The 288,358-nt window shown below is 39.6% G+C and overlaps 6 protein-coding genes, 2 long non-coding RNA genes and 1 pseudogene across 11 annotated transcripts; 2 read left to right on the forward strand and 7 right to left on the reverse strand.

Moving 5' to 3' along the window:
* Window positions 1–417: 417 nt before the first annotated feature.
* On the reverse strand, window positions 418–115,754 carry LOC127418737 (cadherin-11-like). Of its 2 annotated transcripts, none has more exons than XM_051659500.1 (14): window positions 115,676–115,754; window positions 101,485–102,643; window positions 74,315–74,609; window positions 73,975–74,094; window positions 71,728–71,895; window positions 38,032–38,213; window positions 25,866–26,122; window positions 23,946–24,082; window positions 22,610–22,731; window positions 20,064–20,181; window positions 17,853–18,179; window positions 13,767–13,971; window positions 7,604–7,970; window positions 418–5,599 (listed from the first exon to the last, which is right to left on the reverse strand). In XM_051659500.1, the coding sequence occupies exons 2-14, from the start codon at window positions 102,364–102,366 to the stop codon at window positions 4,736–4,738; spliced, it is 4,044 nt and encodes a 1,347-aa protein (XP_051515460.1). In that variant the 5' UTR covers window positions 102,367–102,643; window positions 115,676–115,754; the 3' UTR covers window positions 418–4,735. The 2 variants fall into 2 exon arrangements, with proteins under 2 accessions (XP_051515460.1, XP_051515459.1); XM_051659499.1 differs by having other exon boundaries at window positions 418–5,614.
* Window positions 115,755–123,726: 7,972 nt separating this feature from the next.
* Window positions 123,727–127,008, reverse strand: LOC127418860 (uncharacterized). The gene is made up of 3 exons (XR_007893553.1): window positions 126,921–127,008; window positions 124,305–124,404; window positions 123,727–124,203 (listed from the first exon to the last, which is right to left on the reverse strand). It is a non-coding gene; the product is annotated as an uncharacterized LOC127418860 (long non-coding RNA).
* A 60-nt stretch (window positions 127,009–127,068) lies between these two features.
* Window positions 127,069–132,669, forward strand: LOC127418801 (E3 ubiquitin-protein ligase rnf146-like). The gene is given in 3 exon segments (XM_051659634.1): window positions 127,069–127,263; window positions 129,320–130,130; window positions 130,132–132,669. Coding segments are annotated over 2 exon segments (1,119 nt in total). The 5' UTR covers window positions 127,069–127,263; window position 129,320; the 3' UTR covers window positions 130,441–132,669.
* Window positions 132,670–147,917: 15,248 nt separating this feature from the next.
* LOC127418780 (uncharacterized) lies at window positions 147,918–155,285 on the reverse strand. The gene is made up of 6 exons (XM_051659598.1): window positions 154,735–155,285; window positions 153,009–153,241; window positions 150,571–150,960; window positions 150,260–150,327; window positions 149,225–150,092; window positions 147,918–148,892 (listed from the first exon to the last, which is right to left on the reverse strand). Exons 2-6 carry the CDS (start codon window positions 153,150–153,152, stop codon window positions 148,689–148,691), a joined length of 1,674 nt encoding a protein of 557 aa, XP_051515558.1. The 5' UTR covers window positions 153,153–153,241; window positions 154,735–155,285; the 3' UTR covers window positions 147,918–148,688.
* Window positions 155,025–163,409, reverse strand: LOC127418756 (protein SOGA3-like). Its single transcript, XM_051659538.1, has 7 exons — window positions 162,756–163,409; window positions 161,710–161,934; window positions 161,309–161,467; window positions 161,115–161,180; window positions 158,740–159,966; window positions 156,001–156,611; window positions 155,025–155,159 (listed from the first exon to the last, which is right to left on the reverse strand). Exons 1-6 carry the CDS (start codon window positions 163,407–163,409, stop codon window positions 156,501–156,503), a joined length of 2,442 nt encoding a protein of 813 aa, XP_051515498.1. The 3' UTR covers window positions 155,025–155,159; window positions 156,001–156,500.
* A 4,260-nt stretch (window positions 163,410–167,669) lies between these two features.
* LOC127418818 (elongation of very long chain fatty acids protein 4-like) lies at window positions 167,670–195,299 on the reverse strand. Its single transcript, XM_051659665.1, has 7 exons — window positions 195,030–195,299; window positions 190,079–190,169; window positions 188,958–189,145; window positions 186,414–186,494; window positions 173,557–173,728; window positions 172,226–172,353; window positions 167,670–170,015 (listed from the first exon to the last, which is right to left on the reverse strand). Exons 2-7 carry the CDS (start codon window positions 190,143–190,145, stop codon window positions 169,740–169,742), a joined length of 912 nt encoding a protein of 303 aa, XP_051515625.1. The 5' UTR covers window positions 190,146–190,169; window positions 195,030–195,299; the 3' UTR covers window positions 167,670–169,739.
* A 51,361-nt stretch (window positions 195,300–246,660) lies between these two features.
* Window positions 246,661–251,956, reverse strand: LOC127418799 (terminal nucleotidyltransferase 5A-like). 3 transcript variants are annotated; one of them, XM_051659631.1, is made up of 4 exons: window positions 251,771–251,956; window positions 251,298–251,571; window positions 250,646–251,153; window positions 246,661–249,809 (listed from the first exon to the last, which is right to left on the reverse strand). In XM_051659631.1, exons 3-4 carry the CDS (start codon window positions 251,045–251,047, stop codon window positions 249,027–249,029), a joined length of 1,185 nt encoding a protein of 394 aa, XP_051515591.1. In that variant the 5' UTR covers window positions 251,048–251,153; window positions 251,298–251,571; window positions 251,771–251,956; the 3' UTR covers window positions 246,661–249,026. The 3 variants fall into 3 exon arrangements, with proteins under 3 accessions (XP_051515591.1, XP_051515592.1, XP_051515590.1); XM_051659632.1 differs by lacking the exon at window positions 251,298–251,571; XM_051659630.1 differs by having other exon boundaries at window positions 250,646–251,571.
* A 1,243-nt stretch (window positions 251,957–253,199) lies between these two features.
* LOC127418868 (uncharacterized) lies at window positions 253,200–256,265 on the reverse strand. Its single transcript, XR_007893560.1, has 3 exons — window positions 256,196–256,265; window positions 255,196–255,227; window positions 253,200–253,264 (listed from the first exon to the last, which is right to left on the reverse strand). It is a non-coding gene; the product is annotated as an uncharacterized LOC127418868 (long non-coding RNA).
* A 6,247-nt stretch (window positions 256,266–262,512) lies between these two features.
* Window positions 262,513–267,697, forward strand: LOC127418532 (protein-glutamine gamma-glutamyltransferase K-like; annotated as a pseudogene).
* The last annotated feature ends 20,661 nt before the right edge of the window (window positions 267,698–288,358 follow it).

Here is a 288,358-nt window from a genome sequence, read left to right on the forward strand (position 1 = left end):
TTTACAGTTTAAATCAGTTCTTTTTACAGTATATTTTATCGTGCAGTACTGTCGTTTGTTTTATTAAATGATAAACTTAATATATTAACCTTCTGAAACTGTAAAAATCTGCTTTTTACTTTATAAGGTATTGTTAATCACCATAGTAATTACAGAAAGGCACATAATGACATGAAATTCATCAATAGTGGCTCTTCCAAGAGGAATGACCAACAAACATGTAGAGACAGCGCTCAGTGTCACTAAACAACATCAGGGTAACACATGTGAAATTAAAATAATGCAACAAAAATTAACTAAACTACATCAAATATAACACAGAACACCCCAAAGTACATAACTGATATTAAACTGTAGTAACTATAGTTTTTGGTGGAAACTATGTTTTAATACAGTATACAGCAACAATGGTTTTACTATAGATTAACCATGGTTAATATTGTCATTATGGTTTTACTTTAAATACCAGTATTTGTAGTAAACCATATAGTAACCAAAAATTTGTAATTTTTATTTCCATTGTTTTCATTTTCCTGTATTATTACTATGGTTTCACTACGAATATCATGGTTAAAACAGGGTTACTTTAGTAAAACCATCTTAAATTTATTGTGAGGCATGCAAACTATTGCAAGGGAGCGTAAACTATTGCGAAGGCACACAAAACTGTCCTCTAAGGAGGACTGTCTTCATAGATCACTACATGGAAAGTTTGACTTAGCGAAAAGTGCAAATGAGATCTGAGAGCTGTGGTGGAGAGCAAGATTCCCATGGACTAACTAACGAACTAAAATTACGACGCAAAGCATTCGTATGTTTTGAGAAGACTTGGAATATAAAACACAGATCATTGACTACTCTTATGGTAATTTTTTGTTGTTTTTGGAGCTTGACGACCCTTGTTAGTTGTTTTTGCTTCGTTTCGTTGTAAAAACTATGTTTTTGTTGTATGGACATTTTGCTAAACACCTTTTCCATGGATGTACCAAATTATACCATGTATATCATAAGTTTGGATCAGCACGAAGGTGAGGAAATTATGCCATAATTTTAATTTTGGGGGAACTTCACCTTAATATTCCAAACCTGCACATCCAAGTTTGACAAAGTTCACTGTACACCATTTATTGAATGTTAGCTGACAGTTCATTAAGCGATTTCACATGTGATCATACAACAGGTTAGAAATTCTCAGGATCTGCCTCCCGTGGTCTTTAGGAATTAATTCAATTTTTCCAACAATATTTACATCTGTACATGAAAAGGCAATTTAGATTTGCCTAGAAACAACACAGAAAAACGGGAGGAAAAAGAAACATGGTAACACTGTACAGTGAGGTTGTGTACGTTTACATTAGTTACCGCAATAGTTAACATGAACTAATAATGAACAATACTTCTACAGCATTTATTAATTTTTGTTAATGTTAATCGTTTACATTACAAATTCCTTTTTTAACATTAAAAGTTGTATATGCATTATGAACTAATATGAACTAATAATGTATACACTAACATTAACCAAGATTAATTTATGCTTTAAAAAATAAATGAGTTTTCGTTGTTGGTGCATAATACAGTATCTAATGCATTAACTAATGTTAACAAATAGAACCATATTGTAAGGTGTTACCAGAAATATAATCACATTCAGTTTCTAAGTTCATTGTCTTTAGGATTCATTTGCATAGGTCTTGTGTACAAACAGGGTTAAATAAGTGCTGACAAGTGACATGGTTTCATGGTCTGTAATAGGCTAAACAAGGCAAAGAATCTTGACTTGTGAAGTGACTGAAACAGATCTGGAAAATGGATAAAAGTTAGTCATGCTCAAAATCATATCTTTTTTATTTACGTGTGTGGTTGCGGTGACCTAGTAAAAAAAACAAGTTCTTTTTTTTAACCATTTTAAACAGTTTAGGTTCCTTGCTGTCAAAATATGCACAAAAGTGTTCCCTTATTAATACACAGGCATCAATATGAATTTGTCAGTGATTGTACATATTTCATGAGACCTATTTTTCAAACAATGCAGCTTGCAGGGCTGAAATCAATATTTCACAAATGAGATGTTTCATAACTTTGGCTTGGCATGCTGACGTGAATTATTCACTTAAGTGTAAGAGAGAACTACAACAGAAACAGCTTGTGCAACTTGTAATGGTAATGTGTGTGTGCAAGGCTTAATCTGTGCTGGAACAAACCCGATCCAGATCCAACATCCCTGGAATTGCATCCAGCGCATATTTTAGTGGATCCCTCACCACATACATAACATTTAAGCTATACATGTTTTATGAAAAATGTAGAACAGAAAGTAGTGATGTGATGCAGTGTTTTATTCACATTTGAAGTCTGTCAGTTTTATGATGGCACCATCCCCATTGAAATCAATGGTTTCGGAATAAACTCTTTAGTAGCGCATCTCTAGTTTGTAGCCGCTCTTCTATCCAATCTATACTGCAATCTGTATTAAGTGAGTGGCGCTACAAAACTCGATCACTCCCACTATAATCAACAAAGCTGTCTACATTGCAAGCATCCTACTCATTGATTAATATTGGAGCGATGAAGTTTTGTTGCATCACTTGCTTGCAGTGTCAACCTTTTCCATGCAATTACAATGAATGAGGACCGGAGCTTTCAACCTTCCACAGGGACACAAAAGCACCATAAAGTGGTCAGTAATACTTGTGCATGATACACCAAGTCTTCTGAAGCCATATGATAGCTTTGTGTTTGCAACAGATAGGAATTTACGTCGTAATTCACTGAAAATCTTAACATCTGCCCTTGGTTCATGAGAAGTAGTGATGTCCGATTTCAGAATGAACCGTTCTTTTGATTCTGATCTTCTAAAGGAATCGATTGATCCGGTTCACAAAACCAGTATGAATGTTTACAACTTAACTCACTGATTTAACCTCTAAAACTACGCGGACCCGCTGGGCATGGCTTGAGGCATTCGATAAGTTTACGCTTAAAGGTGCTGTAAGCGATTTTAGTGTTCTGAAGCTTTCACGTGAATGAGCCATTGAATTTGCCATGCCCCTCATTCCAAAACCCACCCTCCAAAGACCAAAACCGAGCAAAAGAGCAGCATGGTTTGTTCCTGTGGCTGTCAAATTCAACAGTGGCACAATAGCGCCCTCATCTGACAAACATTATGAATCATAGCCTCAGTGATCTGCTTCAAATACAACACTATAAGAAGGAGCAAAATGACTGACAGATGAAAAGCGTCACAGTACCTTTAAATTGTAAAAGTATCCGGATACATAAGTCACTCATATGTGGTACCATTTGAAAGAATACCATCACTTTTTCATTTTTGTTGGATAAAATAACAAAATAAAGCCTGAAATCCTCCACCTCGCAAATGAGCGCCACCTAGGGTTGATGATGTAGAAATATGGATATGAATATAAAAGTTTTTCACATGGCACTTAGACAAGTCATATATCTAATGAAAGCTCTCGTCCTCATTAATGTAACAGTATAGTTTATTTTGTTGCCCAAATACCACAGTTCAAATGATTATCAAAATAATCATGATGTTCGCATGATTGAGTCATAGTGGTTTTCGAGCTAGCAGCTCACAATTCTCAGTGAAAAATGACTTAAATTTTGGTCTGTTCCTCATACAAAGCTATCGTGTGACTTCAGAAAAGGACTGGGTAATAGGAATGGGTGGATTAGTCTTAAAGTATCAATACTTTATAATAATATGTTTTATTTATATAGCATCTTTCTTAAACAAGTTATTAAACAAGTTAGTCAGTTCCATGTTTCATTTACAGCATTAGCTGGGAAATATTTTCTTTTAATATGTAAGCAAAATGGACGTTATAACTTAAATATACCCATAGGAATCTAAACAAATAAAATCAGGAAGTCTGTATCGATGCACAGCGCTACTTCAGAAAGCTTGGAATATATCGCACAGGTCGTATGGACTACTTTAATGGATGATGCTTTTGCGTTCTTTTCATTGTAAATGCATAAAAAGGTGCAAAAATGTTTCTTAAAAATATTTACAGGTAACACTTTGCAATAAGGTCCCATTCGTTACCATTAATTAAAAACATTAGTAACATGAACTAACAATGAACAATAGTTATTAAGCATTCATTAATCTTAGTTAATGTAAATTTCAACATATAATAATAATTTTTTTTAATCAAAAGTTCCATTTGTTAACATTAATTAATGCACAATGAACTAACATGACCTAACAATGAACAATTGAATTTTTATTAACTAACATTAACAACGATTAATAAATTGTGTAACAAATGTATAGTTAATTGTTAGTTCATGATACCTAATGCATTAGCTAATGTTAACGAATGGAACCTTATTGTAAAGTGTTTCCAATGTACATACAGACATCTTAATCAAAATAACATAAAAATACTTTTTTTTCCATTTGTGTTGCACATAATAAAGAAAGTCAACTGGTTTTGGAATGATTTGTTGGTGAGTAACTGACGACAGATATTCCACACACTCGTATGTGTGGTTGGGCATCGAATGAATGCATGTGAAACCGAGGAAGTGGCTTCCATAATACTGTTTGGCTCTGTAAAACACTGATAATACAGATTTTTGGCAGGTCCACATAAAATTCTCTCTCCAGATTGTGCTCATTGGCTCCTTTCAGCAGTTATTGCTTCTGAATAGTCACGACGTGACATCACAACATTTCCTTTTTCTCTCTGGTCCTATTTCCCCTTTAGTGTCTTTTCCCCTTTTCCATTTCCTCTGTGCTTTCCTCCTCTTCCTGCCCAGTCTCATTTGATTCACTCGATTTGTCTTTTTTTGTCTCATGCTCTGCCTCTTTTCCATCTCTTATTTCGTCTTCCTGGTTTGGTTTTTCTAACTGGTGTTCTTCTTTTAAATTCTCATCCTCCTGTTTTCCTTTATCATCTTTTTCGTTCTCTCGTTCCCTAAAAATATCAAGCAACCTTTGAAACTTGGGTCCCCATTCTTCAAACCCATCTTTCTCCATGTCTTTCTCCACCTCGCTTTCGAGCGAGCTCAGAGATGTCGCCTGTGACCCGCTTCCCTCCAGTCCGTACGTCTGCAGCGAGTCATATGGTGGCTGCATGGGGTCGAAGGTCACTAGGGCTAAACGGTGTTGCAGAAAGTCGGCCATTCTGTTTGTTAGAGAATCTCCACCTGTCTTTTCAGTGTTTGCTTGTCCAGCCTTCCCCTTTCCCAAGCTCCAACCTCTCTCATACAGCCCCGCCCCTCCTGGGAGGGGCATCATGAGGTGTGGCACATAGTCCTGCCGACCTACTCCATATAAGCCCATTAGCCCAGCAGCTTCTGGGTAGAGGAAAGCAGGTCTGGCTAAAGATATTCCTCCGCCACCTCTCAGCAAGGTCCCTTCCATTGTTCTGAATGGCATTTCCTGTGTGCAGTGGCCTGATGTGGTTTGGTTGGTGTTTTTGTCCAGAACCGAAGCAGGGGTGGAGTCGTCATTGGTGATGGTTGAAACGGAGGCTCGGGTGGTCAAGCAATGAGGTGACGACCCCGTTTTATGCCCCACAAAACTGCTGGAGGCCTCTGATGAAGAACCGCTCTGACTGGAACCCTTCATAAACAGAACCTGGTCAGAATGCACAGGCTAAGAAAAATGTGATGAACATAAAATCTTTTAAAGTTTGAGAATTAAGGGTCATTGACAAATAAGGTTGTCCGAGGTGATAAAAAGGAGAAATCTTTAAAAATAATCTAGTTTAAAAAGCACTTGTGTTAAATTAGTAGAAATGTAATCTTTGAGTCCATGTTGGTTTCACGTAAATAATAATAATAATAATAATAATAATAATAATAATAATAATAATAAACAATAGCATTTTCTACAAAAGAAAAAAAAAAACCAAAAGAAAAAAAAAGTTGAAAGGGATAGTTCACTCAAAAATGAAAATTCTCACATCATTTACTCACCCTCATGCCATCCCAGATGTGCATGACTTACTTTCTTCTGCTGAACACAAATGAAGTTTTTTTAGAAGAATGTTTCAGGTCTGTAGGTCCATTTAATGCAAGACAAAGTTAAAAAAGTACATTAAGGCAGAATAAAAGTAATCCATACGACTCCAGTGGTTTAATCCATGTCTTCAGAAGTGATACAATAGGTGTGGGTCAGAAACAGATCAATATTTTGTCCTTTTTTTTTTTACTATAAATCTCCACTTTCAAACAGTCCTCCTTAGCGCTCTTCTCTCCTAAGAGTTCTTCATTTATTTTCATTGTTATTTTCCCTGGGCAGGGAGGAGGATTTACAGTAAAAAAGGACTTAAATACTGATTAGTTAATCACCCACACTTATCATATTGCTTCTGAAGAAATGGATTTAACCACTGGAGTCGTTCCCTTGCATTAAATGGACCTACAGAGCTGAAATATTCTTCTAAAATCTTTGTGTTCAGCAGAAGAAAGAAAGTCATACACATCTAGGATGACATTAAGGGTGCGTTAATGATGATATAATTTTTATTTTTGGCTGAACTATTCTTTTAGTGACTTAAAATATGTTATGTGGTGTAACCATCAAGTAAAGTTATTAAAATTCTTTTCTTGCACCTCGAATACCTTGAATGAGTGTACACAACTTAATCGTTAATTTCTAAAAAAAGTTTTCAAACACATTTTTCAAGGTGAAATATATATATATATATATATATATATATATATATATATATATATATATATATATATACATTTTTTTATTTTTTTACAAATATCATGATTTTTTTAGGCAACAATATCAAGACGTTTTCTCAGGGTTACACAAAATTACCTAAAAAAAACAAATTCATAAAAATGTCAAAATATTGATTTTTAATGATATGAAGAAAAAAAAAACTTATATAAAACACCATGTCACTTTTTTTTAAAATATAAATCATATTTTAAAGTAAAAAAATGTCCCTGCTTATTGTTTCACTGCAACATCAATTACTTGAAATGTTTTATACATTATCATTAGATATACATTTCCCTATGAAGAAATGTGGTTATTTATTCCCTGTGTGATTTTAACTTCCAGGACTCTACTGTTGCACTGGAAATATGTAGGTCTTGTATCACCCTGTAGGGGTTTATTTTGAAATAATGATCCACTGACTATACTGTAGATTATCCTGCTTATTACACAGCTACTTGCCAAGCAGGCAAGTAGCAGATTAAATGAACATGAAATATTGATTTGAGTTGAAAGTACATTATTTTGTGAAAGGAGAGAGACCAGAAACAGCTCAATTCAACCTCTGCTTTGCGTCAGAGTTCTGTTGGTCATCTGACTGCTCATTATCCCAATTATTACCCGACTACTTGCCAAATAAATTAATAAATAGAAATGAAATATTGATTTGAGTTTTATTTATTTTATTAGCTGTGATACTAGAATGAAAGATGACTCACAATACCCAGATGACTGGTAAAATATAATGTTTATCCCTGAATGTACAGTCATTATTCCAAAATATAAGACCACTGGATGGCTGTTAACCAATCAGAATTGAGTACTCCAGAGAGCTGTTCATAAAATGTGTTAAATCTCAGTGGCAGCAAAATCTCGCAGAATGTTTACCTGGTCCTGGCTCAGTGTGTGGCTCTCTGAGATGACCTCACTTCCTGTCTCACTCTCTTTCGGAATACTATCGGTGGTTCCGTTGAACCCTTTCTGTTCCGATCCATCCCTGCTCTTGCCAATATAGACAGAACCGGACTCTAAAGGACCTCCGGGCTGGCCGTGGCTACCGGGGAGAACATACGCCAATTTGGTGAGGTCCAGTCTGGAGTTGAACGGTGCCAGTCTGTTTCGTGGAGCGGGGAGGGTTTGGATGCTATAGCAGTACCGTCCGTAGAGAGGTGCAGAAACGGGGCGGTGTGGATCCAAACCCAAACTCTCACTCCAGCTGAACGTTCTGTTTATGTCCAGATTGTCCTGAGAATACCTGTTAGAGTTAAATCATCAAAAGAAATCATTATTTTGTCATTTTGATTTAGCATGTATGACTGGGTTTCAATACTAGGAAAGATTTACAATTATTAAAAGAACAGAACCACTATTGTTCCTCTGAACACACTTTAAGGTTTATTACAGCACACTAAGTACCACAACCCTAGTTAAAGACCCCATCAAATCACAATTGGAGTTTTGTAGCTTTTCATTCATGTTTGTTTGCTTTGAGGTCATCTATAGGCTTGTGTACTCCTAAAAGTTGAATAAATAAGTGCCCTGTTAAGGGGTGTATAAAAATGTGTGCAATATTAAATAATATTCAATATTACATGGCTCTCTGGAATACTTGATTCTGACTGGTCAATGTATTGTATTGACACAGCTGTGCAAGTTGCATGTCTCTATGTGGTTTGTTTCTTCTCCAATAATAAAATAGAATTCATAGAAAAATAGAACTCAAATTATATTAAATTACTTTTAAATATTTTTTAAGCTAACTAAATGTAATATCTTTTCAAATAAATACATTTTATTTATTTATTTATTATTATAATTGTATTATTATTATTATTATTATATTAGTATATTAATAATAATAATACTATTTTAATATAAAATGTAAATTAATAACTTTAATATTAATTAATAATGAATAATAATTTGTATTGATAACTTTTTTATTATTATTAAGAATAATAAGCCTTCTAATGTGCTGTATAGTCAGCCATAACTCAAAATAATATTTCAGCCTATTTTTAATTTTCAATTGCATTTCAATCATATGACAAACTTCCACCAAACTGAATTGAGTTATCTTTAAATTCAGCATAAATGTAAAGTATTTAAGTTTAATTGAACACTTCACTTTATGCGTAATTCATAATATTTATAATATATAATATGTATATGTAATATGTACATACTGTATATACATGTGTGTGTATATATATACACACACACACACACAACAATCAGCCACAACATTAAAACCACCTGCTTAATATTGCATAGGTCCCCCTCGTGCCGCCAAAACAGTGCCAAACCGCATCTCAGAATAGCATTCTGAGATTATATTCTTCTCACCACAATTGTATAGAGCGGTTATCTGAGATACTGTACACTTTGTCAGTTCGAACCAGTCTGGTCATTCTCTGTTGACCTCTCTCATCGTCAACATGATCTAAAAGAAAAAATGATTCGTCAGACCAGGCCACCATCTTCCATTGCTCCATGGTCCAGTTCTGACGCTCACGTGCACACTGTAGGTGCTTTCAGCGGTGGACAGGGGTCAGCATGGGCACTCTGACCCATATGCAGCAAGCTGCAATGGACTGTGTGTTCTGACACCTTTCTATCATGGCCAACATTACATTTTTCAGCAATTTGCTACAGTACCTTTTCTGTGGGATTGGACCAGATGGGCTAGCCTTCGCTCCCCACGCACATCAGTGAGCCTTGGGTGCCCATGACTCTGTCGCCAGTTCAACAGTTGTCCTTCCTTGGACCACTTTTGGTAGGTACTAACCACTGCATACCGGGAACACCCCACAAGTCCTGCCGTTTTGGAGATGCTCTGACCCAGTCATCTAGCCATCACAATTTGGCCCTTGTCAAAGTCGCTCAGATTCTTACGTTTGCCCATTTTTCCTGCTTCCAACACATGAAATTCAAGAACTGACTGTTCACTTGTTGTCTAATATATCCCACCCATTGAGAGGTGCCATTGTAATGAGATAATCAATGTTATTTACTTCACCTGTCAGTGGTTTTAATGTTGTGGCTGTTCGGTGAATATATATATATATATATATATATATATATATATATATATATATGTATATTTGGCATGTAACGATACACAGATTTCATGATACGATGCAAAGTCTCACGATATGATGCGATTTAAAAAAACAAAAAACAGCTCCCACAAATGTTACACTCATTTTTTTCTTTTTTCATCACCTTTTCTCCCAATTTTGAATGCCCAATTCCCACTACTTAGTAGGTCCTTGTGGTGGCACGGTCACTCACCTCAATCCGGGTGGCGGAGGACAAGTCTCAGCTGCCTCCGCTTCTGAGACAGTCAATCTGCGCATCTTATCACGTGGCTCGCTGTGCATGACACCGCGGAGACTCACAGCATGTGGAGGCTCATGCTACTCTCCACGATCCATGCACAACTTACCACGTGCCCCATTGAGAGCAAGAACCACTAATCGCGACCACGAGGAGGTTACCTCATGTAACTCTACCCTCCCTAGCAACCGGGCCAATTGGTTGCTTAGGAGACCTGGCTGGAGTCACTCAGCACACACACACATTGTTACACTCAAACATATTCAAGGATTCAACATAAATGTCTTTTAAGTCATAAATAACACAACAGTGTCTGAAATTGGCAACAAAATGCATATATATACAGGGTTGAGAGGGTTACTTTTGAAATATATTCCACTACAGATTACAGAATACATGCTGTAAAATATAATTTGTAACATATTTCGTTAGATTACTCAAGGACAGTAACGTATTCCAAGAATTTCACACACCATTGCACTTGTGTATATGGCTGTGTGACAATAAAATAAAGTGATTTGTATTCTAAATACTTTGGATTACTTCTTCAGCACTGGTAGATTTTTTCACTTGTTTTGACTATAAAAACTCTGCCAGTACAGTAAGACAAAATACACATGTTAAAAATACATTCTCTGAAAAACCTAAATATCTTATGCAGTGTTGTTACTAAAACAAGATAAATCAAATTGATCTTGTTTTAAGGATTTTTAGATATTTTTACAGGAAAACAATCAAAAAATTATTATCAAGGATACGATTTTTGCCCTAATATCAAAGGTCTTACTAGAAAAAAATTAATTATGATCCAACGTAAATTTTCTTGATAAAAAAAATATGATCATGTCTGGTAACATGTGCATGTAAAATGGCTAGAAATAACATTTTAGCTTAGCGTAAAGCTGACAATTTACACAAGGTTTATTTCTATTTCTTCTGCTCCAAACTTACTTCAAACTTATTTCTCTGTCTGCTCGTATGAATGTAACACATCATAAGAAAGTGTTTCACCGCTGTTCAAATGCACTTTGGATCGCATCATTTATATGTATAAATGTTTTCCATCTGAAAGGACTAAATATTAAATGAAACAAATGACAATAAAATGCAAAGTAATCTCTTCAGTAATCAAAATACTTTTTGAATGTAACTGTATTCTAATTACCAATGATTTAAATTGTAACTGTAGTGGAATACAGTTACTTATATTTTGTATTTTAAATACGTAATCCAATTACATGTATTCCGTTACTTCCCAACCCTGTATATATATATATATATATATATATATATATATATATATATATATATATATATATATATATACATACACACACAAACACACTGGCAGCCAAAAGTTTGGAATAATGTACAGATTTTGCTGTTTTGGAAGGAAATTGGTACTTTAATCACCAAAGTGGCATTCAAATGATCACAAAGTATAGTCAGAACATTACGGATGTGAAAAACAGCACCATCAGTATTTGAAAAAAAAAAATAAATAAATACTTTTTTTACTTTTTTTTACTAGACAGGCCCCATTTCCAGCAGCCATCACTCCAACACCTTATCCTTGCGTAATCATGCTGAATTGCTAATTTGGTACTAGAAAATCACTTGCCATTATATCAAACACAGCTGAAAGCTATTTGGTTCATAAATGAAGCTTAACATTGTCTTCATGTTAGTTTTTGAGTTGTCACAGTATGCAATAGACTGGCATGTCTTAAGGTCAACATTAGGTCAAAAATGGCAAAAAAGAAACAGCTTTCTCTAGAAACTCGTCAGTCAATCATTGTTTTGAAGAATGACGGCTATACAATGCTTGAAACTGCCAAAAAAACTGAAGATTTCATACAAAGATCTTCAAAGACAAAGGACAACTGGCTCTAACAAGGACAGAAAGAGATGTGGAAGACCAGTTGTACAACTAAACAAGAGGATAAGTACATCAGAGTCTCTAGTTTGAGAAATAGACACCTCACATGTCCTCAGCTGACAGCTTCATTGAATTCTACCCGCTCAACACCAGTTTCATGTACAACAGTAAAGAGAAGACTCAGGGGTGCAGGCCTTATGGGAAGAATTGCAAAGAAAAAGCCACTTTTGAAACAGAAAAACACAAAGAAAAGGTTAGAATGGGCAAAGAAACAGACATTGGACAACAGATAATTGGAAAAGAGTGTTATGGATCTTAACCCCATTGAGCTTTTGTGGGATCAGCTAGACTGTAAGGTGCGTGAGAAGTGCCCGACAAGTAGGGGTGGGGGAAAAAATCGTTTCAGCGATGCATCGCGATTCATACTCAAACGTTTCTGAATCGATTCTCAAAAGAATCAGAATCAATTCTGAGTTCATTTTAAATTATGGCAGAGCAAAGACAGATGTAGAAACAAAGATACGAGTTAAGTGCATACACTAAAGTCAAGTGCACAAACACGACTGTTTGCAGACCAGCTGTATCAAACACATGACCATTTGTACCCGAATGAAACTATGATCCCGAAATTCTTTCACGAACCCACGCAAATAGCAATGGGAGAGTTTATTCATGTTAACCTTCCAACAAACAACATGAAAGACGATGTCGCACCCATTATTGCACTGATTTGCACACAACGGGGGAAAACACGGAAGAAAATAATGATGAGGCAGCGGTTCGGGAGATGTTGGTGATGTTTTCATTTAATTCTTTTTTTTTTTCGATGCCTTTCTCTTACTCTCTTTACTGTTAAATAAAAAGCTGAAAGGGAAAAAATAGAGAGTAAAAAATAAATTTTGAAGAAACTGAAAAAAGAAAGAAATTGAAGGACAAGATGCATCGTGATGCATCAAGAATCATTTTATAATAAAATCGTTACCCTTTGAATCATAATCGAATCGAATCATGAGGTCAGTAGATTCACACCTCTACCAACAAGTCAGCCACATCTATGGCAAGTGCTACAGGAAGCGTGGGGTGAAATGTCACCTGAGTATCTGGACAAACTGACAGCTAGAATGCCAAGGATCTGCAAAGCTGTCATTGCTGCACGTGGAGGATTTTTTGATGAGAACTCTTTGAAGTAGTTTAAGAAGTTCTAAAAAAAAAAATTCAAATTGTAATTTTCATGTTATTAATGTCCTGACTATACATTGTGATCAGTTGAATGCCACTTTGGTGAATAAAAGTACCAATTTCTTTCCATAAGAGCAAAATCTGTACATTATTCCAAACTTTTGGCTGCCAGTGTCTATATATATATATATATATAATTTTTTCAATGTGTTGTTTTGATTTTACTATATTAAAATATTTATTAGTCTCCCAGAGATAAGTCCACAGCGACATATTCAAATACATAATAAACTTGGATAAACTTGGCACTGAAAAAGCCTCCAGATTTGCATTGTAATGGCTCATTAAACTGCACACAATGAACAAATTTAGAGTTACCAATGATTCTTGGGAAAAATGCAACAGTTTTCTTTTTTTTTCTTTTTTTTTTTACTGTGAATGTCAGCTTCCTCAACTTTAAAATGGCATGTTTCACGAGGACTAATACAATATTATGATATTTTAGAAGTAAAACATCAAAGAGATGACATGACTTGAAAGATCAGACAGTCAGCATTAAATAACAGAGATGAAATTCAAATGATGAGATATCTATTTTTGTGAGTATCAAAGTCATCACAACACACACACACACACGCATACAAATGTACTAACATATTCTTGCTGTCTCGAAGGCGCTGTGCCCTCCTCATGCTCTGGGGAGCGCTCTTCAGGGTCACAATATCAAACGCGGCTGTGTCAGCTTCCCCGCCTCCCTCGTCATCATATGTAATGATGTTTTCCCGAATCTCATCGTCTTCCACTGGAGACTGGGTGTCCCGTTTCTGCCTGCGCAATGATAGCGAGAGCGCCACCACCACTAGGGGTCGAAAAAAGGAGCAAAAGAGAAAATCAGACGTTTTTGACACTTTCCACATACAGGATAAAATCTTCGAAAAGAACGTTTTTTTTCCTTCCCTTTTTTAGCAAATAGTCAGTGAAAAGAGGTGCTTAATCTTCAGAAAATGTTGATCGTCAACCTCAGGAAAGCAAAATATTAAATGAGCTCTTTTATTTTATATTTATCTTAAATGAGGTTTGCAATTTTTGCAACCCTGTCAACAAAATTTGGAACAAATTCACACACACGCACACACACACACACACACACAATCTGTTACATTTATGGTAAATAAAACTGGCAGCTGTGGTTGTCAGAAATCCACCAAAAATAAAAAACATTTTTTAAAAAAATACAGCGGTCATGTTTCCGGCATTAAGGGTTGTTTTTTGGATGCATCTACTTTTTACAGTTCACAACCTTATATATCATTAAATGATATAATGCAAGTGTACCAACCGACTGGAACTACAATAAATCTGCTTTGTACTTGTACTAAAATGACTTGTTTATCACCATAGTAACAAAAGAAGGCCACATGATGACTTTTAAGTTCATCAAGAGACCCTTCAAGGAACAACGATTAATAAACATGTGTGCACGCTGTGCAGTGTGACCCACACAAACACAAAATGCTATCAGGGTGACACATGACAAAATAAATAAATAATTATGCAATAAACATTAACTTAAAAACAACAAAAAAATTCAAAATAAATAAAAAATAAATAAAATATATATCCGTAACATGAATATTTTGTTCTTGTATTAATATTAAAATATAATTATATCAAAATATAATCAAATGTGATAGACTTCTGTAAACACCCAATTATTGTATTTTCACCATGATTTTAACAATAATTTATAGTAAAAATACATGTATTGTCTTGTTAAACATAATATCACTTTTCACCATTTACTTTAAGGTTAATCATACCATATACCCCATCATTTATTTTTTACAGCATTTTACAGTAAAATTAAATGTATTTTTGAATTAAATATAATTTTTCCCGGACATGGTAAGGTAACTACCAGTAAACCAATTAGCATTAGGTTTTCTTTTAACAGTTGCATTTTTGCATTATTTTTCTGTTAATATATATATATATATATATATATATATATATATATATATATATATATATATATATATATATATATGATAACTTGTCTTAAAATAACTTGGGTACCAGGGTTGAACTGGTACATATTTTCACGCTATGCTTTAGAAAAAATACAAATGATGTTACTTCTTCAGTGTCACGGTTTTAAAGAATGCCACGTTATGTCAAAATGTGTTTTTTTTTTTGTTAATAAAATAAAATAAATAATTCAAGTTTTTTTTTACTACAATGAATTGATTATCAATTCAACAGATCATGTCAAAATCATTGTTTTGTTGTAGAAAAAAAAAAAGTACAATTTTAGGCTATGTTCACACTACTATGTTTTCGTTTGAAAATGCATTGATTTCGGTATTTTACAGTTCTTATCCACACTGCAATGACGTTTTCCTTCACTGAAAACATGGGATTTGTGCCTCTAATGCTTTAAACAAGTAATAGGATACCAAATTGTACCATATTCATCCAAAGTGCCCATTCAACCACTTGCATGCTGTAACACCTGACCTATTGAGTGTGGTTTGAGCATTCAATGCCATCTGGGGTAACATCAGTGGGAGGGGGTTGTTCCACAAACTCAAAATGCCACACGATGCCGTCAGCCCTCATCATATTCTGTTTATTATGAGTGACTGAGTGCCGAAACGAAACCCAGACATGTTCATTAGATGCTCTACTAAGAAACAGAGCAGAAACAATAAGGCGAGTTGGCTTAAAACTTGAACAACATATAAACTAACACACACACACACACACACACACACACACACAAAGCAGCAATTTCAAGACAAGCCAAAAGGCAATGGCAGACGAAGAGAGAGAGAGAGAGAGAGAGAGAGAGAGAGAGAGAGAGAGAGTGATGTACAGTTGAAGCAACAGCAGATCATTAAACCAGCCGACTTGAGAGAGTCAAAGACAGAACCAATGGTCATAAGCTATAAAACACCTGACAAAATGGTCTGAAAATCAAGACTGACCCACAGGAAACAACAGTCACAATATCACTATCGCCCAAAATTAGGGTGTGCTAGGGCCAGAACCAGTTGAGTTCCCATTGTCACTTCTGGGGATTCATCGTGACTCTTCGGGGCCAAAGAAGGTCGACTTGGGATTGAGGCAGGGTCAATATCAAAGGCAGACTTTTTCTTAGTCAGGCCAGAGGTTTCAATACCAAGATACAAATTTCCCAATTTTTCATATCTAGCTACCAGCGTACCTTAACAGATCAACAGAGAATGGAGAATGGTCAGCAGATGAAATCAGGGCTCTTCTGAATTTTTGGGCTTATGAAAATGTGCAACGTCAGATGGACGGTGTTGCCGAACGAAGAATTGATTAAGTACATTGTCGCCGAACTTGCCAAGTTGTGTATGCAGCGCACAATGATACAGGTTCTGGAAAAATGAAAAAATAAATAAATACATAAAAAATAAAATAAAATTAAATTGGGGGCACAGTTCAAATTCGTGTTCATTTCAAGGGCTAGTTAGTCTCCAGAGTCTGATACCTCAGCTTGAGCATCCTTCTTGCTTGTGAAATGGGCGGGGTGTGTGACGTTGTCACCAGGGCGGCGTATTAAGGGCGGGTTTTAGGGCAACGCATGTGGGTTATTGGCCCGATGGTGGGAATGCAGATCGATCGGATCTCGTCTTGTGGCTTGAGATCCGAGGCTATTGACCCTGGCTGATCAATTGATAGCCCTGGCTCCCACTGGCCCGATGGTGGGAAAGTGGCTAATGACATTCCTATGGATCCTGTTGGGCAGGAAACAGTCAGATGGTCTATTGGATTACACAGAATTTTGCAAAGAGTGGCATCATAGACGCCCCAACTTTTTCTGGTTTAGATGAAGAATAAAGAATTTTGTATTTCATTTCAATAATGATTGAATTCTATGCATTATGCATAAGACAACGTTGAAGCATAACTGAGATCTCAAAAAAAGTCTCCTGAGATTTGGAAGACCAAACTCAGAGCAATAAATTTTTCTCCGGGCAGGACTTGGTTTTGACAATTACTTTGCATCTAAATGAAGCCTGGTCCTCTTTAAGATTTTAGACTTCTTCAGCTCTTAGTGCCTCGGACTACACAACGAAAGTTCAGTAATGGGAGCCAGCTGGTACGTGATAGCTGTGAGGTATGTGTAAACCTCACCCCTCTGGCCTCAAGAGGTGCACTATGGTAGAGGATGTAGCCTTTAGCCTCCTCGTTATCACACCCGATTCCCATACTTGCTGATGCTGGTTTGAATCCTGCTCGGAGCAGGTTGAGCAGGACCGGTTACAGTGGTGCTGTTACCTGGATGGGAGTAAGGTTTAGAGTATGAGTGTAACATGAGCCAGCTGGTACATGATAGCTGTGCAGTATGTTTAAACCCCACTCCCCTGGCCTCAAAAGGTGCACTAGGGACTGATGCTAGAGGCTGTAGTCTTTAGCCTCCTCGTTAACATGCCCACCTCCCATGCCGGCTGATGCAAGTTCGAATCCCGCTCGGAGCAGGTCGAGCAGGACTGGTTACACATTCCTGTTGACTGTTTTACTCATTTACAAAAATGTATTTGACTTTTTACAAAAAATACATTTACTAAACATACTCATTTTGGCACCACTCTGTTCAACATTAGTTCAACAACACTTCCAGGTTTAGCCACTAGGGGCAGTGATTCTAATTTCAGTAAGCACAGGCCAATTTCAGGAGAAAAACTTCCAAATCTGTTGCTTCGTACTGACCCAGAAAAGTCGAAGCACAGGCCAGTATCGCCAACATGGCGGCTGTGCTGACTCCCAATAGCGGAGAGTTTGATGGTAAAGGCAAGCACACCGCCTGCCTTTCCCATTCCGGTGATGATGGTTTATCCATGTCGTCCGTTTGTTGCTTTTGTTCTTCTGCCCACATCCCTCCTTTCTGGCACGGACACAGCGTAACGGTAACTGTTCCCGTGCTGCTGAGATCTGATGCATCATCACAAAGTATTACAGGTATTTTTAGAGTTAGTAAAGATGAAGAGCGTGGAAGAGCCTTCAGGGATGTCAAGAGCAGCAGACTCGCCGTGTGGTCTGGAAACAAACAAACCATCAGTCATGTGACATGTCATGAAAGTGTTCAATAGCTGAACACAAAAATGAACATTATATCAATTTACTTAGCCTCAGTGAAATACATCAACAGGTCATAGTAACCACAGGCTGTTAAGCTTAAAAAAAGATTAAAAAAAACCAACATAAAAGTAGTCCATGTGACCACGTGTGCTACTGTCATGACGTGAAACTTGAGCCATATTTGATTTGAGAGCTTTCGCAAATGGGCCGATTATCAGTAAATAGATGGCAACCTTCCTCTTACAAAGCTAGAGTGTGACTTCAGAATACGGCTGAACGATTTGGACTAAAAATCTACTTGCGATTGCGAGTAGAAATCTACTTGCGATTTTTTTAATAACATAAAAAAAGTGTTTCCTTTTTAAATTAAATCATGGGCAAACATGCTCTTCTGCAAATAGAAATAATCTTCAAGAAAGGGTGTCCACACTTGAGTCCTCGGAAACCATTATTTTGGCAGTACACTGATGAAAGGCATTTCTATTTGTAGTAAAGTTGACAACGGCCTTTTAATGCAGAGAAATACTCTCATCCACTCTTCTGTCCACAAAATTCTTTGTTATGAGGTTACTTTAGGTTTGGATAGCAACTTTAAGCAGCCGAACATATTTGAAATTACACAAATGAACAATTAGTGACTCTAGAGTGCTGCAAATTTAACAAGCTTAGCCCATTAGCCTCATGCATGCTTTAAGTATATATAACACTACAGAGAACAGAGCTGTGCGCACACAGTGAGCGTAGCTAGCAGCACGTGCAGACTATTTATTTAATTAATTCGCAGCTTTTGCGGTTTGATAATCGATAATCATATCGCAATTTCGATTTTATTTTGATTACTCGTTCAGCCCTACTTTAGAAGACTACGAATATAGCACATAAGTCACATAGACTACTTTAATGGTGCTTTTATGGTGCTTTGGTCCTTTTTTGAGCTTGACAGATGTGGTCTCTATGTGCTGTTTTTGTATGGAAAAGAGTTGCTTGAAAATTCTTCAAAAATTCTCCTTTTGTGTTCCATGGAGAGAAAAAAAAACAACAACAACATATAGGTTTGAAATGACATGAGGGCAACTAAATAATCATTTTTGGGTTAACTACTCTTTTAACCCTACTGTCATGTCCTGATAATTCTTGACCCATTTAGGGGATTAAAAACTAATCTTAATCTTGTATCTGGTCAAAATGCCTTTGGATTCTCATCATTTTAACATCAACATTCTTAAATAGAACTCTTTTACAATATAAATCGTGAATCTGTATTTGTTCCAAACATATGCAATGTATAAGTATTCCTATTATTATATTTTTTCATTCAAAATTAAGGGTTTATTATATATATCTACTGTACAAGAAAAGTACCACAACTGACATACGTATACTGTAGGTGGCTCTCTTTACAGATGAAATGCTAATATATACAGTAAGTGTTTAGTGTGACAAACAAGCCTATGGCAATGTACATGTTTATAATCAAAAGGGAGGTGCTGTACATCTGCTGTACTCTACTGGGTCTTTTTGACCCAAACAAAATGGTTGTTTGGATTTTTCTTTTTTTTTTTTCTTTTTTTAAACTGAAGGGTTAAGCAAATTAGAAAGCAATAGATTGAAGCATGAATATGTATGAGAAAAATTAAATAATGGCTTGCCAGTGCACAGAGAAAGGAGTTTGCTGTATTCCACAGAGCATGATCTGACAAAAAGATAAATGGATGAGCGTAATGAAGGTGGATATATGACTGGACAGAGACTGAAAGGAAGATGAGGGAAACTGATGGGGAGGAAAAGACAGATGGATGACAGAAGCAGACAGGAGGAGAGATGGAGATTGAGTGAGCGCACCTCCCCTCTCTCTGACTGAGAAGTTGAGGGAGCTGCTGGTTTCAGGTGGAATACTGAAGTGGATTGGAGAGTTGTAGCTGCTCTGGTCTTTATCTATCGCCCGGATTACCTGCACCACCTGAAATGCATATGAAGATTTGCCTCAAGTCAACTATTCACCATTAAGCAGCTAAAGCATATACTGTATATAGAATATATGTAAGCTACAGTGCCATGTCATATTTAGACTTAAAGATTGACTCATTGTGCGTTGGCGTCAATAATAATGTCAGTAAAACAAAAATAGGTCAGTTAATTCGACTGCACAATTCTGAAATGCCTTTGCCAAGAGATTCTGTACCAGAGATCTATTTACAACTTAGTATGCAGAATACAGTTTAGTGTCTTTATACTCAAAATGTTTGACTGCAGAATCCTATGACTGACCAATCAGAATCAAATATTCCTAGGAGTCATGCAATAGAGCACAACAGTCTGGTTCTGGAAGTAAAAATCCCATTAATTTTCTCCATAGGGGAATACATTTTTAATAAGAACTTATAAACCTTTGAAGACAGATCTACCGTTAGCTCTGAGGTTGTTAATTGATGGTATAGGCTCCTGTTGAAGCCATCCGTCTGCATTTTTTTCAACTACATTTTTTTTTTTTTTTTAAAGCACAGTTTCTGCAACTACCTATGATCCTGTAGGGAAATGATCCCATTCACAAAGTGCGTCAAAAGAGCTCTGCAGCAACTGTCTCCCTACGCTCTTAAACTACTTATATATTTGTATACAGTATATCTGGATATTTTGCAATAGGCTTAAAGTATATCATTTCTATACTTATAACATACAACATTTAATTGATAGTTTAAAATTTTTACATAGTTATTAATTCAATTACAACATTTGCAGTGCTTCATGGGATTGTAGTTTTTTCTGTCTTAAAAGACGTTAAGTTCGCAGTCTTGTACCTTTGACTTTTTGTCTAATTTTCAAATACTTTTTTGATTCAAATCAAATTTTGTACTGTTGTGATTCACCTCGGAGCAGGTTGGTTTGGTTCACAGCTTAAAACTGTTGTTATTAAGTACTTTATGAAATCCCTATAAAAACTGAATGGTAATAAAAACTTCCGGAACCAAAACGGCTGAAAAAGTGGGCAGGCACTAGAGAGTAATTTACAGATTCCTACTCTAAAGGCACTCAGTTCTGCCACTATACACACATCAGCTGAATTATATATTTTTTTAAAAAAAGCATTCTATACCCTCCTATGGTATTCTGTCATTTTTTACCAAAATAAAATTTTAAAATGTAATAAAAAATATTTCCTTTATCTGAGCAGTACAAGACTTGGTGACTTTTTCTCCATTTGTCATCTGAACATAGAAAAAAAAAAAAAGCGACACCTTTGGTATTCACAGTCAAAATTGGCTGACCATTGAAAACGAATGGAAAAGACTGAAAAACAAAGCAATTTTTTTATTATTATTATTATTATTTGTCAAATATAGTAAAAACAAAAATAAAATAAAAAATACAATCAGCCACAATTCAAAAAAAAAAAAAATAAAAAAAACAGACAAAGATTACAGGGTGAGACTCTAAAACATCCTCAGTTCAAAACATACACACAAACACATTTACACGCACACACAAGAAAGAACTGGTGAGACTTTAACAATGCTTCTTTTTTTTTTTTACATTTGTCAAATAAAACAAATAAATCAGCCACAATGCTAAACACACACACTCTGAAATGATGGGTTTAGACAGTAACACACTCACAATGCAGAACGCACACACACACGCACATGTGCACACACACATACACACACACAAACACACACACACACACATTTACTGGCATGACATGGTTTTCAAGTCATGTTATTTATATTTTGTTCACCAGATAGCAGCAATCTACCTCCAATTTATGTCACATTCTCATATTTTCTTCATGTTTAAACTTACTGAAGTGTAGGTTCTAAATTTTGTTCCAAAATTTCCTTATTTGTATATGCAAATTAATGGTAAAATAATGTAAATAATGTCATGTAATGTAAATAAAATAAAAAATAGCATAAAAAAATTGCATAAACTCCCAAAAGAAATGCATAATTTTATTGTTCTTACTTCAGGGAATAAAAATGGTAACATTATCATCATCATCATCATCATAAAAAAAAAAAAAAAAGAAGGTTACACATCTAAACCTTTTGGTCAAAAATGACCGTGAATACCAAAGGAAGGTGCCATTTTTGAATACCATAGGAGGGTTAAGAATTTGAATGAGTTTTCTCCATGCCATTCCATTATTGTGGTATCAACTACTTCAGATAAACCCTAAACGGCACGTAAAAACACAACATGAGGTCTGATGGTCCCTTTGTGTCTAAATGGGTGGTTTTTAGCCAGAATAAGCTGCAAAGTGGACCAGACTTTATGCTAATAGTCAAAAGTCTAACTATGCAAGAATATGCTGTATTAGACTCCCTCGGTTGCAGGCCTTACAGGGTCAAAAATCATTTATGGTAAAATGAATGGTCAAACGGACTGACCTGTCCGGCAGTGCTGGAGTCACACACAGCGGTGTTGTATTGACGGTCCAGTTCGGGGGCGTTGTCATTGAGGTCCAGTGTCTCTATGGCAACTGCTACCCTGGTTACTTGGTTGGGGCTGTCTATTGAAGAGAGCACTGTGAGTAACATACAATAACATTTCCAAAAGAAAGAGGAGAAAGTTAAAAACGAAAAGCTTTTAAAGCACAAGTAGATCAGCTGAATCTTACTGACCATGAAATAGAAACTATGCAATATGTTTCCATATGGTCTTCGATCTTTTGGGACATAATGTTACATCATGACCAGAAATGGCATACTTTGTTCATCTGACATTTTGAATATAACAATATACAGGAAAAAGACTTTACGGAGTGACACTTATCAGACACCACAGAAAACCTTTTCTAATTAAGTATCTTTAAAACAACATTTACATTTACTGTTCCTGAGAAGCAAAATTACATAAGATAATGCGGTAACACTTTACAATGAAGTTCCATTTGTTAACATTTACTAACAATGAATAATACTTTAAAAGCATTTATAAATGTTGGTTAATTTTAATTTCAACAAACAGTATATTAATAAATTTTTAAAATCAAAAGATGTATTTGTTAACATTAGTTAATGATACCTAATAAATTAACTAATGGTAACGAATGGAACCTTATTGTAAAGTGTTACTGATAATGCTTACTACTATCATATGACGACTTGTTTTGAGAGAACAAATTATATTCTGTGGGTAAGAAAAATAGAAAACATTTCCTCTGAGAACATGCCATTCATGCCATTTTGCTTCTCACATTGCAAAAAAATAATTTTCTTGCTGAAACAAAATTTTTTTTTCCTTTTGCTTCTTAAGTAAATTTATCTTGTTTTAAGAATGTTTAGATATTTTTACTTGGAAACAAGACAAGAAAATACTAATTAGGAAAATTATTTTGCAACATACTCATGTCTTTGCAAAGTGTGTGTCTAATAAGAAAGTAATTATTGAACATGAGCTTAATGCAGGATAGTGTTTTATTTGGACCAATGGGGACCACTGTTCTAAAAATGAAAACCTGTGACTTTGAGTTTGGGTGGACCCATTTCCAAAGTAAAAACTATCAGTGCCTGAGTTTCAAAAGCAATTTGAGTTTTCATTTTGATATCCTTTTCTCTTCAATTTCTGTTTGTGTGTCTCAGCCAAGAGCGCTCAAGTCCAAGGCCGATGGAGAAGTAATAGCTTTCCTGTTGCCCGATTACATGCTGCTACCCGTGTGAAATTGTCGAGGTCTCAGAAATGACGCAATGTCCCTTTAAGAGTGGAGGCATGGAGGCCTGGTACCTCTCTGTGTAGCGATGACAGTGATATTATGCCATTGCTCCTGTTCCCGATCCAATTCCATTGCCGTGGTAATGAGACCGTTGTCAGAGGCGATGCGGAACAGCGCTTCAGGGTCTGACTCAGGATCAATTGAGTACCTGCGAAGAGAAGGAGAGAAAAAGAGGGAGAGACACAGAAACAGAGGAAAGAGGTCAGAGAGATTAAAGAAAAAAAGAAAGAGTGAGTCATTTCAAGTCAATAACCCAGTTAAGCAAGTGAAACGGGGCGGACTGAGTGAAAACAGCCCACACACTTTCTGTTTCAGACACAGAAACTGTGTGCTCTATGGGTGAATCTCACAAAACCTGTCAAGAACACATATGTGACATTTCAACCCAAAATCAAAAGAAAAAAGAAATGAAATATAATATAATTTATTTATATAGTATATGATAGAAATATAGGCCTATTTGGCCAGATGAAATCACTTGATGTGCAGTTTTCTTTCATGTGTTGACCCATTTCCTATTGAAACTGAAAGTTTGGAAGAAACATATTCAAGAGCCCCCACCCCCCCAAAAAAGTTTTGTAACTTTGTACACGCCCCTGAGTACAGGATGAGTTGTCAGTATTTTAGGTTCATTTTCTAAAAGAGAAAGACAAATAAAAAATGTTATGTGTATATATGCTAAAGGCTAATATAGATAACCTCAAAGCTAAAAGACATGTAGATTAAAGCCACAAAAGTACAATTTTGGTATCATGATTTAACTTCGGACCCATTTCGTCTTTATTTTCATAAACAAGCACATTTATACTGTGCAAAAATTACTGCATTGCCGTAATGATAATCTAATTAGAATTAGAATGCAAAAGCTTAATGGTCAAAAAATTATACATAATTTTCTTTATGCAAAATATAATAAGGTGAAATGTGACCTGGACATTTTTTTCGTAAGATTCACCCAAATACATGTGGATGGGTCATTGACGAATAAGGTTGTTTGAGGTGATTAAATCAGAAATATTTTAAATATCTAGTTTAAAACACACGTGTCTAGTTCATATCAATTTTATATTTGTGTCTATGTTGGTTTCACACATTTTTGATAAAACATTAATAACATTTTCTCCAAATAATAATTAAAAAAAAAAGACTAGCTTATAAATGTCAAGTGGTGTAACCATGAATTAAAATGTATTAAAATACTTTCCGTGCACACTGAATAAATGAGTATCCACAACTTAACTAATTTCAACATATTTTTAAAGGAATTTTTTTTTACAACAATCATACTACAAAAAAAAAGTACAAATAAAAAACTTGAGAAACAGAGTGGCATGACATATTAAGTCTTGTTTTCAAATATATATATATATATATATATTACATTTATGCATTTGGCAGACGCTTTAATCCAAAGCGATTTACAGTGCACTTATTACAGGGACAATACCCCCAGAGCAACCTGGAGTTAAGTGCCTTGCTCAAGGACACAATGGTTGTGGCTGTGGGGATTGAAACAGCAACCTTCTGATTACCAGTTATGTGCTTTAGCCCACTACGCCACCACCACTATATTATATATATATATAATATAGTGGTAAAATATATATATATATAAAATGATTCACTGCTTTTTTTTTTTTTTTTTTTGTAAATAGATGTAAAATTAAAAGATTAACTAAACTACTTCCGCCAAATTTGTATTTTTTTTTTACTGTCTCTGTACGGTTACACCACTTAGACATTTTTTACTTTAAACCCCAGAAAAAATATCAAAGTGCCTTTAAACTCACAATGGAAGAGGTGTGTTCAAATAATTTGTGTGAATTGCATTTTAATTATTATTATTATTATTTAACAATAGATCTGGACAAAAAATGAGCGTCACGTCAACAAGATAAAAGCAAGACTAGAAACAGTCTGAAAATGTTTACTTTATATTGTGACTGAGGCCAGTATCCGGGTCCACAGCGGCCACTCTCCCTACCACACATGCCGGAGGGCAGTTTTCCGACACATCCAGGCGGTACCGAGAGCGGGAGAACCGCGGCGGCTCGTCTGCATTGAGAACCGTGATGCGCACCATAGCGCGATCCTTAAACGGACCCCGCCTGAGAAACCGTGAGTCCACGTTTGGATTCTGCACCTCCACTGCGAGAGAGTATGTACTGTGTCTCTCATAGTCCACAGCCTAGTGTTCAAATAAAAACCACATCTTCATAAAAAACACATTTAGTGAAACCCACATATAACATCATTCTTTATATTCTACTTTTTGCAACAGGAAGTTGCTCAAACATTTCTCTTCATTTCAGTGTAATGTTGAAACTCCCACGTACAACTCTTTTTAATCTCTGCACCTCAGTGGGAAAAAAAAGTGACTGTGAAAAATATATGTCTGGTTTTCAACCCTTTAAATGATAAACAACTTCAGGGCTTGCTTTTCTGGTATCATTTGTTTTTGGTCATGTATGTACAGTAGTTATCATAACATCAATAACTCTTCCAGAACCTGTGGACTGTGAAATGACATGCAGAAAATGTCCTTATAACATGACAGATATCACTGAATTATGTGTTCTGAAATATCACACCTGTCTTTGTTGCAGTGCTGGTCAAAGAAAAATGTGATTGTGGGCTGCAGTCAGATTCTTTGGTTAGAAGACTTTGAGCCTCTTTCTGGTTGTCAATCATTGTTCACATTTACAGGGAAGCTTATATATATAGGCAGCAGGAAGCTGTGAGTGTGATTGTACATCATTCAAATCACCTTAATAAGTAGTTGTCAGTTGTTAAGGCCGAAACATACTCTTTGCAAGCATGTGAATGCAGACGCTTTCAGCTACGCAAACTTGATTTTGTGTATTGTTGCGTTCCAAAATGTGTCAGATAGCAATCATACATGTTGCATTCTTAACGTTGCCGCAATAGGTGCTATAGTGGACATAAGTGTGAACTTTCCCTTTCTACTTTGAGTTTTTGCTTTCAAGCCAATTACTGTCATGGTGGGGCAACAGTTTAAAGAGAATATTGCTGAAAATATGGTAAAGTCAATTTAATTATAGCAATGTATCTGAGCAGTAACACATCCAGTTTAATGGCACAAACTTTTGAAGGTAACTCTATCTCCCCCTTGAGTTCTGAGATTTGTTACCACCACAATAATGCATGAACGCACATTTAGCATGTTCAACCGGGCTGCACATTGGCAATGCATTGACCAAACACTTACAACTGCACTGAAAAAAATAAAATAAAATTTAATTACATTTTGTATTAAAACAATTTTAAAGTAAATTTTAAGTAAAATTGACTTAATATCATGACATAATACTGATTGAAGTGAGTGAGAAAATTTCTGTAACTTACTAACAAATCTGATGTACATGGTATTTAAACAAACATAGTAAAATTAAAATTAAAATTTAAATTTTACTAGTACATTCCACATTTTGAACTTCCATTATTAGCACGTAAAACTTTGTACCACATGACTCACAGGAGCACTCCACTGGAAAGTTTAATGAACAACAGCTTCGAAAAGTTAAGTAAACTTTACTTATTTTATTTACAAGTGAAAGTTACTGAAATTAGCAAATAATTATGACAAGGTTTTCTACTTTCAGTTTTTTTACATGATGACGCATTGTAAAGATAACAAAGAATAATAAACAATATTTACTTATAAGCTACAGCAATAATTTCAACATGTTCGAATTAAAACAAATGTAGAATTTACTTAATTTGAAAAGTTTACACTTTAACTTATTCAGTGAAGAAAGTACTATAACCTTTTCTGCTATATTTACTGTACATCACAAAATACTTTTTTCTCAGTGTGTGTACTTGCATAAAGATGTTCCTGGCCTTAGTTTGTTGTGCGAGAATGCTATTTTGCTGCTGTAGCATTTGACGACACTGAGACGACATTCTGTTAACACTTGGATTACAACAGTAACTTTGGAGGGCTAGGTTTTAGAAAGAAGGGTCATGTCAATTTCATTGGCTAAGGTCAGAAACATACTTCATGCAAGTATGCGTACACAGATGCGAGCACTTGGCCAGCGCATTGCCAACTTTACAGAGTCGAGATGACCGTTTTTTTTATTGACAGTGCCTCACTGAGTGTAAATGACATTGAGTGATGGTCCGAGGATAGTTATGTTGATATCAATAACTATTTTGAGTTATTATGACAGTCAATAACAGCACAAATGAATTTTTCCTCCAAAAAAACATAAACGTCATGGTTACTGGTGTAACCTCCGTTCCCTGATGGAGGGAACGAGACGTTGGTGTCGATGTAGTGACACTAGGGGTCACTCTTGGGAGCCCGAGACACCTCTGGTCTTTGATAAAAGGCCAATGAAAATTGGCGAGTGGTATTTGCATGCCACTCCCCCGAACATACGGGTATAAAAGGAGCTGGTATGCAACCACTCATTCAGGTTTTACGCTGAGGAGCCGATATAAGGTCCGGCCATTTCAGCGGGTAGTTCAGCGTTGTGGCAGGAGGGACCAACGTCTCGTTCCCTCCATCAGGGAACGGAGGTTACACCAGTAACCATGACGTTCCCTATCTGTCACTCACTCGACGTTGGTGTCGATGTAGTGACACTAGGGGTCCCTATACAAAACGCCACAAGGCTGAACTGTGTTACGTGAACTGGCGGTGTGTGGTGGGCAGACTTGCTGTGTGCCTCATAGCCAGCACACCAGGTCGACACGTAACCTCCCCCAACACAGTTATGAGTGTCGAACGGCCCTTTTTGGGGACAAGTCGACTACCCAGAGATAGAGACAGGCTTAACCCAGTCATGGCCTCTTTCCCCTTCTCTTTTTCCACTCCCTAAAAAGAAGGGGGATTATCCGACTGGGCCGCCAGGTCTAGTCGGGGGGTGTCCCTCCCAAGGGGAGGACACCGCGGAGACCACACCTCGCCCCAAGAGAGGGGGGATATTTAAGTGGAAGAATACATCACATGGTCTTTCCAACCATGTGGAGAGCCTTCAAGGTAGATCCTACCCAATGGGGGAGGAGTTACTACAACATGGAGACTGAGGGGCTCTGCCCAAGGAAGACGCAGTTTGCCAGTAGGGAAACGAACTAGCGGAAGATATAGATCGCATGGGGTTAGCCTTACAGGGAACCGCCACATGCGGAGCACCTACCCCAGAACCGGGCTCTTAGTTAGCGCGTGTACTGGGCCGGCAGCGAGTCTCTCCGAAAACTCGACTGCCACAGGGCTCGGAGGAAGTCAACCAGGGAACAACCTTTGTGAACACTACTGGGAATTAACAGCGCACGTCTTCAGCTCAAAAGGAGGTGGAAGGCGCTATGTGCAAGCGATACACCCGGCCGGCTATCCCGGGCTTATCCGCTTGTGTTGCGTGCCACTACCTGGGACGAAACCGGTTCCACCCGGAGGTTGTAGAACCTTGCAAAGGTGTTGGGTGTTGCCCAGCCCGCTGCTCTACAAATGTCTGTTAGAGAGGCACCTCTGGCCAGAGCCCAAGAAGCCGCCACACCCCTGGTAGAATGGGCCCGTAGCCCTACCGGGGGCGGCATGTCTTGGGCGAGATATGCCATAGATATGGCATCAACAAGCCAGTGGGCGATCCTCTGCTTGGAGACAGCACTTCCTTTCCGCTGTGCACCGAAGCAGACAAAGAGCTGCTCAGAGAGTCTAAAGCTCTGCGTGCGATCCAAATAGATGCGCAAAGCGCGCACCGGACACAGCAACGCCAGGGCTGGGTCTGCCTCCTCCTGGGGCAGCGCTTGCAGGTTCACCACCTGGTCTCTAAAAGGAGTGGTGGGAACCTTGGGCACATAGCCCGGTCGGGGGTCTCAGGATCACGTGAGAATAGCCCGGACCGAACTCCAGGCACATTTCGCTGACAGAGAATGCTTGCAGGTCACCTACCCTCTTGATGGAAGTGAGCGCAGTCAGGAGGGCAGTCTTCAAGGAGAGTGCCTTAAGCCCGGCTGACTGCAAAACTCAAAGGGGGCTCTCTGTAGACCCTGAAAAACTACAGAGGTCCGATGAGGGAACAAGGCGTGGCCTGGAGGGATTCAGCCTCCTGGCGCCTCTTAGGAACCTGATGATCAGATCATGCTTCCCTAAGGACTCACCGTCGACTGCGTCATGGCGTGCTGCTATGGCAGCAACGTACACCTTCAAGGTGGAAGGGGACAGCCTCCCTTCCAACCTCTCTTGCAGGAAGGAAAGCACTGATCTGACTGCGCACCTCTGGGGGTCTTCCTGATGGGAAGAACACCACTTAGCGAACAGACACCACTTAAAGGCATACAGGCGCCTCGTAGAGGGAGCCCTAGCCTGAGTGAATGTGTCTACCACCGCAGGTGGGAGACGGCTTAGGTCTTCCGCGTCCCGTCCAGGGGCCAGACATGGAGATTCCAGAGGTCTGGGCGCGGGTGCCGAATGGTGCCCCTTCCCTGAGAAAGAAGGGCCTTTCTCAGGGGAATTTGCCCGGGGGAGCTGTCACGAGGAGCGTGAGGTCCGAGCACCACGTCTGGGCGGGCCAGTAGGGTGCTTACCAGGACGACCTTCTCCTCGTCCTCCCTGACCTTGCACAGGGTCTGTGCGAGCAGGCTCACTGGGGAAAACGCATATTTGCGAATGCCAGGGGACCAGCTGTGCCAGCGCGTCTATGCCGAGGAAGGCCTCGGTGAGGGCGTACCAGAGCGGGCAGTGGGAGGATTCTTGGGAGGCGAACAGGTGCACCTGTGCCTGACTGAATCGACTCCAAATCAGCTGGACCACCTGAAGGTGGAGTCTCCACTCTCCCCTGCAGGGAACCTGCCGTGACAGCGCGTCCGCTGTAACGTTGAGGTTGCCCGGGATATGAGTGGCTCGCAGCGACTTGAGGTGCTGCTGACTCCGGAGGAGGAGACGGCGGGCGAGTTGTGACATACAGCGGGAGCGCAGACCGCCTTGGCGGTTGACATATGCTACCGCTGCCGTGCTGTCTGTCCGAACTAGCACGTGCTTGCCCTGGATCAACGGCCGGAACCTCCGCAGGGCGAGCAGAATTGCCAGTAACTCGAGGCAGTTGATGTGCCAACGCAGCCGCGGACCCGTCCAGAGGCCGGTGGCTGCGTGCCCGTTGCAAACAGCGCCCCAGCCCGTCTTGGAGGCGTCTGTCGTGACCACGATGCGCCTGGAGACCAGTTCTAGAGGAACACCTGCTCGTAGAAACGAGAGGTCGGTCCAAGGGCTGAAAAGACGGTGACAGACCGGTGTAATGGCCACGCGGTGTGTCCCGTGGCGCCATGCCCGTCTCGGGACTCGAGTCTGGAGCCAGTGCTGAAGCGGCCTCATATGCATCAACCCGAGCGGGGTGGCCACCGCCGAGGACGCCATATGCCCCAGGAGCCTCTGAAAATGTTTCAGTGGAACCGCTGTTTTCTGTTTGAACGCCTTCAAACAGGCCAGCACCGACTGGGCGCGCTCGTTCATAAGGTGCGCCGTCAAGGAGACTTGAGTCCAACTCCAAACCGAGAAAAGAGATGCTCTGAACCGGGAGGAGCTTGCTCTTTTCCCAGCTGACCCGAAGCCCTAGTCGGCTGAGGTGTGAGAGCACCAGGTCCCTGTGTGCGCATAACCCGTCTCGAGAGTGAGCTAGGATTAGCCAGTCGTCGAGATAGTTGAGAATGCGAATGCCCACCTCCCTTAACGGGGCAAGGGCAGCCTCTGCGATCTTCGTAAAGACGCGAGGAGACAGGGACAGGCCGAAAGGGAGGACTTGTACCGATACGCCTGACCCTCAAACGCAAACCGCAGGAAGGGTCTGTGTCGAGGAAGGATCGAGACGTGAAAGTATGCATCCTTCGGGTCTACCGCCGCGAACCAATCTTGATGCCGGACGCTCGCTAGAATGCGTCTTTGCGTCAGCATCTTGAACGGGAGTCTGTGTAAGGCCCGGTTCAGTACTCGCAGGTCCAAGATTGGCCGCAACCCACCGCCTTTTTTCGGTACAATGAAGTAGGGGCTGTAAAACCCCCTCTTCATCTCGGCTGGAGGGACAGGTTCTATCGCGTCCTTCCGTAGGAGGGTAGCGATCTCCGCGCAAGGTAGCAGCGTTTCCATCTTTCACCAAGGTGAAGTGGACACCGCTGGACCTGGGCGGATGCCCAGCGAAGTGAATCGTGCAGCCGAGTCGGACGGTCCGGACCAGCCCTCGCGACGGACTGGAAAGCGCAAGCCATGCACCCGAGTTCCGCGCAAGGGGGACCAAAGGGACAACGTCATCGGATGTACCGGCGGGTGGGGCCTCGCGGCGGGGCGGAGCCTGAGGTGCCACACCCCATCGTGGCCGTGCTGAGTCAGAGGACATCGAAGCACTTACCTGGCTCCTTGTGACCACCCCCGGAACAGCCTGGGACGGGGGAGGAAGAGGCCTGTCCTCATGACCATTGGAGACTGTCACATCGGGGGCAGATTTGTGCCACAGCTGGGCGCTCAGGGCGGGAGACCGCCGCTGGAGCGCCAACCTGCCAAATGGAGTGGTGGACGGTGGTCGTGATGCCAGCCGTACACACCGAATATGTGACCCAGGGAACAAGGAAACCACTCTTGCGGAGCTCTTGAGTACTGCAGCCACTTGGGCATGCAGCGCAATTAAATGCAAAAGGTAACAAAAAGAAGATCTGCTTACCAGCTCCAGAGCAGCGGGTTTCGTTGTCCCTGGGTCGCCCGTCTCAGGGGCGCTTCGAAGACCTCCGTGGGTTCTTCGGTGCCGGCTGTGAGACGGGTGGCGTCGGCTTCCTGCGGTGGGCTCCACGCCGGGGCCGGGCCGGAGGGGCGGGCTGCGGCGGAGCCGGTGCAGTCACCGCAGGGGGACGCCCTCGGCGATGAGTAGATGGGGGGATCTTGAGCCACGCCGGGGCAGGACAAGCCGGCTAGCACCCATCTACTGCTCTACCATCGAGAACTGCTGGGCAAAGTCCTCGACAGTGTCGCCGAATAGGCCCGCCTGGAAAATGGGGGCAGCAAGGGATCGTGTCCTGTTGGCCTCACCCATCTTGACCAGGTTGAGCCAAAGGTGGCGCTCCTGGACCACTAGTGTGGCCATCGTCCGCCCGGGAGACCGTGCCGTGACCTCCGTCGCTCGGAGAGCGAGGTCGGTCGTCGCGCGCAGTTCCTGCATCAATCCCGGGGCGGAACTACCCTCGTGCAGTTCCTTTAGCGCCTTGGCAGACTTGCAGGAGAGCCATGGCGTGCAGGGCGGAGGCGGCTTGTCCAGCAGCGCCGTAGGCTTCGACCGTCAGAGACAACGTAAACCTACAGGCCTTGGACGGGGCTTTGGGCACCCACGCCAGGTGGCGGCGCTCTGCGGGCATAGGTGCACCGCGAGCGCCTTTATCCACCGGGGGATTGCCGAATAACCCTTGGCCGCCCCACCATCGAGGGTAGTGAGAGCGGGGAAGCTGAAAAGATCGGGACCGGGCAGTAAAAGGTGCCTCCCGCGATCTTGTCAGCTCTTCATGCACTTCCGGGAAGAAAGGAACGGGGCGGGGCGTGGCTTTGAGCGGCGCCGCGAGCCCAGGAACCAATCACAGAGCCGCGAGGGTTCAGGGAAGAGCGGTGAAATCCACTCTAACCGACGCTCGCGGCTGTCCGGGAAAGCATGTCGTCATCTCCGCGTCAGCCTGTGACTGGGCGATCGACCCCGAAGGGAGGAGCCCAGCCGAGGCCTCCGACTGGACGAGCCCGCTCTCCGATGCTGCGCTCGAGAGCTCATCACTTTCGCGGGCTCCGAATAAGAGGTCGAACTCGCCGTGAGACGAGCCGGCGGACTCACCCGGAAGCCCGATCGGGGCAGACGAGCGTGCTGGGGGATGGGAGTTCCGCGGGGGGATACCCGGCGGAGGCGGTCCCATTGGGGTCCCCAAATCGCCCCCAGTGCTAGCCGCGCTGGCCTCAAACCCGTGGGTAAAAGGACCGAGGCGGGAGCCTCTGGGGTGGCTCGCTTCCTTACGAAGGCGAGCCGCGACCGCAACGTTGCCATGGACACATTCTCGCAATGAGAATGTGACCATCCACGAACGCTGTCTCCGCGTGAGCAGTGCCCAGACACGAAAGACAGTGATCGTGACCGTTAGAAGGCGAGAGATAACGAGCACAACCAGGAATAACACACAATCGGAAAAGCATCTTTAAAAAGACGCGTCTTTAAAAAGACGTTCCGTGTGTGCGCTCTTTTAGAGAAATATATACTCTTTTAGAGGGGAAAAATGCTCTTTCAGAAAATATACTCTCTAGTTTTTCTGCCGAAGCGCCCAGGGGCGTTCTCTGCAGTGCACCAGTGCAGAGGAGGGAGAAGCCGCTGAAATGCGCCGTCAGATCCAGCAGGTGAATGAACAGTAGTATTCAGCTCAATGAGCATGACCGTTCGGCTCCGAAGAGAAAATCTGAATGAGTGGTTGCATACCAGCTCCTTTTATACCCGTATGTTCGGGGGAGTGGCATGCAAATACCACTCGCCAATTTTCATTGGCCTTTTATCAAAGACCAGAGGTGTCTCGGGCTCCCAAGAGTGACCCCTAGTGTCACTACATCGACACCAACGTCGAGTGAGTGACAGATAGGGAATGGTTGTTGCTCTCCATCTTGATCACTCGTTTTGATAGTTTTTAAAGTGCGTATTGAGACCAGATACAGAAAACCGGCAACTAGAATCATCATGGCGCAACCCAGTGGTTGCTCAGGAAAACAGTGTGCCCCTTGTGGCAATGTTGAGAATGCAACGTGTACTCGTATTGTGTTATGACTTGCGGTCTGACACATTTTGGAATGCAACTATGCACAAAATCAAGCTTGCTTAGCCAGAAGTGTCTGCGTTAACATACTTGCGAAGAGTGTGTTCTGGCCTTTGGTCCGGCTGAAGTTCCGGCCGAAAATTTGAACAACTAACATTGCTTAAAGCTGATGTATGTAATGTTTTTGATATTAAAATACTTTCTCCTATTCCATCTAAATATGCAGAGACAACTATAAGCCATTCGAAGGTTGATTTTACCTAAAAATGTTAATACTGTTGCTTGGTGGCACTATCAAAACATTCGTCTGTTCATTTAAAGGGATAGTTCACCCAAAAATGAAAATGATCTTATCATTTACTCATCCTCATGCCATCCTAGATATGTATGACTTTCTTTCTTCAGCAGAACACAAAAAAAGATTTTTAGAGGAATATCTCAGCTCTGTAGGTCCTCACAATGCAAGTGAATATAGCTCCGAAAATCATAAAAAGTAATCCATATCTTCAGAAGCAATATAATAGGTATGGTGATTTAAGTCCTTTTTTATTCTAAATATCCACTTTCACTTTCAGGTATGAAAGTGAACCTAAACAGGCACCACATACGAATTTTAGATGTAAAGGTGAAAGTGGAGATTTAGAGTAAAAAAAGGATTTTAATTTTTATCTGTTTCTCACCCTCACCATTTATATCGCTTCTGAAGATTTGGCTTTAACCACTGGAGTCTTATCAATTACTTCTATGTTTCCATTATGTGATTTGTGGAGCGACAAATGTCTGATCACCATTCACTTGCAATGTAAGGACCTACAGAGCTGAGATATTCTGAGATATATCCCTTTAAATGGCCCATCCAGCATGACACAACAACACTGGCTCAACCAATGTCGTGAGTTTGGGGCAGGATTTTCTGTTGCAACCAACCAATGCAAGAAGGGGGTAGTTTTCTGGAATCTGAAAACAGTCATTATTTTAACTTCCTGTTTGCCGATGCTGTTGGCGCAGAAATTACACCTTTAAATTAAAAATTTTCAACAAGTATGTTGTCATTATACGTCTATTAATGGTACAGTTATTTTTGGCACAGATAAATGTTTTCTATACCAAAACAATGTCAGATAGATTTGCAGCTGTCTGTGAGATAAATGTGAAGATTGTAACAAAACAAAAAATGTTTTGTTACAATCGCCCCTAAGAGTGTGCGTGGTATTGCTGTACTGTAGCAGTGGGCTTTACAGCAGGGCATTAGGAGTGTTGAGCACTACTAACACACAGATGAAAAGCCCTGTCACTTGAGTTAGAACCAAATGTTAATCAACATCCCTGCTCGTCTCTTCTCGCTGTTACTCAGCAGCATTAGTCTCCCTGCACTCTTCCTCGCAGTCTAATTTGCTCTCCGTATTCGCCTCCCTCCTCTCTCCGAATCTGACTCATTTAGCTTGTTCTTTGCAACCTTCACTTTCCTGTTTTCTGTTTTATCTGTGTCTCTCCTTTTGTGTTAGTTCCAGCCTTGTCTTTAATAGCACACATTCCTGTGATAGTAGTATTGAGCCCAGCGGATACTTAAGATCACACATACACATCTGTCTTTATAAGCATTTATCAGGGCAGAAAATAGCTTGCTATTCATTTTCCAGTTTGCTTATTTTGAATTTGCTAAAAGGTGGAAACTCGCCTCTTTTCAATTAGTTCCGTGTGACTTACCATCCTTTTATGTGAATACACATTTTCAATCCCTGCAAAGTTTGAGTTTGAATAAACGCTGCCTTTGTGCGCTGTGGGGTCTCTTGGGGGTGGCGCAGGTTAAGTTTTATTTCCGCCTGCACGAATACGTGAGTTTGCTGGCAGAGGTTTGCTGTGCGGAATTACCCTAATTTACATTTGATCTCAGAGTCAATTTAACTCGTTTTACATTTATTCTGTTATAACTTCGTTCTTTCCTTGTAATCACTCACCTTCTGTATTTAGTCTATCCTCTCTCTATATAAAATAAATACAACCAGATTTTTACATTTTCTGAGGAAAATGTGAGAGGTGCTTGCCTGTGCGAAAGTGGTTGCCACGATGCTAGGGTGTTGTGGGTGTTTGCCAGGGTATTGCTATGCTGTTGCTAGGGTGTTCTTAGTGGTTTATAGCTTGCTGCTATGTGGTTACTAGGATACATTGGGTGGTTGTCAGGATGTTACTATACAGTTGCTAAGTTGTTCTGGGTGGGTGTTTTGTAGGATGCTTTTTTAGCATGTTGCTATGCTTTTGCAAGGACATGAGTGGTTTTTAGCATGTTGCTATGTGGTTGCTAGGGTGTTCTGTTGTCTTTTAGCACGTTGTTTTTAGCATGTTGATTTATAGATAGTTTCTTCCTGGCCCAAGTCAAAATAGCCCATCCAAATCTCTACAATATGTTTGTCCCTTGTTAGTCTATGAGATTTTTATTTTGTGATGCGAAGAAGTCTGTGCCGAAGTTTAATAATTAGGGTTAGGGTTGTTTAAAAGTATGAGCAATAACAATAGCGCTGCTTGCCTTCGCAATTCCACCCCCCCCCCCAGAACAGAAAAAAAACGGCATTAGATTTTTAAAGGGATAGTTCACCCAAATATGAAAATTCTCTTATCATTTACTCACCCTCATGCCATCCCACATTTGACTTTCTTTCTTCTGCTGAACACAAGTGAAGATTTTTGGAAGAATATCTCAGATTTGTAGGTCCATATAATGCAAGTGAATGGTGGTGCCTTTATAAGACCTTTATAATGCCAAAAATCAAATAAAGGAAACATAAAAGTAATCCATATGGCTCCAGTGTTTAAATCCAAATCTTCAGAAGCAATATAATAGGTTTAGGTGAGAAATATTTAAGTCCTTTTTTACTCTAAATCTCGACTTTAACTTTCACTTTCAGATGTGAAAGTGATACTAAACAGGTACCACATGTGACTTTCAGATGTAAAAGTGAAAGTGGAGATTTAGAGTAAAAAAAGGACTGTAATTTTGATCTGTTTCTCACCCACACCTACTACACACTATTGCTTCTGTAGATATGGATTTAACCACTGGATGGATTGGATGGATTACTTCTATGTATCCTTTATGTGATTTTCAGAGCTACAAAGGTCTGATCACCATTCACTTGCATTGTATTGACCTACAAAGCTGAGATATTCTTCTAAAAATCTTCACTTGTGTTCAGCAGAAGAAAGAGAGTCATACACATTTGGAATGGCATGAGGGTGAGTAAATGATGAGAGAATTTTCATTTTTAGGTGAACTATCCCTTTAAGTTTCAAATGACCCACATCCATATTCTCAACTCCCACCTTGTTTAACAAAATCACAGCCTCTTGGTTAAGTCCGGTTATGTTGAACGTGTCCCCTGCCTCTCCGTCCACGATCGTAAAGTCCATCCGAGCATTTTCTCCCAGATCTGCATCTGTTGCCGAGAGACGACCAATCTCCACACCAGGAACGGCCAGTTCAGACACAGAGAATGACCACATGCCTGTGGTAAAAAGCAAGGGATTCACTATTATGAACTGCGAATTGAGTTTTAGAACCCGATTCACTAAAGGAATCATGCAAACTGGCTCTTGGAAAATCTAAAAAGTTTGCTCGACTACTACACACTATACGTCTGTATATACACCAATCAGCCACAACATTAAAACCACCGGCCTAATATTGTGTAGGTCCCCCTCGTGCCACCAAAACAGCACCAACAAGCATCTCAGAATAACATTCATAGCATATTCTTCTCACCAGATTTGTACAGAGTGGTTATCTGAGTTACCGTAGACTTTGTCAGTTCGAACCAGTCTGTCCATTCTCTGTTGACCTCTCTCATCAACAAGGCATTTCTGTCCACAGAACTGTCACTTTTAATTTTTGGCACCATTCTGAGTAAATTCTAGAGACTGTTGTGCATGAAAATTCCAGGAGATCAGCAGTTACAGACATACTCAGTCTGGCACCAATAATCATGCCACGGTCCAAATCACTGAGATCATCTTTCCCCATTCTGATGGTTGATGTGAACTCAAGCTCCTGACCCGTACCTGAATGATTTTATGCACTGAACTGGTGCCACACGATTGGCTGATTAGATAATTGCATGGATAATTGTTAGTGCCAGACAGGCTGGTTTGAGTATTTCTGTAACTGCTGATCCCCTGGGATTTTCACACATAACAGTCACAACAGTTTACTCCGAATGGTGCCACAAGCAAAAAACTTCCAATGAGTCCAGTTCTGTGGACGGAAATGCCTTGTTGATGAGAGATGTCAACAGAGAATGGCCAGACTGGTTCGAACTGACAAAGTCTATGGTAACTCAGATGACCGCTCTGTACAATTGTGGCGAGAAATATGTCATCTCGGAATGCTATTCTGAGATGCGGGTTGGCGCCGTTTTGGCGGCATGAGGGGGACCTACACAGTATTAAGCAGGTAGTTTTAATGCTGTGGCTGATCATGTATGCTCTATAATATTGCTCTTGTCCATCATGTAATCATTGTTTGATGAATTAAGGGTGCCATTATTACTCGAAAATGTACACAAACTAATCTTTTTAATATAATTTTGTTTATAATAGCACAACATTAATTGCGGCAGGCTAATGCCGCTAACTTTTGTGAATTAGCCGTGATCTATAAGCCAAATTTACATAGAAAGAAGACGCGTTTGTGCTGAAAAGAATGACGTTGATTTAATTTAAATACGCATGGCATGGCACAGCATTGTAGTAATGCAGATCCTTGTTTATTTAACTAATATATATATATATATATATATATATATATATATATATATATATATATATATATATATATATATATATATATACACACTGGCGGCCAAAAGTTTGGAATAATGTACAGATTTTGCTGTTTCGGAAGGAAATTGGTACTTTAATTCACCAAAGTGGCATTCAGCTGATCACAGTGTATAGTCAGGACATTACTGATGTAAAAAACAGCACCATCACTATTTGAAAAAAAGTCATTTTTGATAAAATCTAGACAGGCCCCATTTCCAGCAGCCATCACTCCAACAGGACAGGCCCCATTTCCACAACCTTATCCTTGAGTAATCATGCTAAATTGCTAATTTGGCACTAGAAAATCACTTGCCATTATATCAAACAGAGTTGAAAGCTATTTGGTTCATTAAATGAAGCTTAACATTGACTTTGTGTTTGTTTTTGAGTTGCCACAGTATGTAATAGACTGGCATGTCTTAAGGTCAAAATTAGGTCAAAAATGGCAAAAAAGAAACAGCTTTCTCTAGAACCTCGTCAGTCAATCATTGTTTTGAAGAATGAATGCTATACAATGCTTGAAATTGGCAAAAAATCTGAAGATTTCATACAAAGGTATACACTACAGTCTTCAAAGACAAAGGACAACTGGCTCTAACAAGGACAGAATGAGATGTGGAAGGCCCAGATGTACAACTAAACAAGAGGATAAATACATCAGAGTCTCTAGTTTGAGAAATAGATGCCTCACATGTCCTCAGCTGACAGCTTCATTGAATTCTACCTGCTCAACACCAGTTTCATGTACAAAAATAAAGAAAAGACTCTGGCCTTATGGGAAGAACTGCAAAGAAAAAGCCACTCTGAAACAGAAAAACAGAAAGAAAAGGTTAAAGTGGGCAAAGAAACACAGAAATTGGACAACAGATAATTGGAAAAGAGTGTTATGGATCTTAATCCCATTGAGCTTTTTTGGGATCAACTAGACTGTAAAGTGCATGAGAAGTGCCTGACAAGACAGCCACATCTATGGCAAGTGCTACAGGAAGCGTGGGGTGAAGTGTCACTTGATTATGTGGACAAACTGACAGCTAGAATGCCAAGGATCAGCAAAGCTGTCATTGCTGCACGTGGAGGATTTTTTGATGAGAACTCTTTGAAGAAGGTTAAGAAGTTCTGAAGTAATTTTTCAGGTTATTAATGTCCTGACTATACACTGTGATCAATGTGATCAAAGTGCCAATTTCTTTCCATAAGAGCAAAATCTGTACATTATTCCAAACTTTTGGCCGCCAGTGTATATATACAGTATATATAAAAAATATATATTTTTGTCATATACAGAGGTAATTCAGAGCCAAAGTAAACAATAATATCCTATCCCCCTTCCTTTCCCCTCAATAGACAGTGCAGCCAAACATAAACATTAAAATAGGTATCCGCTAGCTGAAGACACATAACTAATAATAATGATAACAAAAAAATTTATAAATATAAGACACACCATAGTAAAAAATAAATAAATAAATAAATAAAATAAATTAAAAAAATTATATTGTTTTATTAACATCCTCTTCCTCTGTAACATTAAATTCCTTCATATAATCAATAAATTCACCCCATTTCTTGTTAAACACAGATGGCTTCTGTTTAAGATCAAACCTTATTTTCTCAACTGGAATATAAGAAGATATTTCTCTCAGCCACATGACTACATTAGGAGGTTCCGTATACTTCCACTCTACAGTAATTGTCATGGCTCTGGTGAGTTTATCGGTTTGTTTTGTATGTTTTGTCATTTTCTCACCCTCATGTCTCACAGGCATGGCCGGCATGCATGAACTGCGTTTCCATGGGAACATTTTTCGTGGGGGAACGCTGATCATGCCATTGATTAGTGTGCCAAGCAACACCTGTTCTCCTCTAATTCACTCCCTTCTTAAGCCCGTCGTGTTCTCAGTATCTTTGCTAGATTGTTGTTTAATGTTGAGTACTAATCTCTCTCCCTCTGCCTAGTTGGTCCTGTCTCGCATATCTGTTGGTTGCCCGTGTGTCGGGTGTGTGGTTGCCTTCCAGTATTGCTGCATGTCAGCTGGTCTTCCACAGAGGATACCTCGTCTCTGCCCGCGTGTCGGTAGTTAAGTGCACTCATCTTTGCTGGCCGTTGTTCTGCATCTCACTAAGCTTCAGCGGAGGATTCTACCAATCTGTTCCTGACTTCCACAACACACACACTCATTCTACAAACATACTCTTCACGGATTGCCCCTTATGCGGCTACGATGTGCACGCCATTGGAGATCGCTTACCGCTGTTGCAGCCGGTGTAGGGATTTTCTACATTCCTCAATCCAGTGACTGCTCATTATTACTGTTAATAAATCCTTTGTAATGTTCCTCTGCTCTTGGGTCTGTTTGTCTCACTTTCATTCATTACAGAACAATCTAGCCAAGTATGGCCCCAGCGGAGGAGTCCACTCTTCGCTCCACCCTCTCTCAGCAGGTATTCTTGCTGGGATGCCAGCAGGATCAAATCACTGCCTCAAACCAGGCTTTGGAGATGATGGCTTTGCAGCTCGCCAAGCTCACCTCATTGTTCAGCAGCTCCACCTATCCCCTGATGCAGACCTATCTCAGGAAGCTTCCTTACTGGCTCTGGTGGTTCCTCTGTCTCCTGGATGCTTTGAAGCCAACATTTCCCCTCCAGCCCCGTATTCAGGTGAGGCTGAATCCTGCAGCGCATTCCTTTTGCAATGTTCCCTGTTCTTCATGTTACAGCCCTCCACTTTCGCTTCAGATACAATGAGGGTGGCCTGTGTTAATATGCTCCTTTCCGGAAGGGCTGGCAAATGGGGCACTGCCATGTGGGACAACAGACATCCCTGCTGCGCTTCCTATCACGCCTTTACCACGGAACGCCGCTGAGTGTTTGATAGCTTGGCTCAAGGTCGGGAGGCGGTGAGGGTTTTATCTGGACTGTCTCAAGGAGATCGAAGAGTATCAGATTATGCGATTGAATTTCACACCCTAGCTGCTTCTTGTGAGTGGAATTACCACACTATGTGGGATCTTTCTCTGCATGGTCTTTCCGACAACATTCTGGATGAGATTTATTCTTTGGATTTGCCTCCGTGTTCGATGACTTGGTGGATTTGGCTATCCGAGTTGATCAACGCCTGACCCTACGCCACCGACTACGGCACTTTCCACCTACACTGCCGACTGATCCTCCAACCCATTCTGCTTCTCCAGCCAACTTGCCAGTATCACGGCCCGACACTGAGCCTATGCAAGTCGCTAGAACTCAAATCTCACGCACAGAGAAACAGCGATGTCTCGTTAATGGACTGTGTTTTTACTGTGCTGCTTCTGATCATCTCTCTGCTTCCTGTCTGGTAAAAGGCATCTTTTGTCAGTAGGAGAGAGGTTACTGGTGAGCACAAGACCTTTGGACAAAGTCCCTGGACTTTGGACACTTCTCCTGGCCCAGCTGCAGTATGGATCTGCCTGTCACACGGTTTCCGCCTTGGTTGATTCCGGAGCTAAAGGGAACATTAAAGATTTCAAAGTAGCAAGTTGCTATGGTCCAGTTGGAAAGCCCCACACCCTAAGTGGCATGCCGCTGTCCCTCGTCACTCAATCCACAAAGCCGGTCAACTTTGGTTATGGAAATCATTCAGAGTAGTTGTCCTTCTACCTTATCCAATCTCCATCGGCACCGGTAGTGTTGGGGCATCCTTGGTTGGTAACGCACAACCCGCACATAGATTGGTCAACCAACACTGTTCTTGCTTGTAGTCCTTATTGTTTGTCACACTGTCTTAACGCTGTTTCCCCTGTCCAGTCTTGTGCTTCGTTGCAGGATGAACTGGCAGACTTATCTGGAGTACCGTTGACACCATTACTTGAGGGCGGTGTTCAGCCGGTCCCGCACCATGACCCTTCCTCCTCATCGCCCGTTCGTCAGGATTTCTACATTCCTCAACCCAGTGACTGCTCATTATTACTGTTAATAAATCCTTTGAACTGTTCTTCTGCTCTTGGGCCTGTTTGTCTCACTATCGTTTGTTACAGTATTACATTTCTTTGCTGCTATTAGTAACACAGGTCCTTGTTAAAACCTAGTTTTATTGAATGACTGTTATTATAACAAAATTTTTGCAAACTGAATTTTATGTGCCTTGTTCTACATTTCACTGCAGTTTCCTGGTGAAATGAACACTAGAGGTGCTACAACAACTGTGCGTTTTATTCACTTTCACACAAATCACGACTGCAACAGCTGATTATGACTTTATTAACACTTATTTTTCACTCTATTACTCACACACTGCTATGTTATGATATCGAAACACTTTTACTCTACACATCTCATTTGAAAAATGATACATTTTAACACTTGTATTACAGACCCACCTACATTTACACACTTATTCCTATGTGATTAGCTGGTGAGGTAACTCACCTCATAGAGTGTTGGACTTTGGACTTGGAGACCAAGGCTCGAGCCCTGCCAAGAATGCTCGAAACAAAAGTGAAAGTAAAATGAAAGTGTTATAGAAGCAACACAAAATGTTATGGTTGCTTCAGGAAATGTTGAATTTGCATTTTAAAACACTATCTGTCTGTTTTGTTTACCTCTCATTTGTTTTTTAGGACACTACTGGTTAGGTTAAGGTAAAATTTTTAGGTTAGAGAGGTATGTTTTACTCATTAAAACATATATCTAAAATTCACCTTAAAAACCTTGTCTGATTTCAACAATTTCAATCGCTTTTGGTAAAAGAATATATTCTTCCTACTGAAAGAATATATTTTCCCTTCTAAAAGAGTGGCATTAACGGAGAGCATCTTTTTAAAGATGACTTTCCGTTTGTGTGTATTTCCTGGTTGCAGTCATTACCTCTCCGCTTCCGATGGCCACGATCGCAGTCTTACGTGCTTTGGCGCTGCCCACGCTGAGACAGCGTTTGTGGATGGGTCATGTTCTCACTACGAGAGCATGACCATGGCAATGTTGCAGTCGTGGTTTTTTCCTTCCTTAGAGGAAAAAGCCACCCCAGCGGCTCCCCTCCTCGGTCCTTCTACCTACGGGTTTGAGGCTGTGTCAGTTAGCACTGGGGGAGATTTGGGGACCCCAATGGGAGCCACTCTGCCGGGTAACTCCCCATGGACCTCCCATTCCCCAGTGCGCTCCTTTGTCCCACTGGGATGAGACTGCCAGCTCGTCTCATGGCTAGTTCGCGATCTCGATCTCGTTTTGATTGCAGCCTCGGAGAGCGGGCTGACACTGAGGACTCGACTGGGCTCCCACCTCCGGGTGCGGTCGCCCAGTCGCAGGCTGATGCGCAGCTGGCAGCCATGCTTGCCTGGGCGGCTGCGTGCATCGGCTGGAGTGGAACCCTCCACCCCCCCTGAACCCTCGCAGCTTGAGAATTGGTTCCTGGTCCCAGAGCGCCGCTCACGGCCATGCCCCGCCCCAGTCCTTTTCTTCCCAGAGGTGCATGAGGAGCTCACGAGGTCGCAGCGGGCACCTTTCACTGCCCGGACCCGGTCTCTGAGCTCCTCCACTCTCACTAACCTCGATGGTGGGGCTGCCAGGGGGTAATCACCGATTCCCCAGGTGGATAAGGTGGTTGCGGGGTACCTGTGCCCGTAAAACGCCGCCACCTGGCGGGGCCGCCCGAGACTCCCATGCAGCGCCTGTAGGTTTACGTCATCTCTGGTGACTAAGGCCTGCAGTGCTGCTGGACATGGCGCCTCAGGCTCTGCCACGCTGCGAGGCCCCAGCCACCGGTACGTCCGACACGATTGTCCCCTTGGTCCCCCTCGCCCGGAGTTTGGATGCGTGGCTTGCGCTCTCCAACCCATTGCGATGGCTAACCCGGACCATCCGACTTGGCTATGACATTCAATTCGCCAGGTGCCCCCCAGGTTCAGCGGTGTCCGCTTCACCTCAGTGAAGGGCGAGGACGCTGCTGCCTTACCCGCAGAGATTGCGTCCCTTCTACGGAAGGACGCGATACAGCCTGTCCCTTCAGCCAAGATAAGGAAGGGGTTTTACAGCCCCTACTTCATCGTACCCAAAAAAGGTGGTGGGTTGCAGACAATCTTGGACCTGTGAGTTCTGATCCGGGCCTTGCACAGACTCCCGTTCAAGATGCTGACGCAAAAACGCACATTAGCAAGCGTCTGACATCAAGATTGGTTCATGGCGGTAGACTTGAAGGACGCGTACTTCCAAGTCTCGGTTTTACCACGACACAGGCCTTTCCTACCTTTTGCTTTTGAGGGCCGGGCATACCAGTACAAAGTCCTCCCCTTCGGTCTGTCCCTGTCACCTCGTGCCTTCACGAAAGTTGCAGAGGCAGCCCTTGCCCTGTTAAAAGAAGTGGGCATTCGCACCCTCAACTATCTCGATTACTGGCTGATTCTGGCTTACTCGTAGGACTTGTTGTGTGCGCACAGGTACCTGGTGCTCAGGCACCTCAGCTGGTTGGGGCTTCAGGTCAACTGGGAAAAGAGTAAGCTCTCCCCGGTTCAGAGCATCTCTTTTCTCGGCATGGAGTTAGACTCAGTCTCGATGATGGTGCGCCTCATGAGCGTGCGCAGTCAGTGCTGAACTGTCTGAGAGCGTTCAGACGGAAAACGGCGGTCCCACTGAAATTGTTTCAGAGGCTCAGGGGCATATGGCATTCACAGAGGCGGTCACACCGCTCGGGTTGATACATATGAGACCGCTTCAGCACTGGCTTCAGACTTTAGTCTGAGTTGGGCATGGTGCCATGGGGCACACCGCATACTCGTCACGCCGGTCTGCTGCTGTCTTTTCAAGAAACTCCACCCCCAGGTGGTCCAGCTGATTTGAAGTCTATTCGGTCAAGCGCAGGTTGACCTGTTCGCTTCCCGGGAATCCTCCCACTGCCTGCTCTGGTATTCTCTGACCGAGGCTCCCCTCAGCACAGATGCTCTGGCACACAGCTGGCCCCTGGGGCTGCGCAAGTATGTGTTCCCCCAGTAAGCCTGCTTGTACAGACGTTGTGCAAGGTCAGGGAGGACAAGGAGCAGGTCATCCTAGCAGCACCCTACTGGCCCACCCAGACTTGGTTCTTGGACCTCACGCTCCTTGTGACAGCCCCTCCCTGGCAAATTCCCTTGAGGAAGCGCGACTTGATCATCAGGTTCCTGAGAGGTGTCAGGAGGTTGAATCCCCCCAGATCACACCTCATCCCCTCATGGGACCTCTCTGTGGTCCTTCAGGGCCTACGGGGAGCTCCATTCGATCCCCTGGAGTCAGTTGAGCTAAAGGCACTCTCTTTGAAGACTGCCCTCCTGACTGCGCTCACTTCTGTCAAGAGGGTAGGGGACCTGCAGGCGTTCTCTGTCAGCAAAATGTGCCTAGAGTTCAGTCCGGGCTTCTCTCATGTGATCCTGAGACCCCGACTGGGCTATGTGCCCAAGGTTCCCAAGACCCCGTTTAGGAATCAGGTGGTAAACCTGCAAGCGCTGCCCCAGGAGGAGGCAGACCCAGCCTTGGTGTTGCTGTGTTCGATGCGTGCTTTACGCATCTATTTGGATCGCACGCAGAGCTTTAGAAGATCCGAGCAGCTCTTTGTCTTCTTTCATGGACAGCAGAAAGGGAGCACTGTCTCCGAACAGAGGATCGCCCACTGGGTCATTAATGCCATCATTATGGCATATCACACCCAGGACATGCCGCCCCTCTTGGGGCTACGAGCCCACTCTACTAGGAGTGTGGCGGCCTCCTGGGCCCTGACCAATGGCGCCTCTTTAGCAGACATCTGCAGAGCAGCAGGCTGGGCAATACCCAACACCTCTGCGAGGTTTTACAATCTCTGGGTTGAGCCGGTCTCATCCCGTGTGTTGTCAGGTAAGAGCAGGTAAGTTCTGGGACAGCTGGCTGGGTGTACCGCTTGTGCATAGCGCCTTTACCCTCCCTGAGGTGAAGATGTGCGCTTTGACCCCCAGTCATGTTCACAAAGTTGTGGACCCTCCTAAGCCGTGTGGCAGGCGGGTTTGCAGAGAAACTCACTGCCGGCCCAGTACTAGGCCCTGTACTGGGGTAAGTGCTCCACATGCGCTGGTTCCCCGTAGGTAACCCCATGTGATGTATCTTCCACAAAATGGTTTCCCTGTTGGTAAACTGCATCTTTCTTGTCTGGTCACCGTGTCTGTAGAGCTCCTCCCCCTTCGGGTAGGACCTACCACGGGACTTCTCCACACGGGACTTGACATACTTCTGACAAAACTCAGTAAGACCATGTGATGTATTTCCACTCAAATACCCCCCCTTCCGGGCGGGGTGTGGTCTCCGCGGTGTCTTCCCCTTGGGAGTGACACCCCCTCGACGCGGACACTTGTGGCCCCCAGTCGGTAAACGATTTCTACTCTTTTTTGGGGAGAAAAAAAGGGGTCGCCCTTGGGAGCCCCAGATGCCTCTGGTCTTTGAGAAAAGGCCAATGGGAATTGGCAAGTGGAATTTGCATGCCACTCCCCTGGACATACGGGTATAAAAGGAGCTGACTCACAACCACTCATTCAGGTTTTGTGCAGAGGAGCCGAGACAAGGTCCCGGCCATTTCACAGGTAAGTTCTGTGTTGTGGCAAGAGGGACACAACATATCGTTCCCTCCATCTGTCACTCACTCGATGTTGTGTCGATGTAGTGACACTAGGGGTCCCTATACAAAACACCACAACTAGCTAAACTGTGTTACGTGGACTAGTGGTGCGAGACGGGCAGACTTTTGTGTGCCTCATAGCCAGTGCATCAGGCTGTCACGTAACCTCCCCCAACGCTGCTATGAGCTTTGAACGGTCCTTCAGGAACAAGTCGACTGCTCAACAAATAGGGACAGGCTAGCCCAGCCAAGGCCTCTTTTCCCTCTTTTTTCCCCCAAAAACGGACTGAGATCCGCGAGTGTCCACATGGGGGGTACTTCAAGTGGAAATACATCACATGGTCTTACCGAGTCTTGTCGGAAGTATGTCATGTGGAGAGTCGCATGGTAGGTCCTACCCAAGGGGGGAGGAGTTTCTATAAGCATGGCGACCGGAGCAGAGGGCCCTCTGCTCAAGGAAGACATAGTTTACCAAGAGGGAAACAATTTTATGGAAGATAAAACACATGGGGTTACCTATGGGGAACCACCGCATGCGGAGCACCTACCTCAGTACAGGGCCTTACCAGCGCACTTACTGTGCCGGCAGCGAGTTTCTCCACAAACTCGACTGCCACAGGCCTAAGGAGGAAGTCATCCAGGAATCATAGTCTGTGAACACTACTGGGAGTCAAGAGTGCACAGCTTCCCCTCAAGGGACAGTGGGCGAGTTGTGACATGCGATGGGAGCATAGACCGCCTTGGCGGTTGATGTAAGCTACCGTTACTGTGTTGTCCATCTGGACAAACACGTGCTTGCCCTGGATCAACGGCCGAAACCTCCGCAAGCCGAGCAGTACTGCCAACAACTCTAGGCCGTTGGTGTGCCAATGCAGCCGCGGGCCAGTCCAAGAACCGGCGGCTGTGTGCCCCTTGCATACGGCGCCCCAGCCTGTCTTGGAGGCATCTGTTGTAACCATGACACGTCTGGAGATCTGCTCTAGGGGAACCCCTGCCCATAGAAATGCCAGGTCGGTCCAAGGGCTGAAGAGGTGGTGACAAATCGGCATGATGGCCACACGATGTGTCCCACGGTGCCATTCCCATCTCGGGACTCGAGTCTGAAGCGGTCTCATATGCATCAACCCAAGCAATGTGGCTGTTGCTGAGGATGCCATATGCTCCAGGAGCCTCTGAAAAAGTTTCAGTGGAACCGCTGTCTCCCTCTGAATGCCTTCAGACAGTTCAGCACCGACTGAGCACGTTCGTTCATGAGACGCGCTGTCATCGAGACCGAGAAAAGAGATGCTCTGAACCGGGAGAGCTTGCTCTTTTCCCAGTTGACCTGAAGCCCCAGTCGGCTGAAGTGTCGAAGCATGAGGTCCCTGTGTGCGCATAGCAACTCTCGAGAGTCAGCCAGTCGTCGAGATAGTTGAGAATGCGGATGCCCACTTCCTATAGTGGGGCAAGGGCTGCCTCCACGACCTCCATGAAGACGCGAGGGGACAAGGACAGGCCGAAGGGGAGGACCTTGTACTGGTACGCCTGGCCCTCGCAGGCAAAATGCAGGAAGGGTCTGTGTCAAGGTAGGACCAAGACGTGGAAGTATGCATCCTTCAGGTCTACCGCCGCAAACCAATCTAGATGTCGGACGCTCGCTAGAATGCATTTTTGCATCAGCATCTTGAACGGGAGTCTGTGCAAGGCCTGGTTCAGTACTCGCAGGTCCAAGATTGGTTGCAACCCACCGCCTTTCTTTGGTACGATGAAGTATGGGCTGTAGAACCATTTCCTCATCTCGGCTGGAGGGACAGGCTCTATCGCGCCCTTGCTCAGGAAGGTCGTGATCTCCGCACGCAAGGTAGCAACGTTCTCGCCGCTGAACCTGGGCGGGCGCCTAGCGAACTGAATCGTGTAGCCGAGTCAGACGATCCGGGTCAGCCATCGTGACGGGTTGGAAAGCGCGAGCCACGCATCCAAACTCTGGGCGAGGAGGACCAAGGGGATAATCGTGTCGGATGTACCAGCGGGTGGGGCCTCACGGCGGGGCAGAGCTCAAGGTGCCACATCGAGGGGACTCGAGCCCTGTGCTGAGTCGAGGGACATCGAAGCACTTACCTGGCTCCTGCCGCCCACCATGAGATTGGCCGAGGAGGGGGGAGGAGGAGTCTTGTCCCCGAGGTCCATCGGCACTAATCCCGTGTGGAGGTATTCGTGCCCCTGCCAAAAAGGAACGGTGGACGGCGGTCATGACAACGGCAGTGCAAACTGGACATGTGACCCAGGAAACAAGGAAACTGCTCTTTTGCTGAACCTATGGGCACCGCAGCCTCTGGGGCATGTGGCGAAAAAAGAAACAAAATATTCTCCTCCCGGCCCTCCACTGGGGGATGGAGTAGTCTGTGCACCAGCTCCAGAGAGATGGGTCTCTTTTCCCCTGGGTCGCCCGTCTCAGGGGCGCTTCTAAACCTTCCTCAGGTTCTTGGCGGCCTGCCGTGAGACGGGGGGCATCTGCTTCCTGCGATGGGCTGCACGCCGGGGCCAGGCCACGGGGGCGGGCTGCAGCGGAGCCGGAGATGTTGCTGCAGAGAGACACCATTGGTGACGAGCAGATGGAGTGCGTTATCTCCCACGACCTTGTCAGCTCCTCGTGCACTTCCGGGGAAGCCCCCCTGAGCCCAGGAACCAATCGTCGAGCCGCAAGGGTTCAGGGGAGTGCGGAGGGCTCCACTCTAGCCTGACGCTCGCGGCTGCCTGGGAAAGCATGTCCGTCATTTCTGCTTCGGCCTGAGACTGGGTGACCGTTCCTGAAGGAGGAAGCCCAGCCGAAGCCTCAGCGTCAGACTGGACGAGCCCGCTCTCCGATGCTGCACTCGATAACTCATTATCTTCCGGGGCACCAGACGAGATGTCGAACCCACCCTGAGACTAGCCGGCGATCTCGTCCGTGCACGCGATTGGGGCAAGCGAGCATGCTGGGAGGTCCGTGGGGGGATACCCGGCAGAGGTGGTCCCATTGAGGTCCCCAAATCGCCCCCAGTGCTAACCGGCATGGCCTCATACCCGTAGGTAGAAGGACCGAGGCGGGGGGGCCGCTGGGGTGGCTTGCTTTCTTACGAATGCAAGCCGTGACTGAAAGTTGCCATGGTCATGTTCTCGCAATGAGGACACGATCCATCCACGAATGATGTCTCCACGTGGGCAGCGCCCAGACACGTAAGACAGCGATCGTGGCCATCGGAAGCGGAGAGATAGTGACCGCAACCAGGAATAACACACAAACGGAAAGGCATCATTAAAAAGACATTCTGTGTGTGCCGCTCTTTTATGAATAGAAAATATACTCTTTTCAGAATATACTCTATTTTTGCTCTGCCGAAGCGCCCAGGGGTGTTCTCTGCACTGCACAACCATAGAGGGGGAGAAGCCGCTGAAATGCGGTATCAAATCCAGCAGTCTTTAGCGAGGTGAGTTTTTTTTTTCTCTAGAGGAATTGTATTCAGTGCACTGAATGCAACCGCTCGGCTCCGAAGAGAAAATCTGAATGAGTGGTTGCATACCAGCTCCTTTTATACCCGTATGTCCAGGGGAGTGGCATGCAAATTCCACTCGCCAATTCTCATTGGCCTTTTTTCAAAAGATCAGAGGTGTTTTTCGGGCTCCCAAGTGTGACCCCTAGTGTCACTACATCGACACAAAGTCGAGTGAGTAACAGATAGGGAACACATACAATTTACTGCATTCCATGAGATAATTATTATTTTTTTTTTACCACAAAAAGAACACACATTATTCCTTATACTTTCTTTTTCATATAACACAGTAACAAAAAAGATAGGATGGATGGATGGATGGATGGATGGATGGATGGATAAATCAGATCCCTGGCCTAATAGTAAGCACTAATCAATAAAATGGCAAAAGGCCAAATAAATGATAAAGAAGGAATCTATAATCATCAATTGCACAAATACCAAACATGTTTTGTTTTTTTTCAAGGCAAGTAAAGTACTATAAAAGAGAGGGAAATGAGAATGATCCAAAAAGCAAGTGGGGTAGAAATACAAAGTGGGATGCTGATGATTCCTCGCTTCTTGTAAGAGCCAAATTTGTTCCAGATCAGAAAATGAATCACGCAAACAACAAAGGCAGAGACACTGTGATTCACCAGAGGCAGTTTGTGCCAGCTAATAACTCCTAACATTCATTAAAACTGAGTGCAGCCAAGAGAAGATGATCAGAGAAACACTGAGGGAATACAATATGGCTCCTGTGCACACTATATTAACACTGTGCATTATTCAGAGGAAAGAAGGAGGAGAGATTAGGGGAGAGATAAACAGAACAAAAGAGACAATGTCAATAGGAGAAATGGAGAAGGGAAGACTGGGAAACAAAAGAGGGTCTGCTCCAAATCCTGTTCCAAATTTATTTTTCTTACTCAGTACTGTTGTCTTATTTTTCAAGTAAAAATACCTAAACATCCTTAAAATAGGATATATTTACTGTACTTGAGAAGCAAAATGAAATGCTAAGTCTTGTCAGAGAAATCAGAATTTTGTGAAATTTATGCTTAAACCTGAAAAAATTAAACAAGCTTGTTTTCCCTTTAAATTAAGTATTTTATTAAATTAAGTAGTTAAAGCATAAACCTCACTAAATTTGGTTGGGTCATTCTTTGTCAACCCAACCAGAGTCCCCCAGCTCAAAATTTTGTTTTTGATATACATACACTGATCAGCCACAACATTAAAAACACCTGCCTAATATTGTGTAGGTCCCCCTTGTGCCACCAAAACAGCGCCAGCCCGCATCTCAGAACAGCATTCTGAGATGATATTCCTCTCACCACAATTGTACAGAGCGGTTATCTGAGTTAACGTAGACTTTGTCAGTTCGAACCAGTCAGGCCATTCTCCGTTGACCTCTCTCATCAACATGGCGTTTCCATCTGCTGAACTGCCCATCACTGGATGTTTTTTGTTTTTGGCACCATTCGGAGTAAATTCTAGAGACTGCAACTTCAGTTAATGTTCACATCAACCATCAGAATGGGGAAAAAAAATGTGATCTCAGTGATTTGGAGCGTGGCATGATTGTTGGTGCTAGATGGGCTGGTTTTTCTGGTATTTCTGTAACTGCTGATCTCCTGGGATTTTCACGCACAGCAGTTTCTAGAATTTTCTCAGAATGGTGCCAAAAACAAAAAACATCCAGTGAGCAGCAGTTCAATAGATGGAAATGCCTTGTTGATGAGAGAGGTCAACAGAGAATGGCCAGACTGGTTTGAACTGACAAAGTCTACGGTAACTCAGATAAGCGCTCTGTACAATTGTGGTGAGAAGAATATTATCTCAGAATGCTATTCTGAGATGCGGGTTGGCACTGTTTTGGCGGCAAGAGGTGGACCCACACAATATTAGGCAGGTGGTTTTAATGTTTGATATTTACAGTATATATATATATATATATATATGTGTGTGTGTATTTGTTTTTTATTTATTTATTTATTATGTTTTTTACACAACAAAAATTATGATAAATGGCATAATATTTTTATCCATGGGTCAGTATTTACGGAGCAATCCATTATTTTGTAGAGTGGGGTCAAAATGATTTTGGAGCAAAACTACAGGTAACAAAATAACATTAGAAAGGTGGCGGTGTCATTATTTAATTTTTACACAGAGATAAGTAGGTATATATCTAAAATCAGTTGACATCAGCACCCTTCATTGCTTTGTATTCAAATGGTGTGAGCTCAAAAATAGGAAAATACATTTTTATCTTAATATCCTTTCAGATTCTGGTTCAGAAGAAACTTTCCTTTTTGTATCTTCATATTTAAGGCCCTTTATGGTTAAACCCCAGAGATATGGGGCTCTCAATGTGGCGCCATCTTTAAACTGTTAAATTTTACCCATTTTCAATGGTTGAAAACCAAATGTGGGTCACATGGTATAAAGCTAATTTTCCTTGTCCAGCAAAACAAAGGTCTGAAGTACAAATAATGTACCTTTAGAAATAACCTTTATTCACATTAAAGTCATAATGTCTAAAATATTAACTTACTCAGAATAAGTGACACATGTGGCTCTTCTCTTAGTGCATTACGTTATGTCATTTTGCTTCTGAAGTAAATGCATCTTGTTTTAAGGATGTTTAGACATTTTTACTGGAAAACCGAAAAAATATTTTTTGCAGTGTATGATGCCTTAAAATGCTGTCTCGACAGGCAGCTCACTAGGTTTTGGAAAAAATCTTGAGCGTGTATGTAGGAGAGAAGTATATAACAGAGGGAGGTAGGAAGAAAGAGACAGAGAGAGTGAAAGATGTATTGTATGTCTCCAAGCAGTATTTTTCAGCTGTGATTTTGCTGCGCACTGATGCAGAAAGCTCTGAACTTTAAATGAAATATTAACCGCATGGAATTTGTAGAGAAGAATCCATAGGGATGTGGGATAAAACCCATGACACCCTACAGACAGGCCGAAGCCCTTAAAAGGAGGCATACCGTAATCATCATCATTATTTTCTTCTTTACAATTATGATATGCAGTGTGATACAGTACTCGTTTGATGATACAAGATTCTCAGAGGGCCTACAACATTCATTTCGGCATTAAACGTTCAATGTTTGTTATGAAATATCCCTAATCACTGGCTATGCGTCCCTGCAGCTGTGAAATATGAAATACTCTGTGAACGCTCAACAACACTCCGCAGGGTGTAGCAATAGTCCCATGGACCATTTGGTGGTCCTTTGTTGTAGCAACATTGGGTTTATACCCTTAACAAACACTTGAAGTTCCCCTTGATCTGACAAACACAATTTTCTTCTCTGTGTTGACCTACCCTACAAAAAATAAATAAATAAAAAAAAATAAAAGTGTATTTTTTTCCAGTAAAAATATTAAACATCCTTAAAACAAGATGCATTTTCTTGCAAGAAAATTGACATAAGATATTAAGTCTTGTTTATAGGGAAATCTAACAAGATTAAGTGAGGTTTATGCTTAAAACAAGAAAAAAAAATATTTGTCAATCATTTAAGAAAAAAAACTTTATTCAAAAAGAAAAAATATATATTTTTCTTACCCCAATTTCAGACTTCTTTCTTGTTTTAAGCATAAAGTTAAAAAAATTTGGTTTGGTTTCTCTGTAAACAAGGCAATTTTCGTGAACGTGCAAGGGACAACGCAACTCGCAACAGCCGTGCGCAACACCTCATCTAATTTTTGTGAGCGTTAATTCTAAGCTCAATTTTCGTGCCAGTGCAAAGTGCAACTGTTTGCGCTATCTGTGGGTGCATGCACGTAAACTGTGGGTGTATTGTATGTTAATGAATAGGTCATTGTGCTAAGACGTTTCAGAACCATGTCTGTTTTCAGCGCAAAGTCTAAATTCAGTACCTACATTTGCAGTTTGGAGATTTCACCTGCAGATGGTAATAAAGTTCATGTCCAAACTCTGAAAATATAGTGCAACATTAAATTATGTCCCTGAAAATCACTGTTTTAGCCGTTTTATGAAACAAAACTTTTTGAGATTTGTGTAAAACCTTCTAGAGGTCGATCACTGTTTATACTAGCCGTGATTTGTGTCACTTGATCAATATGATTAATAATACTTACATTCGGGGGCATGGGTAGCTCAGCGAGTAAAGACACTGACTACCACCCCTGGAGTCACGAGTTCAAATCCAGGGCATGCTGGGTGACTCCAGCCAGGTCTCCTAAGCAACCAAATTGGCCCAGTTGCTAGGGAGGGTAGAGTCACATGGGGTAACCTCCTCGTGGTCGCTGTAATGTGGTTTGCTCTCAGTGGGGCACGTGGTGAGTTGTGCATGGATGCCGTGTAGAATGGCATGAAGCCTCCACACGTGCTATGTCTCTGCGGTAATGCGCTCAACAAGCCACATGATAAGATGTTTTTGTTTATAATGCTGGTGCTTGAGGACTATATAGGATGGAGACAGTGCAATAACCAGAGAAGAACCTCAGAATTAAATTGCACTTAAACCAGCCCATTACAGCTTTGCAGGCACAATTAAGACAAACCCACTTGCGCCTAAATTTAGCACATGCTCGCACGAAAATTGTTTTAAGGATATGTTTTTTTGATATTTTTACTGGAAAACAATACAACATACTGAAAAAGAAAAATATTTTTGCAAGTGTATTTTGAAACATTGAAACAGGAAGTTGGGGCGGGACACAATGAAGGGGTTGTCCTTTTTAAGCCAATAGCTTTAGTATAGGACACACAGACAAACTGTAGTGGAATGTTCGGAATATTTAGACAGAGCATTACTGTGTTTAGAGCTGTCCTAGTTTGCAGATAGGCACTGCTAGGGTATTTTTTCCTGGTTGCTAGTTGATTCCATGGTGTCCTGGTTGATTGCTAGGTATTAATAGAGTGCTTGGCTGGTTGCTAGGCATTTCTAAGGTGTTCTTGTTGGTTACTAGGCTGCTCTGGCTTGTTGCTAGGTGTTGCTAGGGTTTTCTAGCTAGTTGCTAAGCTTTTTTGGATGGTTGCAAGGCTTTGCTAGGCTGTGTTATCTTGTCAATAGGCATTGCTTGGGTACTTTGGTTGGTTTCAAGGTGTTGATAGGGTGCTTAGGCTGGTTGCAATGCATTTCTTGGCTGTTTCGGCTTGTTGTTAGTGTTTTCTATCTGGTTGTTATGCATTTTAAGTTTGTTGCTAGGTGTTGGTATGGTGTTATACTGTAGCTACTTACTAGAGTGCCAGTCAGCCAGCTCGACAGACAGATAGATAGATTTTCGATTGTCCGCTACGGTACAATTGTACATCCAGTTAGTTAGAAATTACGTAGCAGAACAGTCTGAAGGTCTAAGTTACAATAGATAACTTTGGCCTTGTTTTTGGGGGAATTTGCAAAAATCTAATCTATACAAGCCAACATTATTCAGCGAATGGCACCCAGTTATCATCTTGGAAATAAATATGGTTCTTCTGCATTTTAAATAAAATTTAGCTTTTTTAAAATCAAAACTTCTTAACGTTTAAATGTCTTAAATCACGAGTGATATAGCTTCTGGTTCATTGGTCACACAAGAAATGCATACTATGCATGCAATTCCGAACTTTGCTGCATGCTATTGCTAGTTGATGGCTGATGCCATCAGGGGGAGGGATCTCATCTCAGAGCATTTGAATGGACAAAATTTTGCATACACCCCTGAGCAAGAGATTATGTCATCAATACTTGTGATCCATTTACTGAGAAAGAAAGACTTTAATATAAGCATAACAGCTAAAAGTTTATTTTTTCAACTTTTGGCGTATACCAGCATATAGCTGGCCTCAATTCTACCAGACATGAACTAAGCTGGTAGATTTATGAACTAAGGAACTTTTGATTTCAGGCAGTTTTTAAGAAAAGAAAAAGTATTTTATCCATCTTTGTTGTTACAAACAATGGCGCCTCATTTCCTTGTTTCAGACCTGTGAGGCAGATATCGAACACCCAGACGACACGCTGTAACCAAACCCAGCAAACATGAGCATTTTAATTTTTTCTGTAAACTTGGGAAAGTTTAGATGAACTCACATTGGAAAGCTTGTGGGAAATCACAAACAAGCCCAGCAAAACATTTTATTGGCATCTGTAAACCATGTGTCTTTTTATCAGGGGAAACATCGTATAGATATTGTGTGATATAATCATTCGACTGAAATGTAATTTTTTTATAGCAGCCCATAACGCTTTTAAAACAGCGAGGAAGTATTCTTCAGGGAACAGAAGGAGAGAAAGGGAGAGGTAGCTGCCCGTGTTTTACACAAGCTGTGGTTACTTTGCCGTATCTGAGTAATTCAGGATGGTGATTTATATTGCCCTAAATGAGCTGAACTGCTGAACTCAGAGCAACACTGAGTTACGAGTTAAGTTCTATGCTTGCACTAAGTCTTGGGACCACTCTTGCTCACAGGTGACTTAGACGTCTCTAAAGGTTTCAGGAGTTGTTTACTAAAGCCAAAAACATACTTTACACAAGATGGCCAGTCCAAACCCTTCTAGCAACACAAGCTCGATTTCATGCAATGTTGCGAAATGTGTCAGAACACAACAGCAGTGCAAGTACATACTGCATTCACATTGTTGCGGATAAGAGGCGCTATAGTGGTCATTAGCTTAAACCGTTATGACAGAGCAACAGTTTGAAGAGAAGTTTGCTGTGCAAGTTAATGTTAAAGTTAGTTAAACTGTCGACATGTTCATATTGTTCATATTCAGTTTAACTGCAGGGACTGAGGAAATAATCAAATGCGCCCACCAAAACTGTCGTCTCTAGCTTATGTTGCGCTGGGAATACCAAATAATTTAAATAAATTGGTTCTTTCAGACAGTTCACGTAAATGAAATGGTTAAACAGTTCCCTTATATTTAGTGTTCGGAACTCCGATTCATTTCAGTGAGTGTAAATGAACTAGTTCACATAAATTATTCACTTACTCACTTGAGCAACCCAGCCTTCTTTATTGTATATATTTGTTGTATTGCTTGCTGTTTACCACTATATTTCGATTTAGTTATATAAAACAAAAGTAGTAAAAGTAATAACCATGACTGTATTAACCATGTCTTTTTTTTTTCTCTCTCTCTCTTTTGAGTGGAAACCATGTTCTTTATACAATTAACCATGGTTTTACTACAGTAATACAGTAGTATCCATATAGTAACCTTGGTTTTACTACTGTGTATAAATATTGTAGTTACCATGGTTAATTCTGTGATACTATGATTTTACTACAAATATTATGGTTAAACTATGGATTCTGTATGGTTTAATTTTCATAAAGGATTGTCACCCTAAATAAATATAAATCTCAGATTATGTTATTGAATTCTGTGATCAGAATTGATATATAAATATCAAATATAATGTATCAACAGAGGAAAAAAAAACGACACTTGTCAACCAATTTCATAGGGTCTTTAAGTTAAAAAAAGTATGTAGGCTACAACGGGATCACACACCTGCATAGGTATGTGTGTATATTATGCTTCTGGCACACATACGCACAGACACACAGATATTAAAGAAATCGGAAATGGCCTGACAGAAACCCATAAGCCTTATCTAATGCACAGTCACTCACACTCTCACAAACCTCTGAAACTTTGATATCTAACAAACACATCCACAGCACGTTGCAATCATCTTATCTTCACAGACATCATCAAATATTTCATACACACATACACACAGATGCCCCCCCCACCACCAAAAAAAGACATTGCAACCCCAAAACATACTTTGATATCTCACCTCCAAACACACATACACATGCAATGCAGAGGGTTTTAGCACTTTGAGGGACTGAGATGGTGATAGAATGAACGCAGTGACATATCAAGGGTCAGTGGACACAAGGCTCGTTTGAGAGATTCATGGCTGGAGCGACACTTTTCAGAACACTGTGATTCAGCCCCTGCTGATAGCTGGGACATAATCCACACCAGAAAACACTGTCCATAACACATCACCCCGACCTGGAAATTAAGGACAGTATCCCAAGAGGTATTTCAGGATCTAAGGTTAACACTGTCCAGATTCTCTGATACAGACACTTCTAATTTCATTTCGATTTGATTCAGATTAATTTGTTTATATGTCAGTTATAATGTGAACATTTTGATACATGTTTTGATACAAATCCACTTTTTGGTCCAGCAGTTTACATTCATTTTAGACATAAATTACTGTGTTTTCATTAAAACCTCATTAAGGCGGAATTTTTATGGCCGTTTAGGCAGGTATCCACACTACCGCAACTCTTCAAGCGCTCTCAGAACACATGCACACATAAAGCATGCATGCATAGAACGCCCAACAAAGTCTCAAGAAAACTCATAATTTGCATGAGATGGCAGAATCGTAAGATTTGTGAGACTTGGCTCTTACGATAAGGTAGAACTTTTAGACCAACCAATCAACAAACAGAATTTAAAATTAGGGCTGTCAATATATTACAGTTTTAAATAGAATTAATTGCATGATATGGCGATTAATTGTACAAATTAATCGCAATTAATTGCATATATAAATATTTGCTGAGAAAGCCCCTCAAATAATAATAATAATTCAATATATAATGATCAAATTATTATAAATAGTTATATTATTCGTCAATCTGTCAGAGACAGATTTATTATCAGGGCTTTTCTAAGGACACATCAATGTACACATACGTCAGACGAACGCTTTGGTTATATCGCATCATAAACACAGTGTTTTTAGGTCACTGTATCAAGTTAAAGTCGTTTGAAACTTAGAAAATCCCATCTCGAGATCCCTGCATTCGGAACTGCGATCTGTCCAGCTGTGTTTGAACGAAAGAACTCATTCTCATTCAGTCGTTAGTATAAAGCAAGACTGGGTTTCGATTTTTTTCTGCACAGCTGCATGTTGCCTATACAACTGGAGTTTCACTTACTGCCCCCTGCTGAAAACAGGTGGCACTTCAAGCTTAAATTGTTCTAATGGTAGGAATATTCCTTCTTGCACCGAATTAACATGTTAAATCAACAGCCCTATTTCAAATCTATACAGTATAGGCATCAAATTTTAGCTGATTCTGTCAGTCAGACAGTGCGCAGGCACTGAAATTAGAAAATAAAAAGTGATCTTTAAGATTCTCATTATTTGTGTAGTTTCTCTCTCTGCTCTCTTTTTCATTTAGCCTTTTAACAAGATCCTCCAGCGGTTGTCTTGTGATCAACATATCAGGTTTGGTGTCAGTGAAGGGGTGCTTGAACCTTACAGATGGGGTGGTGTGTTTACTAAGACAAAAAGTGTGGGAAACACTGCGGTATTTTTTGTCACCATTTCTGTTCATATAGAATTAAAAAGTATTAGCATGTGGCTTTATTTATTTAATAGTCATAATTTTATATTAGGGCTGTAAAAACTAACCTAATAACTAATAGTGTTCCCATAAAAAAAATATTAAATATGTTTAATTTTTAACATAGTTAATGCATTTATCTAATCTTTTATTTATAGGCTTTTTTTCTTTATAGGACAGTGGCACTAGACAGTAGGTGCCCCACAAACCGCACACTTCTGCACTATTCTACATCTTTTTGTAGTATAAGTAGTGCGAGTAGTATGTTAGCACTGAAAATACAACAAAAAGAAGTGTACTATGAGTACACGGATGATACAATTATTCAACCGTCCAAACAGAGTGTGAAATGTTGGACACTTCAATCTTTACAATCACCCGCATTGTGTTAATATGTACGTTGTTTGAGATACAAGTGTTGAACTGAGGTTGGCTAACGTGCTAAAGCTAGCGGCAACACATCACATGCGTTTGAAACATCACTTCCATTAGCTGTTAAACGGCAAATGCTTTCGTCTGGTAAAAAAAAAAAAAAAAAAAAAAAAAAAAACATTAAGTGCTCCATTTGTGATGATACTACACTTTGAAAACTCAAACATTACATGGCTGAGTGCATACTGTATATTGTAAGTGCAATGTGTATAGTGCGTCATTTGGGACACAACTAGTGCCATGGCTCACATGCATATATATTCCATTCTGTTTTAAAACTTTCTAAAAGTGATCAGAATAAAAGTAGTGATCAGGTGTTAATATGAACGTTATGTAAAATTGTATAAAGTTAATACACAGCCCATCAGACCGTTCTTCAGGTCAGTTGCAAAAACAAGATTTGTGACATATGTAATATTAAATCCTTAAAGTATAAGTTATATTATTTCAATATTACCGATTTGTGTTGAGTTCAGTGTTTGCATTTCCCGAGACACCGAATACATATTTGCAATTTTGTAACAGTGTTCACTTTGATCTTGGTTTCTGTGCTTTAACTGAGACATCTGATGGGACGAAAATAGGAGAAAGCTATGAATTGTTGTGAAGAATACAGAAGTGCGAGTGAGACGAGTGAAGAGCGCTTTTGCAGAAATCCACCACCATTTTATATGTAGCTCTATTCTGCCATGTGTTATATCCACATAAATTGTCAAACGCATCACTTACAAGTTATTTTGTTTCCCTATCTGTCACTCACTCGATGTTGTGTCGATGTAGTGACACTAGGGGTCACACTTGGGAGCCCGAGACACCTCTGGTCTTTGATAAAAGGCCAATGAAAATTGGCTAGTGGTATTTGCATACCACTCCCCCGGACATATGGGTATAAAAGGAGCTGGTATGCAACCACTCATTCAGATTTTCTCTTCGGAGCTCACTGAGCTGAATTCCCACGGCTGTTCATTCACCTCTGCTGGATCTGATGGCGCATTTCAGCGGCTTCTCCCCCCTCTGCACTGGTGCACTGCAGAGAACGCCCCTGGGCACTTCGGCAGAAATAAAAGAGTATATTTTTCTAAAAGAGTATATTTCTCTAAAAGAGCGGCACACACGGAATGTCTTTTTAAAGATGCGTCTTTTTAAAGATGCCTTTCCGTTTGTATGTTATTCCTGGTTGCGCTCGCTATCTCTCGCCCTCTGATGGCCACGATCACTGTCTTTCGTGTCTGGGCACTGCTCACATGGAGACAGCCTTCGTGGATGGGTCATGTACTCATTGCGAGAACATGTCCATGGCAACGATGCGGTCGCGGCTTACCTTCGTAAGAAAGCAAGCCACCCCAGAGGCTCCCCGCCTCGGACCTTCTACCCACGGGTATGAGGCCAGCGCGGCTAGCACTGTGGGCGATTTAGGGACCCCAATGGGACCACCTCCGCCGGGTATCCCCCCATGGACCTCCCATTCCCCAGCACGCTCGTCTGCCCCGATCGGGCTTCCGGATGAGTCCACCGGCTCGTCTCACAGCGAGTTTGACCTCTTATTCAGAGCCCACGAAGGTGATGAGCTCTCGAGCGCAGCATCAGAGAGCGGGCTCATCCAGTCGGACATGGAAGCCTCAGCTGGGCTCCTCCCTTCGGATGCGGTTGCCCAGTCACAGGCTGACGCAGAGATGATGACATGCTTTTCCGGGCAGCCGCGAGCGTCGGGCTAGAGTGGAACCCTCCACTCTCCCCTGAACCCTCGCGGCTTGATGACTGGTTCCTGGGCTCGTGGTGCTGCTCACAGCCACACCCTGCCCCCATTCTTTTCTTCCCGGAAGTGCATGAAGAGCTGACAAGGTCGTGGGAGGCACCATTTACTTCCCAGTCCTGATCTTTCAGCTCCCCCGTCCTCACTATCCTCGATGGTGGGGCGGCCAAGGGCTATTCGGCAATCCCCTGGTGGATAAGGCGCTCGCGGTGCACCTATGCCCACAGAGCGCCGCCACCTGGCACGGGCGCTCAAAGCTCCCATCCAAGGCCTGTAGGTTTATGGCCAAAGCCTACGGTGCCGCTGGCAAGCTGCCTCCACCCTGCACGCCATGGCTCTCCTGCAAGTCCACCAAGCCAAGGCGCTAAAGGAACTGCATGAGAGTAGTTCCGTCCCGGGATTGATGCAGGAGCTGTGCTCGGCGACCGATCTCGCTCTCCAGGCGACGAAGGTCACGGCGCGGTCTCTCGGGCGATGTCTTGGTGGTCCAGGAGTGCCACCTTTGGCTCAACCTGGTTGAGATGGGAGAGGCTGACAAGGCACAGTTCCTTGCTGCCCCCATTTCCCAGGTTGGCCAGTCCGGCGACACCGTCGAGGACTTTGCCCAGCAGTTCTCAGTGGTGAAGCAGCAGACGGAGTTTATCCAGCACATCCTGCCCCGGTGCGGATCTCAAGATCCCGCACCCTGTCTGCTTGTCGCCAAGGACTTCCCCCTGCGGTGACTGCACCGGCTCCGCCGCAGCCCGCCCCTTCGGCCCGGCCCTGGCGTGGAGCCCACCGCAGGAAGCAGATGCCACCCGTCTCGCGGCCGCCAAAAACCCGTGAAAGGCTTCGAAGCGCCCCTGAGACAGGCGACCCAGGGACGACGAAACCCGCTGCTCTGGAGCTGGTAAGCAGACCACTCCATCCCCCAGTGGAGGGCCGGGAGGAGAATCTTTTGTTACATTTGCATTTAATTGTGCCGCATGCCAAGCGGCTACGGTACCCAAGAGTTCAGCAAAAGTGGTTTCCTTGTTCCCTGGGTCACATACCCAGTGTGCACTGCCGTCATCACGACCACCGTCCACCACTCCATTTTGGCAGGTTTGGCGCTCCAGTGGCGGTCTCCCCGCCCCTGAGCGCCCAGCTGTGGCACAAATCCGGAAAGGAAGCGCTGTCTCCAAGCAGAGGATTGCCCACTGACTCACTGATGCCATAACTAATACCACTCTGCAATTTTCCTTTTCCTTTTATCAAAGACCAGAGGTGTCTCGGGCTCCCAATAGTGACCCCTAGTGTCACTACATCGACACAATGTCTCGTTCCCTCCATCAGGGAACGGAGGTTACGCAAGTAACCAGGACGTTTTCTTTCCTTAAATTGGAACCAAATGCACAAATGCTGTAAATTAAATTGCACATACAATTTTTATCCAGGCGAAAAAAGTCGATTTTCTTGGTAGCACTTTAGAAACATTTTAGAACATTAACTTAACTACGTTAAATAATGCTAAAGGCATGGTCACATTTACCTCCGCATGGCGAAATTCCGCGCAATGGGAATACACGCAGTCGTGCATTTCGTACGATTGACTTGCTGTGGCAAAGAATTTTCCCACGCAGATTTGGTGTGGAGTTGAAGTTTCACCTCGTTGACCAATTGGAAGTTGCTTGGTTTGGCAGTGACATCTGTGTGGGTGGTGCTTTGTTCCAAGCTACACTGAATATTCACAAGGGACATCATTTTAGCAGCAAGTTTCTTTTTAACTTCACTCTCCCAGAGTATAAAGTGCAGCATTAAAAAGATGCTGCTTAGCAGTTAGTTTTTTGCTGGTTTCACACACGCTTATATCCACTCACGCCTTCTTTGCCTGTGGAATTTTGCCATGCAAGATTAAAAGCGATTGCGCCTTTAAAGGAATTTTCGATCCAAGTTAATCTCTATCGACAGCATTTGTGGCATAATGTTGATTACCACAAAATAAATAAATAATTTTAAAAATAATAATAATAATTTTGACTTGTCCCTACTTTTCTTTTTTTTTAAAAAAGCAAAAAATTGAGGTTACAGTGTGGCACTTACAATGGAAGTGAATGGGGCCAGTCCACAAACATTAAAATTCACAATATATCAAAAGTATAGCTACAAGACGTAAATGTTATCCGTGTTAACATGAGTTAAATGTCATAAATTTGCTTACTTACCTTAAAATTATTTCCAGTACTACAACTTTGTAGTCAAGACACAATCTGTTAACATCGTAACGCCAGTGGCCTTGATTTTATCACACTAAAATCATGTTAAGGATTACTCTGCAGTATTGTGTTAACGTCTTGTGAATCCGCAACCACTGAACCTTCTTCTTCTTTTACATGAAATGTTATTTTCTTTAATAAACTTGTTATTTTGTCCTCCTTCATTGGTGTGGCCGCATCCATTTTATCATGGCCTATATGTCAGGTGTGAAAACAGCTTTGAGTAATATAAATATTATGAATATTATAAATATTGCCTAAATTAAAATATTCCATTCTATTTCATTCTATTCTTGATATTAAATTAGAAAAGTTATATATTTTTGCATTTTAAAAGCTGTGAAGAATCTCTATATATATATATATATATATATATATATATATATATATATATATATATATATATATATATATATATATATATATATAAAGTTTTTACATTCTACCACAACCCTTATGGGAAAATTGATTAATGAGAAGAAATGGTAGAAAAGGAAATGTGGCTAATTATGTCTCCTGTCATAGTTTGGTGTAAATGAAATATACATTACAGTATATTGAACCTCAATAGTTTGAGACTGCAAAAAGTACAAACTGAAAGAATTCCTTGGTATTGCATAATCCCAGGCTACTATAATTTCAAAAATTTACATTACAGTACATTAAGTGTACTGAACTTGGAGCATTATGCCTGTTGGCTCTTCTGCTACATTTACACTGAGATGGTCCAATCACAGAGCACTTGTAAGCAGCTCCTATTTGCCAATCCTGACATACAATAGTTGGAATACTGGTGGAAAAGCAAGCAAGCAGTCTAAAGTTCTGAGCACATGCAGAGTGGGTATGAGGAGAGAACGAGTGAGATATTGCACACACACAAAAAAAAAAACAGGATTCTGTGCAAATGTTGACATCAGCACACATTCAAACTTTAGCACAAATTTTAATTTTTTTTGCTCAAAATTAATTAATCTTTGTAAGAAGACACATTTCTTTACAAAACTGAGTTCAAGCGATTGCAAAATAACTTTTTGTGCACTCAGAATATCATCTTGTGGGGTGAAATATGGCACAAACTCCATAGACTGACCCCATTCACTTCCACTGAAAGTGCCTTACAGTAACCTGTATTAACCTGTACTGTATTTTTGTGATAATTTACATTATACTACAAATGCTGTCAATTAAGCTTAGTTAAACAGTTAAAAATTATTCAATTGTTAGTAATGTCATGTTAATGTTCTATATTTTATATATCTTCTATAACTTCTTTATATTTTATATATCTATAGGATATCAATGTAGTGGATCATTGTAAATGATCTCTATAGTATCTCTCACTGTAGTGGATAGCTATAGAGGATTGTTTATTTTTGGTGAGCATTGTAATTACATCTGTGTTAGTGTTTGCAAAATGAAAAACTCAATGCAAACCAGATTTATAATGATAACTTGGAGCAGAACAGCAAATTTCATTAAAAAAGGTTGTATTAAGGTTGTGCAAGATGAAAACAAACAACAGGTGGCATTCAGCGCTCCTGATTAGTGCATTTGATTCAGGATTGTAATTAACTAAAGTGACTCTATTACTGAAGCACAGCCAGTATGATACAATGTAATATTCAACTAACATTATTACAAATATCTAGGGAAATAATCAAATTCAAACAATTCAGAGTGGCGATTGAATTTATGCAGCGTAATTTTATTCGGCATTTCTCTACGGTGCACGACCAATCACATCACATAACAATCAGACAAAATATATTATTTGACATCATGTCCATTGTCTTCAAACCACCACTCACTTCTCTGAATGGTCAGTCAATTACCACAACAAGACCGCATCTGTTTCATGAATCAAACTCTTGTAATGAGCTCACTCTGGCTAACAAGTGGACAGAAAGGCAATCCGTATAATAGGACAGAGAGAGAGAGCAAACGAGAAAGAGTCAATTTCAAAAGGTTACATCATGTCACACACAAACAGGATCGCCCACGTCTTTTCTCACCCTGCTGGTAAATCAGACGGCAGACATGGTAACAGCACTTGTTGGCAAACAGAGCACTGTGTATCATTAGATGAGCTAATGGACAGTGTACACTGACAGACATATGAAGAGGCCACACCACAAGCCTTTGATCTTCTCAACAACATGATAATTGAATTCTGAGTAAATATACGCTGAAACAAAGTGTATGGAGAAAAGAGACAAGAAGAGACTAAACTAGGCCTGACTAGAACGGAATAAACTAGAACATAACATAACCAGAACAGAGACCAGACTAAATTAGACTAGACTAGAACAGAGCAGAACAGAATAGAACAGAGCAGAATAGACTGGACCAGACTAGAGAGACAAGACTAGAATAAATTAGAGCAGAACAGAGTAGATCAGACTAAACTAGACTAGACCAGAACAAAGTAGACTAGATCAGAAGAGAATAGAACAGAACAGATTAGACTAGACCAGACTAGATAAAACAGACTAGAATAAACTAGAACAGAGCAGATCAGACTAAATTAGACTAGACCAGAACAGAATAGAACAGAGCAAATTAGACTAGACCAGACTAGATCAACTAGACAAGAAGACACTAAAACAGAAAAGAGTAGATAAGACTAAACTAGACTAGACCAGAACAATGTAGACCAGACTAAGACTAGAACATAACAAAATAGAAAAGAGAACATTAGACGAGACCAGACATGAAAGACTAGAACAGAATAAAGTAGATCAGACTTAACTAGACTAGAACAGAATAGAACATGACAGACTAGACAAGACAAGAGAGACTAGACAAGACTAGAATAGTCTAGAGTAGAACAGAAAATAACAGATTTGACTAGACTAGAATAGAACAAAGAAGATTAGACTAGACCAGATTACAACAGACAAGACTAGAGAGACTAGACTAGACAAGACTTGACTATCTAGAGTAGAATACTATCAGAACAGGACATATTAGAATAGACTAGACCAGACCAGACTAGATAGATTAGAATAGAATAGACTAGAACAGACAAGAGATTAGACTAAAAAAGACTAGACTACTCTAGTAGAACAAAACAGATTAGACAAGACCAGACTAGATAGACTAGACTAGAATATATAGATTAGAGCAGGGCGGCATGGTGGCTCAGTGGTTAGCACTGTCACCTCACAGCAAAGGTCCCAGGTTCAAATCCATCTCAACTGGGCCTTTAGGCAATTAGCCAGTTAGCTTCTGATAGGCTAATTGGAGTAAAAAAACTGTGGACCTCCACAAGTCTGGTTCATCCTTGGGAGCAATTTCCAAATGCCTGAAGGTACCACCTTCGTCTGTACAAACAATAGTACACAAGTATAAACACCATGGTACTACGCAGCCATCATACCGCTCAGGAAGGAGACGCATTCTGTCTCCTAGAGATGAACATAGTTTGGTGCAAATAGTGCAAATCAATCCCAGAACAACAGCAAATGACCTTGTGAAAATTCTGGAGGAAACAGGAAGACAAGTATCTATATCCACAGTAAAACAAGTCCTATATCGACATAACCTGAACGGCTGCTCAGCAAAGAAGAAGCCACTGCTCCAAAACTGCCATAAAAAAGCCAGGCTACAGTTTGCAAGTGCACACGGGGACAAAGATCTTACTTTATGGACATATGTCCTCTGGTCTGATGAAACAAAAATTTAACTGTTTGGCCATAATAACCATCGTTATTTTTGGAGGATAAAGGGTGAGGCTTGCAAGCCGAAGAACACCATCCCAACCGTGAAGCATGGGGGTGGCAGCATCATGTTGTGGGGGTGCTTTGTTGCAGGAGGGACTGGTGCACTTCACAAAATAGATGGCATCATGAGGAAGGAAAATTATGTGAATATATTGAAGCAACATCTCAAGACATCAGCCAGGAAGTTAAAGCTCGGTCACAAATGGGTCTTCCAAATGGACAATGGCCCCAAGCATACCTCCAAAGTTGTGGCAAAATGGCTAAAGGACAACAAAGTCAAGGTATTGGAGTGGCCATCACAAAGCCCTGATCTCAATCCAATAGAAAATTTGTGAGCAGAACTGAAAAAGCATGTGCGAGCAAGGAGGCCTATATACATGACTCAGTTACACAAGTTCTGTCTGGAGGAATGGGCCAAAATTCCAGCAACTTATTGTGAGAAACTTGTGGAAGGCTTTTGACCCAAGTTAAACAATTTAAAGGCAATGCTACCAAATACTAACATAGTGTATGTAAACATCTGAGCCACTGGGAATGTGATAAAAGAAATAAAAACTGACATAAATGATTATCTCTACTATTACTCTGACATTTCACTTTCTTAAAATAAAGTATTGATCCTAACTGACCTAAGACAGGGAATGTTTTCTACGATTAAATGTCAGAAATTGTGAAAAACTGAGTTTAAATGTGTTTGGCTAAGGTGTATGTAAACTTCTGACTTCAACTGTATATATACTGTATTATTCCCCAAAAGTTTATCACATTTATAATTTACAAGATATGATTTATGATATAAATTCATAAATACATCAGCTTAACCTCAGCCATTCTGCCATTTACACGTTTTTCAAGTCATTTTTATTTGTATAGCGCTTTCACATCATTTGAAAAGCAGCTTTACAGAGGCGCCTGTGTGTTGTGGTTGTACAGAGACGGTTCCACCTCTATAAAACAACACTGACTAATACACAAAGCACACAATGAAAATACTTGTAAAGTCCAGAAAAAAAACATGTAACAGGTGTGTTATGAGGATGATATGATGTAGACTGATTTAAATGTCATCTTTGAGCTGAACAGCTTTGATAATAATAATAGCCATCGTGATTTTGCTTCTATTTTTATCTAACTCCATTATCATTTCGAATTAATGTTTATGCTTTGAAACATTACCTACTTTATACTTACATTTTGGATACTGAGCAGTTCATGATTTCCAGCTATGTGTATAACCAGAGTTTAACAATGTTTATCATGTTTTGTTCAGCGTTTCATCTCTAAAGGCGAAATAATGAGAGAAAATGTGATTTTCTTTACTTTGGGAACAATAATAGCACTCTGTCCATTTACGAGAGCGCATGCATGGTAAACAGCATCTAGCTGCACTGACAGAAATGATGAGAGAGAGATGCACGGGGAGAGATGGATTTACAGTCCAACAGAAAAAACTGTTGATTTCTTGTGTTCCAGTGTGGATTACTAATTTTCACCAACATGTTAAAACGAAAACATTTGGGAATTTCGTGCACTGCGAACACGATATGTGTGAGGAATGGGTATAATTAAAATGTTGCTTAAGACGTGCAATTCTGCTCCGAAATTCAAGTGGGCTTTTTCCTGCAATTTTCTTCACACTGTCACGGAAAGAGCGAGGACAATTCTAGGAGTGCATGCTTGGTGTCTGCACGCTCTTGTGCACTCACGCAACCATGCCTCAGTGCGTCCAGTAAATTAAAATACTGTATAATCATGCTCGCTCATCTCTGAGTGCGCGGCTGGAAGACTTGGTTCGCTCCGTGTAATTTTTGTGCTCTCTTACCTGTTGTTTGCTTGCACTAATGGCCCAATTGGGCAAGTGACAGTCCTAGCAACTGTACCGAATCTCTCTCACACTGGCCCCTTATTGTGGAGCCCTGCTAGAGACTAGACCAGACTAGATAGACTAGATAAGACTAGACTAGAATACGATAGCATTCAATAGATTAGAACAGAACAGATTTTATCAGACTAGACCAGACCAGACCAAATCAGACAAGAACGGACCAGAACAACAGAACAGAACAAAACAAGACAGAATATGCACCGTACGTTAACGAGACATAAGTTTGAGTAATGGACCTTTCCACAGAATGTGATGATGCAATTCCATTTTAATATAGCAGCAAACTTTTTTATGTATATAATTTTTTGATTTAATATAATTTTATAACATGATTATACTGTTGTATATATTATTATATTTCCCCGGCAATGATTAAAACAAGCCACCACTGCTGTGATTGGGTTTAAAATATATCTGATGAAACTCTCTCTTCTGACTGTTGTAATCTATCTCTCTCTATTCTTGGAAAGTCGTGTAAACGTAATAATGTTTTTTTTTCTTTTTCTTTTTCTTTTTTTTTTCTGTTGGAGCAAATGTGAATGCTAAAATAATATTTGATATGGTCTCCCATGTACCTCTATAAAAGCTTACCCCACTGCAGTTTACTTTCGCATTCCAAACACAGAAATGTGTAAATGTTCAACTGGCCTTCTTCACAACACACAACAACACTTGTTGGTTTATAGTGTCTTTTGGAACAATGCAGGATGTCATGAGAAATTAATAATGCAGGCCCTCACTTTGAGAGAAGCGAGGTGGGTTGTCATTGACATCACTGAGATGTACGGTGACAGTAGTGGTTCCTGTCAGACCCCCTTGATGGCCGCCCATGTCTCTGGCCTGCAGCACTACCAGATACTGCGCTTGAGTCTCTCTGTCCATATCAGGTACTGCTGTGTGCACTATGCCTGTAGAAAGAGAGACAAGAACATAATACTGGACAAATGTCATACCAATAAGGCCATGAGGTTAAACTGAACTAAATAAAAAGGAATCGCAAAGAAAATCCTAAAACCATGACATTGCTAGCATCTCCTAAATTTTATTCACATGGAACTGAATAGAAATGTGGGTGGTTAGGGATAGAGAAATGTATAAAATCATATTGAACTGATATATAACAAATCTAGCCATTAGACTAAAACAAACAAGACTAGACTAAATTAGAATACAATCTGGTTAATAAAACAGAGAATAATAGAATCTAGTTAATAAAAAAAGAATAGTCTAATAATCCAACCTAATCTATATAATATACCCAGTAATAGAATCTGGGCAACAGAATGGAATAGAATATATGGTAAAATAATATGATCTGGTCAACAGAATGGAATAGAATAGAATCCTGACACAACAAAGCAGAACACAATAGAATAGTATCTGATCAACAGAACATCAAATAATAGAATCTGGTCAATAGAATAGAATAGACTAGAATAGAATAGAATCAGGTTGACAACAATGTACAACATTTTATAATAGAATCTGGTATACAGACAGAATAGAACATAATAGAATAGAATCCAGTTGACACAATGGAGTACAACATAATAGAACAGAATCTGGTCTAAAGAACACAATAGAATAGAATTTGGTCAGCAGAATTAAATAAAACTTAAAATAATAGAATCTTGTCAAAATAATGGAACAGAACATAATTGAATAGAATATGACCAATAAAACATAATGAATATAATCTGGTAAAACAAAACAGAACAAAACATAATTGAATAGAATCTGTTCAACAGAATGAAATAGAACATAACACAATAGAATCTGGTCACCTGTATGGAATAAGACATAATTGAATAGAATCGGGTCAAAAGAATGTAAAAGGACATAATAGAATAGGGTCAACAGAATGGAATAGAACATCGTAAAATAGAATCCGGTCAACAGAACGGCATAGGACATAATAGAATAGAATCTGGTAAACAGAACAGAACAAAACATAATAGAATAGAATCTGGTCAACAGAATCGAACAGAACATAACTGAATAGAATCAGGTCTACAGAACAGAACATAAAATAATAGAATCTGGTCAACAGCACAGATAGAACATAATTTAATAGAACATGGTAAGAACAAAACATAATAGAATATAATCTAGTCAACAGAATATAATAGAATCTAATAAAATAAAATCTGGTCACCAGAATGAAATAGAACATAATAGAATAGAATCTGGCCAATAGAACTGAAAATAATAGGATAGAATCTGGTAAAACAGAACAGAATGGAACATAATAGAATAGAATCTGGTCAACAGAAAGAATAAAACATAATAGAATATAATCTGTTCAACAGAATAGAATAGAATAGAATAGAATAGAATAGAATAGAATAGAATAGAATATTTTCAACAGAACAGAATAAAGCATAACCATAGAATGTGGTCAACAGGATAGAGAAGAACATAACAGAATATAATCTGATCAACAGAATGGTATAAAATATAACAGAATAGAATCTGGTCAAAAGAACAGAATAGAACACGATAGAACACAATAAGGAAACAGAACAGAACAAAACACCAGAATGGGATAGAACATAATAGAATGGAATCTGGTCAACAGAACAGAGCAGAACATCATAGAATAGAATCTGGTCAACAGAAGGGAATAAAACATAAGAAGAATAGAATGGCGTCAGAAAAATTTAACATGATAGAATAGAATAGAATAGAACAGACTCTGGCCAACAGAGTGGAACAGAAAATAATAGAATTTAAACTGATCAACAGAGTGGAACAGAACATTATAGAATTTAATATGGTCATCAGAATGGAATGGAATGCAATATAATAAAATCTAGTCAATAGAATGGAATAAAACTAAATAGAATAGAAACAGGTCAATTGAACATAAAGGATAGTATCCAGTCAACAGAATGGAACAGAACCTATATATGTACATATAGAATGTAAACTAGTCGATAAAACAGAATAGAATGTAGCCATTTAATAGAATGGAAAAGACCACACACCTGACTGTGGGTCTACTGTGAAGTACTGCTGGCCTTGAATCACTGAATATACAATTTTGGCACTGTTCCCATAGGTTGGGTCATCAGCATCTGTGGCTGTCACTTGAATAACCGATGTGCCTGGGGAAAACAGAGAAAGAGTATGGGAAACAGAGTGAAAGGTAGAAGAATGTGTAACAGTGAGAGAGGTACAGCAGGAGAGTGGGAGAGAGTGGAAGAAAGAATATGATATATTTTTGACAAAGTCAAGGTTCATTGAGCATGTGACCATCCATCTATTCACCCAAACACAACTCTGCCAGGCAGAGGGCATTTGCATTAGTATATGTGAGCGCTGTACCGATGTTGGCCATTTCAGGCACGGTGGTGCTGTACGGGCCACTCTGGAACACAGGTGGGTTGTCGTTGATGTCTTGCACACGGATGATGAACTGGGAGGAAGGCTCCAGGGCTCGGCCCGTCTGTCTGTCTGTTGCCGTGGCGATAAGACGATACTGGTCCTTCTCCTCCCGGTCAAGTGGCTTGGTGACATGAATATTCCCCGTTCTGCTGTCGATGACAAACACAGAGCCCGCCCCTTCGCCTTTTAAAATGTATTTGGTTCGGCCGTCACCCTTGTCCACACTTGAATGGAGCTGCATGAAATGTATAAAAGTAGAAAAAGAAACAAATAAGAGGGAACATTTGAAATTCTAAGTTTGAACTATCATTATCAAAATCTTTAAATGTTCTATATGTTTTCCAAAGACGTTGCTTGCAACTCCAGTGTATGACTAAAGAGAAGTCTTTTTACACAGCCTAAACAAACAACACTTTCTTTGAAGCTTAACCTGGGTATAGAAAGCAGGCAATATAAAGCTTTATTACACAGCTGTCTGGAATAATCGATTCAGATTGGTCAAAATGGCGCCATCTAGCGGTCTGATACTTCTGAGTAACAACCGCACATCCACACATCAGACTGCTCATCTGGGTTTTGCAAGACATCTTCACTACTTCTTGGATCACTGTGCGTTCTCTACAAGTAAGGTATTAAAATTATTTCAAATCAAATCAATGTTTCACGTGCTTTTATTCATTTATTTGGCAACTAGTATTTTAATAAGATGTATAATGAGAAGTCAGACCAACACCAACAGAACTCCAATGCAAACCAAAGGTAGAATTTAGACATTATTTATTTTTTCTCACATAATTACATAATTTCAACGCAAATCAATGTTTCATGTCCATTTGTTTGTTTATTTGGCAAGTAGTCTTGTAACAGGCTGGACAATGAGCAGACAAAAGGTCATTTACACAGAATATACACCATCAGAACTCTGACACAAACCGGAGGTGGATTTCAGCTGTTCAGCGATTTATTTCTTCTCACATAATTACATAATTTCAATGCAAATCAATATTTTATGTCCATGTATTTATTTATTTGGTTAGTAGCCATGTCAGCAAGTTGTTATCGCAAAATAAACTCCAACGCAAACCCTGTCAGTCGGCTGACTGAACATTATCCCTTACTTATAATGCACTTTGTAATATGTTATTTTGCATCAATGATTGTAACCACAGCTGTGATTCATTACAATACAATCTTTTCATGGATACACTTTTAAAAGAGTAGAATGCATTAAAACCCATGTTAACTCATGATATAAGAAATTTGGTATTTTCAAGTTCAATGCAAGTTATACTCAATCGACAGAATTTGTGGCAAAATGGTGATTACCACAAAAATATTTTCATGTCGTCCCTTGTTTACTTGAAAATAAAACAACTGCAAAATCAACAACAAAAAACAAACAAGGCTCTTACAATGCAAGTGAATGGGGCCAATCCATAAACGCTACATGACATGATTTGATGATGTGTGTGATAATGTGTGTGATATCAGCGTAAAGTTATATCCAATATTGCAACTTTGTTGCCATGGCGACACAATGCCTGTAATCCATGTAAGCAGATTTCATCACACAATAATAATGTTAACATGTATAATGTTAACATCTTGAGGCTATCATTTTGAAACACTCTGTATTGTAATGTTTATGGACTGGCCCCATTTACTTTCATTGTTAATGCCTTACTGTAACTACATTTATTTTAATAAAACAAAGGATTAAAACAAATATTTTCTGTGGTAATCAACATTATGCCACAATTGCTGTTGATTGAGCTTAACTTGAATTGAACCTGGAATGTTCCTTTCATACGTTACATTCTTTAAAAGGTGTAATAATGTTTAGGTAAGTATTAGCCTTTATGTTATTTAACAGATTACAAATTCTTACGAGAACATACAACTGATTATTAGCCGTATTATGAGGCATTCCTATTGTATTATAAGGCATAAAGATTCTATTATAAATGCAGTATATTCCATTAAGAATAGGTAACGAATAGGGAATTAAGAATGAATTTATAAGAATAATAACTTCATTGTAACATATTAAATTTCTCCAATCACAAACAAGCTTGAGTGAAGACTCTTACTCTGCCTAAAGAAGTGTGATTCATTAACTTAAATTGTTGAAAAGTTCAAGAACAACAAAAGATTTTGAGGTTTACAATATATTTTTAAGCACTTTTTTCTCTTTGGATGTACATTATCTTTTTTTTTTTTTCCTGCTATATCACTTGTTGATGCCTTTGAATTTAAAACTTTTATCCATTTTATCTCTTGATTGTTATTAAGTTAAAATGAATGACACCAACACTAACTGTCTCTGGTAGCCACTATTCAAGATTATGTCTTGGTTGTGAGTTCAGGGGCAACTGTAACAGTAGTTAATCAATAAAAAATGTGTGGTTGGAATAAAAGACAGAAACGGAAAACAAGAACAGACTAAATTTGATAAAAACTAGAACATAACATAATCAAGTTAATATAACAGAATCTCGTCAATAGAATAGAATAGAATCTAGTGAAGAGAACAGAACATAATAAAATGGAATGTAGTTAAAAGACAAAACATTTGTGTCAGTAGTTAGGCAATAAAAATAGCATGACTGAAAAAATTATATATATATATATATATATATATATATATATATATATATATATATATATATATATATATATAAATTGTAAATATGTATTGACCTTTTTTTTTTTTTATTAGAATATCTGGTGGAAGACTGTCTGAAAAATATATTTTATTAAAAGGATTTCACCCTTTACAAATTTGTATAATCTCTTGTTTAAACACTATATTCCTGAGAGTTACAATAATTTGTATCATGTAAAGATGAAATATATTCAGACATATTAAGTATTTAAGCAATGATATTGAAGTGAGGTTTTATGTGATAACAGGGGCAATTGTAATATTCTGACTTCTTGTGTGGTACGCATACTCTATGTTCCCTATCTGTCACTCACTCGACGTTGTGTCGATGTAGTGACACTACAGGTCACTCTTGGGAGCCCGAGACACCTCTGGTCTTTGATAAAAGGCCAGTGAAAATTGGCGAGTGGTATTTGCATGCCACTCCCCCGGACATACGGGTATAAAAGGAGCTGGTATGCAACCACTCATTCAGATTTTCTCTTCGGAGCCGAACGGTCATGCTAATTGGGCTGAATACTACTGTTCATTCACCTCTGCTGGATCTGACGGCGCATTTCAGCGGCTTCTCCCTCCTCTGCACTGGTGCACTGCAGAGAACGCCCCTGGGTGCTTCGGCAGAAAAACAAGAGAGTATATTTTCTGAAAGAGCTTTTCCTCCTCTAAAAGAGTATATATTTCTCTAAAAGAGCAGCACACACGGAACGTCTTTTTAAAGACGCGTCTTTCTAAAGATGCCTTTCCGATTGTGTGTTATTCCTGGTTGCGGTCATTATCTCTCAAGTTCGGATGGTTATAATCGCTGTCTGGGCGCGACCCACACGGAGGCAGCGTTTGTGGATGGTTCATGTTCTCACTGCGAGAACATGACCATGGCAACGTTGCGGTCGCTGTTTGCTTTCGTAAGAACGCCACGCCCCGCTCCAGTGCCATTCTTCCCGGAAGTGCACGAGGAGCTGACGAAGTCGTGAGAGGCACCTTTTACTGCCCGGCCCCGATTCCGCAGTTCCCCTGCTCTCACTACCCTCGATGGCGGGGCGGCCAGGGGCTATACGGCGATTCCCCCAGTGGATAAGGCGCACGCGGTGCACCTATGCCCGCAGAGCGCCGCCACCTGGCGCGGACACCCTAAGCTCCCGTCCAAGCCCTGTAGGCTCACGTCGTCCCTGACGGCTAAAGCCTACAGCGCTGCTGGACAAGCCACCTCTTCCCTGCATGCCATGGCTCTCCTGCAGGTCCACCAAGCCAAGGCGTTGAAAGAACTGCACAAGGGTAGTTCTGCACCAGATTTGATGCAGGAACTGCGCTCAGCGGCCGACCTCGCTCTCCAAGCGACGAAGGTCACGGCGCGGTCTCTCGGGCAGACGATGGCCACACTAGTGGTCCAGGAGCACCACCTTTGGCTCAACCTGGTAGAGATGGGCGAGGCTGACAAGACACGGTTCCTTGCTGCCCCCATTTCCCAGGCGGGCCTATTCGGCGACACCATCAAGGACTTTGCCCAGCAGTTCTCGGTGGTGAAGCAGCAGACGGAGGCAATCCGGCACATCCTGCCCCAGCATGGCTCAAGATCCCGCACCCCATCTGCTCGTCGCCAAGGGTGTCCCCCTGCGGTGACTGCACCAGCTCCGCCCCATCGTGGAGCCCACCGCAGGAAGCAGACGTTCTCTGTCAGCGAAACGTGCCTGGAGTTCGGTCCGGGTTACTCTCATGTGATCCTGAGATCCCGACCGGGCTATGTGCCCAAGGTTCCCACCACCCCTTTTAGGGACCAGGTGGTGAACCTGCAAGCGGGCAACACCCAACACCTTTGCAAGGTTCAACAACCTCCGGGTGGAACCGGTTTCATCCCAGACAGTGGCACACAATACAAGCAGATAAGCCCGGGATAGCCGGCCGGGTGTATTGCTTGCACATAGCGCCTTCCACCTCCTTTTGTGCTGAAGACATGCGCCATTAATTCCCAGTAGTGTTCACAAGTTTGTTCCCTGGTTGACTTCCTCCGAGCCCTGTGGCAGTCGAGTTTTCGGAGAGATTCGCTGACGGCCCAGTACACGCGCTAACTATGAGTCATGTTCTGGGGTAGGTGCTCCGCATGTGGCGGTTCCCTGTAAGGCTAACCCCATGCGATATATATCTTCTGCTAATTCGTTTCCCTGTTGGCAAACTGCATCTTCCTTGGGCAGAGCCCCTCTGCCCTAGTCTCCATGTTTGTAGTAACTCCTCCCCCATTGGGCAGGATCTACCTTGAAGACTCTCCACATGGTTGGAAAGACCATGTGACATATCCTTCCACTTAAATATCCCCCCCTCTCTTTGGGCAAGGTGTGGTCTCCGCTGTGTCTTCCCCTTGGGAGGGACACCCCCTGACTTGACCTGGCGGCCCAGTTGGATAATCCCCCTTCTTTTTTTAGGGAGTGGAAAAAAGAGAAGGGGGAAAGAGGCCATGACTGGGTTAAGCCTGACTCTATCTTTTGGGTAGTCAACTTGTCCCCAAAAAGGGCCGTTCGACACTCATAACTATGTTGGGGGAGGTTACGTGTTGACCTGGTGTGCTGGCTATGAGGCACACAGTAGTCTGCCCACCACACACTGCCAGTTCACGTAACACAGTTCAGCCAATTGTGGCATTTCGTATAGGGACCCCTAGTGTCACTACATCGACACAATGTCGAGTGAGTGACAGACAGGGAACGTCATGGTTACTTGTGTAACCTCCATTCACTGATGGAGGGAACGAGACGTTGTGTCCCTCCTGCCACAATGATGAACTACCCGCTGAAATGGCTGGACCTTATATCGGCTCCTCAGCATAAAACCTGAATGAGTGGTTGCATACCAGCTCCTTTTATACCCGTATGTCCGGGGGAGTGGCATCCAAATACCACTCGCCAATTTTCATTGGCCTTTTATCAAAGACTAGAGGAGTCTCGGGCTCCCAAGAGTGACCCCTAGTGTCACTACATCGACACAACGTCTTGTTCCCTCCATCAGGGAACGGAGGTTACACAAGTAACCATGATGTTTCTTATACCACAAGTTTGCAGCTTGTAGTCTGTAAGATATGAAGGACAAAACAAGTTGTCCCTGGGCTCACCTACCTTTACAATGCATTATATATAATGAGACGTGTTACCAAAATTCTCTCTTGAATAATATTCTTTCGTGTTAACAACATACCATGAAGATAATGACTTATGAGACCACCTGATTTCAAGTGAATAAAAAACTCTATGAGATAATGAGATCTTTGTGTTGCTTTGAGTAACTGAGACTCTCGAAGGCATTACCACACAACATTTAATATCAGATTATAAAATAACTCATATGAGAAAAACATTCCACAAGATTTGTCCACGAGAAACATTTAGACTAAAGCGACTTACAATGCTTCAAGCTATTCATATTATCAGTACATGCATTCCCTGGGAATTTCCCCTGCGGCTATTTTTGGAATGGAATAGCTTACTAATTACTGAATACTGTGCAGTATACTGTAGAATGTTTACTGCCAACTATCCTTTAAAGAAATGTACAACAGAACACATTATGCAACAATAAACATTTTAAACACTAGTAGGCTATGTTACATGGTTGTCATGGCGTCCAGTCAACCAAAACTGATATATTTACTTCATACTACATAAATAGTGAAAGTAGTATGTTAGTAAGTTTGGCGCATGTAGCTTTTGCATTTTCATCCTCATTTTTGCAACCATTCATAATTAAAAATACGTTTCCCTTTTAATATTTTCCGTCAAACTCATAATTACTATGTTTGAGCTTTGGGGCAGTCAGACTGATCCAGGGATTGTGGAGAAAGTCCACCTTTTACCCGAGGCTAAAAAAGATCTCCATATCCAGATATCGAGTCTGCCTGATATAAGAAGCACCAGGTGTTTTTCGACTGATAGGGGGGCTGATGATTGGCCAGGCAGAAAATTCATTAGCTCAGCCGACCAATAAGGTCACAAGGGAATTGTCAGGAACAGGGAGAAAAAATGTGCCAAATAAACCTGTTAAAAAAAAAAAACATGCATTGGCTATGTTCAGAATGGGACACTAGCATACTGCGCAATATGCAATGTATACTGCCTACTATTTAAAAAAAGTATAGTATAGTACGTGAAACAGAACGCACTACTGCAAGTAAGGGAAAACATATACCGTAAAGTCAGCTGTTAATTATCGCAAAATAAAACCCTGACAGGGTGATCAGGGTCACGACACAAAGCATTATTACAATTCTGTTGCAGAATTTCACGGCTACCTTATCAAATAAAAAAATATATTTACTGTATTTGAAATATTTAAATTTAATTACATTATTAATTTGATTGAAATTATTTTATTAGGTCATTGATTCTTGAGATAAGGGATAAAATATGTCTTACAAAAGTCATCTTTATGTTAAAAATCAAGAAATTATATTAATAAAAATACTGGAAAAGTTCAATCTAAAGGAAATGTGTATACTCAGGGCATTCATAACTTGTATTTTTAAGTAATTTCATTAGAATTTCTTAAAATGCATGCTCTATACTTGGAAGCACATGAACCACATTAAACTGTCCTTGCAAGTGGTCACACTGTTAAACTGCCAAACAAAGTGTTTAAAAATGCAACAAATTCAAAAATATTAATATCAAATGAAAGGTGGGGATTTGTAAGATATCAAACATTACATAAAGTAAACTTTAAATTATGTTTTCTATATAAAACTGCTTATCAAATCTGTGTCCTTGCTTTGCATCAACTTCATCAAATTTTTCATAATTCTGAATAAATCAGACAATATCATGGTCAGGTAACTCTGAGGATCCCTTTATCACTTCCAGTTCATGGTGGATGCAACAGTAGGACACGTGGTCTGGTAAGTTTGATATTTTTTCATATTTTAAACAAACACTGTTTAAGTCCGTTTTTAGTTTGTCTGTTTTTAGTGTGTCTGACGGAGTTGACACAAATGACAGTAAGATGTAAGTAATGAAGTGATAAAAGATTTTTACACGACTCGTGTTGTATCGTGGCAGTTTCCCGGTGAAATGACCACTAGAGGCGCTACAACAACAATGACTTTTATTCTCTTAGATACAAATCACAAGTAAAACAACAGATGATCAGTTCATAAACATTTACTTTTCATCTGTTCCTTACAAAATGCTATCTTATAACATCAAAACACTTTTATTATAGCACATGACATGTAAGGTGATCCATTTTAACATTTGCATTACATAAAAAACTACATTTACAAGTGTGGCCAAATTGTGCTGTAGCTCAACTGATAGAGTGTTGCACTTGCAATGCAAAGGGCCTTGGAATCCTAAAGAGCATGTGAGTCAACATGTGAGCCGAAAGTGTCATAGAAACACCACAAAATGATGTGGTTGCTTCAGAAATTGTGTTTTTCATCTCACATTTGCTTTTTATAACACTATCGGTTAGGTTTAGGTTTAAGTTTTAAGGTAGAGAGGTAGGTAAGGTTTCGTTGATTTAAAATTTGATTGGGCATTAACCTTAAAAACCTCATCTGTTTGGGAGAACATTTAACTTGAAGCATCTATGAACTGCAGCGATACGTGTAAGGAACCGCACTATATAAATAGGCCTATCACAATATAATTTTGCAAAAATGTCGCCACTGTCGCTTAATTTTCATGATATCAGACTGGACATGAAACTTGTTTGTTTTTCTATCATGGTAGGTATATTTCTATTTCCTTTTAATACTGAGCTTATGTTATTTTTTTATCCTTTAACCCTCACAGAAACCTTTCTGCATTTTAATATTTTCAGTAAGACATCATTTTGTATGTTTATTCCGCCATTTCCAATGTGGGCGATTTCAGGTTATACTATGATGCACTATATTATCACAAAATTATACCTTGTGACATTTGGTCCCCACAATTAGACACAACCTGACCCAAAAACACGCACCCACACATGCACGCACAATGGCAGTCTGCATGTCCATCTGTGTTGTCCTTATCTTCTCATCTGTTTGTCTCTCACACTCTTTGTCCATCTGCTTCACACATCCTCTCTCTCTTTCTGTTTGTCCATCTGTCTAACCATCATTTAACACCTCCGTCTTTTCACATTCCTATCCATCTATCTTCTGTTGTTATGGAATCTGGCAACTTTTTCAGGTAATATTCTATCTTTGTCTCTTTCTGCAAGTTTGAGTAATGTTGTGCAGCCTGATCTCATGAAAATTACATGACTGTGGTGGAAGTTTTGCAAAAGGATAATGTATTGCGGCAGTTCCGATGTGAAATGTCCACTGTGTGGTGCTAAAAGCTAATTATATTTTCCCCCAAACAGATGAGGTTTTTCATTTAAATGTGCACTCATTAACTTTTTGCTCATGTCATCTTGGATTTACAGTGACACCTAGTGGTGTGGATGCAGAATCATTCAAAATTAATAGTTTCAGTTTCAGATGCTATTGTTGAAATTCACTATTCACAATCAGCCACGATTAATTTAATCCAAGAGTGAAAGTGTCCAATAACAAGATGGTTACTGAGATTAAGCGAGTTGTATTCAGCTGGTCATGTGATTCTAAAATAGCAGCCCCCATGTAGAATAGAACAGCTTTTATAAGGTTACTGATATGACTTGAGTTCTCTTCCCTTGTGAGCGATCATGATTTTATACATTTGTTTCAAAATTACAATTCAATTATTTAGGAATAAAACTTTATTTAATGGGGAAAAATTACTGAGTGCACCTTTAAAGGTGCAATATGTAATATATTTACTGTTCTAAAGCATAAAATCATCATAATATGTTATCAGAGATTTAGGAAACATGCTAAGTTGAAATACTGGCTTCTCTGAAAACAATGCTACAGCCAGTATATTCTTGAAATGTCCGTTCTGTGCCGGAATTTCTGTTTGTGTTTTGGCCTGTGTGATCCTGCCCACTTCCCATTTCTCAATAGTATTTCGACACCCGGGGTTGCCAGATTTGAAACAAGTTAGCAGGCAAACACAGCGCACTGCTGCCATGGAAGCCAGCAATACATCTAGCTAACATTGACTGAGTTATAAAAAAAAATCCACATGAGCTGGTTTATAATTTGCAAACAATAAAAATATTGCAAACGTATACATTAGCAGATCAACTTACAGTATAAGGCTCGTTGCTTGCCATTGTCAGTTTGTTCGTTCCTGTTGCGTGTCCTCAACCTGGCAACCCGCGTGAGCTTGGAGTCTGGGGAGGAGGGGGCGGGGGAGACAACTCTCTCCAATATTTTGAATTTGGACTGCAGTACCCCTTTTTAAACGCTTGATGTCAATGTTACATATTGCTCCTTTAATGCTCTATCAAGTTTTAAATTAACAAAATAAACAAAACCTACCTCTCTATCCTAAAACATAAACCTAGCCCATATTGTCATAAAAAGCAAATTTGAGATGAAAAACACTTATTTACAAGCTTGCAAATAGTTGGTTAGGTAATGCAAACATTAAAATGTATCGTCTTACAAGTCACACACTATAGTAAAAGATTTAGATGTCATAATATAGCGTTGTGTGAGGAAAAGGCCCAAAAATAAATCTTTATGAACTGATAATCTGCCATTTAATTTGTGATTTGTGTGAAAGGGAATAAAAGTCATTGTTATTATAGCGCCTTTAGGATTCATTTCACCAGGAAACTGCCATGATGTATACAACGAGTCACATAGAAATCATTTTGAATTTTTTATGGTATAGTTACGTGATTTTAAGAGACCAGGTTGCACTTTCTACTACCAATTACAAATCATGTTCATGGACGTGATGTAACTAAAGCCTATTGACCATTAAAATAAAAGGGGCAAGCCCTTTGATATGTCCCGCCCCAACTTCCTGTTTAAATAGGTAATAAATATGTCAACACTGGGCAGAAAGCTGTACTTGTCAATCCAATCCACGGGGACTTTAAAGGGAATTAAGTTATAATTTCTAAGCTGGGTCATCTGTCTTATCTTTGTCTTGCTCTCACAGCTTTCTGCAGTAGTACTTTAGTACAGAGAAGTGTGGGTGCGTGTGGTCAGAATAAGGCTTTACAGTGGGTTTCCCTTCCTGTGATCACACTGAGGCTCAGCATGCTGAGAAACTCTAGTAGCCTGAGGGAGTTTGTGATTAAAGGAGCTCTTGGGTTCTTCTGCTTCTCAAAATCTGTTCCTTGTGCTTCATTGACAACTTTCTCTCTTCTTTTGTGTCACTGCCAATATATCGCTTCCATACAGCAAACTCGAACACACCATATTCTCACCACAACAGTCCTACGAATACACTTGTGTATAAAACACACAATCACACCTCTGTTAAATATATCATTGTCTTGCAATGCCAGACATTGACTATCGGCATAAAGTCTGGTCCGTACTGCAGGTTATTTTGTCTGAGAACCACCCACCGAACGCTTAGCATCTGCGTACAATCAAACGCTAGCCTTTCAAAGTATACTTAATTTGACTGTGTGTGCATGCACAGGCGGTTTGTGCATACACGCTACGACTGTTATGATATATTGAACTATTTCTCTTCAGGAGTTTAGACCCATAAAGATGTCTTTATATTCCTTCATACTCGAGTTATTCAAATGTTAAATATTGTCCTCCTCACATATGCGTTCTTGACGTGCACATCCACTGTTGTTATTTCCACCTTCGTCTCCTGATGTATAGCGGTGACTACATCTTCTTCTAGAGATTCTTTGTGACAGCAATGGCTCAACTGTGAGTGTTGCCGCCTTGTGGTCCTACTTATTAGTGCAAATGATTCCAGGCGCATGCGCATTCTGCACTTTCAGAGTTTGCGTGGTTAAATGAAAATCTGGCTGCACACGTTCAGTGCTTGAGTACTCTGCTGATTACAAAATTTGTGTCACATGTACTGTACATCTGAATAAAGTAATCTTTGGGTGTAACAGGTTCATTGAGGGTGTAAGGAGGAAGTGGGAGGCAGCGAAATCTAACTCAAAAAGATATTTTATTTTTTATAACAAAAACTCGCTTTTCAGCGGAATCTCGATGCAACATAAACAGCAAAGTCTCGGGGTGTGGGCGGTAGCTCTCTCCCCCTCACTAGCATCCAGCTCGCTCTTAAATCCGTCTCCAACTCTCACTGCAATGACAAACAGCTGTTAGAGACAATCATTGACAGGTGACGATCCTTACTCATCCCCCAATCTCACTCTCCAGTCACAAGCCAGTGCTCAGCCATGCCCCCACCATTCATTGGAGGTCTGCTACCCAACCTAGGTTTCGGGACAGGTTCGGGTCAGTTTTTCAAGAATAACATTTGTTCCGGGTTGGGTTCGGGTTTGTAATTTATGAAAAAGAAAGCTAAATATATATACATATATAAAAACACTTTTTTTAAAAACACATCTCAAGGCACTTGCATTCTGTTTCATAAATTGTGCTGCATCTAGCTTTTTTAGCACAGGTGTCACAAAGAGTCACTGTTTTGAAGAAGTCATCCTGGTTACTTTCGTAACCTCCGTTCCCTGATGGAGGGAACGAGACATTGTGTCGATGTAGTGACACTAGGGGTCACTCTTGGGAGCCCCAAACACCTCTGCTTTTTTTAAAAAAGGCTAATGAGAATTGGCGAGTGGAATTTGCATGCCACTCCCCCGGACATTCGGGTATAAAAGGAGCTGGTATGCAACCACTCATTCAGGTTTTGTGTTGAGGAGCCGAGACCAGGTCCCGGCCATTTCAGCAGGTAGTTCAGCGTTGTGGCAAGAGGGACACAATGTCTCGTTCCCTCCATCAGGGAACGGAGGTTACAAAGTAACCAGGACGTTCCCTGTCAATCACTCGACGTTGTGTTGATGTAATGACACTAGGGGTCCCTATACAAAACGCCACAACTAGCTCAACTGTGTTGAGTGAACTGGCGGTGTGTAACGGGCAGACTGCTGTGTGCCTCGTAGCCAGCACACCAGGCCATCACGTAACCTCCCCCAACGCTCTTATGAGCATCAAATGGTCCATCAGGAACAAGTTGACTGCCCAACTATAGGGACAGGCTAGCCCAGCCGAGGCCTCTTTTCCTTCTCTTTTCTCCCCAAAAAGAGTGGAATTTGTTAACTGACTGGGAGCCATGAGTGTCTGCTTCAGGGGGTGTCCTTCCCAAGGGGCAGACACTGCGGAGACCGCACCCCGCCCGAAAAGAGGGGGGGAGGGGGGGTATTTTGAGTGGAATACATCACATGGTCTTACCGAGTCTTGTCAGAAGTATGTCATGTGGAGAGGTCCCATGGAAGATCCTACCCGAAGGGGGAGGAGTTTCTACAGAGCATGGCGACTGGGGGCAGAGGGGCCTCTGCCCAAGGAAGATGCAGTTTGCCATCAGGGAAACAATTTTGCGGAAAATATCACATGGGGTCGCCTTCGGGGAACCAGCACATGTGGAGCACCTACCTCAGTACAGGGGCTCATTAGCGCATGTACTGGGCCGGTCAGCGAGTTTCTCCGAAAACTCAGCTGCCAGAGGGCTAAGGAGGAAAGTCATCCAGGGATCACAGTCTGTGAACATGACTGGGAGTCAAGAGCACACGTCATCACCTCAAGGGAAGGGAAAGGCGCTATGCGCAAGTGGTACACCCGGCAAGTTGTCCCGGAACTTACCTGCTTGTGCCTGCCAATACACGGGATGAGACTGGCTCAACCCGGAGATTGTAGAACCTCGTAAAGGTATTGGGTGTTGCCCAGCCCGCTGCTCTGCAGATGCCTGCCAAAGAGGCGCCACTGGCCAGGGCCCAGGAGGCCGCCATACTCCTGGTGGAGTGGGCTCGTAACCCCGCAGGGGGTGGCACGTCCTGAGCCTGATATGCCATCATGATGGCGTTGATGATCCAGTGGGCGATCCTCTGTTTGGAGACAGCGCTTCCTTTCTGCTGTCCACCAAAGCAAACAAAGAGCTGCTCGGAGCTTCTAAGGCTCTGCGTGTGATCAAAATAGATGCGTAAAGCACCAGACACAGCAACGCCAAGGCTGGGTCTGCCTCCTCCTGGGGCAGCACTTGCAGGTTCACCACCTGATCCCTAAAAGGAGTTGTGGGAACCTTGGGCACATAGCCCGGTCAGGGTCTCAGGATCACATGAGAGTAACCCGGACCGACCTCCAGGCACTATTCGCTGACAGAGAACGCCTCCAGGTCCCCTAACCTTTTGATGGAAGTGAGCGCAGTCAGGAGGGCAGTCTTCAAAGAGAGTGCCTTAAGCCCCAGCCTATCTTGGAGGCGTCTGTTGTAACAACGACGTGCCTAGAGACTTGCTCTAGGGGAACCCCTGCCCATAGAAATGCAAGGTCCGTCCAAGGGCTGAAGAGGCAGCGACAGATCGTCGTTATGGCCACGTGATGTGTCCTGCGGTGCCATGCCCATCTCAGGACTCGAGTCTGAAGCCAGTGCTGAAGCGGTCTCATATGCATCAACTCGAGCAGTGTGGCCGCCGCTGAGGATGCCATATGCCCCAGGAGCCTCTGAAAATATTTCAGTGGAACCACTGTTCTCCATCTGAATGCCTTCAGACAGTTCAGCACCGACTGTGCACGCTCGTTCATGAGGCGCGCTGTTATCGAGACTGAGTCCAACTCCAGACTGAGAAAAGAGATGCTCTGAACCGGGGAGAGCTTGCTCTTTTCCCAGTTGACCCGAAGCCCCAGTCGGCTGAGGTGCCAGAGCACGAGGTCCCTGTGTGCACACAGCAACTCTCAAGAGTGAGCTAGGATTAGCCAGTCGTCGAGATAGTTGAGGATGCGGATGCCCACTTCCCATAGCAGGGCAAGGGCAGCCTCTGCGACCTTCATGAAGACACGAGGGGACAGGGACAGGCCGAAGGGGAGAACCTTGTACTGGTACTCCTGGCCTTTGAAGGCAAACCGCAGGAAGGGTCTGTGTCGAGGTAAGACCGAGACGTGAAAGTACGCGTCCTTCTGGTCTACCACCGTGAACCAATCTTGATGCCGGATGCTCGCTAGAATGCATTTTTGCATCAGCATCTTGAACGGGAGTCTGTGCAAAGCCTGGTTCAGCACTCACAGGTCCAGGATTGGTCGCAACCCACCGCCTTTCTTCGGTACAATGAATTAAGGGCTGTAGAATCCTTTCTCATCTCGGCTGGAGGGACAGGCTCTATCGCGCCCTTGAGCAGAAGGGTAGCAATCTCAGCACGCAAGGTTGCGGCGTTCTCACCCTTCACCGAGGTGAAGCGGATGCTGCTGGACCTGGACGGGCGCCTGGCGAACTGAATCGCATAGCCGAGTCGGACGGTCTGGGTCAGCCACCACGACAGGTTGGAAAGCGCGAGCCTCCGGGCGAGGGGGACCAAGGGAATGATCGCGTCGGATGTACCGGTAGGTGGGGCCGTGCGGCGGGGCAGAGCTCGAGGTGCCACATCGAGGGGATTCAAGCCCCTTGGCCATGCTGAGTCCAGGGACATCGAAGCACTTACCTGGCTCCTGCCACCCACCATAAGATTGGCCGATGAGGGGGGAGGAGGAGTCTTGTCCCCGTAGTCCACCGGATCCAATCCAGTGTGGACTTGTTTGTGCCACAGCTGGATGCACAGGGGTGGGGGGACCGCCGCTGGGGCGCCATACCTGCAAAGATTGGACGGTGGACGGTGGTCGTGACGACGCCCATGCGCACCGAACATGTGACCCAGGGAACAAGAAAACCGCTCTTTTGTTGAATTTTTGGGTACTGCAGCCTCTTGGAAATGTGGCAAAATTAAATGAAAATAAAACAAATGATTCTCCTCCCGGCCCTCCACCGGGGGATGGAGTGGTCTGCTCACCAGCTCCGGAGAAGCGAGTCTCCTTGCCCCTGGGTCACCGTCTCAGGGGCACTTCGAAGCCTTCCTCGGGCTCTTGGCGGCCAGCTGTAAGATGGGTGGCATCTGTTTCCTGCGCTGGGCTCCACACCGGGGCCGGGCCACGGGGGCGGGCTGCGGCAGAGTTGTAGTTGCAGGAGGAGGCCCTTGGCGACGAGCAGACGGGGTGCAGGGCCTTGAGTCATGCCGGGGCAGGATGTGCTGTATGGCCTCCATCTGCTGCTTCACCACTGAGAACTGCTGAGCAAAGTCCTTGACGATGTTGCCGAATAGGCCAACCTGGGAGATTGGGGCATCAAGGAACCGTGCCTTGTCAGCCTCGCCCATCTCAACCAAGTTGAGCCAAAGGTGGCGCTCCTGGACCACCAGAGTGGACATCGCCTGCCCGAGAAACCACGCCATGACCTTCGTCGCCAGGAGAGCGAGGTCGGTCACCGAGCGCAGTTCGTGCATCAATCCCGGGTCAGAACTACCCTCGTGCAGTTCTATTAGCACCTTGGCTTGGTGTACTTGCAGGAGAGCCATGGTGTGCATCGTCGAGCCGCGATGGTTCAGGGGAGAGCGGAGGGTTCCATTCTAGCCCGACGCTCGTGGCCACCCGGGAAAGCATGTCCATCATTTCCACGTCGGCCTGGGACTGGGCAACCACTCCCGAAGGAGGAAGCCCAGTCGAAGCCTCTGCGTCCGACTGGACGAGCCTGCTCTCCAATGCTGCGCTTGATAACTCGTCTTCTTCCCAGGCTGAGACAAGCCGGCGATCTCGTACGAGCGCCCAACCAGAGCAAGCGAGCATGCTGGGGAATGGGAGGTCCTTGGGGGGATACCCGGTGGAGGTGGTCCCACTGAGGTCCCCCATTAAGGTCCCCAAATCGCCCCCAGTGCTAACTGGCATGGCCTCATACGCGTAGGTAGAAGGACCGAGGCGGGGAGCCGCTGGGGTGGCTTGCTTTCTTACGAATGCAAGCCATGACCGCAACATTGCCATGGTCATGTTCTCGCAGTGAGGACAAGACCCATCCACGAACGATGTCTCCACGTGGGCAGCGCCCAGACATGTTAGACAGCGATCTTGGCCGTCAGAAGCGGAGAGATATCGAACGCAACCAGGAATAACACACAGACGGAAAGTCATCTTTAAAAAGACGTTCCCTGTGTGCCGCTCTTTTAGAAAGAAAATATACTCTTTTTTTTTTTTTAGAATATACTCTTTTAGTTGTTTCTGCCGAAGTGCCCAGGGGCGTTCTCTGCACTCCACGGGTGCAGAGGGGGAGAAGCCGCTGAAATGCGCCGTAGAATCCAGCAGATGAGGTGAATGAACTTCGCGGATGAATTCAGCTTCAATGAATTGAACCGCTTGGCTCCAAACAGAAAATCTGAATGAGTGGTTGCATACCAGCTCCTTTAATACCCGTATGTCCGGGGGAGTGGCATGCAAATTCCACTCGCCAATTCTCATTGGCCTTTTTTCAAAAAAGTAGAAGTGTTTGGGGCTCCCAAGAGTGATCCCTGGTGTCACTACATCAACACAACTTCGAGTGAGTGACAGATAGGGAATCAGAAGTTTGGTTCTCTAAAAAACAACTTACAGTAAATGATTTCAGAGACCAGACGTCTAGGATTAAGAGATCTGTTCATTAATCATGAGCATCTCCCCCTGTCCTGTTGCCATGCAAACACTGCTGTACCACAGTATGTCTGACAACATGGATATTTAAGTCTTCAAATTAACACTGAAAACACCTTAACACGCACACAGAGGAACATACACATTTGCAAATGTCATGAGGAACACTTGAGCCGTATTCAGAGATGGCAGAACTCAGAGATTTTAAATAATGGAGGAAAGAACAGGGGAACATTATCTTGTATTAATGCTCATATGCTATAGGTCACACGCTCAGTTAAAGCCTGAAGTGGCTGAGAAAGATTGAGAAAGAGGCTATATTCCGAATTAAAATCTTGCATGGTGCATACTGAGCAGTATATACTGTATACTGCCTACTGTTTTTTAAAAACAGTACTATATGTGAAGCAGTATGTAGTATTCAACTATAAACCTTGTTAATAATAGAATGCTACATTGTTGTCATGTGACAATGTTACTTTGTATATTTAATTCAGTGAGTGGTGTCAATTGTTATCTAAGAAATAATACTGGTTATTTTGCATTTCTACTTGAATTTGGAGTAAACATTTCTTACATTTGTACAGTCCAATCAAAACCAGTTCACACTGTGAATTCGACAATTGTAGGTCAAAAATTCTTTAGCTTTCTGAATCACTGCCTACAGAGGCCGGAACTGGAAATGTTGTTGAAAGTATGGGCATGTATGAGCTCCAGTTTCCATGTGAAATGTCCACTAGTGGGGCCAAAAGCAAGTTGTATTTTTGTTGTAAATTACATAATAAATGTAAATTGAGACATCCTTGGCCAATGTTTGCCAAGTTCTGAAATTTTTATTTTTTTAATTCTTTAAAAAATTACAGTATGTTACTAAATAAATATTCAGATGTACTGTATAACCCCCCCCCCCCCCCCAAAAAAAAAACCTCATACTTGCATACTTTTCCATGAAAAAAATCACTTACAGTACTTTTAATGAATGGTGCCAATTAGTCTACAAGATAACTGCAATACATGGCAGAATTAAACTTCGAATCTGCAGTACACGTATCTGAACCAAGACATAATTCAGTGCATCCATTAAAACTGTATATGTTTGATGAAAAAATAAGCCTTTTTTGCAGCAGCAACAGAAGCAGCAGCAGAGAACTCTCCTGATTTTGATTCACCTGTGTAATCAATATTTGTAGTGTATTATTATTATTATTATTATTATTATTATTATTATTATTATTATAATTATTATTATTATTATTATTAAAGTAACCCAACTTCCAACCTTGGGAATGAACTTCAATCCTATGAAGTATTACGAATGACGTTTGAATTAAAAACTATGAAAAAATATTTAAAAAAATTATTTTAAGTATAGAAACAACATACTTTAATTGGATTGTGAAATGCTCACATATTTGCAAATATAGTTTGAAAGTGTAGTGAAATCCCCAGAAATTCCATAATTAAACACAATTCTTTTAAAACGAAGTTGAAAATATGCAGAGTGATTGTTTCAACAGAAGCATGTACCATTGATTCACAACCTCAAAACCTCATGGAAGATCTGTCTTTAAAGGCTTATAAGTTATCATTAAAAAAATAGATTCCTTTATGGAGAATATGAATAGGATTTTAACAACTGAAACAAGACTGTTGCACTCTGTTTTCAAAGCAGCTGAACTACTGTCATGATACAAAAACAATGTACTTAAGTAAGTAACGTCTCTACTCTCTATTTTAAGTTAGTTACTTCCCAACACTATATGGTTGTGTGCTATTCTGAACACAGCCAGAGACAGAAGAATATCTGTATCTGTAAGAAATTTGGTGGGCATAAAGGCTTTTGATCATAACTAGAGCTTTGAGGTACACCAAGTGCTTTTTCTTTAGTGCACTCTGAAGCCATTTGTAGTCAGAGAGAGAGCGAGCGTGTGTGCGTCAAAGAGAGACAGAAGAGGAGTTGCTCTTCTGAATGAAAGAAAGAGAGAGAGAGAATAAAAGAGAACAAAGTGAAGAACATTTTGAGAACATCTAAACATCAGCGCTAATAGAAATTACCACCAGTCAGAGCGGCAAGACCCCACAGATGTGGAGCCTGTGAGAGACAAATGTGTGCAATGTGACATCAGAGAAAAGATGCCCAGAGGAACATTTAGTTGCTAAGAGGTTGCTCTTTCATCGTTCAGGAGACTTAATGTAAGAATATTTCACACAAAAAATGTCATTATTTTAACTGCTGATCTCTTGGGATTTTCACGCACAACAGTCTCTAGAATTTAATCCGAATGGTGCCAAAAAAAAAAACACTTCCAGTAAGTGGCAGTTCTGCAGACGGAAATGCCTTGTTGATGAGAGAGGTCAACAGATAATCTCCAGACTGGTTTCGAACTGACAAAGTCTACGTTAACTCAGATAACCACTCTGTACAATTGTGGTGAGAAGAATAGCATCTCAGAATGCTATTCTGAGATGCGGGTTGGCGCTGTTTTGGCGGCACGAGGGGGACCTACACAATATTAGGCAGGTGGTTTTAATGCTGTGGCTGATGCTGTCAAGTAGAAACAATTAAGATATTAACAAGATTGATGGCAAGATTTTTTCCCCTCTTACTGGCATAGATTATTACCCGGTCTGGAATTGGAAATAGCCTGAGAGGTCGTTTCCACCAGCTCTAGTAAAACCCGTTGACATCAAACTATCGCCAACAGTTGATTCCTTTGGCCCTGATCTGTTTTTTGTTTTTTTACATCTAAAAGTCCCTTGTGAGACTTAGAATTGGACAAAAACATGGTTGGATGGATTCCCAGTTTAGTTTTCCACTATTCAAGTTCTCTTATGTTTAATTGTAAAATATTGTAACACATTCCGAATATATTTACAAATGCGCTGACAGGCTTTCATACACAGACAAATGCAACCTGAATTCGAAAAAAATCATCGTCCAATATCCTTGAATTCCCAAGAGTGTGCAAACAAAGACAAATTCAGCCCGGAGTGATATGAAGTGAGGAAGATTTACACTTCCTGCAGTCAGAGAGTCTTCCCGCCCTGAGGGGGTCACATATGAAGTACGCTTGGCTGATTTTGGGAGGCAATAAAGCAAACATGGTTGTGTTTGTCAGAGGCGGAAAAAAGTGAAGCATCAAACAGCAGCTTTGAGGAGCTCCTTTCTCTCTCTTTCTCTCTCTACATGAAGCCCCCCGGCTGAGCAGTCTGCATTCACGCGTGTGTGACTCCTAGAGCACAGCATGACTACAATGTCAAAGCACATTCACTGTCTATTACTCTAACCAGTCAAAACACGCACAAACACACTGAGACACATGTATCTTTAGTCAACATGAAGTCACAATTAACTCTATTTATTTACTTTGTTAAAGGAACAGTTCACCCATAAATGTAAATTGTCATTATTTACTCACCCTCATGTCATTCCAAACCTGTATTCTGTTATATATTTTTGTTCCATATGCTAATTTTTTGAAGAATCTTCAAATAGAATTTTCCATACAACAACAGTTCATAACCACTGACAATATTGTATGCTACATTGCATTCCAAGTCTTTTAAAGCAGTGTTAATCTTCATCTACACAATGTAAATTGTTTTGTCGATGACAATGAAGACAAGATGAAAAAGATGCATCATGACAATAATCAAACGCTTTTAAATAAAACATACTGTTGATGAAAATATAATAAGAAAAAATATTATATTAACACTGTTTTTCTTATTTAATTAATTTCCCCCCTTGAGCGGCATGAGCTGAAAGAGCTGAACAATGAACTCTACTAACGTGTTAATTACCTCACTCAAACACATCCTATATATGTGCAATTAATCAGCTACACCACCATAAACATAACATATAAAAACTAGTGCTGTCAGTCAATTAAAAAATTATCACGATTAATCGCATGATTTTTTCATAGTTAATCGCGATTAATCGCAGATTTTGAAAGTGCTTAAATTTTATTCTATACATATTCTTTTTCCTGTTAAAATGCCTTTACTTCCTTCATAGAAAAGAAAACAATATGTAACAATAATGTTTTATTGACATTTTCCAAACAAAGTATTCCATAATATAAATACAGAAATACACTTACAAAATTCAAATCACATTCAAATATTTCTAAATAGTCTAAGTGGGAGGTTGACTAATTGAAAAAAATAGGGTTAAGTATTCATTGCAATTGGCATTACATTTCTCAAACTCTCGTGTATGTGAATGCAGCTTTTCACAGGTCCCATCTGGGTATGTTTTGTACACAAATACAGTTAAGAGGTCCTTTTTCTCCATCACTTGATCATCGACAATGATCGATCATCGGAATCACTGTTGTGTGTGTGTTTGTGGTGTGTGTGTCAGTGTAATGACCCCGGATGGACACATCGCAAAGGTTCTGCCCTATTCCAACCAGTTTTCAGCACTCACATTGAGCTGAATGAAATGTTAAATAGCTAAATGCGTTAATCAAAATTAATCAAAATTAACATGCTAAACGTTTTAAATTAGTTACATGTGTTAACGCATTAATTTTGATACCTAAAAAACAACAAGAACATAAGTACATTATTACAAGTTGCATCTGCCACGACAATGAAGTGAATAAACAGGTCAAATAAGTTACTGGTGCGTAACTTGCAATGTGAGTATGATGTTTCCTTAAAAACCTGCTATAATAATTGCAAGTAGTTTATACATTTTGTTTTAGAATATTTGAATATTTGGTTAATGTTTGGTCTGTTACAGTTTTTTATACATATTCTGCACATTTTCGTCAGTTAAATTGTTATTTTTGTTGACTAAAATTTTACGCTATATTTAACGTTGGGAACTCCGGACAAACTACAGTAGTTCACATAATTGGTTTACTGATTCACTTGAGCCTCAAGCAACCTTAAAGGGACGTTGCCTTCTTTTTTGAAGCAAAATATAGTTAATTTCTTTGCAATTATTCATTTATATAAAACAGGGTGTTTTATAAAATGTATGTTCAATTTATTGTTGTCACCCTGTTTGTTTAACCCTTACAAAAATTAACCATGGTTTACTACATTAATATTGTAAAAATGGTTTTAGTCAAAGTAAAATTTACTAAAATTAACAAATATGAAATGTTGGTCATGATTAGGTATCATGAACTAACAATGAACAAAATGTTTTAACAGCATTAATTCATCTTTGGTCATTTTAATTTATGAAAATACAATTGGTCGTTGTTAATTCATGTTAGTTCACAATGCAGTAACTAATACACAAAATGTATATAACTTTTCATTTTAAAATTGCATCAGCATATGTTGAAATTACCGTTAATGATCAATACGTGCTGTAGAAGTACTGTTCATTGTTAGTTTATGTTAACTAATGTAGTTAACTAATACAACCTTATTGTGAAATGTAGCCAAAATAATAAAATATTTCAATAAATATACAAATAATAAAAATTAGAAATTATTTCATATCTTTATTTTTAATCTTTTACGTCCGTTTCCCACACATTGCAAATGCATGACACATGGCACATGCATTTGTGTACACAGTATAACATAGAAAAAAAAAAAAACACAATAAGAACACACCCTGATTAACACATGCATGCAGCACAGACACACTGTGCATGGACTGAATCCGGCTGCTCACAGAGAGTGTCGAATGCGACCACATGTTAAGAGGGGCTTCAGCTGTGCTCACGGTCCAGTGATGGGCAGCTTCACCACCTACCCTTAAACTAAGACCCTCAGCTTAACGCGCAGACACAGCAGAGAGCTGCCAAAAGCTTCCAAAAGTGCCAACTCTGAGTAAACATATGAAGAGATAAACCCACCACTGCTAGCTCAGGTCTGCCGAAACCACCCACCTTAGCTCTCTGTCTCCTACTCATCCCTCTAATTTCTCCTCAATAACTCTAGCTAAATAGTGACAATGTTCTGGACGTAACACATTCGTTGTTTTTTCATAGGAGAACAGATTTTGAAATCATAAATTATGAAACTTTAAAAACAGAAATACAACATCTGTAAGTTCCGAGGTGGTTAGTCGATGGTATGCTTCTGTTTAAGCCATCAATCCATGTTATTTCGACTTTGTTTAATAGCTGAATTCCTGTTTAAGAAATACACTATCTCTGATCTTAAAGAGAAATGATCCACCAATCAGAAAACTGCAGCAAACAAACCACGCAAAAAGAGCTCTGCAGCAACCGCCCATGCACTTCCTACTTTATGAAATCCCTATGAAAAATGAATGGGAAAAATACTTCCGGAACCAAGATGGCTGAAAAGGTGGGCAACCATTTCATCTCATTGGTGTCTAAGAAAAACAATTGAGCTATCTCAAAATAAACTGTTATCTCCTATGGGGTCAGAGTACATAAAGTATGTACTTTCCCATCACCAGTGGAATACATACTTCTAGTGCCTAGTAGAAGTGTATAAATCTTCTTTACCTCCTAATTATCCTCTCTTACTCGTGCTTAATTGGCTCAGTTGTGCAGCACAAATCTTCTCACTGTGGGAAGTAAATGAATCCAATCCATAAAAAAAACAAAGCAAATTAAGAGACACAGAAAAGAAGACTAAAAGAAAAGAACGAAATCCGAGAAATGATCTCCCGCGATATTCACAGCAGGAAACACCCCTCCCCTCTTCTCGTCTTCTCCATTCCACAACATCTCACAATCTTCTCCTTGATCTATCCATTTTTCCCCTTGTTCTGATTCTCTAGTGTCCACATTTGTTCTTTCAGAGACACTAAATACATTTTTCTTGTACATGTGATTCCTCCACTAATGAGATTAAACAAGGCACAGAGCACACATCGCATAAAATACATCGTAAACACACTCACGCACAAATACAGCGTACACACTAGACTGACTTCTCAATAATAAATACCGACCACGTGGGCTATGAGAAAATAAAATATTAAACAGGCGCTTCTGATATTTCTCTCAACGTTTGGAGAAGATTGTCTTTTGACTTCTAAATGGCCGTAAGTGGCCTCTCTACTTTGGAGAGCAAAGGCTGTGATGCATACAAATCAAATCATGAAATGGTTTGATGAACGCAATATCCTTTCATGTGTTGACGTATTAAATTGAAACAGTTAGTTTTGATATATCGAACGATATAGATATTACTAAAATCATATGACTTAAGCACCCCTTGCTGCATTATCTGCCAATGAAGTGAGTCCAAAAATGGAAAAGGACACTTTTTTGTGTTGTTTTTCCAAAGTTGGAGTGCCAATAACTCCAGAATAATCAAATATTTCTTGATGTCCTTTTTAGATTCAGGTTCTGAAAAAGCTTTCCTTTTTGTATCTTCAGTTTTAAGGCCCTATATGGTTAAGTGCCAGAGATATGAGGCTCTCAATGTGGCTCCATCCAAACAAATTTAAAATTTACCCATTTTCAGTCATTTTGAACACCCCGCTATGATTTTTTTAAATTTTTATTAAACAGTAATTATTAATCCATGGCATTTAATAGTTTGGCTTTCATCATCATTTAAGTTTATCTTTTTTTTAATTTTATTTTATTTTTGAAAAAGCATTAACAAAAAAAAACAAAAAAACAAAATAAGCTTGGGACATTTCTGAAATTTGGTCGATTTGACATGGAATAACCCCTCTTATTTAAGGGAATAGCTCAACCGAAAAATGTATTCTGTCATCATTTGGTGACATGGAAGAAAGAAAGTCATGGTTTTGGAACAACTTGAAGGTGAGTAAATGAGGACATCATTTTCATTTTTGAGTGAACAATCCCTTTAATCTGTGACGTTGGCAAGTATACTTAAGTACACTAGCATATACTGTAAATCAAAGCTAAAAATTGACTAGAAATGGACTAAAATCCACAAACCTCAATGTTAATTTATGGGGTCTTTAATTGTAAACCTACTGCCAATTCTTCAAATTAAACAGTCTAAAGATTCAATTGCTTTTACACCAAATCCAATTCAGTGGTTCCTAGTTCATATTTAAATGTCTGTCGATGTGTCGGGCCTGATGTTTTGCCTCGCTACAGTACAACGGTCAAGTTTAGCTTTATCTCTAATACGTTTGTCCTCCATTCAACCGCATCTGATTCACAATACAGTTCCTCTGGATCAGACACATGTAACGGCACATTGTGAAGAACATCAGTGACAACAGCATGTCCCGGTGCATTGAATTAACATTTACTGATACAGTATGAGAACAGTGACAGGCAGAAAAGAGAATGAATCATTTATGAGGTGCACTCTCCATACTGTGTGTTGGTTTAACTCCAGACTCTTTAAAGCTTTGTGTTCTGTATTTGCAGCTGGCAAACTTACAGAGTGCGGACTGTAGCTAATGTGCTTTATCTTCTCAAGCTAGTTACTGCAGAGTGTGAGCGTGTCTTGTTAGCGTATACATGTCACTAAATGTGACCACCATGCGTGTAATCGCTTTTTTCAACAATTTTTATGTTGAAGTCTACTTAATTTAATTAAAATCCAATGTATAATAAACTTAGAGGTATTGTAACATTGATTTTCCAAATTAACAGTGTTAGCATTCACTTAGCAATGGGGATAATGTGGGTGTATCTAAATGATGTTTGCATGTTGAAAACGCATGAATCAAAATTTACTCTGATTAGTTTCTTAAAAGATCCTGGTATTATTGTGAAAGATTCATCAATGCATGTTTTTTCAAAGAAAATGTTTATTTTTAATCTTTCATCAAAAAGTAATAAATCTGCCTCTGAAACAACTCCTATTTAGTATTTCAGGGATGAGATATTCTCAATCTAGACTGCATTTCATTGGACAAAACTTTGTATACGCAACTGAACAGATGATGTTGTCAATATTTTTGGTCCATTTCCTTGAAAAAAACAAAAAACATCTTAAATGCATTTATCTGCTAAAGGTTAATTTCACCAACTTTTAGGAGTGCCCTAAAATGTACATGGCCACAAAGCCTAAAACCTAGTATACTGCCTAGCTGCCTACCTACATTTGCAGCTGTCTTTTAATGCTGTGTTCCATTCAAATTGGATAAGAGTCAAAGTCAGAATTTCCAACTTCCTACTTGGAAAAGCGTAATGGAACGCCATTTGAAGTCGGACTTCCAACTTGGAAACTCTTGCGGAAACCTAATTCCGTGTTCCATTCAACTCGGAATTTCCAACTTCCTACTTGGAAAAGTGCAATGGAACACAACTCGTAGTCAGACTTCCAACTTGGAAACTCGAGTGGAAATCTAAAACTAAACGATTTCGCCAAGATGCAGGTGTGTGACATATTGTCATCCAGGGAAATTTATACAATTAATGATTACATTCACTTTAATCCAAAATAAAATGCATCAGTGAGTCCAAGTTCCTACATTTAATGATCATAAACTTGTTTAGCAAACATTTGCATAGACGTGTGTAAAATATGTTTGACAATTATACACCTGTAGAACAAATGCTAGCAATGCATAGAATAATTTCTCCTCCACAATTTGGTTGCAAGGAGACGTTTCTGTTGACAGTCAAACACCTGCTAAGCAAACAAGAACATTACATTTTTGTTTCCTTATCCACCTTTTTCCTGAAAGTGGAAGTGTCCCAAGATTCACAATGAAAGTCTGTTTTCGTTTTCCGGTCCCTTGTGTTTTGACTTGCCTCTGTGTACTTTTTCAGCGGATTATGTGATGTTTTGCATATTAAATCTGTAAAAACTGTCAAATAAAAAAACCTGTGGCTACATAGTGCCAGTACATTACAGAGTCACGATGACGTCTTTTTACAGTGCCTCACTGTAAACTGCAGATACGTCATACCACCTTTCACCATTCAATCAATTCATCAACCCTTTTTTACATATTTTGATTTTCCTGTTCTACTCGAAAGTAAAATTGGACTTTAACAAATGAAGCTGGTCACATGGCATCATTTTACATTAGCATGCAAGCATAACAATCAGTTATACAAACATTCTCCTTACCCTTCCAATCAACACTGGCTCTGGTCCACTATATTCCTCGATCACAAAGAACTGGTTCCAGATCCAGCTTCTACGGCTCCGGGAATGAGAATGCATATCATCTTGTCCAGAGGAGGTGGGGCGGAAATCAATTCCTCCTGTGCCACTGCTGAATGCCTCCTGGTTGCCTATCGCTATGGTATGCACATCTTGTCCATTGATGTTTAACCCAGACTGAGGCCTCAAGAAGAACCTGTTGGCATTTGATGCGCTGGTGTTGGCATTGCGTGATTTTCTGCCATCCAAAAATACTGAGATCAAAGTAGATCTGTCAGGTAGTATTCCTTGCTCTCCATGGTCTAATGATTTGGTTTCCTCCACTCCAGGAGTTTGTACAGTGGGAACAGAAGAATCTAGAGATAGTCTAGATATTTCAGAGTTGTGGCTAAAAGGTGATACGGTTGTCTCTTTGTTTTGTACAATAGATTCTGGGATATTTTTGGGATTATAATAATTTGTAATAAGTGGAGCAGAATTTGTGTTCACACTAGGGTTAGACAATGAAACTGGAGTCACTTCGATTTCATATCCAGCTTTCATAATATCTTTAATAAGTACAGGATCCAATTCTGTTTCAGAATTCCTTGTGTGCCTGTTACTTCTTGCCAATATTGTCAATTTATCCTCCTGCTGTTCTGTCAATCTCGAACTTGGTGTTCCTTCTGTGTTGACAAATGACATCTCGTTCTGCCCTGCCTCCGAGTCTAGACGTTCCGTCTGCTCATCTTTCCTTGCCGTTTGCAAATGGTCCTCACTCTTCCTTTCTCTCTGAAGAGCGCAACTTGCCCCAAGCTCCAACCACATGCAGAGAAAGAGCAATACTGCCCAGATATGGCCACTCATCGTGCCTTGCTTTGTTATTAGTCACAACGTTTGCCACAGGGAAAAGAACAATAAGATCGACCTTCACTTGTGTTCTGTCTCGCTGTGTGGGCAGCTACTCCATTCATCTCTTCTTTTTAATTCCTTTTCCTTTTCATTTGTTCTCACCATCCCAAGTTCCTCATGAGGCTCAGTGATCATTTAGCAGTTTATCTTTTTTCATGGATTATATTTCTCTCTGTTTGCTCCTGCTAAATATGAATGGTGATTCCCATGGTTTGGGTTTGAATGGACAAACCTGTTAAAAGAGATAAGGGAATACAAATCAGAAGTAATTAGGGGCAAATTTTAAATTGCTGTTGGGATTACTGAAAAATTACCACAGTTTCAATTAGGTCAGTAGTTCTCAAATGGTTTTGCTTCAGGTCTGTAACAAAAAAATAAAGTGGCAAAAAAGAAAACAAAAAAACATTGTTATTCGAAAGTGTACAAAAACATTATTACAGCTGAAGTGTGGAATTTCACCATCACTAGAGTCACCCAAAGGAACATTTTGAAAATGTTCATGCATTACATGGACAGACAGATATTCCAACCCCAAACCCATGCCATTGACATTTTAATAAGTGCATAAGAGCATGGTTCATGGTTTTTGAGGCTGAGGGCATGCCACGCAACCTGTCCATGTTGCTATCTACTATATCTAGGCTAATTGGCTACCCTTTACCAAGTTACAGATATTTTGATATTTACAGATATTTAGACACACATCATAGTTTGAACAGACACACCGTCTTTGTTGACAGCCCTTCAACAACAAAAGAAATCGATAGTGTTCCCCCGTCCTTTTAAAAGTTGATATTTATTTCGCTAAACAAACTATGCATGGTTATATACCAAAGTTGAATTTCATTATTTGCATTTGCCATTGTTTTTCCCTGTGGTCTCTATTGAAAACATAACAGACCTGTGATCCACAAGTTGAAAACCAAAGACAGTTTGATTCCTTGCAGAAAATTATACAGAAAAGCATACAGAACAGTGCAATGTCTAGCCAGATTTCATAAAACGCACAATCACAGTTGACACTTCGAAAAAATCCTTTCAATTGCATAAAATAAATAAAGAACCTAAGAGATTAATTTCTACTGCTTTTCAAATAGTAAGTATGTGATTGCTTCAAAGCCATTTTAGAGAGCTGAAGTGGACAATGAACTAAATTAACCTTATCATAAACATCTTTAAACAGCATGAAACAATTTTTCATTAAACCTGCCCTTGGCCAACTCACAAACATTACACTTGTGAAATGTAATTATGGTTGCTCAGACCTGGCTTTGGTTTCGAGTAGCTAAGCACTTTGAAACAATCATTTTGGGCCTTTGAAAATGTGTTGATTTGCAGTCATGACAGAGCATTCAAAAACATTGTTGCAGAATGTACAGACGAGTTTATTGGCATCCTTATTTGCAGGCTACACTTCTGCCATTTCACTCTCTAGCACCCCACCATTTCCTCATCTGTTTTTATTTAGAAGCTCTAAATCACACTACACCACAACCATTTCGCCAAGCAATACTGGCTGTCTTTAAGCAAGACTACTTGTGACAAACCATTTATAATGTCAATGGTAAAGCTGACACCTCTTTCAAGAACTATTAGTTTTCTCTGCATTTCATTAAACAGGACCGCCGGTTTAGCTGTAATCTCATCTCTAGGGTGTTAGAACAAAAACACTTCAATCATAGCATCTCAACACAAGTCACAGCTCTAAAGCCAACAGCTCTAAAACGTTAGTACTTAAAGCTACTAAATACAATGAGCTCACTCTTAAAACTGTCCATAACTTTTAAAGAATTTTACTATATGTCTTTAATATATCTCCAGTATTTTACAACATTCCAGTTTTACGATATCTCAAGTATTTTACCATAATCCAGCTGTATTATATCTGAAATATTTAACAACATTCCAGCTTTATCACAAGTACTTTACAATGTTTCAGCTTTAAAGTATAAAGTAAACTATAAACTATAAAGTATTTTACTGTACAATATTCCAGCTTTAATACAACTGAAGTATTTTACAATATGTCATCTCTACAACAAATCAAGTATTTAACAATATTCTATCTTTATCTCTCATTTTTTTCTTAAATATTCCAGCTTTGCTATATTTCAAATATTTTATAATATTCCAGCTTTACTATACCATAGCCTATATCAAGTATTTAACAATATTCAGGCTTCCTAAATCTTATTTCCTATATCTTTCCTATATATGCTGTTTACAGAGCATTTCAGTGATATCAGTCAGGTAGTAAAGACATTTTATGCATGGTATTAAAAAAATTGCTTACAGCGCCTTTAAGTGTTTTATAACATTCCAGCTTTAATGCATATAAAGTATTTCATATGTACTGTTAAACTGTGAAATTCTCCCTCCTCCTCTAAAATCTCATTGCTGTCTCAACATTCGGACAGCTTTACAGAAACAGATTAAGAGCAGGAGAGAAACAGCCCTGTCCTGAAGCAGCCAACCCTACAGCTCACGTCGCACATTAACACAGCCAACTCAGTTTTCTTGTCAGGCATGAGATAGCAGCACATGTTTAGCAAATGCAATCTTATGGCAATGGCACTGAAATTATAAGCTGTTATTTCACCTAAAGTTTTCCTTGATTATCTAATGCACTGGTTCTCCTCTGGTAGGTTGACTCAGGTCTGTTCTGATTATGATCAGCAGGGACAAATCACAAAAGCTTAATACACATAAAATGCAACTAACCATATAATCATGCATAGTTTGGATAGCAAAATAAACAGGCTTATCAGCTTTTAAAAGAGAGGAGAAAATGTTTCCCATATCTTTTTGATGTAAAAGGTTATGCATCCATTCAAACTGCATGGTATTTTGACACAAATTCATCCGTCACTTGGTAGAAGCTATTCAAACAGACCTATGCCAACATGGACAGGTTGCAAAACCATGAAAACCATGAACAGAATGATGTAAGGTAAAAGAAAATCAGACCCTGACCACATTAAATACTGATTCACATGCAAAAATCAAAACAGTTTGTGCAGACCATAATGAGCTTTGTGTGGGGAATTATTGGCTTAAAAATACAGTGTCAGGTTTTCTATACATTTTTGTTTTGTTACTGTTGTATGAAACAATTTTGGTATGGTCCTGGGTCGACATTTGATGTCAGAATATATATCTGGGTCCTGAATCGAATCCAGTTCAGCCTGAACCCAATTTCCAGCAAAAACAAAACACATTGGCTAAAATCATTTTCAAACAACTTGCAAGATGTACTTTGTAAGCCCATGCTTTAAAGCACCCCTGCAAAGTACATCTTGCAAGTTGTTTGAAAATGATTTTAGCCAATGTGTTTTGTTTTTGCTGGAAATTTTCGTAACAAAACGAAAATGTATGTAAAAAAAAAAACCTGACCCGAGGTACTTTAATGCGCCCTTGTGCACATGGTGCTACTTAAAAACAATATGGCCATTCATTGTCCTATTAAACTGAGCATATCTCTCAAAAGACCACAACTGTGTAAATAATCTCTGATCAGCAATTCACTGTCTGTTCAGACATAAACCTGAAATGTCAGCTTTCACAAATCTGATTGTCTCTCTGACTCTGAGCTTGGACTAGAGGTTTGAGCAATATAAGTGATGCTTGTCTTAGCAATACCTCTTATATCCAAAGCAATTTACAATGATTTCAAGGTACATATGTTAACAGTATATCTAAAACAAAGTAGTGTGTTCTGCATATAGCCATGCCTGGAGTTCAACCCAAAACTGTGTTGTAGCCACAAAAAAAAATAAAAGTCATAGTCAGAATCAATTTTGGATTCTTCGTAGGAAGAATATTAAGAGAGTGCCTGGCAGTGCAAGACCAGCATATTAGTCCTTGACTAAGATTGGATTTCGATCGCACAGAAGTATTGTCGCCAAGACAAGTATTACCATGAGAGTCCAAAACAGCTCTGCCAAGTACATTCACTTTAATTTATTTTGAAGTCCTTCTATCCTTAAAATGAATAAAACATAGCAATATGAACCGTAAGAAATCCCTCTCATCCCCATTTTTTCGCCCTAGGTCTTTGTTCACATCATAACAGTTTGTACAATAGGCCATGAAATGCACCATTAATAGAAAGCAATAAACTGGGCATGTGGCCCTTCGCCTCCCTTCTGGTGGATCAATATTGTTTCCACACATCAGTAGTGGTGACAGCAACTGTATCGCTGGAGAAAGTAATAGAGACAGGTGTAGTGGGAGAGAGGAACGTGGCTGTAATCGAACGCCAAGGCCAAACTTATGTAACCGAGTCAAATTAATCAACAGACTTTGATGGAAGTGACAGAGACCAAACGAATGAAGGTCTGTGTGTGTTTGTCCCCATCAATGTGTTTCACGTTGCTGAACAATAGAGAACTGTGTCAGGACTTTACAACACTCCTGCTTCAGCTTTTCTCAGTTTCTCGAATGAACACGCGCACCATTGTGAACAAGCTTCTCTTATGTCATAATGAACTTGGAAAAATTAAAAATGACTTAAATTGCATGTTGTTTCTCACCAAAAAAATGAACGTATGCCTTCAGAAGACGTGAAATATAATGCACAAGCTGCACGGACTACTGTAATGAAACTTTTGGGTCCTTTTTTAAGATTTAAAGTGAGTCACTATCCATTGCAACTGTATTGAAAATACAAACCAATATACTTTATGTAAAACACAAAAGGAGATTAATAAGAAAGAAAGTCATATAGGTTTGGAAAGAGACAATTATGACAGAACTTAAATTTTTGGGTGAACTTTCCCCTTTAGGAGCCTATTTTACAATATTCCAGCTTTACTACATAAAGTATGCTTACTAAAGTAAAAACTTATGTAACGGAGTCAGATTAGTCAAGGTTCCTTTAGTGGAAGTGACTGAACAAACGAATATAGCTCATTATAAACTTGGCCTGTGTGTTTTTCTCTGTCATTGCGTTTCAAGTTAATGCTGAGCAATGGGGAATAGTGTCAGTCCCAGTGAGCAGTTAATATTTTTTCTGACTGTCAGAAAGCTATTCATCAGCGCGACGCCAGTTATAAGAACTTTTTATGAGCCAGTGAAAGCTTTAGATGAGGTAGCACTAATCTTACATCAGATTTCCCTGTATTCATTCTGTGAGGCCCTAAAATGCAACAGAATCAGTACTAACTTTAATATTCTTGTACAATGTTCTCCAAAGTATTGAATTCTTCCCCAGAAGAGCAATGCAATTCTTGTCATTGGTCCAAATTGGATCTTCTGACTTAGAACCCCCACCCAAACGTCTTAAGGGATGTGAACTTTCAGAAACATCGCCCTGATGTGATAAATTGAAGCCATAAAGGCCATAATTAATTTCTGCAGCTCTGCACCCATTTGTTTAACGATCTGAAGTTCGTTAGTATTAGAGTCAGGTCCCAGCCATTGATCTTTAGAGGCTCAAGGCATGATGGAAGCTGTCACCAACATAACGAGACTTTAAAACTATAATTAGCAGGCATTTCCCTTCCTCAATCTCTCTTTTTATCTCCCTCATCCATCCATCTTATCACTCTCTCTCAATGACAGTCTTAAGGCCTAATCAGACCAGGAAAACAAAAAAGCAAGACGAAAAGCAGATGACAAGTCTTTTCAAACCAAGAATAAAACGAAAATGCACTCTGGTCATTTACATGTTTTAGAGTGAAAATGAACAAATATTCGCAATTTCATTTTACTAAAGAATAGATGAAAAACCTAAACAAATTGCACAGGTCTTTTCAGACCAAGACAGAAATTAAAATGTGCTCTGGGCATTTACATGCTTTAAAGTCAACATGAAACAATGTTTGCAATCGATTTTATTAGAGAATAAATGAAAAATATAAAAATATTGCAGGCAAAATCTATTCAGAGTCAGACCAAGATTGAAATGAACATGCACTCTGGTAATGTACATGCTTTTTAGAGTCGACATAAAACAACGTTAGTGTAACGGTGGCAAACTGATAGACAGCTGTGCAATGTGTATAAACCTCACTCTCCTGACCTCAAGAGGTGCACTAGCGACTGATGCTAGAGGCTGTAGCCTTTAGCCTCCTTGTTAGTGCACCCGCCTCCCATGCCGGAGACGCCGATTCGAGCCCCGTACGGAGGGGGTAGAACAGGAGCGTCACTATGGTGCCGTGACCCGGATGGGAGTGAGGTTTAGGGGGGTGAGTGTAATGGTGGCCAGCTGATAGATAGCTGTTCAGTGTGTATAAACCTCACTCTCCTGACCTCAAGAGGTGCACTAGAGGCTGTAGCCTTTAGCCTCCTTGTTAGCGCACCCGCCTCCCATGCCGGAGATGCCGGTTCCGTACAGAGTGGGTAGAACAGGAGCAATCAATTTTAATAGAGAAAAGATGAAAAATCAGAACAAATTGCACACGAAAATATATTCAGGCCAAGAGTCAAACAAAAACGCTCTTCAGTCTTTCACATGCTTTAAAGCCAACATGAAACGACATTTGCAACTCATTTTCATAGAGAATAGGTGAAAAATCAAACAAATCATAGACAAAAGGTTTATTCAGACCAAAAGTTAAACAAAAACACACTCTAGTCATTTCCATGCTTTAGAAAAACATGAAACAATGTTCGCAATCCACTTTACTACAGATGAAAAATTAAACAAAATGCAGACGAAAGGTCTATTCAGACCAAGAGTGAAACTAAAACGTACTTCGGTCTTTCACATGCTTTAAAGCCAACAGTAAATGATATTTGCAACCCTTTTAACTAATAATTAGACGAAAAAGCAAAACTTATCGAAGATGAAAAATCTATTCACGCCGAAAGTGAACACAAGTCAACATGAAACTCTGTTAGCAACCCATTTTACTTAAATATTCATCTTAAATATTGTTGAGAGAAACAGGATTTTCAATGAGAAAAAAAAAATCTTTGGAGGAACTCAGGTTCACATGAATGAATTGCTTCAAATCAAAGTCTTGTTTTGAGTAAATTTTTGCTCTTTGTGTGAATAGCCTTTACTTTCTAAGATAAAGCACCCCCACTTCGACATAGATTTCATATATTTTTAATATTCATACTACTAGCACGAAATAAGGACACACTCTTAAAAACCTGAAATAAACACACTTAAACTGCATTTTAACAAATCTGTGGTGATGGGGGTGTGGTGGAGCGATGTTTGCAGAGAGCGAGGCCGGGAGAGACAGAACGGTAAGGATTGACACCTGTGGGAAATCACCTCTAACAGCTGTTTTGTGTTTGCAGTAAGAGTGGAGAGGGATAAAAGGGCAATCCAGACCGCCAGAGGGGAGAGAGAGTGCAACACACAAACCTGACTGTGTGTGTATGATCGGTTGTGCTGAAAATAATCCATCTGTGTGTGTATATACTGAAAAATGTGCTAATAAAAGGCTCACGGTGAATTGTTTGACTGGCTCCCGCTTCCTCTTTCACAAACCAGCAAGCAGTGGCGGCTCATGCATTTTAGGTCTTGGCCTTCAGTGCGATTCATGGCATTAAGAAAACACTGTATCACAATTAATAAGACAATTTTACAGTACATCGCAGCCAAATAATAATACCAATTGACATTTTTAAAACACGTCCATGCATGAAAGCCAAAACCAAGAAGGTCTAATACCAGGAAAAATCTATCTAATAATATTTGCGATCTAAATGTTACTTGCAATATTTTTGGTTTCGTAAGGGTACACGGTTACTTTTCAAAACTTAAACTGACACTGAATGGTCAAACAGCCTAATTTACACTTAGAAAACTCCTGATGTTGCTATAACAATGCAAAAAGCACTTACCAATTTACTTGAAGTGAAAATCAGCCCTTCTTTCCTGTTTACATCTCAGGTTTTAAATCCATAAGGATCTCTTTCTCAATGGTGATAGCGGCAGTGACAGCCAATTTGTCAGCTAGATCTTGCGCTCTTCGCTTTCAAATTACGTATATCACTTAAAGCGTGATTGCGTCACTCAAGGCCAGCTAGAAGGCCTCGACTGGGACATATCCTAAAGATCACGCCCACCAAGAACAAATAAATAAATCTGATTGGCTGATGAATCTGACAATCTGACTTTAGATGCCTATTCACTTGAACTGTTGAGGGATTCTGTAGAAATTCTGAAGGCTTAACGGGGTGAAGCTCAGACTCACGCGCTGCTTAGGAAGCGCTCGGCTTTGGGCATGCGTTTTGTGAACCAGTCATCACACTTTGCTTGTAATGACCAAGGAGTAAATTCTGATTGGATAAACTATTCGTTGTTTGCTATTCATTTTTATATGAATTAGGAATGGAAAGCGATTGAAAATAAATAGGCAAAAAGGTGAATAAGAATGAAAGGATGAAAAAATATTTATTTATTAGACATGTTAGGCCAGCAGAGAAGGCTTTGTTGACCCTGAGAATTCGCCACTGCCAACAAGAGATCTTTCACATAATCCTTTTCGGATCGTACACTTTTCCAGGTCTCTACACCACAACACAATTATAACTTGCTCAATAGCTCACTAAGCCTCATTCATTAAAATGAAAATGAGTAGAGAGCCGGCCCTGTGAGTGTGTACAGCTGCCTTTTATTGATCCAAACTGGAGTGCTTACCAAAGGGATAAAAAGACAACAAATTTCAGTTTATTCCATAATTCACTGTGTTGCTCTGTGTCATAGGAGAGCGCAGTAAACATTCGGAGCATCTGATCATAGAAGTTTGACTTACTCTGTGGCTCAGTCTGTGTTTTCCATTCTTTTTCCCCTTTCTCATCCCATTTTTCAAGTCTCTCTCAAAGGTAAAAGAGGAATAATGTCATCTCTACGAGAGCTGCTCTTAAGTTAACATTAATACTTGCTCATCAATATTTAAAGCAAACTTTATTTTCCAAATGTATCCTCTCTTCTCATCTCATTATGTCCTCTTGACCTATCTAAAACACTCCAGTTTCACAGAGGCCTGGACCGCCGTCTGCTTAGCACTCATAAAACTCATTCACTTGGCTGTGTTCCAAATATCTACCATACTACTCATATTTCTGCAGTATACAGCAATATACAAATGTTTGGTATGCCTCTTATTGAGCACATTTCAAACTTTTCAACAGAAAAAGTTAAATATTTGCTTTGGTATGGATTAAATTTACAAAATAAATCATTTGAAAAAGGTTGTATTAAATCTCTCAATAATTTAGTACTACCATAGCAATACTCACCATTGTTACCATCTAATTTTCAGCACTGCTGATCAAAAACAAACAGAATTGTAAGGGAGAGCGGAGATTACAGCTCTGTTTATTTGGGATGTATTCAACTTGCAGTGTGTAAGACATTTTAAAAAGTATTTTGATTACAACTTAATCTGTAATAGGTGAACTGTGTTTAGAGTAGATACTGGTGCAGGTGCAAGTTTTTTGAAACTCTAAAAACAACAAATGTTGCATAATTGTGTATTTTTTATAGTGTAAACACTGTATATCTATAAGTCCATCCATATTTTGTCATTATTAAAATAAAATAAATATAATTAATACAAAAATGTGATTTAAAATTAAATATAAAATATTTTTAATATTTTTAAAAAACTGAAAAAACTATAACAAATAATAAAAAATATACAATTATATATATATATATATATATATATATATATATATACAGTATATAAACACTGTATACATATATACTGCATATCTATACTGTATATCAAAAATTTTTCATTCAAATAACAGAACAAATAATATATAATTATTTTATAAAATATATAATTAAAAACGTAATAGTATAAAACATGTATAATTAAAATATGCAAATAAAAAAAAATTACTTTTTTTTTTATTAAAACGAAAAACATGTATGAATGTATGCTAGAGGGTATGAGAGAGTGAGAGAGAGAGAGAGAGAGAGAGAGAAAGAAAGAGAGAGAGAGAGAGAGAGAGAGAGAGAGAGAGAGAGAGAGTAACAGAAAAAGAGAGGGAGGTTTGTGAATATATGCGATTCACTGCATCTGAAATTGCAATTCGCTGTTCTAGTCTCACTTCACCGGACTCAAACACGGCCGGCAGTAAAAATAACCTGGGAGTGTGTCAGATTCGCACAGACGACAGGAGACCCATTGCACACATATAGCATAGGAGAAATTCAGAGAAAACGTTAAAATCTTACATGGCTGACCTAAAAAGCATAGAAAGCGAAAGTCACATCAGTATCTCATGTAGATCTAAGCTTCTGCTTGGAAATGGAGCGAAATGGCAGTCTGCAACCTTAACTGGCAATCTGGGACTGCTAATTTGTAGAACATTTGTTGAACAGATTTGTTCTTTAATGAACAAGCTAGAGAGAAGACACACAACTATGCACACACTGACCAGGCAAGAGTGTAATTACAGTGAGTTGTTGCTGTAATCTTGAGTTAATGCTCAGACTGATGTATTGAATTCATTAACAAACACAAACTAAAGCCCAGATATCAGGAGCAGGCCAAAAGGCTTCCCTATAAAAGCTGTCAAAATTGTTTGGCAGATTTGAAGCAGGCATAAATCTCTGCATTTTCTTGCAACAAGTCATATACAATTATCATCACATATACTGTACACACACTCCACATCAAAAAGTACCATAGCATTACCATGTTTTTTGGTAGCACCATGGTATTCTTTGAAGTACATTGGCAATCATTAAGTATGGTATGGTATCATTACTGTCTGATACCATCCCATAATTCTTAGTACAAAAAGTATACAGTCTGATCTCATGAAAATTATGTGAAAATGGCAGATTACGGCAGTGTTACTCTCTGCTCACATGTCAATTCGGTGATCTTCAGGACTTGTACCCTGGTCCTTTGCATCAGTTGAGCTACCGCACAGTTTTATCACGCATGAACAAGCTTGTAAATGCAGTTGCTTATGTAATGCAAACGTTAAAATGTATCACCTTACAAGTCATGCACTATGGTAAAAGTGATTAAGATGGCACTGTGCAAGGTACAGGGTGAAAAGTAAGTGTTTATGAGCTGATAATCTGCCGTTTTACTCATGATTTGTATGCAATCTGAGTTTTACGTGCTATGTTCCGTTGCTGTTTCCTGGTAAAATTAACATGAGGGGCGCAACAACAACTGTGCGTTATATTCACTTTTACACAAATCACGAGTACAATGGCTGATTATGACTTTTAAACACTTATTTTTTGCACTATTACTCACACACTGCTGTGTTATGATACTAAAACACTTTTACTCTATGCATCATTTGAAAAACAATACATTTAAATGCTTGTATTACACCTACATTTACACACTTATTCCAATGTGACTAGGTTGCGCAGTAGCTCACCTGATCGAGTGTTGGACTTCGGACTCGTAAGACCATGGTTCGAGCCCAGGCAAGGATGCAAGCTGACACTTGAGACAAAAGTGTCATAGAAGTAAAACGATATGACGTGGTTGCTTCAGAAAATTTGATTGACAGATTGTTCCAAAGCCTAGCGTCCATGCTGTCTTCTCCCTATATAGGCATCTCTCTTCAAAGGCAGCATCCTAATTGAAATGGAACTCTCTACATAGGCAGCAACTTGAGGGCAGGACAATGGTATTTTTCTTAAATGTCAAGTCTGGGCAGGCAGTCACATGTGTTTTATTTAATGTAGTTTTTTAGATAGGCTCAAAAAATGTCTTCAGAAATAAGTGCTCACAAGCAAATATGGCAGCATGCAGGTTGCGTACTTCCGGGCTTGCATGCATCAGCCGAGCAACTCCCATTTAAATGAATGGAAATGCAAACAGATAACTATCTCCAGACCGGTTAAAGGGATGTTACAAAAGACTCACAGGATGGAAAATGATATTGAGGACAGAAATGTATTAAAAAATAACATAATATTAATATGGAGTGGCAATTTGCACCATGGTGTAAATAGCATCTGCCACACAGTACAGCTATTTGCACCCCAATAGTCTGGTGAAACCACACAAATATACGACAAACTAGACAACTGGTGTCGCAGTAGTGGCGTGGGATGTAAAGACGGTGTGAATATGTAGTGTCGTCCAAGTGACCCCAGTTCGATTTTGCCTTTTGTCCCACTCATTTTCCCATCCAATTTCCTGTTTCCACTCTTCATATTTCCTTTTAATACTACTTAAAATAATAGATACAAAATAATATAAACATTGATTTAGTCATGGTGAATGTCAGGGAGTGCAGAGAAGGGTTTGATCCGGAGGCGGGGTCTGTCGATCACACTCATTCCCACGGCTTGGCATCGCTTGCGTAAAGATTGCATCACTGTATTACTATAGTAATATTGTAGTAACCATGTTTTTTGGCAGAAACCAGAGTTTTAATGCAATTAACCATGGTGTTACTACAGTAATATGGTGGTAATATAGTAACCAAAGTAAATTTACAACAAAATACCATGGTGAAACTATGGTTACTGTAGTGAAACCAAGGTTATTTTTTCTAAGATAAGGTTAGGGTTAGGTTTAGGGGTAGGGGTTAAAGCAGTGTATCTGTGGGACTCTAAATAAACACACTGCGGTGATGCCCATATACTGTATGTTAGTATTTAAATTTGGGTGCAAATAGTATCTGACACTATTTACACTGGGGTGTAAATAACATACCATTATTTGCACAAGGGTGCAAATAGTATCTGCCATATTAATATTACGTTTGTTTGAACCATTTCAATTGGAGAAGGGGAATAATGAAGACTTTCTTTTTGTGAAAAGATCTCGCAGCGGAGATTAAGACATAGAGGCGTAAACTGTTGACCGGTTGCAGGTTCGAACTCCAAAAAGGTTAATCCACATCACCACTGTGCCCTTGATTAAGACACTAAACCTCAAATTAGCCTAATCACTTACAGGTATACCACCAAGTCATTCTGGATAAGAGCGACTAAATTGCTCATTAGTAAATGAGTACAACAGTGCGCTGGGGGTCTGTGCGCTCCGGCAACCGGCCACCCGTGCGCGAAGCGCGGCTCCATCTGTCAGTGATTTAGCCGAAGCGAACATCAGTCTGGTAACTACATAAAAAAAGGTGTCTATCTAAGATGTTTCCACGTCAAACACATCCAGCAAACATCTGTAGTTTTTTCCAGCCCAGGAGGATAAACGCGCAGCGCACGTGTGCGTGGATGCGCCATAACTGTGTTTCAGTGTCTATATTCAGTGCGCAGCTCTGGTTTAATGTGGAATTTGCTTGCTCCCCATAAGATCCACGTAAGTTTGATATTATGGCCATTATAAAAGACGTCAGGTCTTACCTACAGAATGCTGCATCTCTTCTGACCCATGGAGAGTCTTCGTCTTGTGTTCGGCGTGGTGATGGGTAGAGAGACAGACGCGCGCATAGGAGCGCTCTCTGTCCCCTGCGCGCGCGCTCTCTCTCTCTCTCTATCTCTCTCTCTCTCTCTCTCACCGTCACCCTATGAGCGCTCAGATTCACATATGCACGCACACACACGCACGCACAGCTCAGAGTGTTTCATGCACTGTAACAAAACATAACAGCCTAATTAGTAGGGTAAGCATTCACCTACTATTACTTTATAACCTCTTAACAGATCAAACTTTGGTGCGTAATTTCCTTAACCTTTGCACACAAATGACAGCCTACTTCATATCGTGCGGTTTGTTGAGGAGAGGTGGGCTATTACTTTTTAAGTCATCAAACTGCGATTTTTACCTCGTGAATGATAAAGCAGGGGGAAAAAACTGTTTTACATTGAAGTGGAATAAAATCATATCTAGGGAGTAGAATACTTAAGGTGGGCTGTTTTGGATCAGAAAGTAACCACCTAGGACACCCTAGAAACTGCATAGCAACGCACTAAAAACACACGCCTTGTAGCAACCACATAGCAACACCCTGGCAACCACCCAGCACACCGAAGCATGGGCAAGCACCATTAACATTTTCTTAAGAAAATGTACTCTATTTATTCCACAAATTGCCTTCATGCAAAAGTATTTTAAAAACAATGAATCTTTATTTGGAGAAAATAAATGTAGGCTATATACAGTAAATATACGATATTGATGTTTCATTGCCCTGAAACACCGATTAGGGTGTTTAATATGCTACTGTAACCTAAAATCACATCCTACAGTAATTATCATTATTGCTCTACAAATTGCCTGCCTGTAATAAACACTGAATGATTCTAGGCAGTAATTTAAAGACAAGAAAGAAATATTTCTCCATTTTTGGAGATTTCATATTATGAATCCATAAATGTGCATAATCTTGATGTTGCTTTTTTTCTAATGAGGTTTCACTGCCTTCAAGATTAAAGTCTAATAGAACGCTTAAATTCACATACACGCATTAAATTAGGACATCTTTTGATGCTTTTAGAACAGCATCGCCATATATACGTATAAATCTTACTTTAACCCTACTGAGAAAAAAAAAGATACTTTAAATTTACATGATTTAATCATTTACTTCGGTTCCACATGAAAACAAAAGTTTTTAAACTTAGCTCTATAAAAAGTTACTGTGAAACTGATAGTGCAGCAGTATCATTGTCTTTACAGTTGTTCACCAAGGATATACTAATGATTAAAAAAATAAATACATTTGGACCAACACAAGACAATTAATTAAATAAACCTTGGTAATTTAATAAAATTAAAGGTGCAATATGTAATATATTTACTGTACCAAAGCATAAAATCATCATTATATGTTATCAGAGATTTAGGAAACATGCTAATTTGAAATACTGGCTTCTCCGAAAACAATGCTACAGCCAGTATATTCTACTTTGAAATGTCCATTCCGGGCCGGAATTTCTGTTTGTGTTTTGGCCTGTGTGATCCTGCCCACTGCCCATTTCCCAACAGTATTTCGACACCCCGGGTTGCCAGATTTGAAACAAATTAGCTGGTTTGTAATTTGCAAACAATAAAAACATTGCAAACGTATACAATAGCTGATCAACTTTCAGTGTAAGGCTCATTGCTTGCCATTGTCAGTTTGCTCGTTCCTGTTGCGTGTCCTCAACCTGGCAACCCGCGTGAGCTTCCAGTCTGGGGAGGAGGGGGCGGTGGAGACAACTCATGTCAATATTTTAAATGTGGACTGCAGTATCCATTTTAAACACTTGATGTCAGTGTTACATATTACTCCATTAAGTTGGACCAACATAAAAAAATTCAGTTCGATTAATCTAATAAAGTTAAACCAATTATATTGCATTGATTTAACCTAATCCAACTAAATTATGTTGGCTCAATGAAACTGTTTTGATTTTAATGAAATAGATTAAATTGCTTGTAAAAACTTTGCCAAATTCAATTAAGTTAGGGTAATGACTTCATTTATTTAGTGTATATAAAGATTACCCTAATCTTAACCCTAAAAGAATGAACAAAAATTCATGTTACTATTGATTTATGAATTGTTTCTTCCAAATGGGGGCAACCCCAAGGGCCCATTTAGTCAGATTTAGCTCACTTTAGACAAATTTGTCCCCGAAGTATAATAAACCTCTCTACGCACAGCGCAGGGTGCTTAATATACTGTATCCTAAACAACATCCTGAATGTAATTATTGTTCTACAAATGACCTGCCTGTCTCTATTTAATCATAATCTTAACAGTAATGGAAGAGATAAATCTTTATTTTATTTAAAGATTAACAACAGTAAAGGCTTTATATTTTACATGCATAATCTTGATGATTGCCTTCATTGCCTTAAGTTTATAGTTTGTCAGAGGATATTGCTTGAGACTTTTTAAACAAAAAAAAAATGTGTTTAAAAGTTTAGAGAATATGTATCAATCTCACAATAATCTAATAACATATAATCCCCTAAATATACACTAGTGTTATTGTTTACTGTGTAATCTACAACTGAGGTATGTTTAGCACTTGTAAATGGGCTCCCGCATAAACCTGCATTGCTGTCAGCTCATTCCTCTACTAGTGTAATTGCAGCAGGGATCCAGCTCCAATCTGTTTGTTTCAAATTTTATTGTATAAAATAGAATAACAATGACTGGGAAGATATTTGCTTCGTATGCAGACCCAAATAACTGGAGAAGATAAATGTTTAGTACTTTTATACCTGAGAGTCAGTGTGTGTGCGTTCACAATGCCCCAGTTTAGCTGCCTCCTCTTCTTCTACCGTTGATGCTATCTTATTGTTACCAGGTGGCTGCAAGTGATGGGTGCATTGAAAAACTGCTGACAATAAGGCACGGCTCAAAGAAATGAGGCCACACGAGAGGTTTGGTTCTGTCTGAAGGAGTAGAGGGTGAGAAAACCATGTTAGATGGTTTATCCCTTGAGGGAACATTCCAACGAGTTCCTGTGCTTTGGATGATGGTTCATAAACTACCATCGTCCTGGAGGGTTTGGGAAGTGGAAGCTGAAACAGTGCCAATAAATGAAAAAGTACGAATTAGAGGGAAGTTTGGTCAATCAGAAGGGTGAAATGGAGACTGATGGATCAAAGGGCAGGGCGCCATTCAGAATTGATATACTCAATTGGAAATGAAGTGGCAAATAGGATGCAGAATCAGAATTCAAATGTGAATTTAAGGAAGGGATGAAATTCAAAGAAATTCATAAAAATATTGCTAATGTAGTTGTTTAATAATACATTTCATTTTTCACTTTGAATTTAGGTTTTGGTATATACTTCGTTTTTACGCACACCTTCCGTGTAGAGTTGCCCACCTTGGGCATGTAAAAATCCTGGACACCATCATACAAGCAATTAAACATTTATTAAGACCATTTGATTCGGGGCCTGGGTAGCTCAGCGAGTATTGATGCTGACTACCACCCCTGGAGTCACGAGTTCGAATCCAGGGTGTGCTGAGTGACTCCAGCCAGGTCTCCTAAACAACCAAATTGGCCCTGTTGCGAGGGAGGGTAGAGTCAAATGGGGTAACCTCCTAGTGGTCGTGATTAGTGGTTCTCGCTCTCAATGGGGTGCGTGGTAAGCTGTGCATGGATCGCGGAGAGTAGCATGAGTCTTCACATGCTGCGAGTCTCCGCAGTGTCATGCACAATGAGCCACGTGATAAGATGCACGGATCAACTGTCTCAGAAGCAGAGGCAACTGAGACTTGTCCTCCGCCACCTGGATTGAGGTGAGTAACAGTGCCACCATGAAGACCTAATACATCAATAATTCAGAAACATGTTAAACTTACACACAATATTGCATCAAAAATAAGTTTAACATGTTTACTTATTCTGTCAATGAGCAAAAGTTACCCTTTAAAAAAGTAATAAGCAAAATTACAAGCTCTTAACAATATGGACTAACTACATTGAAATATATTTTTTAATATAACTATCAGCATTAAGCATAATTTGGATAGATAAAAACCATTATGTAAATAAATTAAAGACAGTTGTGAACAGCAGCAATTAACTAAACATCAAGCAACAAACAAGATGACGTGAAATGATGCAGAGAAAAATCTGCTGTATTGCCCTTTAATTTGGTTCATCTACACATTTGAACAAACAGATTCATTAAAATGAATCTGACTTCCCAGTGCTTTATATGAGGAAGACGACTGTTTTGGAGATCTTCGTATATATGAACCATCCAAATGAACTGATAAAGCTGTATAAAGCTCCTAGATCACATCTGATTTTCCACAACTCATGTTGTCTGCAGTTTTTTTTTCCTTCTGAATGTTCTTGGGCAGATATTTTATCAATGTTTTGTCTGCGGAACGATCCAGAAACACTTTAAACTGCAGTACAGCCCACTGAAGAGACTGTGTCTGTCCCTCACAGCCTCGTTGTCATTCCCATTAAAAATCAAAGATGGCGCTAGCGTGAATAAGGTCTATAGTGTGCATATAAACTTGTGCTCATATTTATAAATAAAACATCCAAATTCCAGGACATTTTGACAGATGGCTAAAAACCAGGACAAACCAGGGAAATCCTGGAAACTACTTCCATCTTGTGCACGGTCGAGCACGAGAAAAACGTCAGGACACGTAAAGACGCATACTGTGTATTCCCAGAGACTATTTAGCCTGAAACGGACCACTTATTGAAATTAATAGGAGAAATTGGAACACCCAATATGGCAGATGCACTGTAAAAGAAAGTCCTGCCTAACAGGCAAAAGAGCCAATCACCTTTTAGATACAGCCAACGCCTGTCAGCCAACTTGAGAACGCACATTCTCCAGCCTGAAAAATAGCATTTTTTAACTTGATCTGAATTACATCAACAACGTTTATAAGACCATTGTTGTTAGATTTGACTGCTAATTAAGTTAAATAAATAAAAATAAAGTTGTATAGTTGCCCAAGAGTGTTCCAATTGTGGACTAACTTGCCTTGTAAGAAACTTTGTTATTATTCAAAAAAAATAAGGCTAGTAGGCTGCACTGGAACAGTCCGTGCTTTTTAGCTGACTGTGAAATTTGCATCGCACGCAAACATGTAATCATATATACTGTATACAATATTATATTAAAAACATTCAATTTCACTTAAAGCTGTACTGTGTAAGATTTGTTTGGTTAAAAATGAACAAATTGCCATAATTGATTGAGTACATACAATCAATGTTCAAAACAATGCCCTTACCTTACCCCAATTCACTATGGTAAGCCTATAAAAATTGATTTGTATTTTGAGCCGTCGGGTTCGATTTGGCACGAAATCGCTGGCTTATGACGTTCATCTTTGCGTCATTATGTCATATCCGCACACACAGGAAAGAAGTACCGGCTGTCTCATGTTCCGGCAGGAGAAACTAACTATGCTGTTCAGCTCAGTTCAGTAACACTCACACAGTTCAGGACAGTATCGTTGCAGTCTAGATGGATGTTTATCTGTTACCCGTTTGGTGAAGTTGTTTACCTGCTTTAATGCTTGGATATGTTTTCTGGTAGGGCTGTTGAAGCTAATATTGCTTGTCATGCTTTTATGAATCGATCATTACTCGTGTGTTAACCGATCGCGTTGTATCCATGTTGTCCGGTGAAGTCACTGTGACATGTATAATATGTATGACTTCTGAAATTGACTTCTTGTCAATACGACGGTTTGACAGCACTAAACAGCACCCCTACTTCACACGGCTATGCCTTACACAGAACATCTGAAGAAGTGATGAATTTGAATTGCAATTCAGGACATTCCACTTCCTGTCATTCCAATTCAACATCCTGTGGGGTGGGGTAAAGAAACAGAGGGGTCATAGTGATGTGATCCTCATCATTGACACTAAAAGTTTTAGTGTGCTGACACACTGTGTTGCAAGTCTGAATAAATGATTGTGTAAAATGATCACTCATGGATTTCATGTGTATGGCACCCATGCATGGGAACGAACACACACGCTGAAGATTTTGTCACTACAACATAGTCAACCAAGTGTAACAAAGCCGCAGGGAATAAAGCATTCTTTTCTGTTCTAATTTAGGAATTCCTCTCATTTGATACCATGAATTAAACATGATTGCACATATCAAATGATTATCCTTGCATCGCAAGGCCATGCATATATATATATTTTTTTCCAACAAACACATCTAAAAAGAGTTTTTGCATTCACAATGTAACAGCACTCCCTTGAGTACTGATGTGAAAAATAACATCCAGCAACATGAGTTTTTACAGTGTAGTACAGAGACAAACAAGAAAACAGTTGGATTGCACTGTGTCTGGTGAATACAGTATCATTTTCCTGTAGCTCAACAAGTACCCATGTATCGGTAAAAAAAGAAAAAGTACAGGCCTGGCTTTAAAATGCACTGTAAACTGCTTTGGATAAAAACATCTGCCAAATGAGTCGGTGTACGATATAGTAAATAATGCAAAAACCTACAAGTATGCAGTGTGAATATCATGTTCTAGGATAAGGAGGACAGATCAGTTTAGAACTGCTCTGCCAACTTATAACTGAGATTAATGTAGTTCTGTTATCATAACTGGACAAATGCCAACATGAAAATCTGATTTGCTGTGCCAGGTGTTTTTGATCACAGTTTATAGAATAATGGCTGATACTAAGTGGGACTAGTATATAATCTGACCCACTTGCAACAAATAAAAAGAGAGTCTTTTTCTAGTTGAATTAGTTGTTTATGTAAACAGATTTACCTCTAATCCCCAAGGACAAGCATCTGTTTTCCTCATTTTGTAACAAAATTCTGCCATCTAGTGACACTTGAAAAAAACCCCACAACAAAATAGACTAACAATCATCATCATGCCTGTTTATACAAAAAAAATAAAATAAAAAAATAACTTTAGAAATGTGTAAACAATTTGTTGCATGTATGATAACAAACTATCAAATCATCCATTTAACCAACTTTACATTTTTCATCTTTATAAATAAATATTTTCATAATTTATCAATTGTCACTCACAATGAATCCACTCTTTAAAAAAATTGTTAAAAAATGTTTTAAAGGGATAGTTCACCCCAAAAATGAAAATTCTCTCATTTACTCACCATCATGCCATCCCAGATATATATGACTTTCTTTCTTCTGCAGAACACAAATGAAGATTTTTAGGAGAACATCTTAGCTCTGTAGGTCCATACAATGCAAGTGAATAGTGGCCAGAACTTTGAAGGTCCATAAAGCCTATAAAGGCAGCATAAAAGTAATCCATACGACTCCAGTGGTTAAATCCATGTTTTAAAATTCCCTTCAGAAGTGATATGATAGGTGTGGGTGAGAAACAGATCAATATTTATGTCAATATATATTTTTACTATAAATGTCCACTTTCACCAGCCTTCTTATGCACGTTCAAGAAAGGACTGAGTTCTTCTTCTGTTTTTTGCTGATTTGCATTCTTCATGCACATCACCACCTACTGAGCAGGTAGAAGGAAAAAAGGGAGGGATAAAGCAAAGGAAAATAATAAATAAATCATATTTTCACAACAGCCCAGTAGCAGTAAAGATATGCACCAAGAATGTGAATTGGCAAAAAAAAAAAACAAAAAACAGAACAGAACAAGAAAAACTGTTGTGAACGTGCATAGGAGGGCTGTTTAAATGTAGATTTATAGTAAAAAAAATAAAAATAAAAAAAAAAGGACTTAAAATTGATCTGTTTCTCACCCACACCTCTCATATCAATTCTGAAGAAATTGATTTAAACACAATTCATTATATTTGTATTTGTTAATATGTCACTGTGATCACCAATGTGTGATTGTGGTCTGAGTCTATGTAGACTGGTGGCTACAACTGTAAAATTTAGAGAGAGGAAAAGGATATTTGCCAATTGCCACCAATAATTTACAATCAGGTTTGGCTTAGATCATTTGTAGACTAGCAATGTGGAATATGGCATGATTATACAGTGGCACCTTTTGTCCTTTGTCTGGAATGACATATGAAAAGCACCTACAGTTGAAATCACAAGTGTTGACGTCAAGGAGAAGAGAAGAAAGTAGGAGATTAAATTTGGGTCACACGTGTTTATTTATCTTCATCAGACCACACAAAGAGATATTATGTGTCTTCACACACACACACACACACAGATGTTATGAGTGCGCCTTTGTCAAAAGCTTAAGAGAGAATGAATGCTTAAATACACAGTATTATGCATACTGTTGCAAAAACATGCAATGAACATAGAAGGTAGACTTGTGAACATTGCTGCAGGAAGACATTAGTGCCATTCCAAATACAGAGCTGTAACTTTCACCTCTCCCTAACTGTGAGCAGTGTCTAAACCAAGAACACAACATTAAATACAGTGTTCTCTACAAGTGGAAAACAATATGCCATCAAGTCCATGCCAGCAGAGGTCTCACAGTAGTATCCTAGAAAATACAGAAAAATAAAAATGGTTAAAAAAATAAAATAAAAATACATACAATGCACATGGCAGCATCACTGATATTTTGAACACTATTGGACAAACCTGCTTCTAGAAGAAGCCTTGAAAGCTGACATCACAGCTGGTGGTGTGAGGAAGGCCACTTTCTGGGTCTCGTAGATCAAAGCATGTCCTCAGATAAAATCTATGTAAAAACAAACACAACTCAAAGAAATATATATTGTAAGCTGACATTTCATTGCATACATATTAAAAAATTATAACCTTTCACATCCTATCCTTCTTTTTATACACTTTCAAAGCATGTGAATGTGAAGAGACTGTGAATGTTTTAGTTGAATTCTTTCATGTTGAAACCATTAAGTTATTCGTTTTACAAATAATGTATTGTAGAGCCATACAGTACATTATATGAAGTATGTTTGGTCTCAGACATTAATTCCATAAACCATTTGAATGTACCTCTTGGAGCATCACACACACACACACACACACACACACACACACACACACACACACACACACTTGATCTCAAACAAGCCACTTAGCTTTATTTTTCTAACAAAATAGCCTGTCTAAGCTGCCGACTCCACAAGTGTCACCCAAGTACCTCAAAATACAGTGGAATGTGTCAGTCGCTACCGGATGTGCCACACATTTTTGTGGCATCTACAGTGGCATATGCCACTAGTGACCAGAAATGCCACCAGATGAGCCACAAGATATAGCAGCACGTGCCAATGGCAACATAGAGTTATAAGTTTTAACCACTGCTGCATTTAGTGGCATGGCATCTTTGACCCCGTTTACACCTGGTATTAAAATGCGTTTCAGGTGATCCAATCAGATGTGATCGGCGCTAATTACAGATCTAAACGGTGTCTAAAACGTTTTGTGATCGAATCACAAAAACCACATACGAATGTTTGTCTTTTCTTTTTTTTCCTCCCCAATTTGGAATGCCCAATTCCCAATACACTCTAAATCCTCATGGTGGCGTAGTGACTCGCCTCAATCCAGGTGGCGGAGGACGAATCTCAGTTGTCTCCGTGTCTGAGATGTCAATCCGCGCATCTTATCACATGGCTTGTTGAGCGCGTTACAGAGGAGACGTAGCGTGCGTGGAGGCTTCACGCTATTCTCTGCGGCATCCACGCACAACTCACCACGTGCCCCACCGAGAGCGAGAACCACATTATAGCGACCACGAGGAGGTTACCCCATGTGACTCTACCCTCCCTAGCAACCAGGCCAATTTGGTTGCTTAGGAGACCTGGCTGGAGTCACTCAGCACACCCTGGATTCGAACTTGCGACTCCAGGGGTGATAGTCAGTGTCTTTACTCTTTAAAATCCATTAAGAACTTTGGCAGGATAGTGGCATATTTTAAAGAGCACCTATTATGGTTTTTAAACGTGCCTAATTTTGTTTTAAAGGTCTCATACAAAAGATTTACATGCATCCAAGGTCACAAAACACTTCAATTTGCTCATAATTTAAATGGCAGCATTACCTTTTTTCCCAGTGTCAAAAATGACTAGTTCTAAAGGATTCATTCTAAACTCCTCCTTTCAGAGAGCCTACTCTGCTCTGATTGGTCAGATGTCCCAGTCTGTTGTGATTGGTCTACCGCTTAGTGTAGTGTTTGAGGGCAGGTCAAAGCTGTTTGCGAGCAGCCTATGAAGACCTGTGGCGGGTTTTTTGTTACCAAATTACGTAGGTTAGTACAGGAAGTAAGTCTGGAATTACTAACGACTCGTTTCAGGTGTTTAGAATCGGTTCTTTCTTTTGGGAGTCAGTAACTCCATTTGTCGTGCACTTTGATTTTTGAAACTTTGCAGACTTTTTTACATTCACAAACAGTGCCACAAAATCACTGGCATGTGCCACAACTTCCAGTGGCACCTGCTACTCACAACTGGATGTGCCACAAAACCCAGAGGCATTTTTGGGTGAACTATCCCTTTAAGCAAGTAATAAAAATGTGTTAATTGTCCAGATAGTCCTGAACTGATTTTAAAGGGATCAAACACTGCAGGAGCTTTTATTGGAACAAAAAAAAAATAATAATAAATTCCCACTGTTATAGTTTTTTTTTTTTTTTTTTTTTTTTTTTTTGGTGCTAAATCACTGATGAATAACACTATTTTAAGTCCTGGTGTTTCTTAAAGAGGACATCCTTTCAATTATATTAGAAATATAATATAATAGGCCTATATTATATTATAACATACACCGGGGCTAGTTGTCACAATATTTATTCCACTGAATATTTGGCATGTAACCTGACATTTATGACAAAAAAATAAATACAAAATAAATAAAATAAACTCTTGTACTGAGAACAGTTAATCATTCGAATAAAAATCGACCTTTAATATGAAATATTAAATGTGTTCACTTGTTTACCCCACAGCAAGACCAAAACAATTGATTTTAGTTCATTAAAATTGGACAGAATTCACAAACAGGATCCTAAAAACAGACGGTGTCAAATATGTTTGAAACCAACAAACTTACAATAAACAAGCATTTTAGCTCAAAATCTTACATTCAGATAGGCCAAAGTTACTTTTTTATTTTTTTATATATATTTTTTTTTATTTTTTTTTTTTTTATTTTTTTTTGCATCAGATAATATTATTTACCTAGAATTTTATGCATCAAACATTATAATAATGTAAACATAAATGTCCAAACCTTATTTGCTATGTGGATTTGTATCCGTAAAACGCTGGCATTTGTTCTCAGCGAGTTAAACGGTAGAGCACGACTAGTGTGATCTGATGACACGAGACACTCTTATTTTTGAACGGATCTGCGCAAGTCTTGCGCAGAGTGGAAGTACTCGAACACACCAGCAGCGGTCTGATTAAAGAGGAGCCGTGAAAACATTATTGTGTTCATCAGTGTCGAGCAACTTCACTTTTTACCGATCAATCTACATCAATAAACGAACAATGATCGATCATCCGGTGACCAGCAGATGAGCCAAATCTGATCGTCGCTGAAAGAAAGAGGCGAAAGTTGTGATTTTTGACAAGTGAGTGAACGAAAAGACATTGAAAAACAAGACGCAGCATGCGTCATTGAAAATGTCAGTATATGTTTTCATAACGCACATGATAATGTTAATATCTCACATGTCTCTAGTTTATATTTCGACAATTTTAAGAGTTCAGAGAGTGAGTCTGATTGTGAAATCACGCTGTTTTTGTTGTGTTTTGGTCATGGGTGTTGTCCTGTGTATAGGCCTCAGTGTGATCTCTCTAGAAATGTCATCTTAACGCCTAAAAAGCCTCATGAATGTTATTTAAGAAATGCATATCGTTAGGCAATGTGTTAAAATATTAGATGCATGCAAAAATAGATATTGTTTGTGTTAAAAGGTTTGGGCCTGTATTAGTGCTTGATAATAACACACGAAAAAAAATATAAATAATCAGCATGTAGCCTAAAGTTTACTTGATGGGTAATAGCTATGTTTATTTTAAAATAAATATTTATTTTATATTTAAATTTTATATATATATATATATATATAATTCTATTATCTAAAATTGTCAATTATATTAAATTATTATATTTCTGTAAATAAATGTAGAACATTTTACTAACTTGTAATGGGAAATATTTATGTGATGCAAAACTTTTATTATTATTTTTATTATAAAATGTATTATTGTTATTATTATTATTATTATTATGGTCTCAGCTAGTTTCTTTTGCAGTCCTGACATGTTTTTTTTTTTTTTTTTTTTTTTGAGCTTCTGTTTCTAAACTTCTAAAATTAATGTCTGAAATTCATGTGTATTCTGCACTATTAGTGTCATAAAAATGTCCCATAAACGGTTTGGCTGTAAAGGATTTGGGTCATGTTATATTTAGCTTGTCATTTCTGCCTCTGATTTGAGCTGGTTGATATTATGAGCATGTTATAAGGGCTGTCCTGTGAAAGCAGTGGGTTTTATTGATTTTGTAATTATTAGTTTTTATATTATGTATTTAATTATATATTTTTATGGGGGCCTGGGTAGCTCAGCGAGTAAAGACGCTGACCACCACCCCTGGAGTCGTGAGTTTGAATCCAGGGCGTGCTGAGTGACTTCAGACAGGTCTCCTAAGCAACCAAATTGGCCCGGTTGCTAGGGAGGGTAGAGTCACATGGGGTAACCTCCTCATGGTCGCTATAATGTGTGGTTCTCGCTCTCGGTGGGGCACGTGGTGAGTTGTGTGTGGATGCCGCAGAGAATAGTGTGAAGCCTCCACATGCGCTACGTCTCTGCGGTAACGCGCTCAACAAGCCACAAGATAAAATGTGCGGATTGACATCTCAGACGTGGAGATTCGTACTCCACCACCCGGATTGTGGTGTGTCACTATGCCACCACGAGGACTTAGAGGGAATTGGGCATTCCAAATTGGGGAGATAAAGGGGAGAAAAAAAAGGTTCCTTTTTTTGATATGTTGAGGTACACAAAGAATTAAGTTTAAAACAATTAAACATGAAAATAGCCTGTACAGTGTTGTAGTTGTTCTACCTCTCATCTATACTTCTGGTTTCACTTTGTCGCATGCTTTGAATTGTTCACAGAAATTAAAATGCAAGCATCTGTTTTTGATAGCATTCACAGATATTTTCATGAATAGCTCTCTTTCTTGTAAAATTTGAGTAGTTCTTGTCTGAGAGACTAGAAATGTAAGAAGCGCTTAAATCAGAACAACAATGAACAAAGATTTCAAGCAACTGCTGTTTACTCATGACTTTTTGAGACTTGGGCAACATGGTACGGAAAACAGTGCCCCATTTGTTTGCTACATCTGCGTATTTACAATTGAAAGCATAGTTTACCCAAAAATGACAATTCTGTCATCATGTACTCATCCTGCTGTTGTTCCACCCAAAAATAGATGACTTTCTTCCATGGAACACAAAAAGAAATGTTGGGCAGAATGTCTCAGTCACTATTCACTTTCACTGCAACTTTTTTTCCCCATACAATAAAGGTGAAAGGTGACAAAAGCCCTTTAAGTCGTTTGAGCATTCCCTCCATGCTTTCTTCAAGTAAAATCTTCAAGTGTTTTTGTTTTCTTCACAGCATGGCTAGCTGCGGCGAGGTAAATGTTTCCGTGGACACCCTGACTTCAGGCAAGAAGGTGAGTGGGGATTCTGTTACGGATGGAAGTCCGTCGCCTTCGTCTCCTTCCCTTCCCGTTCCGGAATGTGCTATCTGCTTGCAGAGCTGCGTCCACCCAGTATGTCTGCCATGCCATCATATTTTTTGCTTCCTCTGCGTCAAGGGAGCTTCCTGGCACAGCAAACGCTGCGCCCTCTGTAGACAGGAAGTACCTGAGGATTTCCTGGAACGGCCCACTTTGCTTTCGCCTGAAGAGCTGAAGGCTTCGGCAACAGGTGGGCGTGGTACGGGGGCCAGTGGCCACGCGTGGTACTACGAAGGACGTAACGGCTGGTGGCAATACGACGAGCGGACTAGCCGAGAACTAGAGGATGCTTTTAGCAAGGGCAAAAAGAGCGCAGAGATGCTAATCGCCGGCTTCCTCTATGTAGCCGACCTGGAGAACATGGTGCAGTACAGGAGGAACGAACATGGACGTAGGCGTAGGATGAAGAGAGATGTGGTGGACATTCCTAAGAAAGGTGTGGCTGGACTTAGACTCGATCCAGATCCCAGCTCAGGGGTAGGATCGGGAACAGTACCTGTTGGAGTGGCTGCAGTTGCAGATTTAAGCACGAGTGTGGACGGAGCCGTGGTTGAACGAGAAAGCTTGGCAGATGGAGCGGACACTAGCGCCAACGGAGGGCGTCCTCAAGGCGTCTTTGCGCCTGCTCCCGTAAGACCATCAACCGTCTTGGGTGGTCACCTGTCTGGCCCTGCGGCATCCTCCGAGTGGCATTCAACTTGTTCAGGCACTCGCACAACTGAATATCAACTCCGTCGAGCCTGGAACAGACGAAGATGATGTCGATGACGAAGACGACTCTGTTACTCCGGATGCCTCAGGATATGAATCCGAATCCGGCACAAGCGAGGATGAAGACGAGTCCGTTGGGGACGAAGGTGGAGTCGATAGCGTGGAAAGCTCCCGGGGTAGGCATAGACTGCAGCATTTGGACAGACCGCCCCCTGGTGGTGGCCCTGCACATAGCAGCGATCGTTCTGGGTGCCCTGATGGTCAGTGCACCGTTACGAAGGTCTGACCCCTGCACAACCACTGGACTCCTACCCAACAACCGCAACCGCTGAGTATTTCTAAACCAATCTCTGAAATGCAAAAAATTACATGAATGAACCATTCAAATCTGATTCGCAGATTAGGATAGGGTGGAGACTTGGTACAGATGGTTTCAGTGTAAGAATAGTACTTGTATTTCTCAGTCTTAGGAGAATGTACCAGGGCTGTGCTCTTTGAATAGAAATTACAGGCAAAACTTCAATAAAACTTGCTTTTTATCATACCTATAATCTTTAGAATTAGTCCAGACAGTCCATTGTCAAGGTTTCCTTTAAAAACTGAGTATTGCCAATAAAAGCTGATAATTTGCTAGCATTGCGTGATGGTAAAACCTGTACTCGGTTAATATCACAATGTACACCAACCAGTGTGCTATGCAATTTATAACAATATGTACGCCAAGCGTTAATGAAGACAAACCTATTTGAGTGAATTTCATGAAAACATGTCCAGGTCACATTTAACCCCAACATCAGGATATTATGTTTATCTTATTTTTTAGGATCATTTTAATTAAGAATATTTTTAGGATCATTAAGAGATTTTGCATTGTGATTATTTTCTCATTATTCACATTATAGTTCACGTTATTCTCAATGTTTATGTTCTTTAGATTCACATTATGTTACTGTAATACTTTAATACTTTATTTAAGATTCCTCATTTAAAATTCTTTATTGGATTATAGTAAAAATGTTAGAAATACAATGGTTTTATTTTTAAAATTCAAGGCCATGATTATGGATAAATATTACCCCCAATGTATCAATACTCAATTTAAATAATACATGATATTATTTTGCAATACAGAAACAAGCATTTGATTATTCATTTTGTTATGAAAATAATATCTTAATGCAAAACGTTGTAATGGTCAGAACAATTTTATGACCATTTACCATTTTAATGGTCCTCAAATATAAAATTTCGGTAACACTTTACAATAAGGTTCCATTTGTTAACATTAATTAACAACATTAGTTAACATGAAAAAACAATGAAAAATACTTTTACAGCATTTGTTAATATTAGTTAATTTCAACATACTAATACATTTTTTAAATCAAAAGTTGTATATGTTTACATTAATTCACTATGAACTAATAATGAGGTTGATGTTCATTGTTTGTTAATGATACCTAATGCATTAACAAATGTTAACGAATGGAACCATATTGTAAAGTGTTACCAAAATGTCTTATTTATTCCTCATGATTTGGTGGTGAAATGTGACCCAGACATGTTCTTGACAAGTTTAATGAGAATCATGAGATTTTTTTTTAATATATATTTCCATTAGGAGATTTCATTATGTCTAACGAGACTCACAGTAATTAAATTAATGTACTGTGGCGTAATAAACTTAATCTCTTAATAAAATACGCCATATCAGTTTTATATAGAGGATTCTGCCATGGCGTCAGAAAATAATGAGCCACTTACACTATTTTAGTATGATAAAATGAAACTACATCTTTGAGGAAAATTGTACACATTGAATCTGGTTTCATTGGTTGAATATCACATTTACGCTGCAGATACGCAATCAAAATAAGACTTTATATTTAAGTTCTTTGTGATCCGTCATTTTCATTTGATTGTAAAATTACATTTCTAGATCTATAAGTGGTGAGATCCTAAAGAACCAAGGTTTTATTGTAGTTTTGCCAAAGATTCCTCTTCAACTCATTCTTGTTATCAGAAAACGACCCTTCATTTACTGTTTTCTTTTTCTTTTTTATGTGAGGTTTAAAATCAAAACTCTTAAAGGTGTGTGTGTGCATTTGCGGATATTTTAAACATCTTGTCTTTATTCTATCTGTCTCATCTTGGTGTGCTTATCTGTTTCATGATTTTGCATGTGTTGCTGTGAGCGATAGAAGGAGCCCTGGACTACGACAAACTTTAGGAAAGGGGCGAGTTTTATCAGATGTTGTAATTGTAGTGTAGCCCTCAGACTGCTACAAACAGCACGAGAGTGGTTTTCAAGCATAAGAGTCAGTTTTGATGTTTTTTGAAGTTTTAATGTTAATTTCAATCATGCTAATTCTCATATTCGTTCAGGTTCTTTGTTGTCAATGAAACAAATTGAAAACTAAAATCGAGAATAACTTCTTTTGGTGTATTTTTGTTTTTAACGTGTTGTTTTGTTACCAGTTTTATCTGAAAAATAAAGTGTTGTCTGTTTATTGTCTGAGATGTGTATTTGATGTTTAAAAGATTCAGTATCATAGTGGAATCAAAATTGAACCCATTTACTTTCTATAAACGATTAATCGGTGCATGTTATTCCAAAGAAAACAATGTTTGTCTTTGTCCCCTTCAGCCACATATTCAGACCATATTTAGACCACTTTTCTCCATCCAGTCACGACCCGATGAATGAAATCAAATCCTGCCCTACATTTTTTTTTCTCTCATTGAAAATTCTGTTTCACTCAGAAATGCGCCATATTACACAAGTAAAATGGGTTATGAATGCCATTTCATGTTGACTTTAAAGAATGTTTGTTTCAGTAGTTTTCGCCCACTGATATTTCAACCCAGTCTCATGATAAGTCATAATAATAGTACAAGATGGCAAAATCAGGTTATTCTCTGCTTTTGACATCATAAGATAAACAGACTTTGGATAAGCTGGTAAGAATGCTGAGATAGGTGTTTACTTGCAATGCAAAGTAGTGGCAATGGGCAAAAATCTACCTGTTTCGATCGGTTTCAGCTTAACTGCTTAACACCTTACCTGGCTAAAGGAAAACCGAATTTTATGACCTTAAGGCCAAAGTATACTTCTGATTGCGCACAGTTTGCATGAAGCAAATTTCATCATCAGCACAGTCTCGCATACTGTCCGCATGCGGCCTAGATTTTCTCAGATTTTCATGCAAACAATCCTCGTCTGTGAACATCGCCAGCGCATACACCTTCCTTTGACTGTACTGAGCGAGTATCACAAAACAGTCGTAGTGTACGAGTCAAACATATTCGTATTCGCTTGTGTTCAAAAGACTATACTTTGAAAGCTTGAGTGCTCGGCCGTGTGCAAGAAGTGCATTTACACATTGTCGGCTTATTAAGCATCACTGATTCAACCAATGGTGTGAGTTTGTGGCGGGACTGTATCTGACCAATGACAGACAGGATGAGTGTTTGGGAAACTTGTTCCAAGACATTAATACATTTCGTCAATGTTTTTGCAATAACGTTTGGTGACGCTAGTGGCATAGAAATTAGGCTCATCAGCTTGAAGTAACCCAGTCCAAATTTGTATGTTCTGTGCTGTAAATCCAAAACACAAATGTAGCTGATGCGATAAGAATTAACATTCGCTGTGCATGTCTGTCTGTACCATGTGAAAGATAATGATTGTGACGAATATAGTGACATAGAATATAGCCGAGACTGTCAGGGGTCACACAACCTCGGTTGTGGGTGTTTTATGGCAAGGCTTCCATGCTATATTACAAACAGTGAGGAGTTCGAGCTCATGACCCTCCCAGTGGCACTCCAGTAAACTCGTTAATTTCAGTTCCCCTATGACCCAAATGACATACCCTTCCTCATCCACAAGATGGATATCCATCATCACATCTCTAAACCTCCACTACAGGGGTGCATAGATTTGGGGTCTACGATAGCATCTAACTCTTGGAATAGCTTTGGGAATGTTTGTATAGCCGCTGTCCACCTTCCCAGCCTCTGCCAAACTTGCCGTCCTGATATTTCACAACATAATTTGCGCCTGTATGGTCCTACTGTGAAGACTGAATATTTATACACTGTGCGTGTGTATTTCAGGACAGTGACAGGTCTCGAGCTGACATTGTTCGACAAACATGTTGTTGCTGCTGCCAGGATGACCTCATTCTGTGACACTTGGAATTAATGTCTGTGTAATCATTTATAACTTTCATATGACACCTCCTCAACCAATGACATCTCAGCTCATTTTCTGCTGTGCTCTAGTCACGGCGCCGGCTAGTATGCATGGGTCATTTCCCAGGATCAGATCACAGTCTGATTTTTAATCAGTCAACGTTTTTAAAGGCACAATTCACAGAGACATTACCCTGGGAATAAGTTGATTACATGCGTGATTATACACCAGTTATTCTTAAGCTGACAATATGTGTGAATTCATGTATTGTAGATGTCTTAAATGGTGTTCTTATCATTTGAAAGGTCATGAACAGTTTTAAGGTGATGTAATTGTGTTGATGTAAATACTTTCTCCTGTCCCAGCTTCATTTGCAAGGGACAACTAAAATTAAGCCATTCATAATTTGAACAATGCTCTGTTTTAACATACCAAACGCTGAGCGTGTTTACATGCACGTTCTTACACTGATTATTCTTAAGCCAACATGTGTGGTCATGGAACACATTTAGAGGATTTCCTTTATCGGTGTAGGGTCAAAAACAGCTTATGAATAAACTGATCGACGCGGGTAGATTTTTGCCCATTACCCCGTTTCCATTCCACATGTACACACCTTTACCAGCTTATCCGATGTACACAAGACTTGTGGGCATGCCTCTTCACAGTTTGACGTCCAAAGCAGAGAATAACACGATTATTTCAAATCAAATGAAAAGCAGTTTATTGCTTTGTCATACTTTTTAAGTAAGCTGATTCTTGGGAGTTTTCAGCACATTGCTATGTATGTAAACAGGCTCAGTGACTCAACCAGTCATGTTATTTTGGGGCAGGACTAATTTTTTGTCCAGTGGCAGATGGGTGAGTGTTTTGGGAAACCTGTTTGAAAATAGTCATGTTTTTAAATTTTGTTTTATGGCACAAAAATGACACGCTTCATCTTTTGGCAAAACCTGCCAGTTACTCCAATTTCGCTGTGCATATAAACAGCTATATCTGCATTCTCTCAGCCTATCCAGTGTGCACATGTCTGTTTAAGTTTTGACGTCAAGATCATTTCAATTTCTCTAAGCCATTCTTTTTGCTTGTTAGGTTTTATTTTGAGTTGATCCATGATAGATAGGAGCAGGGTATGAAAAGGCGTCATTTACAGGTGGGACGGGTGGTACATGTCCCTACCGCTTTTTGCCTTTGCCAAATTTGTCCCCACCACTTTTTGAAATAGCTTTTGTCTGGTAAGTGTCTAATACAGAAGAAACATTTCCAGTTCTTGAGCAGGAGTTTCCATTTCATTAGTGTGTGTTATTATAAGTGACGATCCAGCACTGGAGTCGTTATAATGAGTGCCCTTTGCGGCTGTTATGAGTGCCGTTGATAGTGGGCGGCGATGTTTTTGGATGCATCCAGACACGTGCTCTACTCGGTCTGCTGTTGAGCAACTCATGCTCCTTCCAGTAAAGTTGCAAAGAAAAATGCATACAGATCTGTCCCCACTCATGATATACATCCACATACAGATGCAATATTCATTTATCAATATAAAGCATTATATTAGGGCGGATTAGAACCTGAAACTCCTTGTACTAGAGGCAAAAATTTTACAATGAAAACAACCAGTCATTCTGGCTGAAGTTATGATGATCAATGAATTTATTCACTGACAAATAAAATCCCAAACTTACAGTGTTGGATGCATGGATGAAGTTATCAAATTATATGAAACATGTATTGTAGCACTTTTATTGGTTATCAAGAATGACTATTTGTTGTAGCGCTTCTATTGGTTATCAAGAATGACTTTATATCATGTTTACATTTTTTTTATTTTTTTATTATTCATCTATTGCACAAGAGCAAAAAAAAATAAATAATTTTTTTTTTACAGGTGCAGGGTTGGTGGCTATTTCAAACAAATTCTTGCTCGTGCTCCATGCGGCGGAAAAAAAACACTCTTATGCGAAATGTCTGAGCAACGAAATCAAAGTGTAATCTGTAAAATGGTAAAAATAGCCTATGACAACGGAGCGGGATGGAAAAATCTGCGTAGACCTCTACCTTTGGGCTTTGGCGGGTGGGAATGGGACAAAATGTAAAAGTTGCGGGCAGGAGTGGGACAAAATCTTGCGGAAGCTGGTCTGAAAAATCCATCCCACACAAACCTCTACTTTACACGTAACAAGACAGTTCTGAGGTGAAATGTCAGTGGTGTGGCGCTGAAAGAGACTTAAATATTCTCCCAAACAGATTGTTTTTTAAGGTTAATGGTCTTTTGAGCATTTTTATTTAAAATCAACAAAACCTACCTTCCAACCCTAACCTTAAACTTAACTTATAGTGTCATGAAAACAAATGTGAGATGAATTACACAATTCCTGAAGCAACCAGGTCATTTTGTGGTGCTTTTATGCCATTTTTAGCTAACATGTCGACGCGCATGCTCTTCAGGACTCGTACGCTGGTCCTTTGCGTTGCAAGTGCAACACTCTTATCAGTTAAGAGTGCAAGTCGATTGCGCTTGAATAAGCTTGTAAATGTTGTTGGTTCTGTAATGCAAATGTAAAAATGAATCGCCTTGCAAGTCATACACTATAGTAGAGGTTTGATGTCAAGATAGTAACCAAGACAGAGATTAGAGTGCAACAAGAATATATACTTAAAAAAAAATTGGTTGCAGTAGAGCACTTACAATAGAAGTTAATAGGGCCAGTCCATAAACATTAAAATACACTGTTTCAAAAGTAATGCTACAAAATGGAAACATTATGTTAATGTTATGTTTTTGTAAGTAAATCACTTTCTAACCTTTATCAAACAACTTTGTCATGATGACACAACGTCAGTAAAGCCAGTAATCTGGGAAATGGTGTAAATTGGTAACTCTTTGAGTTGATCACACTAACATCATGTTAACACATATATTGTTCTTGTGTTGTGGCTATACTTTTGAAACAATGTGAATTTTAATGTTTATGGACTGGCCTCATTCAATTCTATTGTTACTGTAATCTTGATTTTTGCTCTTTTGTCCCTAATAATTCCCATACTCCCATTGGTATTTTTTCATAATTTTTATGACTTATGTGTGTATTGGATATTTGACAGCAGCTTTGAATATGTGTCATCCAATCATATATTAGAGCCTCTATATGGGCTCTAATAGAGATCTATTTTATAATTTAGGATATTTAATTTGTAAAATGAGAGAATTTGTTAAGGGTATGAATCTTTTTGTATAGCACAGCATGACATAAACATATTTTATTGCTATTTGTATTATGTAATTTCTCTCACATTGTTCTCTGATTAGATTAAATTTCATGTAAGACATTTTAAAATCTTATTTTAAAAATAATTCGTAATAATTTTCCACAACTAAAACTTGCACATTTTCCATCCTCCTCCAAAATTCATTGCATCCAAATGAAGTGCGAGACATGATCTGATTCACCATGGCAACAGCCGATAGTCTAAATCAGAGGCTGTAATTCCAATAATCCAGTTGTCAACACATACAACCAGCAGGAGTGTCTTTCAGGTTGGTATTCTACACATAACCGAGCTATATCTGTCGTGATGACAGTTTTCTGGATATACTGTAACTGCATCATCAGCAGCCTCTTTTAAACTGTCTGAGGTGAAGTGCGAAATGAAAGTGTCTAAAACATCTGTCAATGGTGAGAGAGAGGGTGTTTTTAACTGCCAGAAGTGTTTCTAAACGTTCAAGGCCGAGCTGTGGTTTTTATGTATGTGAAATGGCGTTGCCCTTGTTTACCTGCTAAAACTGAAATCACATGCTTTGTATGGCCAACATAGTCTCGTGTTAACTTGAAATTGCTCGAATATTTGGCGAAATTGCAACATATCGTACAACTTGGCTTGTACGAAAAGGTACAACTTGTATTCCCATAGAGACCATCCAATCAACAAACAGAATTTTAAATCAAAACAGCTGATGGTTGGGGTTTGGGTTAGGGGGTACAGTTAATAAAATACGCATTCCTGTTGACTGTATTACATCATTTACAACTTAAAATGCAACTCATTTTTGGTGCCACTCTGTGGACATTTCACCCGGAAACAGCTCACACCTGTCCATACGTTATGCAACACTTCCAGCTTCGGCCACTGGGGGCAGTGATTTGAATTTTGGTAAGCAGAACCATTTCAACAGCAAAACTTTCGACCTTCTATTACTGAATTTAAAGTGTGATCAGTCTGTAATGGTACGAAAAGGTACAACGTTTATTCCCATAGAGACCATCCAATCATCAAACTGAATTTTAAGTCAGAATAATACAGATATCAAATTTTAGCAAGCCTTCCATCCAACACTTTATTTTAAGAAAGGAAACATCAGTGAACAAATTTTGTTACTCATTCCGTATTTATTTACATAAACCAAATAACTGATGTACCATTATATAAATAACATGTAATACGCTTCCCTCTGCGTTCCAAACCCAATGTTTTTTTCTGTTAAAATCATGGTTAAGTTTAGGTTTGGGTGAAGTGTTAAATTTAAATCTTTTAAATTTAAAGAATCACTATAAGCACTTTTAACAAAAATATATGTTTCACATTTCTGCTTTTAAAACCTCTGCCTTGCTTTGCTTCATAGACTTCCATTGTAAGTTCTTGCCAGCAAATGTGAATTTTCTTTGTTTTATCAAACTGAAGGACAAGTCAAAATCATTGTCTGTAGTTAGCAACAGCATGCCCTTGATTCATTTATTGTCAGAACAGTTTTAAGTCTCAATTTGACTTCAAATTAAAGTATTGAAAAATGCATTATGACCTGAACCACCTTAACTGACTCAAGTGTGGATTTGAAAATGGTCTGTCATTAAGATCTCATTGTTTAGTTTGGCCTAGTATAGTTACAATAAGCATGGAGCATACACATCACTGTACTGTCCTCACCTTGACACAAATAGTCATGGGGATAATGGTCTGTGAGGAGTAGATTAATTTCCTAAAGTCCGAAATTGTGCCAAGTTATGCGCAGTTGGCCCAGCTAATTGTCTTTCTCTCTCATTAGTCACTCAAATGTCCTGAAAACATCATGTGGCAAACTAAATGATCATCTATCCACAGCTGTCAGTCAAACACAAACTATTTCTATAGGTACCAGGACAGCAGTCTAATGTACTTTTTTCTTGATATAGTAGAACATGCATGTTGTATTAGAACAGTGTTTCCCAATCTTTTGTGTTATGTACCTCCACAGGCTCAAGAACCTCTTCAATTAAACCAAACCAGAAAAGTGTTCCTTTTAACCCATAATATACTGGATATCAATTAGCATATTAATTAATAATGTGAAGTGATAAGTGTGTATGATTCCTTTTTAAACTATACACAGTCAGTACTGATTGTTTTACTTTATGTTTAAATGTAAATAAAACTTAGATGGGACGTTTAACAAAAGTAGTCATTTGCAATCTTTGTGTTGTGGAATTTAAATACCATAGAAGTGCAACATACCACCCTCAAGCAAAACACTCTCATTTCTATTACGCTTCTAGCAGGTAACAAAGACTTACAGATTTTACAAAGCAAAATCTTTCTGCATTACACATAACCCAGGTAAGGAATCACTACATTACTTTATGTTGTCCAGGGTCTGTGTTTCCACTGTTTTAAGTCTCCGGATGAGTGTCTCCTTTCAAAAGAATGCTTTTTGACCTTTCTGTATTCCAATATTATCCCTCAGGACCTGGTGTTACACTCACAAATACTCATCCCTGTCAACACCTTCCCCTAACTAACTGTGTGGAGGTCACAGAGGTTGTGTGGTGTCTCAATAATCTCAATTTGTTTTGCTACGGAGCAGAAGGTGCTACACGTAACTTCCCCACAAATCTTACTCTTATTGTTTTATATATCAACTGGAAGAATGGTAAACATGATCACATAGGAAATCGACATGTAGCTTCCATAAGTTTATGTACACTGAAATCAACCCCATTCAGCCGAATTGCTGACAAGCACCATCTCACATCAGACATTTTTGCATCAATTCAAGCATGAATACATTTCCCTCTAGCGCTACTTGTAATGTGTTGCTCGAGCAATCTACGAGACAGGTTCTACTCCCGTCGGTACCAGGAAGTAATCACGTTCACATGAACAATGGTAAGCGTGATTCGGAAGTTGCATTTTTGCTCAAAAACGACACTTTTATAATGACGGTTAGGTTCAGGGTTGGGGTTTGGGTTAGAGGGTACAGTTAATAAAATTATGCATTCCTGTTGACTGTACAACATCATTTACAATTAAAAATACAACTCGCTTTTGGCGCCACTCTGTGGACATTTCACCCGGAAACAGGAGCTCACATGTAGCCATACGTTATACAACACTTCCAGCTTCGGACCAATTTCAGCAACAAAACTTTCGACCCTTTGTTGCTGAATTTACCGTGTGATCAGTCTGTAATGGTACCTTGTTCTGGTGGAATAATTTGATTTATCCTACCTACGCTTTTTTCGTTTAGTTTCAATAAAATGCTTGTTTTGTACTGTGTAAGAAAGTTTTGAGTTCTTAAAGTTAGTGTGGTTTTATAGTACATTAAACTTTATTTCAAAAGATCAAGAAATTACATTTTTTAAGATACAACCCCTTTAAAGTCAATATGAAACAGTGTTTGCAACCTTTAAGGATGTGCCCGAAGCCGAATACCTTATTCGGAAAGGCACAAATAATGACTTTAAAATGAAAAACGGATTCATCCGAATAATATACAAAATATTCGTATGACTGATTATCAAAGAGGCACAAAGATAAAGCGGCATTTTAAATAAACATATACAAAATTACAAAGAATTTATGAATCTGTGCAGCCAATATTTCTAAAGTGTAATCCTTATGAATGAAAATGCACATGTTGTGATTTCAGATCGGATGGGCGCAGTCTTGACTCCGTTTGCGGTCTCTGCTAATTCTATGCGTCTTATCAAGTTTAACATTAAGATACAACATCATATACACTTGAACTGTTTATGTAAATGTATCACACAATTCACACGCAATTCTCACGTATTCATTTATAGCCTAAACATGAGCGCGATGTTAATTTCCTGTCCTGAAGTGATGATTTCACGCTGGAGCCGTCTATCCGTCTTTTAAAGTTGACTACATTTATGTCCACATCAGTGATTAAGAAAATTATCTGGTTAAGACTTTATTCTGAAAAAAAAAAGTTAAAATGCTCCTTAAAGGTCTAAATGCTACATAGAGTATTCATCTACTAGGAATATTCCTCTTCATGTAAAACAAAGAAACATTCTCTGTATTTTTTTTTTGTATTTTTTTTTTATAGATTTACAGGACTTTCACCTGTTTGTAAGCTATATTGATTTTATTTTCATTTCTTTTAATGTTTGAATTTGTATTTATTATTCACTGCTAAATGTGTGCTTGACATTTTCGCATTTTGCTTGACACCTCCTGCCTTCAGAATAATGTTATACATGCACAGACAAACGTAAATTCTGTTTCATGCAGATATTAATATCAGAAATACCAGGAGAAGCCAGTTATCAACATATACCTCAGTTAATGTAGCCTACAAATTCAGCTTCATATGGTAAGAAAAAAAAGAAGAAAGTTGTATTTTTTTTATAATTATTGTATAATAATAATAATAATAAGTATTATTATTATTATTATTATTATTATTATTATTATTATTATTATTATAAGGCTATTATTATTAAAAGACATTTTATTAATCGAAACTATAAATGTAAGAGTAACATTTAAAAATGGGCATTTCATTTAGTTTTGAAGCACTTCCAGTTTAAACCCCGCCCACACCTGGTTCTATTTGAATGCAGATACAGATCATTTTGTCATATGAACAGATACAGATACAAATACAGGTTATGGCTTTACTGCACACCCCTAGCATCCTTTGTACTTCTGTAACGTATTAAGTTAAAGTGTTTAAGTGGATGTTCAACAAGAAAAGAATGTATCACGGGACCTGATTTATCCATCAGGAATTTATTAAATCATGAAAAGTGGTCTCTTTTCTTTAACACACACACTATCTCTCTTTTACTCTCTGTTGTGTCTTTCTATTTTATTAGGTGTCTATTTCAGTCCTGAGGAGTGATGCGTGCCATGTGTGTGTGTGTGTGTGTGTGTGTGTGTGAGAGAGAGAGAGAGAGATGGAGCATATGTGTGCTACTGTAAATCTCAGGTCGGAGGGGGACAGGGAAGCAACGTGAGGTACACACGTGTCTGCAATCACCTGCCCATACCACGATCATGCTATGCCCAGCATGTACGAGCCATTAATTTTATTCTGTCATTTAGCCCACACCCATAAAGCTCTTGACATGTTATTATCAGCTATAGTGGCAATTAATGACTCTCTGGAGTCTTGTGCCTCTAATTAGCATTTGCTATCTACTGTCACTATGCATGTGTTCTTAGATGTTCAGCTGGGATTTACAACCACGAGAACAGATCTCGGATCCGTTTCTCCAATTATTCTAGAGCAGGATTCCTATTTTTAGATTTAGCATGTGGGATAATGATCAAAGGATTTATGCAAGCTAAATTTGACTCTTGAGTTTAGTACACTTGATTGTTTTTCTGGCTGGTTGTGTATATACGGTGTACCCAACAGTGTTTGAGTGGCATCTGCACACTAGAGCTTTTCTCAGAACTAACTTCACTGTTCTAAGCCATTGTTGCAGTTACTTATACACAAGTATTGTCTATGTGGTTTTTAGTGGATGTGTAAAATCAGTTCCCCCTCAAGTTTGCACAGGTGTCCTTGCAGAGTAACCACGGGTGTAGTTCACCACAATAACTATGGACATGTTCCACTAACGTTTGACAACCAAAAGTCTAGATATTTAGTTTTTTTAATAATAGTAGAGTATATCTGTTGTTTCATCGTTTAAAATCAAACTTCTTTTTGTGAAATATTTTGCTTAATTTTTTTTCTTTATGCTGTCTTTGAGAAAAAAAAAAAAAGATGAGATGAGATGACTGATCTCATTGCAAGTTCATTCATACATTTTAAGTGCCACTTCAGTATCCAAAAACAATTAGGTGTCACTATAGAATTTTCTAAAGGACAAATCTTCTAAACTACACTAAACTAATTGTAATATAATAATAATAATGGTTCTCTCCCAGATATTATTCCCTTAGTGATGCAGATATTTGTATTCCACACACAAGAGGTTTTCCTCCAAGTGGAGCTGATTAAAGTTTCCTGATGGAATAACTGCAGTAAAAGTGTCAGGTCTGTAATTTGAGACATGAATGTGAAAAACGATTGAGGGTTTTTTGGTGCCGCACTGTGCGCACACATTTTGCTGTCACTAATTTAGGAGCTTTCGTTATGTAAGAGAAGTCTTTCGTGGAAACATATAATATTTAGTTGGAATATATTTTTGATGATGTGGGCAGATCAAAATACCATTTCAGTGTAACATATATTATTTAACTTTTTTTTTTTTTTTTTTTGTACTGAAATAATGTTTCCGGTTTAGTACTGTTACTGATTAGTACCATTTAGAAAAATGGGTCAGAACACAAATCATAACGAAACACGTGTTGCATTCTCAGACATTAGCATATCCTGTCTTCTACATAAGTTTTCTCTTTCGGTGTGACCACTGTCATGCAGAGCAACAATCTTAAGAGAATCTTGCTAAGCAAGTTCATTAAATTTAGTTAAACTTTCAATAAGGGCTGGGTGATATGGCCAAAAATATTATCACGCTATTTTTTTCTTCATATCGTTCGATATCGATATTTATCACAATACAATTTCATACCATTTAATGGGTGAGAAAATCCAATCTTCATGAGTGTTAGACCTCAGGAATAAATGTACACATAATGTGCTTGTTTACAAGTAAACCCCATAGGGTAAGCTACCTTTAAAGTATACGTGGTTTAGGATTTAATCATAAGGTGTGTGGACTCTTTTCGAATAAATTTTGCCAATCTCAACATCTTCAGCAGACATTTGACTCCATTGAAAGGCGTTCTTCAGATGTTCCACACTCCAGCTCAGTAGGTGGCGGTAATGCACCATAAGATGGATTGCCAACCGTTTAAATAAACATCACAAGAAGAAGAAACACTTTCTTGCCTGTGACAGTGATATGGATCATAAAAAAAGAATGTTTAATCAAATAGTACATAAATAAACAGCAATGGTGTTGATGTCAGTGTTGCTGTTGTGTTCAGTCGAAAGCTGTTTATTCATTGCATTGTCAGTGCTATCTTGTTTGGTACACAACATCATATTAGCTGGATCGCTAGCTAGTGGCTACCGAGCCTCATTGCCGGTTTCCAGTAGGCCAAGGTAGCCCAGCCCTACTTTCATGTTCATAGCTAGCTACCTGAATAATATCACATCCAGTGTAATAGCACAGACATTTAAAGTTAACTCTATCACCCCCTTCTGTACTGAGGTTTCTTACCGCCACAGTAACACAAGAATGAACAGTAAGTATATCCCACAGGACTGCACCCTTGCAATGCAATAAACAATTATTCGCATTTGTGTACTTATTTAGAGATTTCTGACTGTAATGATTACTTAATGAAGAACTGAAGCCACTGAATGACACAGTGTACGGTTAATTTTTACACAGTCATTTATTTCACAAAGAGCATAATTCCCAGTAGGCTGAGATTATGCAATGCCATTTTCTGAACTTAGTAAATGGTTTACAAACATCTTTGAGCTGCATGACACATGGATGAATCATGTTGGCCCTCAAGCAAAGTCTTTCAGGTGATTACAACAACCGCTTTTACATGAGTAATTGGCCAACACGTAACAAGAATGCAGTCCCTTTTGTGTTACTATTACAAACCTCAGTACTCAAAGGGGCAATGGAGTAACCTTTACATTTTTGAGCCTTTAAGCTGGATTTAAATTGTCAGTAAGAGATGTGTCTTATAAAGTATGTAAAATTAGCTACAAATGTTTGTCATTACTCGTTACTTTCGAAATTACATTTGATAATGCTAGTGCAGTAGAAATTGCGGCATTCACCTGTAACAAAATATTTTTTTAATGTAATACCAAAAGCAGCAGGGGACACATGTCAAGACATCTGAAGGGCTAGTGATTGCCTTTCTTCTATGACATCACAATGTGTTTCTGGGCGACTCTTACACATTCAGTTCCCCACTCACTCCTACATGAGCGGGTGGCACTGGTTGGGCTAATCTAAGATCAGCGTTAACATTGAGAGCTTTATATAGCCATGTTTTGGGGATTCTCCTCTGCAGGATTAGACACCGGTAATTCACCAGTTTCACTGAGAGACGTCTTTGTGACATCATGGAGACTACCCAGCTGTTGTTTAACCCTTTAACTTGACTGTTTCTTTTAAGTGGTGCTTGCTGAGGCAAACATAACTTCAGTTACTTGTACTTAAATTAAATCCCTAGCCTTAAGTGTTAAAATTTGGTGTGTGACTTGACCATCAACGTTACTGCTATAGACACGAATGTAACCTCAAATCATGTGGCTTGTTAGAGAAAGGTGTGCTATTTCTTGTGTAAGCAATCAGGCTTTTGATTTTTTCCTGGTGGATGATAAAATGGGTGAAACAATCACATAGACATACGTCATAGGATGGAACCAAGCCATAACTTGGGACAAGAATATCATAGAGACTTGGGGGTTGTATCCTTTTAGCAACTACCTAGCAACCGCATAGCAATGTGCTAGTTCCGAGTCTGAATTTCCAACTTCGACAAGTGCAATGGAACACCACATTAAGTCTGGATTCCAACTTGGAAACCTGTTTGGAAATCTAAATCTCCATTTTCACCGAGATGCAGGTGCACAATGTTACACAAACATGTCAGCAACCAGGGAGATTTATACAGTTAATGTTCACTTTTATTCAAATAAAATGCATCAATGAGTCTAAGTTGTGTGTGTGTGAAAAAAGTACATTACAGTCTCTTTTGATAATCATACAGTACACCTGTAGAACAAATTATTGCAATACATAGTTTATCTTGCAATGTTTATCCTCCATAAGTTGGTTGAAAGGAAATGTTTCTGTACACCTGCTAAGCTATCGGGAGTGTTTTGTGTCCTTTATACACCATTTTTCCAAGCATTGGGCAATGGAATGCATTCATTTTTAGAGTTTGGAAATACCAAGAAGGAATATCCCACATCTGAGTTTAAATGAAACGCAGCATAAATGTGGCACTGCCCTAGCAATGTGGCAGTGAGTTTTGCACAGGTAAGCATCACTCAGACAAACCTCAGGTTTTCAAGGAACCTAGGGATCAAGCTGAGGTGTTGTGGTTAAGGCTCAGGGCTGAGAACCAGAAGGATGCTGGTCTAATCCCTGCAAGAGGCAAGCCATCATTGTGCCCTCAAGCAGTGCACCTAACCCCAGGTTACTCCTGTAATACCTGAAAGTTATGGAAATTCCACTGGCCCTCACCATATACGAATAAATAAAGATAGTGATATGGAAAGAAAGAAAGAAAGTAACTTTTTATATAATTCATTGCACACTGTCGAGAGAGATGGCCTTCATTAAGATACTACTTTGTGTGTATAGACAAGTGTCAATCTGAGGTAGCCTTTATTTCTCATTTATGGATTCAGAGTGAGGCATAGGGGAACATGACACGCCCCCCTTGCCTCTGCATTTATGTCCTCCACAGTTACGTCTGATATTTCTGGCACCAAAACAACGTCACACTTCCTATTTCAGGAACAGGTGCAACATTTCAGCTGTGGGTCGAATGACTCAGAGAGCTGGACTGAGAAGAAATGGATGCTGGGTAAGAGTGGGTTACATTAGGACTCTTTGGTTGAGGAATAGAATGCTTCCTGGTTGCTTTTAGCAACATGGTGTGAGGGCAATGTTAATGTTGTTAATACTGCTTAACAAGGAGCTAATTAAAGAGAGGCCTCTTTACTATGTTGGCATGAAACTTTATATATGGTAGTTGATCTTTTACAGTTGTACAGAAGGGGGAATAAAGGAAGGGTTGCAAAGGTTTTAGCCCCTTGTCAGGTACACTGAGAAAAAGTAAACTCTTGGCATTATCTGAAGAAAATGTGTGGCCCATGCAAAACTTGCTACCACAATGCTAGAGTGTAAAGGTTTTCAGAGTGTTTGTTAGCATCTTGCTATGTGGTTGCTAGGGTGTTCTGAGTGGGCCCAAAACTATAGCTTTTATATCTATAGCTTGGGTCCAACCTTCATCGAAAGGACAACATTTTTTTCCACCAATTTAATTGTTTGCAGGCCTGCAGACTGTATGTCCAATTGCTTAAAAATGTAATAGCGCAACTCTCCTCAACAACAATTTGAGGTATCATGCTGTAAATACAGGTGTACAAGTTACGTGCTGAATTTTTGGATGAAAGAAGAATGAACAATACTATTCGTGATGTTTGACTTTGCAAGTGCCACTGAAAACATAAACATTGAAGCATACAGAGTTCCAGTGTTTCACTGACTGGTCAAAGCACTAGTGTTTATTATCCAGAAGAAAAAGCATCATGTTATTTGTAAGGGTCATATCACAACATTAAATAAACATCCCAAAAGCATTTCTTTATTACAATACAGTCAAAACCAGTCATTTTCACAGATTATCTTCTTTGTTCATTTGGCGATTTTACAAGGCCAAAAATGCAGACCTGTTCCCGCAGAAAAGGTGCCATGCACTGCATAGTTACAACCCACGCCAGGCACCGTCAAATAAGGCTTGTAAAACATTATGAGCCCATAATGTCTTCAACATGTCAATATTATGAAGCACTAATGCGGTACTGAAATGGACTTTATGGTGATTTGACATCAAAATATTTGCACACACCTTTACAGATTATGCATAATACATTAGGTTGCCATGTATGTTTAAAAACATGTTATGTATGTTGCATACATGCTTGCATGGTTAAAAACAATGCCCTACATGGCATTGTAAGAACTGCATTGTATGGAAAGCACTCAGAAAAATGATTAAAAAACTGAATAAAACAATACAAAAGTTAATGAGAATGACAAAAAAGAGAGGAGACTGAAAGGCAATGATGGGTATGTAGGCACAAAACTTCACCAGGTCACAGACTGTTCACTGGAGTTACTTTCCAGAACACTTCAAAAAGCACAGACTTATGAGAAAAAGGTATCCTTTTGAAGTTACGGACTGCATTAAGGTACATTGACGGGATGATGGCCGTTACATTCAAAAGAAAGCAGTTCATGATCTGTAAAAGGTTAAAGTTGAAAGGTCTGTCCATTGGGTACAAGATTCAAGATGTCCATTTAAAGTTTCCATTCAAGGTTGTTTTATCCTGGTCACATGATGACCGTTTCCGTGTGTAGGGAATAGGAATTTAAAAACTGTTTGGCTTTCAGACTGGGGCTAGGTGGGCAGGACGTAGGGGGTATTTTGCTAGGGAGTGTATGCTTTGCCCACCTGGATGGACGCCGTTGATTGGCTGGCCGGGAGGGACGTGAAAAATTGCTTTTGATGGGGGCAGTAGACGATTCACGGATGACCTAAAGGGAAAAGTTTTAATGTAAGTATCTGTATGTGTAAATGAACAATACTTGGGTAAATATACTAGTTTTTATATATAAATAATATGTAGATATTTGAAATATCTGACAATGTGGGCATATTATGTCTTTATTTGACAGTACAGAGGAAGGAAAAAGGATGGCAGTGGAAAGGAGAGAAGGACGATTGGATCTGGCCAGACTCAAATTTGGATCCCTGTGGGAGCACATTATGTCATACTTGTAAAGTAGCGCCATGGCTCCAACAAGTGTAAAAACTGCATTATAGCCATTATATGTGTGTGCAGAACACATTTATATACCCTCCTCACCTGCTTGGTGTCCAGTTGTTGCATGAATGTGTCTCTCTGACTTCTACAATTCTCTATCTCCATCATTTCCAGAAGTTGGTCCAGGTTGTCATTTGGCCATCTAAAATCGACACAGAGCCCAGTGTGTTCCTTGCCATAGTGTTGAGACCCTGCTCCCACAATCGGCTCCACCAACTGGTAGTCAGAGAATAGGTCCTCACCCTGGAAGCCTGCTTTGTGGGATTTAGGTCCAGGGTCCTTCTTGTGGTACCCTGCTTTAAGGTAAGACTGCGAAGGGCTTAGGTTGAAGGCCAAGCCATACTGCTCAGGAGCAGAGTCAACCATCTCACTGTGTTTGTCTCCGTTCTGGAGCAAATGTTGAGGGGGAAAAGCTGCCAAAGGATCCTGGCCTGGCTCCAGTTCCACCATCGGTTCGTCACAGTCTGCAATGCATTTCTGGATGGGCACTTGTGTGGACGCCCACCTGGCATCGAACTTGCTCTGGCAGACGATAGTGCTGGCGTGCCTTGGCAGTTCAGTGGAGATCAAAGTGGTCACGAGACCATCTTCAATCAGGGTTTTCCCCTCGTTCTCCTGCAACATAGCGCCAAACTTACGCAACACTGATGGACTGCCACACTTCCTGTCGATCAAGAGGCACTTCCTGTCAGGTTGTTGTGATGACTCATGGTATGTGGAACGAGGGGGTACAGGTGAAGCATTTCTCTGTTTAATTAGCTGTTTGGAAGCTGAATTTTTAGGGGGAAGGTTGTTTGATAAAATCTGGTCTTTCCAGCTAACATGACGAGCCTGAGACTCATCCAGACTTGATTTCTTTTTCTTGTTCTCAACATCCTCCAACTCTTCCACAACTATGCCTGAGGCAGTCCTGAGGTAGAGAAGGAAACTGGTTCAACACTATGCATTAGTCATTAACCATTAACCATAAGGCATTGGTTTTCCTATTTCCAAAAGGCACTCACAATTCCTATTTTGTACACAATGACAATGTGAGATAAGAGTAAGTCTAATAAGCCAAGATAGGAAAGGCTTTACCTGTTTGTCCCAGGGCTTGTCTTCATACTGTCCTGATAACTGTGTGAAACTGGATATACCTTGGGGTTCTGAGTCCCAAAAAAGGAGGGAGAAAGAAAGAATAATGTGAATAAATTCTGATCAGAAGTGATCCTTGGTTTAGCTGATCGGCCAGCAGGTCTCCTAGCCTAATGAGCCAACAAGTGCCCAATCCCCCATAAAAACCAGACTGGGAGACCAGCAAACCCTCTTAGACTAGTTTAAGCTGTTTTTTATTTTTTCAGCAAGGCTGGATGAAGGAAAGATTGAACTATAGTGAAAGAGATACTCACTGTATTTGGAGCTCCAAGATTCCTTTGGCTATTTCCCAAATGTGGCCCCTGTTGGAGGTATCCGTTGAGGATATCTAGTGTGGCATCCTGGTCATCAATATTATGACAACTGTTTGGATTTTGGCTGCATTTGCTTAGTGGATTAAGCATGTAATTGTTGGAGCCATTACAGTTATTGCTGGGATGATGAAACCCAAAGCTTCTAATAACTGAAGGATCACCTCCAACTCCATTGCATTGATGAACTGGGAGGTTGTTAATGGGGCAACCAGAGGGATAACCATTGGCAAGGTTAACAGGAAGCAAGGTAATGTCCAGGCTTTTGTTGTTGGTGATATTGTTTGTGTTGGTCTCATTGGCCTCTCTTCGTGCTTTGACTTCATTATACAACTGAAATACAATCACAATTCATAAAGAGATATAACATTGAGATGCAAAGGAAATGGTATTGCTCTTTCATAGCTCAGGAGTCAGAAGTCAACTTTGTCTTGAATGTTTCTGAACAAATGAGACAAACGTTGGCATACAGTAAGAGTATAAAGCTATAAAATGAATGTGGATATCATCACTAATTATTAGATAATTTGGTCCTTGAGAAATGTTCGAGTTCATATTGAACTCTGGCTTTTGATTGCAGACTTTGGTATCTTGGCAATATGAGGTCTGTTTGAGACATTTTTGGGACCTCTTCAAAATGGAAAAAATGGTATTCTTGAATAACTAAAAGATAAACAGAACCAAAACAAATACACAAGCCAATGAATGCCACTGTTATAACGTACAGCATGGACTAGTTATGCAACCTTAGCATAAATAAACTGCATGAGGTTTCTCCATTAGAAAGGGGTCAGTAAGGTGGACAGGGTGTGCTTGTTCTATTCAAATGGTTAATTAGTAAACCAGTAACAATGTGTGTGTGTGTTTGGTCTGTTTCAGCATGAATGCATAATTTGTCATCGACTTGCATTGTCTGTGTGTTGGCATGAGAGACAGAGAGTGCGTGTGAATGTTTGTCACCCCCTCTCCCCTTGGATTTAACATTCTTGATAACATCTCTCAAAGTCATGTGTTCAGAAGAAATTCAGCCAACTTAGGCAACAGGCAGTCAAGATCCTTTCAACCAATCACAGCCCTCGAAAAGAGTGGCCACAAACAACACCAACATATGTTACACCATGGACATTGGTGCACGCAGATTTGCAATTCTGTCACACGTTCTGGGATGTTTAATAGGCAATAAGCATATTTTTTTCATGTAGACAATATTTATAATTTTTATTGATAAATTAAATAGGATCATAGGATTAATGGGATAGACTGGCTTTGTGTTTTATTGATATATAGTGATATATATTTTATACATACACATATCAGCCACAACATTAAAACCACCTGCCTAATATTGTGTAGCTCCCCCACTTGCTGCCAAAACAGTGCCAACCCGCATCTAAGAATAGCATTCTGAGATGCTATTCTTCTCACCACAATTGTACAGAGCGGTTATCTGAGTTACCATAGATTTAGTCAGTTCAAACCAGTCTGGCCATTCTCTGTTGACCTCTCTTATCAACAAGGCATTTCCCTCCACAGAACTGCCGCTCACTGGATGTTTTTTGTTTTTGGCACTATTCGGGGTAAATTCTAGAGACTGCTGTGTGTGAAAATCCCAGGAGATCAGCAGTTACATAAATACTCAAACCAGCCCATTTGGCACCAACAATCATCCATGTGATTATCTAATCAGCCAATCATTTGGCAGCAGTGCAGTGCATAAAATCATGCAGATATGGGTCAGGAGCTTCAGTTAATGTTCACAAAAATTTGATCTCAGTGATTTGGACCTTGGCATGATTGTTGGTGTCAGATGGACTGGTTTGAGTATTTCTGTAACTGCTGAACTCCTGGGATTTTCACGCACAACAGTCTCTAGAATTTACTCCGAATGGTGCCAAAAACAAAAAAAACATTAATTGAGCGGCAGTCCTGTGGACAGAAATGCCTTGTTGATGAGAGAGGTCAACAAAAAATGGCCAGACTGGTTGGAACTGACAAAGTCTACAGTAACTCAGATAACCACTCTGTACAATTATGGTGAGAAAAATAGAATCTCAGAATGCTATTCTGATATGCAGGATATGCCTGTTTTAATGTTGTGGCTGACTGGTATATATTTACTGTATATTTGCATTTTTCTTATTTAATAAATGTTGTAATATATATATATATATATATATATATATATATATATATATATATATATATATATATATATATATATTATCAGCATAGCAATTTCATTTTAAAGTTGATTTACAAAAAAAAAAAAAAAAAAAATAAATCCCACAATTTTAATGTGGTCTCAGACTTTTGGACTCCACAGTATATTTGGACTCATTCTGTCAATATGATTGGTGACATTGCAGTTATATTTCTCTCACCTCCTCAATCTTTCTCTGCATTTCCTGAAGCTGATCTTCCCATTCTTGCATCTCTGAGTCAAAACTGTCCAGCAGGTCAACTCTCTCTCCACCCCACCCACAACCTCCAGGATCCGGCCCACAGTGCAATTCCAGTGCGGCCATTCCTTTATGTGCTCACAAACTTCTATTGCGATTCCTGTTCCAACGGAAAGGTCACAGGATTGACCACACAGGCGAATCCACCAATACCTCTATGAAGACAAAAGAGACATTCATTATTCATTGCATTCTTAGTAAATGATGGGTAAATAATGACCATTTTCATGTTTGGGTGAACTATCCCTTTAAGTAGCCATAATAGTTCAATAAGCTACACAGAAACTTATCAATTCTAAATAGAATGAATTAAGTGACCATGGGGACAAAAGTACTGTTTCTACCCTGGTTTGCTTTGCAGTGCTACAGTATGACGTTTTGTTATGGATCTTGACTTCCTCTGAAAGTCTTCCTGAGTTTATCATTACCAAATTTCCTAACATCCTTTGAAGTATTTCACTGGTGTATGGCAGGAAACAAAAATCCGAGCTATAGTACTTGCTTTGGCCACCTGCATTAGAGCCTAGACCCAATTCTACATGCATTACCCATCCTTCAAACCTGTTGAAATTGTCAGCAAGTTCTTCAGACACCAACAAGACTATGTTTGTAAAAAGTCCTTTGGAAGATTCTCTTAAGCGAATTGCAATAGAGAATATGGATAGTCCTCCCTGGAACAACCTGAGGTGTCTTGATTAAGGACAGAATGGTGAACCTACAACCGTTAAGTCACCAGCCTTGATCTTTAACCACTAGGCTATACCGCCCACTGACACGTCTTTTGCATTAGGGATGAGGTCAGAGTTCCCAGCAAGGACAGAACCTTTTACCCGCTTGGATGAACTCAGAATAGTCGCATCCTTTCCGCGGTAACGTCACTGAATTTTTCTGTAACGCAACTGATTTATGACAGGAATTAAGGATGGAATTTTCGGCCATCATGGAACATGACACCCGGTTGAACTCTCACGAAATTGCCAGAATGTACCATTGTATGACGTAAGAATAGAGGGATATTTATAAACTATAAATAGTTCGATGATAGTGTATCAATTTACATTACGATGTGGATGTAACGTACTACATAAAAATTAAGCACAGCAGTCATAATACTAAGTATATTTACAGACAGCTCTACAAAATTTTTACATACAACATATATGTTGTGCATTGCTCTTTTGAAGTATTAAACAGTTACTTTTAAGTAATCAAAGTATTACTGTTTAAAGTATTCAAGTAAATAAATATTGAAAATTGTATCATTACACAATTTTATAATGTTACTCAATACACTGTAAAATGAACACAGAAGTGTAAAGTTTGACCAAAGAGGATGTTACAACCACAATCTTGATGTTATCTAATCTATCCAACGTCGTCGGTCCAAGTTCATCTATTCAGTAGAAGAGTTAACAAGTTTCATAAGAGTCTGTTGACCAATTTTTGATGCCAATATCCATAAAGTACTTGCATCTCTCCTCTGTATGAAATCAACACAGACTTTTTTTAGACAATTCTCTTCAGCACAACAAACCAAACCATTGCAGTTCAAATGTCTCCCCGTTCCTTTCAAGAACGAATCTCTTGTACTGATTTAAAAGACAAAGTTTGTGGTCTGTTTTTATCTACAAGCTTTCTTAACTCTTACCGTTTAAATCTTATTAATGTTTTCTCCAGTAAATCCCTCTTATGAACTGAAACTTCAGTTCGAACGCTCCAGAATATGAGTATGTTTCTCAAGCACGGCTTTGTTGCTTAAATCAGGATTGCTCTTGTTTCAGTACCACCTCCGCTTTGACAGCACCTCCGCTTTAGCAGCACATTACACCCCAAGGACCTCCTGAGACTCGCTCCCACTGTTGTGACGTAAAGTCCTGCGTATTGGATCTTTTCCTCTGTCCGGCCCTACAGTCCTGTCCTGTCTCAGGGTAAACAACTCTTAATCCTGAGGGGCCCCTGTGCTTTATAGTATTCACCCATGCTACGTCAGACCCAGCGGGTGTCCGGTGTCATAATGTCAGATTTATTCCAGCATTCGTGGTCTCCGTGCAAGAGATTGTTGTCATCCACATTCTAGGTTAAAATTACAAAGACAGAGGGACAGTGTTAACATGGTGTTTACATTGCTATTTTAAAATGCGCACTTCTTCTACCCCACCTCCGTGAAGCTGTTGCTAGTCTGCTTTTAGGACTTGGCAGATTGCGGTCTTGTGATTCCATTCCAGTTGTTTCGCCTTCTACTAATGCCAATGGGCAACAGGCTATTTGTGACCCTCAAAACACACTGTCAATTTTATTTTTAAGATGCCACCGGACAGAATTAGAGGATACTAAGTGTGCTGTCCGCGGTTCTTAAGGGGCGCCTCAAGCTTGTTTCAGCATGTATTTATTTGACACATGTGATTGTTGCTCAGTAAATAGGCGGGCATTAGTTCTGTCCTACTATTGGCCGCAGATTCAAACAGTTTCTGGGCACATTAGCATATGCAAAGAAAAGACAACAATGTTGCAAAAGCATCTGAGAAGACAGATCTAGTTATTTGTTTTATAAAAAGAGATAGTTTGCCCAAAACTGAAAATTCACTCACCCTCATGTCATTCCAAATGCACATGTATTTTTCTTTTTCTTTTGTGGAACACAAAAGTAAATGTTTGGCAGAATGTTCAGTCTCTAGTCTGATCAGACTTAGTCACCATTCACTTTCGTTGTATGGAAAAAGATGCAATAAAAGTGAATGGTGCCTGAGGCTAAAATCTCCTTTTGTGTTTCACAGAAGAAAGTCAAATGCTAGAACAAAATGAGGGTAAATGATAACAGAATTTTCATTTTTGATTGAACTATCCCTTTAACATATTATATTTATGTCCTCCCTGACAAAACATTTGTATGCCATGAGGTGGAATTCTCACTCACCTTGGGATGTTATTGTGAAGCAAAGGTTTGCAGTTGATTGGGTAATGTAGTAATGTGCCTCTTGGTGCATATTTTGTTCCAAGTCTTTGGTGGCAAACACACAGCAAAAATCTATGTGCATGATAGCAGCAGTCCTTAATGAAGAAATGTCTTCTGGGTAAAGTATTTTCCAGTGGCACCAGGCAGGTAATGTAAAGTACTGATGTCTTTTGAGAAATGCACATAATATTTCCTGGTGTTGTCTAATTGTAGTCGTTATTCGCAAGCAAAAACTCTAGATCTTATTGATGTAACGTCCAATGGCAGCCATATATGTGATTAGGGTGATACAGTCCTTAGGTTTTTGGTAATTTAAGTTTTGCAGACTTATGTGCTTAAACGTGCAGCATGTGCTTGGAAAGTGACCATCCTGTGATTCTGCAACCATGGCGACATACAGAACATTGACAAACAAACAAAAACAAAGGGCGAGACTATGCAAATGACTAAATGGATGGTGATCACAGGACAAAAAAGAGGGTAAAAAGAAATACAAGTTTAAAAATGGTGGCATACGAGAGAGTGGAGAACAACACTAGAATGAGAATGAATAAAATTATAGGCTGAAACATCTGGGTGATAAACCGACAGGATTAACAAACATGCATTAAAAACAGGGGAACGTGGGAGACAGGATCAGAGAGAAAGAGAGAAAGGTTAAGATATTATGGCCATCAACATTTTTCATTTTGCATAGTTTACATATTCTTAGCAAACCAAACGGTTATGTTTGTCATTTTAATGTTAAAAGCACTCAGGAGATGCATGAAAGATATACAATCCCAATTCTGAAAAATGTTGGATAGTATGAAAAATTCTTAAAAAAAAAAAAAAGAAATCAAAGGAGAGATTTGTAAATTCTATTCACTCTGTGCTATATTGAAAGCACTACAACAATACATAATTTTTTGTTTTACCTGAATTTATTTTCTTATTATTTTATTTTATTTTGCAAAATATACTCTAATTTCAAATCAGATGATTGCAACACGCTCCAAAAAAGTTGGGACAGTCGAGTGTTTACCACTGTGTAACATCCCCATTTCTTCTAATAACACTTACTGTATAAAGCTTTTGGGCACTGAAGACACAAGTTGAAGTTTAGCAAGCAGAATCCCCCCTCCCCGCAATTCATCCATTATGCAGGTCTTCAGCTGCTCAATTGTACATGGCATTTGTTGCCATATTGTGCTCTTCATTTGTCAGTCAACACCACTTGCCGCTGCATCCACAGATGCAAGTTAAGGCTTTACTATTTAAAGCAGAAGCCATACATCAACACTGTCTAGAAGTGCTGCCAACTTCTCTGGGCTCGGTCTCACCTGATATGGTAAGTAGAACAGTTGAATCGTCTTTTGTGGTCTGACGATTTCACATTTTAAATTTTTTTTTTTTTTTTTTTTAAACAGCCACGTTTTAAAAACGTATTCTATGGGCCAAAGAGGTAAAGGACCATCCAAGCTGTTATCAGTGTCAGGTCCAAAAGCAAGTGTCTGTCATGGTATGGGGGTGTGTCAGTGCCCATGGCATTAATAACTTGCACATCTGTGAGGGAACCATTAATGCAGAAAGATCTATATACATTTTGGAGCAACATATGCTGCCATCTAGAAGGCATCTTTTCCAGGGACAACGTCAAACCACTTACTGCCTGGATTATGAGTGCATGGCTGCGTAAGCAGAGAGTGCGGGTGCTAGACTGGCCTGCCTGCAGTTCTGACCTGGCACATTATGAAGTGCAAAATAGGGCAAAGGAGGCCCAGTACAATTGCTGCAGACCTGCATTATGGATGAATGAAGTAAAATTCCACTTGCAAAACTTAAGTCTTCATTTTCCAAATGCTTAATACGTTTTATTAGAAGAAACAGTGATGTTACAGAGTGGTAAACACTCGACTGTGCTGACATTTTTGGAGCAATCATCTGATTTGAAATGAGTGTATAAATAAATAAATTCACAAGGTAAAATGTAAAATAATGTGTTGTTGAAAGTGCTTTCAATATAGCACAGGATGAACATATTTTTTTGTTTTTATTAGCATTTTCCATATTGCACCAACTTTTTCAGAATTGGGGTTGTAGTGTCCCTGTGTTCTTAAAGGAACAGTTCACCCAAAAAAATACAATTCTCTCATCATTTACTCACCCTTATGTAATATCCAACTCGTGTGACTTTCTTTCTTCTGCAGAACACAAACGAATATTTTTTTGAAGGATATATGATGTGTTTGTACATACAATGCAAGTTGATGGGGTCCAAAACTTTCAAGCTTTAAAAAGGACAGAAAGGCAGCATAAAAGTAATCCATTCGACTCGAGTGGTTTAATCTATGTCTTATGAAACCATACGATCAAAATGTCACAAATTAATAACAAATAAATTCTCTGTTTGTTCCCCACAAAAATCTATCCTATGACTTTAGAAGACTTTTAATATAGCACAAGAGTCAAAGGGACTACTTTTATGGTTCTTTTTTGTCCTTTGTGGATCTTGAAAGACAGTGGCCACTGTCTACTTTCGTTGTATTGAAAAGAGCGGCTACTTTTGTGTTCCACGAGTAAAGAAAATGATACAGGTTTGAAACGGCATGAGGTTGAGAAAATTACATTTTCATTTTTGGGTGAACTTTCTTTTTCTACATCATAAAATCAAACATACTATTTGTTTCACATTGACACACAGACTCTTGCCAGACTCACAGACAACGGTTCTTCTGAATCTCTTTCCTCAGATCTTGGAAGTCTGTCTATAAACCCCTGTAGCTCCTTCCTAAAGGCCTTCATCTGAGCGTTAATGCGATAGAGTAGCTCATGCTCCCTTATCCGGCCACCATTCTCATCATCTTCCATATGACTGAAAAGATCCCCATTAGCTACAAACACCCGTGCCTCCGCTATAATGGTACTAGTGTCAGCTATGAGCCCGTCAATGGTTCGTCCCAATCGCTCTCCTTCGGCACGGATGTCAATCATCTGTTGCCTGTCCCGTATAGAGCGCGAAAGGAGGCGTGAGGAGTCAGGTGAATTCAGAGAGCGAGTTGGCGTAAGGCAACGAGCATTGCGGACTTCCTCTGAGTCACTTTCTCCACCGACAGGACCCTCACGTTTACGATGAGGAGGAAGGCGAGAGGAAGATGAGTCGTCGTCGCTTCCTCTACGCCCTCCGATTCCAGGACCACTGTCACTCTCTGCGTCACTGTCGCGTGGTGTAATGGCGAGGTGTGATGCTAGGTCGTACCGCTGCATGTTGGAAAGCAACACACGGTTCTCGTATTGAAGCTGCATCACCTTCCCGCTCAGTTCGTTGATCTGTTTTCTAGCTGCTTTGAGCTCTTCTTGCAATGCCTCGGCTTTGGAGCCATCTCCTTCTCCTTTGATGCCGCTTGATGCATTGCCACCTGAAGTATGCCTTGTGCCCTCTTTAAAACGCAGTTTGTTCAACTCGCATGTCACTCTCTTATTCTGCTCCTCTACATCCGCCAGGTTCCTTCTCAGAAGTTCTGCCTCATCCTCCACCAACTGTAGTTGCTGCCTAAGTTCCGACAACTCTGACCCCTGCTCACGCCCCATTCCTCCTTCAGCTCCAGATAGGCCCCCATTGGAAGGCTCGTCCCCTCGAAGGTCATCCAGCTCAGCCCTAAGGCCGCGGTTCTCCACCTCCAGCTCGACAATTTTACGCCCCAGGATATTGGCCTCCTCCTCCACCAATCGCAAGCGGAGTTTCAGCTCTGATTCTCGGGTTGTGGGAGGGCCACCAGCTTCACCTTTTGGATGGGAACTGTCCAGATCTCCATAGAAGGAGCGATACTTCTGTAATTCTTGTTCAAAACAGTCCTTTTCCTTGTCAACCTTGGCCATTTTCTTCCTCATTAAAGTAGCTTCCTCTTTAATAAAGGCCAGCTGGCATTTCAAGTCCTCATTGTCCTCCTGAGGAGAGAAGAGTTGCGTCACATTTTAAGGTTTAATAGGACCAATACTTCAAAGTTCTACACCAAACACAAAGTTATCAAAACATCTCAAATGTGTGCAACTGAAAAAAAATTATCATGAGGACCAATGGATATAGGGGAGACCAGGGCTAGTTGTCACGCAGGGAAGTTGTCAAAAGGGTTATATCTCAATAACGACAAGATTCAAAGTCAAAAGTTTAATTGCGTACAGGGCCGTTTCTTACGATTTTAGCGTGAAATCACAATTATCGGAAGAATGGTGGCTGACGCAGCAGTGTATTAGTGCAGCGACCACGTCATTGGCACTACAGGAGCGAGCAGGGGAGGGGGGAGTGGGGGGGGCACTTTTGATTTGGCGCCCCCTCATGCTGGTGGTGCCCAAGGCATCCGCCTAGTTCGCCTTTGCCTAGAAATGGCCCTGATTGCACAAATGTGTATTTTCACTAGCAGAGGTTTTGTAAGTTGGTTTCAAACACCTGTTTCTACAACCTATTAAACTAGAAAAAAAAATTTGGAATTATACACTCCAATGTAAATTTACACTATCATCATGATTTTGTAATAGCTGAACAAGTGAACATAATCAAACAACATTGGCATACATTCAGGCAAGGGTCAACTATATTATGTACATTACAAAATGCTGACTTGAATTCTTATGCAATCAATTATTGTGGGTTTTAAATATTTGTTATTAATTTAGATTGTTTGGTAGAAATGTGTTTTGCCTTTGATATGAAAGAGTCTTTATCTGTTGATCAGTGTCAAAAAAGTCAAATTAAGTTCAATATGATTCAATATGATTGAATAATTTTTATAGGCACTGTAGTGTGACAACATGCCCTGCTATTGGGGCAAAAGGTTAACGTGTTCAATGACGTGTATATTTTTTTCCTGGCCAAAAACGGTGAAAATGTTCAAAGGCCAAGTGTAGTCAAGAATTGAAGGTATGTGGCTATGCAGAAATTGGCTTACAAAAATAAACAGAAAATGTGTGACAGCTGGTTTCCCCTATAGGCTAATTCAAATACAGACACATACTGTCATTTTTCATTGTTTTTCTTTATCTGTTTGTCTTCTAGGGCATATTGTTTGTTTCTGAGAAGGACAATGTTTTGAACTCACCTCTGTTGGAGTCTGAGTCTTCCTCTCAGGCTTTTGTGCATCCTTGCTTCCTCTTCGTTTTTGAGACTAAACACAAAGAATTTACATGAATGCTTGAAATCAAGTGTGCCTGAAAATTATTGTGTAGTGCTGTAGTGTCTTTGTGAGTGTACTTGCAAATATAAATCGTTAGGTGTCTGTGTTTGTGGGCCTACCTCTTTGGCTTTGTCCAACTCATTTTGCAGAGCCTGTTTGGTGACTTCCACCGCAATAAGTTTTTGTCTCAGTTGCTCGTTCTCTTCTTCTGTCTTTGTTCGTTTCTCCTCTACGTTCTCCAGCTCATGGTGAAGTCTCACAGACACATCCTTGGCAACCTTTCAGAAAAAAATGTGATGGTGTGGCTTTGTTAAAAGATCTGATGTGTTGATTCATAACCTATCATGGTTGTGCCATTGAGCAAAACGCTGTAACCTTGGGTCTCTGCAGAGATGGGCGCTAATTTTTCATAAAGCACTATGCAAATAGGTATTTGAGGGTGAGTAAATAATCCCAGACTTTCACACTTTTTTCCCTCATGTCATGTATTTGAAGATAAGATAAGAACATCTGTACTTGCCTTCAAATCTTGCTCTAAGCTCCTCAGGAGCTCCTCGTCGATTTCTCCTGTTTGTGCGTAGCGTAGGCGTTTGCGTTCGGCCTTACGGAGTCTGTACTGAAGGATGCGGCAGTTCTTGTTTGCACGCTCCAGCTCACGGCGCATGTCTTGTAACTGACAGGTGTCCTCCTCGTAAAAGGTGTCACGCATCTCTTCCATCTCCGTTCGCATCTCTTCAATTTCATTCTATGACAGCCATAGTGTGCTCATTAACAAAATCCTAATTTTAGAGGAAAAACCTTCTGCTTATTGTCAGACTTTCTTTTCTGTAATTACTGCAGAACTATGCAAAATAAGTGTCTATATTTACATATTTAATTTTTTAGAAATCATGCATGCACACTTCACATTATTTCCAGCAATCCATCAGATCACACGACACATGACAAATGAGTCCATGACAACTTAGCGTGAATGTAATTTCAGGTCTATCTATCTCTCTATCTATCTATCTATCTATCTATCTATCTATCAATCTATCAATCTTTTATTTCTATCATTCTCTCTATCTATCTATCTATCTATCTATCACTCTTTTATTTCTATCTATCTATCTATCTATCACTCTTTTATTTCTATCTATCTATCTATCACTCTTTTATTTATATCTATCTCTCTATCTATCTATCTATCATCTCTCTATCTATCACTCTTTTATTTATATCTATCTCTCTATCTATCTATATATCTATCATCTCTCTTTCTTATCTATCTATCTATCATCTCTCTATCTATCACTCTTTTATTTATATCTATCTATCTATATATCTATCATCTCTTTCTTATCTATCTATCATCTATCTATCTATCACTCTTTTATTTCTATCTATCTATCTATCTATCTATCTATCACTCTTTAATTTCTATCTATCTGTCTATCACTCTTTTATTTCTACCTATCATCTCTCTCTCTCTATCTCTTTCTTTTCTATCTATCTATCTATCTATCTATATATCTATCTGTTACATGACTAGGCCAGACATTTTCTCAAGCATCGCCAACAAACCTTAAGATCTTCGTTTTCCTCCTCCAATCTGTCGATCTCGTCCTGCAGGTCTTCATTCTGCTGTGTCGTGGGCTCGGCGGCAGGGCTTGTGGCCTCTGCGGCGGCCGGTGCCGGTTGCGTGTCGCCTGATGTTTTGCGCTGCATCCTGCCGCTTTTCTTCAAGCGCTTGTTTATGTGATACTGGATGATCTCCGACTGCAGACAGCCCCCGCCCCAGAAGGCCGGCCCGCAGCCAAAGTACTCTCCTCCTGCAGCGGCCTCTCTCCCCCTCACACCACCGTCGGGCTGCTCCGCAGACGAGTCTCTCTTGATGCACGGTAACCGCAGCAAGCGACGCGTGTCCGGTGCTGGTGGGCGATCAGTCCGCTCCTCTGTTTCCCAAGCCGCATCCGTTTCAGTTTCAGCACCACGAACAGCTGCAGCGCCTCTCACTCTCACCACACGTGCCTCTGGATCCACCTGCTCTCCTTCAGGCCCTTTACCGGCTTTACCTCCGAGCTTTGGCGCAGTGGATGATGTGGCGCGGCAGCCGCTGGGTTTGGAGGCCGATCTAGAGGGGGTTTGTGCGGTTGATGGAGAGCGCGGTCGTCTCCTCCCTTCGCTTCTGTCCGCGGATGGTGGAAATTCCGCAGCGCCACTTGCGGTGGAGCTCATTATGTCATATAACGAACCTCCAACAACACTTTAATGGCTTATTCCATTTATAAAAGCGAATATATATATATATAATGAAATTAGGAGCAATAATAGAATTATATTTAATTGAATATAGGCCTACAAACCAGTCGTATGATAGCCTATATTACAGTCAGTAAATCATATTAACCAACATGCAATAAAAACAAAGTATAAAGAAGTATATGAGAAGTATAAAGAACGTGTTGTCAGTATTCTCCGTGACTCTTAAAACGTTTTGGTCGTCGTTTAAAGGAGGATCTACTGTAGGCTACGTGTGCTAATATGAACGAGTGAGACAGAAATATCCTACTGTATAACTTCTGTAGCCTATACACATTACAGGAACGTTTATGACATCCAGCATAGTAAAAGTTTTTTTTTTTTTTTTTGTAATCTGTGCCAGAAATACTTTACTGGACGCTGGTACTCTTACAATGTAAGTTTAAAGCATGTGCAAATAACGATAGCCTTATTTTTTGGAATGGTTACATCTTTGGTGCAAGCATAATTTGAGTTATTCTACAAGAACATTATATCGCGATACTTTCTTACCTGCATAAGAACTGAGCTCTTTTATTTGCTGCAGTCGAGGGTACCAGTATAAGCACACGATGAAGAGGCGTTGAATATCCATGAGGTGACGAAACCAACATTCAAAGGAAGTGTGAGAATCTATTTACTAATCGTGTCTGTCCATTTAATTTGGTAAATTTCATTTAGGCTACGTAAAAGGAAAATTGTCTGATCTAAACCAGAATGTCTAAAGTATACTCTCAAATATAAACAAAACAGAATGGAGATCTACTGTTTTATATGCTAAACAGCTGAATGTTATTTATTTAATTATTCTGTTCATTTTATTAGACAGACAGACAGAGATAGATAGATAGATAGATGGATGGATGGATGATCGAAAAGAAAGACAGAGAGAGAGACAGACAGACAGACAGATGATAGAAAAGAAAGAGTGATAGAGAGAGAGATAGATGGATAGATAGATGGATGGATGGATGATCGAAAAGAAAGAGAGAGAGAGAGAGACAGACAGATGATAGAAATGAAAGAGTGACAAAGAGAGATAGATAGAAAGAAAAGAAAGAGATAGATAGATAGATAGAAAAGAGAGAGAGACAGATAGATAGATAGATAGATAGATAGATAGATAGAAAGAAAGAGAGACAGACAGACAGACAGATAGATAGATAGATAGATGATAGAAAAGAAAGAGTGATAGATAGAGAGATAGATGGATAGATAGATGGATGGATGGATGATCGAAAAGAAAGACAGAGAGAGAGAGACAGACAGATGATAGAAAAGAAAGAGTGACAGAGATAGAAAGAAAAGAAAGATAGATAGATAGATAGATAGATAGATAGATAGATAGATAGATAGATAGAAAAGAGAGATAGATAGATAGATAGATAGATAGATAGATAGATGGATGATCGAAAAGAAAGAAAAAGAGAGAGACAGACAGACAGATAGATAGATAGATAGATAGATAGATAGATAGATAGATAGATGATAGAAAAGAAAGAGTGATAGAGAGATAGATGATAGATAGATGGATGGATGGATGATCGAAAAGAAAGACAGAGAGAGAGAGAGACAGACAGATGATAGAAAAGAAAGAGTGACAGAGAGATAGATAGAAAGAAAAGAAAGATAGATAGATAGATAGATAGATAGATAGATAGATAGATAGATAGATAGAAAAGAAAGAGAGACAGACAGACAGACAGACAGACAGATAGATAGATAGATAGATAGATAGATAGATAGATAGATGATAGAAAAGAAAGAGTGATAGAGAGATAGATGGATAGATAGATGGATGGATGGATGATCAAAAAGAAAGACAGAGAGAGAGAGACAGACAGATGATAGAAAAGAAAGAGTGACAAAGAGAGATAGATAAAAAGAAAAGAAAGATAGATAGATAGATAGAAAAGAGAGAGAGAGACAGATAGATAGATAGATAGATAGATAGATAGATGGATGATCGAAAAGAAAGACAGGGAGAGAGAGAGACAGACAGATGATAGAAAAGAAAGAGTGACAAAGAGAGATAGATAGAAAGAAAAGAAAGATAGATAGATAGATAGATAGATAGAAGAGAGAGAGAGACAGATAGATAGATAGATAGATAGATAGATGGATGATCGAAAAGAAAGACAAAGAGAGAGACAGACAGACAGCTAGATAGATGATAGAAAAGAAAGAGAGATAGATAGATAGATAGATAGATAGATAGATAAATAGATAGATAGATAGATAGATAGATAGATAGATAGATAGATAGATCAGCTGGAGAGGAAGAGTATGGAGAGTGCAGACTGCTGGAGTTTGCTGCTTGAAAATGCAGTGTCATTCCCCCTACACTATTTTGCATGGTCAGGCCAGTAATAGGACTACAGCAACAAAAACAAGAATAGTGTCCTTATGTACCTCTCTCTATACTGTAGTTACCAATTTGTGTATTTTTATTTTTTTCTGCAATTTTACTGCTGATTCAGCTATTACACATCATAATTTTTGAACACATGAGAAGTATATAGATGATTTGCTATATAAAAAGTATTGTGTGTGTGTGGCCCACTAGTCTTGTTCCGTCACTCTAGAAAAGATTTTCAGTGTATAACGACTTTTTCAGTGAATAACTTTTACCGAACTGAAAGTGTGTCAATGCCACTGAAAGTCATCCCAGGTCAGTTCTGTCACTGTGATAATAGCTTGTAATACTGCTAATGACCACAAGAGAGCGCCATCTGCATATCTCTATAGGTGAGCTAGAAATATGTTACCTCATTTCTGTTCAATAAGTAGAATAAAGTTAACTCATTATTTCAACATTTTGTTTCAGTTGCTCAACTGATAGTGCAATGCACTTACAAAGCTTGCAAAGACAAGTGCATTGTCCTCCTCCTTCTCACCAACCACACCATGGGACCAGAATGTTATACTAGGTATAGTGTATTAGTACGAAGATCTGTCACACTACTAATATATAAGCAATGCATTTACATAAGAAAGTGTATGTGCATAGTCCATGCCAGAAGGCTGTTTGTGAAGACAATGAGCTAATTATCTCAGCGAGTGTTTGTTGCATATATTATCACTAGAACAGGTGGAGAGAAAGGTGAAACCGCTTTCTGTTAATAGGCCCAGTGGAAATCTCTGGCCTACCTACAGTAACAATCCTCTTACTGATGAATATCCTTGATCAGACACAGAGAGAGAGAGAGACGCAGAGTAAGAGAAAGTTTGGAGAGATCTGAAGGTGGTATTATGACTGAAACTATTTATAACAAGCCTCCTCAACTTGCAAACTCAACATTTTCCTCTGTTTTCCTTCAGTAATGCAGTGCATGCAATATTTATTTTCTCATTTGGCATTTTAGATATGGAGCATTTCTATCTATTAGATTTTCAGTTGTGGATTTTTGTGTGTGAAATGCCACTATTCAGTGTTGCATGCCTAATTTTCCAAATTTATTATTATCAGTGTGAACATCTGAACCCTTCTGTATTTTCTTTTTTGGCGTGTAATGCATGGATCATTTCTAGCTATTATTGAGTATTTTTTTTTTCCATGTATATGTATCTATAGGTTTATTGTGTGTGTGTTTTAGCTTGAGACCCACTAAGTGTGCTTCTCCCACTGTGACCTGGATAGCACTACTTAATCTGACGTGGATATAAGCTCTTTTACAGCGAAAGCCAATTTACAGGCTGATTAGACCAGATCTGTCTGCCCAACCCCTCAAAGCCCTGGCCTGGACAGCTCCATCATCGCTCGAGGACGCTCAATTAGTTTAGCAGGAGGAAGAGATGAGCGACTGAGGGACTGTGAATGACCAAGAAAAAGGTGACTGGGCTTAATGGGGGCTGTCGTCCTCTGCTTTGCTTAAATATCTTCTATGAGTGGCAATCCAAACTGAACTAAAGACTAAAGGCGTGGAAAAAGACCTAATAGTGCTGATTCAACAATAATAAAAAAAAAAATAAAAAAAAAAAAATCATAAATGATTAAAACTAGATTTTTAAAACCCATGCGTTTTCTCTCTCCATCCTTCCAACCCCACTGAAATCAATGCATCCGCAGCATTCTCAGATGCAGCATAAACTCAAGTGTCTAGGTGCTCTAACCCTTAAGTATGAGCAGTTTAATAGTGATACTTGCCTTAGCAATTAAGCCAACACACAGATGAAAGAGACAGACATAAAGAGAGGTTGACATCCTGTTTATTTCATTCAAATCTGTAGCAGCTGATTTAATCATTTAATTATTAGAGGAACATTGACATTTTTAAGAACCTCTTGTAGCATACAGGATGATTAGCAAATCAGAAATACATCCACTGAGCATAAGAACCTGCTTGAATTCGTGAGTATTCATACAGAGATAAACAGCATACTGCAACAGTTTACGGTTGAGAAAACAGAGTTTAGTTATGGTGACATGATTTAGGAGACTCGTTCTGTTTTCTACCTTCTAGGGTTGAGGTAACACAGTGAACAGAGAAAAAGTGAACTTTCAAATAGCAAAATTAATATAATGCAATAGTGCACCTATACACTCCATAAAACTACATGGTTTTAAAAACAGTCGGTCCAACTTTACATGCGGGTCAAAAAATACGTTAAACTACCTGAGTATAATGCTGTGACGCCATCATTACCGTATGCTGTCTCAGGACGTTGTCTGGTGAAATGAAAACGAAAATAATGCTAGATATTGTTTAGTTGTCTGACGCACACGTATAAGCCCACCAACTGCACAACTGGACAGTTGGTAACATGTTGAAACATGTATTATTACATTTTACTGCCACTTTAGAAATCTCTTATTGGTAAAAACACCATTATTTCACTATAGTAATAGTTCTCCATGGTCTAATATATTCTATGAAACCTAGTTTGTGGGATTAAACTGATGGCACTGATTCCTTAGTTACCTAATCTAGTGTGAAATCTGTTCAAGAGTGTCAAGAAAGTTGGCAGCCATTGAAACCAGAGGAGGGGTATTTGAAGATACTAGTCCAAAGCTACTGGCATTTACAGTACGTAATTTCTGTGCCATCAGCTACTCGCATAAAATAAGACCATTAAGACAGTAAGCTATAGGTTTCTGTGGATGCATATTTAATAGAAAAGCATATTTAACAGTAATTATGTGGTTAAAACAAGTGCAAAATAGTGTATCCTCCCCGCAGCCCCCTCAGATGCAATCAAACATCTCAAAGTAGCTTTCTATTACGATACAGTTATACCGTAAGGCGGTGGTTCTTAGTTCTGGTCTGCACATTGGTCTCCCTTTTCTGACACATCAAAATGTTGTTTTGTTTTTTTCTTTCCAACTCAAATCCATTTAGTTTTTGGTGGTTTTAACAGGGGAAAAACACATGAAATCTGATTGACGTTTGTGGTTTGAAATTGGAATAAAATCAGATTTTTGTCAATGTGTCTCAGACAGTAAATTTACATGCACATTAAAGGTTTGAATTTTGTCTAACTAAAACAATAATTTAACCTTGTAAAACCTGTCAAGAAAACATCCTGGTCATATTTAACCCCAAATCAATAAAAAAATAAAAAATAAAAAATAGGACCAGGACATTGTCTTGTCAGGTTTCGTGAGAATCGCACAGCTTGATTATTACTGTGCATGGAAACGTACTGAGTCTGAATGCTGACTTTAGATTTCATGCGTTCATGCACAGAAAACAGATCAGATCTGGCCATGCATAATTTGGAGTTTGAACAGTCAGTCTAAAAAAATTGATTTAAGAAAAAATCTGATTTCCCATGCAGTGTGAACAAAGCCTTGGAGGCTCCTTTAATGAGCTGAAAGTTCAGTCAGTTGTGTTAAGTAATGAAGACATCCAAAATGTGCAGGACTGTACTGTGGGTCCTTGAGTACCAGGACTGAGAACCACTGACATTTGTAACATTTTAGAGTGATGTCACACTGGAAGCCAAGGAATATTAGATTGGATCAAACTGGAATGCATGGCGATGTTTGAATCATCTAAACTGCGGCTCCAAGTTAAGGAGGGAGATATTCCGAACAACGTTTGTAAGATTCTTAAAAAGAGAATTCCAACACTTTCTTAAGAATCTTACAAATGTCCCTAGTTTGAAATATCTCCCTCCTAACATGCTCACCATTCAATCAAGTTCACAAAAATGACATTTTACCAATTACAGAACATAGAGGTTGTGAGATCAGTCCCCTTTTCGAAGCCCACAGTACCCAGGGTTTCATCTCTTCATCACATCCTACCATATCCATCCTTTTTTTCATTCGTGCTTTGCCCTTCCTTTCTTTTGCTTCTTTCCATTTTCCGTCACCAACGGTGCTTTACTGGTGCCATTGGTTGCCATGGAGATGCCATTGGCAGCAGATTTGGATGGTTTGAGACGTGGCTGGCGACGGTATGTTTGGTAGTAGAAATTTCCAAAGAGGATGATGAATGTGACGGCGTAGCCAATCAAAGCCCATTGCATCCAGGCTGGGAATGGACAGCCCGTGTAGAGGGAATGGGCCGCATGGCCAATAGTGACATGGAACTGGATCTAAAAACAAAGCAAAGAGACATCTGCAAAATCTACCAAATTTCACAAACTTTTGAGTAAGTGAATGTGAAGCCTAGTTTGACTGGCTCAAGTTGCAAAACAAAGGACAAAAGCAAAATAATGGCAAAAAGTGAAAACTTTACTCATGCAAATATTTGCTTTGACAGTGATTTGATTCCATTTAGGTTCTTTCAATAATTCTCAGGCCTTCCACTCTCCAAGACAATATTTAAAGCCTTAAAATAATGAGCAGTTTGTTTCAAAACTCTTAATAACAGAAGCTATAAGTGTACATAGATTTGATTTTGTGATTCTAGAAGTTTCAAGAACTGTATTTTCTTCAATAACAACAAAAGTTGTGGAACTAAAATAATATGAAATCAGTTTATATGCTGTACATCTTAATTTTTAGCTGTTTTTAGCATTATTATTATTATGTTAAATTATTTTAATATAACTCATTCTAAATATTTAATTGAATTAATAATAAAAATAATAAAATTAATTTGAAAATAATATAATAATAAAATGTCATTTATTTTAATTATTTTATATATATATATATATATATATATATATATATATATATATATAATTTTTTGAATAAAAGTAATCTTATCTGAGACCCTTAATTTTTATTTTCTTTTTATTTTTCTTTTTTTATTTTTTTTTAACCCCTACTCAATTGATTTAACAAATTAGATTTACTTGTATCACCTTATTTTAGCAGTGTAAATCTGGCAAACTTTATTTTACATTTTCAAATTATATTTATATCACTATACTTTACATTATTTTAGACTAAAAAATAAAAAAAAATAAAAGAAAAGAAATAGTACACTGATGGGATGGGCTTTCAAATAAATCTTCTGACTGTCGTAAACAAACTCTCTCCATTTTCCTTTTTCTTTTCTGTTGAAAAGTCATTAAAATGTGAATGTTTTTTATTTTTGCTGTTGGAGCAAATGGGAATGCAAAAATTATATTTCCTGTGGTCTCCCATTCACCTCTATAGAAATTTCTCCAATATAGTTTACTTCCATATTCCAAACACAGAAATGTGAAATGGGTTCATTTGAACTCTTTATCTTGTGCTTTGTGCACAGTTAAATTAAAATAAGCCGACCAAATCAGTAGGGTCAAGATGGTCATTTTCCATGCATCATTTAATTTTAGCCAATCAAATATATGCTAGCACTTTAGGTGTCACGTATTCCCTGTTTTTTTTTTTTTTTTTTTTTTTGCTTAGACTTTTATTTTGAAATTCTTGTTTAGTTCCCCGTTCCTGTTTCCTGTTAGTTTTGTAGTCCTTTGTAGTTTATTTTCATGATTGGTTTTCCCCTGATTGTTTTCCCCAGGTGTTCCTCATTCTCTTGTTTGCCCTTGTGTATTTAAGCCCTTGTTTCCCCTGGTTTCTTTGTCAGTCTGCACATGTGTTGTTATGCTCTTTACTTGGCCCCCTGTGTTTTGTTCCTTTATATTCTGAGTACTTTGTTTTTCTTTTGTTTCGTTAAAGCTGCATTTAGATCCTCATTCATTGCCAGGCTCATTACATTTGTTAACATAGTTAATGCATTAGGTACCAGGAACTAACAATGAACAAAATATTTTTACAGCATTTATTAATCTTTGTTAAAGCTGAAGTATGTAACTTTTGCAGTGTTAAAATACTTCCTTCTATCCCAGCTTAAAGTAAAATGCAGAGACAACTACAAGTCATTCAGAGGTTAATTTTCTCGAAAACTGTAAACACTTTGTCTCTGTTGCACTATACAATTCCTGTGTTTGTTTAGAGCGACCCACTTAGACCACTTAGAGTTGGGGGCGGGACTATCTGACGGTTCGAACAACAGCAGATGAGGGCCTTTATTTTTGCAATTCTGTTCGGTGGCGCTAGTAGCGTAGAAATGATATACTTCACCTTTATTGTTTGTTAATAAAAATACAATTGTTCATTGTTCTTGATATTTCGTAGTGCATTAACTAATGTTAATATTCAACTTTTGATTTAAAAAATGAGTTGAAATGGACATTAAACAAGATTAATAAATGCTGTAAAAGTATTTTTTCAGCGTTAGTTCATGTTAACTTATATTGTTAACTTATATTAACAAATGTGACCTTATTTTAAAGTGTTACCAAATTTATGTTCTTCGATACTCTGATTTGAGGATTAAGAGGCACGTTGTGAAATGAGTGTGTTTATTTACCATCTGAATAATGGTGAGGTATTTTTTCCACCACAAGTACTTCTGGATCTTTGGACCAAACGCTGCCAGGCCGTAGTAACCGTACATCAGCACATGAATGCCTGAGTTAATTGTAGCGCCAAAGAAGGCTGCAAAGAAGAAAGGAGGTTTAGTTAGTTATAAGGTGACACACACACACACACAAAAAAGCTTTTGATAAATACTAGAGTTCCTGAATTATGTGTTAAATATGGAATATAAGTCAATTTGTCTCCACATGGTAAAAACTATTCTTATATAAACACATTTAACAAATGCAAATTGCTTCAAAATGTTTGAGAAGCCATTTGGTTTTCCTTATATAAGTTAAAAAATAATTTCATGTGCTTCATATGATATGTTGCGAAACTGTCTATGATATCACATTTCTATTGTTACACTGACACTGTAACATAAAGAGTTAATTAAATTGTCGATACGACTACATTCATCTTAAAGCAGACCTCCGCCCTTTTCAAATCATTATCCTTTGTTCGCACCTCTCTTCCAGCCATCTGTACCCTTCCAAACCTTTGACCCCTTCCTCAACCCCCTAATCTCTTCTAACCTTCCTCCCCTCTTTTTAAATCCCCACACTGTTCCTCTGTTTTCTTCTCGATATTTCCTTGGCCATTCCACAATATACAAGGTACAACAAAGTTGGGAGATGAGAAATAATTTAATAGGTTCAACCCAATTCTACCAGTTCCATTCTGCTGATCTACAACTTACTTTTCCCGGGAAAACAGAGTGGGTTAATGTATTGTAAATGCTCAGTGCTTTTGGTGGGGCATACAGAATATAAAGAGGTTGTGTGTATGAATGATTTCATGGACTGCTTGTTGGACTGCTTGTTTAAGTATTAAGTGCTCTGTACATATGTGAATGAGTGTGTGTGTGTGTGTGTGTGTGTGTGTGTGTGTGTGTGTATTTCTATGTAACCATGCTTAGGGGACGACTTCGCTGAAATATGTCTCTTTGACGTAGGTTTAAGCTTAGGTTTAGGATTAGGGTTTGGGTTAGTCTATAGTAATTAGCTTAATTAAAGAACAATGGGGGACATTTATATTGCTGGGGGAGGGTTGGGGGAAGGGGGGGGGGAGTTTCTTGGCTACTAATTGTGAATGCTTGGGTTATCCTCAATTGTAAAAATGATTTATAACACATTTTGGTTTGCATTCTAAAATGTATTACGTTTTCTTTTAGGGTTTGGGTCAAGGTTAGTCATTATTAGCTTTGTATATAAAACAATGAAAGTCTACGGTGTGTGTGTGTGTGTGTGTGTGTGTGTGGGTGGGTGCGTGTGTACTCACACTGCCCTCCAGGAACCCACTTGATGCCGATCCACCACAGGATGAACATTGTACAGTGGTGATAGACGTGCAGGAAGCTGACCTGATTGAACTTCTTCCTCATGATGAAGAACACTGTGTCAAGAAACTCCACCCCTTTAGAGATGTAGTACCACCACAGAGCCGACGCTATCTGCAGGTACAGAGTAAATCTTAATGAGGTATCTCCACAACTGACACAGCCTGATATATTACAATGCCTGTCAGTGTGTTTCTTCAACTTCTGACACTTTTAGTACTGTGGACGTCAAGAAAGTAAAGTCTCTTTAAAACATTTATCACACTCACAATTTTTTTTTACATTTGCCTGATGACAATGTCAACAGGGCAGGAATTATTATTATTTTTTTTTTCTGAAATTGTTTTGCGTGCTCTAGCAATAGTTTGCGTTCCTTCACAATACATTTGATCCCTTTGCAATATGTTTTGCGGTCCCATGCAATAAGTTTTACATGCCCTTGCAATAGTTTGCGTTCCCTTACAATACGCTTTATCCCATACAATAAGTTTTGTGATTGCTTGCAATAAGTTTTGCATTCCCTCGCAATAGTTGGCAATCCCTCACAATAATTTTACCATGGTTTTACTAGAGTAACCATATTTTAACCTTGATATTCATAGTGAAACCATAATAATAACTGGTTACTGTTGTAAAGACATGGTAAACTTATTGCGAGGAAACGCATGGTGTGAATTACGGAGGGTCTAGGGGTCTCAAAATCCCCTGGATGCAACAGGAGACCCCCTGGAAAGCTGATTTGAGCATTCTTGGGGGTCTTATTTAAAACAATGTGATTTAATATGATGTTTAACTTGGTTATTATAAATGCTGTAGTAATGCATATATTCAATTTGACATTAAAATGTTTCAATCTCGGTGTGATTTTCTAAAACCTGATTGCAATTGGAGCTGATTAGATGGAGTGCAGCTCCCTCTCTCTCTCTCTCTCACTCGCTTGCTCACTCACTCACTCACTCACACACATACGCGCGCAGGACAGGACGTTTTAAGTCACTTGCACTCAACTTGGAGCTCAACAAGAGAAGTATCACCCACGATTGCTACAACATCATCAAACGCGAACATCAAAGTGGTAGGCCTACTGCATCTAAACAGTTGAGGTTTTTAGAAACAGTCAGATACTAATGGGTGCACGAGGCAACGTGTCCCTAAAATGATAGATATTCTGTTTTTATTAAAATGTCTGAAAAGTAAATGTGCATATTGTATGAAACTTAAAGAGTATAGCGATGTAGGCGCACAACAGTAAAAAAAAAACATGTAATTTTAAGGGGGAGAACATCACAGGCTTTTTTCCTGTCATCTTCCAATTATTTTATTATTATTATTATTATTATTTTGTTCCAAAATGCAAATCTTTTTTGCACAATTTTTCCATTGTTTTTTGCATTGTTTTTCATTTATTCATAAGTTGCACCTAATGGAAATACCTGGTAAAATATTTTATTTCATAGGCCTCTGTGTTAAAGTAATATATTTATCATAATATGTATTTGTAACTATATTTTGTGGCCAGCATTACCAAAATCAGTTACTTAGGGTATGCGTCCATCAAACAGCAAGTTATTATCACACTTTTTACATTATTTGGCAAAATTACAGCTTGATTGTAAATGACACCCAATAAAAATTATTTTCTTTGTTTTCTTCAAACATTACTTGTGTCATATTTCATCTCAAGCATGCTCATCACTGACACCTTTATCGACTTAAAAGTATTCTAACTTTTGACAAATCGTGTTAGGAGCAAAATAGTTTGATGTGATGGAAATGACGGCACAACTGTGAGACAGTAGCACTTTTGGAAAATTGATAGAAAACATTTTCATATAATAAATACTGAATGAATGAATGTTACATTTATATAGCGCTTTTCTGACACTACACTCAAAGCACATTACACAGTGAACAGGGGACTTTTCTCAACCACCACCAGTGTGCAGCATCCACCTGAATGATGCAACAGCAGCCATAGTGCGCCAGTATGCTCACCACACACCAGCTATTGGTGGAGAGGCAAGAGTAGAGTTATAGAGCCAATTAGTGGATGGGGATTATTAGGAGGCCATGATACCAGGGTTACACCCCTACTCTTTACAAGAGGTGCTCTAGGATTTTTAATGACCACTGAGAGTCAAGACCTCAATTTAACATCTCATCCAAAGTACAGTGCCTTTTTTACAGTATAATCTCCCTGTCACTATACTGGGGCATTAGGACCCACACAGAGCAAGCACCCCCTGCTGGCCTCCCTAATACCTCTTCCAGCAGCAACCTTAGTTTTCCCCAGGAGGTCTCCCATCCAGGTACTGACCAGGCTCAATCCTGCTTAGCTTCAGTGGGCAACCAGTCTTGAGCTACAGAGTGATATGGCTGCTTGGAAAGTAAATGTGCATATTGTGTGAAAGACTATAGCAATGTAGGCACACAACAGTAGAAAAACATGTAATTTTAAGGGGGAGAATGACAGAATTAAATATTGAAATGTTTTCTTTTTATTTCACTCACTTTGTTTAGATTATCATAGTTTTAGACATGCAATAATTTGTATTTTTATAATGAATTTTCATAGTTTAATATCGAAATATCATCTGCATCTGGGACAAGGCTAAAACAGTAAAATTTGGACATAAAAGGCATTTAAAAAGTGCCAAAAATAAACGATGTAGGCCTGGTTGAAACTGAAGAAACATCCATCCATCCATCCACTGCTATTTCCCTTAATGACCCAATGGCACAGAATGATTAAACTATTATCTATATTTTTATGTTAAACTTTATAGTTTTAGTTGTATCGAGAACAGGGTGTGAATTCAGCATACTGACGCTGATTTACACTATGAAACAGTTGCAGTTCATGTAGTACGCAGTTCAGAGTAGTTTTATTTTACTTCCTAGGTCCGTATAAGTGCATTGGTTCCAAGCGCCACAAATAAGGAGGCGTGTCGTATATATGTATACGTGCCGAGAGTACTGACACTGTCTCTGTCCTCACGTCACCAGGGGAACACAGCTTGCCAATGAGGGTCATGGAACATGCCAAGCCGACAGCATGAGGAAGTTCTAACCGACGTCAGTACAATGGGTATCCAGGGATTCTGTACTGCCATCCTCCTGATCACAGTTAAGCCTGTCACAGAACTCTCCTCAACTTTCCCCTATTACCTTAAAATATGATAAAATACTCTTTTCAGCAGAGCACTGAGAGACTGTAAGATCATGGTTCCAGTTTGTTTCTATATGTGTGTGCACTGTACTGTGTCTGTGGGTTTACTTTGGAGAAAAGAAATTGTCCTCAGAAGCTCACTAAATTGGAAAAAAAAAAGAAAACTCCCTTTGGGGATTTCTGGGGACATGTTTTAAGATAGAACAAAGCATATAAATATTTTTGTATATTTTTTTTATTTTTTTTTATCCTAACAATAAAAAGCTTTTCTTAATGCAGCTGTAGTAATAGCAATACTTTGCAGGCAAAACTGGACAAGGGACATCAGAGACATCAGGGACAATCTCAAAGGCAGCAACATTCATAGGGGGTGGCTCTAGGGGCTCGAGCCCCTGCCCTTTTGCATGAGGTGCCCCTTAAATGCCACCCAAAATGAAAGCTTTCACACCAAAATTAAATGACTTTTTTATGCTTAATAATAGCATTTAGGTGTGTAAAAATGGATCAATATATTATGAAACTTTGATGCATCGATTATGGAATTTAATAATCAATTATAATGACTATAATAATACCCAATGTGTTACAGAGGCCGACTCAGATTATACGCACACTAAATTTTTTTTATTATGAACCAAACCTCCCTGTACTTCATTAATACAAAGAATGATCAGAAAATATTTTGAATTGTATTACAAATCAGATCAAATCACTTTATTGTCACATAGCCATATACACATTACAGTTGTGCATTCTTCTGTTCAACACAATGCATTCCGCATTTATCCTATTTCTTATCCACAATTAAGTTTTTGAGCCAGGTAATCTAAACCTACTTTTATTTATTTATTTATTTATTTTTTATCAATTTTCCTGTATAGTGCAAATTATCCCAACATTTACATTTTTGTCTTATAATTTTTAATTATTAAGCATAATACTTTAATACATTAACAAGCCTACCTACTCCATTGATAAAAGTGTAATTAATTTGTTTAGTTGAGCATAAAAACGTAACACAGGGCTAAAAAAAATAAACAGTCCAATTGTATTCCAAACCCCCAACCCCGGTAGAAATTTTTTGAAGCGACTGAGCCTCAAAAAGCTTTACAGCCCCTCAAAATGTCGATGCATGTCCATGCTCAACGACTAAAAAGATTTTTTATTCAAAAAATGTTTAAAATTTCATTCTAATTTTTCTTTTTTAGTATGTAGGGTAAGGGTCATTCATACATGAGGCGTTCTTGCAATCATCTCTGCTGGTTTTGAATAGTTTTTCTATGTAAACATATGCTAGGCGTATGTCTTTGTGACACGTCTCGCTGTTTTTTCAGCATCTTGTGCCAAGAGAGCCACGTTTTAGGATGCCGTGTAAAGTTAAAAAAAAAAACGTAAAATTTTTCTCTAGACACCTGCGTTTTGTTCCATTCTACTGTGTCTCACACAGGAAAAAGTGTCTTGTGTCAACGCCCCTTAAGGCCTTTTCACACCAAACGCGAACCTTCGGAGCAATTTCTCGCCACGATTAACATTTTATCCGGAAACAATGGATTCCTATCGAACCCTTTACACCTAGAACGAACGTTTGCGCAGAATCGCACACTGACAAAACAAAGCTTTTTTTACGATGAGTGTGTAAAAAATAAATAAATAAATTCTTCACCCTGCGAAGAAACGTCCCAACCAATAAAATTTGACCTGTGATTCACGTGTCAGGAGCTGCTGCAGTTCCCAAAACCAGCAGAACAGGTGGCGCTAAAGCACAGAAAGCTGTTTTGACCACCGACATTAAGCACTGAAGGAACTCCTGAGGAAGTCTTGAGCTGTGTCTCATGGCTCACTTGTTGATTCTTTCACTATTTCCTATATAGTGGATGTCTGTGAGTGCCATATATCAGGCAAGTAGTGAATGAAATGATTGAATTCGGACTCTGACGTATAGGCTACATGGAGTACCAGGAGGAGCGCTGAAAATGACTAATAATAATAATATGTTTTATTCTTATAAAATGGTATATACAATTAATCTTAATTCTGTTTGTCATGTTTAACCCATTAATATTTATTTCCATAATAGTTAAAATATTAATACTGCTCTCCCATTCAAACTCGGCAGCATTTCTAAGCGCCGAGAAGACATGACGTGCGCATAGCACCCTCATGCGACTGTAATTCAGTACTAAAGTTATTAATAACAACATCCATTGATTATTAGATGAATTCATACATGCGATAAATGAATATTTGTATAATTTCCAATGTGCGGCGTCTTCTGAGTTAACAATTACACTGGCGGCCAAAAGTTTGGAATAATGTACAGATTTTGCTCTTATGGAAAACAAATTGGTACTTTTATTCACCATTTTATTCACCTTTTATTCAAGTGGCATTCAACTGATCACAATGTATAGTCAGGACATAAATAACGTGAAAAATTACTATTACAATTTGCTAAATGTACTTAAACTACTTCAAAGAGTTCTCATCAAAAAATCCTCCACGTGCAGCAATGACAGCTTTGCAGATCCTTGGCATTCTAGCTGTCAGTTTGTCCAGATACTCAGGTGACTTCTCACCCCACGATTCCTGTAGCACTTGCCATAGATGTGTCTGTCTTGACAGGCACTTCTCATGCACCTTACAGTCTAGCTGATCCCACAAAAGCTCAATGGGGTTAAGATCCATAACACTCTTTTCCAATTATCTGTTGTCCAATGTCCGTGTTTCTTTGCCCACTCTAACCTTTTCTTTTTGTATTTCTGTTTCAAAAGTGGCTTTTTCTTTGCAATTCTTCCCATAAGGCCTGCACCCCTGAGTCTTCTCTTTACTGTTGTACATGAAACTGGTGTTGAGCGAGTAGAATTCAATGAAGCTGTCAGCTGAGGACATGTGAGGCGTCTATTTCTCAAACTAGAGTCTCTGATGTACTTATCCTCTTGTTTAGTTGTACATCTGGCCTTCCACATCTCTTTCTGTCCTTGTTAGAGACAGTTGTCCTTTGTCTTTGAAGACTGTAGTGTACACCTTTGTATGAAATCTTCAGTTTTTTGGCAGTTTCAAGCACTGTATAGCCTTCATTCTCAAAACAATGATTGACTGATGAGAGAAAGCTGTTTCTTTTTTGCAATTTTTGACCTAATATTGACCTTAAGACATGCCAGTCTATTACATACTGTGGCAACTCAAAAACACAAAGACAATGTTAAGCTTCATTTATGAACCAAATAGCTTTCAACTGTGTTTGATATAATGGCAAGTGATTTTCTAGTGCCAAATTAGCAATTTAGTATGATTACTCAAGGATAAGGTGTTGGAGTGATGGCTGCTGGAAATGGGGCCTGTCTAGATTTGATCAAAAATGACTTTTTTCAAATAGTGATGGTGCTGTTTTTTACATCAGTAATATCCTGACTATACTTTGTGATCAGTTGAATGCCACTTTGGTGAATTAAAGTACCAATTTCCTTCTGAAACAGCAAAATCTGTACATTATTCCAAACTTTTGGCCGCCAGTGTATATCACCTCAGTGAATTAGTGAAGAAATCACTTAGCATTTTAATAGCAAAACACATATAAAATATTTAATCTATATAAATAGGTGATAAATTGTTCAATTTATCTGTATGATTTTGGATAGCTATATTTTATCATGTTATTTTTAATCAAGTTTTGAAATGTCAAAAAGTAAAACACTACAGCCAGCATGAAATAAAGCATTTCAGGAATGAAATGAAGCCATTAACTGGCATCTCTCGCACTCCCTCTCTCTCTCGCTCACCCAATCTGTCTCTCTCTCCCACTCGCGCTCTCTCTCCCTGCATGGCTGTCCTCCTCACGTTGGATTACGGGCAAGATAGCGTCGGTGAGGTGTACATCGACTGCACACTCTAAATCAGATTGCATTGTGGGTAAGAATGAGTGAACAAATGTAGGGAATGAGATGTAGGGAACGAATTCGGACACTACTACAAAATGGCCGACACCCAAAATAGTGCCCTATATAATGGATAGGGGACAGTTTTGGACACAGCTGGTGCATCTCAATCAGCTCCCTAGTCAGGGCACTGATCAGGGAGTCGGACATTTTTCAATCACAAAATCGTTCCAGTGTACTGAAACATTCACTCCCTTAAAAATCCCACAATTCACCGTAAAAACCAGGGAGCATCGTTGCTCACTATGTTCCCTTACCGGAAACGTCGTCATGTTTTCTGAAGTCTCTCAAGTCATTAGATAACGAGCACAAGTGTAAAACTATGAAGTCCAAGCCTTATTTTTCTTTTTAAAAGAGATGTTGTTTGTAATGTCTTTCATTCGTAATTACCATGAAAGTGAATCAATCTTTTCATTTGAGTTGTTAAAAGAAGGTTTAAAATACACTCCTACTATATATTTTCCTTTCTTTATTTGTGCCATTTACCTGTTATAATAACACTGTATGTTTGAATATCTTCAAGGAAAATGAACGATAGTGTCATTTATACAGGGATGGTGCTGATTAATAACAGCTGTGCTTCTATGCACGAGCTCGTTAACGTGTCACAGGTGATTCAAGATGGCAGGGAGGTACTCAAGATGGCGCTGAGTATGGCTGCTGCGCTGCAAGCTCCGACACAACATTGCAGTTTTTTGTTTGTTTTGTTTACAATTCTTATGTTTTTGTCTTGGATGTTGTCTGCCTTATTGTCTATGACAGAGAAACACCTTTGGACACTGGTTCAGCAATTGCACACCGTAAACTAGACTTCAAATTCCTCAATACCGACCCGCTATTTACAAACACGCAGCCCGGCCGCGGAAACGCAGAAGGAAAAGGGGAAGTAGAGCCGGCGTTCTCATCAGAGTAAGACGTCGCACGAATCGACCCCCGCTACCCAGTATTCTACTGGCAAATGTACAGTCTCTGGACAACAAGCTCTGCGAGCTGAGAGCTTGGATCTCTTTCCAACGAGAGTCGAGGGACTGCTGCATTATCTGCCTTACAGAAACTTGGATGTCTGCTGAGATTCCAGATTCAGCCATCGAACCCGCGGGGTTCTCCGTGCACCGAGCGGACAGAGCGAAAGACCTCTCAGGTAAAAGCAGAGGTGGTGGTGTATGTTTTATGATCAACAAATCCTGGTGTGATCAGAGGAACATACATTCTATCAAGTCTTTCTGCTCTCCTGATCTGGAATTTCTCATGCTTCTGTGTCGACCATTCTGGCTACCGAGGGAATTCACAACAGTCATTATCACTGCTGTATATATCCCCCCACAAGCCGACACAGACCGGGCACTCAAGGAACTGTATGGGAGAATAAGTGAGCAGGAATCCGTGCACCCTGAGGCTGCGTTCACTGTGACCGGGGACTTTAACAAAGCCAATTTCAAATCAATCGCACCAAAATACCACCAACACATCAGTTTCAACACACAAGGGGACCGGGTTTTGGACTATTGCTACTCTCCCTTCCGGGATGGCTACAAATCCCTCCCCCGCCCACCATTTAGCAAATTGGACCACAATTTCATTCTGCTTTTGCCCGCTTACAGGCAGAAACTGAAACAGGAAGCACCCACCCTCAGAACGATCCAGTGCTGGTCGGACCAATCAGATTCTACGCTACAAGACTGTTTGGATCACGTGAACTGGGAGATGTTCCGGTCCGCCTCTGATGACGACATCGAGGTTTACGTTGATAGCGTAATGTGTTTCATCAGAAAGTGCGTAGAGGATGTTGTTCCGACCAAAACAATACGGATCTACTCCAACCAGAAGCCATGGATAAATAGCGATGTTCGTGCGGCACTTGATATGCGGACCTCCGCTTTTAATTCCGGGAATGCGGAGGAGCATAAACAAGCCAGTTATGCACGCCGCAAAACTATCAGAGCAGCCAAACACCAGTACAGGGACAAGACTGAAGGACAGTTTAACATCACCAACTTTAGAAGCATGTGGCAGGGAATTAATATCATCACAGACGTTGAAGGGAATAAAAACTCCGCCGTGAACACCGCTGCCTCTCTCCCGGATGAGCTAAATACTTTTTATGCTCGTTTCGAGGGAAATAACGCTGCCCTCGTGGAGAGAGCTCTTGTGGCCGAAGCTACAGAGGTTGATTCACTCTCCGTCTCTGTAGCGGATGTAACATCAGAGTGTGCGCGAACCAACTGGCTGGTGTTTTTATGGACATTTTCAACCTTTCCCTCTCCTTGTCTGTGGTCCCCACATGCTTTAAAACGTCCACCATTGTTCCTGTACCAAAGCAATCCAAAATCACTTGCTAAAATGACTGGCGTCCTGTTGCTCTGACCCCCATCATCAGCAAATGCTTTGAGAGACTAATCAGAGATTACATCTGCTCTGTGCTGCCTCCCTCACTGGACCCATTGCAGTTTGCTTACCGCAACAACCGCTCCACTGATGATACCATTGCATCAACACTACACACTGCTCTCTCCTACCTGGAAAAAAATGAATACTTATGTGAGAATGCTGTTTGTAGACTACAGCTCAGCATTCAACACCATAGTGCCCTCCAAGCTTGATGTGAAACTCCTGGCTCTGGGCTTAAACAGCTCGCTGTGCAGCTGGATCCTGGACTTCCTGTCAAGCAGACGCCAGGTGGTTAGAATGGACAGAAACATCTCCTCATCACTGACCCTCAACACTGGAGCCTCACAGGGCTGTGTTCTTAGACCACTCCTGTATTCCCTGTACACACATGACTGTGTGGCAACACACATCTCCAATGCCATCATTAAGTTTGCTGATGATACGACAGTTGTAGGTCTGATCACTGACAATAATGAAATGGCCTACAGAGAGGAGGTGCACACACTGACACGCTGGTGTCAGGAGCACAACCTTTCCCTCAACGTCAGCAAGACAAAGGAGCTTGTGGTGGACTTCAGGAGAAAAGACAGAGAACACAGTCCCATCACCATCAATGGAGCACCAGTGGAGAGAGTCAGCAGCTTCAAGTTCCTCAGTGTCCACATCACTGAGGAACTCACATGGTCCGTCCACACTGAGGCCGTTGTGAAGGCTCATCAGCGCCTCTTCTTCCTGAGATGGCTGAGGAAGTTTGGAATGAACCGCCACATCCTCACATGGTTCTACACCAGCACCGTAGAGAGCATCCTGACTGGCTGCATCACTGCCTGGTATGGCAATAGCACCGCCCTAAACCGCAAAGCCCTGCAAAGGGTGGTGCGAACTGCCAGACACATCATCGGAAGTGAGCTTCCCTCCCTCCAGGACATATATACCAGGTGGTGTATATTGTATACTGTACACTGTATATTATTATTTGTATATTGTGTTGTGTGTAATTATGTGTATATTAGATTTGTAAATTGGGATGTGTAAATCTGATGTTTATTGTAAATTGGTATATGTCTCATCACTGTCATGACTGCTCGGAACTGCACCCAAGACTTTCACCCACTATTGCACTTGTGTATATGGTTGTGTGACAGTAAAAGTGATTTGATTTGATTTGATTTGATTTGATTTGATTGAATCCAGAGATTATTTAGCAGAGATTGGCCACTTCTATTAAAATGAATGGGAACAATTGGAACACCCAACCAAGAAGCTCTAGCGCCCAACTGTCAACGGATGTAGAAAGGAAGTCCCGCCTTACAGTTAAAAGAGCCAATCACCTTTTAGATACAGACATCACCTGTCAATCAACTCTAGAACGTGCATGCGCAATAGCTATACACACTGGAAAAATAATTTTTTAGCATAATATGAGGTATAGAATCACAATTAATGATACCAGTCAGGGGCATAGATTCCGGGCGTGTTGCAGGGGGGAGGTAACCCCCCAATAATCAAAACAAGCAATTACCCCCCCCCCCCACATTTTTATTTCTATTATCAATGGAAACATATAAATGCTTCATGCTGCAACCCCCCAAAAGTTCAAGACAAACCTATGCCCTTGATACCAGTATTGTCCGATTTTATTGCTGATTTGAAATATGTTCTTTGATCGTGACCTTGACCAACCATTTTTGAGATTTTGGTCTTTCTCCATTCAAGCAGTCAGAAGCTGCATTGACATGACTGGAAATAGTCTCCTGAGAGTGTTCCAAATATGGCCGACAGTAGACTAACTTGCTAGGAAGACTTTGTTGAATCATAAGTGTCCCAATGTTCAGTGGATCAGTACCCTTACCAGTGCCCGAATTCATGTTCACGATATACTGATTCAAGACATAGGGAGCTAGGGAGCTGATTGAGACACAGGGCTGATCAGTAAGGACGTGTGTTTCATTTGCATCAAATGCCTTAAAAATGGAGAAAAAAAATTTCTCCTATGGGTTCTCTTAACATGTAAATGATATTGCTGCATCACTGCCTTGCATCCCCTTTAAGAAGCTCTCTGATCTTACATGGATTATCTTCATAATGTATTCCATATTGCTGTATTTCTTTTCCCCTTTGCATTTAATCTTACGTGAGTTCTCTTATATCTCTAATATAACATACAGTATATTGCAGCATATTTGTATTTGTTTCACTTTTTTTATATATATGACTGTACAGATCTTGAGTGTTTTTATTCACCCAATGTTAATAAAATTAATGCTATGACTTGCAGTGCACTTAATGTCTTTGTTTCAAAATGCCTTTGTACATCAAAACATGGTAGTGTTTCCTCAAAAATCGTTATTTCTGTGCAATTGTTAATAGTCGTTAACAGCTGCCGTTGGCAAGAATTAAAGTATCTAATAATGGATCAGACTGAAGATGGTTTTGTTGTGTGAGGTGTTGTATTTCTTGCATTATATAGAGTCTTTGAGCATTTAAAGGCCATCACGCAAATTTAGATACACACACAATTAGATACAATCAGTATAGTTCAAACTGACAACATCTTTTACAACAGTCATTATATGTGTGTATTATGCATTGATTTTAAACAAATGAACTTAACACAATATAGAGAATGCCTGGCAGTGGTGTAAACGGTTCTGCTCGACCCGCTTCGAACCGGCGTCTCCAGCATGTGAGGCGGGCGCATTAACGAGGAGGCTACAGTCTCTAGCATCAGTCGCTAGTGCGCCTCTTGAGGCCAGCGGAGTAAGATTTACACACATTGCACAGCACGTACTAGCTGGCTACCATTACAGTGGCATGTAATCAGCATTCCAAATGATAACATGTTTTAACCATTAATATTACTTAATTTTACACTCAATTCTTTCTAATCACCCGTCAAACTGTGTACACATTATAATACTGCCAGTTTACTTGTCCAGCAGGTGAACTCTCAAATGTTTTCTTTCTGCTTGTAAAGTACTACTTCTTCTCATCTGTCATACGTGGAGGGCAAACCAGCTGAAAGGTGCGTTGAGCCACCTACCCTACCGGGGTAAAATTGCTTGTCGATTAGTGTCACCTATTGTAAAGACATGAATGTGATAATGGTGGTCACTCTATGTGCAAGGGCCATTCGTCGGTGATTCGCCTCTCATAATCATGTCGCCTTCGGTGTGAAAAGACCTTTAGCCTGTAGTCTTTATAATTAGATTTATATGAAAAAAAATAGACGTTTATGTATGTCCTCATTTAGATAGCTAAGTACAATTTGTGGGTGGGTGTGTGTGAGGAAAGACTTATTTCTTACCCTGACTTCATTCACATCATTAGAGTAGTTCACAGGTTGGCAGAGGTAACTGTAACCAGCCGCTCTGGAGCCCAGGAGCAGCTAGAGAGAGAGAAAAATACAGTAAAACTGGCATTCTATTAGAATCACATTATTCATTTGAACACCAAGAGAGGTTAAAGGTCAAAACTGTCTATAATGAAATACTATAACAGACGAATGGAAGGGATTGGCTACTATTTATGACTTATGCTTTTGGTAAATAACCTGCACATCTTTGTGTGCCTTCATTGCCAGTAAAAGTTCAACTTGCGAAACAAGCAACAAAGCTGATTGTCTGTGTAAAAAGTAAAATATATCACAACATTTAGCTGAACCAGTGATACAAGTGCCAAACATCTGTGAACTGTCTGTGGCCTGTCTATGGTGTTGAACTCTCACATCTTGGGCTAAAACCCTTGCAAAGGGAGGTAGTGTGGAAACAATTAAGGGCAGGTGCATGATCAAAAAGATTTACAGTTCATAGTAAAAAAGGACAGGCGAAGACGAAGACCTTAGTGGTCGAAACATTGTTTGTCTAATCTATTGAATAATATGGGAACAAACTATGTAGCATTATGAACTAAAACCAATTCAATTAAAAATGATAGAAAAATATAAAACTATTATTTTAAAGTTGTTGATTAAAAGCATAGTCAATCTATTTTATTTTTATTGCAAAAGATTCCGATTTATACAAATATATAAGTAGTTTGAGAGTGTAGGGAGACTGACTTGATGGGAGTGGGCAGTCACTATGTAGCTCTTTTGCCGCTGTTTGTTTTCACGCAATTGGTGATTGGTGGATCATTCTCTTTAGGATCCTTTAGGATCGTGGTGTGGCAGGGTGGAGGGTGATTATGCACACCCGGCCCCTAATCAGGCTGATCAACCCCGAGAGGGATAAGGCCGACCAGAGACTGCAGTTCGAGAGAGAATTACAGGCAGCTGACCTGTATGTGTTTGGTTGTGTCTTTTTGTTTTAGTTAATCATTAAATATTATTTATGTTGTTAAGCCGGTTCTCGCCTCCTCCTTTCCACTGAATGTGTTACACTGGTGCCAAAACCCGGGAAGGAGGAGGGATGCGCCGTAGTAGAGTCCTCGCCATTACCATCCACCCCAACGGAGCAGCCGCGACCATCCGCCGGGGGACGGAGGAGCCCGGCCGCCTGAGAGCAGAGGAACATCCGCCGACCGCGAGGGGAGAAGGGGCTCCTAACCGAGCACCTGGAGCAGTCAAGGCTGCTGCCAGGGGCAGAGGAGATCCCTACCAGCCGCTGAAACGCGGCAGGGTCTGAGACCACCGACCGCGAGCGGGGAGGGGCTCCTGGTGGGAGGACCGCTACCAGGGGCAGGGGAGACCCCTTCCTTCCACCGGAACGCGGCGGGGTGTTCCGTCCGCCAGGGGCCGGAGGACTGCCTCTGATCCGCCTGGGGAGGCGTGACTGTCATCCACTAGAGGGTGGAGGAGTGGCCGAGGACCAGGCTATGGCGTATCGGAGAACCGGCGAGTAAATTATTATTTATTTTTCTCTCTCTCCTTTCTCTCTCCTGCTGCCGTTCCGCGTTGGCCTTCCCCTTTCTTTTTAAATATTAGTATTGTTTTAGTTGGGTGCCATGTTTTTTTTTTGTTATTGTTGTTTCCCTCCCCTTGTCCCCTCCCAGATCCAGGAAGGTGGGGATGACCTGCCAGCAGATGGGGCCGGAAGGGCACGCCCCCAAAGAAAAGGGGGTGGGGGTGGTGTACATCATGACGGGGGCTCCCCGGCCTGAAAGAACGAGGGAAGAATGTGGCAGGGCCGTGATTATGCACACCTGGCCCCTAATCAGGCTGATCAAGCCCTAGAGGGATAAGGCCGACCGGAGACTGCAGTTTGAGAGAGAGAGAATTACAGGCAGCTGACCTGTATGTGTTTACATTTACATTTATGCATTTGGCAGACGCTTTTATCCAAAGCGACTTACAGTGCACTTATTACAGGGACAATCCCCCCAGAGCAATCTGGAATTAAGTGTCTTGCTCAAGAACACAATGGTGGTGGCTGTGGGGACCGAACCAGCAACCAGTTATGTGCTTTAGCCCACTACGCCACCACCACTCACATGTGTTTGGTTGTGTCTTTTTGTTTTAGTTAATCATTAAATATTATTTATGCTGTTAAGCCGGTTCTCGCCTCCTCCTTTCCATTGAATGTGTTACACATGGGTAGTGTAGTTGTTCACCAGGAATTCTGCTATTTAACATGTCTTTTAAACAATGAAGCTGAAATAATGTGGACTGATGGCTTCAGCAAAAGCATATATCATTATACCAGTTATTGTTAAAAAGCAATTCCCCCTATGGAGAAACTGAATGGGCTTTTTACTTTCATAATTAGACTGTTGCACTCCATTATGTATAAAAGCAACAGTCTATTATTTTATAGCCTAGAATGAAGCCAGTATATCTTCTGAAATATTTGAGAGAATCAGTGATAAAGTGAAAGGGGACACATGGTTTGACAGGATGTAGAGTTGATCAGACCTCTTTGCAGATGTAGAAGTTAAGCAGCACCATGCTGAAGTTGTACACAATGAGGGTTGTTCTGAACTGAAAGGGCTCCCGGGTCTGCATGTAACGGGGCCCGGCCCACAGGAAGATCAGGTACAGAACACTGATCCCCAGGGTGGGGAGCGGGGATGACATCATCGGCCATTTCTCCACACGCTTATCTGAGACACAAACACATATGCACAGTCACATACGTGGGTCATTGACAAATAAGGTTTTCAGATAAAATTAGTAATCTTTTAAAAATGTAGTCTAAAACATGTGTCAAGTTCATAGAAATGTAATCTTTGTTTCTAGGTTGGTTTTAAGTTTTCTACAAAAAATGATTTAATGACAAAAAAATTTTAATTAAATAACCATCAAATAAAATGTATTAAAATACTTAACTAGAACTTTGAATACATGTGAGTGTACACAACAAACATGTTTTTCAAGGTAAAAAAATAAAATAAAATAATAATATATATATAGAGAGAGAGAGAGAGAGAGAGAGAGAGATAGATACATTTTTTTTTTGACCTGACCAAAATTTGCTCTTTCATAAAAATGTCAAAATATCTGATTTGTTAAAAAGAAAAAAAAAAAAAAGATATATATATATATATATATATATATATATATATATATATATATATATATATATATATATATATATATATATATATATAAGATTATTCCTAACTACTAGTGCCAACAATATTTCAAGAATTTCAGCTTTTGTCTTCGGACAGTTACACGACTTACATTTTAGACATTAAATTTTGACACTGAATTTATGTTCCAGAAAAAAAAGAAAAGAAAAAAAGGCAATGATTTTGACTCAGAAATTGAAAACATGTTCATCTTTGTAGAGGTGTATTCAAGTGGTTTTCTGTGAACTGCATTTTTAATGCAATTTTTTAAAAACGTGATAGTTTAAAAAAAAAAAGAAAAAATGAGCATCGTGTCACACATGCACATTTCAGTTAAGACAATTCAGTGTGCTAGAGCTTTTTATACAGTGCTATAAATATAATTCCTAACCATTAACAGAACTATGTTTTTAAGAATATATATAAAGAAAGAAATTAATGGACAGAGACACATATTCTCACCTGCTATGGTAAGGCTCCATTTATAAAACTCTATGGAGTCATTCATAACATGAATGACTGCATCCATGGTTCTAGTTCTAAGATGATTATCCTGCAAAGGAACAAAAATAAATTAATAAACAACAATTCGAGGCTGCTTGCCTTGACTTTTTTTTTTAACTTATTTATTTTGCAGAATATGAATTTTATTCATCTTAGACAGTGAGTTTGAAAATACAAAGAATAATTGGACAATGCATTTTGGACTTCGATTGCATACCCGATCATCCATCATTCATAAAAAGAACCCAACCACATTTTGACAGATGTGTACATTTATTACAGAGAATTGGGTAACTGATAGTGTGCCTAGTTTTACAAGGCAAAGCAGCCTGTCTTTAACTCAGCGAGTTCCTACCAAACCCTGTATGGCAAGTAAGCAGAATTAATATGAGTCACAGTCCTCCAGCGTAATTACATAATCAGCCTGCCTTCTTCTGCAGCCCTGCTGACATTTGTGCATTATTTAGTGGCCCTATCCTTTTGCATGGAAACAAACTGAAGGAAAACTGGACAGCAATATCTAATCCTGGACAAAACCACAGTAAAATGTAACAAACAAAGGAGTAAAAGTCCCAGGAAAGCTGCATGGGTAAGATCAGTTTAAACTTGGTTTACAGCCTTTGGAGCTTTGTAATAGAAAACAAAAACACAAACAAAAACAATGATGCATATAGAGTACATGCAGTATATTTTGTGTGCACATACTGTATACTGTCCAGTGACCCCAAAAGTATTTGTACATGTAGGCCAAACTAAAATATGTATGAATGTCAGTACATGAGAAACAACATATCAAACTCATTGGCATCTGCAAACAAATGTTGTTGAGTTATTTTAAGTTTTGAGAAGGTTAGTTTAAGGTGCTCGGTGAAACCTAAAAATAACCGTTAGATAACGATCTGTTTAAGTTCTTTTCAAATTGTCAAACAAAAACCTTCCTGCAATGTTCTGGGAACATTGGTGTATGGTTATAAAAATGGAACCTTAAAAGAACATTCCTAGAACTTAGGAAATGGTTTCTAAATATAACCAGACGTGAACCGAATTCTAACATTAGGGGAATGCTCTGATTTCTAATTTCACTATTTTGAGCCATTTTTGCAATGACTTTTTAAGCAACTGGTGATTTTAGTAGATGTATGAAGTAAGTTCCCTTAAAGGGATAGTTCACACAAAAATGAAAATGTTCTCATCATTTACTCACCTTCCCATCTCAGGGCCATTTCAAATGTGTATGACTTTCTTTCTTCTGCTGAACACAAAGGAAGATTTTCAGAAGAATATTTCAGCTCTGTAGGTCCATACAGTGTTGGTGAATGGTGACCAAAACATTGAAGCTCTAAAAGGCACATCGTTCGTTCGTCCATCATTGTCGATGAAGACCTCAACACCATTAATCACATGGAGACTGAGTGCAGTGTGTCCGAAGGTGACTAATTAGGCCAATTCGGGCACGGAATGTCCTAGTACATATTGGGCAGATATGTGTAGGCACTGCAATTGTTGCACTGGTGGCTCTGGACTTTGCATCTTAGCGCAATTCGTGTTTATGTTGTGCTTCAGCAATACACCGTGTTTCGTAAGCTTGACAGCCCTTGTTGATGCAGTCGCGCCAAGTATGGCGGTTTTGTGCCAGCATTTCCCAGGTGGTCGTGTCTATGTCAAGTGCCTTCAGGGAGGCCTTAATGTGGCTTTATAGCATTTCTTCTGCCCCCCATGCGAGCGGCGACCAGTAGAGTGTTCCCCAAAGAGGAGCTGCTTGGGTATGCGCTCGTCCGGCATACGGATAACATGCCCTGATCAACTGGTCCGTGCTCTCATCAGCAGTGTGTGGACTGATAGTAGACTTGCTTGGGAGAGAACTTCAGTGTCTGGTCCTTTGTCTTGCCTTCTGATACCTAATATTCTGTGAAGACAAGCCATGTGGACATGGTTGAGCTGTCTTGCATGCCTTCGATACACAGTCCACGTTTCACAGGCATATAAGAGTAAGTACCACCACTCTATAGACCTTTAGTTTTGTTGCTGGACTAATTCCTCGACGTTACCATACAGTGGAGCACAGTCTACTGAAAGCAGAGCTTGCCTTTGCTATTCTGCAGTTAACTTCCATATCAATGGTCACTACTCGTGAGAGAGTGCTTTCAAGGTAGGTGAACTGGTCTACTGCCTGTAGTTTCTGCCCTTTGATTGTGATTTTGTGTTCTGGGTGCGGTGCACGAGGAGCAGGCTGGTACAAAATGCATATAAACACAGCATAAAAGTAATCCACACGACTCCAGTGGTTCAGTCCATATCTTCTGAAGCAATATATGTTTGGGTGAGAAACGGATCAATATTTAAGTAATTTTTTGGCACCCATTCACTTGCATTGTATGGACCTACAGAGCTGAAATATTTTTGCAGAAGAAAGAAAGTCATACACGTCTGGGATGGCATGAAGGTGTGTAAATGATGAGAGAATTTTTATTTTTGGGCGAACTATCTTTTAAGTTCAGCACTTTAACTATGAACAGTTAATGTGACAACCAGAGAGAGAGAGTCCAAATCTGTCTTCTATTCTTATCATTTAAAACAAACTTGTTTTAACAAGTTTTTGTTTGAAAATTGTGTGTGCTATAGGGCTGAAACGATTAGTCGACGTTATTGACAACGTCTTTCCGTTGTCGAATAGTCATTTGATCTTATTTAACGTAACATGAGATCATATGAAACTCTAATGATGACACATGAGAGCAGCACTTCAGCTCCCACATGACTGAGGAGAGAAAACACAGCTCACAGTCCAGATGCACTCCAAACTTTCCAAACAGCTTCAGGTGATGTAGATCGCAAAGTATGAGGGAATCTTTGCTCATCCCTCGCGCGCACACTCGCTACAGCTAAATTATTACGTGATGGCTCGCGAGGTATTGAATCAAGGGCGTAGATTCCAGGGGGGATGGGGGGGAGCTAAGGTGTGAGAGGGTAGTCTTCGCCCCATTATACACTGCATCAAAATACGTTTTTGATTTGTTTTTGTTTTGGCTTGTTTTCCAATATAAATATCTAAAACTCATTTAAAACGACGTACATTTACTTTAAGAGCTATACTGCCGAAGAAAAAACTGTTATCTGAGAATGTTGAATGTAATAAAAAAATCACAATATTTTAAAATATTTTAAAATCCTTAAAAAAAGAAAAAAAAAGATGCATCCACCTGAGAAGCAGCATATAAGATTGCAGAACTTTCAGAGAATATATCTTGAACATAAGTATATTTAGTCTTTGATGTATACATATAAACATATGAAAAAAACACTTATATACAAAATACACTTATAATCAAGATACATTCTCTGAAAGCAATTCTTAATATCATATATGTTGCTTCTCAAGTTAATGTATCTTGTTTTAAGGATTTTTAGACAATTTAAAATGGAAAACAAGACATGAACTCTTGATAACAATATGATTTTTTGCAGTGAATTTCTTTACTGAATTAAAAATAATAAAAAGTATTTTTTCCCTTTAATTCAGTGAATGTCATTTAGAGGTATTTTTAAAAGATGATTTTGTCCTCTTTATTGTTAGTAAGCACATTTAACACAACCTTTTAACACGGGGCACAAGCTGAATAGTCGGTTAAGAGCTAATGATTAATCGTTGCAATAATTACCCGAATAGTCGAATAATCGTTCTAATAATCGTTAAATTAGTCGATTATCAAAATAATCATTAGTTGCAGCCCTAGTGTGCTATATTAACCTATCTCTTTAAAATAAATGCCACTTGGTTCAGTATTTGTTATGTAATGCAATGACATTCAGACATTTTAAGTGTGGCTCAAGTGTCCAAATACTTTTTGGAGACACAACATGTGCATATTCTATTCTAAAACCTGAATAATGGAAAACGTTTAATTTAACAAATTAGGATTATTATTATCGCCGCTGTTACAAGTTAGCAGCAGTAAGATGGTTGTGTACTCTAAAACAGAAGAGCAGAAGCCCTGTTAAAACAAACACGTCCCGGCTGAAGACAAAAGCCTCTGTGCGCGTGTGTCAGCAGGTTTCACGCGCATTTGTCAGTCAGGCTGTAATTCCTTTTGATCTACGAGCTTACAGTTTAAGTACAAATGCCCATCGACCCACATTTGAGGCCGCACCACTCAGTGGGATGATCACTGTAAAGGTTACCATCACCAGATGCTCAAACTACACAAGTATATAACTTTTCCTAAAATAAAGGAAACAACTATTAATTGTATGATCAGAGTAACTGTCCATCAAACCAATCAAACAGTCCAAATAACCTAGAAGGTACATCACAAGTCAAAAGCATTTAATATGACTGAATCAATATGAATACATTAGGTTCCACAAATGATATTTAAATAAATAAATAGGCTATATATAGTTATAAATATAGAAATAAATCTTTTCAAGAGACTTTCTGATCAAATAGAAATAGCTCATGTAACTAGTGCTAATATTCCATTTTTACAGTGCAGCTAAAAACTCTACTGCAAGGGTTCTTGAGTTGACTGTATGGTTTAAAAAGTTCATGATGTTTTATTAAAGGTTCTTTAGGTCAGTATATTGGTTTCTGATTCTTTAAAGCACCAGTAGCCTACATACATTTGTACCACTACACATTTTCTGAACACTAGTTAATAGTTAATAAAAGGTTTTAATTTTTTATCTTTTGCTTTTTTGGTTCTAGCTAGAACTTTTGTTTTTTTCTAGTGAAGAGACACTTAAACGCCTTTAAATAAGTGACACTTAACAATTACAATAAGGAACATGATTAGTTCTGGCATGTTGCACTGCACTGTCATTTGCATTTAATTGCATGCAAACTTGCAAGACAAGCAGGACTATAAAGTCTAGTTCTAAAGCAGAAAAGTGCGCTTGCACACACACTTACCTTGCAAACGCGTGCCTATGCCGACATCAGGTGCAGTGCAGCCCAGTTGGAATATGAAAGTGAATAAATGTGTGGATTTAAATCTACACTGTGCGTTTATACACATCAACCCCGCAGATTTGGCAATAATAATAATAATAATAATAACGCGAAGGCAAACGGAATGCAACTAAAACAGGTCGTGCATATGAGGCAAACCCATCGTCCCCTGGGCACCTGATCTGTCTGTGTCCCGGACACTCACTGGTCAACCGTCTGTCCCGCACCGACCATGCGCAGTCACGCCATGTGGGGCTCGTGCCGGTGCGCTCGGGTAACTCCTTTGTTTTGGCGTTAAACCGCTTTCATTCATCAGTCTAACTTAAAATAGCTTTTATAAAGTGATCAATATCATCTGCCTGTGGTATTTTTGTAGCCTAGATCTTTATAGTTTTAAGAAAGAAACTGCATAAGAAACGTGCTGCATTTTATAAACATTTTATTCCCAATTAAGCAATATAATATAATATAATATAATATAATATAATATAATAATAACTTAGTATGTAGTATAGGCCTGTACTCAATAAATATTTATATTTTTAAGATTTACACATTTCAGTTTCATAACAAAATTCCATCAAATTGAACTGTGTAATATTTAACACAATTAAATTAATAAAACTTAAAATATTTAGTTTTTTTAAATTATTATTTAGTTAAAGATTTCTCAGTTAAACTAATAGAATTTTGTTATGAAATTGAAATTCATAAATCATTAAAAAAATGTGAGTGTACTATATTTATTATTATTATCATTATTATTATTGTAGTGTATTGTTTTCATACACTGGCCATTCCCCAGCACTTATGGGTTTGGCATTTTATTTATTTATTTATTTATGTATTTATTTGTTTATTTATTATATTGTGTTTGCTGCATATTTAACCATTTTAGGAAGTAAATACAGTCATTAATGATTATTTTGTCATGAATATGATCATGTTCCTATTACAATTTGTCATTTTTATGTTATGCATTCGTAATATTATAATTATGATATGACACTGGCAATTCCTTTGAGAAAGTTTGCCATTTGATTTATTATTATTATGATGATGATGATGATGATTATAATTATTATTGTTATTATTATTATTATCTTTATTATTATTATTATTATTATTATTGCATGTTTACTGCATAAACAATTTTAGGAAGTAAATACTTTACAATATATGATTATTTTGTCATATATGAATATAACCATGTTCTTATCACAATCTATCATTATTATGTCATGCATTCATCATATGATATTAGATTTTTGCCATTTTTAGACTTTTACATTTTCTGAGACAATGTGAGTGGGACTTGATTTGCTGCAATGGGGATTCTAGGTGGTTGCTAGGGTGTTCTGGATGGTTACATTTGTACTTTTAATAAACAAATATTTATTCAATAAACAGTAATGCAATAATATTTGTTAATGTTGTTAATGCCTAATTGTCAATTAACAAAACTTAGTTCTAAGCAACCTGTTGCTCACAGTGTTATCCATACGGTAATGACTTAACTGAGCCACAAGGTGTCGGTAAATCACATGAAAAAAAAAAATGAAAAAATAATGAAGTCATGAAGTTCTGCTTGGAACAGTTGTCTGTTTAAGGGATGACAGACTGGTTATGTTTAAAATACAAAACTAGCGTTTTTTAAACAAAATTTTAAATAGTACATGAAACCGTATTTATTGTATACACAATACATACACATATGGAATAAATATGGTTATTTTGCTTTTATGACCTCTAGTCCTCTATAAATCCATCACTGGTAAACATCTACTAAAATCAGCATCTACCAGAAAGGGGTGTACTGGATCATGCTAACCAACCAAATCTTGACTTCTTGAATGTAGTCTTCAGCATATTCCATGTAGAAAATAATGCAGTATGCAAACTGCAAAAACAGTAAGTGCCGGGTAGATTACTTATTAATTGTAATCTGGTACTGGTTACAAATTACATGGCTAAACATTGTACTCAGTATCATAATCTCTTGGGATACATTTTTAAAGTTATCTAATCTGATTGCTTTTGGATTACTTCTGATCAAATTCATTTTTTTTATGTTACATGCATTTAAGCAGGAGAAGCTGGTACCATTTTGACAATGTTGCTTAAATGCATTAAAGAAAACTTACTTAATGGATTAAAATATGAGAATTATTGTGTGTGTGTGTGTGTGTGTGTGTGTGTGTCCAGGTATTCCCTACGTTGTAGGGACCAAATGTCCCCACAAGGATAGTAAAACCTGAAATGTTTGACGTTGTGGGGACAATCATACTAAATGATGTTTTTTGAAAATGTAAAAATGCAGAAAGTTTTCTGTGAGGGTTAGGTTTAGGTTTAGGGTTAGGGGATAGAATCTATAGTTTGTACAGTATAAAAATCATTATGTATATGGAGAGTCCTCACAAAGATAGCTGCACCAACATGTGTGTGTGTGTGTGTGTGTGTGTGTGTGTGTGTGTGTTTAGATAAAGGGACAGCAGAATGAGGGATAATTGCATGAGAGTTCACCTCTGTGATTTCTCTCTGTGAATTCTTTATGCATCACACAGGTGTTCTGTTAACAGCAGGACATCTGTGAACTACACTGCAGTTCCCCGCTGCGAGTGAAGCAGCTGTGCAGTGCTTGGCTGAAGCACGGAGCACAGGCGATTAAATCTGTCAGCAGGAGGTGATAGCAGATGACGCAGAGTTCAAACTCACCCATAACTTCACAACATCTCATCTCACCTGTGTGACACACTGACAGCTGAGTACAGTACTGCATCTGAATAACAGTCATACACAATATAATACAATTTATAAACTTTCTTTCAATTATTTCTTTCTTTTATATAACAAATGTCTCCCTCACCTCCTCCCTCCATCCAGTTCTTTCTTTATTATACTGTATATTACAAATCCCACCTTCCTTCCTTCATCTCTTGTAAATTACCACTCCCTTCTTCCATTCTTTTACAAAAAACATCCTTCACTCCCCTTCCTTTTTTCCTTTCTTCCCTCCAGTTCTTTCATTCTGATATATTACAAATCCCTCCTCTTCCTTCCTTCCTTCCTTCCTTCCCTCCTTCCTACCATCCTTCCTTTCCATCTTCCATTCTTGTACATTAAAAATCCTTCCTTCCTTCGAATTGTCATTTTTATTAGAGAAGTAAGGAAGCACTACACACAAACACATGCATACAAATTACAAATCCCTCCTTCCTTCCTTCCTCCCTTTCTTCCTTCCTTCCTCTCTTGTAACTTACCATTACCTTCTTCCTTTCTTTTACATAAAAAATATTTAATTCCCCTTCCTTTTTCCTTCATTCCTTACCCCCAGCTCTTTCATTCTGATATATTACAAATCTGCCTCTCTTCCTTCCTTCCTTCGAATTGTAATTTGTAAGAGAGAAGTAAGGAAGGACTACACACAAACATGTGGATACAAATTACAAATCCCTCCTTTCTTCCTCTCTTGTAAATTACAATTCCCTTCTTCCGTTCTTTTACATAAAAATACTTCACTCCAGGCCTGGCTCCAGCTCTAAGATGTAAGGTGGGCCGACGGTCCTATGGCCGACCCGCCGGGTGGGCCGAACAGTTGGAGGGGTGGGTGTAGGTGTAGTTCTCAAGGTGGGCCAAGTTCATGATTGGGTGGGCCAGGCCCACCCAGGCCCCCCTGTGGAGTCGGGCCTGCTTCACTCCCCCTTCCTTTTTTCCTTCCTTCCTTCCCCTCTCCAGTTCTTTCATTCTGATATATTACAAATCCCGTCTCTCTTCCTTCTTTCCTTCCTTCCTTCCCTCCCTCCAGTTATTTCTTTCTTATCCTATATATTACAAACCCCTTCTTTCTTCCCACCTTCCTTCCTTTCTTTCTTTCTTTCTTTCTTTCCCTTTTTCCCCTCTATTTCTTTCTTTCTTATACTGTGTATTACAAATCCCTCCTTTCTTCCCTCCTTCCTTTCATCTTTCCTTCCTTCGAATTGTAATTTTTAAGAGTGTAATGCTTACATGAGAAAAGGAATGTACAGCATGTACAGGCAGAGAGGAAATAGATTCTGTTCTGTTTGTCTGCTGCCTGTTTCTTATTCAGACACTGATTTCATTTACATTAGTGTGGCTATATGGCCTTTAACTCTCCGTTTTATAAAGTTTTTTTAACAAGATCATCAAAGCAAACCAAAGGTTTCTGAAAATTTCAGCTCATGGGAGTGTTATGAATGTCAGTTGCATTTAATTGAGATGAGAAAAAGAGAGTGTGAGACAGACAGAAGGGCGGTTTTGATTATAGAGAGCAAAGGTGGTGAGTTTCATGAAAGTAATGCTATGTGAACTCCGTTAAACGGTCAGTTTGCATCCTGGTCAAGCTTTTACTCCGAGTCAATTGCTCAGGGCCTGCCGGTCACATGTGACACAAGGAAATGGAATGTTGTTATTTCAGCTGGAAAGATGGCTCTTTATTCTGAGGTTTTTATCGGTTGTAAAAGCACATCAGTGTGTGTCAGGGAGTCAGTGCTCTGAACACAGTTCAGAAAAAGGGAACTGGTGTGTCCTCAGTTGAACTCAGACTAGGACACATCCTCAGGGAAAACACAGGCCAAAACACTTTGATGAGGAGAGACACTGTATTTATCCTCTCTCTCCCTCTCTCTCTCTCTCCCCATCTCTCAAATCATCTCTCACCCCCCCCCCCCCCCCCCCCCGTTTACTATTTAAAGGAATAGTTCACACAAAAAATGTAAATGTGTATGACTTTCTTTCTTCTGCAAAACACAAACAAAGAATATTTTGGCTCTGTTGGTCCTCACATTGCAAGTGAATGGTGACTAGAACTTTTAAGGTCCAAAAGGGTGGGGATGGTCAAAGGTGGAGATTGATAGAAAAAAAGGACTTAAATTTTGATCTGTGTCTCACCCACACTTATCATATCGCTTCAGAAGGTATGAAATTAACCACTGGAGTCATATGGATTACTTTTGTGATGCCTTTATTCTGGTCACCATTCACTTGCATTGTGAGGACCAATGGAGCTGAGATATTCTTCTAAAAATCTTGGTTTGTGTTCTCCAGAAGAAACAAAGTCATACACATATAGGATGGCATGAGGGTGAGTAAATGATGAGAGAATTTTAATTTTTTGTGTGAACTATCCCTTTAAAATTAATTTTAGTTCATTGTAGTTTAAGGCCCAAAACATTTACAGATTAGCTTTGTACAAAGAGAAATTGTATAAAATGGTATAAAATAAAGCTGGAAATGGAGCAAACAAATAATATAAAAAAATGACATGAAATAATGAAAAATAAAATAACACTGTAAACTAAAGTCAAAGGTATACTGTACTTTGTTTTTCTGCGTGTCGTTCCGTCTTGCGCACAGTTGTGTGCTTAGCCTTTCAAAATATACTCTTTTGACTGCGAGCGAGCCCACGCCAATGGACAAATTCGATGTATGCTCACTAAGACTGCTTTGTGATACTCTTCTACTGCAATCAATGCCAGGTGCATGCACTGACAATGCGCAAAGATGTGGACTGTCTGTCTAAACCAGGCTGCACGCGACAGTCCGCGTGTACTGTGCTGATGACGAAATTTGTGTTAGGTACACTTTGTGCAGGACGTACAGGCACGTGAACAACTGAAGTATACTATGGCTTTTAAAATGTAGCTATCAATGAATTGAAAAAAAGATGTGGAGCAAAATGAGTTAGTAAAATACAATAGTGTAAACAAGTAACATTAGCAATAAAATAAGTAGTGCAAATGGTATGAACATGTAGGATTAACAAGAAAAGTACAATAATGAATAAGAAAAATATTACACTGAAGAGTAAACACCCCGTCCACACTGAGCAAGTCGCTTTATTTCAGCTCATTATTAAATCTCATATTGTATTGGTCAGGGCATTTCATCACCCGGTGAAGGAAAAAAAATGACGCACTCGGCATAAAAAAAAGCCTCGCTTTGTCGACGTGAAATTCTGTGCAAATGTTCGCTCCAGGTGTGAATGGCTTGCTAGGAATCCATTGCTTCGATTCAAAATGTTAATCATGGCAAAAATTTGCATTTGATGTGCAAAGGCCTTAACATCATATATAACTTTACACTGTATTGTTTGAAAGAGATTTTGTCACACTAAAATCATGTTAGCAGTGTAATGTTCACGTCTTGTGGCTAACTTTTTGTGGAAATCAACATTATGCCACAAATGCTGTTAATTGAGCTAAACTTTTATTTCATGTGGAATATTCCTTTAAGTAAAATAATGCTAAAAACAACAGCGCATAGTAACTTTGAAAGTAGTAATCAATTAATTTAACATTAAGGAATAAATGAAGGAAGTAACCTTATAAATATGTGTAAATAAGGGTCTCTCTTGTTCTTTCGCTTTTTTCATCGTTCACGTTAAATGGTTCTTTCCATTTGCAGTAAATGCATAAAAAGTCATGTATTCCAGTCTGCGATGGTCACATGTCGTCTGGTTCCTGCTCTCAGTGGTGTGCAAAGCAAATTAGAGCAAATTATCAGAAAGTAATTATTCTTTTCATGATAATAACCCCTGGCTGCAAAGGTCGTTTGTAAGGATTACCCTGGCGACCACCAGGGGGTGCTATGTTTGTTTGTTTATTGTTCACGTCATGTCTTTCGTTTGATTATGGGTTTTGTAGTTCTTTTCCTTGTCTTTGTTCATTGGTTCTTGTGTTTATTACTCCCAGGTGTGTCTTGTTAACCTTATTAGTCCATGTGTATTTAACCCCTGTGTTCCCCTGTGTTCTTTGTCAGTTCTTATCAATTTGAGACTGTAATGGTTTGTTCTGTTCTCATGTTTTTGGTTTCTTGTGTTTAGTTTTCTGAGTTTTAATTAAAGCATTGAGTACCAGAGGGGACAGTGGGCGTTCTCCGCGGAGGCGAATAGGTCGACTTCCGCTCTGCCGAATACTTCCCAAATCCTGCACCCAAGAATTTCACACACCATTGCACTTGTGTATATGGTTGTGTGACAATAAAGTGAAAGTGATTTGATTTGATTGGACTTCTCAAATCCTCAAAACTGTATGAGGGTGAAGTCTCCACTCCTGCGGTAGTGCTCCCTGGCGTGACAACAGATCCGCTCCATAATTTAGGTGACCCGAGACATATGGCCCTTGCGAGGATGAGAAGGAGCTCCTTGTTGGTGGTGAGTGCACGCTTCTCACCCTCTGTGGGTGAAGGGGCGGCACTTCCTCCATGGTTAAGGGGCGGCAACTTCCTCCATGGACCACTCGCCTGAGGCTGCGAGGGACACAACGTCATCCCCATCATCAGAGCCACCAAACGTGATAAGACCATGCGCTCCAACAGAAGGCTGGAGGTAGTCACATTTGTAGTGCAGTGTTGAGGACACTATTTCTAATGCACAGGTGGCTCGTGGGGCTTGTGCCAGCACGAGGACCTTGCAGCCCTGCAGTGCCTCCTCATGTGGTTCCTTGGCACTTAACACAGAGGAGGTAGGTTGGAGGGTGCATGAGGCTGGATCGTCCCTCAGAATGAGGCCGATCCTAGAGCGTAGTGTCCTGAGACTCATGCCCTCGCAGTGAGTGCAGTCTGTCTTCATGAGAGCTGCTTCGTCGTTGGCGAAGCCCAGGCAGCTAATGCAGCTCTCGTGCTCGTCTAACGGTGGGATGTGCCACTCGCACAGGGAACACTATAGGTTCGGGATGTGGCGCTCACACAGGAAACGCTTGCGGAACGACATCTTGAAAAAGACACGAACACGCAAGCGGCTCTTTATAAAATATATAATAATATATAATAACACACACACACACACACACACACGCACATATATATATACACTACCGGTCAAAAGTTTAGAAACACTTGACTGAAATGTTTCTCATGATCTTAAAAATCTTTTGATCTGAAGGCGTATGCTTAAATGTTTGAAATTAGTTTTGTAGACAAAAATATAATTGTGCCACCATATTAATTTATTTAACTATAAAACTAAAATTTAATAAAAATCCAAAAAGTTTTTGAAATTGATGACTTGGACCGAATAATAAAGAAAAGCAGTCAATAAGTGCCCAACATAGATGAGAACTCCTTCAATACTGTTTAAAAAGCATCTCAGGGTGATACCTCAAGAAGTTGGTTGAGAAAATGTCAAGAGTACATGTCTGCAAATTCTAGGCAAAGGGTGACTACTTTGAAGATGCTAAAATATAACACAGTTTTGATTTATTTTGGATTTTGTTTAGTCACAACATAATTCCCATAGTTCCATTGATGTTATTCCATAGTTTTGATGACGTTACTATTATTCTAAAATGTGAAAAAAAATTATAATAAAGAATGAGTAAGTGTTTTAAAACTTTTGACCGGTAGTGTATATATGTATATAAGGATACAGTTAACTCCTGCAGGAGCGCTGTGGGAAGCGGGTAGGTGTCTCCCTGAAGTGCCACATTGTTTGACAGCGAGCCTCTGAAGCGAAGAATCAGATACCAAGAGCGTCTTCGACAGCAAGGTGGAGAAAACTTCACCAGAACAGGGGAGCAGTAAGCCTTCTCGCTGCAGGTGCTAGGAGCACAGGCGACGAATCGTCCTATTGGTGTCTCGCAGAGAAGAACCGTCTGCTGTACGTGTATCTCGACGTCGAAGCAGAGAGGGTTTTCCTAGACAAAGTTGTATGTTCGTGGTCATGAAGGAAGAAAAATCTGAAGTAATGGTGATTGAGTGCACGCTTATATAGGTTAAATGCACGCCTAGAGGGGTGGGGCTCAAACACCATTGCTGACCAGAAGATTGCCATTATTGTACAAGGGTTTCAGCTAGGTCATCGAGAAAAGTATTTCCCCATAGCGGTATCGCAATGTCGAGTGGACTGAATCGAAAAGGAACCCTACATTTGTTACTTTGTATTGTGAACTCAAGCTGAAGCTTGTTCACCTAAACCATCCTCTCTCTCTCACCATTCTATCTCTCATCTCAATCATTTAAACGAATCGGTTCTTTCGGACAGTTCATGTAAATGAACCGGTTAAAGTAAACAGTTTCACTTATATTTAGCATTGGTAACTCCAATTCACTTTAGTGAGTTGGTTCGTTCGGACAGTTCCTGTAAATGAACTAGTTCACATAAATGATTCATTGATTCAACCAGCCAGGGACTTTACCTTTTTTTTTTTAACCCTCACAAAACTTAACATAGTCTTAATTTAGTAATGTTGTAGTAACAAGGACTGTAGTAACATTGATCGTTATATAACTAAAATTATCTTCTTTAAATAGCTTCAATGCAGTTTGCTACTTTTTGTTATTAGCATTTAGTGTAGCTAACAACTTTTTCAAGAGTAGCTTGACTGTAGTTTAACTACTTTTAATTATGAGTAGCTTGTAGCTTGGGATGCAACAGTTTCAGTGCATTAACACAAATACAATCTTCAAATTTGCACTTTTATACCTTATGGTGCACTTGTTCTATAGAGTGCTATTACTGTGTATTATAAAGTGAACTACTGTACACTCGTTTTTCCCTCGTTTTTACAACTTAGGTGCTGAATCAAAATGTATCATGTCAAATCACAGGTCGTCTGACATATAGTATTCCTTTAAACTTGTCTAATATTCTTTTAATCTTTACTTTACACAACATGTGTGTATAGTCCTCATTTTAGGCCAATTTTACACAAAACTATTGTAATAGTGGCCATGCTTGGTAAAATAAGAAACTCAAAGAGTTTTATATAAGGGCACCTTGTAAACTGGTTTATTGTTGCTCGTAAAAAATGTACTGTTTTGTTCTGAAAATTGTGTTGTGCGTATGTATTAGACGCTCTTGGAGTGTTGGCAAGCCAAAAATTAATTCTGTGTTCCATGTGAAATTTAGGAAGAAAACGGCTGCTGGCTGGTTTTCCTCCATGTTAAGACACTGTGTCTTTTTTCCCCATAACAGACTCCAATGGCTAGTTGACTTCCAGACTGAAATTGGTCTTATATCAGAGCCAAGAAGACCAGCCAGCATCCTTTTCCAAGAGAGTGATATTTCTTGGGAAAGCTTCCCGGTACATGAGCCTTTAAGACCCATGAATGTATTTTTATTTTATTTAAATTTATTTATTTATTTATTTGTTTATTTTTTAAAGTCTGAAAGTTTAGCTTCTGTGCATGGTTACAATTCATGAGTAACAACGGTGTGTTGAGACAAGATGATCAGTTTACGAAAATTACACGACTTTGGCGACATCTCTGAAAGATTATATATGGTTGGTTATAGGTATCAAGCCAGTTCAGAGGTGAAATGTCTACAGTGTGGTGCTAAAAGCAAGTTATATTTTCTCCAAAACAGATGAGGCTTTTAAAAATAATGCACTATCAAGTGTCAACACAACCAATCTTTTGTGGTGCTTCTATGACACTTTCGGCTCACATCGACTCATATTCTCTTCAGGACTCTTACCCTGGTCCTTTGGATCGCAAGTGCAACGTTCTATCAGCTACCCTGCACTTTGATTGCAACTGAACAAGCTTGTAGCCTAAAATAGTTGTTTATGTAATGCAAATGTTAAAATGAATCGCCTCACAAGTCGTGCACTATTCTAAAAGTGTTTAGATGTCATAAAATAGCATTGTGTGAGAAACAGGGTGAAAAGTAAGTGTTTATGAACTGATAATCTGCTGTTTTACTTTTAAGGGAATTAAAGTAATTGTTGTTTTAGTGCTTCTGATGTTTATTTCACCTGGAAAGTGCAGCGATACGTACAACAAGACACATACAAATAATTTGGTATAACATAACATTAACATGTAGGTATAGTAATATGATTCTATGAGACCAAGTTGGTTGCAACAGGTCAAAATGCTCTCCTTTTTATTTATTTATTTATCTGGTATTTTTTAGTAAAATTGGATGGAGCAAAACAATTTGTCTTCAAAGAAATGATAAAAATATAAAAGTAGCTGTAGGGGCCTTTAACACTACACTTGTGATATCCAGTACTGACATAGTTATAGCTACAGGGGAAATAGTAATATAACAAAATTTTGACTGTACAGTTTACAAATACCTTTCATTAACAGATGCAAAAAATACATAAAAATTACATTTGCTGTAGTAGTAGTTACATTCAAAGTAACTACTACAGAAAATGTTCAGCAATTTTCTGTTTATTTAATCACTTTTTGCATTTCACATCCCCACAACCCCTTTTAATAGTATTTTTAAATAATAACACTGTATTATTCCACTTTTACTTCAGGTCAGCTGCAAAGTTAGCACAGGCATATTTCACAAATCAATTTCCATTGTGATTAGAGCAGTTTGTGTGGGCTCACTTTGCACATACTATACTTCAGAGCAAATGTATTTATGTAAAACGATTTGTCGCACTATCATATGAAAAAATCAAAAAGGGCCTTTTACCTCGAGGGCCCTTTAGTCACATTGTACGCTACTTTAGGAAGTGAACGTGGCAGCAGGGGCAGCATTGTCTCAGGGTTTTCCACAGGGGGACCCTAAACCATCAGTGGAGTAAAACGTTTATTTTAGAGGGAAAAATACAACCTTGGAGTCCTGCTCATCGTTGTTTATGTGAACGTAATTACTTCCTGGTTCCCGTGGGACTGGAACCCAAGTCTCAAACGTTGCTCACTCAACACACTATCAGTAGCGCTTCCTGATTTCATGCATGAATCTATTAAAAAATGTCTGATGGGGGATGGCACTTTTCAGATTGCATGATCTTTCGAAAGCAACATGACGATTTCCCATGTGATCATGTTGGACAGGCTGAAAGACAAATAGATGTATATTAGATAAACTACTTATAGGTTACCTATGTCTCATTAGCATTTCAGTTGGGAGGGGTGTGATTTGGCAAGGGGCAGAGTCATGTATTATGACATCTTGGCTGACGGGTGGGTCAGATAATCAGCTCTGATTGTATTCTAGAAAGCTCTAATCCACTGAGCTCCGTCATTCTATGTTAGAGCTAAGCCATCACAAAGCCCTGTACTAGTAACCTGTGCACTCTCCCATACCTCCCTCACATCCAGGGTCACTGTCCACGTCACTGCAGATCACATTAACACTCGCTCATTGCCATGGTGATGCCAACAGGTGCTTCTAATGATGGGGCAGCGTGGGAGGGGCTTTATTGCGATGGTAACAACTGAAGAAAGGGAAAAAATTTACTCATGACATGAGAACTTACAAAGACCTTACAAAGACCAACAAATACACCACAGATCACTCGGAAATGTGTCTATTAACTCTGTTAAAGGGATGTTGCACAGAAAAGGAAAATTCTGTCATCATTTACTCACCTTCATGTTGTTCCAAACCTCTTTCTTTCTTTAGTGGAACAGAAATGGAGACGTTAGACAGGATTTTAGCCACCAGTCACCATTCACTTACATTGTATAGAGAGAGAGAGAGAGAGAAAAAAAAAGATGCAATGAAAGTGAATAGTGACTGAGGCTAAAATTATGCCTAACATCTCCCTTTGTGTTTCACGGAAAAAGGAAAGTCATACAGGTTTGGAACAACATGAGGAAATGAGCTATCCCTTTAAATGAATTGAGATAAAAGTATCAAAGCACGGTTTTAGAAAATTAGTTGCCTTCTTTTAAATTGTTCATTCCTTTAAGCCATATAACTTCTGGAATGTATGGCCATAAAATCAACTTACATCTTCATTAAAATACATCATAATTACTCCAGTCCTTGCACTGATTATAGTTATTAAAAAAATAGCTACTGGAATGAAAGGTTCCTGTCCTTATTCTGATCTGAAGCACATTTTCCACCTAGTTGGTGCCTGTGTAAGCAGCACTTTATCCAAAACAGCTGAAGAGCAGGGAAAATATTTCATACAGCCACAGAGTAAAATGCCATACTAAACAATATCTATGGCTTTAATAGTCCAATGCTGAACTGGAAATAAAACAGAAAACTCATTTAGACTCATTAGAAACTTATAAGTCTGTTTGGTCTAAACACTGAAAAACATACTGGAGAGAGCCAGTCATGTTTTGGTTAAATTGTAAACACATTTATGGAGGAAATTCATGTTGTAATGTGATGTGTTGATCTTATGCAGAGATGTGGAACAGCACACGTAAGCACATTGCTATAGACGAAACAACTTCATTTTACTGCAGAAAGATTTTCTTTTTTTATATGAGTTTATAATGGCATTTACAGTAAATAAAGAGCGTAACAGCAATTTATGTACATTTGTATAAAATTGTAACACTGTCTGACAGACAGACAGACAGACAGACAGAGTCAAACAGACAGATCGAATTTCTATATGAGCTGGTTTTACAGAGTGAAAAATACAGCATGTAGTCCGATACTCAAACAAATGACTCTTATGAGGTGGTTCTTTTGAATCAACAGAGTGAAAAACAGCATGATCAGTGAAGTCTGGTCCCCGAACTAAAGCAGTTTATTTGAATCTACACCCCAAACAGACAGTGTGTAGTCTGATTCCCGAACAAATTACTCTTATGAGTTGATTCTTTTGAATCTACAGTTTGAAACCCAGAGAATGTTTACCTAAACTATGGAATAGTCTCCCTAACACTGTTCGAGATGCAGACACACTCACTAAGTTTACGTTTAGACTAAAGACTCATCTATTTAGCCAGGCATACACCTAATTTATCGTGTCTCTAAGTGATGACAATTAAATGCAGCCGGTGCCAGCCAGACATCACTTCAGTCTTTTACGATGGACTACAGGAGAAGAAATTATGCCAACACCAACCATAAGATGAGGGATACTTCATATGCCACTGCCTGAGCCTTGGACTTAGCATAGACCTCACACAAATGACCTACTGGTTGAACTGTGATGCACCTCACTGATCTCTGCCTGCATCACTTCGGTCTAATGATGGACTACACTCTTGAAATGGAATACATAGACTATCAATTAATTGCCAACAAAAGCCTTCATTGTCATGTGTATTTTGTTGATTCATGTCTTTTATTTTGAAAAGTTTAGTTCCTGTTCCCTTGTCATGTGATTTCATGTTTTCCCTCCATGTTCATGTGTCATGTTTTCATTGGTTCATTGTTTGATTACTTTGTTATTAGTCTTGTCTTTTCATTGGTTTATGTTCTCCCATGTCTTGTATTTAAGCCCTCGTGTTTTCCATTGTGTCTTTGTCAAGTATTGAAATGTGAATGTTGAATGTAACTTTGTGGTCAAGTCAAGTCAAGTCAAGTCGTTTATGTTTTGTACTCACGTTTGTTTAACTGCACCTTGTAAATAAACTGCACTTGGGTTCTCTTCAATTCATCGTCTTCATCATCATCATTGCCAGTGCCAGCAATGTTACAGAATACTTGACCAGCCATGAACCCAGCAGTTTTACTTCTGCGCCTACGTCAGGGGAATGTCCCTTGGAGGACTATGTTGAGGACTTCTGCGGTCTAGCCTGCCAGGTGGACTTTAATGAGGTTGCCCTCAAAGACTGATTTAGATTTGGACTGAATGAGTCCATTTATTTTTTGATGACTGGCAGTCGCAGTTCCCACAGCCTGGCTTAATATATCGACCTCACCCTACAGGTCATTGGTTCCACATTCACTGTGGGGGAGGCGGATGCCAAGCCAGAGTTCCACGACATGGCCGCCGCCGAGCCAGAGTTCCACGACATGGCCACCAAGCCAGAGTTCCTAGTCATGGTCGCTGAGCTAGCGCCATCTTTTGCTCCATGCCACGTCACAGCAACGCCTCAGCCTGCTCCATGCCACGTCACAGCAATGCCTCAACCTGCTCCATGCCACGTCACAGCAACACCTCAGCCTGCTCCATGCCACGTCACAGCCACACCTGAGCAGTTGGACCTGGAGGTGGTTCCCACCCTTATACCCACCGTTAGTTCTCCTGAGCAGGCAAGGGGAACTTTCGACCCTTCGACCCCGCCTGGACCCTCTGAGACCTGGATTTCGCCTTGGCCTGTCGGTCCCTTGACATTGCCTCAGCTCGGCGTTCCCTCGGCTCCACTGCGGTCCTTCAGCCTGCCCACTTTGCTGGGTTCCCTCATCCCTCCGGCTCCTCCTTGGTCTGTCAGTCACCTGGCTCCGCCTTGGCTCTCCGATCCTCTAACTGCGCCTTGTCCCTCCGATCTGTCAGCTCCACCGGGGACATCCTTCCCTACGGCTCCACCTTAGTCCTCAGTCCCACCGGCTCCACCTCAGTCTTCTGATCCCCCAGCTCCGCCTTGCTCCTCCGAGCCTCCAGCACCGCCTTGGTCCTCCCTGCCATTGGTTCCACTCGGCTCTTTGAGTCTTCGGCTAATCTCCGGGCACCAAGTTCCATGGCTCCGCCCCTTGAGCCTCTCATGGCTCCGCCTTCCATGGTTCCACCCCTCGAGCCTCTCATGGCTCCTCCCTCCACGGACTCTGCCCTGGTCACACGCCCCACGCCTCAAGACACCCTTCCCCCAGCTCCCTACAGAACTTTGAATTTATGTCATGTTTTACGTTTTTTGTTTATGTGTTGGGGTGTCGGGAGCCATCCCTTAGTGGGGGGGATATGTCATGTGTATTTTGTTGATTCATGTTTTTTATTTTGAAAAGTTTAGTTCCTGTTCCCTTGTCATGTGATTTCATGTTTTCCCTCCATGTTCATGTGTCATGTTTTCATTGGTTCATTGTTTGATTACTTTGTTATTAGTCTTGTCTTTTCATTGATTTATGTTCTCCCATGTCTTGTATTTAAGCCCTCGTGTTTTCCATTGTGTCTTTGTCAAGTATTGAATGTGAATGTTGAATGTAACTTTGTGGTCAAGTCGTTTATGTTTTGTACTCACGTTTGGTTAACTGCACCATGTAAATAAACTGCACTTGGGTTCTCTTCAATTCATCGTCTTTGTCATCATCATTACCAGTGCCAGCAACTTTACATTCATCAGCCAACTAACAAAGGACAGTGCATCTATGTGAACTTCTGCAGTTAATCCAGGATGGACTTCAAAGACATTAGTTATTAATCTTACAGTTCGTACAAAATCTTTGTTTTAAACACTGACCCTTAACACTTACTTAGTTTAACAATTTTAAACCATGACTTGCACTATACATAAGTAATATTGGCATTATATTCATGATGTTAGCCAGAGGGGAACTGGTCCTCACAGTGAGTCTGGTTTCTCCCAAGGTTATTTTTCTCTATTAACCAACATCTTATGAAGTTTTGTGTTCCTTGCCACAGTCCCCTTCGGCTTGCTCACTGGGGTTCTAAATACAATTATTTAATTTTTATACACAATTTACAATCATATTTAATCAAACCACACACTGATGAATCTAAGACTTTATAGATATATAGATTTCTGTAAAGCTGCTTTGAAACAATGTGTGTTGTGAAAAGTGCTATACAAATAAAAATTACTTGATAGGTAATTGACTTGACCTCGGAACTGCCGTGAAACGCATGAGGAACCACCTAATATCATTTTCCAAAAATGTTGCCACAGTCACGTGATTTTCATGAGATCATGTTCGAAATATGTCACATGGCTTGTGAATGCCATTTTACCCCCTGTTCATTAAAACAGCCTAAACAAACCTAAGCTGGTCCTAGCTGGTTTCTCAGCCTGTTCAGGCTGTTCTGAATTGCTAGTTTTCAAGTGGTTTTGGGCTAGGGATGTGTCCGAAGCCGAATACCTTATTCGGAAAGGCATGAATAATGACTTCAAAACAAATAACTAATTAATCCGAATAGTACAAAAAAATAATCGGAAGACTGATCATCTAACGAGCACACAAGGTGTTAAGCGATATTTTAAAAAAGCATACCCAAAATTACAAAGCAATGATGAGTCTGTGAAGCCAATATTACTACAGCGTAACCCTTATGAATGAAAATGCGCACGGTGTGATTTCAAGTTCATCGGATGGCCACGGTCTCATTTCCGTTTCAGTCTCTGTTAATTGTGCGCATCTCAGAAATCGAATCTTCTCAAGAGTAACATTAAATAAAATGCTATATCATACACATTTTCCACTTCTTAAAATGTCTGTTAACATATTAACACCAACTGTTGCACACAATTCACACATAAGGGTCAAGTCAAGTCAACCTTTATTTATATAGCACACTTAAAAACAACAGAAGTTGACTCAAAGTGCTTTACAAATCAATCAAAAATATACAACGACAGAATTATATTCATGCAAAAAAAAGAAATAATAATAATAAATAAAAAGAATACAATTTAAAAACTGCATCAAGTATTTACTTAATTTAACATATTAAAATTCCTATTCAAATGCTAGAGAAAATAAATACTTTTTCAAAGAGGATTTAAAAATTGCTATTGAAGAAGCTGACCTCACATGGTAAGGGAGACTATTCCAGAGTTTAGGACCCACCACAGAGAAAGCATGATCACCCTTGGATGTATTGCGACAACGAGGAACATTCAAAAGAAGTTGATGAGAAGACCTGAGTGCTCTGTTGGGGGAGTAAGGGATGAGAAGATCATTAATGAATTTGGGCACTAGACCAGATAGTGACTTGTAAACAAAGTGTAGAGTGTAGAGATGCTAATATAGGGGTAATGTGATCCATAAATCAACCTGAGCACGATGTTGAATTCCTGACGTGATGATTTTATTGCGGCGCTCGTCTGTCCGTCTCTTACCACATTTATATCCACATCACCAACTAAGGTAACTGCATGGTTTAGCCTTTATTCCCAAACAATTTAAATGCTCCATAGAGGTTTAAATACTTGTAAATCTATTCAGAATATCACTGCACAGGATTGCAGAGAAAACAAAACATGCACATTTTTTCCGCTTTTCTCTTCTAGAAATGTATAGAGGCTCGCTCTTGTTATTTATTCCACTGCATTTCCTTAATTCTGCATGTAATTTAACTAAATAATTGTCTGCCACATTGTTAAAATATGTGCTTACAAAATAAGTCTTGAGTGTAGCCTCTCATAAAACTTTCTGATATAAATTTAAGGTGCTTTCACCTGTTTGTAGGTTTAATAAAAAAAAAAATTTTCATTTCTTTTAATGTTTGTATTTGTATATAATATTCACTGCAAAATGTGTGCTTGACATTTCACAATTGTTTGACTCCTCATGCCTCCAGAATAACATTGTTATACTTGCACACAGCACATAAGTTTAAACATATAATTGCACATTGCAGACATAAACCAAAATTCTGTTTCAGCAGATACAGATTCTGTTTCAAAAATACCAGGAGAAACCAAAGCTAAAAACACATTCCACAGTTAATGTAGCCTACATATCCAGCTTCATCTGGTGAGAAAAAATAAAGAATGCATCAACAATATAACTAAATAATATTCATTATTTTTATTACTAATAATAATAATAATAATAATAATAATAATTAAATAGGCCTATCCAAGGCATATTTTATATAAAAAATGATAAATGTAAGAAAGTTACATTTTAAAATTAGTTTTGACAGACTTCCGGTTTAAGCCACACCCACGCCCGGTTCTATCCACAGAGACAGATACAGATAATTTTGTCATCGTCACAGATACAAATACAGATACAGATAATGGCTTCACTGCACACCCCTATTTTGGGCACTTGTCAGCAGAGAGACCAGCTGGCTGACCAGCTTATTCCAGAAAAAAACAGCAAACCATTTTAGGCTGGTGTAAGATGTTTCGTGATGACAAACTCTCTACTCTGCCCATGATTGTCGCAAAACCTTCACTTTGAGCTAAACATTTATCAACCCTAGCTGCTTGTAAATTTTGTATGCTTAGAATTATGACTGTAAGATATGAACATGGTCATTATTAAAATATTTCTCTGCAGAAAAGAACTGAGACAGAGACAAAGACCCTGAAGGCACAGAGAATGCTGGATGTTTCGCTAATGGGCCCCTAAAATATGTTCAAGGACATAAAACTGTCTCCTCTTGTTCAGTCACTCCAACCACTAACAAGGCCCCTGTGCGCTGTCCCCATTGCCATGACAATGAGTCATTAGCTTCTCTCATGTGATGCGTCAGCACTGAGCTAGTTCACTCAGTTTTACTCTTTGGTGTAAGAGGACCAGTCTTGTTGATGAGTAGAGACTGGTTTGATCTTTTACATAGGCTCCTTCTGTGTTTCTGAGGAGCTTTTGCAATGCAGAGATTGATTCCACTTTGAGATACCAGTACAGGATCATTTCAGTGCAACTATTTTAAGAGTACTTCTGTTTCAGTCTCAAGCAGATCATTCATTAATACATATTGCACAAAGAAATGGCAAGGGCTTGCTAAATTGGTACATTCTACTCTGATTGGCTGGCTTCTACATAATTTTTTGGGGGTCAGTGTGCACACCCTGATGAAACAAAAAGCAACTCAGTCCAGTGTAAGGTGATCTTGCTAGTCTAGCTGGTCTCACAACCTGGTTAAACTTGTGTTTAGCTGGTCTACCAGCCTGGTTAATCTAGTGTTCAGCTGGTCTTCCAGTCTGATCCAGCTGGTGTTTAGCTGGTCTCCTAGCCTGGCCAATCTGGTGTTTAGCTGGTCTAGCTGGTCTCTCAGCCTGTTCAGGCTGTTCTGAATTGCTAGTTTTCAAGGGGTTTTGGGCTAGGGATGTGTCTGAAGCCGAATACCTAGTCAAGCAGGTGCTTAGCTGGTTTAGATGGTCTTCCAATCTGAATAAGCTGGTGTTTAGCTGGTCTCCTAGCCTGGTCAAGATGGTGTTTAGCTGGTCTAGCTGGTCTCTCAGCCTGGTCAAGATGGTGTTTAGCTGGTTTAGATGGTCTTCCAGTCTGATCAAGCTGGTGTTTAGCTGGTCTCCTAGCCTGGTCAAGCTGGTGTTTAGCTGGTCTAGCTGGTCTCTCAGCCTAGTCAATCAGGTGCTTAGCTGGTTTAGATGGTCTTCCAGTCTGATCAAGCTGGTGTTTCGCTGGTCTCCTAGCCTGGTCAAGCTGGTGTTTAGCTGGTCTAGATCAGCTGGTCTCTCAGCCTGGTCAAGCTGATATTTAGCTGCTCTATTGTAGCTGGTCTCCCAGCCTGGCTAAGCGGGTGTTTAATTGGTCTAGCTGGTCTTCCAGCCTGGTCAAGCTGCTATTTAGCTGGTTTAGCTGATCTTCCAGCCAGGTCAATCTGGTGTTTAGCTGGTCTCCTCAGCCTGGTCAAGCTGGTGTTTAGCTGGTCTAGCTGGTCTCTCAGCCTGGTCAAGCTGGTGTTTAGCTGGTTTAGATGGTCTTCCAGTCTGTTCAAGCTGGTATTTAGCTGGTCTCCTAGCCTGGTCAAGCTGGTATTTAGCTGGTCTAGCTCAGCTGGTCTCTCAAGCTGGTCAATCTGGTGTTTAGCTGGTCTCCTAGCCTGGTCAAGCTGGTGTTTAGTTGGTTTAGCTGTTCTTCCAGCCTGGTCAAGCTGGTGTTTAGCTGGTCTTGCTGGTCTCCCAGCCTGCTCAAGCTGATGTTTAGCTGCTCTATTATAGCTGGTCTCCCAGCCTGGCTAAGCAGGTGTTTAACTGGTCTAGCTGGTCTTCCAGCCTCGTCAAGCTGGTGTTCAGCTGGTCTAGCTGGTCTTCCAGCCTGGTCAAGCTGGTAATATAGTTGGTCCAGCTGATCTTCCAGCCACGTCAATCTGGTGTTTAGCTGGTCTTCTAGCCTGGTCAATCTGGTGTTTAGCTGGTTTAGCTGGTCTTCTAGCCTGGTCAATCTAGTATTTAGCTGGTCTTCTAGCCTGGTCAATCTGGTATTAAGCTGGTCTCCCAGCCTAGTCAGGCTGGTGTTTAGCTAGTCTACTGTAGCTGGTCTCCCATCCTGGTCAAGCTGGTAATATAGTTGGTCTAGCTGATCTTCCAGCCAGGTCAATCTGGTGTTTAGCTGGTCTTCTAGCCTGGTCAATCTGGTGTTTAGCTGGTCTTCTAGCCTGGTCAATCTGGTGTTTAGCTGGTTTAGCTGGTCTTCCAGCCTGGTTAATCTAGTATTTAGCTGGTCTTCTAGCCTGGTCAATCTGGTATTAAGCTGGTCCCCCAGCCTAGTCAGGCTGGTGTTTAGCTAGTCTACTGTAGCTGGTCTCCCAGCCTGGTCAAGCTGGTGTTTTGCTGGTCAAACTGGTCTCCCAGGCTGGTCAAGCTGGCATTTAGTTGGTGTTCCAGCCTGGTCAATCTAGTGTTTAGCTGGTCTTATAGCCTGATCAAGTTGGTGTTAAGATGGTCTCCCTGCCTGACCAGGCTGGTGTTTAGCTGGTCTTATAGGCTGGTCAAGCTGGTGTTAAGCTGGTCTCCCAGCCTGATCAAACTGATGTTTTTCTGATTAAGCTGGTCTCCCAGGCTGATGAAGCAGTTGTTTTGCTTTTCTAGCTGGTCTCCCAGCCTTGTCAAGCTGGAATTTAGTTGGTGTTCCAGCCTGGTCAATCTAGTGTTTAGCTGGACTTACAGCCTGGTCAAGCTGGTGTTAAGCTGGTCTCCCAGCCTAGTCAGGCTGGTTTTTAGCTGGTCTACTGTAGCTGGTCTCCCAGTCTGGTCAAGCAGGTGTTTTTCTAGTCTAGATGGTCTCCCAGCCTAGTCAAACTGGCATTAATTTGGTGCTCCAGCCTGGTCAATCTAGTGTTTAGCTGGTTTAGCTGGTCTCCCAGCCTGGTCAGGCTGGTGTTTAGCTGGTCTACTGTAGCTGGTCTCTCAGCCAACCTAAGCTGGTGTTGAACTAGTCTAGCTGGTCTACCTTCCTGGTCATGTTGATGTTTGGCTGGTTTAGCTTTTTTCTTAGCCTGGCTAAGTTGGTGTTTAACTGGTTTAGCTGGTCTCCCAGTCTACCAGCTGATAAGTGCCCAAAACCCATCAAAACCATCAAAACAGACACAATTAACCAGCATTGCTGAGTAGGATATAGCTGCAGGCAGAGCACCAAAAAGGGGTGGGCTCCAAACCACCAGCAAAGATATAGAGAGCCCCTAACCTAACCAATGAATGGAAGAGATGCTTCCTTTTGGAGCTGGTGCAACCCCCTTTTTAAGTAATCCTGCCTGCTTATGGAGATTCTGCCCCCATTTGGAGATCTCAGGACTACAGCTATACCTACCAAGCTGGGAGGCCAGCTAACCACCTTTAGCTGGTTTGAGCTTTTTTTCCCCAGCAGGGCAGGGATTTATCAGTCTGTCAGTACATAAACATGTTTTTCAAATTCCCAAGCTTTTGTAATTTCACACTTGCAAGAAAAAACTAGTAAATGCTATGTTCAAAGTCTGTGAATCGCATGTATTGGAATCTTTGAATGATTATAAAGTTTTGTTTGAGACACATAATGGCAATTAAAAAAGATATCAGTTACTGTATATTTCACCCTGTTCTTACATTTACAATTTCAGTTGAACTCATCCCCAAACTCCCTACTTGTCAAATTGGGCGGATCTTGGCCAGAAAAAGCAGCATCCTTGACCAGACTTTGTGCCAATAGTCAAAGAATCTAGATATACAAAACAAGAGGTGTTAGTGCTCAAAATAACTCCTGAATTTGAATCCATCCAAGGACAGACTGGATATAAAACACTGTAAATGGCATCAAAAGTCATTATATTAGGCCCTGTGCAGCCATCCAGTCTGTTGGTGTTAAAACTAAGATTTCCAAAAAACCAGTCCAGTCCTGACGTCGCCAAAGAGCAAATTTAGTAGATGGATTATATTCTGACTTTTGGCATTAAGAACATTCTCATGACACTGTGTGAAACTGCTCCAGTTCACGGGCTGTTTGGAAAAAAGATGCATACTTCCATTTGATGCTTCATTATTTAAATGTGAGAATATTCTGCTATATACATTTCTGAGGCATTGTTGTGCCAAAATTTTACATCAGTTTTGTTAACATTTTTTGGATGAAACACAGAGATTGTTCGAGTTTAATCTTTTGTTTAAAGAGCACCTATTATGGTTTTTAAACGTGCTTAATTTTGTTTTAAAAGTCTCATACAATACAATCATTAATTTGCTCATAATTTAAATTGCAGCATTACCTTTTTTTTCCCCAGTGTTAAAAACGACTCGTTCAATGAACCATTCTAAAGGATTCATTCTAAACTCCTCCTTTCAGAGAGCCTACTCTGCTCTGATTGGTCAGATGTCCCAGTCTGTTGTGATTAATCTACCGCTTAGTGTAGTGTTTGAGAGCAGGTCAAAGCTGTTCGCGAGCAGCCAGTGAAGACCAGAGGCGGGTTTTTTGTTACCAAATTACGTAGGTTAGTACAGGAAGTAAGTCTGGAATTACTAACGACTCGTTTCAGGTGTTCAGAATCGGTTCTTTCTTTTGGGAGTCAATAACTCAATTTGTCGTGCACTTTGATTTTTGAAACTTTGCAGACTTTTTTACATTCACAAGCAGCTATATAACACACTACATGAAAGGTAATATTTGAAAAACCATAATAGGTGCTCTTTAACATACTCATTAATGTGGGTCTTTTAAAGGGATAGTTCACCCAAAAATGAAAATTCTCTCATTATTTACTCACCCTCATGATATACCAGGTGTTTATGATGTTCATTCTTCACCAGAACACATTTGAAGAAAAATAGAAAAATTTCTTAGCTCAGCATGTCCTTAAAATGCAAGTGAAGGGCGATTTCTCTTTCGAAGGTCCAAAAATCACAGACAGTCAGCATAAACGTCATTGATACAACTCCAGCTGTTAAATTAATGTCCTGGTGCAAAAAAAAGATCAATATTTACAGTGCTGTGAAAAAGTTTTTGCCTGATTTCTTCTATTATTGTGTATATCTCATTCTAAACTAAATCTAACATAAAACAAAGGCAACCTGTGTAATCACAAAATACATTTTTTAAATGATAGTGTTATTTATTGAAGCAAAAAAAGTTATCCAATACCAACTGGGCCTGTGTGGAAATAGTATTTGCCCCCTTAGTTACTAAATCCCCAAATCTATTAAACTGTATTCATAATGGGGTTCAGCTGGACTAGACCCACCCAGGCCTGATTACTGTCAGCCCTGTTCAATCAAATCAATACATAAACAGAACTTTTTCAGCAGCATGAAGTTGGCTAAAAGGTCTCACCCAGTAGCACACTATGCCAGGGTTGAAAGAAATTCCAGAAATGATGAGGGAAAAGGTGATTGAAATACATCAGTCTGGGAAGGGTTACAAAGCCATTTCAAAGGCTCTGGGACTCCAAAGAACCACAGTGAGAGCCATTACCTACAAATGGAGAAAACTTGGCACAGTAGTGAACCTTCCCAGAAGTGTCGGACCTTCCAAAATTCCTCCAAGAGCACAGCAATGACTCATCCAGGAAGTCACAAAAAAGCCAAGGACAATATCCAAGGAACAGCAGGCCTCTCTTGCATCATTAAAGGTCACTGTTCATGACTCCACTATCAGAAAGACACTGGCCAAAAATGCCAGAGAAGAGTGGAAGAGTGGCGATGCAATCCCACTGCTAACCCAGAAGAATATTAAGGCTCATCTGAATTTTGCCTAAGACAGGGGTCCCTTTACATCTGGCGTAAATCAAATGCAGAATTCCACAAAAAGAACATCATACTTACAGTCAAGCATGGTGGTGGTAGTGTGATGGTGTGGGGATGCTTTGCTGCTTCAGGGTCAGGGTGACTTGCAATAATTGAGGGAAACATGAATTCTGCTCTCTACCAGAAAATCCTAAAGGAGAACCTCTGGCCATCAGTCCGTGAGTTGAAGCTCAAGCGCAACTGGATTATGCAGCAGACAATGATCCAAAGAATAGGAGTAAGTCCACCTCTGAATGGCTCAAAAGAAGCAAAATTAAAGTTTTGGAGTGGCCTAGTAAAAGACCTGACTTGAACCCAATTGAGATGCTGTTGCAAGACCTTAGACAGGCAGTTCATGCTCGAAAACCCTTCAATGTGGCTGAACTAAAGCAGTTCTGCAAAGAAGATTGGGCCAGAATTCCACCACAGCGTTGTGAAAGACTGATCTCCAGTTATTGGAAGCATTTGGTTGCAGTTGTTGCTGCTAAATGTGGCACAACCAGCTATTAAGTTTAAGGGGGCAGCTAGTTTTTTACATGGGTGATATAGGTGTTGGCTAACTTTTTTGCTTCAATAAAAAAATACATATATTTGAAAACTGTATTTTGTGTTTACTCAGGTTGCATTTGTTTTAAGTTATATCTCGTTTGAAGATCTAAAACAATTTAGTATGAAAAATATCAATGAATATCAAAAAATTATGTGTTTTACTACTTGACATTCCATTTTTTATATCAATAATGATGAGGGAAAAGGTGATTGAAATACATCAGTCTGGGAAGGGTTACAAAGCTATTTAAAAGGCTCTGGGACTCCAAAGAACCACAGTGAGAGCCATTATCTCCAAATGGAGAAAACTTGGCATAGTAGTGAACCTTCCCAGAAGTGTCGGACCTTCCAAAATTCCTCCAAGAGCACAGCGACCATTCATCCAGGAAGTCACAAAAAAGCCAAGGACAATATCCAAGGAACAGCAGGCCTCTCTTGCATCATTAAAGGTCACTGTTCATGACTCCATTATCAGAAAGACACTGGCCAAAAATGCCATCCATGGAAGAGTGGCGAGGCAAAACCCACTGCTAACACAGAAGAACATTAAGGCTCATCTGAATTTTGCCTAAGACAGGGGTCCCTTTACATCTGGCGTAAATCAAACGCAGAATTCCACAAAAAAGAACATCATACCTATTGTCAAGCATGGTGGTGGTAGTGTGATGGTGTGGGGATGCTTTGCTGTTTCAGGGCCAGGGTGAATTGCAATAATTGAGGTAAACATGATATGCTTATGCATATATATAAACATGATAACATATATTTGAAAACTGTATTTTGTGTTTACTCAGGTTGCATTTGTTTTAAGTTATATCTCATTTGAAGATCTAAAACAATTTAGTATGAAAAATATCAATGAATATCAAAAAATTATGTGTTTTACTAGCTGACATTCCATTTTTTATATCAATAACGGGATTTCCAAGTAATTACTTAATTTTTTTGTATCAATTAATTATAATTTTACTAGTGCAAATGTAATTACTGATATATAAAAAATGAGCACTTTCACTAATAGTAATTCCATTCCTGATATCAAGATTTAGCAATTTACTACAGAGAAATGTCAAGGCTTGCGATATTGGAAATAAATTAAAATAAAAAATCGAATGGCCCTGATCCGTTATACCTAAAGATAAATTGCAGAATTTAGATGTACCTACTGGAATTGTCAAAGAGGTACAAACTTCAAAACAGAGACGGTTTCTATTTGCCATTATTCTTGGCGTGGCGTTGTAAATATGCAAACAAAAACTCAACAGTGCAGACGATCTATCTGAGATGTCCAGCTATCTCTTAAAATAAAAATATCCTCATATAGCGGCCCCTATAACCTCTAATAAGTAATGTTTGTATATAATAGTTTAGTGCCAAAATAAAGCAAAATTTCAACCCAGGCCATCCATCATCTTGACTTCACAGGAAGGCACGTGTTGCCGTCCTTTATTGTGGCTAGCTCGCCCAAGAAAATAAAAATAACTTTGCTGCATTCATTCAGCCCTGAACGCAAAATTTAATTTGAATGCAGCAAAGTTATTTTTATTTTCTTGGGTGAAAATAATAGTCCAACCCCACTAAAACTGAACTATGAGTCAGCCTGAATGAAACTTATGACAGCTACTTCACCCCATAAACAAAAACTAGTGTCCTTCAGTTACATCTGGGGAGACAGAAAGAGATGTGGTCCTTTCTGCATAACAAGTCTGGGCCAAATAACAGCTGTCGTAGAGCAGCCACCCGGTCCGTCCATTCTACAGGGCACACAAGGACACATTCACAACTGTATAGGTCATCTGCGACTTCATTGATGTTTTAGCCCATCAAATAAAAACCATAACATATCCTGTGTCCTTTTCCGGTCCTTCACATACCCCCATTCACATCTGCTCAGCCGGAAATATGTAATCAATTACTTCGATAAACTTGTTACCCTGTACACCCACCAGGCTGACCCAGTATGCGCAAACACACACTGTTGTACAGTAAATTAATCATGCGTGTTGAGACAGCTGGGTGATGAGGCAATAGTGAGACATTTATTGGTGTCAGAGGTTCTAATACACCCCACCAGGCACTCAAACCATGGTTCAACAACATGGTTTAACCTCATTTCACCTGGGTATGATCATGTTTTTATGGACAGCTAAGATGTTGCAGACTTGTTTGTCTGAGTACCAGTGCCAAACGTGCTGCTTTAATCAGCATAAGTCAAGGCAAGTACAGGGCAATACTGCAGTCCTACCACAGCAGTATTAAATCTGTTACTGCCAAACCGTGGAAATTAAGGTTCAGTTTTTTGACGCCAAGATTAAAATTGAATAAAATGTTCTGTCTGTTCTGTCAAATTTCATTTTTGCAAATTCACGTTTTAGCTTTGCTAACTGACTCAGAGGGTTGGTTGTGACCTACTTGTTGGCAGATGGGAATAATGTAGCTTTGCTTTGCATTTTTCTGAGGGAAGACTTTTGCATTCATGGTTGAGATCACTGTAATTATGATGTAGGAAATGGGGAATTTGAGAGATTAAGAGAGCTACCTCATAATTTATTGAAATGATCATCTTAGGTCAGCATGAGTTAGTTACAGCTGTTTTATGCTGGTTAGTTGACCAGAAACGCTCAAAGGTTGGCGGGTGACACGTTGTTCTGTGTCGGAGCGGTTCATGTGCATTGTGAAGGCAAAATGCTGCAAGTTCACCCATTCGTGCAATTCCAAACGCATGAAGCTGGTTAGAGTTATTATACAAATCTACAAACAGGACAAAGTATCACTGAAAAAGAGAAGGTGACAGCATTACCAGATTTTGACTGAAATGTTTCTCATGATCTTAAAAATCTTTTGATCTGAAGGCGTATGCTTAAATGTTTGAAATTAGTTTTGTAGACAAAAATATAATTGTGCCACCATATTAATTTATTTCATTACAAAACTGTAATTTAATTTAAAAAAAAAAAGTTTTTGAAATTGATGACTTGGACCAAATAATAAAGAAAAGCAGTCAATAAGTGCCCAACATAGATGGGAACTCCTTCAATACTGTTTAAAAAGCATCCCAGGGTGATACATCAAGAAGTTGGTTGAGAAAATGTCAAGAGTACATTTCTGCAAATTCTAGGCAAAGGGTGACTACTTTGAAGATGCTAAAATATAACACAGTTATGATTTATTTTGGATTTTGTTCAGTCACAACATAATTCCCACATTTCCATTTATGTTATTCCATAGTTTTGATGACTTTACTATTATTCTAAAATGTGAAGAAAAAATTATAATAAAGAATGAGTGTTTCAAAACTTTTGACCAGTAGTGTATATTGAATATTGAAAAATATTGCCGAAAGGGGGTAAAAGGGGTCCCCGGTTGGACAGTTAGTTGGATATGGATATAAATCCATTATAAAATATACAAAGTGAAAGATACAAAAAACATTTCAATATTTATTGTGTGAACATGATTTCAATAATTTTTTTTAAATATTACAGTAGAGAATTCTTAAGACACCGTGACACACCTTGCAAAACCAGGACTGTCCTGATAAACTGGGACATCTGTTAACCCTACAAACCAGTCTCCAAACCACAACATATGCTGGTCTTTTCAACAAAGCTGCCTGGTCTCATGAAATTTACGTGAACATGACAATATTTTTGCAATTCAAAATTTACATGCTGTATATCACATTTGGCTGCATGTTTCCAGTGAAATGTCCAGCTGGGGGCGCCAAAAGCAAATAAAATGGTGTTGTATTCAGATGCTGTTTTAAGGTGAATTTTAGATATATATATTTAAAAAAACATACCTCCCTAACCTAAAATTTTTGCCTGAACCTAACCAATAGTGTTTAAAAATATAAAAGAGACATTTAAAAAAGACATCCATACCAAATCAACGCCTAAATCATTAGTGTTTTAAAATATATATGAGAAGTGAAAAAAAGACATTTTTACCTTATCATTGCCTAAATCTAACCATTAATGTTTTAAAATGCAGAAGTGAAATGAAAAAGCAATCACCTCTTTTCATGCTGCTTCTATGATTCTGTAATGTCACATGTCAGCTTCAGTTCATGCCTGGAATTGAACCATGGTCCTCTGACTCTACTGTTGCCTTCATGTGCTATCAGAATTATCCTACTTCCGAGTGCTAATTATGAGTACGTCGTGTTCATCTGCTTTGTTGTCGGAAGGAACAGGAAACATGGATGACGCCAGGTTCATTCAAACATATTTCTTGAGGAACTTTTATTTTGACACCATAATACATATCACTCAGTTAGCTTGCTGACTTTAATTGAATTTTGGTCAAATACAAACTATTTTCACAGTGTAAAAGTGTACAACATGCATGGAATTGTTGCTGATGTACATAAATTAATATGACCAAAACGACAAGCGCTCACAGTTGAAAAATGAACAAACCTGTCATTCACTTCAGAAACTGTACTCTCCTCAGCCATGTTGAAAGTTTAGGACTCCTCCCATCTCGGAAACTCTGGTATCAAAATTATCTCAGAGCTTCCCTATCATAATTACAACTTGAGGGGTCATTTATGTGCAACTTCCGAGTGGGAAACTCGTATTTACGATAATTCTGATAGCACGTGAAGACAGCATAAGTCCAACGCCCTATCAGGGGAGCAACCACGCAAGCTATACATGTTGGAATAAATGTGTATATGTAGATGAATCCGTACTACAAGTATTAAAATGTACTGGTTTTCAAAAGATGGGTTTGAGTAAAAGTGTGTGGATATCATAAAATAGCAGGGTCGGAGTAATAGAGAGAAAAATAAGTATTTATAAAGTCATGATCAGTCATGATTTGAGTGAAAGGGAATAAAACACAGTTGTTGTAGCTCCTCTAGTGTTAATTTCTGCTAGAAACTGCAGGAAATTGTACCTGGAGACACGTTCAACAAGTTTTGCAAGAATGTTTATAGAGACATGTTTTCACTATGAGACCAGGTTGCACCAATAACTCATATTAGAACTTCTAAAATAACAAACTCCAAGGGAAAGCTTTGCTTTTCTAGTATTAACTTAACAACATTTCTGTTCCTTCTAAAGTCCATGGTTGGAAACAAAAGGCATTACTCTGTAAAAAAAAAAAAAAGAAACAAACAAAATAAAAATGTATGGAATCTCCCTGATGTCTTAAAAGCTCGAAAAACATGAGCATGTTTACATATGCTGAAGGTGATTGTTGGTAATGGCCTCTTTCCATAAATTATTAAGTGTTAAATTTAGAACAAAGCCATTTAAAGTCTCTTGGTTGGTTCAGTTCATCGGTTCCTGGTTGGTTCATGGTGGTGGCCAATAGCCAATAGCAGCTGGTGAGTCATCATCAGTTAAGAGCAGAGTGTGGTTCCCGATGTAGTCTGAGCCAGAGCGAGTGGGATCTCACATCTGGTTCTGATGTTCCAATCCACCTTCCCCCTGCAGACAGAACCATATCTGGCTCAGGGGACGAGGAATGACCCAAAGAGCTCATTACGATATTTGCAGAATGTCACACTCATTTTAGACTTCAAAACAACAGTCTTTGCTTTTTCTCTTTCCCACATCTTCAACTTTTCATCATCAAGCATTTTCAGGCAGGGTCACATGATACAGGAGCCTGTTATAGCAAACATGCTGTAGTCCTCACCTCCAGCGTTTGGAGAATTGGTCCAAAACTAAGTTAATTGGCTAGTTTTCTTTCTTACTGTTGCTTTTTCACACCTTTATTTCATAATCTTTTGCTACATTTTCTTTCTTCCTTTCTCTTCAACATCAATTCCACTTTCTCCAGTAGTAAGTAGGCTAGTAATTTTAGCTGACACTTTTATGCAAAGCATCAGTACATTTCTGTAGTGTAACTGGTAGAGCATTGCACTATAGCAATACCAAGGACATGGGTTTGATTCCCAGGGAATGTGCAGGTTGATAAATGTATGAATGCACTGTTAGTTGGTTTGGTGCCTACCAAGTGCATAAATGTAAGAGTACATTTATTACACATTCAGTCTTTCTGGAGTAACCTGTGGTCAAAGTCAACATGAAATCAAAATTGAACCTGTTTTCTTTATGGCACCAGGAAACTGCCGTGATATATATATTCAATGAACCACCTAAAACTTATTGTACAAATATGTAAGTATAGTAACGTGTTTCTGTGTGACTAGGATGACCTAAACAGTTGTGCCATTTTAGTGCAGTATATCAGTGCAAAATTCTACGTGTTGTTCACTTACCACCCTGAGTCCAACTTAACCAGACGATGATTCTAACTTTTGAACATATTTTATGAGACGAACAGGACACATCTGAGGTTTATGCAAACTTCCTGTGCACTTCCTGTGTCAGCATTTTTTCTTTGTAAACATATCATCAGGGAACATGAAATGAACATCATTTCATGAGTATCAGAGCCGAGCACCTCTGAGACCTCTGTTGTCCATGCTAGTCGGTTCATTAACTAATTTTATAGTGCACAGGTTGGCATGACAATACAGACTGAAGTTATAGAAACATCTGTGAACATTATGTAAAATTTTAAAACACAGTTGGGTAGCTGTAGAACAGCTTCACACCAGGCGGGAAGGAGAACACAGGGAAGCAGGTTTTTCCTGGCTCAGGTAGGACATTTAATAGGCCACTTCAGTGCTTTACAACTTCACAAAGTCATCAGCTTCACAGGCACATAGGCATTTAACACATCAGCTTCATAAACACATAGTCACTTAAACACATCAGCTTCATAAACATAACAGGTTAAACGTAACAGCTTCAGGAGCACCGTGGACTTCTTTGTGCCAGACTCTCTCACCCTTTCTGCTCGTGGTGTGTCTGCTTATATGCCACTCTCCCCACGCTCACTGGAATTAGAGACAGGTGTTACACATAATCTAGCTCAGGTGCAAGCGCCCTTACCGCTTTCTCTCTGTCAGGACGGACGCTCGACCATGCCCACGCTGCCACAGTAGCATTTCAAACCATTTTTTATTTTTTTTTCAACACAGATTGCTGGGTTACGTTTCCCTCAAGTATAGTTCATGTTTCCACTTTTTTTCCCATCTGAAAAACAGATAAGACTTATTTTAATATAAACTACAGATTTCAGGCTTTGGTCATTGTTAGGTTTATGGATATTCAAAGTAGTCCCTTCCAAAACCAAGAATTAAATAAAAAAAAAAAAAACTCTGCAATGTCTTCTGAAACCAAGTCAATAAAAATGTATGTACAGAAAAGCCTGGAGATACAAGTGTGAGTGTGAAGAGAGTTCCTAAAGTTAAAGAAACATCCATTTGAAGAACATTAATTATACTAATCCATTCTAACCATTAACCATTATATAATGTTTGTTAATGACTTACAGTAATAATAAAAGTTATAATGATTTGTTAACAATATTTCCTATCCTATCCTGTCTAAAATGGATACATCACCAGTCTGACCCTAAACATCAGCATCACATCATTCACATTTTTAAAGGCAGGATCCATTTTCATATAGTTAAAAGCTATACTTACCTCAGAACAGGTGTGTGTATGCCAAGCAGGTGTTTGCACGATTTTTTTGGGGTGTGATAAAGATTATGATTTGTGGTGTCTCGCCTCAGGACAACCAAAATGGGTGAAAAAGTTTAAAAGACAGAGCAAGACAAAATAGAAGGAGAATGTATTCACATTTCTGAGTTTTGGAGGCATTTATACGTATAATTACAACTGCACAGCGTTTTTTTTATTGTGTGTGAGAGAGAAAGGAGAAATGTTACAGGAGTTTTAAACTACCATATGTGAAAGGAATAAAATTTTGCAGACACCCACATAAGCAGAACTTGTACTCTTTGTCCTAGCATTTGATTTGATAATGGAACTGTTTATGAGCAAAATTACCATTTCAGCAGTGGTTTGTGGAAAAGTTTGAATGAAATATGGTAAATGCCTCCACTTTACAAGATGTTCTTATGTAGTTCTCACTGCATATAAAGGATTGTGACTGTATCACAATATTACAATATTTATGGCTTGGGTTAGAATCTTGACTTCTCTTGGCACCATTAACTTTACAATGGCTGTACGGAATAGCATGCTATTATAATACTTGTACTACTTCTGCAGTATGCATTATGCATTATGTATACTACTGAGTGCAGCAGTGTTAGAAATTAACTTTGCATTCAGGGGCAATTTGCCCCCTGGATTTGATTTTCTGGGGCTTTATATATATATATATATAAAAAACGGCCATGACGTGGGACTCTGGCTCGGCGGCCATGACGTGGGACGCTGGCTCGGCATCCGCCTCCCCCTCAGTGAACATGGAACCAATAATCTGCAGGGCGAGGTCGATATATTGAACCAGGCTATGGGTACTCTGACCACTTGGCATCAGTGAAGAGACTGGCTCATTTAATCCAAAACGGAAAATGTCTTTGAGGGCAACCTCATTAAAGTCCACCAGGCAGGCCAGAGCGCAGAAGTCCTCAACATAATGCTCCAGGGGACGATTCCCCTGACGTAGGCGGAGGAGCTGGATTGCTGGTTTCATTGTAAGCAGTCAAGTATTTCTGTAACGACTGGCTGCTGGCACTGGCAATGGCAATGATGAAGACATTAAGAACCCAAGTGCAATTTTATTAACAAACATGATATCCAAAAACCCTAACTATAGATGTGAAATTTGACTTGACTTGACTTGACTTAGCATGACACGTTACCAAACACACATAGTTACATTCAACAATACCTGACAAGTGACAATGGAAAACATGAGGGCTTAAATACTAGACATGGGAGAACACATGACAAAAATGACCAGCAAGATAAGACAATGAACCAATTAAAACAAGACACATGAACATGGAGGGAAAACAGGACATCACATGACTAGGGAACATATGACATGAAACAGGAACTAGAATACAAAATAAAAGATATGATATTCATGAACACACACATTAAACATTACAATTTTATACATTTAAATTATATTTCAAATTAATTTAATATTATAAAATGTGGTACAGTATGTATGCTGTGTGCAGTGCGCAAATTTTCTGTATGCAAAACGAACAAACTGTTTGGGAAAAATATTTTATATTATATAATTATGTAATGTAATTTGTGTAATATATATAATATTCATTAATTATTTAACTATAATTTTTAAATACATTTATAGTATTTAAAAGTCATTTATAATATAAAATGTGATATGTTTATTTTGTGAATTATGCAATTTTTTTGTTTGCAGGGAATACCCGAATGACCAAAATAAGATTTGCAGTACAAATATTATATTTTAAAATATTTTTTATAATTGTATATATTTAAAATTAAAATATAATTTTTATACATTTAGATATTTAAAATGTATTTAAAAATATAAATTATATACTATTTAAGCCTAATCAATTTTATAAATTTTTATATAAATTACCGTATAAAGTGAACATGACCTTTCACAATTTTTTACATTATTTTCTCATTTCTTTCAGCAACGCAATGTGTTCATGTGACAACAATGTAGAATTCTACTGTTTTAGTTGTATGTTGTTGCATAATGCATTTTGTTTTATATACAATATATATATATATATATATATATATTTTTTTTTTGTTTGTTTGTTTTTTTTTTTTTTTTTTTTTTTTTTTTACAAAATGGTAGATATTACACATTAAATAATATATATTCTGATAATAGTCTAAGGAGTTAAAATATGTTTATATAATGTTTATATAATCGCACCAATCACGTCACTATAGTTACGTAAACAGCCAATCACCAATATTCCTTTTTTCCCCCAATGATTCTGCCCATTTTCTTAATACTTTATGTCTGTGTGGATTACTTGGAGTGGTCTCAGCTGACTCGAGCTGAGTGGTCTTAGACATTTTTGACTCTGTGCACTTATTTGGCATAATTAAATAACAAACGCCTGAAGCCACACAGCAGACAGATAGATATCTTCTGGAAAAACAGTGTGTTTTGCGGCAGAATTCGAGCTCTCATGAATATGAACCCATGGAATGTCTAAAAAAACATATAAATGCTAGTTTCCTCTTTCATTTTGGTAATGCTTTTCTAATTCATTGCATTTCCAGTTTTTCTGTGATTGGATTAAAGTTGATATAGACAGTTTGGCGTTTGTAGATATTGTCCACTGAGAGTTTCTGATGTTCTTGGTGAGAGACAGGAGAGTAATGGAAAACAATATTTTTTGTATGTGTCTAAATGAATATTTACAGTTATGTTACAATCTAAGGGGATTTCATGAAATCATAATTGGAGTTCTGCGGCTTGTAGTCCATGTCTATTATCTCTGAGGTCTTCTGTATGCTAGTGAACTCCTAAAAGAACTCTTAAAAAGTACAATAAGTGGGGACTGAAGCTTTTCTACTTCAAAAAGGGAGAAAAGGCAGCATAAAGTGGTCCATACATGCTATATTCCAAGTCTTCTGAAGTCGTATGATGGTTTTTTGTGAGGGACAGACTGCGGATCAGAGAGTTAGTGAGTTGAACTCGACACTTGAATCAGACTGATTTCTGAACGAATCACCGCTTTTGTGAACTGGGTCAACTAATTCATTGAAAATATCTGACTCAAAAGAACCATCTGTTATCAAATCGGGCATCACAACATTCCCTGTGAATGTGCCAAAAAGAGCTAATGTGGATGCCAAGATTTTCAGTGAATTACAAATATATATATATATATATTGTATGTTCCTTATACAAAGCTGCCATATAGCTTCAGAAGACTTTACAGTGCAACAGTTAAATAATAATAATTATTATTATTTTTATTTAATTTTTTTACATTTTGAAACTTATCAACCCCAGTCACCATTCACTTTCTTTATATGGAAAAGTGTTGCCAGGATATTCTTTAAACAATCACCTTTTGTGTTCCAAAGAAGAAAGGAAGTCATGCAGGTTTGAAATGTCATCATGAGGGTGAGTATATAACAACAGAATTTTTATTTTTGGGTGAACTGTTCCTTTAAGAGTTTACATAATCCTTGTGTATAAATTGGTAGTTGGACTACATACTGTATGAGTTAGAACTTCTCTGAGGAGCGAGGAGAATAGATGTGACATATCTTGGATTCTGACATTTTAGTGCTCTCTCTATCACTGTGATCATCACATCATTTCCTGCCCAGCTGCTCCAGATGTTCTCCTGAATTAAAGCCCTGCACATCTGCACCAAAAAGGAGAGACTCAAGCTCTACAAACAGGATCAGAAGAACAGTTAGTGAGCAGCTGCGGCAGAGACGTCTGTTTTGGAGTTATGGGGAGTAATATATCACTACAGAGGATGAAAATAGACAAAGTTATAAAGTTGTGCGCACATGCACAAACAAGCGAAGAAGGAACACCACTTAAGTCACCCTTAAAAATGTATGAATGTCATTGCATTGGATAACAAAAGCGACATGTGCAGCAGTATTACAAAAGAAAAAAAAAACCTTCGTTAATGAACATTTTCATCAGTAATTTCATTGACAAGATTAACACTGATTTGCAGACAAATGATCAAAGACATTGTCCCAGAACTAACTGTGTTTTTCTGAGCCAATGGATTACCATTTCCAGACTTGTGTGCTACATTTCAAGTCTTCTGAAGGAACTGACTAAAATTTAAAGTGTTACTCCTTAAAAAAAATATTTCCCTCCGAAATAGCCCTCAAATCTAATTTTCCATCCTGCATTTTTCAGCCACACCTCAGATCAGTGAATAATGACTTCAGTTTCAGACTCTTCTTCTTCAAAAAATTATTGCATGCCTTTAAAAGACTTTTAGAAGACAGTGCTCAAGGCGAATGGACTACTTTATGGCCAGCGCCGGTCCTACCCCATTTGGCACCCTAGGCGAGATCCTCCAGTCACCCCCCAGTCATGTGCTAAAAATATATGTATTCATTTTTACACAAAAAAGTACAAATTAATTTATAATTAAATATATCAGAAATGGGTATAAACCAAATCTAGCAAAACATTAATAAAAACAATGTTGGGAATAAACACTACTAAGTTATGGCTTCTTAAGTAGGCATCATAAATTGGTATCACTATATATAGAAATAAACTTAATGTGGGGGGCCTGGGTAAGTAAAGATGCTGACTACTACCCCTGGAGTTGGAAGTTTGAATCCAGGGCGTGCTGAGTGACTCCAGCCAGGTCTCCTAAGCAACCAAATTGGCCCGGTTGCTAGGGAGGGTAGAGTCACATGGGGTAACCTCCTCGTGGTCGCTATAATGTGGTTCTCGGATTCACGAGCCCCATGCTCGCAAGTCTATGGCCATGTTCACAATGACATACTATCCATACTTTTCTCACTGTTTTTGCCAAACACAGAAATGACAGAAACAGTTAGAGTAGTATGGTAGTAAGACATTTAGTACACTGTCTATATGTTCCGTGGGGGGCGCCACAAAACGCTATCGGTACGCACAGAGCTCATTCTGTTCGCATATTGGACACATGCTAAAATTGGCTCGGTAGATTGGCACCCACCGCGCCCCCGAAACGATGCCGCCCTAGGCATAGCCTATGTCGCCTAATGGGTTGACCGGCCCTGTTTATGGTGCTTGGTGTCGTTTTTGGTAATGATTCCTCAGGCTACGTTCACACAGTCAGTGTCTGGGATTCTCAACCGTATTTACTTACAGGTGTGAGTCTTGAAATGTCCCGTTCATACTACAGCGTTCAGTAGCAGTTCGAATGTTGTCTGTATGAACGAACAACCGAAGTCACAACCGTATTCTAACAGCTGTAACCACAGTGACAGTGACTAAAGATGGCGACGTCCATAACACCAGTATGTCTTAACAAAATTGCTGCCGCGTTATTAAACAAATGAGTCCAATCGAGGCGCGAGTTCATCTATCAGATGACAATTAACCAACAGCAGCTTTGAATGCTTTTTAACCGCATGCAGTGTGGGCTCATGCCCGTGAGTGAATCTTCAGATGACACAGCTCATTTTTCCATCTCCAAAACCCCACATGAAACACACGAGACACATGCGTGTACAGTGCAGCGTGTCTCTCACTGTACATGACGTAACTAACAACTAGTTGTCCAGTATGGTCCGTTCACACAGCACAGGTTTGCCGAGAATGCGGTTGTGAGACCTGAAATTTGCGGGTGTCAGTTTGGTTATAGAATGTGGTTGTCACACCCGTAAATATCCGTCCTGTGTGTGAACGTAACTGTATTAAGCACTCAAAACATGTCTGACAACCGTATTCTGCTGCTGTGTGAACGTGGCCTCATTTTTTGTTCCAAGGAAAAGATGACAGCATTCAGGATCTGGAACAGCTTGTGGGTGGCTAAATAATGCCAGAATTATGGGTAAACTATCCTTTTAAATGTGCTGCAAGTGTCCAAAAACTTTTCAGGCCATTGTACAACATCTGAATCTCTATAGATTCATTAAGAGAGCTTCTTTGATGACCCTTAAGCATATTCAGATCTTTTCCAGGCTAAGTGTGACTCCCATAATGACATTCTCAGACTTGAATGTGGCTGTGTGTGGAGGAGCTGCGACCTTTGCCAGATTTGCACTTGGCTTGTCCCGTTTATCAGCAGATTTATAGATGGTGTAGAAAAGCCCCCCTCATTTCTGAGCAAAAGTCTGGCCAATCACTATAATACTTTCATCTCAATTTATTCCGTCCCATACTGCCACTAATAATCTACTGCTACGGACGCCCACCCGCTGTGCAGGCCAGTAAACAAGCTCATATTATTATTGCGCAGAAGGAAAATACCAGTCATCGTGGGCACTGATTTTTTTACTTTTAATGGACTACTGCAACCCCTAATTACCAAGGTCTTATAGTCCTATCATCTGTGATAACAGCCTAAAGATGGAGGGGTATAGCTGCAGGCATTGCTCCAAAAGGGGGCGGGAGCTCCCAATTGCCAGCAAAGATATAGGGTGCCCCTTACCTAACCCTATCCCTAACCCTAACCATCTGTGGAGGTGTCGCCCCCTTTTGGAGTTGGCGCAACCCCCTTTTGGAGTAGCCAAGGCCACTTTTGGAGAAACCACACCCCATTTAGGAGATTCCGCCCCCATTTGGAGATCTTCGGCCTGCAGCTATACCTACTTGCAAAGATGTCATAAGCCATTGCAATGAAAACACACACATCCTACAGCTCGAAAAATACTCAACACAAGTACGTGAACGCAGACACTTCTAGCTAAACAAGCTTGATTCTGTGCGTCGTTACGTTCCAAAAGGTGTCAGCCCTAAATTCATAACTTAAGTATTTGTTGCAATCTCAACATTGCCACAGAGGGCGCTATAGCAGACATTAGATTGAACTGTCCGCTTCTACGGTGAGTATTCTCTTTCAAGTCAAATACTGTCATAGCAGAGCAACAGTTTGAAGAGAATATTGCTGAGCAATTATGTTAAAGTCAATACATTTATAGCAACTTACCTGAAAAATTACACATCCAGTGTGGCTCTGACTTTTGAAGGTAACTCTATTGCCCCCTTGAGTTCTGAGGTTTGTTACCACCACAGTAATTCAAGCGTGTTGGCAATGCGTTGACCAAGGCTGTGTCTCATTAGGAAGGCTGCGTCCTCCAGAGGTCACATTTCTCGGCTGCATACGTCATTGAGGCTGTCTCGTTTCATAAAAGCGTGTAGGACACTTCGAATGCAGCCTTCGAATGCGTCCTTCTTTTCTTGGGAATTCAGAGGATGCATGAGGTGTAACATTCATGGGCACTCACAACCCATAATTCTTTGCATCAACGGAAATGTCTAAAAACAATGACGCCAATTTGCCCGTTCAAATGCAAGTAATGTTAATTCCCAAGTTGAAGTACCTCAGTAGATGGGTGCAGAGTTTATAATATGTATAATTATATTTATATATAATTAAAATAAAGTATTAGACTAAAAGTACACACTCTTTACATCTTTATAACGCTCCTAAAATGTACCTCATACATTCCCTTCTAAAAGGGACTTAGTTACCATCTCACTCGAAGCGCTCGCGCTTGTTAAAGAGTGGCGTGCTGTCATAGCAACCATGTTACATTGACAAAATGTCCCTTGACATGCATGGAACTGAGTTTTTCATACAAATTACAATAACGGTGAGAACTAAAAAACCCCACATTAAGTATAAAGATGAGCTCTTTAGACAAAAGATAAATAAAAGCAGCAAACAGTGAAACAATACACTGTGCACAATTTTGCCACAGTGCATTGCTTGGAACTCAAGTACCATATTTCTCATAGTATTCATATCCACAGATGCTCAAAAATGCTCAAGTTCGACTGAAACGCAGAGAAATCATGGGCTTACTGTTTATTAATGCTTATTAAACACTATGTGCTAGGTGGTACTATGTTTGAAAGGGAATACTAGCTCATAACTATACTTCCTGCACATATACATAATACATACTGCACATTAAATATACACTAGCAGGTCATCCAGATATTCTATGCATACAGAATACAGAAATAGGCCTTTTGCAACAATAAACTATTCAAACAGTTGTATACTACATAGTTGTGACCTAATCATTTTGCATGGAAACTTGGATTGCGTGGATTTTGTGTTAAAATGTCTTAACTTTTGGCAGTCCAATCAAATAATGACTTGAAAAAAGATTATTAAATCATGGCTGAAATTTTGACAAATAATGAGTAAAAAAAGAGGTTTTAAAAATTCAGATTCACTAGAAAAGGAATGTAAAATCAAGCACATTGTTGGTCATCCAGGTGTATTATTGTCATGTGTATTTTGTTGGTTCATGTATTTCATGTCTTTTATTTTGAAAAGTTTAGTTTCTGTTTCATGTCATGTGTTCCCTAGTCATGCGATTCCTGATTTCCCTCCATGTTCATGTGTCTTGTTTTCATTGGTTTATTGTCTCGTTATCTTGTTTAGAGTTCTCAGTGTTTATTGGTTATCTTTGTCATGTGTTCTCCCATGTTCATGTATTTAAGCCTCATGTTTTCCTTTGTCCATTGTGAGGCATTGTGAATGTAACTTTGTTAGGTAGTTCATGGCATGCTTATGTCAAGTTTATGTTTATTCATGTTTGTTAATAAAATTGTACTTGGGTTCTTCTCATCATTGTTTCTTCATCATTGCCAGCAGTGCATCATTACAATTATGTGCATACAGCAAAATTTGCATAGACCTAGTTACTATGCACTGCAGAAATAGTAAGAGTAGTATGTAAGTGTTATTATTGAATTTAGACACAACCTAGCCAAACTGGATATTTCACTCTCATTTGATGCCTTCATCAGTCTGTATTTGTATTGCTTGGTCAGCATAAACTTTAATGAGCTATTGAAATGTTTTGTTTAATACGTCTTGGGTGTCTCACAAGACTTTCTATTGCTGCAGTTACAGCAAAATTTATTTTGCAAATAGAGACATAATGTCAGGGTTTCAAAATTTATAATATTTACATAACTATCATGAAAGACTTTTGGACAGGATGTTTGAATGACAGCAAAAGTTTTTGGAGCTTTATACTGTAGATTGCAGGCTCATCAATGCTGGCTCAAGGGCTTATGATTCTGTGAAACCCTACTGCTCCTCTTTTCCTCCCCCCCCCCCTCTCTCTCTCTCTCTCTCTCTCTCTCTTTCTAGCTCTCAGACAAACAGTGCTATCCTTGTCTGGAAGATTCTTCATTGGCCTGATGAGAATTCAACCGACAAGACCCGTAACAAGTCAGAGGTCACTTTCTCATGCAGAAAGAAATCCGAAAAGCAGCCGCCCTGTTAAAAAGAGAGGGACCAAAGGATAAACTCTCAATGTAAGCAAAACAATGCCAGAATGTCTAGTTTTCATGGTTTACATCACTGACAGATAGTTTTTCTAAAAATATAACTTATTCAATGTTTGTCCCATACATGGAAATGTGCAATACAGAATAGTCAATTCAAATTCAAATCACTTTTATTGTCACACAACCATATACACAAGTGCAATAGTGTGTGAAATTCTTGGGTGCAGTTCTGAGCAACATAGTAGTCGTGACAGTGATGAGACATATACCAATTTACAATAAACATCAGATTTACACAACACAATTTAAAATCTAATATACACATAATTACACACAACACAATATACAAATAATAACATACAATGTACAGTATACAATACACACAATATAGAATACACGTATGCAATAAAAATAGTATATATAGTATATATAAAATGTACAGTAGGTTGTATTGTACTGTACTGACATTCAGGCTGTCGGTTGATAGTAAGTTGCCAGTGTGTTATTAAGAGAGAATATAATTTATGACAGTCCGGTGTGAGATATAAGAGTAATAAAGTGCAGTGCTGATGTATTTTGATCGTAAGAGATCAAGAGTTCAAAAGTCTGATTGCTTGGGGGAAGAAGCTGTCATGTAGTCGGCTGGTGTGGGTCCTGATGCTGCGATACCGCCTGCCTGATGGTAGCAGTGAGAGCAGCCCATGGCTTGGGTGGCTGGAGACTCTGATGATCCTCCGAGCGTTTTTCACACACCGCCTGGTATATATGTCCTGGAGGGAGGGAAGCTCATCTCCGATGATGTGTCTGGCAGTTCGCACCACGCTTTGCAGGGCTTTGCGGTTGTGGGCGGTGCTATTGCCGTACCAGGCGGAGATGCAGCCAGTCAGGATGCTCTCTACAGTGCAGGTGTAGAACCATGTTAGGATGTGGCAGTTCATTCCAAACTTCCTCAGCCATCTCAGGAAGAAGAGGCGCTGATGAGCCTTCTTCAAGATTGCCTTAGTGTGGATGGACCATGTGAGTTCCTCAGTGATGTGGACACCCAGGAACTTGAAGCTTTGACTCTCTCCACTGGTGCTCCATTGATGGTGATGGGACTGTGTTCTCTGTCTTTTCTCCTGAAGTCCACCACAAGCTCCTTTGTCTTACTGACGTTGAGGGAGAGGTTGTGCTCCTGACACCAGTGTGTCAGAGTGTGCACCTCCTCTCTGTAGGCTGTTTCATCATTGTCAGTGATCAGACCTACCACCGTCGTATCATCAGCTAACTTAATGATGGCATTGGATCTGTGTGTTGCCACACAGTCATGTGTGTACAGGGAATACAGGAGTTGGCTGAGAACACAGCCCTGCGGGGCTCCAGTGTTGAGGGTCAGTGATGAGATGTTGCTGCCCATTCTAACCACCTGGCGTCTGCTTGACAGGAAGTCCTGGATCCAGCTGCACAGTGAGCTGTTTAAGCCAAGAGCCTGGAGTTTCTCATCAAGCTTGGAGGGCACTATGGTGTTGAATGTTGAGCTGTAGTCTACAAACAACATTCTCACATAAGTGTTCTTTTTGTCCAGATGGGAGAGAGCAGTGTGTATTGTAGATGCAATGGCATCATCAGTGGAGCGGTTGTGGTGGTAAGCAAACTGCAATGGGTCCAGTGATGGAGGCAGCACAGAGCAGATGTAATCTCTGATTAGTCTCTCAAAGCATTTGCTGATGATGGGGGTCAGAGCAACAGGACGCCAGTCATTTAAACAAGTGATTTTGGATTGCTTTGGAACAGGCACAATGGTGGACGTTTTAAAACATGTGGGGACTACAGACAAAGAGAGGGAAAGGTTGAAAATGTCCGTATAAACACCAGTCAGTTGGTTCGCACACGCTCTGATGACGCGGCCCAGAATGCCGTCTGGACCCGCGGCTTTGCGGATATTCACCCGTCGGAAGGCTCGGGTTACATCCTCTACAGAGACGGAGAGTGAGCTAACCTCTGTAGCTTCGGCCGTGAGAGCTCTCTCCGCGAGGGCGGTGTTATTTCCCTCGAAACGAGCATAAAAAGTATTTAGCTCATCCGGGAGAGAGGCAGTGGTGTTCACGGCGGAGTTTTTATTCCCTTTAAAGTCCGTGATAATGTTAATTCCCTGCCACATGCTTCTAGAATTGGTGATGTTAAACTGTCCTTCAATCTTGTTCCTGTACTGATGTTTTGCTGTTCTGATATAACTGGCTTGTTTATGCTCCTCCGCGCTCCCGAAATTAAAAGCGGAGGTCCGTGCATCAAGTACCGCACGAACACCGCTATTAATCCAAGGTTTCTGGTTCAGATAGATCCGTATTGTTTTGCTCGGAACAACGTCCTCTACGCACTTTCTGATGAAACACGTTACGCTATCAGCGTAAAGCTCGATGTCGTCATCAGAGGCGGACCGGAACATCTCCCAGTCCGCGTGATCAAAACAGTCTTGTAGCATAGAGTTTGATTGGTCCGTTCAGTACTGGATCGTTCTGAGGGTGGGTGCTTCCTGTTTCAGTTTCCGCCTGTAAGCGGGCAGAAGCAGAATGGAAGAGTGGTCCGATTTGCCAAATGGTGGGCGGGGGAGGGATTTGTAGCCATCCCGGAAGGGAGAGTAGCAATGGTCCAAAACCCAGTCCCCTCATGTGTTAAAACTAATGTGTTGGTGGTATTTTGGTGCGACTGATTTGAGATTGGCTTTGTTAAAGTCCCCGGTCACAATGAACGCGGCCTCAGGGTGCGCGGGTTCCTGCCTGCTTATAATCCCGTACAGTTCCTTAAGTGCCCAATCTGTGTCGGCTTGTGGCGGGATGTACACAGCTTTGATAATGACCGTTGTGAATTCCCTCGGTAGTCTGAATGGTCGACACAGAAGCATGAGAAATTCCAGATCAGGAGAGCAGAAAGACTTGATAGAATGTACGTTCCTCTGATCACACCATGATTTGTTGATCATAAAACATACACCACCACCTCTGCTTTTACCTGAGAGGTCTTTCACTCTGTCCGCTCGGTGCACGGAGAACCCCGTGGGTTCAATGGCTGAGTCTGGAATCTCCGCAGACATCCAAGTTTCTGTAAGGCAGATAATGCAGCAGTCCCTCATCTCTCGTTGGAAAGAGATCTGCGCTCTCAGCTCGCAGAGCTTGTTGTCCAGAGACTGATCATTTGCCAGTAGAATACTGGGTAACAGGGGTCGATTTGTCTTACTCTGATGAGAACGCCGGCTCTGTTTCCCCTTTTGCGTTTCCGCGGCCGGGCTGCCCAGACAAAGGGCTTTGTAAACAGTGGGTCAGCATTGAGGAATCTGAAGTCCGGTTTACGGTGAGTAATTGCAGAACCAATGTCCAAAAGTGTTTGTCTGTCGTAGACAATAAGGCAGACAACATCCAAGACAAAAAACATAAGAACTGTAAACAAAACAAACAAAACACTACAATGTTGTGTCGGAGCTCGCAACACAGCAGCCATACTCGGCGCCATCTTGAGTCCATTACCAGTCGAGTAAACATGTAATAGTATAGCAAGATATGTCATAGTTTAGCCAGAAACATATTCTACGCAAGAACATAAATGCAAACACAAAAACTTGGCCAACACAGTGCAAAACACGTTCAATGCGCATTTTTGTGTTAAGGCCAAAACGCAAGTACGTGAATGCAGACACTTCTATCTATGCAAGTTTGATTGTGTGCGTTGGCGCGTTCCAAAATGTGTCAGACCGCAATTCATAGCACAACGCAAGTACGCATTGCATTCTCAGCATTATGGTAAGGGGTGCTATAGCAGACATTAGTGTGAACTGTCCGCTTCTTCGGTGAGTTTTCAATTTCAAGTCATCTACTATCATGGCAGAGCAACAGTTTGAAGACAGTATTGAATAATAACACATCCGGTTTAACTGCACAAACAATTGAAGGTATCGCTGTCGCCCCTAGGACCGAGGTTTGTTACTGCCACAGTTATGCAAAATTGGACTGCGTGTTGGCAAAGCGTTGGTCATGTGCTTGCATCTGCATACACGAATTTGTGTAAAGTATGTTTTGCGTAAGGATTTTTTTCCAGCTGTCATTCTGCCATGACAGTAGTTGAACTCAAAGAGAAAACTGACTGTAGAGGAAGACGCTCAGTGCGCCAATGCCCACTACAGCATCCCTTGTGGCAACACTGAGAATGCAGAGCATATTTGCGTAACATTATGAATTGAGTTCTGATACATTTCAAAACACAACTATGTGTGAAATTGAGTTCGAGCATAGCTAAGAATTTCTTTTTCTGTGACCATTCTGACATCAAAATTCATCATCTACTTTTATGGCTCTGAAATAAAACACTATTGTCCAGCTCAATGATAGAATATGTAAGCAAAAATAATACAGTATGAAGTAATAAAACAAAACATCTTTTTCTTGTTGCAAGAGTCACATGAAATTAATTCAATGTGTCACATTCAGTTATTTGGTTGTAAAACAAAACAAAAAAGAAATGAAGGTCCAAGTTTAAAAGAATATTTTATGACTAATAAACAACATGATCCAACTTGCTCCCACCCTGTAAACCAAGGACATAACCACATACAAATCCAGAATCTGCCCATTTGCCATTTGGATTCCAGACATATTGGATTGGATTCATTGTCAAATTGATAATGTTTCATAAGGAAACGTACCGAATGAGGATTCTCCCAGACTGTTCTGAATCTTCTCTTGCAGTTTTTGGTTCACACTGTCACATTAAAATCTGTGTATGTTTTGATCAAAAATTAAAAATACAAACCATAATCCCAAAGCTAAAATAGGAATTTTGGGACCTTGTGTACACGTAAGGTAGATTCAGTTCTAGGCTGAGATACTTTTGAAAACTGGTGTAAAACCAGTTCTGTAAACCATGATCTACATGATCTACCAGTTTCGCAAATACAAAGCCATTTGACGTAACCCATTGGGCCTTGTAATTCATGCAGAAGGATTTGATTTAGAAAACTATTTATCTCTTTATAAGTTGCTATGTTGCAAACAGCTGAGATACTGTATTTTTTTGAACGGCTCATTCAGCATGCAATACATCACTTTTGTCACAAGTAGGCACTCCAGCATGAACAAAAGGAAATGGTGAGAGTGTTGGTTTCAATTCTCTCAAAATAGAACATGAAGTGCTTTGAAAGTTTTGAAAGGAAGGGGTCGCTTAGCAAGAAGAACTGCATACAAATGGCACAAATGAATAAGTGAAACACAAATTGTCAGATTAATTAGCATGTCACATGGTTAGCTTAAGGCTAGGTCGGTGTGGGAACTGTGCAACATCTCAGTTTAGTAGAACGAGCTTTTGTGTGCTTTGTCTGGAGGCTTGAGAATGAGGCGGAAACTTGAGTGTCAAAGAACTTTTCTCTCTCAAATGACCTTTTACGTTCTTTCTCTTCTTATTTTTACACTCTTTCTGTGTCAGTTTATCCACATTTCTGTCTTGACAAAATTCAGGGCACACTAACCTGGTAATGGAGGGCGCGCTTATCCAGGCTTATGTGTTACAGTACAATGCTCATAAACCCAAGGGCTATGACTACCCTAGACTGTTGAGCACATGGCTATTTAGCGTTTAATCAGATTAGGGGAGATGGGTTAATATCCCTCTCATGTAGTGCTAAATATAGTATATTCGAAGTGCCGCTTAACGAGAGGATAACGTAAGCCCTGCCAAACCCCCTATCAATAACATGCCTTCAGACCCAATTTATTGTCCACTCAGTTACTGAGGGCAAGCTAAGCGTGTGTGGATGCTAAAATATGGAAGTTCCCATGGCTGCAGGAATTAGCACAGTTAGCTCCCAATGCTACATAGCTAAGCAAAGCTTACGCTCACCATTTACAGTGCATCCGGAAAGTATTCACAGTGCTTCACTTTTTCCACATTTTGTTATGTTACAGCCTTATTCCAAAATGGATTAAATTCATTATTTTCCCTCAATTCTACAAACAATACCCCATAATGACAATGTGAAAGAAGTTTGTTTGAAATCTTTGCAAATTTATTAAAAATAATAAAATAAATTTTAAAAAAAAGAAAATCACAAAAAAAAAAAAATCACATGTACATAAGTATTCACAGCCTTTGCTCAATACTTTGTTGAAGCACCTTTGGCACCAATTACAGCCTCAAGTCTTTTTGAGTATGATGCTACAAGCTTGGCACACCTATTTTTGGGCAGTTTCTCCCATTCTTCTTTACAGGACCTCTCAAGCTCCATCAGGTTGGATGGGCACAGCCATTTTCAGATCTCTTCAGAGATGTTCAATCGGGTTCAAGTCTGGGCTCTGGCTGGGCCACTCAAGGACATTCACAGTTGTCCCGGAGCCACTCCTTTGTTATCTTGGCTGTGTGCTTAAGGTCGTTGTCCTGTTGGAAGACGAACCTTCGCCCCAGTCTGAGGTCCAGAGCGCTCTAGAGCAGGTTTTCATCAAGGATGTCTCTGTACATTGCTGCATTCATCTTTCCCTCGATCCTGACTAGTCTCCCAGTTCCTGCCGCTGAAAAACATCCCCACAGCATGATGCTGCCATCACCATGCTTCACTGTAGGGATAGATTTGGCCAGGTGATGAGCGGTGCCTGGTTTCCTCCAGACATGACACTTGCCATTCAGGCCAAGAGTTCAATCTTTGTTTCTCATGGTCTGAGAGTCCTTCAGGTGCCTTTTGGCAAACACCAGGCGGGCTGTCATGTGCCTTTTACTGAGGAGTGGCTTCCGTCTGGCCACTCTACCATACAGGCCTGATTGGTGGAGTGCTGCAGAGATGGTTGTTCTTCTGGAAGGTTCTCCTCACTTCACAGAGAAACACTGGAGCTCTGTCAGAGTGACCATCGGGTTCTTGGTCACCTCCCTGACTAAGGCCCTTCTCCCCCGATCGCTCAGTTTGGCCAGGCGGCCAGCTCTAGAAAGAGTCCTGGTGGTTCCAAACTTCTTCCATTTACGGATGATGGAGGCCACTGTGCTCATTGGGACCTTCAATGCTGCAGAAATTTTTCTGTACCCTTCCCCAGATCTGTGCCTCAATACAATCCTGTCTCGCAGGTCTACAGACAATTCCTTGGACTTCATGGCTTGGTTTGTGCTCTGACATGCACTGTTAACTGTGGGACCTTATATAGACAGGTGTGTGCCTTTCCAAATCATGTCCAATCAACTGAATTTACCACAGGTGGACTCCAATCAAGTTGTAGAAACACCTCAAGGATGATCAGTGGATGCACCTGAGCTCAATTTTGAGTGTCATGGCAAAGGCTGTGAATACTTATGTGATTTTTTTCGTTTTTTATTTTTAATAAATTTGCAAAGATTTCAAACAAACTTCCTTCACGTTGTCATTATGGGGTATTGTTTGTAGAATTTTGAGGAAAATAATGAATTTAATCCATTTTGGAATAAGTCTGTAAAATAACAAAATGTGGAAAAAGTGAAGCGCTGTGAATACTTTACGGATGCACTGTATGTTTATGCATTTGTGTAGATCCAAGGTGACTTTTCAGTTGAGCTACATGAACTATAGCAACAACGAGCAGCATTTCTTTGATAAATGACTCATCCTGCAACAATTCAGGGCAAGAATAATTATACTTATTTTCTTGCTTCATAAGATCAACTGTATTAGTAAGTTACAGAGCTCCTTAAGTGCAAATTTTGCTTTCCAACATAAGCAGATGGAATATTAATACTTTGTCTGAATGAGGTCATGCTATGTCAGGAACAGTCCATGTCTTTTATATTTCCAAGCTTCAAGGCATATCGTGAGATAAATTATCTTCAGTTTGTCAATGACAGCAGAATGTATTTAGAATCATGGAAAAACTTCATTTGAACACAAACCCAAGAAATGTCAAATCCTAACTGAAATTGTAGCAGTTAATGAAGTTTTGGACTTCAATTGTGGTCACTTTTTAGAAAAAACACTTGTGAGTTTGTTGTCCAAAACTGATAATTAATTAAAGACATAAAGAAACATTTTTATAAAAGCTAAAATTTCCATTGGTGTGTGAACTAACCTTATAGGAGCCATTAAAGGCATCATTTTGCCCGGCTTCCAATGGAAAAAGGGACAGTAGTGGGAAGATTAAAAGCAAGAGACTTAGAGTATGAGAGACTTTGCCTGCAGTGTCTTTTTCTAAGTATGATAAATCAAAAGTCAGAGAATACATTTCCAAAAGACTTGTACCTAAGTCTAAGGTGCTATGGCATCGATGTCTAATGACTGAGTATAAAGGGGAGAAAGTAAATGAGGGAGAGTTAGGGACAGCTGGAGCGATATCCTGTCTACGCCAACATGACGTAGACTGTAATAAATCTACTTGCACTGTGGGCTGCTTAATCAACAGTTACAGGTCTGTTGAGGCACATAGAGTTGCCAAAGTACATTATACACAACAAGATTACAAATATAAATTGCCAAACAGGTTGATTGGTGGTTCTTTGAGCCAGTGATGATGTATTGAAAAATATCTTTAACCAGCCAAAGGTGGTTTGCTGGTCTTAGCTGGTTTAAGCTGGTTTAGCTGGTCTCATTGTCTGACCAGCTGGCAAGTATACAAGTGGCTAACAATTCAGTTATTTCAACAACAAACTGCCTTTTTTCTTCTTAACACTGTCAATGCTGTGCACTTGTAAAATCTAGACTTTTTTAAACATAATTCCCTGCTGAAATGACATGCTGTTTAATGCAGGTTTGGTGCTGGTCTAGATGGTGGACCAACATAGCCATTCTGTTCACTTGCAAAACGTACCTATCGACACCCCCATAAGCAGGGGCGTAGCACCAAATGTTGGGTCCCGGGCACAAAACTATTTTAGGGCCCCCTAAACAATTTAGGTTTGTGGTGGGGTATAATATTTTAGATTAAGATATAATGGCGCTACATTATTTATAAGTACTTCACAACTTTTTATTTTCAAACACAAATCTTATTTGAACAAGCAATAAACTAGTAAAAAATAAAAGTTAATTTAGTTTTCCTTTTGCTGCTGGAGTTTTAATGCAATTAACCATGGTGTTACTACAGTAATATGGTGGTAATATAGTAACTATGGCTAATTTTGTGGTTACTGTAAATTTACAACAAAATACCATGGTGAAACTTTGGTTAATGTAATAAAACCAAGGCCATTTTTTCTAATAAGGTTAGAGTTAGGTTTAGGGGTAGGAGTTAATGTAGTGGGTATGTGGGACTCTAAATAAACAAAATAAACACACTGCAGTGATGCCCATATACTGTATGTTAGTATTTAAATATGGGTGCAGATAGTATCTGACACTATTTGCACCAGGGTGCATTTAGTATCTACCATTATTTGCACCAGAGTTCGGGTGCAAATAATATCTGCCACTATTTGCACTGGAGTGTAAATTGCATATATAAATATTTGCACCAGAGTGCAAATGGCATCTGCCAATGATATTTGCTGTGGCCTCCTATCCAACGCTATAGAGGTTTACCCTGCAATCATTTACTTATGCATTCCAAAACCCAGAAGTCTGGAAAAGGTCTATTAAGGTTGGTCAACCTGCATTGTCTTTACAGTGAATCTGGTTGACCAAAAAGTCTACATAACAGCCTACTGGTCTATTCAGCATGGAAAGCATAAAATGCTCATTAAATATAAGAATATCATACTGCGTAGGTTTGGCAGTGATTGGTCTTCTTGAAACCACAGAAGAGGAAGAGATCATCTTTGGGCCAACAACAAAAGACCAGGGTCAAATTGAGTAAAAACACATCATATAGAACAAAACAAAAACATGATATTTGATTGAGCCATTTAGATGTTTGAAATCCCCATTTAATGAGTCATTCATGTTTGAAATACATGCAAGATTGCAAGATCGACAGTTCAGTGAGCTCAGAATTCCACATCTGAATTCACATACCAATTTAATTTAGAAGATAAAACAAACATAAACAGACAGAGACAACACATTCACACTTGTGTGAGCACTCAACCGTATATCACGCTTTTGGTGGATGCCATAACAACTCAGAATAAAAAGTGACACCAATATTTATTTATTTATTTATTTTTTTTTTTGCAAATTTACTGCACTAATGCTCGGTCGAGTTTTCTTTCGACTCACACAACTGTACTCTTCACAGCATGAGAATAAGGTCCTAACCGTGGCCTTAGCACAAACATCACAATGTACAAAAATATAAGAATTAATCAGTAGAAAAATAAGAGATATGATTACATATGAGTAAGTGAGCGTATGAGAAGAGTGTCTATCTATTTATGATCAGTTTGGGGGAACTTATAAAAACCTCCAACATTTACAACAAAGAAAAATCACAGATAAGATCTATTTATCTCAGCTGATTAGTCCGAACAGCAATGAGAGGATATGAAGAGCGAATGGAGACATTTGCTTAAGTGTCCTGCTTCTCAGATGATTCTCTTGAGAAATAAATATCTAGTAATCTCACATGTATCTCCTCTAGAGGCTCAGAAGGGATCTCAAGAATGTCACAAAAACAGATCTCAGATTTGTCAAGATACCAAAGTCTGCAATCTAAAGTCAGAAATCTCAATATGAACTTTTCTTATCAAATTCTTGCAAGACCAAATTAGTTATGTGCTCCACATTAATCTTATAGCTCTGTACTCTCAATGTATGTCAACAATTGTCTCATTTGTTTAGATTTTTACTTCAAAGGAATTACAGGAGAAACATCTGAGATGAAGATGATACTTCAATGAAATCTCCTGAGCTATTAAAGAGCAGCAAAATTTTCCTCTGGGATATCAAAGCTCTCAGATTTATTCTATGGAAACGTAATACAAATGAGGGATTCTGGAACATCTGTCATAACATCAAGTATTGTCGCTTCACAATCTTGAGGAATATCAAGTAAAAAGAATATCTTTGGTGTATCTTCTCCTTCTGGTTCTTAGTGCTGTATCTATGCTGGTCTTAATTCCTTAGGTCATGTAGGTCAGAATTGTCAAAGGTTTAATCTCTGGATTTGGTGGCTGTGTGATAATTAGATGCCAGGTTGTAACTTGGAAGTAACAACAACAATTTGGACTTCAACAATTTTTATTAATTTTTTTCCTGTTTAGCACCAACCTGTTTTACTTCTCTGCTTTAGATGTAATGCCATTGCCCCCGGACATTTTAATCTGAGCTAAGCCAGCGCTAAGCCACCAGTATATTGAGGTCAGTTCAAATGAGACAAGAAGCTGTGAAAAACTTATACACGCTCAGATATACAATTCTTGCCGGAGCCTTGCAAGGAAACAGATCTCCTTCTTAACACTTAAATACAGTATAAACCCTCTAGTTCTCATAATTTGTGCATCAAATTAACATATAACTAGAAATAGGTGTTGCAGACATCTGACACTACAGTACCCCCTGAAACACAAGGGTATATGTAATCTTCCGTGATTAAACTGACCTTTACTTTATCAGAAGGGTGTCATTCATGTGCTGTTGTACAATGTGAAGATCAAACATATAGTTCAGCACACATAAACCAAACAAAGATGTCTTAACTTTCATTTTTCAATTTAAGGCACTCGATTGAAAAAGATCATGGTACATCTTTTTTGGGTATCTTGTACCTATAAGAATATCCTTGGCTTGAGAAAAAGTATCCAGTCCATTGATTTCAGTTCTTTTCAGTATAATAACATGAATAATGAGCTTCAAAAAACTTTCTTTGTTGGCTAATCTATCTGCCCTTTCAACAAAATTTGCAGGTTTAATCTCTTCGAGTCATCAAGTATGGGTACCACACACATATAAATGCGAACATGTACAAAGACACAGTCGCTCTTGTGTCCTTGCATTGATTAGATGCTCTTTGTACAGGTAAGAGTCTTGAGTTGGTGTGTGTCTTAACGTTGCTGAGCCAGTGTTGTGCTTCTTTAGGCCTGGAACGGTGCCATGTAATGCCTAGGTAGAACGTGCAGCCCCATGGGAACAGATCCAAGTGACCTCATCCAGTACTCTGGTAGCTTCTCCTTGCAACAAGTTGGCAATGACTTATCGGCAAAGTTTTCCAGGGTTTTCGTCAACAATACATTGTAGAGCGTGCAAATGCACACTTTCTTAAGGAACTGCCTTCTTCCAGCAACAGGTGGTCCACAAATCATTTTAAAACTAAGAGATTTATAGTAAAAATGCTCAGTTGCAGGGCAACCATGGCGAAAATATGTGGGTGGGCTGGCAAGCGTAGATTGGCTGCACCTGAGCAATATAGTAATTACTAAAGTTGCCGTCAGCAATGTACGGTGCAGGCTGGTAATAGCAAGTAACATTGGCTACATTGGGTATCACATTCTGCTCCGCCAGAACGTGTACTGCCAACATGGTGATGAGGCTCAGAGTCTGTCGTCTTTCGTGTCCCATCAGGCACACTGTACTTTCATTGACAACGCTGTGCAGCGTGGTCAAATACTCGTATTTTCGGTCCTCAAGTCCAACAAAGTGATTCTGCAGATACGACTCTAATTTGCGCCTTTGTTCCGCCACATCTGAAAAGTCGATGAAAAATCGTGAGCACATGTACCGTTCAAGAAGCTTCATCTCGGTTTCAGAAGCCGCGTGGAAACCTCGTACCAGCAGGTGGCAGTATTTCAACAACCCGCCGCCACGGATCTCTTCGGGATTTCGTGTACAGATCAATTTACGTTGCAGGTGATCCAAAGCGACGCTGAAGTCGCCGTAAACGCTCTCGCCAATGATAGAGGGGTGGAACGTCTCGGCCATTGGGTTCTCCGAGCACTCGTAGAAGAGGAGGAGGGAGTCCAGGCGGATCTGGAAGGAATCCACACTGAACTCGAACTGACGCCGCAGGGAATCCACGAACTTCAACTCGACGTTCTTGCCGCTGTTATTGGAGAGCGAGATTAAACTCCAGCGGTCTGAATCGTTGCATACTTTCACCATCTTCTGCACATATGCTTCCTGAGGAAAGAGAAAGCAAGAGGAGGTTGGAGATTGGCAGTAATTTGGAAAAGACCAGGAAAACATTTCATTCGATGACAAATTTTACTATGTTGAAAGAGAAATATGGGCAATTAAAATCAAATATTTCTGTGCTTGGCAGTAATGTGGAAAAGACCAGGAAAATGTTTCATTCTATGAAAAATTTAGCTATGTTGAAAGAGAAATATGGGCAATTAAAATCAAATATTTCTGTATTAAGCACTATATTAAACAATTCCTCAATAGTAGATTACACAAGAATGATTCCACCATAATTCTTGTAAAGTCACTTTGCATATCCAAAAAAGGCATGACATGACTATAGCCATAAAAGGTGCAGTTTTGAATGATATCTGCCTAATTTGCACACATGAAAACGCTGCCTGCTTTGCATACACTGAGTAGAGGAAGGTGAAAGCATATCCGCCGTAAATTGGTTTAGAGAAATCCTCTTTGTAGTAGAAACCAACGTTTTTACTACCAGTGTGCTTACCTTATTGCATCTTAAATCTAATACACACTTTCTAGGGCATGTCTAGGTCTGGTAAATTTCAAATTACAGGATGCCATGGAGTTCCCCATTATTTGATAATGGAACTTATGGAATCAATTATAAATATGTAATTTAGCTGACTTTCTCTCATCCAAAGTGACACCACACTTAAGACAGACAACCCTAATGTCGTAACCTGAAGTTAAGCATCTTGCTCAAGGGATTCGAACCTAGAGCCTTGCAGATCTTTAAACACTATTGAAAGCAAATGAAAGTAACTGAGGTGAAGTTATGTGCTAATTATCCATAATTTAAGGCTTACCTTTAATGTCACCGGAGTTATTTTCTCTTTATTCACGCCTTCAGGCAAGAAATCCAAGAGGGAATCGAGAACAATATCCTTGACGGTCTGAAACTCAACTTCTCCTTTTAGATCAGCGCAAAATATGAGGTCCAGGTCCTTGTAGCCCAATCCGCTGTCCTCGTGCAGAACGTGGCTGGCCGCGGAACCGTTAAGCCGGACCTCTCGAACGTGGATCTTGCGCTCTTCCATACGACACCGCACCACTTTGACTATATCCCGAGGCTTCATTTCCAACGTTGGGAAGTTCCATTTGCCGTGAATGGGGATGGATTCGGTCAGAATGGCGTCTAGACGCCTCACCTGCCCCCAGTTTAGCACGCTCAGGTTACTGCAGTCACGGTTACTCAAATGCTCTCCCATGGTGACTGATTAGAGACCTGTTTTTACAGGTCTAGGCTCTGCACTCTACTCTTAGATCACTTTAGCCATGTCATATGAAATGAGGAACTTGAAGCGGCGTCCAATCCTGTGGCAACATCAATTGTCAAAATGTCATAATTTCATTACATAATATTAAGATTTTTTTTATTTTTATTATTCAGTCGGTTGAGAGTATACATGCACAGTCATGCATGTGCATTGCATGCAGCGCAACTCCGCTGCGCCTCACCTCTGCGCGTAAATGCTCGCCAGATATACCGTTTGCGCAAAGCGCTTAAGTTCGCGGCGAGGGTGGTGGACGCGAGTTCTCACGGCTCTCGGGGCGCCGTGAGAATCAGAGTCCGATGTCTGACTGTTGCATGGTGATGAGTTTTCAGGTTCATATAGAACCGAGAGGGCACGCCTTCCAATAACGTTAATATCGGATAGCAGAAGACCGTATCGCTCTTGTCAACCAAAGCGAGACGACCTGGACCCTTTGAGTATTTACATGATGTATTATACTGTAAAAATAATAAAACAAGATGTTACAATCCCCACAAAAAAAAAAAAAAAAAATAATAATAAAAATAAAAAAAATTATTCGTTTAAAGTGCGTATTGAATGAATTATGATGCACAGCTTGAAAGAATCAACGTGCGTGCACAATCTATTGACATACATAAAATAATAATGTCTGAAATGTGTAAGCGCAATACTTACCAGTATCATCACATTGTCATTTGTGGTTACATGAGTTGCCAGTTGCTCATGTCATCTCGGTTGCACACAGTGAAGATGTTACAGATTAACCCGTAAACTAAAGCACGAGTCACGATGAACTTGAGTGACAGGTGCGCACACCAATCCAAACAAGCGCGCATCGCACAAGTTACAGTAACGAGTATCCTGAAAGAGCAAGATGTGAATTTACAATCAAATATATCTTAACGTTTGCAAATAGTTTTAACTGCATTTAAAATCTTTCTTTATCGTTTTCCAAAGATGGATTCAAAATCTACTTTAAAGCATGCAAGTTCTGGGTAAAAAAATTAAAATAATAATTTGATGAAGAGTTCAGATTCTGCACTATATAGCTCACATTGACAATCTGAGGTTCGAAATCTAATATAAACCTGGGAATAAAAAGAAAGTTAAATGCAAGTAATATTATAATGCAAAATTAATAACTAATATCTGAGGTTCTGTATTAATTCTAGGTCACTAACCAAATGTGCAAATTTGTGACATTGACCATGTTAACTCCTTTGTTCAAAAGATCAGATTTTCTTGCTTCCACTGAAGGTGCTCTTTGGAACATTCTCCATTAATGCTGGATTTGGAATGACATGGATCATTAGATTTTGTACAAACTTTACATTTTTGTTTTTACTCAAATTGTTATACCGAGATTATAATTTATATGTTAAAAATTTATTATATCAGAAAAAAAAAACAAAAAAAAAAAGCTACATAAAAGCATTTTTTCTTGTGGTCTTTTATAATTTTATATTTTGTAACAATTATACTGTGCATCTATATTGGTCTAGAACCAAAAATGAAAAATAAATTAAAAAAAACATGTTTAGATAATTTTTAAAGAGCATTACTGTAAAGAGAGAAAAAACCAAAAATGATACACCATATGAACCAATTTTGAGTGCCTAAGAAAAAGTATCTTTTCTGCCTTAAAGATAGCAGTGAATGTCAACGCTGCCCTCTAGAGAAAGAAAGCAGGTCTGATTGTTGAGCTGTACTTTCTTTAGACAGGTGAGTACAGAGGTGTGCTGTTTGCAAGCACTGAAGCATCCTGGAAAGAAGGGAATGTGTCTCAGTCAATAAAAAGCAAAAATGCAATCACATTTTCAAGATGGTAAAAGTGTAAGAATCTGCCACTGAAACACATACCGGTCTGCCACTAAAATGAATATTAGCTATATTTTAGGCACCAATTTGTTAAATAATGTCTCTACTCAGTTCTAAAAATACTGCATGTTTTATTCTAGGGTTAGGTTCTTTGTTAGGGTTAGTCTGTAGTAATTATAATGAGTTTAATTTACCAACAATAGAAGCCAAGAAGAAGTCCTTGTTAAGATGGCTACAAACATGAGCATGTGTTAGTTACTCTATGTGAGTGTGTGTAAATGACTTGCCATAATGCCAGGTCAGGCTAGATGTCACCCAGCATCTATCAGGGCAAGCAGACCTGCGTCACAGCTGTAACAGCCAATAAAGCAGGATTACTCTAGATTACCCCCTACACCATGATTCTTGGACGCACTCTTAAATGTGCAAGTGTGTGTGGGTTTAAGAGAGGAGGAGAGTAAGAAAAGTGTTTATGGGCTCAAATATAAACAGTATGCATTTACTCCAACTAGATAAAACAAAATGATCACACAGAAAATCGACATGTTGCTTCCAAAAGTTCATGTACCCAGAGATCAACCCCATTCAGCCAGATTACTGACAAGCGCCATCCCTCATCAGACATTTTTGCATCAACTTAAGTTGTGAATACATTTCCCACTAGCGCTATTGATAGCATATTTCATGTTAGGTTAGGTTTAGAGTTGGGTTTAGATCAGGGGTAAAGCTGATAAAATTCCTATTTACTGTGTTACATAATTTATAACCAGGGGTTACATTGGGATTTTTGAGGTGGGGGAACCCTAAAGGCCAGAGTACACTTCGGTAGTAAGCTCAAAGAATGCGTGATGCAAATTTCATCATCAGCACAGTCTGCGAGGACTGCTCGTGTGCAGCCTAGACAGTCCTCATCTGTGCGAATCGTTGGCGCTTGCGCCTGTTATTGGCTGCATTAAAATAGTATCACAAAGCAGTTGTAGTGTGCCTGCGTCAAACACGCTCTTGTTCGCTTTCGGTCAAAAGAACATATTTTAAAAGTCAATGCGGTCGACCGGCCGTGATCCAATCCATAACGCAGAAAAACTAAGTATACTCAGGCCTTAACACTGACAATTTCTTGTAATATGTTCTGCAAATAGAAATGTGTGCATGCATTTACTACATTAAAGTGTCTGTCTACATCTTAAAATCTCTTTCTCTCTCTCCTTTTGGTCAGGTAGACATTGTTGAAGTAAGAGATTGATGTTTGACCTCTTCAGTGAGATCAGATAAAGCGTTGGGAACAGAGACAGTTACACATTTTCTCTTGTTCTCGTGCTGCCTACAGCATCTCTCTCTTTCTCTCTTACACACACACACACAAATACACAAAAACTCAGTTATGCTCTGTACAGTGGTCAATCAGAATTCATTTTAAAACCATTTTCTGATGCTGCTTTGGTTTTTTGTAAATGAAATGCAGCATCACAACAGCCTTAAAGGGATAGTTCACCCAAAAATTAAAATTCTCTCATCATTTACTCACCCTCATTCCATCCCAGATGTGTATGACTTTCTTCAGCAGAACACAAAGATTTTAAGAAGAATATCTCAGCTCTGTAGGTCCATACAATGCAAGTTGGAGATCAGACCTTTGTCGCTCCAAAAATCACATAAAGGAAAGATATAAGTTATCCATGTGACTCCAGTGTTTAAATCCATGTCTTCAGAAGCGATATAATAGTTGTGGGTGAGAAAAAGATCAAAATTGAAGTCCTTTTTTTACTCTGAATCTCCAATTTCACTTTTACCTGTTTAGTTTCACTTTCATATCTGAAAGTGAAAGTGGAGATTTAGAGATTTTTGGAGCTACAAAGGTCTGGTCACCATTCACTTGCATTGTATGGATCTACAGAGTTGAGATATTTTCTAAAAAGCTTTGTGTTCTGCTGAAGAAAGATACGCATACACATCTGGGATGTCATGATGTGTGTGTGTGTTCTGGGTGGTTGCTAACTGGCCTAAGTCAAAAGAGTCACCACAAGTTAATTGGCTGTTAGATATATGGTTCATGTTTCTCCCTCAGTGTAAGTCTGTGGGTTTTTTTTAATCTGTTTTATTGTCCGCTAGTGAAAATCATAAGTTGATTTGCTTAGAAAAGAAACAGCACACCTTTCCTCAAAAAGCCACACAATTTGAAGTACCATTCATATCCGTAGCATAAACAGTGTGGGATGAGCTACATTTCTAAGTTTAAAGGGACAGTTCACCCAAAAATGAAAGTTCTCTCATCATTTACTCACCCTCATGCCAGATGTGTATGACTTTCTCTCTTCTGTTGAACACAAAGGAAGATGTTTAGAAGAACATTTCAGCTCTGTAGGTCCATACAGTGCAAGTGAATTGTGGCCAGAACTTTGAAGCTCTATAAAAGCAGCATAAAAGTAATCCATAAGACTCCAGTGGTTAAATCCTGTCTTCTGAAGCGATATGAGTGTGGGTGAGAAACAGATCACTATTTAAGTCCTTTTTACTATAAATTCTCCTCCCTGCCATGGAGGTGGTGATATGAAGAATGTGAATCACAAAATTAAAAGAAGAAGAATGTGAAAGTGGAGATTTATTGTAAAAAAAAAAAAAAAAGGACTTAAATATTGAACTGTTTCTCACCCACACCTATAATATTGCTTCTGAAGACATGGATTTAACCACTGGAGTCGAATGTATTACTAATACTTAGGTTTTGAACAAATTACCAACCCTAAGGGTGATCAATATTAAAAGTATTGCTCGCCTTAGTAAACACCTCTAAATATACCACACAAAAGGGGAGTTTATGTATCTTACATCAGTCCTTTTCCAATCAGAGTGAAAGCAAAATATTTTTAAAATGTGTTGGGAAGTTTTAAAAAGCACACATTTACACACACTGTAAATAGACCAGACTTTAAGATCGAAATAACTGTTGTTGTCTTTTGTGGGAAGAAGTTTGATGGGCAGCTGCTTTGACCCTGCTCACCTCAGTCCCACATGAGGAAGTGTGTATTCCTCTTACTAAGCTGATCCCACATAGATCAGTTTTACTTCCGAATAACTGCTTCAAAACAAGTCTTAAGCAACCACTGACATCATCTACATAAGTGGTTCTCAGCTGATTGAAATGGGCCACAGGAGTCATCTGATCGGGTCGCAATGAATAAGACAACACTATGTGCTAATAATAAAATGCAGCTAACTGATTAATCATGCAGAGTTAAAGGGATAGTTCACCAAAAAATTTAAATTCTCTCATCATTTACTCACTCTCATTCCATCCCAGATTTGTATGACTTTCTTTCTTCTGTAGAACACAAATGAAGATTTTTAGAAGAATATTTCAGCTCTGTAGGTTCATACAATTAAAGTGGATGGGTGCCAAAATGTTGACGCTCCAAAAAGCACATAAAGGCATCATAAAAGTTATCCGTACGACTCCAGTGTTTGTATCCACAGCTTCTGAAGTGATATAATAGGCGTGGGTGAGAAACAGATACATATTTAAGTAATTTTTTGATAGAGATTTGTTTTCCTGCCCAATATGCAAGAAGAAGAATGTGAAAGTTAAAGTGGAGATTGACTGTGCAGGGAGAAGAATTTATAGTAAAAAAGGACATAAATATTGAACTGTTTCTCACCCACACCTATCATATCGCTTCTGAAAACATGGATTTAACCACTGGAGTCGTATGGATTACTTTTTCGCTGACATTATATACTTTTTGGAGTTTCAAAATGTTGGCACCCATTCACTTGCATTGTATGGACCACAAGAGCTGAGAAATTCTTCTACAAATCTTCATTTGTGTTCTGCAGAAGAAAGAAAGTCATTCACATCTGGGATGGCATGAGGGTGAGTAAATGATGAGAGAATTTTCATTTTTGGGTGAACTATTCCTTTAAGATAGGAAAATAAAAACATGAACCTTTAAATGTGATTTGCAAATGTCTCCCATATCTTTTGTTTTGGACATCAAAGGTCAGGCATGAACTCAAACTCTTAGGTATTTTGGAGCAAATTCATCTGTCAGAGTATACAGTCTGTGTAGTGATATATACAACATAACATATCTTTCATGATTTTTTTAATGTTGGTAAATGTTCTGAATATCCTATGTTTTATATAGAGTAATCTTGGCATTTAAAACAAAAACAATGAGTACTCTAATATTCTCAATTGTTTGCAACATTTAAAGGAATAGTTCACCCAAAAATGAAAATTCTGTCATCATTTACTCACCTTCATGTTGTTCCAATCCTGTATGACTTTCTTCTGTGTAACACAGCAGCCAAAGAGAGAATATTAGTTTTAGTCACCATTCACTTTCATTGCATGTTTTCTCTATGAAAGTGAAAGGTGACTGAGACTAGCATTCTGCCTTACATCTACTTTTGTGTGGCACTGAAGAAAGAAAGTCATATGTTTATAAAGCAACATGAGGGTGAGTAACTGTTGATAGAATTTTATTTTGGGGGTGAACTATCCCTTTACGTTGTAATGAAATAAAGTGTTGTTCTAATAATCTTCAGTAATAACCCTGGACAAGGGTTGTTGCTCATAGTGTAGCAACATGAAGAGGAAGTGAAATGGCTTTAACAGTTCTGTTGAAATAGCATGTTGTTGCCAGACTCTGTTTCCTGATGGTGTGTGGTTTCATAGCGCGCGCGCGCGCACCAGTAGTGTAGTCTATGGCATACGCAGCCATACGCTGTATGTCCACCTATCTTTCAAAGGATTTTGCGTATGCCCACCTAAAATTAGTTAAAATAGGTATGGTCACCAGAACAGCGAGGAGGCGTTTGACCCGTAACTTTTAATTATACTGAGGTGATGCTGCAGCACCGTTGAGTGAACTGTGATTATTATTATTATTATTATTTTAATTAGTGTATAGAAATTCTCTCTAACCGCGCACGGAGCAGCGGGAGCGCTGAACTGAAGGCACGGGCAGAATTGACAGTTCGACTCAGCTGAGCTACCAATCAGAACGTTCGTTTTAGACGCGATTGGATATTTTTTAACCAATCATATTTCCCGTTTTAATAAGGGGCGGGACATTCCTAGCGTCTACAGTGAAATGCTAATGTGCCAGCTGTGCTGAGTGACCATCATTTTCGCTGTATATTTTTCCTCGCTGTATGCAAAATCACAAAAACACACATTTGTGTAATTGGACTTATATATGATATATACACTACTGGTCAAAAGTTTTGAAACACTTACTCATTCTTTATTTATATATATATATACAGGTGCATCTCAATAAATTAGAATGTCATGGAAAAGTTCATTTATTTCAGTAATTCAACTCAAATTGTGAAACTCGTGTTTTAAATAAATTCACTGCACACAGACTGAAGTAGTTTAAGTCTTTGGTTCTTTTAATTGTGATGATTTTGGCTCACATTTAACAAAAACCCACCAATTCACTATCTCAAAAAATTAGAATATGGTGACATGCCAATCAGCTAATCAACTCAAAACACCTGCAAAGGTTTCCTGAGCCTTCAAAATGGTCTCTCAGTTTGGTTCACTAGGCTACACAATCATGGGGAAGACTGCTGATCTGACAGTTGTCCAGAAGACAATCATTGACACCCTTCACAAGGAGGGTAAGCCAAAAACATTCATTGCCAAAGAAGCTGGCTGTTCACAGAGTGCTGTGTCCAAGCATGTTAACAGAAAGTTGAGTGGAAGGAAAAAGTGTGGAAGAAAAAGATGCACAACCAACCGAGAGAACCGCAGTCTTATGAGGATTGTCAAGCAAAATTGATTCAAGAATTTGGGTGAACTTCACAAGGAATGGACTGAGGCTGGGGTCAAGGCATCAAGAGCCACCACTCACAGACGTGTCAAGGAATTTGGCTACAGTTGTCGTATTCCTCTTGTTAAGCCACTGCTGAACCACAGACAACGTCAGAGGCGCCTTACCTGGGCTAAGGAGAAGAAGAACTGGACTGTTGCCCAGTGGTCCAAAGTCCTCTTTTCAGATGAGAGCAAGTTTTGTATTTCATTTGGAAACCAAGGTCCTAGAGTCTGGAGGAAGGGTGGAGAAGCTCATAGCCCAAGTTGCTTGAAGTCCAGTGTTAAGTTTCCACAGTCTGTGATGATTTAGGGTGCAATGTCATCTGCTGGTGTTGGTCCATTGTGTTTTTTGAAAACCAAAGTCACTGCACCCGTTTACCAAGAAATTTTGGAGCACTTCATGCTTCCTTCTGCTGACCAGCTTTTTAAAGATGCTGATTTCATTTTCCAGCAGGATTTGGCACCTGCCCACACCGCCAAAAGCACCAAAAGTTGGTTAAATGACCATGGTGTTGGTGTGCTTGACTGGCCAGCAAACTCACCAGACCTGAACCCCATAGAGAATCTATGGGGTATTGTCAAGAGGAAAATGAGAAACAAGAGACCAAAAAATGCAGATGAGCTGAAGGCCACTGTCAAAGAAACCTGGGCTTCCATACCACCTCAGCAGTGCCACAAACTGATCACCTCCATGCCACGCCGAATTGAGGCAGTAATTAAAGCAAAAGGAGCCCCTACCAAGTACTGAGTACATATACAGTAAATGAACATACTTTCCAGAAGGCCAACAATTCACTAAAAATGTTTTTTTTATTGGTCTTATGATGTATTCTAATTTGTTGAGATAGTGAATTGGTGGGTTTTTGTTAAATGTGAGCCAAAATCATCACAATTAAAAGAACCAAAGACTTAAACTACTTCAGTCTGTGTGCATTGAATTTATTTAATACACGAGTTTCACAATTTGAGTTGAATTACTGAAATAAATGAACTTTTCCATGACATTCTAATTTATTGAGATGCACCTGTGTATATATATAATATTGCAAAGATTTCAAACAAACTACTTCAACGTTGTCATTATGGGGTATTGTTTGTAGAATTGAGGAAAATAATGAATTTAATCCATTTTGGAATAAGGCTGTAACATAACAAAATGTGGAAAAAGTGAAGCGCTGTGAATACTTTCCGATGCACTGTGTGTATATTTATATACACACACAGTGTATGTGTGTGTGTGTATATATATATGTTCACATTTTAGAATAATAGTAAAGTCATCAAAACTATGGAATAACATAAATGGAAATGTGGGAATTATGTTGTGACTAAACAAAATCCAAAATAAATCAAAACGGTGTTATATTTTAGCATCTTCAAAGTAGTCACCCTTTGCCTAGAATTTGCAGACATGTACTCTTGACATTTTCTCAACCAACTTCTTGAGGTATCACCCTGGGATGCTTTTTAAACAGTATTGAAGGAGTTCCCATCTATGTTGGGCACTTATTGACTGCTTTTCTTTATTATTTGGTCCAAGTCATCAATTTAAAAAAAAAAAAATTTCATTAAATTTTAGTTTTATAATAAATTAATATAGTGGCACAATTATATTTTTGTCTACAAAACTAATTTCAAACATTTAAGCATACACCTTCAGATCAAAAGATTTTTAAGATCATGAGAAACATTTCAGTCAAGTGTTTCAAAACTTTTGACCGGTAGTGTGTGTATATATATATATATATATATACTGTATACTGTGTGTGTGTGTGTGTATGTGTGTGTGTATATATATATATATATATATACATACATACTGTATACTGTGTGTGTGTGTATGTATGTATATATATATATATATATATATATATATATATATACTGTATACTGTGTGTGTGTGTATGTATGTATATATATATATATATATATATATATATATATATATATATATATATACACACACATACATACTGTATACTGTGTGTGTGTGTGTGTGTGCATATGTATATATATATTTATTATATATATATATATATATATATATATATATATATATATATATATATATATAATTACTGAGATATAGCTCTTGTGTCAATTTCCCTGTGTAACAACTAGCTCTGCTCTCACATACACAGTATGTGTTGCTCTTGTAAATCCGTAGCCACTCCCATCTGCCCTCACAGTGTCTCTGTGTTTTGGCAACTCTTTGTAGGAACAACGGAACTGTAGCACACACCTGCCCCCTACTGGAAAGATCATTATTTTAAAAACATTCAGGAACGTGTGACTGCATTGATGATATCTTAAAGTGGTAGTTCACCCAAAAATGAAAATTCTCTCATGATTTACTGATCCTCATGCCATCCCAGATGTGTGTGACTTTCTTTCTTCTGCAGAACACAAATTAAGATATTTAGAAGAATATTTCAGCTCTGTAGGTCCTCACAATGAGTAAATGTACAATTGCTTTAATACAACTTTCCCTGAAGCAAAGAGATCGTTCAGCTGCTCCATGACAAAAAGGTGGGCTCTCCTCAAGATAATGCGCATTTTCTTTTGTTGAATTTATTAGAACTGCGCATTAAAATGCAAAACATTTGATGGAAACTAAATAAAAGTTTATTTCAACAACAGCTCAGTCTCGTTGAAGTTCCAGAACGGTCAAAATCGCTTACAGCACCTGCGCAGAAATTGGGGGTGGGGCTGTGTATCCGTATTGGTATCGATTTCTGAAATATTGGCCTTTATGGTAGGCCTTGGTATCGCCCATCCCTAACAGGCAGGTAAAGGTCGATGCAATATCAGAAGTGGCCAAAAGAGGGCGCAAAGGAGCGGTGTACATTTTGATCCAGCAACGATGACATTCGTCTGTTTTGACTGCAATAGTCCATTACACGACATCCATCCATAGTAAATGTTTGCCCAAAAACACGCGAACTTGTATAAAAATCCATAGAACTTCCATTGTTTACATCATGAAATGCGGTAAACATGATGACGTCATCCTTTTTATTCCACAAACTATGCGCGTCTAATGTCCCCTTCGATAAAACAAACCGTATAAATGAGTTTAGTTGAGTGTCTGGAACAGGAGTATCGCACCCCTGATGTTTTCTTAATAAAACTGGCTTCATAGTTTTAGAAAATAACGCATGAGGGTTTCTGATGACGTCTGTTCATGCATAGACAAATTTGTTTGGATAAAACCATCTACCAATAGCACTCTAGAGGGTTGTAATTTATGAGGAAATGTAACCAATGAAATTAGTTGATAATTCGCATAAATTATCGCGTCAGTGAGAACGCTTCTCATTGGAACATTCAAACGCGCGCGCTAGGGCGTTCCGAAATGCACACAGGCAAACACTTACAAAAGTATTGCAGAAAGCTAATTTTTGCTAGCATCACTTTCAAATTTGAAACATAGCTTGGTATAAAACATAGCCTGTTGTGTTGTGTTGTATCTATCCCACAGCATTGTGTATTTATTTCATAGTAAGTGTGAAATATGATTTTTTTTTTCTTTTGTGTTTGCACTTCTTTATCTCTGTGTTAGTAACAGATTGAGTAATTTTGAAGATTTCATAGTAAAGTCTCAAGTGTTAACTTTCTAAAGATACTTGATTATGTGTGTAGTCAGAGAGACTCATGAGGAATAAACCTTTTTATTTTGGGTATGTCATTTACCCCATTTTTCACCAAAGTGGGGGCTCAAGGTAACAGGTTAAATGCTGCCAGGAGACGTTGTATAATAAGTGCAATAGCTCACATAATGAGGGCTCAAATAGCTATTCCCATTCGCCAACAACCTCCAAATACTTGGGAGCGCCCACACTCAAAACAGTTCTGGTGGATTGTGAGGACTCAGTTTAAAGACAATCTGTGAGTGAAGCACTTTGGGCTAACCAAAGAATTGTGTGCCATGGTCGGGCCTTTCATTGAGCCAGTCACGTCAAGCTCTCGCACACCATCCGACGATCGCATTGCCATCACGCATTACAAATGGTCATGACACATCATCGTGTAATGCACATTTTAACTAATGCGAAACTCTAGAAAATCTACCTCCTCTTAGCGCAATACATTTTATGCAACTTTTTAGAGTTTATTCGCATATTCCTTACGCTGGCATTAATTTTGGCTTTTTTAAATCTTTTATCTACATATCATAATGTGCATCCGTCTGCGAGTGGCCCACCGGCCCAGCGGAAAAGTCCCATATCTCCCTGTTGCTAATCCATCCCTGGTTGAGACCGTCACTGAGCAGCAGTGCAGCAAAATAGCACCTTTAACTGATGACTAGCTGTTATGAATCTGAATATGACATTAAAGGGATAGTTAACATATAGTTGAAAATTCCTCTCATTATTTACTCACCCTCATAATATCTTAGGTGTGTATAACTTTCGTTCTTCACCAGAACACATCTGGAGAAAAATAGACCAATATCTCAGCTCAGTAGGTCCTTAAACTGCAAGTGAATGGCGATTTCTCTTTTGAAGGTCCAAAAATCACAAACAGTCAGCATAATTGTCATCAATATGACTCCAGATTTTAAATTAATGTCTTCTAAAGCGATACGATCAATACAAATTTCTGTTTGTATTGTCAATTTAAGGCCTACTCATGAACATTGAAAGCAGTGAAAGTGAGCCTACAAATAAGCTATGGCAGCTTGGATACAGCAACCAAAAAAGTGTCAATATTTCCTAAACACTGTTTTAATGCAAGCTTTTGTCAAAGAGAGCTTGTATATATTGCTCTACTCAATAAGCTATGATACAAAATTAGGACACAAAGAATAGTGTTGAGTTTAGATTGTCTTGTGCTTCAGAAGGAAATACTGTACTGACCTGATAATTAAAGCCTTTGTGTCCAGACTGAATCATTCATTGGGACATTTTTATGTTGCAAAGAAATATGCTGGGTGAATATGCTTCATAGCTATGACTTAATTATGGCCAGCCAAGAAGCAAGGGAAGGTTAGATTTATCATTAATGCATAATACCCTATTATAAATTAGGTGAATTATGCAAAGGTAAAATGGAAATTGGACAGATAATTTGACCAACTATGGGATAAATGCCAAACCCGTTAAGTGTTTTGCCCTATTGAGCAAACACTAAAAAACAATTAATTATGCTCTGGCTATTGTGTATGATGATCCTAATTACACCTAATTTCTCATCGAAGTCATAACTGCTCATTTTCGTTCCTTTGTGAATTTTATAAAAGTGTAATGACACAGTGGCAGTTATGGAAAAAAGTATGCAGTGTCTGAGACCAGAATACATGGAATTACATAGCCTCACATTCATACTTATCTACACAAAATACTGTAGGCTAGTAGTGTGTACAACTTCACAGGGAAGAATATGAAATTGTTTGAGTAAAGTGTGCATGTCAACTTCTCCAGATCACATTAGATTTTGTTTTTGTTCTGTTGTCTGTTACAAGCCAATTTAACCCGACCCCCAATTTACAGTTTATATAATGCTTGTTTACTGCTTATTGTGGAATTGCTCAATTGCAGCTCTGCCTATCAGTGCAGTTATTCTAAGTATCAATTATACTAATTTGTATTATTATTTTAAGGAGACTTTTTAAAGACCTTCAAAAGCTTTCAAATGTTAATTTTTCACATTAACCGGTGTGATTCACCTAAAACTCTTCCCTCCCATTCATTATTCAACTGAATACTTTACACTTCAACTAATTATGTGGATGAGCTGGGGATGGGACAGTGTATATATACCAGGCTGCTCCAGTGAGAATATTACAGTGAAAGAAGAGCTTGTTCTATCAAAACATACTTTTGATCCGCTTCAGTAAGTGTTCTCTCAGAACAATTACTCTGTTAAAAAGGTGGAGTTTCTTCACAGCCTGGTGTGGTAGCAGTCCCATTCTGAAATGGTACCACAAAAGTTTAGGAATACCTGTCAGATACGGACAAAGCTTGGCCTTCGCCATAGTCACCAACACGAGTGAGATTTTGCACAAAATGGATACAGAGAAAAGGCTATAAGAGAGTGATGTGGTGTTATGCACTTACATTTTTCTTATATCTTTCTCGTAGTGTTAAGATGCTTAGGCATTCCTGCTCATCCCGTCTCCAATTTCTGTTCTGCTCATGACACTGACGTCCCTATGACAGTAGATGTTTGTTTTGATGAGAACGTGATTCAATCTGGTAAGATTCAGTGCAAACCTAATGAGCTATAGCATCATTAAGGCCCAAACACTGAAGTTGCACACAAACATCTTTCTTCTCCTCTATGTGTAGGAATTACCACGTGTGGAACGAGGCCTGGATGACTCGGACAGATCTGCCAGCTTGTTTTGGAGGTTGGCAGGTGGTTGATGCCATTCCTCAGGAGACAAGTCAGGGCTTCTACGGCTGCAGCCCCACCTCTGTTGCTGCAGTCCGTAGCAGGCAGGTCTTCCTAAAATGTGACGCGTCCTTTGTTTTTGCTGAAGTACGTTAACACCTTACTTGTAATTCAACATTCCAGGATGCAGGGTTTTTGTGTTTTATAAAAATCTGTTTTCATGTCATCATCCACAACTCTCAAATCTCTCTTCATCTTGCAGCCCCTTACGTTTTTCATTTTTGTCTCACCATCTCTGTCTCATATACACACTGATTTATATACTGTAGATTTAGGCTTAATTTTTCTTTTCTTGCTCTAGCTGAACAGTGATATAGTCTTCTGGCAGAGGATAGCTTGTGGAACCTTCACTGTGAACCATGTGGACAAGAACGCAGTGGGTCATTGCATCAGCACAAAGGCTGTTGGTTCAGACAAACGTGTAGATATTACACACCACTACAAACATCCCGAAGGTGAATAGTCTCTTGCACATAAACTCTGCTAGACACCTTCATACTACTAAAAATGACCTTGACATCAGCTGGTTAAAAGTCAGTATTTTACTTTCTCTCTAAATAGTTTTGATTTTAACTTCTCTTCCCTCTCAATCCTATCAAATTCATTAGGTTCGGAGGAGGAGCGCAATGCTGTGGAAACAGCCATTTGACATGGCTTCAAGCGATGCGTATACCCACTGACCTGCGCTGAGGATGTAGTCTGTGAAGTCACCATGCAGGGGGATGGACCATGTGTGGGCAAGGACACTGTGCTTTCCATTGCCCTGAAGAACAAGTGCAGCTCGCCTGGTAGCGTCACCCTCCACAGCCAAATGGCAGCCATGTAATACATTGGAGTCCACAAGGCCTTGGTGAAGAAGGACCAGAAATGCTTTGAGCTGAAGGCCTGTGAATGTGAGGAATAAGCAAAAATGTTGCCACAATCACATAGTTTTCTTGAGATTAAGTAAACCAAAAGATAGACAAGAAATGATGCATAAAAAAAATAGATGCATAAAGTTTAAAGGAATATTCCGGGTTCAATACAATTTAAGCTCAACTGACAGCATTTGTGACAATGTTGATTACCATAAAAAAAAAATTTAATCCACAAATGCTGTTGATTGAGCTTAACTTGAATTGAACCTGGAATATTCCTTTAATTAAACATGATGTTATAAAATAATCAAATCTCAAGTAAAATATTGTGCAATAGTGGCTAAATAACCTAAAAATAATATGCTGTCAGTATGAAATAAAAATAAAAATCAAGTTTCAAGTGAATATTGGAGATGCTGGCCAGTCTAGGTCAGATAATAAAATACCATATTGCTTTTTTTTGTCTTCTAATTATAAAAAGAAGAGGACATCTCAATTCCTCTGTGTAAAAGTTGAAGGCTTGGGATCCTTGTGAAATTATATTTTAAAAAGCAGACTTGCAGAGAATTTCTTTTTACCCAGTATTTCTCTCTTTTCCCTCTTTAGCCAAGATTCTGGAGTGGACCCTGCGATATGAGGATTATAAGGACCACCTAGTTGACCACACAGCCATGATGCTCACTGTCGCTGGACGGGTCACTCAAACTAAACAAATTCTGGCCAAACGGTTCAACTTTAGCCTGTGCACCCCAGATCTTGTTATCACTGAGTTTGAACAACTTCTATCTTGTAAAACGTTCCCTAAACTGAAATGTTCACCTTCTGGTCTTCATTTGTGTTTAGCTTCAATCATGAAACACAAGTGTTAAAGTGGCTTGCATGTGATTTTCTCTTTCAGCCTACTTGCGATAGTGTGATAGGCAAAGAGGTCCCAGTTAAAAATCACATTCCAGAATCCACTGCCCTGCGTGCGATTTTCCGTATTGAGGGACTGGGACAGAAGCACTGTAGAATGATTAACTATGGGTAGGACACAGGAACATTTTATCAGTTACAATGCAATTTGGATCAGTTAGTGAAGAAATTATCGAAATAGTTTCAAATCAACAGAATGGGATGTTTTAGTGGTATATATCTAACTGTCTTTGTCCCACTCTTTCTCAGTCACATTGCAAGTCTGGCCACAGTGAACCTAACTGAAACATTTGTTCCCAAATGTCATGGCCCACACAAACTTCTGACATCCCTCGACTGTCCACAGCTGACTCAGGTGCATGGATTCACCAACTTTGTTGTCAGAGAAAAGTGAAGAAGCACACAAATGACCAAAAGAGAGGAAGCTTCCTTGCTGAAAACCATTGATTGTGCTGAAAAGTCACTTTGAGTTTGTTTAATTAAAGTTCTACCTTTGAGTTGCAATCCAAGTTTACCATCTCCTCATTTTCCACCCTACGAACCTCTTACACTGGTGCCGAAACCCAGGAGAATTGGAGGAAATACGCCAGCATGGATTCCTCGCAGTTGGCGGAAGTCATCAAGTCCATTGCCAGTATGCACCATGCGCAATATCAGGCCCTGCTTGAGCTACGCCAGGACCAGGATCGCCAATTCCAGGAGGTGCTCTCAAGCAGAGGACCAGCATCCGGAGCCTACTACACCAGGAGAAAGCCCCAGACCAAGCAGCCCCCATGCCCCCGGTTGCCCTCATGAAGATGGGGGACGAAGATAATCCCGAGGCCTTCCTGGATCTTTTCGAGAAGACGCCCGAGATCTGGGGCTGGCCGTGTGCCCAGTGGGCACTCTCCCCTCTCCCTGTGTTTCCCACGCCCCTCTCTCCTCTTACTCTGTTCACTGCAGCCCATCCCAGTACCCTGGAGGCATGGAATCCTTCCACCGAAGCCAGCTCCATGTTCGCGGGGGTTTGTCCCGCCGCCGGTGCCCTCAGTGTCTCATTGCTCTCCCCCTCAGGTGGATGTACCCGCTGACACAGGTGCGGCCATAACGCCTGGGCCAGCCTGCTGGAGTTGCAGGGACCCAGGGCACTTCCGGGACCAATGCCCAGTGATGGAGCTGGCCATGTAGTGAATGTCAGCTGGTGAATCCGCCGGCTACCCCAAGAGTGCCATTGTGCTCCCTTCCATTAATCGAGGTCCCCTTCGAAAGAATTGGCATGGACCTCGTTGGGCCATTAGAGAGGATAGCACGCGGACATCCGAATATCCGAAAGCAGTGCCTCTGCACAACATCTCAGCACATAGTGTTGTGGAGACACTCTTCAGAATAATCTCTCGAGTGGGGATTATGAAGAAATCCTCACTGATCAAGGCACTACATTTATTTCACAAACACTACGCAAACTGTATGAATTATTAGGGATTAAATCAATTTGCACCAGTGTTTACCATCCACAAACAGACGGGTTGGTAGAACGATTTAATAAAACCCTGAAAAATATCATTTGTAAGTTTGTGCACGAGGATGCTAGAAATTGGGATAAATGGCTCGAACCCCTGTTATTTGCAGTGCGAGAAGTCACACAAGCCTCCACAGGGTTTTCCCCGTTTTAACTGCTGTATGGGCGGCGGCCTCACGGCCCGCTCAACGTCATATGGAAAGCTTGGGAGGAGGGACCTTCAAACAATAAAAATGAAATTCAATATGTTCTTGATCTTAGAGCAAAACTCCACACTCTGGGTCAACTAACACAGGAGAATTTGCTCCAAGCTCAGGAACATCAAAGCCGACTGTATAACAGGGGTACTCGGCTATGGGAATTAGCAATGGGAGATAAAGTGCTCGTATTACTCCCCACATTGAGCTCTAAATTACTCACCAAGTGGCAAGGGCCCTTTGAGGTCACACGACGAGTGGGAAATCTCGATTATGAGGTGAAACGAAAAGATAGAGGTGACGTACGTCAAATATACCATCTCAACCTCCTGAAATTATGGAGGGAGGCAGCCCCTGTGATGCTGGCAATGGTAGTTCTGGAGAGGGTGGAGCTCGGACTGGAGGTGAATGCAAAAGCCAATCATGTCACCTTGGTCACTTGTGGAGACCACCTCTCACCATATCAAGTCACAGAGGTTGCCAAAGTTGCAAGAGTTGCTCGATCGGTTGGGCACAGCTCGCTTTTACTCGACACTGGATTTGACAAAGGGTTATCAAATGGCAGATCCCCTTAACACCAATATCCCATGAAAAAATGGCCTTCTCCACACCGTTTGGCTTACACCAATTTGGATTGCTTCTGTTCGGTTTGTTTGGGGCCCCGGCTATGTTTCAGCACCTCATGGACCGCACATGCAGCATCTGAGGGCTGTTCTGAGGTCACTGCGATGGGCGGGACTCACGGCAAACCCCAAGGAGTGTGGAGTTGGACAGGTGGCGGTACGGTATCTAGGGTTCCACTTGAGCCACGGGCAGGTGCGTCCCCAAATTGATAAAACTGTGGCGATTGCGACCTGCTCGATACCCAAGACCAAAAAAGAGGTGAGACAGTTTCTTGGGGCTGGCTGGCTATTATAGAAGGTTTGTGCCTAATTATTCGGACATCACCAGCCCGCTGACTGATCTCACTAAAAAGGGAGCTCCAGACCCGGTCCAGTGTCAACAGGCGTTTACGCAGGTGAAAGCTGCACTTTGTGGCGGACAGCTTTTACATTCACCCGATTTCTCTCTCCCTTTCATTTTACAGACGGACGCTTCAGATAGGGGGCTGGGGGAGCTGCTCTCGCAGGTGGTGGAGGGGGAGGAATGCTGTACATTAGTCGCAAGCTCTCACTGAGGAAGACTAAGTACAGCATCATTGAAAAAGAGTGTCTTGCCATCAAATGGGCCATCCTCACTCTCCGGTACTACCTGTTGGGGCGGGCCTTCACCCTCTGTTCAGATCACGGCCCACTCCAATGGCTCCACTGCATGAAAGATGCCAACGTGCGGATCACCCATTGGTATCTGGCTCTTCAGCCGTTTAAGATTGAGGTGGTCCACAGACAAGGGGCGCAGATGGCTGTCGCGGACTTCCTTTCCAGAAATGGGGTGGGGGAGTGGTGGGCAGACCTGGTGACTCACCACTCTTATTGTGTCTTATTGTGTATTTCTGTATATACTTATACTTTCTATTCACTTTTTATTTATATTCTATTTTTGTATTATTATCTTATTATTTTGTCTTGTTGTTGTATTGTTTGTGCACTGGAAGCTTCTGCCACCAAGACAAATTCTTTGTATTTGTAAGCATACTTGGCAATAAAGCTCATTCTGATTCTGATTCTGATTAGCTAATGAATATTTACTGAATTTTATTTGCCTCATTGAGAACAATTAACTTGCTATGGGGAAATTTAAATAACTACTAATTAATTACTCATCACAACATTAACTCCTCAAAATCCAATGTTTTAGATGTGAACAATTGGCCCTTCGCTAAGCCTGCCTTAAAAGCATTTCTGACCAAACTTGTCTTAGCAGCTGTTGCCGGGCCGCCATCTGACACGCGTTTGCTATTTTCCAATGAGAGTGTCCGTCCAGAGAGAGAGAAAGAGGTAAGGGTGCTGACACCTGAGCTAAATTATGTCTCTAATTCCAGTGAGCATGGGGAGAGCTGCATATAAGCGGCCACGCTACCAGCAGACGGAGAGAGAGAGTCTGGCACAAGAAAGCCAACGGTGCTCGAAGATGTTGTGTTTACCCTGTTGTGTTTGTGAAGCTAATGTGTTTGAGTTACTACATGCCTGTGAAGCTGATGAGTTTGTGAAGTTTTAAAGTATTGAAGTGGCCGATTAAAAAGTCTTACCTGAGCCTGAAACCCGCTTCCCTGTGTCCTCCTTCCCTTCTGCTGTGAAGTCGTGTTACAGAGAGCCTACAGGAGTAATGTGTGTTTGAGTTGTTTTAAGCAGGATTTTATCAAAATGATCCAAAAAAATGTAAAATGCATTGTTTCTTTAAAAATCTTTAAATAAATGTAGAGAAAAGCATACTATAGATTAAACTGTAATACCTCTCATTCCCAAATGAACATGAATGACATAGGCGAGGGCAGCTACATTTGCTCTGAGGTAAATCAAAGCTAATAACTTATCTTGAACTACCTCGACGATTTGCTGTTACTGGCAAAATCAGAGACTCTGTTATGCCAGCACAGGGACTTACTGCTTCAGCATCTAAACAGCTTGGGCCTCAATGTGAACTGTGCAAAGAGCACGCTCTCCCCCAGCCAACAAATCTCCTTTTTGGGAGTCCGCCTCAACTCCACAAGCAGGCGCGTGCACCTCACGAGCGAGCGCATTCAGGCCATTCTACAGTGTCTGTCTCAGTTCAAACTGGGGAGAAAACTTCCACAGAAGCTGTTTCAAAAAAACATTGGGATTTATGGCGGCAATATCTCTAACACATGAGACCTCTGCAGTGCTTTCACTCATCTTGTATGTTGTTTGTTTGACTTTTGAGAGAATTTTACAGTACCCATATTGAATATGGTCTTTGTATCATCCTAGCAGACAATTGAGAGGCTGGGGAGGGGTATTAAGTGAGTGCGGCACATTTCTGTGGAAAATATTGCAAAAGGATTCTTTGCAATTACGATTACTTAGGTCAAGTGACCTATAGGATAACAACTTTGGCATCAACTCACCATCTGTTTAAAGATGCACTCAGTAACTTTTGTCTTTGTGTCATCTTGGACTTACACTGACACCTAGCGGCTTGGATGCAGCATCATTTAAAATCAATCGTTTTCAGTTTCAGATGCCATTGTAGAAATTTAGTATTCACAGTCAGCTATGATTACTTTAATCAATGAGTGAAAATGTCAAATAACAGGACGGTTACTGAGATCAAGCAAGTATTATACTGCAGTATACAAAGCAGCACCCATGTGCGGACCCTCTCCGTGTAGAATAAAACAGCTTTTAAAAGGTTACTGATTTGACTGTAGACTTCAGTTTTGTTAGTGGTGGTGATTTTCGACATATATTGCAAAATTACAATTCATGTCTTTAGGAGTTAAACTGTTTTAATGAAGAAAACATTACTAAGTGCACCTTTAAATGTAATATGGCAGCATGCTGTGAGAGGACCACTTTGAGGTAAATTTATTTATTTTATTTTTTAAATCATATATTTTATTGTGTTATTTTCATGGGAAATGCAGCAAATGAAAGCAATATTTTGAAGAAAAACAAAAAACAGAATATCTGTATGTTAGACAATACTTTTCTGAGTTATTTTTTGTTACAGACCATTTAAGAACTAAATAATAAAGTCAGCTGTCAAAAATGTACGAGATTCGTTCAATTCTTCTTTTCCCGCCTCTTTCGCGCAGGCAGAGACTTTTCTGCGCATGCGCATAGTTTAAAGCACTTTTTCGTGATTGGACGATTGCTTGATTGGAGATGCAGGTGTACACATTAACACTATTTATGGCTGATAGTGTTCTAGTGATGGCTTAACGGATCAGACAGACGCTTTTACTCGTAAAGAATTTGGAGCTGCTTGAAAATGTTGCATGTTTGGATAACTTTATGGTTAGTTGTGTTTACGCACTTTGTAGGTGAGTAACTTTTCTCTTAACCTAGTGGAGTTTGCTATCATAGTGCAAAACACTGTAAATCATACCCTTTGCCACATGGCTATATAGCAGTAATTGGAAGGGTAATTTTGACTGTTTTGAGTTCGTCCACTTACGCAAATGCTGTACAAGGCCACTTGAATGAATTGAGTTTCCTCAGTCAGTTCCTTGGACATTTAGACAATTGCTAAGTTTTAGACACATTTTATATATATATATATATATATATATAATAATTTTTTTTTTTTTTTTTTTTGGTTAACCATACATTTTGTAAGATCCCAGCCAACTTTTTTTTGTTTTTTTTTTTAAAAAAAAAAAAAACACTATGACCGTGATTTAAATGCAGTATCTAATTTTGACACTTACGTTTGGCTTTATTTTTACAGTTTAATGGGGGGGGGGGATATTAACCGACTAGTTATTCCAGTGTTGACTAGCAACATCAGAACCGTTTAATCGACTAGTCGTCGTGTGTGTGCGCAGAAGAGGTACTCAAGTGATTTAACAAATTTTTATTATCCAATTGAATGCCTCTTTCCGAAAGGTCTGCTCCAAATTACAATGAAAAAGAAATTCAACTGTTTCTACATCAGTCTTAAATCTCTAATATGTATTTGAATTAACAACATTAAATCTTACACGCAAAAATTCGTTTGCTGGATGCATCATAATTTAAGTGCACCTATGCATTTAGGGGCAATAGGAAACGCAAGGTATTTAATTACACAATCCGATTTTCTGTTGTAGTGCTGGAGGATATGAGCTCTCCTTACAGGTCCTGCAAGACATTCTTGTCAGGGTTTTTTTTTTTTTTTTTTTTTTTTTTTTTTTTTGCAATTTGTTTATCTATCATGGGATAACTTGTTTAGGAATTTCCACTGTATATTAAATGTTAGTTATTTAAATTCTTAATTTTTCTAAAGTACTACCAATATTTAACTTTTCTAAATCCTCTTGGTTCTTGGATATCAAGATGCCTAAATATTTAACTTGGGTTTTAATTGGTATTATAATGCTGCAATAGGATGATCATGAATGGCCATTAATTCACACTTTGGCATTCAACTGTATACCTGATGCTTTCGCGGAGACGTTTATAGAAAGTGGTAACACAGTTAACACGTACATCGAGATATCTTCAGTCCTTTCATCTGGAAAGCATCGCAATCTAACACATGCTAAACATCTTAAAGATCAGATTTACAGACATTCTAAATAACAAACATCTCAGACATCATCTTAATGTCTTGACATCTGAGAGTAAACGTCTTGGACATATTGCAGATGAGCAAACAACCTAAAAAATGCACAAAATAGGGCTGGGCTATCTGGGAAGGTTTTTTTTTCCCCCCTCCCTCTCTTTTGATAGTTGTCATCAGTTGACTAACAAATTAATTCCGTGTGAAATTAATACCCATTATTGCCAGTTAAAATGGTAAATAGGCTACTATAAACTGCTGAGGTGAACTACCACATCCTTGAATGGTGCCTCTTCACCTGGAATCTTGGGCATGTACCTTGGGTAAGGGGTGGACTACAAGAACTGTTAAAGCATTTTAATATTTATGAATCATGCTAGTAATCATGATGGTGCTTGGAAAAGCGAGTTAACAACGTCAAAAGCCTTTTTTATAGAAATCCAAAAAATGAGTTTTGCTCCATTTAATGTTGCATTTATATCCAGAACCAACTGGATATTATGAATTGACCTTGCCTTTTAAGAATCCCGATTGGCTCTTATTTATGCTAGTCCCATCTTTAGTCTAGAAGCCAATTCACTAGTAAACGTTCATATTGAGAAGTGTGTTATGGGTCACAGACTAACAACCTCTTGTCTTTTGACTGGTTTTGGTATGAATTCTGGAACCTTGCTTCATGGTTTGTAATTCATTCCTCTTTATAGTTTCCTGAGGGTTTTTTGTTTTTTGCCATAGATCCAGAGGCGTCATCTTATGATGCATTTGTTCTGATTTACTATTTGTGAGCCTTTGTTTTGTTCCCCTGATTGAGCTTTCTGTGCAGGGCATTTTCAACAGTTCATTCCACCTTTACTTATCAAAATTATCTCTGGACTTGTTTAAAAGGCACAAACAAGAGCCTGCCATCTTGTCCGGAACCCTGTAACCATAAACTAATGTTCCCAGAATGTTGCTGGGAGATTTGTGATGACCTAATGAGAACTTGGACTGAAATTATTCTGGTTATTTTTATTACCATAAACTAACAATTGTTTGCTGGGTTTTGCCTTTTTATGGACTTAACCAGTTTAGTGTTGAGCTGTGCTTTTGAAACTCATTTCTGCTTCAGAGTCTGGCAGAATTGGGCATAGACTTAAATCATGTGATGAACCAGAAGATTATCCGGACATGCAGCTGGATGAGAAATATCATTCCACATCAGTTTTTGATGAAGGAGATACTGTGGAATATAAATGTGCTCCTGGTTTCACTCACACGGGTGGCAGTCCAACATCACTGTGTAAGAAAGGACACTGGACCCCCTTGAAGATGAAATGCAGCAGTAAGACCTGCCTGTCTGTATATTACATCTTTACATCCATGAATCTACAGTTTGTTCACATTTTTCATTTTCCCTTCCAGAGACAAAGTGCAAGCTGTTGAGTGACATACCGAATGGACGATGCACCCAAGAGGGACAATCATATGGTGATAAAGCCACTTTTGAGTGTGCTGAAGGGTATGGAAAAACTGATTTGCGTTTTAGTCTGTCGCAGCTGATCCTGGACTAAGCTCCAGAATTAGTATTGCTTAAATCGAATGACAAATGTGTGTTTTTTTTTTTTTTTTTTTTTTTTTTTTTTTTTTTCTCAAAAATTAAAGTTTTAGATCTGGGCCTTTCCATAGATTGTTTATGGAGCTTGAGGATTGTTCCATGTTGCTCTGTACAAAATGGTGTTACAGTTGGCCAACGTTTCTTCATGAATTCTGTTTTAGTAACTGACTTTCTTCTCCAGATATGTTTTGAGAGGTAACCGTGTCCGTGTGTGTCAGGATGATGGCTGGAGTGGGACGAAGCCAACGTGTGCGAGTGAGTTTATCCTTTCCATGTTAAAATTGGCACAGCACAGTTCAACTAATTTTTCAAAAGGTGCAAATACTGATTCTATTCTGGTTGAGTTTGACAATTACTAGTCTTTTTTTTTTTTTTTTTTCTCTCCCCCCATTTATTCCAAGGGTCTCAACATGTAAATTTCTCTATTGTAGTACAACATCTATTCCATTGTATGTATGAGATTTTGCTTCTTAAAACACCTCTACATAAATGTAGATGTGTATCGTCAAAAGGTAATACTGACTGGTTTTTGCTATATTGCCCAGCCCTGATTTAGGCACATTAGGTGATCATATACTTGGCTTAAATGACTGCGTAAAGGGATGAACACTAGTCTGAAAGCTTGAATGTAAAATTAAGACACGCACATGCTGCTGTGCTCTCTCTGGTTCCTCAGTGGTGAAATGTCCAGCCATTGCCATAGCTAATGGTCAGGTAGCTCCACAAGATGTTACGCTAAATACCATCGTTACCATCACATGCTCTCCTGGATTCAGACTGAATGGAGCATCGCAACTCCGCTGTGGAGCAAATGGGTCCTGGACCCCAGATGTTCCCACCTGTGAGCCAGGTAGGTAGTCCCCCACTACCCCTTGTAAGCAAGCAGGGGCAATAGTGGCAATGTATATAGAGGGGGGGGGGGAAGAGAACCTTTTTAATGACAATCTAATTTATCCACATGCTCTCTTCAGCTGCTCTCTCTCCAGCTGGTTCCTCAGTGACATGTCCAGTCATCGTCATCGCCAATGGTCAGGTAGGACCACACACTTGTATGTGTCACAGCGTCGTTAAGATCACCTGCTCTCCTGGATTCAGACTGAACGGAGCATCGCAACTCCGCTGTGGAGCAGATGGTTCCTGGACACCAGAGGTTCCCACTTGTGAGCCAGGTAGTTTGAGGCGTTTGTGTAACGGGAGACCGCTGATACATGATAGCTGTGCAATGTGCAGATCTCGCTCCCCTGGCCTCGAGGCGCATGAGTGACTGATGCTAGGGGCTTTAGCCTCCGTGTGCCCGCTTCCCATGCCAGCTGATGCCGGTTTGAATTCTGCTCTGAGCGTGTCGAGCAGGACCGGTTACATATGGAATATTTCTCACTTTTAGGTGTGAGTGGCATGCACTTGGTGCCCAAATTTATAGTGTAAAGGTAACCCTGCATGTGTAAGCTGCTCGGCTGTGTTGCAGAAGTGAAGCTGCAAATGGCCACCAAGCTCATTTCACCATTTTCTGCTGAAGTCTCTTGCAATAGACTAATGAAGCAATGAGTGAATTACTCGAGCATTGTGTTCACGCAAGTTACATGCACAGTGGAAGGTACAAATGTCACTTGTATTCAGTGAGTCTGACTATCCACATGCTGTTCTGACATCTCTCTCTGGTTCCCCAGTGGTGAAATGTCCAGCCATTGCTGTCGCTAATGGTCAGGTAGCTCCACAAGCTGTTGCGCTAAATACCGTTGTTACCATCACATGCTCGCCTGGATTCAGACTGAATGGAGCGTCGCAACTCTGCTGTGGAGCAGATGGTTCCTGGACACCAATTGTTCCCACCTGTGAGCCAGGTAGGTGATCTTCAGGTGTGTTGAGCTAAAATGGGTCTTGCGCCTCAATCCAAGTGGCATGTCTATTTTTGGTCCCTATATTAACATTAATGATGCTATCACAATTACTCTTAAAGTCCTCTTAAATTGATTAATTGACTTTGAAAATGAAGCGGAAGTGCAGTCCACGGACGAGGGGCTGAACACAATGTCGAGGTATCCGCTGTGTAGGACCACTTTGCTTTAATAAAACAATTGTCTGACCTGAAGCATCACTTTCAATGCAACAGCACTTGAAAGACACTTCGCAGACCCACAGCATGATTGGTTCACGAGATGGGCTGCATGCTAGGCTTGCCATGGTATACGGCATTACCGGTTATACTCCGTACATGGGACTATATCAATGTGAAGTCCTATACTGGAAAAATGGGTAAGCATTATGAAAGCCTTCATGACATTTCCTATATCAACAGCCAAACAAATAGAATTGCCTTCGTAAATGAACCCATTGAAAGCCAGATGTCCTTTATCGACATCAAAATTACTTTGAATACTTAAAGTGGTTACTTTTTATTAAAAGTACAGCATGGTTTGCCATATTTTTAATGACTTGCACGCAATCCATCTGTACCCAAATGTCTTCAAATTTAGAAACTGACATGAAACATGGACACCTTCAGCGTGAATTGGATTCATCCAGCTGCGTACTTGCATCAGGGTAAACTCTTGGTGAGTTTTGTGAACAGACATTGCTGCAGGGTAAAGCTGAAGTAAGATCCGTGCCACTCTGTGCACGTCTTGTCACGTTTCCATCAAAAGCAGGATAACCATCAAATTTAGCATTTCAGCGCATTGTAACTGTTGTGATTCCAAAACCCCAGTACAAACATTCATGATGAAGAGTCTCAAATGAGGAATGTGAGGAATAACTAACACTATTTATTTATTTTTTTTACATGTACAGTGACCGTTAATGCTGTGTATGGGCCTAATTTTAAACAGCACTTTGTTTTTAAAGCTCAATGAAAAGGCATTCATTACAGGGAAGAAAACACTAAAGTTTGTATTGTGTAGGCCATTGAGCAACAAATGACACCATAGCACCATTGAGTGTCCAACTAATGGTATTGCAGGTAAAAAAAAAAAACACTAACATGGATATATATGGCAAGTCTACTGCTTGCAACTTCTGTGGTTCTGTGTCCTGATGCAGAACTGAAGTTGAACTCTAGTGTTGGTCATGCTGAACTCCATTGGCAAAAACGCACTGGAATGCATGCCAAGTTCTTTTCTACATGATTGTTTGCGTTGAGGCCCTTTAAGCAACAAAGTCATGGAAAAGTCTGTCAGACTTTATTCAAATTACACAGTGACAGCACAAACGCTTTGTTCAAAACATCTGACTGACTCCAGATAGTCTAAGGTCATTTTCAGCAGATTGGGATTTGAGTTCTGTTCTGCGTAAATTGCCATTGAAAGTAAATGAGCTCTTCCATCTAAATTTTAGATTTTCATGATCCGTTTAATGGTTTGCAATGCCCCACTTTTTTTCCAATGATTCCGACTATGTGGTTATGCTGCTCCTGTCTCGTTCCTTAGTGAAATGTCCAGTCATTGCCGTTGCCAATGGTCAGGTAGCCCCACTAGCGGTTGTGTTTAACACAATTGTTACGATCAGTTGCGCTTCTGGATTCAGATTGGAGTAAAGCAACTCTTCTGTAGAGAAGATTGTTCCTGGACAGCAGATGTTCCCATCTGTGAGTCAGGTAGGTGATCTTCAGCTGTGCTAGGATTTTGCAGTATGACTAATTTCATGCTGCTTAAGTGGCACTTATTTTGGCAACCATAGTAATGGGTTGGAGCATGCACATGTTTTGTGCAGGGTTTATCATGGGTCCATAGTTTTTGGTGGTGGCGGATGTATATGGTCAACCACATGTCCAATGATAGCAGGTTTTTACATGACTGCAATCAGTTTTACCATTTGTAAACCTATGCAAGCATCTGTGGCTTCATTTATAAAACTTTGCTTGGATTTCATGTGTGTATGCGTGTGCACGTGCACAAGTGTTCCGTTAACTTGTATGCAAAGTTCCCTTAATATCTCCCAGTTAATGGAAGATTGTGCGTATGTGCTTATTTCCCCACCCTGTTCCCTCCCTGAAATGTCTATGGGGATTACAGTGCCTTTAGTGTTTAAAAAAAAAAAAAAAAATGCATAACCTCAACTAGTGCCTCTTTTTCTTAAATCGGTCATCGGTATGTTTGCCGATATGCACTGATGCACTTTTGCAGAAAATGCTTTAATTGGTGTCAATGTAGTTTGTCCAGAGCGTGCTCCGACTCCATTTGTTTAGAGCTGAGCTGACAGTGGCTCTGCAGACAGTATGGAGTTAAGCAGTGTCTTCTCAGTAAGTTGCTAACTAGTACGTGAAGTACATACTGAAGTTAAACGATGACCATTTTCCCTTTTCAAATATAACATTAACCTGTCCCTGACAACCATGTCACTCATGTTTATCACATCTGTTTGCTATGTTGGCCAGCTATTTGTCAGTGCAGTCAGAAATGTAGCAGATTGAAAGGTAAACTTCTTTTTGCAGCTCATCTGACTACGGTGTGGTGGTGGATTGTGTGTTGTTACCTAGACACAATGCTGGTCCATCTTTTACACTCTGTGGTTGGCTATAAGCTCGTTGTCACAGCTACTTTCATTGCTTGTCAGTTGCGTGGAAGCTAATGTGTAAACATGCATTCACCAAACTTTTGTTCAGGATTCACAGTTTGGTACCCCCTTCAATGGAACCATTCCAGTCATTGCATTTATAATGCAAGTCTGGTTTTCCACCGTTGAAATTCCCCTGAACTTGTATAGCAGAATATGGTGTAACACTGCTGTCACCGTTTCTCTTGACTCTGCAGGTGTAAGTGCTTGTTTTACAACCTGCCCCTAATTGACTGGCAGTATTAATGGTCCGCATTTGACTAATACTAAACCGTAATAGTGTGTGTTTGGTTGTGGGGTTTTTTTATTCTGTTTTCTCGAATGTTGACAATGTTAAGAACAAATATTAATATTTAAAGCAACATTGACTACCTTTTGCGTAGTCATGTCAGTGCACAATCCACATAGAAAAGGTCTGTTTTCATTCCAGCTCAAATTAACTCAGCAGCCATATCGGTAACTGGTGAATTTTTCCTCTAAAATCTTTATCCGTCTCAAATCCCATATTGGTTGGGCCCTTACCTCAATATAATAAATGGATGCATATTGCCATTTAAAATGCCGTAGCATCACATTTCTAAAGGTATGAGAAACTAGGAAATGCAGTCTAAAGCTGACATGTTGCATGTGAATGGATACTGCAGCTGCCTCTTACTTTCATTGGATGATTTTGTACCTACAGTAAAGTGTGAAACTAGCGAGGGTTGGAGGGACAAACTCTGGACCAAGCAATCAAACAAAGGCAACCTTCCACCCAAAAGCAGATCTATAACATTCATCCATATACCACCACTAAAGTTACTACAGTTACAAATGTGAGATTTTTAGGAAGGATATGTAGTTAAGCTTTTTAACTTGTTTTGCATGACCGTGTTCATCCATGCAGTTTAGAATGTTGTGTCTAGCAGGTAAGGATGTTTGTTTTCATAAGCTGCTTCATATGGACTGCGCTATTGTTCCCACCACAGATAATTTCTGAACCGCTTTTAGGGACCATTTAATTGTGCAGAACGTGAGATGCTTCAGTTAGAATTTTTGCCATTTGAATGCTGCCAAAAAACCCAGAACATGCAAGTAGGACAGCTGTGTGGCAAGAGCGTATTCACAAACTTTGTCCAAGTTAGTTTAGCAGAAACTTCACAATGGGCTTTAAGAAGCTACAAAATTGGAGAATTTTATTCAGTTAAGTTATGTGCTGAGGCTTTTTTCATAGACCAATTTGGCCAATTATTCTCTCTCTCTTTCCTCAGTGCAATGTCCAGTCATTGTTGTTGCCAATGGTCAGGTAACCCCACTAGTGGTTGTGTTTAATACTGTTGTTACAATCACCTGCTCTCCTGGATTCAAGCTAAATGGAGCCAAGCAACTCCGCTGTGAAGCAGATGGTTCCTGGACTGCAGATGTTCCCACCTGTGAGCCAGGTAGGAGATCTTCAGTGGCGCTAGAGTTGAGGTTTATCTAGTTTCATGCTGCTCGCATGACCATTTGCTTATGTGGTACTTTGGCAACCGTAGTAACCGGTTGCAGTATTCACATGGTTTGTGCAGGGTTTATCATGGGTCAGAAGTAGTTTTTGGTGGCTCATGTATATGGTCAACCACATGTCCAAATGATGGCAGGTTTTTGGTGGCTAGAGTAAAGGTGTATGACTTGTTTCTTACCACAAACAATGTCTTAGTGGCACATTTGTGTCCATATTAACCGGTTAGTTTCACTGCCCCTGTTGCAACTTCTCTCCACAGAAGCGGAGCTGCGTGTAGACTTTGAATGCTGTGCTAATTTCATTAAATTTTAAGCAACAGAAGATAATGGAGTGAATCAATCTGTTTGAAGAACATTTGGTGTCGCACTGTGTGGTGGCAAACAAACAGCACTTTCTCTTCAGTGAGTCACCATTGCTTTTTGCAGTTGCTTTTGTATCAAAGCAGCTTTACAGAAATTAGAACAGCATTACAAGTCCCCCTGGTGTGCAAGTCAAATGCAACTGGCAAGCAAAAACTCAAAGATGTTAAATGGGTTGGGTCAACCTTTTGAAAGAGCCAAAATTTGGATAGTCAGGTTGTTCACATGCTGCTCTCTTGTTCCTCAGTGAAGTGTCCAGTCATTTCAGTCGCCAATGGTCAGGTAACCCCACAAGCGGTTGTTGTGTTTAACACCGTTGTTACGATCACCTGCTTTCCTGGATTCAGACTTAATGGAGAACAGCGACTCCGCTGTGGAGCAGATGGTTCCTGGGTGCAAGAGATTCCCACCTGTGAGCCAGGTAGGAGATCTTCAGCTGTGGTTAAGGTGTAAGGCCCATTTTTACACTGCACAACAGCTTTTATTTTAGGACCCATATTAACTGGTTACAGTTCTCTGGGACAGGGTTTTAAGTGTGTGGGTTTTTTCATAATTCATTGACTAAAGTGCTGCAGTCCATTATGAAATGTGAATTATGCAAGGACTCTGACTGTATCCACATGCTACTGAAATCTCTCTGGTTCCTCAGTGAAATGTCCAGTCATTGCAGTCGCCAATGGTCAGGTAACCCCACAAGCGGTTGTGTTTAACACCGTTGTTACGATCACCTGCTTTCCTGGATTCAGACTTAATGGAGAACAGCAACTCCGCTGTAAAGATGATGGTTCCTGGACCGCAGATGTTCCCACCTGTGAGCCAGGTAGGAGCCAAAATTCTTCAGCTGTGCCAGAATTGAGCTGTAAGACCCTTTCACACCACTTGCCTATATAATGTAATCCCATTTCTGCATCCATATTAACTGGTTGCAGTAATTTCACTGCCCATGAATGCCTCTTCTCTTCATAGACTAGCTGCACAGTCTCTAGCTGAGCTATTTTCATTTTGAAGCCACTAAAGATGACATCTGCTATTAGTCTTTTAGACATTATATGCACAGTGGCAGGCAAACAAACAGCACTCTTCAGTGAATCACAAGTCTGTTACGTGTTGTGCTTTTTCAGTACATTGTTTCTAAAGCAGCTTTACAGAAATTTGAACAAATGTTACATCCCCCAGTGATGGCAAGGAAAACCTCATCTTAGAGCCAAAATTTGAAAATAGTTGGGTTATCTACATACTAATCTCGTTCACTCTTGTTCCGCAGTGAAGTGTCCAGCCATTGCTGTCGCCAATGGTCAGGCTGCCCCACAAGCGGTCGGTGTATTTAACACCGTTGTTACGATCACCTGCTCTTCTGGATTCAAGCTGAATGGAGCCAAGCAACTCCGCTGTAAAGATGATGGTTCCTGGACTGCAGATGTTCCCACCTGTGAGCCAGGTAGGAGATCTTCAGCTGTGCTAGGGTTGAGGTGTAAGGCCCATTTTTACACCACATACAAAAGCAGAATGTAAGTGCCACATCTTTGGTACCCTTTTCCAAAACTTGCAGCTACACCACATTTAAAGTGTCTAATGTTGTTGGACCTGGCAGGATTTAGATGTGAGCTTGTTAAAGGAAAGTGTTCTAAATGTTTTGGTGTTAAAGCTGCTCTAAAGGGAAAGGTGATGTGGTATGATGAAGGGAAAAACATGGGTTAGAGGAAGAAATAAGCCAGTTTGGAGGGTGTTCTCCATTGCAAGTCATCGGATTTGTTTTTTCCTCTGGTTTATTACATAGGGCTATAGCATGAATGCTATAGCCCTATCACGATTTTATGATGTGTTGGTTTATTTTAATCGCTATGATTAAAATATTCTGCCCTTCTGCTAATATCTTGTAGTGGCCAAACATGCCTGAAATTATGTAAGTGTGCAATGAGGTAAATCTGGAGTGCTTTTTAGCGCATTCAACACATTAGTGACATGCGCTAACCAAACTCTGAGCACAACTGCTGGTGTATAATGAGCGCACTAGATGGAATTCATGGCTATTGAGCACAGAACGGCTCTAAAACTGCTGCAACCAAAGTTTTACGCAGCATGCAAGCTGAATCAGTGGCTGAACGGGTTGTTTGGTATCAATAGTTTGAAACGCACCAGATTTGTATCCTTCCTCAGTCTCCAAAGGCAGCATGTTCCAGCTTTCTGATGCGAGCCTTGTATCAAAGCTTTCATTTTATTTTATGAAGCCTCGGCGGTGCTGTGATCTACTGAAGTGATTTGGTCAGTGGCGATCTTCTGAAGGGCTCTTAGTGAGGTGAAAATGGGCTGTCAAAGATGATTGACCAATCACAAGCGCTTGAGTCTACTATAAAAATGTGCAATTTACGAGCTGGCTGATTTTGTTTGCTAGATCACTTATTGCAGACAATTGTGCTTAACCGTGAGGCAGAAATTGCAATCCAATTAAAATGATTTGATAGTGCAGCCCTACCTTTTTAGTCATTTATAAACTAATGTTAATGTTTTGGACTAAGAGGCAATGCATTACACTTGTATAATGTGTAATACTACACTACATTTTGGGGCCAAGATATAGTAAATCAATGACAATATACTGTTGAAGCGACTTTCAATTTATAACAAAGGGGGGGAAATAGAATGGGGGGGAAACTGACATGGTGAGGATGTAATACTAAAAGGCACTTATAAAATCTAGAGATGTTGAATTAAGGTTTAATGATTTGGAATATTAACTAGTGGTGCTATGAAGTTGTATAAATACTGCGAGTGAGTTTGTTTAAAGTTTGCTCGTCTGTCTTTTTGGTTCCTCAGTGAAATGTCCTGCCATTGCCATTGCCAATGGTCAGGTAGCACCACAGGCAGTTGTGTTTAACACTGTGGTTACGATCACCTGTTCTCCTGGATTCAAGGTGAATGGAGCAAAGCAACTCCGCTGTGAAGCAGATGGTTCCTGGACCCCAGATGTTCCCACCTGTGAGCCAGGTAGGTGATGCAGACATGCGTCTTGTTAAAATAAGGTAGTTTGTCATTTTGAAGAGTTTAGAACTCTAACATGAATGTGTTCAGTTCCCTCTATCTGTTAAGCATTGTGTAGTCTAATGCTCCATTTTAAATCCAACTTAAGACTTTAACAGGTAGTTCAACACTGTTTGTTACTCGCAATGGAAGTATAGTGTTGACATTTTTATTAGATGCTTCATTTAAGGTGTTAAGTCAGGACTGATGTTTTCTGGGGTTTTTTTTAATTTTTTTTTTATATATAAATGCATCAAGCATCTCGTTTCTGAATTCTGTAGTAAATCTTTAACATTGACACTTGACAGTCTTGGGGTGGGGGAACTGACTGTGCCCCTAAATTTTTCACATGGGGCATGAGCACTCTTAGTGTTAGCCTAGAGCCCTATTTCTGTTCAAATTTTAAAAATCAGTTTTGTGTTGCATTTAAACTGTGTATATACTGTTTAAATGCAACTTTACAGAAATTGAACAGGATTTAGTTAAATCCCCCAGGTAAGCAAATTAAGACCCCAGTGGTTGCATGGATATGGAAGAAACCTTGATTCTGATTTATATACATGCTGCTCTGATCTGACTGTCTGGTTCCTCAGTGCAATGTCCAGCCATTGCCATTGCCAATGGTCAGGTAGCCCCACAAGCGGTTGTGTTTAACACCGTTGTTACAATCACCTGTTCTCCTGGATTCAAGCTGAATGGAGCCAAGCAACTCTGCTGTAGAGAAGATGGTTCCTGGACACCAAATGTTCCCACCTGTGAGCCAGGTAGGAGGTCTTCAGCTGTGCTAGAGTTGAGGTGTAAGGCCCATTTTTACACTGCATATACATGCTGCTTATAGAAGTGCCACACTTTTTGCTCATTGTAACCTGTTAATATACACGTTGCTCTATTTGTAAAATGGAGAACTAATGTTTGAAAAAGTCTTGCATTTCATGTGTGCAGTGGCAGACAAACAGCACTTCAGTGAAACATTCAGTTTTGTGTAGTGCTTTTTGCAGTTCATATTGTATCAAAGTAGCTTTACAGAAATCAAGTCTTTTTACAAGTATCACAGTGTACAGATGAGGAAGAAACCCTAGTAAGAGCCAATATTAAAGTCATTTGGGTACAGTTTGATTATGTCAAGGGTGTCAAACTCTGCTCCTGGAGGGCCACAGCCCAGCAGAGTTTAGTTGCAGCCCTGCTCCAATGCCTCAATCTTCAAGCACTCCTGAAGACCTTGATTAGCTACTTCAGGTGTGTTTGGAGCTAAATTCTGCTGGACTGTGGCCCTCCAGGAACTGAGTTGACACCTAGTGAAGTGTCCAGCCATTGCCAATGGTCAGATGGCCCCACAAGCGGCTGTTGTATTTAACACCGTTGAACGATCACCTGCTCCCCTGGATTCAGACTCTATGGAAAACAGCGACTCCACTGTGGAGCAGATGGTTCCTGGGTGCAAGAGATTCCCACCTGTGAGCCAGGTAGGTGATCTCCAGCTGTGGGTTTTTAACTGGAAGGCCTGTTCACCGTACATAAGTGGCTTTTTATTGTAGCGCCCATTAACCGGTTGCAGTATTCGCAGTGTGTGCTTCATCCATGCTGTTTAACTGCTAGACACCCTTGACATTCTCCAGTCTGACTTCCTCTGCTACAGACACTTGCATGATCCATTTATGCTTTACAAAGGGCTTTGCTTTGAGACTCTTAGGAATTTGGCTATATAAAAGCACAATGTGAATATCAAATTTGCTTGACTGTGAAAAACTCTTCCTGTTACACAGCTGTGCAGCTGTATACAACTCTTGGCTGCAAGTTCAAAGCCAATTTCACATTTTCTGCCAAAAGTCTCTTGTAATAGGCTTTTATGAAGCCAGAAAATAGGCAAACTACTTGGCCATTTACATTCAAGTTACATGCACTGTAGAGGTGTAATGGTTAATTTCTCATGGTTTGGATCATGTTATTTGGTACTGTTTTGGCTCAAAGCCCCCCCCCCCAAAAAAAAACCATAGAGCGGTTACACCACAAATGCTCATTGACAGGTGCTCAAATGGCACTTATTCAGCAGCTCTTACTGTGTCCACATGCTACTTGTATCTCTTTTGGTTCTTCAGTGACATGTCCAGCCATTGTTGTCACCAATGGTCAGGTAGCCCCACAAGCAGTTGGTGTGTTTAACACCATTGTTACGATCACCTGTTCTCCTGGATTCAAGGTGAATGGAGCAAAGCAACTCCGCTGTGAAGCAGATGGTTCCTGGACCCCAGATGTTCCCACCTGTGAGCCAGGTAGGTGATGCAGAAATGCAGCTTGATAAAATTAAGGTAGTTTGTCTCCTTAACTACTTTCAGTTGACTTAAGCATTGTGATCCAATAATGCTTAGTGTTTTAAATCCAAATTTTGACTTTACCAGGTAGTTCAACACTGTTACTCGCAATGAGTATAATGTGTCAATGATTTTATTAGATGCTCCATTTAAGGTGATCCATCAGGACTGATGGGGGGGGGGGGTCTTATTAAAGCACCTTGTTTCTGAATTCTGTAGCGAATCTCAACATGACACTTAAGTCGGAGGGGTTTGTTAAATGACATCTCAGTTTAGTGCTTTTTACAGTACATGTAGTTTCCACGCAGCTTTTCAGAAGTTTAAGTGTTTAGCTACAAATCCCCCAGGTAAGCAAATTTTGAAGGCCACAGTGGTTGCATGGATATGGAAGAAACCTTGAAGGCAAAATTAAATTGGCTTCAGTCTGAGACATGCTGCTCTCTGTCTGTCTGGTTGCTTAGTGAAATGTCCAGCCATTGTTGTCACCAATGGTCAGGTAGCCCCACAAGCAGTTGGTGTGTTTAACACCATTGTTACGATCACCTGCTCTTCTGGATTCAAGGTGAATGGAGCACAGAAACTCACCTGTGGTGCAGATGGTTCTTGGATGCCAAGTGTTCCCACCTGTGAGCCAGGTAGATCTGTTTTCAATGGTTGTCAATGGCCCTTCTAACCTTGTCTTTTATAATTTGTCTGCTATTGCCAAAGCTGATTTTTGCTGGCCTTTTCCTTTTGAGTTCACATGTAAGTGTAATTGCATTTATGGAAATGACTGTTTGAATGTGACATTCTTAAAGTAATTGTTTCTCTGGTTCTGTATCAGTGACTTGTTCCGCTCCTGTGGTGGCAAGTGGAGTGAAGCCATTGTACAAACCCGATGACACTGTTATCATAACCTGCAAGACTGGCTGTAATATGATTGGCTCAGCGGAGGCCAAATGTGGACCAGATGGCCAATGGCAGGGCTTGCCCCGTTGTTCTTATGGTAAAGCTGTTTAGATATGACATGTATGATCCGTCTTTACCATAGTTGGCTGGAATAATGGATGTAATGTAACACTAATTTACCATATTCCCCAGTTGTGCTATTAAATGACCAAACTTGACTTGTCTGGTGTGTGTGGGTTTGTAAGGTTTCTGCAAGTATTAAAATGAGCAAATGGTGTTTCTTAAATGTATGAGTGAATTGAGTTTCTCATAGCATTTGAGTTCAATTTAAGCTTTTCTACCTAAATTGAATGCAGATAATGATAGCATGTAACTAATGTGGGTCTGTTGCAGAGGAAA

This window comes from Myxocyprinus asiaticus, chromosome 28, assembly GCF_019703515.2.
Source record: "Myxocyprinus asiaticus isolate MX2 ecotype Aquarium Trade chromosome 28, UBuf_Myxa_2, whole genome shotgun sequence".
Taxonomy (NCBI): domain Eukaryota; kingdom Metazoa; phylum Chordata; class Actinopteri; order Cypriniformes; family Catostomidae; genus Myxocyprinus; species Myxocyprinus asiaticus.

What these genes read in the sequence shown, in the direction of transcription:
- LOC127418737 (XM_051659499.1), bottom strand. Translation starts at nt 102,366, where the DNA reads ATGAGTGGCCATATCTGGGCAGTATTGCTCTTTCTCTGCATGTGGTTG. An exon ending in ACTCCAGCACTGCCGGACAG is followed by an intron (nt 20,182 to 22,609) that starts GTCAGTCCGTTT and finishes TATGCATTTCAG; the next exon opens with GTGGTGCAGGTAATCCGGGC. An exon ending in CTGTGCTTCGACTTTTCTGG is followed by an intron (nt 13,972 to 17,852) that starts GTCAGTACGAAG and finishes TTCGACCCCTAG; the next exon opens with TGGTGGTGGCGCTCTCGCTA.
- LOC127418780 (XM_051659598.1), bottom strand. Translation starts at nt 153,152, where the DNA reads ATGGCCGCACTGGAATTGCACTGTGGGCCGGATCCTGGAGGTTGTGGG. An exon ending in TGCAGAGAAAGATTGAGGAG is followed by an intron (nt 150,961 to 153,008) that starts GTGAGAGAAATA and finishes ATTGTATTTCAG; the next exon opens with TTGTATAATGAAGTCAAAGC. An exon ending in ACAAGCCCTGGGACAAACAG is followed by an intron (nt 150,093 to 150,259) that starts GTAAAGCCTTTC and finishes TCTCTACCTCAG; the next exon opens with GACTGCCTCAGGCATAGTTG.
- LOC127418756 (XM_051659538.1), bottom strand. Translation starts at nt 163,409, where the DNA reads ATGAGCTCCACCGCAAGTGGCGCTGCGGAATTTCCACCATCCGCGGAC. An exon ending in AGTTGGACAAAGCCAAAGAG is followed by an intron (nt 161,181 to 161,308) that starts GTAGGCCCACAA and finishes CTTTGTGTTTAG; the next exon opens with TCTCAAAAACGAAGAGGAAG. An exon ending in ATTCAGAAGAACCGTTGTCT is followed by an intron (nt 156,612 to 158,739) that starts GTGAGTCTGGCA and finishes TTTATCACCCAG; the next exon opens with ATGTTTCAGCCTATAATTTT.
- LOC127418818 (XM_051659665.1), bottom strand. Translation starts at nt 190,145, where the DNA reads ATGGATGCAGTCATTCATGTTATGAATGACTCCATAGAGTTTTATAAA. An exon ending in ATGATGTGAATGAAGTCAGG is followed by an intron (nt 173,729 to 186,413) that starts GTAAGAAATAAG and finishes CTGTACCTGCAG; the next exon opens with ATAGCGTCGGCTCTGTGGTG. An exon ending in ACCTCACCATTATTCAGATG is followed by an intron (nt 170,016 to 172,225) that starts GTAAATAAACAC and finishes CTTTGTTTTTAG; the next exon opens with ATCCAGTTCCATGTCACTAT.
- LOC127418799 (XM_051659632.1), bottom strand. Translation starts at nt 251,047, where the DNA reads ATGGGAGAGCATTTGAGTAACCGTGACTGCAGTAACCTGAGCGTGCTA. An exon ending in TAACTCCGGTGACATTAAAG is followed by an intron (nt 249,810 to 250,645) that starts GTAAGCCTTAAA and finishes CTCTTTCCTCAG; the next exon opens with GAAGCATATGTGCAGAAGAT.